The sequence below is a fragment of the Saccostrea echinata genome, unplaced genomic scaffold (assembly GCF_033153115.1).
Source record: "Saccostrea echinata isolate AGI-Se365-2 ecotype Australia unplaced genomic scaffold, CSIRO_AGI_Sech_v1 ptg000027l, whole genome shotgun sequence".
Classification (NCBI taxonomy): Eukaryota; Metazoa; Mollusca; class Bivalvia; order Ostreida; family Ostreidae; genus Saccostrea; species Saccostrea echinata.
In genome coordinates this window covers 8,442,822-8,731,179 of record NW_026889776.1, presented here as the reverse complement: position 1 = coordinate 8,731,179, position 288,358 = coordinate 8,442,822, and the positions used below count along the sequence as shown (strand labels likewise).

The window sequence follows — 288,358 nt, the reverse complement described above, 5'->3', positions numbered from 1 at the left end:
CTCCCGGGGGACATTACTGTATCTTTATTTGTTAGGACCTACCCTCAGTTCCTTTAGTTTGTATAGGTCCTCCCGGGGGATTTTACTGTATCTTTATTTGTTAGAACCTACCCTCAGTTCCTTTAGTTTGTATAGGTCTTCTCGGGGGACGTTACTGTATCTTTATTTGTTAGGACCTACCCTCAGTTCCTTTAGTTTGTTTAGGTCCTCCCGGGGGACATTACTGTATCTTTATTTGTTAGGACCTACCCTCAGTTCCTTTAGTTTGTATAGGTCCTCCCGGGGGACATTACTGTATCTTTATTTGTTAGGACCTACCCTCAGTTCCTTTAGTTTGTATAGGTCCTCCCGGGGGACATAACTGTATCTTTATTTGTTAGGACCTACCCTCAGTTCCTTTAGTTTGTATAGGTCTTCTCGGGGGATTTTACTGTATCTTTATTTGTTAGGACCTACCCTCAGTTCCTTTAGTTTGTATAGGTCTTCTCGGGGGACATTACTGTATCTTTATTTGTTAGGACCTACCCTCAGTTCCTTTAGTTTGTATAGGTCTTCTCGGGGGACATTACTGTATCTTTATTTGTTAGGATCTACCCTCAGTTCCTTTAGTTTGTTTAGGTCCTCCCGGGGGACATTACTGTATCTTTATTTGTTAGGATCTACCCTCAGTTCCTTTAGTTTGTATAGGTCCTCCCGGGGGACATTACTGTATCTTTATTTGTTAGGATCTACCCTCAGTTCCTTTAGTTTGTTTAGGTCCTCCCGGGGGACATTACTGTATCTTTATTTGTTAGGACCTACCCTCAGTTCCTTTAGTTTGTATAGGTCCTCCCGGGGGACATTACTGTATCTTTATTTGTTAGGACCTACCCTCAGTTCCTTTAGTTTGTATAGGTCCTCCCGGGGGACATTACTGTATCTTTATTTGTTAGGACCTACCCTCAGTTCCTTTAGTTTGTATAGGTCCTCCCGGGGGACATTACTGTATCTTTATTTGTTAGGACCTACCCTCAGTTCCTTTAGTTTGTATAGGTCCTCCCGGGGGACATAACTGTATCTTTATTTGTTAGGACCTACCCTCAGTTCCTTTAGTTTGTATAGGTCCTCCCGGGGGACATTACTGTATCTTTATTTGTTAGGACCTACCCTCAGTTCCTTTAGTTTGTATAGGTCTTCTCGGGGGATTTTACTCTCCTTTGTTGCAGGGTTTTTCTTCGTACCAAACACTTGGAACCTCTCGTACACACTGTTTAAAATGTAGTTTTTGTCATATCAATCTTAGCATTTTTAAAAATATTATGTAATTTTTAAATGAAAAAAATATATGCACAAAATTAGTCATTTTTTAAATTGTTTATTAGTATTGTTTCTGTTTAATATAAAAAAAAGTATTTTGCGAAATACTTGTAGTTTATGTTATGTGATCTGAATGATTTAAGTTTAAATTTAGAAATCATGAAAAAGCCTATACCAATAGGTATCAATCCATATGTTAAAAGTTTAAATCTTAATCAAACATATGTGTAGTTAATAGTTACAAACATTTTATATGAATATTCTTTAAATGTAAGACAACGATAATTCTGCTGTAACTGAAATCTTCCACATTATACGACAGAACATTTACATATGCTCTTATATATAGTAATTTACTCTACTCTAGATTTGTAATCAGTGAAACAATTAATTTATTTGTTGACCATGACACACATAATATATTTTATAAGATTTATGCTAGAAAATCTAAATAAAGTAAAGGTAAAAGCAAAGATAAAAATAAAAAGCGCCAAAAAATATTGCTAAATTAAGTACAGTGACAGTTCTTCATTCTGTTTTTGTGAGAGTACATAAGATCTGCATATTCATTACGATTATAATTAATTTTAAACCATCATTATTTTACTTACTGCTGAATTTCGTTTTTGGTAAAAACTGTTAGGTCCTTCAAATGGAAATCGAGATTTCTTTAAAAACACCTTTATATATTATTCTAAATAAATGTAATCATTATCTTGCTGTTTACTTAAAATATTTCAACCATTATTTCCTTCACCATAGGTTGTAAGATAAAGATTAAGAATGAAATTTGAAATACAAAAACAACCATAAAGATTCCAAATAAAATGTTTAGATTTTTGAACTATAGAAAATCAGAAATAAACTTCCCAAGCAAACTTTTTTCTGCTCTGCTCAAAAAAATGTAAGACACATTCTCAATTCTTCTTTTAAAAAATCTAGGAAAACCTCATTAAATTTAATACAATATAAGATTTAATATTTCCTTAAAAATGATCGATATCAGATAAGATATATTTCTCATCAGCCTCGCTCACCCTGTAGTCCTGAAGTTCTTCCTCTGTAAACACACTGACACTCTTTGTGGTCCCCATTATTAAATTTCACCGTAACACAGGGAGGGTTTCAGATCAATAGTTTAGGGATTCTATCGTTCTTTACTTTAACATGTAGGTAGTATAAATTCTGTCGCTAACTACAGAGAGATCGAGACAGGATTCACGCGCTTTGTTTTCATCCTGATTGGAGTACGCTTGTAGAAACTATCCACATGTAAATATTTACATCCTATAACAAAGTTATTATAGTTGTATAGACATACTATAAGCTATGTGATAAACATTTTACTGTACACAACAAATTATTGAGGTTAAATCTACTTGACGTTATTAGCTCATTTTTGCAAGATAATGAAACTATTAGAATTTTCAGTATGTGACTTACTTGGTTCTGATTTATTTTGTATTCACATTCACTCTTACAAATTTGAAAAGTTCATAAGGATATCAATTCAGGCATCTACACAATCGAAATTCCAATCATCTTGTACATTTCAGAGGTGAAAGACACTACTTGTACATATTCATGTATTTATTTGTAAGAATACATGTATCTACATTTTGAAGTAACTCTCAACTCTTTCATCAAGATACAGAGAAATTCAAATTATTTGGAGTGATTTTTTTACCATTCCAATTAACCTGGTATGTTTAAACAATAAAATGCTTTCTTTGGTTGTCAGTTTGGAAATTAATGTTGTAGCTCTTGCAGAAAAAATGCATAACCCGCGTAATGTAATATTTTTCTGCAATAGCTGCAACGTGAATATCCGTACTAACAAAGAAAGAAAGCCATTTTATTGTTTATGTTTATATCTGTGCACATTATTCATTTAATGTAGGATCTAGTAGATGGAATTTTGTATTATTCATTGTACGTCATTGTACGTTCCATTGATGGAACAGCCATTGCTCCAGAAATCTGTAGAGGCGATATGCTTAGCGGTGTTTACAGACTGATAAACGGTAATGGTTTTCTTAAGAAATAAAAGACATGATATTCAGTAGATGTAAATATTTGTACGTAACCAGATCCACTGGGTCTACTGTTCATATGTGACGCTGAAGGAAGGTTGTGTTCCTTCATCCCGGAAGATTATAACGCTCCTCTTTCTTTGTTTTTACCAAAGATTTATATCCAGAACTGTGCTTACATATTTCTAGATTTTACAATGCATTAATTAATCAATCAATCATTTTACATATATTTCAGATAAGTACAATATATAGATTATATCGCAAACTTGTAGTACATAAGGTATGAATGAGACTGGTAATTGATATTGAACCCAGTAAAGTGAGTATTCAAGTCAAGTAACCCAAACTTGATTCTACTTTTAAAATTACTGCTAGGTTATCAAATTGGTAAAATTGTAAATGGTGAATACCCTGCTGGTACGGATCCCCAGTCAACTTCTGTTCTCCCCTTTGTCCTTGAACTTGCAAGAACACTCAAGCAAAATAGTAAATATTAGATATACATGTATTTACGACGTTTTATCAATTAACAATATTTACTTACATTCATATCGACTCGATATATCCCAGAGAATAAGAAAAAAAAATCACTACAGTGCAGGGAACTAATTTTGTTACATTAACCAGCATCAGCATAAGCATTAGTAGCATCAGGATCGAGCTAGCATCAGCATCAGCATTTAAAAAACAGCATTACCAGGATCAGCATCAGCAAGCAAAGGATAAAACTAGCATTGACCTACATAAAATCAGCATTATCCTACTAGCATCAGAAAATCAATGAGTTTTAATTCAGTAAAAAATTAAAAAACAAGGGAAAAAACATTGGTTAAAGTATTCACATTATTGATACATAGTGAGATATTATGATCAAATAATTGTAAAGGAACTTTTATTGCTTTAAACGGCAATGCTGAAATTCATTATCTACTTCCGGTAGCATGATGCTACTTCCGGTAGCATTGACCTAATTATAAAACAGCATCAGGATAAGGATTACTAGCATTAAATCAGCAAGCAAAGGAAGCATTCAAATCAGCAAGCAAAGGAAGCATTCAAATCAGCATAGATGCTGTAACAAAATTAGTTTCCTGCACTGTACACACAAAGTCTGCCAAATTAGTTTCATATTTGGACTTCAGCTTTCCCGACGTCACCTTGCCTTATTTATGTAATAATATTCAACATCACCTGCATATGGTGTTTATGTCTCCCAAAATATTCGATACGCAAGAGAATATTCTGAAAACGATCAATTTTTAAACCCAAGGCAAGCAACTAACAAATAAGTTGATGTTACAAGGTTTTCAACTTTCGTTTTAAAGTCAGTTTCTACGGTCAGTATAATTAACTTGTTTGTAAATACAAACCTATCACTGGGTCGTAGTTTGTCTGACATGTTTTATACCACGTATTAGGTCATTGCTTTTATGCTAAATTTGATAACGGATTACTCCGTATACCTGATCAACACATAGGGCTCACGTCGGGTGTGACCGGTCAACAGGGGGTGCTTTCTCCCCCTAGACACCTGATACAACGTCTGGTGTTTCTGGGAGTCTGTGTTTTGTCCTGTTCACGATTTGTATACTAGATTTATGATATAGATCAGTGTTCGTTATCTTCATCTTTTACATATACATGGAATCTGAGATAATTAGATGCATTCTCATTTGAATATACAGGTCCTTTGACCTGTTTAAGTTCCTGTAATATACAGAGAGAGAGAGAGAAAAAAAAGGTGCATCTTTAAGAATTAGTGGGACAATGAATGAATTTATAATTTATTATTATAATTATTTGCATATCAGTTTACCTTGAAACATATTAAGTAGGTTTCAAAAGCTAATCGGAATTCAGTTACGTAATCAAGATTGAATTTCTCTTCAATAATGTTGATACAATCATTGCTTTGTACACCTGAATTTTGTTTGACTTTAAACCTGTCGCCAACATTTTGAGTTATTGCTTCTGTAAATCAAAACAATGAGTGATCTGTAGAAAGATTTTATCAAATCAGGAAGAGACCGCTTAATAGAAACAGTGGTTTATTACATAATTATAAATAATTAAGTTCCCAATCCATTACATGGCGTCAAGCCTGGCTTTGTCCAGATTCAGGACGGGATCATGTGAGCAGTTATAATTAGCTTCTTATTTATTGCTGATTGATGTGAGACCTTCCTTAATCACTTTGACTTCTGTGCTTAATTTATTACACTTCTTTGCAATGTTTTAATCAGAGGTATTTTACACTTGATAAATTGATAAATAAACCTTATACACACACACACGCATTTATATACATATACATATATACATACACACACATATATATAAATATATATATATATATATATATATATATATATATATATATATATATATATATATATATATATATATATATATATATATATATATATATATATATATATATATATATATATATATTTATCCCATGTTTACCCCTTTATCCCGTGGATATGACTCATTTTTTTCATAACCCACAGTTAAGTGCAGTTGTGACGTCACAATGGTTTTTGCGTTAGAGTGATGAAGTAAAATAAAGTGGAGTCCTATATAAAATAGTGTAAAACATTGGTTGTGAAGTATTAAACATGGGATGAAAAGAATCTCTCATGATTTGTAGTTGGATATGACTTTTATCCAACTTGTTGTGTGTTTTTATCCTCTCGCCAAGGCTCGGGATTAAAAAACACACAACTCGTTGGATAAAAATCATATCCAACTACAAATCATGGGAGATCCTATATTTATCCCATGTTTACCCCTTTATCCCGTGGATATGACTCATTGGATAATTTTTTCATATTCCACAGTTAATTAAGTGCAGTTGTGACGTCACAATGGTTTTTGCGTCTGAGTGATGAAGTAAAATAAAGTGGAGTCCTATATAAAACAGCGTAAAACATTGGTTGTGAAGTATTAAACATTGGATAAAAAGAATCTCCCATGATTTGTAGTTGGATATGACTTTTATCCAACTCGTTGTGTGTTTTTATCCCCTCGCCAAGGCTCGGGGATAAAAAAAACACACAACTCGTTGGATAAAAATCATATCCAACTACAAATCATGGGAGATCCTATATATATATATATGTATATATATATATATATATATATATATGTATATATATATATATATATATATATATATATATATATATATATATATATATATATATATATATATATATATATATATATATATATATATATATATGGGACTTCAATGATGGAAAATCCATATTTAACTGAAGTGGGAATATCATTTTTATAATAAATAATGAAATTTACCATGTCTTCTGTAATCACATTAATCATAATCTACTGTCATAATAAAATACATCTTTATCTAATATTAAATGTCAGTCCAGGTTCAAAGGAAAACAGCACGTCAATTTACCAACTTCAAAGCAGATGGAAAAATACATAAGGATATAAAGAAAAATTGGCTGCCTGGATTAATATATATTTCTGGACTTATTTTGGCTGTAAATGATACGAATAATAAATCTCAAAAATATTAAGAAATTGTAAACCTACTATGATTTTTAAAGATCTGCCTCTCTGTAACCATCCTTATTAATCTATACAAGTTTTTGTCACTTTTAATCGCAGTATTTTAAAACTTTGAATGAAAATTAAATTTAAATCTATGCAGTTAAACTTATTTATGACTTTACATGCTATTTTCAGGATTTTTGATAAAAGATTGTGTAATCTGCCCTAAATAAAAGAAATATATTTATTGTGATTTGGACAGAGAGAGAATTCCCCGATTTATTTTGATTTGAGCAAAGATACCGCTTTCTTGAAATCTTTACTTACTAAATATACAAAATTGTTTTAGTTTTAAATAACAGTAAAACATATTCGTGACACAATAATATTTAAGAATTGAAGAATTATATATATATATATATATATATATATATATATATATATATATATATATATATATATATATATATATCTATATATATATATATATATATATATATATATATATATATATATATATATATATATATATATATATATATATATATATATATATATATATATATATATATATATATATATATATATATCTATATATATATATATCTATATATATATATATATATATATATATATATATATATATATATATATATATATATATATATATATATCTATATATATATATATCTATATATATATATATATATATATATATATATATATATATATATATATATATATATATATATATATATGATAATTCTAATTTTTCTACCATACATGCATATGTGTATTTTGTAAGACAAACTTTTCATACATGTGTGGATGGAAATAATGTCTCTTCCTTGATTTTTTAACAAAGCTATGGAGAAAAACAGAAGAAAACATTCACTTTAGGAAATAAAGATAGTTAGTTAATGAAGTGAATTCTAAAAAATCGCCTATGAATAGGCTATTTGAACCTTTTTGTCAAAGAATTTTACTTCTAAGATGTCGAATTTGTTTTAAATTTTTTTAAAACAAGAGTAAAAATTACTGGTTACTAAGTTCTGGACATTCCTTTTTCAAGTTATTGCAGTTGCAATGTGATGAAATAGAGATCGATTCGGTCGATTCTTGTGAATACGGAGTAGTACATGTATATTCTAAACTGAACAAAAAGTATTTTAGCTTCCAAAAATATGGTATATCAAAAGAAAACAAAAACGAACGAACCAAAACAAAAGAAGAAGAACGAGAAAAAACAATATAAAATTGTACATTTTATTCAACCCATGTAATTCCCAAAATAACTATAAAATCACACCCTTTAGCCAATTGACATGTAGCCTGACTTTAGAGGATCCCCTAAGTAAATTCAAATCACGTATATCCTCCGATAACTCTGAATTACTTGGTGAATCACATCACCTCAGGGGGAATTTTCAGAGTTCAAACAACTACATGCATGTTTCTTATCATTTACATATATAATTAATTGGGGTAATTATTTTCCTTGATATTATTTTAAATTTTCAACAAAATTCAAACAAACTAACAATTATTTTTTTATTACATTTTCAACAGTGAAATACTGTAGTTAATTAATGGAATAAAAATGATAATTTGTCAAAATTGAAAAAAAAAATCTTTGATATTCTTTCACACTGTTAACAAATATCAAAAGTGCGACAAAACTCTCGATTTTTCTTCCCTTCACGAAAGTTTTAATTAAAAAAAAAAAAACACTATGGTTTGTAATAAGATCGCGAGAGTAAATTAACCATTCTGGCAAAGACTTAAACTGTCAAAGATTCTCCAAAATGATGTTAAAATCAATGTTAACTATTTTCAATCTAACTATCGTTTAGTTTTGACGTCTCACACCACTCAAATATGACGTCATATCTTACGACACTGCATTACGAAAAGACAGAGGTGAAGGAAAAAATCAAAGTGTAATAAACAGAAAATTCAATGTTTTGTAGTTCAATATAGTATTTATTTCACTCATGACACAGAATTTTTTGAAAAAAATATTTTCACTCTTAAAGTTTGCTTCACACTAGTGAATATATCATAAACCTGTCCCACTCGTGAAATATATTCTATATCCAACAATAACACATTGAATACATTTTATTTATCATCCTTTAAATGAAACATGCCATAACTTTTACTTACTCTACCAAAATATAGTTCCAAACAATTTTTGAAATCTGCATATCCATTACTATTTCCTTGCCACGATTAGATATTTTCAATTAATCTTTTATTTTTTATTCTTTTTTAATTTTTTTATTAATTTTTTTTAAAAATTGTATTTCTTATTTACTTTTGATTTGATTTGAAGATATTTTATTATGAATCAAACATAAATGGCAGCAGGCATTGCCTGTATAAGCCTCTCTCTATAATTATATTTTGGATCATTGTTTCTTATCGCTTCCATAACAAGAGGAGTTTATTTTTTAAAAAGACGTATAGAGTAAAATATGAAATTATATTATAAAATAATGCAACAATAGTGTCATAAGTGTACAGATCTTTTTACAGTTTTCGTAAACAAAATCTTTAACAATGAATTAGGAAATCTCATTCAAAAAGAAGTTTTGAAATAATAAAATAGATTTCCTATCCCCAACACAGGTTAAGATATTCAAAATAATTTAAAGGCATTAACTAAAGGGGTAAAATGCAATTTTGATATGTAACTCATCGTCATGCAATCATACTCACGAAGTTAAAGGAAATCAACAAATGAAGTCATAGCCAAAAAAAGAGAAAAAAAAGTCCTGTGTATGTCTTTTAATTTTTGACCCAAAATAAATATACAACTAAATATTCATTTAGTCATGGAGTATTTCAGCAATACGAGATTGTTAGTACGTGTATTAGTATACATATATTATTGCCATTATGATGAAGGTAAAGCTGGTCCATTTATTGACAGACAAAGGTTTACAAGATGTGCAAGGCAAACTGGTTGTAAGACAAATAATTATACTTGTTCAAATATGTTGAACTGTGTAGGTCTATCTCAAAACAATATGAAATAACTTTTCAGAAGAATTTTTTCCCTCTTTCTAATCTTAATTAGAACGAGAAAATTCATATATATATATATATATATATATATATATATATATATATATATATATATATATATATATATATATATATATATATATATATATATATATATATATATATATATATATATAATTTTATTTATTTATTTATTTATTATAGGAATTCTAACTTTTATTCATTGAAGCATTTTGATTTTTTTTTTATACGAATCCAACATAAAGACACAAATTTATCCGCATATGCTTTTACTAATTTCCTAAATCGACATACACTGTACATAAAAAGATAAGAAAGGGATGCCTTTTAAAAGTTGTGTAAATTCCATGAAAAAGACGTAACGGTATATATATATATATATATATATATATATATATATATATATATATATATATATATATATATATATATATATATATATATATATATATATATTGCTTTAAAGGAAAAACATTATAAATGATTTACACGATAAGCGCAAAAATATAGTATTGTTAATCATATACGGTACCACTTTTGATGCACCAGATGCGCATTTCGACAAATTGTGTCTCTTCAGTGATGCTCAAGCCAAAACTTTGAAAATCCAAAATAAAAAAGACTTGGAAGAGTTGAAAAAATGTGCCAAAGACTGGAGCCAAATACGTCGAAGGATCAGAGCTATGCATGGGGGAGATAATCCTTAATTTTGAAATAAATTTCTAAATTTTACCACAGCAATTAAATATATATCCGTATTTTCAAGCTAGTACCGAAGATTTTTAATAAACCTGATGAAATGCAAAACAGTCTTCTCATTAAACTTGAAATATCTGTGTGTGAGAAATCTAATTTCATGCTTTCATGAACATTTCAGAAATGAAAACATATCTTAAAATAAATGCAAAACAAAATAAATGTGTGGTATTGATTTGAGAATGGACACACAGCACGTATTGCAAGTACATAAAATTAATTAAATAATAAATTTTCAGATTTTCTTTGTTGAAGGGTTCAGAATATAGCATGTAATGGAATTTTGATAAGTGTCTCAGGACCAAAAATAATTACACTACAAATTAAACACATTTATATTAACTGTGGAATGTCAAGTTAACATTTGTTCAAATATTTGAACCTACATGTATTTTCAAATAGCTGTAAATATTATTTTCAAAAGCAATTAAACACAAGTCCAAAGGTATTGAAGAAAATGTAAATCAATCTCTTAAATTCATTTGGAGATAGGTTCAATTAATTAAAAGAATCCTGTAACAGAATATAAGATAGGTACAAAACCAAGAATTCAAAATAGGTAGCACTGATTTAAAGCTAAGTGGAACTGAATTGACCTAAGGTATTGTCAATTTGTACCTACCTTCAAATCCTTTGCGGAGATGTTTTAAATTGTTCCTATTTTTATTTGAATTGTACCTAACTTTAAATTAATAATACATATCTTCAAATGGTTTTAAGATAGGTTTAATTCAATTAAACCTACATGTTCATTATCTAAAATTGGTGTGATTCAATTTCAGTTAAGTGTAATTCATTTCATGTGGGTTCAATTATTTACAGACAGGCATTATTATCTTAAGGAAAGATAACAAAAACAATTTTTTTTTCTTCCAAAATTTAAATATCTTTGCTTAAATAGGAGCCTCTCTGACTATGAAGTGATATTTGTTTAGTTGAACAAATTTATGTTTGACCAAGCTACAAAATTTGGTGAAAAGTGGGAAAATGTAACTTTACAGCTAAAAATAATTTTTGAAAATTTGAAAAAGTTTTGTTACTGAAAAGTTTCGAGGAACATTTTCTAGAGTCTATGTTTACATTTACATTATTACAATTTTCTAATTAGATTTTGATTGAAAGAAATAATGAACAAATAGCAATGTAACTCTTCTGTATGGGAGATAAGAAAATTTGTTTGTGGAATGTATCTTTAAGCTACCTCTAATTCATGTAGACCTATTTCTACTTCAATTATGCATACCTATCTTCGTTGCATCTAGAGACATGTTAAATTATTGAAGATAGGTGCAAATATTTGAATATATATTTAATTTGGATCCAGAGTTAACACCATAGAAAATCTTAACATATGCAAAAATTATTCACTGTAAAATGAACAAATATGCCAATAGCAAATAAAGTTGACAAAATGTACATAAATCCGAAGAAAAAAATATCTAGAAAAACAAGATGAAATTATACCAGCAGCACAATATAATAATACAATATCGACTACAGTATAGAATTTGAAAAGGATTTTTCATTTTTCAGATTTTCTCATACTGAAAGACATAAATGATTATACAAGATAAAAATTTGAAGCTTACAAGATGGATATTACTTTTCCAAGGTTTCGCCAAATCATGGAAATTGTTTAAACACAACTTCATATTCCTTCAGATTTCATAATTGACCAAAATTATACATCTGTTGTTATTAAGACAACTTCATATACATGTGTGTGTTATAGTAAATTACTTTAGTACCGCGGGACTTTGAAGGAAATTCCGAATGTCGACAGCTTTTAGACAAGAGATCACTGACCTGTCAAACTTAGGAATTTCCATTATGATCAACATTAAATCCCAAAATAACAATTTAACTGGTAAAAAGTTAATCAAAATAATCAAGAAAAGAAAATATTCCACAGAATTTATTTAGGAAGAGCGTCTTTCTTTGAATTTTCATGAAAGGTATCTAATTTTTGGCTTTGTCCGCTAGATATTGCAAATCTCCGTTACAGTAATGGTAAAAGCAATATAAGATATATATATATATATATATATATATATATATATATATATATATATATATATATATATATATATATATATAAATCTTTTTTTGCATTCTGATTGTATGATCAAAAATATTTTAATTCATAATGTATAATCCTATAAACACGATGTACTCTTTTCCAAACAGGTGAACAGATGAATGTCCTCTATCAAAGTTTGACAATCAAAAGAAGGAAGTGCTGTTTGTCAAAATTAGATAAATTAATAGCTTTTTTAAAAATCAAAATAGAAAATCATTCCTAAATATTCTGGTAATGTCGCTCAAATAATTACCAAAATTACAGTAGAAATTTCCAATTGCTTGGATTTCCATTATTTCTTGAAGGATATTCTGAGCACGTTTTCTCCCGGATTTTGATTTCATTGTGCAGTGTAGGGTTTTTTTGTTTACACATGTATATATAAGTGAGTGAGATCTACGATTCCTTACTAGGCGAGCACGATCTAAGATGAAGTCTGTTGTTGCTCTCTTATTTCTCGTCACCCTGTTGGTAAAATGTTCTTATTTAGAATATTGCAACGAAGGGGACGACAAAATATGAAAAATATTAAATGAATTCATTTTGCGAATTCGTATTTCTTTTAATAAGTACTATATTTTCTAAAAAGGGGGAAATGGTGTTGAATATTACTTCCATTTGTGTATTTTTAATTTCCACTTTTACAGAATGAATATTGAATGCCTTTTTTCTATTAAGGGTCTAACATGCAGTGAATATTCTAAACGTAAAGGAGATTACTATCCCAAAAGTGACTACAAGAAAGGGGGTCATCACTATTCAACTGACGATGGATCTTACTATCAAGGAGGCGGATTTAATGGAGGACAACTTGGCGGATATTATGGAGGACAACTAGGAGGACATTATGGAGGACAACTTGGCGGGTATTATGGAGGACAACTTGGCGGGTATCATGGAGGACAACTTGGTGGACATTATGGAGGACAATTAGGAGGATATCATGGTGGACAGACTCTTCCTGGAGGTAAAAGAAACCTACAAATATGTTACACTGTTATCTCTTGTTAATGTATACATCTTTATCTACCTCTTATGTATCTCCTTTTAATCATGACATATATTTCAAATAAATTTACTTATGAATTTCGATTATGTAATGTACATTTTTTTTCAAAAAGCTAATTGAACTCTTTTCCTACAAATCATCTTCATGTAGGAGGTGTATGCCCCGCCATTGCCTGCTATGTTCCGGCATGTCAGGTAGAGAGTTGCCCTAACTTTCCCTACGCTAGATGTGTGTAAGTAAACTACTTACTTTCTTAAACAAGATATACAGAGAATGTTTACTTAGAAACTATTCAGCTACAAAATGAAAAATTAAAATCAGTTTTAAAGCGTTTATGATTTTAAATTGATATGAAGAAACATAAAAAATTATTTTACTTGTAATATGCAGTTCTGTATTTCACTAAGCATATATATTTCAGGGGTTTCTGCAACGGCTGTATTGCTCGGTTTTTCGACCAGTGGGGCAGGGATGTGACCAATTTCTGTGGTAGACATCACAAGAAGCACAAGAGATACTAAATCCTGGAATTAGTCAAATCTATTTACAAATAAAAGATAATTTATCAGCATATATATTCATTTATCATTTGGACAGAAAGTTGAACATTCTGGGACTTTAAATATCATCGAAAAGATTTTTTTTAAATTCCTACTTAACATCTTACGGCGCTACAAGAATCACCATCGAAAGTAAGTTTTTTTTAACTTGCTTCAGAGGTCTTTAGATCGCTTTAATCCGACTTACGTAAATATTTGGGGTGTAAAAAAAAGATAAAGGTATAGAACTCCTTACATAGGGTACCCACTTTCGCCAATGAAATACTTTTAAATCAAATGATCTAAAATTTTACTTTTTATTCATATCTATTATAATGAGAACTTGAGAAGAACCTGGTAAAAAAAAATACATTCAGAAATGAAGAACATTTTAATTGGTCATATACGACACAAAAATTGTGATCACGCAGCAAGTTCACATTATTAAATTACTGAAAATTTCAGTTGATCACATACGACAAAAACATGGTCACTCCGCACGTTTCATCTTATGAAATCACTGAAATTATAGGCCACAAAATATGGTCATTCCGCAAGTTTGACCATGATAAGAAATTACTGAAATTTTCAAGGTAAAGTCATTTCTAACATCCATGGGCATTAGCCATATCTTTAATGCCAATCAAATTGTAAAATAAAATTACAGACAAGATCACTTCAAGACTTACCCTTATGACATTAATTTACAAATAGTTACAAGCAAGAAGACATTTCTGTTGTATATATTATCCATTAGTTGTCCATGACACATGGTTTTGTTGTTTATTACACATGTTACAGACAGAATTTAGTTGTCTGTCCATTACATGTAGGATTTAGTTCTAATGCATGAAATATATGGAGATAACGAACAGTATTCAAGCTCAAAAGTCCATTAAACAATACAAATTATGAAACACAGCATTCATGGACTTCTAAAACATCAGAGGTGGGATCAGGTGCCATGGAGGAGTGAGCATTCCCTTCCGACCGGTCACACCCGCCGTGTGCCCCTTGATAAGTCGGATTAAAGCGATCTAAAGAGTAATAACGGAAAAATCCGTCGACAATTCAGTGTGTAAATAATGGTCTAACAATTAGTATGAAAAACGTCCGTCACTATTTGACTCAATGATAAATTGTATTTGCTGACAAGGTCATTGTATCGACCATAGAACTTACGAAATGACGACTTTAAACGAGACTGCTGATATTCTTGTTTCATCAACTTGTTTATCAATAACTTACCTCGTTTCAGAAATTGTTCATACGTAGAGCATGGTCTTGCGTATCGAATCATCTGAGAAATATAAACCCAGTATGCAAATGATGAAGGTATATTGCTACATAAGTAAGGAAAGTTGACGATTGAAAAGTTAAAGTCATCACGTTTATCATAAAGCTTGGTCGTTAGATTATCATTAACGTCTTTTTCTAGTAAAATATCCAAATATGAAACAGATGTGTCAGACGTTGTGGTATCTTTTATCTCAAGCTCACCGAGATATATCGTATCGACCTAAGAATGGAAATAACCATTGTTAATTGACAATACGTCGTCGATATATCTAAATGTCGAGTTGAAGGTCACAGCAAGATTTTGAACAAATTCTGCTTCATATGAATACAAAAATACTTATAGGTCTGCTAATAACAGGGCGCAATTGGTACCCATCGGAATTCCAATATATTGTTGGAAGACCTGATGGTCTCCAAAATCCACATAGATATTGTCAATCAGAAATTCAAGCATCTTTTTAATATTAACTTCAGAGTATTTGTGTGTACAATCAGAATGTTTTTAACGAAACAATTTTGCAAATGACTAATTTTTACGAGTTCCATTTTTATTGAAAAAGCAGCTGTCAGTGATATCAAAAAGCCTTGGGAATGGTTCTATATAAAGTTGAAAAGTCGCAAGTTTTTATGTTGTTGATTTTGGTAAAATTTTGTGATCTCAAATTTTCCAAAAGTTCCTTGGAATTTTTAAGTATCCACATCTGATTTACATTACTTCTCGATTGCTGCACAGTACTTCTGAAGTTTCTCCTTCACTGTTTTTGATATTTTAGTGAGGGGTAAAGAAAGAGGCTTGGTACAATATAGAGCATTTACTGGAACCCGCTATATATCTTTGTTTGTAATGATTTTTATTAAGATATAGATATGGCAATTTAAATGCATGTTGGTTGTTGGGAATGTTAAAAATACTCAAGACTGACATATGATTTTGAAGAATTTCCTCCTTAGAGAGGGAGCTATGGGTATAAGTGTAAGCATTGTATTTTGCGATAAAGAAAAAAGAACGACTGCGAAATATCAAGTTTCCCCCCTGTTTCACAGTTATTGAGATAACGAACAGTAATCAAGCTCATATATATATATATAGAGAGAGAGAGTAAAAGATCACTGATATTGTATAGAATATTGATTTAATCAGTACTGTACAACAATTGATAGAGGTGATAGATAACAATGACAGACATCATTTGGTACATACAGGTACATACACTGTACAGGTGTGTAAACATTCACAGACTGACACAATAAAATAAGTAGTTAGTGGTAGGTACATTGCACACATTCTAAAATGTATAGTGCATTTTTGCCTTTAAAATTGCATATGCCAGGATTTCAAATTTTATAACTGAACAAAAAAAAATCACAGAAAAGAAACATTTCCTCAGAAAATATGCTATTGTTATAACACAGTGACTGTCTATTGCTTCCGTAAAAATGTTACTAAAGCATTTTTACAGCGTCGGCCACCCGGCTTCCGTGTCTTTTACAAAGATATATCAACATAGTAATATTTACAGGCGTCTTAAAGATATCAAGACGTGTCATGATAGAAATATTTACAGGCGTCACAAGACACCATCAAAGATATGTTTCAGTGTCATGCTGGGTGTCACAGGTATATTTACATGCGAATCCTGAAACTCCTGAAAAAAGAGTTGACATAATTATTCTTAATTCTGGTTGTAACATGCCATTTGACTGGATATAGAAAAATTCTCTAATAATTCCGCTTAGCGGTCTATAATACGTAAACTGTCCCGACCCAGGTTATACACAATAACTCGGTAGCTATTCAATTCATTCCTTAAATAAACCTGCAGTATAATGCAAATTCAGTTAGTCAGATATATGGGTGTATATTCATGTGTAAATTGACAAAAATATACATGTACATGTACGTACGTGACAAACTCCGGGTTTTTAGTCATCACATGTTCGAACTCGGCAAACGACAATGCGTCATCATTATCCAGGTCTGCCTCATCCATTATCTAAATGAATAAATCGTTTTTTTAACATACATAGCCATGCAGAGGAATGCAATAGTATTACTTTTTAGTTTGTTACTGACTGTCCAAAGAAATATTACGGGTTGTTCAAGTCCATGGAAGGCGAGCCAAAGCCGTAATATTTCTGTGGACAGTCAGTAGCAGATCTTATACGTGTTTTGTTTTTTCGAGGACCAATAAACAGTTAGCAAAGCTATCGAGATCAATTACAATTCAACGATTTTTTCGTCTGTGCAAATCACCGTCATCTTGTTGTTTACTCATTACGTCACTGAAAAGGGGCGCTACTCCAAATTTTAATCGCAGTAATGCCAAATCAGTAGGAACATAGAAAATTAAACGTGAAAAAAGATCTCAAATCATTTGTTCTTTTAATTAAGATGACATAACGTCGTTTAAATCGCCATGTTGCCTTCCAACTTTTGCAACTCGACCGCTCAAAGAAATATTAAAGGCAGGCACGTGACCTCTGTTATCCAATGACAGAGCGCCATTCCAGTCCGAAGCAAAACAAAATAATTTCTGAAATGAAATTAAGTTTACAGTTGTTCTCTGGCTTTTCTTGCGATAAAATAATACATTATCCCCGCTTATATGATTTTATTAGCATGAAATCTTCAAAATACTGTTTAGTAAGTAGTATCTACCCTTGCTAGCTAGAGAACAAATGGAAATTTAACTGCTTCGTGGAATTTAACCGTCATTCTATTTCTAGAATAAAGTAAGAAGAATCTTGCAAATAAAACCACGATCTGTTCATATGAACATATTTCATACATACTAAAGAAATTCAAGGTGTTTTATTTATCCTAGCTGTGACAGATACTGTAAGTATTTGAAGCAACAATAAATGTTGAAGGCAGCTAGACAAGTGGTGGCGTACTTACGGAGTTAATAAGTTGGTCCATGTCAGCTTCTCCAAGAGTTTTTTCACCTGTCAATCTGTCAATCACCTGTTTTAAATCACCTCGACCGATTGCTTCATCTTCATCAAAATCTGTAAATAAACAAATATGCTCCTGTTATTTCTCATTTCCCATCCTGCAGTATTTCAAAGACATATCACCTTTCAGTTTTTTGTGGTCTTTTAAAAGCAGCGATTTCAAAAAAATTATTGAAGAAAATTAAGTTTTATGTTTCTAAAAGATGCTACATGTACCATAAATTCTGAAGGCATATTCTACTTTGATTGCCAAGGGGGCGTGGTCACAGAACACGGACATCATATCGAGGAAATCCTCAAACGTCATGCTATCATCGTTGGAGGACGAAAATACCCTCAAGATCCGATCTTTAAACGGGTTCACCTGTCAATCAAATCATACATACAGCTTCAAATCAAACTAGTAGCAAATAGGAGAGAAATTCCGGCTCTTAACTTTAATCTGTGAGTTTTCCCACCACACAAAAATAATCTTTTCCCACTCCGTACAAGTTGAAATTTTACAAAAAAAAAGGTTACGATGGTAACAAGATTACAGATTCTGAACCAGTTTTATCCATTACTTCCAGCTGCCTCACTCCGTCCTTTTATATTTTTACCATTTCTTATCTACTACATTGTACCTTTATACAGAGAAGTTAGGTTCTTTCAATTAATTGACCGATATAATCTTTTAATGGGTGAATAATGGTAAAAAGGTTAGGGACTAGGTCAGGATTGTAGACGTTAGGGCTGACAGAGCAAAAGATCTTCCTATATTCAACAAAATCTAAATATCTTACCATCCTGAGTAATAAAGACTCTACTAAGTCATGATTCAAAAACATAATGAGGAAGAGAGTGTTCAACCCTAAAAAGTATAAACATCCCCAAGAACAAACCTATGGTAAGTCAAATTAATGTGTAGTTGGTATAGATAAGGGCCGCAATTTGGGCTTTACACATTCATTATCAATTCATTTTTCAACCAGAGATGTGTGCGACAAATCTATAGGTCTTCTGTTATAAATAAATGCAATCAATACCTTAATTATTGTAATACAAGAAGGTATTAACCTTGAGTTCTGGAAGATTAAATAGATCGTCACGTGATAGTTTGGTGTGTTTCGTCACTTCCCTATCGCTTTCGTCATCATCGTCCAATACTAAGCTCTGGAATCTTTTAAAAACACTACAAAAAGCAACATGTACGATTAACTAAGATGTTTCAAAGTAAAAATATTATTTGAATGTTCATATCAATTTTTTCCAAGCATATTATCGTATGCTACGTTACAGTATGTATACAGGCATATTTTAAAGACCTTTTTTTAAATTGTCATCATCCTAATTATCAAATTTAAAACAAAGGACACATATCACCTTTGACGTTATGAAGCAAGTATTCAAATAGTTTACTCACTGGTGAATTTCTTTCTTTGTAAAATATGTCAGTTCCTTAAAATGAGAAAAAAGATATGACTTAAATTTCAAATCAAGTCATTTTCTAAACCTTATGTAGAGGATCTCCCATGGTTTGTTTGTTGAATATGAGTTTTATCCAGCGAGTTGTGTTTTCTATACCCATGGCTAGGGGATAGAAAACAAAAACAGTTGGTTAAAATCATATCAACCACAAAGCATGGATATATCAACCTCAAACCATGGGAAATTCTTTTTATGGCATACTAGTATTTTACACTAAGCTATCACATGTTTTACACTGTCCCTAAGTTTGATTTCATCACTTTCATAGTTTGACTTCAACACTTTCATGCTAAAATTATTGCGACGTCGCAACTATGATATGAAACGATATCATATGACCTATATCCACTGTATAAAAGAGGATTGTGACGGTACATATTGTCGTTTTGTACATATTGTCGTCGGCGACAACATGTACATACCCTCACGGCACATATTATCGTCCATCGGTACATATTGTCACCGGCTGAAAAGTAACACTTGTACATATTGTCGCTGGCGACATTATGTGCCTCACCCTCACTGTACATATTGTCGCCCCACAGATACATGTATTGTTGCTTAAAGATTTCTTTTGTTGTTGTTTGGTAGTTTTGTGAATGTAATTGGTGTGTGAATCACACTGACCTGTCGCGTATGTTATTTCATGCAGCGTGATGTGACGGTACATTTTGTCGTCCTGTTCATTTTGTCGTCGGCGACAATGTGTACCGACCCTCACATCGTATATTGTCGTCCATCAGAACATGTCGCATGACAATGCACGGCAATGCTCCATATAAATATGGCCAGAGAAACCAAAAACTTCAGCAATGGTCATATACAGTTAATTTGTTCGTCGAAATATGGCTGAAATATTGCCGACTCGGCGTTAATATTGTTTATTATACCTCTACTGATTTTTTCCTTATATAACATTATGATCTGCCATTGTTCTGCCCATGCGCGAATCACGTGATCCAGGCGGTCACGTGACATGCTTCGTACCTGTCTGTTCACAGAAGCTAAGAGATTTTTCCGAGTCATATTTCTTACCATGCAAGTAATTTTTTATAACAAGAACAGACCATCTGTCAAAAATGGCCAAATCTCGGCAACAGGATGGGTGGATAAGGATATCCCTTCCCAGAATTACCATGGTGACCATCACAATCCGAGTCCTCTGTCTTGAGAGCGTCGTTTATCCAATGTGGAAAAGTATGGGCGCCTTTTCTTTTTTCATATTTCATATGTTTAAAGTCTAAAGTTAACGATATTTTAGGGATTTAATAATTATATTATTGCTCAGATATTCAACTATTTTTCTTACTGTAACTTGGCGATCTTTCAAAACAAATTGCTCAACTAAGGACACATCTTTTTACCAGCTTGCTTTCGCTGGTCAACAGAACAAACATCATTTTTAACCATCTCCCTGCCTTCATTAAAACATTCAATCCAATTAATGATTGAACTTCTGGTAAGTCTTTTGTCTTCATAAGCCTTATACAAATTATCATATTCTACTGCAAAGGAATTTCCGAGATATACGTTAAACTTTACAGCCGTTCGTTGCTCGAGTACGACTGAGTCAACCATGTTTTGTCACAAGTGACCTACATACGGACGTCATTTTCACATTGTGACGTCACAAACACGGAGGAAAACATTATTTAATATCTGCTATTTATAGAACATATGTATGACTATATGTGTGCAAAATATCATTCTGATCTGAATTGTGATTTTTAGCTCACCTGAGCTGAAAGCTCAAGTGAGCTTTTCTGATCACTTTTTGTCCGTCGTCCGTCTGTCCGTCTGTCTGTCTGTCTGTCTGTCCGTCCGTCTGTAAACTTTTCACATTTTTGACTTCTTCTCCAGAACCACTGGGCCAATTTCAACCAAACTTGCCATGAAGCATCCTTGGGTAAAGGGGATTTAAGTTTGTTCAAATGAGGGGCCATGCCCTCTTTCAAGGGGAGATAATTAGGAATTACTGAAAAAATAGTGGCATCATTTAAATATCTTCTTCTCAAGAACCACTAGGCCAGGAAAGATGAAACTTATTTGGAAACATCCTCAGGTAGTGTAGATTCAAGTTTGTTCAAATCATGACCCCCAGGGGTAGGGTGGGGCCACAATGGGGGATCAAAGTTTTACATAGAAATATATAGGAAACGATCTTTAAAAATCTTCTTCTTAAGAACAGCAAAGCCATGATTGGTCATATTTATATGGAAGCATCCTCAGGTAGTGTAGATTCAAGTTTGTTCAAATCATGACCCCCAGGGGTAGGGTGGGGCCACAATGGGGGATCAAAGTTTTACATAGAAATATATAGGAAAAGATCTTAAAAAATCTTCTTCTTAAGAACAGCAAAGCCATGATTGGTCATATTTATATGGAAGCATCCTCAGGTAGTGTAGATTCAAGTTTGTTCAAATCATGACCCCCAGGGGTAGGGTGGGGCCACAATGGGGGATCAAAGTTTTACATAGAAATATATAGGAAAAGATCTTTAAAAATCTTCTTCTTAAGAACAGCAAAGCCATGATTGGTCATATTTATTTGGAAACATCCTCAGGTAGTGTAGATTCAAGTTTGTTCAAATCATGACCCCCGGGGGTAGGGTGGGGCCACAATGGGGGATCAAAGTTTTACATAGAAATATATAGGAAAAGATCTTAAAAAATCTTCTTAAGAACAGCAAAGTCATGATTGGTCATATTTATTTGCAAGCATCCTCAGGTAGTGTAGATTCAAGTTTGTTCAAATCATGACCCCCGGGGGTAGGGTGGGGCCACAATGGGGGATCAAAGTTTTACATAGAAATATATAGGAAAAGATCTTTAAAAATCTTCTTCTTAAGAACAGCAAAGCCATGATTGGTCATATTTATATGGAAGCATCCTCAGGTAGTGTAGATTCAAGTTTGTTCAAATCATGACCCCCAGGGGTAGGGTGGGGCCACAATGGGGGATCAAAGTTTTACATAGAAATATATAGGAAAAGATCTTAAAAAATCTTCTTCTTAAGAACAGCAAAGCCATGATTGGTCATATTTATATGGAAACATCCTCAGGTAGTGTAGATTCAAGTTTGTTCAAATCATGACCCCTGGGGGTAGGGTAGGGCCACAATGGGGGATCAAAGTTTTACAAACGAATATATGGGGAAAAAATCTGCTGCTCAAGAACAGCAAAGCCATTTGTTATATTGATATGAAAGCATCATTAGGTAGTTTAAAATTCAACCTCCACCCCCCACCCCCCATAAACTTTGCAATACTGAACTGATTTTTGCTTTTTTTCCTAGCCAATGTGCTCAGGTGAGCGATGTGGCCCATGGGCCTCTTGTTTAAATATAGAGATAGTTCGCGAACTTTTTGATCACCCCTCGTAGATCGTTAGATGTGACTAATTCCCTAGAAATTGTTAAGAATGGACTAATCCCCGTGCGTTAGTCAAGTGAGCTTATCCCTGATTCGAAAACTAATTCCCGGTTATCCGTAATCCTCTAAATTTTACTTATACATGTACTTTGGTGTGATATGTGAATGGACTAATTCCCGTGTGTTAGTTCAGTTAGCTAATTCCTGCTTTGAAGTCACGCTATCTTGAGTCCTCTAAATTTTAACGTTTGTATCGGTATAATAAAACAGTTAAAAGTATATCATTGCGGGAGTTAGCAAGATTCAAATTCCCCTCGACCAGGACTATTTCCCTCGGCTTCGCCTCAGGATTAGTCCTGACCTTGAGGAACTGGAATCTAGCTAACTCCCTCATTGATATACTTTAACTGTTTAATAATCAATCAATCCATATAAATATGACTAACCATTGCTTTAATATATATTCTTTTGTAAAACTTTGATCGCCCTTTGTTGACACACCCTAGACCCGGTTTGATTTGAAGATACCTGAATCTGCGCTACCTGAGAATGCTGCCATATAAACATCACTAATCACTGGCCTACTGTTGTTCTCATTGGTGGATCCAGAATTTTCAGAACGGAAAAGGAGTAAAAGAAAATTAAAAAGTCATTTGTATGTGCAGTTGTTTTTCCGTATATGATAAGTAAATTATTTAATTATGAAATTTTACGTGTGGACTAGATTGAGAGTATATACAAGTTAAACAAAGAGAATTTACCAAAGCAGAAAAAATTAAACCACCGGGCCGTGGAGGGGGTGCGCCGGTGCTACATCTGTTTGGTTTTGAGAAGATTTTTGAAGATTTTCTGTATATACATGTATATCTATGTAAAACTTTGATCACCCATTATGGCCCCACCTACCCCTGGAGTCATGATTTGAAAAAAAAAAAACTGATTTTGTTTTATTTGTCGTTACAATGTCCATCTCGAGAATTTTTTCTTTCGTATCTAGACGTCACTACTTGCCAGTTGAGGGCTGCAAATTTAGACCTATACTTGGCACTCAGGGTTATTGAGTAGCGAGGGCTCTTTTTTGTACCAGCACCTCAAAATTGAACGTACGCTATGTAACGAAGGTTTCACATAAGTATCACCTCTTCTGACCCGGTACTTGAAAAAAAAATTGAAAGACTTTTTTTACGAATATTCTATGAAAAATTTTGATCACCTATTGTAGCCACATCCTTCCCCCGTGGGAATGAAACTGAATTTTCACTTCATAATGAAGCTTTCACGTAAGTTTAAACTTTTCTGACACAGTGGTTCTTGAAAAGATTTTTAAAAGATGTCAATAAATTTTCACTCATTCTTAGATACTTCCCTTGAAAGAGGGCATGGTCCAAACTTGAATCCCCTTTATCCGAGAATGCTTTGTGGCAAGTTTGCCAGAAATTGACCCAGTAGTTCTTGAGAAGAAGCTGAAATTGTGAAAAGTTTACAGACAGAAGGAAGGTCAGACAAAATGTGATCAGAAAATCTCACTTGAACTTACAGTTAAGGTGATCTAAAAATGTCAACTCCAACACTAATTATATCGGCACTGATTGTTTATAAGAATGACGCAAAAAAAATTTCCAAATAATCATTACTACTGAACAAAAAAATATATATGTATTCAATCTCAAAGTATATATTACAAGAAAAAAAGAATAGGCTGATTTATCAGATATCTCAAAAATTACGGTATCTTGACATTTAAAAGTGATGAACATTAATCCTGAACACAATTTTCTGACCAAAAAACTTTTCTCGCTATAGCATTGCAGGTAATGCTGCTGTCTCCCTCAGTGCGTGTGTGTGTGTTTGTCAATCTCTCTTTCCTTTCTCAATTAAATATTCGTCAAAACAATATATCGACGACAATATATTCCGATCTTGACTGTACATATTGTCGCTGACGACAATATGTGCTGGTGCTTGACTGTACATTTTGTCATCCATTATGCAGGAGGAAAATAAGGCTCGTCTTGATACATATTGTCGCCGGCGACAATATGTACCGATGGACGACGGTATGTGCAGTGAGGGTAGGTACATATTGTCGCCGACGACAATATGTACAAAACAATATGTACCGTCACAAGGATTCGTGTAATAAAATACAATATGCTATGTCTTCGGTAAAAGGCAATATAGTCAATTATTAATGTTTACGGTTTAACACCTATGATGATACTAATGCTCTTTTAAAGATACTCTAAATTCGATATATATGTATTGCATTCCTTTAATATCTGTTTTTCTTCTTTTCTTTTCTTTTTGCAATTTGATCCGTCACGTACAGGATTTAAAGCTATGTGTTTGCAATTTTGCAATTCTTTTTGATATGCAATACTCGAGGTATGGAACTGGAATGTTCTGCGATTCAGTATTTTGCAATATTTATTGAACTGCATAATTCCTCAAAAATTGGACAGTTGTAGAAATTGTGTGTTGTTCGTTGTTGATTTTTTTAAAATCAGTAAAAATTATGTTTATCATATCATTAATATTATTTGTTCGTTTTTTAGAACATAAATAATACAGCTCAATGCTAGTTTAAGCCCTAAAAATGAATTAATCGATTTACTCTTATATTAATGTGAAGATATTCATTATTTTTCATATTCTAAATTTTAAAAAATAGACACTTAGCACCATAATTGCTTGAGACATGAATGTGATAACATGTATATTGATTTTTTTTCCAATTTGCTTTGACCTCTTTGCCGAATATTTTGAAGTAGAATGTGAAAAAAATAGTTTGGTCAGTTGTTGAGGTCGCAATACTTTTACCTGATAATCCTCCAGCTCCTGCTTTGTGAAGATGCTAGATCCGCCACCCATAATAAGTATTACATGTCACATCAGCCCTGCACCAAAAAAAAATCAATAGTCAATGTAAAAATCAAATCTTGCGTTAGTATAATGCTTTCCTTTCCTTTACAATTTACAGCATCATCTGTTGCAGGCACTTTAAGACAATATTAATATATTGTATACTTATCAACGAAATACTCTGACAAATCTACTTTCTTTTTTTATTTGGCGGTTTGGTTGATTAATTTTTTATGTTTATGTCGTTTTCTTGGTCTATCGTTGATTACACTCTTTTTCTACTTAAATCTACAAATTTGATTTCTTTTTTAACACTGAACTTACATGCACCTTCTTGCTTATTATTTCGGGTAGATTTAGAGATTGAACTTTACTTTGTGATGGGAAAAAAATATAATTTATAAAGACTACCTACTCGCACACTATACTTAATGCAGTAAAGGTTTTCTTATCTCACGTGTTTAATATTATTTACATGCATTTAGGTTCATAAATAGCTTATTATCCACATCAGTGAGATACATGTCTATACATGTGTCTATATGTATGTTTCAGAATAAGTAGTCATAATTTCATTCCTTTTATCAAATAGCAGTTTAACAGATAAAAGCAATATATTAAATGTATTGGTTGTATTTAGCATAAGATTTTGAAATATATGATATGCATACAAAAATTCATTTTGAATAAGAAATATGGGAAACTTTCTTGTTTCTAAGGTTGATTATGAAAGTGTTATAAAACACTCCGATATATTGCAGCAGACGATCATCATTAATTCAGAATGGATAACATGAGCAAGCGACTGCAGATATCATAAAATATTGATCATCATCTTAAACATTCTATTGTAAATTCTGAATTCACGAATTAGCTCCAAAATCAATAAATTCTCAATACAAGATGATGAAAATCTCTATCGTATTTTACTACAACTCTCTGTACTTATCACTTATGATACAAATTCCAGCAATGATACGTTATAATGTATCACTAATAGAACAAATCCAATGAAACCAACAAAGTGGATTATTAATAACAAATCAGTGTGTGGATGTTACTTTATATCATTAGTAGATTTCATGTCATTATTGGTTGCCTAATTTTCCTCTTCAACCTAGATTTTCCAGATAAGTGACCAGGTTGAAGTTTTTGAAGCAGGTCCATTCCCAAGAAACTATAAGCCTTACCTGGACCAAATTTGCATGGATGATACATCTAGGGATAGACACTACCATATTTGCTTCAGATGCTGGATCTGACCTAGATTTTTCCAAATGAGTGACCAGGTTAAAGTTTTTTTTGGAGCAGGTCCAAGGAACTGTAAGCCCTACCTGGACCAAACTTGCATGGATGATGCATCTAGGGATGAACACTAATTAACCTGCTTCGGGTGCTGGATCTGACCTTGATTTTCCACATGAGTGAATTTTAGCCATATTTTAACCAAATTAGCATGGATGATGATGTATCTAGAGATGGACACTTCCAGACTTGCTTTGGATTCTGAATCTAATTTTGATGGATATTAATCTTGGGATGTACACTAACTAGGAAAAATATATGATGTGAGATTTGCCTTACTTATAGATGACATTCGTCGAGGTGAGCTTAGTAATCTTTGATTACCTATGTTTTTAATGCTTAGTATTCAATACTTCTGTTCACTCTAATTCCGATGAAAAATATTTAACGATGTGTTGCAAGTAATATAAATCCTTTTTTAAAACAATTATGTATATTACAAAATGTTAATTCTTTTTATCCAGAAAAGAAGAATAATTTATGAATTTTTAGCAAAACTGTGACTTACCTAGTTGTAATTTAATCCCGTAGAATACACAACCCGTCCTTTACACGTTACGATGCATTCATGTCTATACTGCACGACTATTTTATCTACTTGGATTATATTATATCTTTAAAAGGCCATTTGATTTGTGAGATTGATCTCCAAAAGACCAGCTATTGTTAAAAAATCCCCAACTTCAACATGGACATATAATGCCAAAATCGCGGGGTTTAAACCCATAAAAATCTTTTTATTTATTCAAGAATAATGAGATTTAGCAAAGAAATGTTACATCACCGTGTTTAATCGTTCCTGAGGTTTGAAGACAAGTGTAAATCTTTATTGTAGTCTACGGAGTTTTGTAGTCTATAAAATCTCCCTATCAAATCGTATTAACAATTTGTAGTTATTTTTTTTTTATAATCAGGTAAAGACATTTAATCGATAACTCAAATATTAGTATTTCAAAAAATAAATCCTACCATGTTTGAGTAGTAAAATGATACACCAATCTATCATGATGATAGATTTGTTTCAATTAAAGAAAGCCCTGGTCTGTCCCTATTTTTTGTAAAGACACACAAGGTTTTTGTATGTTTGATTTTAATTCTTAGTTTGCTTCACTATCGCTGACAGGGAACACAAAACCTAGGTTCTCCTTCCATCGCTCTTCTAATATGTTAATTCAACAACTCTGAGTAAATTGTACATCTTTATTATTGGGTCATGTACATATTAGCCCTGTTTGATCTTTGTAAGTAGTCCCAATTGAAGGGCAAACAATTTTAATATTCATAATCTATTTAACATTTCAAGTTTATGGAAAGCCGTAGGGTACCCCCACATTATTATTATTTTTTCCTATATAATTATACCAAAAATAATTATCTCTTCCAAAAATAAAAATCTTGCTTTTTTTGACAACATTTATTATTTTTTATTTTTGGATGAGATAATTATTTTTGGTATAATTATATAGGAAAAAATAATAATAATGTGGGGGTACCCTACGGCTTTCCATACAAGTTCTCTTACGTTGTTCAGAAAAACACTGTGCGGTTTTATGATATGGCTAAAATAACTCAAATGTAAAATATTTATTTAAATGTACAGTTAAGTACGCATTGCTTGACGCTTATTACAGAAAACGAAATTGTTTATATACCTTGTCGTCAAAAACCAAAAATACAGATCCAGGACAGATAACTCGAAAACCAAGGCCACCAACGAAGGTTGTCTCTTTGGGACCGAAATCTTACTGTGTTGACATAATAAAACCACCGTAACTGTGATACTGTGATACTGTTTTGTTTTGATTTTCCCCTCTGTTACAACGCAAAATGTTAAAACGACGCAAAATGAAAAAAAGAAGAAGAAGACATCATTACATTTTGCGTCAAGATTAACACAGAATATAATAACGCAAAAGTTTTTTTCTAATCATTAAATTCTGCGTCACCACATTTTTTCGTCCAGATTGACGCAAAATGCCATTACTCAAAATGCTGTAGCACACTTTTGGAATTATTACTTTTTGCATAAGATCATTTTGCGTCGAGATTAACGCAAAATATAATAATGGTCGTTTTAGATTGTAACATTTTGCGTTTTATTATACATTTTCAACAGTGAAATACTGTAATTTATTTACAGAATAAAAGTGATATTCTGACACAGTGTGGAAGGATATCAAAATGGTATTCTCAAAGTGTGAGAATATCAGAAGTGCGGCAAATCTTACGATTTTCCTTCCCTTCAAGAAGGGTGTTTTTTAAAAAAATCCCCGGCCTGTTATAAGATAGAGTTAATGAGCCATCCTGACAGAGACTAATAGTTATACTGCCAAAGTTTTTCCAAATATGTCGCTAAAAATCCATGTTCATGGATGACGTCTCAACCGCTCAACTATGACGTCACAGCCTATGACAAGTCTACGAAAAGACAGAGGCAAAGGGAAATCTAAGAAAATGTAATAAACAGAAAATTCAATGTTTTTGTAGAGCTTCGCACTCGTGAAAATATTAAAAAATCCTGTCCCACTCGTGAAATAAATTCCATATTCATCTACAAAACATTAAATATCCTCTATATAGCATTTTGAGTCGAGATTAAAGCAAAATGTAATTACACTTTTTCATTATGTAGGTTCAGATAAATCATCAACTAAGTATTTCTAAACCTGTCAACGAATCAGTTTTACTAAGTATAAATTAACATAAATTACCATATATAGCTAGTAATATTTTTTGGAGATATTATTTAATTACTTAACTTTGGATTTAAAAAAAATAAAGCCAAATTTAAAAAAATTAAAGCATTCTAAATGTACGAGTACACAATACGCATGAGAAAGCAAGCGTAAATTACTAAAATTACCAGATATATTAAGAATCATTCTAAAATTGTTTTCAAATTTGCTTAATTCATCATCAACTTTAAGTTTTGGATAGATTCTCATAGACATTTGATTCCACTTCTGGAGTTTCCGTGGACCCGTGTTTTATATGCTTTCTTTACAGATGTTTATTGTTTATAGATCTTTTTTTTTTAGATGGATCTCTATTCGATACCTCAACCTTCATTATTACTTTTTGCGTCGTTATTGCATTCCTTGCGTAAATTTATTCATAATAAATGGTTTTAAATTTATTTTTCATTTATCTGAAGCCTATTCTATATCAGTATCTGAAAGCAAGGAGGTGATTTGTTCATACCTTGAGTTATAAAACACTAATATCTGAAAGCACGACAATGGTTAGTTCATACCTTGAGTTATAAAACACTATAATATCTGAAAGCAAGGCAGTGATTGGTTATAACACAAATAACTGAAAGCAAAGATAGGATTCCAATGGTCCTTCAAAAACAGGGGTTTTTTTCATAAGAATGACTTATAAATCCATCGTCTCATAAATTAACAAATGAAGGTCATACGCAACATAGTTTTCAACTTTTTATCTCGTACATGTAATATTTCAACTTTTTTCTCGTAATATTTCTTTTTTTCTCGTAATATTTCAACTTTTTTCTCGTAATATTTCAACTTTTTCCTTGTAATATTGAAGAGTTCCAATAACTGAAGGACCTTTGTGTAACTTTTACTATGCCTAAATGATGCTGTACACCTCTCGTAAAACAAATTTTGAGGAAATACCGGCTAAACCTCTATCTTCAGCATTTTTTCTTTAAAAACCACAAAGATTTTCATCATCTGATATATATTCAAAACCCCTGCTGATTTGATTTGGTTCAATGATTTAAAGTTCATCAGATCTTGAAAATTATCAATAGGTAAGATGTTGTTACATTGTGTGAGGTACCTTAAACTGAGTACAACTTACAGGAAGGTAGTGATCGATAGACACTCCTCTGCACACATATCCCAAATCATCCTATCCACTACAGAGTCTGAATGCAAGGCAGTATTGCTCTACTCTGTCTATATACTACAGTTGTACATACCCCCCCCCCCCCCACAAATAACAAGCCAAGATTCAATAGAGATTAAATTCATTTTATTGTAACAGATTGACAAAACCAGCTGGTTACAACACAGGCGACCAACAATACAAGGAAGCAGCTAATGTGAAGTGTGAGATTTCTTAAATGTGTACACCTGACTTACTACAAAAAGATACCAGCTGACAAAAAAAAATGATAAATATTGGTAGAACTATGAAAATGTATTTATATGGCACTTGATACATATAAATGAAAAACAAAACTTAACAAAATAGCTGCATTTACCCACTATACATGTATATTCAAATATAAATTATAATAATGAGAAAAAATTAATCAAACATTTAATAATGAGCTCAGATTGAAGAAAGATTGAAAATCTACATGTAAAAGCAAACATGATGACTGAATAAAATAGAACATCCACAAAAATAAACAAAGAATGCCAGTAAATTGAATGTTAATCCTGCCCCATATCTGAGATTACAGGACTACACACAAGAACATTATCTTCATTTATATAAAAGCTCTGTAAAATTGTCTTTGGTCACAGTTTCCTGAACATCACATGTCCAGCAAATTTCACAGAGGAACTGAATTACACACTATATAGTTACAGCATCTGATGCCTACGTCAACATACAAATGTATATAGATACATTTATTAATATATATGCTGTGTATTATTTTAAAATCCTTCACATGAAATTCACAACAGAAAATAAAAATCATTGACCACTAAGAACAATATGTGTCCTCCAATCATAATGCTCTGAAAGAGCAGAAATGTTTAGAGGGATCAATAATGCCATCAACTTTACATTATATAAAACTAAATATAAAGCTTAATGACATGAAATAAATCAAATCTACATGTGGATACAGTATCTTACACAATTACACATATTCAAATCTGTTAAAGAAAGTTTTTTGAATGCTGTAGTATTTATTTTTATGTCTAAAACTCTGCAACAAGAAGTTTTTCTGAATGCTGGTGTATCTGTGATGGAAGTTTTCTGAATGCTGTTAACAGAAGTGCATGTTTTTTATGTCTAAATCTCTTTATTTGAGACTTGTATGTGTATTTAATGGTATCAATCAAACATCAAAACCCTGCACAATAAATAAACAACTAAATGGAAGAGCAGCTCACTTCGTTGTACAAAATGAAAAAAAAAAATGCTTAATTGCAAAATCATGGATGCCTGTACCTGGTATTTTATGAATTGTTTTCTGCCTTGAAAATATTAAACATCTCCTGCTAATAAAAAAAATTCTAGGTCTATTTTAATCTTACTTATAATAGCACAACATAAATCATCAATGACATAAAGATTGAGACACAAATTTGATTTTGTTGCATTTTATCTCATAATTCATTTCGATTATCAATTATACATATTGATATTTACCAAATCTGTTTTGTGAGATTTCAATCCTGTTACATACACTATAAGTTGAATAGTATCACAATTTAGTCAGTGCATTCAGCATTTTCTATGATGAATGAGTTAGGTCTACATCATTTAGTTATAGCCCTATCTAAAGCGCCAAACAATGGGTAGAAATGTCCTGAAGTTACACATATTTGGATATAAAAAATGTATGCCTTTTATTGTAACTTTCTTGACATAACTGAATGAATGCTAGAATTTGCAAGAACATTAAATCACCAGTAAAAAAGGAAATTTAATAATAATATTCATTCTTATGGCTAAAATTTCATAAATTTTTTTAAACATGAACTTTTCAATTTCTTTTTTTATTCAGATTGTTTTCAAAAAAAAAACCCTAAGCAAATCCACTCATGTAGCCTGGCAATTGGCACATACATGTAACTTATAAAGTTCCAAAATGTAACTAAGAAATGTTACAAAGGACACAATTAACCTAATTCACAAAACTTTTGTTACTTAATTTAATTTTAAAAAAGGATACATTAACTTACGTAATTTAAAACAAGAGGCCCAAGGGCCTTAACGGTCACCTGAGTACAATACAACAATTTAAAGGATCCATAAACTGATAAATGAAGCTCTGTTGCCCAAAAGCAAGAAAAATAGTATGATTAGCATCAACAAAATACTTGGTCTAGTATCTATCTGTCTCCCATTTATCACTATTACCATCCAGACTAGTTACAAAATGTCTATTCTTTAACCCCATATTATTACTTCTCACATTGGCCTCTCTTGCCCCTTGAAGAACATTTAAAAAGATAAGTTATTTTTGTCTCATTTTAAATTTATTCATCTATTATTTCCAAGTCTACCTGATAATTAAAACTATGAAAGTACTTTTTGTATTATACAATAAATATTCTTGCATAATTTTCTTATTCTATTAACCTTTCAAATACATTTTTTACAGTGATTAATTATCAAAGGTGGATGGTAAAGGGGAATAACCTTGCTCAGCAGAATACAAATTAATAGAGCCCTGGCCAGGACCAGAACACTTGACTAAATGGTCCAGGTGTTCAAAATTCTGGTAAAAATACCCTTGCATATTAAAACTTTTACTCTGTTTGCCTCCAATATGCCCACAAGCATAGAAGATTTTCAAAGAAATGCATTTTCACTATATTATTCTATAATTAAAGCCCCACCCTTACACCAGAGCATCTGATCCAGGGACCATGAACTTATAATTCTGGAAGAAGCACCCTTGCTCATCATAACCATACACATGTTTCTTTGCTTTATAACCAGTAGTAGAAAAAATATTCTAAAAGAAATTATGCATTTTCACTATATAATCAATAGAGCCCCCTCCCCCTTCAGCACAACCCCTGACCCAGTGGCCATGAAATTCAAGATTTTGGATGAGGTACTCTTTCTCATCATAACTTTAAACTTAGTTAGTTTGTTTAATACCCAAGAACAGAGAAGAAGATTTTTAAAGAATTAATGTATTTTCCCTATATAATCAATAGCACCTTAACATCAGAACCCCTGACCCTGGGGCCATGAAATTCATAATTTTGGAAGAGGCACTCTTTCTAATTATAACTATGAACTTTATTTACTACCCAGGAGCAGAGAAGAAGATTTTCAAAGAATTAATGCATTTTCACTATATAATCAATAGAGCCCCGCCCTAACACCAGAACCCCTGACCCAGGGGCCATGAAATTCACAATTTTGGGAGAGACACTCTTCCTCATAATAACTAAGTACTTAGTTAGTTTATTTACTACCCAGGACCAGAGAAAAAGATTTTCGAAGAATTAATGCATTTTCACTTTATAATCAATAGAGCCCCACCCTAACACCAGATCCCCTGACCCAGGGGCCATGAATTTCACAATTTTGGTAGAGGGCTCAATGCTTATTACAATCATGCCAACAATTTGACTGCTTGATGTCCAGGAGTAAAGAAGATTTTTAAAGATTGCATTAATTTTGGTGATTTTAGCCTCAGGTCCCAGGGGGCAGGGACCATGAAATTCACAATTTTTCAATTTTGTTCCCCTTCACTGCTTTATGCCAAATTTGGTTGAAATTGGTTAAGCGGTTTCAGAGAAGAAGCTAAAAATGTTCAAATGTTAACGCACATCGCACAACGACAGACAAAAACGGATAGCAATAGGTCACCTGAGTGACTTAGGTGACCTAAAAAAGGGCAAATAGCTTAAGTTAAAAAATATAATTGAAGAATGACATGTAACTTAAGTTACAGAATATATTAACTAAATTAAGACACCAAATAAAATGCTTAAAGAATTTGAATGAATTTTGAATAAGGCGGAGTTGACAATGGTTTAATCATACCATTTTCTTAACAACAGAGAAAACTAACAGCTAGGATTTGTTTTCTCTGTCTGACAATTACATTGTAACTTCTAAGCATTCCTACAATTAAAGCGTAACTTCCATAATTACAGTTTAAGTTTTACAACTACATTGTAACTTCTACAATAACAGCATAACTTCTGTATACAAAAAAATTTTTTACAAATCCTCTGTATACAAAAAAATTTAAAAAAAAAAAAAAAAACTTGGCTTAAAAAAACAAACAGACAAAGCAAATCATGGCACAGCATACTTATGGCACAACTAGAAACAATGATCTGGCATACACAAAACACATAAAAAGCTTTGATATAAAGTGTTTTTATAGAGAATCCTACACAATACAAACACAGTTTAGAAATTCATTCTAAGATTTATAAGACTGGCAAAATATTTATAACTCTAGTGCATTGAAGCAACATTCTTGTATAACATCTAACTAATGCTGTTATTTGTTAAAAAATTTATCAATTAATGTAATATAGTATTATTATATATGTTTGTTAAAGTTTATGGAGAAGAACTGTATTGATATAAACAATTTTACAGTTGAGATTTACAAGACGTTTAGAAGAAAACAAACCATATTATGTAGGTGAGCTAAAGTTAGGTATGCAGGGCATTTCTTTTTATTATAACATGTCTCCATAAAATAAGATATGCCTTTATGCCAAAACTGTTCTGCTGATGTTATATCTTTGAGCTGTATTTCAAAGTAAAGGGTTTTTATCAATTGTAACAGGCTAGGGGTGAGGTTTATGAAAAAAAAATTAATCTTTGTAGACATTACAACAATTAGTTTTAAAATTTTTGATTTTGTAACAGAGTTAAAAGTGGCTATGCGTTGTATATAGTGAGGCCACGCTCCTACTAGCACTAGCTAGTGGGTTAACCCTTTAGCTCAGTCGGTAGAGCGTTGGATTTTAAATCTGAGGGTTGTAGGTTCAGGCCACAGAGTGGACACCCCTAGTTATTCGGTCATAATTTCTAAGAGACATCTTTATCAATTAAAATGGTCAATTTGGCCAGTGAACAGTTCTTAGGGAAAAGGGAAAACACTGCTTACAATGTGCAGTGGCTATAACATCATCCAGGGTACTAAGAATGTATCGGTACAAAGAGTTTAAAACTCTGTATAATAGGAATCCACCATATGAGATTTAATGAGCTCATTTGCTTAAAAATGCCCATACCTAGCCTTAAACTCACCTGTGTATATATAACTCATGCATAGAATCATTGATGCAGCATATTATTGTTTTAATTAACTATACATATTATTACTTATTTAAGAATAAATGTATTACATACATAATTATATATACTATAATGTGCAAGTTTCACACACATTAATTGTAGTTATGACATATTATATATGCATATTAATTTTGTAGGACAAACAAACCAATTGGAGGAGCATTACAGTATTGAATACAAATGTAATGAGGAGCATTACAATATTGAATACAAATATAATGCAGAGCATTACAGTATTGAATACAAATGTAATGAGGAGCATTACAATATTGAATACAAATATAATGCAGAGCATTACAGTATTGAATACAAATGTAATGCAGAGCATTACATTATTGAATAAACAAATGTAATTATAGAAGCATTACAGTATTGAATACAAATATAATTAGGAGCATTACAGTATTGAATACAAATATGACTGCCGTCATGAGAAAAGGGCCCTTAAGGTGAAAATTTCACAAAATGACTTTTTGGTAAATTTTGACAGCCTGACTCTTTCTGAATGCAAAAATACATTACCTTTAAAAATATCTTATTTTTTCATTATTCTATGATCATTTTAGTAAGGCGCATCAAAACAACGTTGGCGTTATTCCACGAAGACATAATGATGTCGCAAGCGTAAAATTTGGTTTTAAATTATTCAAATAAATTTAATAATACGTATAAACTCTAGTCGATATTTGATTTCTTCTTCCAAGTTACTACCGGTAGTTTGTCAATATAAACCCTGAAGTTGCCTTTGTTCTAACATGGTTACAATTCTAGAGGCAGATCCAGTTACATGGATTTGGGAGAAGGAGGGGGGGGGGGGGGGGGGCTAGACAGGCTCTAGAAACGGATTATGTTCATTCGAAAATAAAATGCATGTACTGTACAATTCCATACTAGGCATTCTATTCTAGCTCAATTAAAGAATATATAAAGCACTTGTACATTAAAATATAAAAAAAAAAAAATCTACACAGTTGTGGAATAAGGGAAGATCCAACCCAAACAAAACCTCGCGTATTCTCTGTATCAGAGATGAATTCTAATGGACAAATATCATGTCATGATATGTAAAATTGTTTCCAAAAAGGTTTATCCGTAGTATGTGAAAATCTTATGTTAAAATATTTGTTTTCTATTTAAAATTCCAAGCGCATTTTCTTTACACGCTGAAAAAAAAATTAAATTTTCATTGTTCATACAATTTTGTTTCTGCGCCTGCCTTACTGATGGAGTAGAAACAGAAAATAGAGGCACAAAATCAGGTCTTAGGATTGTCTCATAAAAGTTTAGCCCGTGTATGAAAAATGATAAGTTTGTCAATTTATTTTTCTTGAAGTAAATCATATGTTATCAAAAGCTGTTATAAATGCCTCTGTCATTTATTTTCTTTCTTTCTTTCTTTCTTTTCTTTTCTTTTTTTTTCTTTTTTTTTTTTTTTACCTATGCTATCTTTAATTATTGTAAAATTTCAAATATTTTCCTCCTCTCGACGTTACTAACATTTGTACACAACAAATCAAACATTTGTAAAAGGGCCGCTACTGTAATCTCAAAATGAAGTTTCTTTAATAAATATTTCTAAATGCGATCATATATTAATTCTTACCTGCCGAACATGGAAAAATAGTCGGCAATCATCATTAATGTTTTAGCTAATAAACGCTGAAAGGTGTGCGAGTGTATTTTTGATCCATTTCTTAAATTTCATTTATTCACAAAAATCAAATTCTTCCTTACATAATTCACAGGCATCAAAGTTTTAAAAGAATAAGCAACAGAATTTATTAAACCTCATTATAATTGTTCTATATAAGCGTTATCTGATTGGTTTCAGACAGCCAAGTGACAAGGCCATAAATTTTTATATATCCCTGTCATCGTCATGCTTTTTGTCAACGAATTCGACTCGGGAAATATGATTTTTCTTGACTGAATAAATCCTCATATTTCTCAGACGATCATGAAATAAAAGTAGAATGCATGCTAGGAATTCATCGTTTGCAATATTTTGAGCTTGCAAATGAAATATAGTACCTGGTCGTACACAGAAAGAAACAAATATAAAGCTATATTTTCAATAGTTCGTCTTGTAACTCTGCGGTTGTCTATTCTACTTTCTTCGTGCAGATCAACGAGCTACAGACCAGCAGCTACAAAGTTGTATGTGAAAACCCGTCTCCTTTTTCGCTCAAATCATTACCGGTTTTCTTATTTTATTTTTTTTTATTTTTCCAATGATGTAGATTTCTTGATCAAAGGCGGATCCAGCGCCGGGCGAGCCCCCCCCCCCCCCCCCCCCCCCCCCCGTTTGATTTTTTTTTTAAATTTGTTTGTATTATCCTAAAATCAAGGGAAAAAACACCCCTTATTTGTTAGAATTCGTCAGTGTCTGGGGGATTTGCCCCCGGACCCCAGCAGGGCTTTGCTCTGCACCTGCTTGAGGCTTCAATGCAGCCCCCAGAGCCCCTGCCTTCTACTGCGCCCCCTGTTATGAAATTTCTGGATCCGCCGCTGTTGATTGTCTGTGTTGAGCTTGCGGTTGATGTTAAAATTTACAATTTGAGAATTTTTATATCATTTGAATGACACCCACGACCACTTAAGCTTGTTACTAGTACTTTTTCTATTTCTACCAAAGGTTGTCGTCATATCGCCATTTATCCGAAGTAAATTTCTTGAAAACCTAATCTATTGTTTCTTCTGTTTCATACATTTTTTCAAGAATAAAACTACTATCGAAGTGACTGTTGTTTACTTACTCGGGGTGGGGGTGGGGATGGGGGGTTCCACCTTAACTGTACTTAATTCCTAAACAAAATGCAAGTTCAATTGATTTCAAGCTGACTTTCATCAGAACAAATTAAACAAAATAGAAAAAGGTAATTGTTATCAAAGAATAATACTTTTTTTTCGATATTTATGTTAACAATGTACTTCAACTTTTGTTAAAGCAAATACTTTGTATTATGAAATTCATCAGCAATTTTGTGCATGCTTTATTGTTTTCCGGGATCGTGTAATTTCACCGTTTATTAATTCTCGATTTGAGCTTTCTTACATGTACAAGTAAACAATGGATACGAAAATACTGTGGAAAAGACACAAAAAAACTTTGAAAACATTCGATAGTGCAAGTTTTTATGCAATGTACACGTGTTTATTATGCCCGATTTCAAAATTTACATATTTACCAGAGACATACGCACATCAATTTTCTTTGAAACTAAACTAAACTATTCAAAGGGGAGAGCCCCCCCCCCCCCCAATTTTTCCCTGAGAATATTTTCATGCTGTTGATTATTTATGAAAAGGCCTTTTGCCACATACACACCCCTTCCATTGTTGTGATAGGAACATCAAATTTCCCACATTACAGGATCTATACCTTTGGAGACTTTTTGGGTTTGTTAATTATACCCCCCCCCCCCCCATCTCCACTTGGAAAACGACGCCACACACTTGAACTGGTCTAACTGCGCTTATTGATATGATGAGCAATGGAATAGAAATAAAATATGTCATAACATTATTACAATATATTTTTCCAAATGAAAGAAGCATTTTAACTTTTAAACAACGCGTACATGTATATGTCATTGAGTGCCCCCTCTCTCTTTCCCTCTGAAAAAATATATATGTATGTACTAACTACCTATCAATACTCAGACTAATTAATACATCAGTGTATAAGTCGAATATAAGCATTTTCATATAGCTCAGTCAAAAAAAAGAAAAAAAAATATATACTAATATATATCTGTAGCCTTGCATCATATACAGACGTCGCTTTTAATCGCTCTAGATATCTGATAATGCGTTCAACATAACGTTTGGATTATGTTATACAGAATATTTACACAGAAACATGAATAAATACATGTAGTAAATGGTAAAAATGTTATTTATTAGAATTTTCCGCTTCGAAATTCGTATGATTTTATTTTTTTTTTTTCGAGCCAGGAAATCCAGTTTTATTTCATTCTATCTACACGTGTATTTCTACATAAACGCAGTCAACAAAATTTACTTCCGTGTTTACAATACCGCGACTTTGACGTCGTTTTCTGAGCATTGTGACGTCAAAAGATAAGGGCCCTTTTCTCATGACGGCAGTCATATAATGCAGAGCATTACAGTATTGAATACAAATGTAATGCAGAGCATTACATTATTGAATAAACAAATGTAATTATAGAAGCATTACAGTATTGAATACAAATGTAATGCTTAGTCTTCAGTTTAGCCTCCATTATAATGCTACATGAAATACCTTAAATCATGCAAAGACTTTCAAATAATAAAAAAAATCAGAAAAGTGATAGAAAATTCATCACCAATTTCCGTATCTTTTCATATACAAGGAGCTCAGTGTAACTGCACACTCTTATCACATAGAACAATAGGATGGGGATTGACTACATTACCTGGATTCTGTACACCTCAGTGTTGTGTGTTTATCTACTGTAAAGAATTCTACTTAAGGTTCATTGTCTCCATGTTCACTCATAAAAGGTTCCCCTTTATGCTACTGTAATTATTTTCCAAAAGAAATCCAATATATCTAATTTTCACACATAAAATGCACACAATTTCAGTAAAACTTGCTGTGCAAAATTTCACAGAAATGGCCTTTTAAACTTGACAATTTTATATAAGAATAATAGTCATTTATCTGAGTGAGAGTTATCTCTCTTAGCAGAGGGTCAACAACCTTAATCTGATACAATAAATTATGTATAATGTCTGTGTCATAATACCAGTAGTAGCACCTTGATCTACAATTTTTTAAAGATATCACTAACATTTGACATATTACATACATGTATATTACATTTCAGTGTTGGCATAAATATGAATTTTAAATATGTGACCCAGTTCATTCAGCATACTGTAGAAAACAAGGCAGTGGGTTTAATATCTACTGTGGCAGATACAATAACAAGAGACCCATGGGCCACATCGCTCACCTGAGCACATTGGCTAGGCAAAAGCACAAATCAGTTCAGTATTGAAAAGATTACCGGGGGTTGAGGGGGGGGGGGGGGGGGTTGAATTTTAAACTACCTGATGATGCTTCCATGTCAATATAACATATGGCTTTGTTGTACTTGAGAAGATTTTAAAAAAAATTTTCCCATATATTCCTTTGTAAAAATTTGATCCCCCATTGTGGCTCTTCCCTATCCCAGGGATCATCATTTGAACAAACTTGAATCTACACTACATGAGGATGCTTCCATATCAAAATGACTAATCATGGCTTTGCAGTTCTTTAGAAGAAGATATTTTCTTATATATTTCTATTTAAGACTTTGATCCTCCATTGTGGCCCCACCCTACCCCTGGGTGTCATGATTTGAACAAAATGGAATCTACACTACCTGAGAATGCTTCCATATAAATATGACTCATAATGGCTTTGCTGTTCCTGATAAGAAGATTTTTAAAGGTTTTTGCTATATATTTCTATGTAAAACTTTGATCCTCCATTGTGGCCCCACCCTACCCCTGGGGGTCATGATTTGAACAAACTTGAATCTACAATACCTGAGAATGCTTCCATATAAATATGACTCATCATGGCTTTGCTGTTCCTGAGAAGAAGATTTTTAAAGATTTTTGCTATATTTTTCTATGTAAAACTTTGATCCTCCATTGTGGCCCTGCCCTTTCCCCGGGGTCATGATTTGAACAAACTTGAATTTACACTATCTGAAGATGCTTCCATATAAATATGACTCATAATGGCTTTGCTGTTCTTGAGAAGAAGATTTCTAAAGATTTTTCCTATATATTTCTATGTAAATCTTTGATCCTCCATTGTGACCCTGCCCTACCCCCGGGGGTCATGATTTGAACAAACTTGAATCTACACTACCTGAGGATGCTTCCACATGAGTTTCATCTTTCCTGGCCCTGTGGTTCTTGAGAAGAAGATTTTTAAAAGATGCTATTAATTTTTCACTAATTCTTTATTATCTCCCCTTGAAAGAGGGTGTGGCCCTTCATTTAAACAAACTTGAATCCCCTTCACCTAAGGATACTTTGTGGCAAGTTTGGTTGAAATTGGCCCAGTAGTTCTGGAGAAGAAGATGAAACTGTGAAAAGTTTACAACAACGACAGACAACAGACAAATTTTGATCAGAAAAGCTCACTTGAGCCTTTCGGCTCAGGTGAGCTAATAATATACAGCTCACATGATAGTTAAAAAAAATGAATGAAAATTAGATTCTCTAAAAATTCTAACATAAAAGAGATTTTATCCAGTATGATCATGAACACAATGTCTTCTCAAGCATAAGTTAGATTTCTATGGAAAAAGAACACACAGAAAAAAAAATTATATATATATATACAGCAAGGAAAATAGACAGACAGATAAACAAAGAGAGGGGAACTAATATATACAAATCTCCTCAACAATTTAAAATTCCCAGAAATGTGTATACTTGTACCAAGTATAAAGTTACTGCAATCAGTACAACTAAGTGTTTCTTTGAAACATGATAACTAATGAAGAATTGATGATTACATATTGTACACACACAAATATGGTATTCTGTGTTAAAGATAACATTGACATTATCTTTTGATTACACAACATGTCCACATAGACTGAATGTCATCTCACCATCACCAGTTTTATGATCAAACAGGGTTTTGATTTGAACCTGGTGACACAAATTTACAATTTGGAAAAGAAATCTTTCATCATTATCATTTTGATCAAAGTTTCCCTACTAGATGCTACATGTAAGGAATCTTTTATAAATTAACATAATGCATATTTGATACAGTTAAATTTTGGTATCTCAAACATGAATTAACTTTAATGTTGAAGTGAGTTGGTAGCTTTTATAATTTTTTCTTAATGTATTTTAACCTTATTATCTCAGATCCTTGGATATTTTGAGGTTTGCCTTGATTCCATCTAGCTTGAGAAAGTGAGGTTTGACTGTATCTGATGCTTGAGATAGTGAGGTTTGACCGTATCTGATCAAGTATAAACTTAAATCTGGGGCTTGAAACCTGGCCACAAAAATTTATAAAGAGTTCATTGTTCAATGTCATCATGCTGACAGTTCGCTTGCTTAGCGTCCAGAGGTGAACAAATTTTCAAGGATATAATGACTTTCAAATATGTGACCTAATTAACCCCACTACAGGCTAATATTGATCATTATTTACATTCAACAATTTTGACCAGAATTGATAAGTATTTTTCAGAGTTAATGAATTCCCAACATATGAATAAAATTGGCCTGAAATCTGAACCCATGAAGCAAAAATTTTACTGTTTCTAATTTTAGTTTCCCATCATTCTTAGATGTTATAAATTGGTCTGGGAATTCCAGAGAAATGGTCAAAAATTTTCAAACAATTCCAAAAAATTACAGAAGGAACATATAGCATAAGGTTATATGAATTCAGGTGACCTCATAAAACTGAACTATTGCTTCTAAAGTTCAGAACAATTCAGTAATATACAAAGAAGCTGGGGTAGGCAGGCAGATTGCCGAGCCAGGTCAATACACAAGGTTACACTGTACACATTACTATATAAGGCTGTACTGTACAATCTATGTAAAGTCAATACACAGTTTAATACACCATATCAATGTACCGTGAGATGCACTGTCTGTCTGTATAAAGTCAATACACAGTAAAACTGTACACCAAGACCAAAGTCTGTTATTAACACCAACATAAGAAATAAGTGTCAGATCCCTGATATGTTTACACTAGACATGGGAGGTATTAACTAGAAATGCGGAGCATTTATCTTCACAAAATTTTGGCTGCTTTTTTATTCTGAATTTTTTTTTCTCTCTCAAAAACTGATTTCAAAGAGGTATTCCTCAAAAAGAAAATGAAATAAATAAATACTGCCCTGATTAGAACTACATGCAAGACGGGGTAGAAATTTTTAACATGAGGTATACAAAACACACCGCAATGATGTTAACGCTTGGTCAGACAGAACCACAAGCCTCAGAGTGTAACAACACAAAAGGATTTAAGCTACTATTGAATGGTGCTGCTTCAGCTAACGAGACTGAAATCTGTGGCTCTGACGTAAGGCCTTAATGATAACAATACAGTATATTGAGGTATAACGTACCTGACAGTTTGAGGTATTTTAGCTTTAGTTAGGTAGACTTGTTGTTTTTTTTTATAATATTTGACATGTTCTTTTTCCCCTTACTAATATAAAATGAAGTCTACTAATACACACTATTTATACTGAAGCCAATTGTATCTTTACCAAATTCAAAGTCCCCAATTTCTAAACATATTATAACTAATACATGTACTGTATGAAATTTATGAAAGTTGAACTGAGAAATAACAAGTCAATGGGGTAAAAATTCCAAGATCAATGCATCACCTTTTTAAGAAATTTCAAAAATTATAAACCAACTTTTATACCTATACGTCAATATTTGGTTAGAATAAATTTTCATTTAAATATAAAAAAATAACTTGCCAAATAATCTCAAGGTTGTTCAACATGTTAAACCTTGCTACTATTTAAGAGAAAAAGAGCATAATGTAGCCACTAAACTAGTTGTGTATATATTTAAAAATCCTGCTTGTATTTGTGGAGGTAGAAAGGCTTAGTACAGCCAGTTTTGATTGGATAAAAAGTATCATTCAATTCTTTCAACCAATACCAGCAACCAACAATTTGGTGACAACATATCTATAACTATCAGCAGTTGCTCCATGCACAGTCAACTGTTACACATGTTCAGTGGACTGTGACATGTGGTCAGTAGACTTTGACCCACATTTGAAGGACTGTGTCAGGTCGTCCTCTTCGACAGTTTCTTGATTTCTAGAGTTTGTGTAATACTCTGTTGATTCAGCTTGGTTTGATGTACACACACTAGCACCTCCTTCTATTGGTGAATGTGGCCTCTCTGGGGTGTCCCGATTTGAAGTAGGATTTACCTTGCAGGATGTGTCTGTGTTGAGTGAGAGCCGGTCGACTGATGTAGCCTGTACCAATCTGTCTGTGTTCAATGATAGTGGGTCTGCTGAAGTAGCTTGCATCATTTTCTTCAGCAATTCATCACTTTGACTGATCATGGTGTCACTGTAAAGGTTATCTCCCCTGTCTGTATCAGGACTGTTCTCATGACCATTTGACCTGTTAGATGCCCCACCCGAGGCCTCCACCAAACAACTGTTTCCCCTTGATGAGCCCCATGTGCTGTCAGCATGTCTTTCACTAGAGGATTCAGGAGACACACCCCTTATGTCACATGACAGGCTAGCTCCACTATCATTGGATAGAGACTGGTTTCCATCACTGTGGACATGATGCAGTCCCTGATGGTGCCATAGAAGACAGGCATGCTCCCCAGGCTACAAACCAACCAATCATATAACTGAAGTGTAGTGATTTTCTTAATTAGCTTTTATACAAAACTATAAATTTTGCTTCTGATGTTATTTTTGGGAGGAAGGGGATGGGACTTTTTTAAAGAATAGAATGTGACCTTAGCAAAAAAAAAAAAAAAAAAAGAGAGAGAGACCCATGGGCCACAATGCCCACCTGAGTTTCCATTCTCTTTCTGACATATGAATTTGTACACATGCATTAAATGAAATAGTAAAAAATGAAGATAATTTTTATTGTTTTTTCCAAATTTTAGAAAGTCAATATATTTCTGTATAAAATTTCTTCTCCAGTTGTTGCTCTTAGTCCCTATGGCCATGCTTAAAACAAATTTCATTGAATTCCCATTACATGGAGATGCTTGCATATGTGAAATGTGTCCTGTGGCCCATTCCTACCCCAAGAGGTCATGATTTTATTCTACACTTCCTGAGAATGTCTATTTTTCATTATAACTGATTATAGTTCTGTGGTTCTTGAAAATAAGATTTTTAAAGATTTATTCCAATGTAGAAAATTGATCCCTTATTGTTGTTCCATCCTTCCTCAAGATACCATGATCTGAACAAACTTGAATCTGCATTACTGAAGAACACTTGCATATCAATATCATAAATCATGGCCATGTTGTTTTTGAGAACAAGAATTTTAAAAGTTTTCCCCCTACATTTTACTATGTAAAACTTTGATCCCCTATTGTGGCCTCACCCTACCCCGAAGGCCATGAAATGTACAGGGAAGAAGCATTCACATCAGTTTTGTCTTTTCTTGTTGAGGTTTCTCTAGATGACAATTTTAAATGATGCCACCATATTTTCACCATTTTTGAATTATCTCCCCTTGGAAGAGAGTGTGGCTTTTCATTCATAAATCTGAATCCCCTTCACCCAAGGATGCTTCTGTGAAATCTTTACAGACTGACAGACAGTCCCAGTAAATTTTTATCAGAAAGCTCACTTGAACCTTAAGGTTTAGGTGAACTAAAATATCATGCCAGTCTTTTTCACTGTGATGGTTTTTCTCTGTGTTTTATGAAATGATGACATACAGTCAATTTTGTATTCATAGTCAACTCTGGAGACCCAGCAGGTAAAGAGATTACAGTACACAATATCAAAGTTTTATTAAAATAATTCTCAATACCTCCTGTTCTGTGTCTGTGTTGAGTTTGTCTGTATGTCTGGTAGTGGAAGTCAAAGCTAGGAGTTTCCCAGTGCTGGACAAAAAAGCTCCTCCACTCCCACCATCCTATAAAACAATCACAATTCATCAAACTGGACATAAATAGGGCTATGGGCCTCAAGGCTCACCTGAGTCACATTTTTTTTCTTTATAGAGAGTAGATGAACTAGAAAACTGTCTTACACACCCCTGTGATCAATGATCACAACCTTTTGTTCATTGTTTAAGCAAGTGACCCTAAAATCATTAGCATCTCTTTTAATTGTGTTGTAATACAAAGTCTGTCTATTGAAAAAACACTCAATTTGTGTACTAGATTAGTGTGTTCACTGGAAAAATAAATAATTTGACCTTTTCCTGTGTTGGTCATTCCAATAATTTTGACTTTTGACCAATTAAGTAACCAAAAAATTTACAATTGTCTCTCTTTAACCATTCTTCAACTATGTAATGATATATTAAGATATAAAGTCTGTATGTTATGCAAGTTACTGCAAAACTTCAATATGTAATATTAACAATATTCTTTACTTTTTATCTTGACCTTTAACCAGATGACCCCAATATTACTGAATGTTTTCTCTGACTATCTAATGTAGTAAATATGAAGTCTGTGGGTTGGGAGGTACATAGAGTCACATAATGTTGAAGGACAAACAGACTGACACAGTGACTACTGCATGGCACCTGTATCTGGATACCTACAGAGCCATGAAACCCCTTATGACATCAAATTAAAGTCCATTATTTCAACAATTTTAATTTTTAGCTCACTGTGGCTTGACATAAAATACAATTAATATCAAACTGCATCAAATTTATATTATTACTTGTGTAACAAAATATTAAATTAAGGATCACTGTATGTTTTTATTCTTTAATTTAGCAACAAAATACATATCACACATGTATGTTTGGGTTTTCAAAACAAGAGGGATTTATCTTTACTTTGTTTTGTCCCTCCATCAGAATAAGTCTGTGGGCCTCGGGGAGCTGGTAACTCTGTTGTTGATAGCGCGACCTGATTTCTGGGTTAGTGACGGTCCTGGTGGAATGTCGGTACAGGTTTGCGTAATGCCTGCAACAGATGGTTAACATTTAAAGGAACAAATGTTGGTCAATTTAAGTAATCCATAACTGCATGTTCATACATCAAAAAGAAATGAGGCTCATAGTTCAATATGCTCACTAGTTACAATAATTATACTGACATTTAAATCGAAAAACCCTTATTGTGGCTTTATTAGCCATAGGTCACAACTGAAACAAATGATTTACAGTAAAAATTTGATGTTCTGCTGTAAATATTAATTAGTACAGTATATATACCTTACTTGTATATACACTTTAATACTTAAACTGATATTTATTTAGCAATAAAGATTTGGTCATGGACTATTGCTAAAATTGCTACTGATGTTTTTATTCATCCTGAGCTTATATTTTTTTCACTGAGAAATTATTTTTTGTTCAATAGATGACTATAAACTGCAAAAAAAATTTTCCATTCTGAAACATTTCCGTCATAGAAACATTTCTGTCATAGATCATGTAGATATATCAAACATTAACATTCACAAACAAAATAATTAATACAGGTTGGTTATATAGATGTGTCAAAAAAGTTTCATTAAGTTGACTGACCTTTGTCTGAGAACAATCACCAGGATACACACAATGATGCTGGTCAGTCCAATAGCACAACCGACCACTATCCCTAGTCTCTGGTCCCTCAGAAAACTGTCAGACATATTGGACCGGGGGGCTACAAGAACAAAATCAGTTACTGACAGAAGTTATCTCTCTTTGTATAGAAAATAAATCATCCTTTCTCAACAAAATTCTGTTACTAAATCAACTGAACCATTTCTGCTAATTTTATTTTTTATACTAGCTTGTATAATTTTTTATAAAATAAGAAATACTTTTCTCATTTGGGTCTTGGTGTAGTGGCATAATTATAATGAATCTGCATCAGGCAATGTGCTTAGCCCAGGGACTTTATACATGTACTTACGTTAGTATATAGGGTCCCTGGCTTAATTATATGTGCTTTCCTTTAAAGCTAGCCTTTATACTCGTATGTGATTTTATATGGCAATTTACCCTGATCAAAAGGTAACTTACAGCCCATGGGTAGCAATGCTCACCCTGAGGTCAATTTTCTCTTTCTGGCGAGTGAATGTGAATGAGATCTTACTTGAGCTTTCATATCAATTTGAATAATCCCATTACATGTTCTGCTGTTTTAAATATATTAAGCTTTTTCTTATTTTTAAATATATCCTCCCATATGTTCCTAATAATTCTAACTCCTATTGTGGCCCACAATAGCTTAATATCTAACTTTAAAATGGATGGATCATTCATTTTTGCTTGCAGCTCTGAAATGCAGGTATTTAAACATTCACTGTTGATTATGATTATGTAAAAATCTACAATTGTAAAACAATAATCTCATTTTACATGTACACAAACTTGAGCCCTCAATATTCAGTCAACTTGGCAGGTTTTCTAAGCATTTGAAAAGGAAACTAAATATTTGGAATCTCTTGTTTTTGTAATACATGTATAACTCAATGGTGACAAATATTTTAGATTAAGATTTTTAGTCACATGATACTTTGTTGTTGTCTGTTGTTTAGCATTATAAATTGTCAGAATTATGAATATTGAAAAATGGGTAGCACTAGTGGACATCAATGTTAAATATTAGTATAATCTGGAAGAGAACCTGTGGCCAGTGATAGCTAGACATTTTTGGAAGGGTGAATATTTCTTCCAAGATGACAATGCCCTTGAGTGTGATCATTTTGCTAGGTCTTCTCCACAATGTTTGCTTGGAAGTGGCATATAAGCTGCTAAACTTAGTCCATCTAGTCACCATATATGAACATGTTAATAGAAAATCTTTGGTAGTTGATAAAAAGAAAGCTTCAGGTACATATTTGCTATTTATCAAATCTAAAGACAATCTAGTGCAGGAAGTTTGGAGCATTGAGGCAAGCAATACATCTACCTATATTCAGGACCTCTACAAGTCCACATCAAACAGCATATGAATGTAATCAGACTCAAGAGACATCTTATTAAGATTAAGAAGTAATCTAATGTATTTTGTTTGGTTTTTTAATTAACTTTATTTCATTTAGAGAACATTTGACATTTTATAGTTTAGTTTTCAAACATAAACAAGCTGCCATTCTGCCCGAATACTTTGGGCACATGTCAGTAGAAACTATAGAAAAACACAATGCTTGACCGAGCTTAACCACAGTGCGGGTAAAGGAAATTTACATGAAGGAAGCCAAACAAGACAAATGTATATCAAAAAAAAATAAAAGGTTTAACAAAACATTTATTGACTGTGTTCTTGGGCAAAACATGTTTTATCGAACCCTCGAACCAAACTGTTTGCCTTCAGCCTAACGGCCTCAGGCAAACAGTTTGGTTCTTGGGTCTGACAAAACGCATGTTGCCCTTGAATCCAGTCAATAAATGTATACTGGCACACCAATGGTCTAGAGAAAAAGTAAAAATTTTAAAGAAGACAGACATGAGACAGACATAAAAATTTTGATCAGAAAAGCTCTTTGAGCCTTTGTAAGTTTGCTTTCAAACATCATCAGTTTTTTTAGAATGATCTACAAATGTTTGATGTCTTACAGACTGGAGGGGAGGAGTTGCGGCCGTCACATGGCATGCTACATGGACTGAGCACCACCTTCACCACACTGGAGGGTGGCCCCTGACCTGCAGTTGTGCACGCCCTCAACTTGAAGAAGTAAACTGTGCTGGTCAGGTCTTTCACTACCGCCTGGGTCATCGTACCTGTATAACAATAAGTTTCAAGTATAAGACAATACTACCTTTTCCTTTATCAATTCAATTCATTACCCCTTATAATGTTAACATGGTGAAATGAGGAACCAAGACCTCAACCATGAGGTGACCTGTGATTTGAACAAACATGAGAATTCAATGGCAGAAATCATTCTGTATCAAAATATGTACTGCCTTCTAACACTCTGTGTTAACTACTGTGAAATCACTAATTTTCATGGGGGGTTTCAGTCATTTTCATGGTATATTGAAAAGTCCCTCAAATTCATGTCCTCCATGAAAAGTTAAAATTCAAATTTACAAGCGTCTGATGATGTTCATGTATTTAACCATGAAATGAAATCCCAACAAACCAAAATTTTTTTCCTCAAATCCCCAAAACCTGACCCCACAGCAATCATTCAAATGCTAATAACAGATCATGGCAACCAATCAAATGTTTGCTTAGCAAGGCCTAGGGGTTCTCTCTCTAATATATTAAAGAAACAAAAATGTACTTGTAGGTGTAATGAAAAATTTAGAAGCAAAGGGAGAAAATTTTATCTTCAATCTCAAGGGGGAAAATAATAATCAGTCATGGTAATTAAAACAATCTTTAACTGTTTTAAATCAGTGCTATATTACTGACCCTAACATTTGAGACTGACCGTTACTGTGTATGGAGCTCCACAGGAAGTCAGGATCGTTCTGGTGTTGATGGTACTGTATGATGTAGAACACAATGACCCCATTTTTCTTAATGGGAGGATTCCACATCAGCTGGACCTCATCCTCACTGAGAGGGTACAGTGTCACATCCTCTGGGGGGCTGGGGACTACAATCAAAACAGGTTAAATGTCAACATATTTGTCACTGAGAGTGTACTGTGAGTGTCACATCTTCTGGGGGGCTGTGGACTAAATCCAAACATTAAGTTATGTCAACATATTTGTCACTGAGAGGGTACAGTGTCACATATCCTCTTGGGGGGGGGGGCTACAATCAAAATAGGTGATGTCAACATATTTGTCACTGAGAGGGTACAGCATCACATCCTCGGGGGGGGGGGGGGGGGGGGGGGGGGGGGCTGGGGACTACAATCAAAACAGGTTAAATGTCAAAATGTTTGTCACTGAGAGGGTACAGTGTCACATCCTCTGGGGGGCTGGGGACTACAATCAAAACAGGTTAAATGTCAAAATGTTTGTCACTGAGAGGGTACAGTGTCACATCCTCTGGGGGGCTGGGGACTACAATCAAAACAGGTTAAATGTCAAAATGTTTGTCACTGAGAGGGTACAGTGTCACATTCTCTGGGGGGGGGGGGGGGGGGGGGGGGCTGGGGACTACAATCAAAATAGAAAACATCAACATATTTGTCACTGAGAGGGTACTGTGTCACATCTTCTGGGGGGCTGGAGACTACAATCAAAATAGGAAACATCAACATATTTGTCACTGAGAGGGTACTGTGTCACATCTTCTCGGTGGACTACAATTATGACAGGTTAAATGTCAACATATCTGTCACTGAGAGGGTACTACGTCACATCTTTGGGGGGGGGGGGGGGGGGGCTACAATTAAAACAGGTATTGTCAACCTGTTTGTCTCTGTTAGAGAATACAGCATCATAATTCCTACTTATGGAATTGAGGAACCGGGGATTACAGGGTCAAGAGCAGTTCTGCTTTAGACTTCAGATTAACATATACATATTCATGTTCCTTTAATTAATAAAGATAAAATTTCACACTGTGTAAGAATGAGATAAATTACTGAATAATACTTCATGGCAAAAAATGGACTCTTTTGGGATTTCCTTTTTTTCTTTAAGAAATGCTTTAATCAATTAAATGGTTCATTTATGGTACTAAAGATCAAAGATTTTAATGAAGAATCCTGACTGATTGAGATTTATGTAATTCATAGTGTATAAAATTCTTCATTTAGATGTAGTTTTATTTCTCATTCAAGTTGGTGCACCTTTGAATGGAATTTGTCAATGAGTAAACAAGCTGAGGGAATTCTTTTTGTGATTGGATAAATTTAACATACTCCTGTATATGTGTGACAAATGATAGCTGATTAAGCACCTGATACATTCTATCCTTGATTCCATTTGTCTGCTGCTATTATCTATGCCAGTGTGAGACAGAGATGCAATAAAGATTCCTAAATAAGAACAAACGTTACCAACCCCAGAGGGGCTGACCTACCATCTTCTAGCGTGGTGATGTCCTGGGGGGTACTGAATGGTCCCGTGGTCTGTGGGGAGTGGGATCTGACTGAGATGGTGTATGTGGTGTACGGGGTAAGGTCCTGGAGTGTGTAGTTCTGGGAATCACTGTCAAACAAAAAAATCTGATTATACATACCCCTTGATATGATTTTGCAGACATTGATACTGATGTGAAAGCTGGTCTATAGATATTGTTCTTTACAGAGTATTACCCACCTCCTCTCATACATGATTTTGCGGTCGTCATTACTGATGTGATAGCGGACAGTGTAATAGCTGATCCCTTGCTCCCAGTGGGGCTGAGTCCAGTTGAGGGACACTGATTGAGGCGACTTGGCGAATACCCTGACGTCCATTGGAGGGGGAGGTTCTGGTGACCTCAGCGGACTGAGGACCTGGAATAAACAGTTGGCCTTACCCAGAGTTTCATTCTCTCCCAGCACCTCCAGCACCGCCTCATAGTAAATCCTGTTTTCTGTTAAGCACACAAAAAGAATCAATAAATTAAGATACCTATTATACGATGTTTTTAATTCAATTTTCCCTTCCCCTGTGATCTGTAGAATGTGTAATCTTTCAGCCATATAGATATGCAAGAGAAGAGACTTACGGAGATGGCTGATGACTGTGAAGTTGGATTCTATGGGGAGCTGTATACTTCTTGTCATTGGAGGGCCTATTTTCCTTTTAATGTAAAGCTGGTACCCACGGGCCTCCATTGAGGAATTACTGACTTCCCAGGAGATCTGAACTGCTGAGTTATTGAGGGGCACCACTTCTAAATCTGGAGCTGGTATTACTGTAAAAATGATTGCATCATGCCTCTAAGATACATTACTTACAATACATTAATTTATTGTATAGTAACTCATCATATCCTTCCACTTATTAATACCATATAATTGGTAATTAGGCACAATTTTAACGATTCCTTCAAAAAATTCAGACAAGAGGCCCATGGGCCACAATGCTCACCTGAGTCACTTTGTCCTTGCTGTTCTGCATCAGATTTTTTCCCAAAACAGTTAAACTTCTTTTATAACGTATCTCAAGGGACTGTGATAAATCCTACGTTATAACCAGTGTACGTTATAAATGGAGACCAGTGTACTCAGTACACCTTTACCGTAAACACCTTCCAAACCGCTATAGTGTGTTATTAATATTTTTAAAAGTATGTATACATGTAGTATGTAAATAAATGATTTACAGGTATATTTGGTTTCATTTCTTATATTTTCAAGAAAGATAAATATTCAGTAACATTTTATTTTCACAAACTACATGTATAAATTATTTAAAAATCGCTTAATTATTGCTGTACAATCTTGATCTCAGGTCACTTAAAAAAGTCCGTAAATTAATGTTTTTCCGTTTGACTTGGCTACATTTATTAACAAAAGTCTCCAGAGTTGCAAGCGCGGAGAAAACACTGTCGTCAACCCCTTCGAACGAGTTTACAAAAGTTTTCTTTTGTAAAAAAATTTCTGACAAATGCGACCTTTGATCGTCTGGGTAGATCGTACACATGTGTCAGGCACTGGCTTGTCGTCCTCGCTGTCGTCGTGGTCTACTGATCTTGAATCACTGTACATGTATTTTTCTTTCACTTGCTCAATTATGTCATTTTCGGTCATATTGCTTGCAACAATTAAATTTTCGTCTGCAGTGATGTAATCATTTAGAGTACATTCAATTTCAGGCTGTGTTTTTCGCACAGTCTCCCATTTTTCTGCCAAAGTTGAAAGTGGGATATCATCATCAGAGTTGTACTCGGACGGGTCAGAATCTAGAACGGTGTCTGAAAATCCAGAATTAGAAAAGCAGTTTTGGATGCATTTACTAGTGACTTCACGCCAAGAAAGGTGAATTGAAGTTAACAGCAGAGAGAACATTGATGTCTATGGTTTTATTGTTTTCTACACCCTCGAGATACTTTGATATCAGTTGCTGTCAGTATTTGGTTTTCAGAATTTTTTTACAATTCCTTGATCGCAGGTTTGTAGTTTTGAAGATGTGTTTGGAGGGAAAAACACTAAACGAATGGAACTCAACTCCTCCACTTTAGGGTGTGCAGGGCAGTTATTGACGAACAACAGAATTTTTTTTTTTGTTTATTTTCATTTTTTTATCAAGCCGTTTCACCCACTCAGTAAATAATTCTCCTGTCATCCAAGCTTTTTTATTGTATCTATAATCAACTGGCAAAGATTTAATATTTTTGAAACAGTGTGGATTTGCAAACTTTCTGATGACTAATATTTTCACTTTATCTGATCCATCCATGTTACAACAAACCATGATCATTAATCTTTCTTTGCCATGTTTTCCTCCATGACAGCTCTCCCCTTTCAGGGCTTGAAATAATTGATGGCCCACTGGTCTGTGGCCAGTGAATTTTTAATCTTGGCTAGTACATTGCAGAGGGCATGTGCCCTTTGGGTCAGTGTTTTTTTTGTGCATAACAAAATTCATTCATGGTCGGGCTAGTTAACTTGACAGGGTTGTGCGTCCAAGTTCTGTCGTTTCTTGTTTTGTTAAGTTGTACTGTTATCACAGTGCCTGTATAAACAATATAGTACTATTATTGCTATGGTTTCGGGCCAGTCTTTTAAATCTACTGGCCCACTGGGACAGTGAGAGTACCGAGTTGACCAGTAAAAATTTAAGGTGATAGTCCGAGTGACCAGTGAAAAAAAACATAGGTAATCAAAGATTACGAAGCTCACCTCGACGAATGTTATCTACATGTAAGGCAAATTTCACATATTTTTTTTCTAGTTAGGGTACATCCCAAGATCAATATCCATGCAAGTTTGATTTAATTATAGACCTGCTCAAAAAACTTTTGACCTGTTTAGTAATCAAGAAAATTTTGGTCAGTTCCAACATCCAAAGCAAGTCTGGAAGTTTTCATCCTTAGATGCACCATCTATGCAAGTTTAATCATAACAGGCCATAATATTATATAGCTACTCCAAAAAAATTACCCTGGTCACTCATCTGGAAAATGTACTTCAGATTCAGAATCCAAGGCAAGTCTGGAAGTGTCCATCCCTAGATACATCATCCATGCTAATTTGGTTAAAATATGGCTAAAATTCACTCATGTGGAAAATCTAGGTCAGATCCAGCATTTGAAGCAGGTTGGTTAGTGTACATCCCTATATGCATCATCCATGAAAGTTTGGTCCGGGTAGGGCTTATAGTTACTTGGGAACGAGACTACTCCTTAATCTAAACCTGGTCTCACATGTGGAAAATCTGGGTCAGATCCAGCATCCGAAGCAAGTGTGGTAGTGTCCATCCCTGGATGCATCATCCATGCAAGTTTGGTCTGGGTAGGGCTTATAGTTACTTGGGAATGGACCTGCTCCTCAAACTTAAACCTGGTCACTCATACGGAAAATCTAGGTCAGATCCAGCATCCGAAGCAAGTGTGGTAGTGTCCATCCTTAGATGCATCATCCATGCAAGTTTGGTCAAGATAGGGCTTATAGTTACTTGGGAATGGACCTGCTCCTAAAACTTTAACCTGGCCACTCATCTGGAAAATCTAGGTCAGATCCAGCATCCGAAGCAAGTGTGGTAGTGTCCATCCCTAGATGCATCATCCATGCAAGTTTGGTCAAGGTAGGGCTTACAGTTACTTGGGAATGGACCTGCTCCTAAAACTTTAACCTGGTCACTCCTCTGGAAAATCTAGGTCAGATCCAGCATCCGAAGCAAGTTTGGTAGTGTCCATCCCTAAATGCATCATCCATGCAAGTTTGATCCAGGTAGGGCTTATAGTTACTTAGGAATGGACCTGCTCCTAAAACTTTAACCTGGTCACTCCTCTGGAAAATCTAGGTCAGATCCAGCATCCGAAGCAAGTTTGGTAGTGTCCATCCCTAGTTGCATCATCCATGCAAGTTTGGTCCAGGTAGGGCTTATAGTTACTTGGGAATGGGACTTGCTCCTAAAACTTTAACCTGGGACGCCGACGCTAACGCCAACACCGACGCCGGGGGTATAGCATAAGCTCATCTCGACTTCGTCGAGGTGAGCTACAAAATTATTTCTAGCCCTGCCCTTTTAACTGTAATGTTCTGTTTGGCAACATTTTATAAAAGAGCCCTGTTTCGTCCACATTATAAATATCTTTTGGGGAGTATTCATTCACAATATTTGGTAATTTTGATTTCCAATCATTCACAATGTCGTCATTAACGACTGCACTTTCACAGCTTACAACCCACGAAATGATAGCATGTCTATGCTTAAAATGTTCCACCCAAGAATTAGTAGCAGAGAAATCTGTCACATTCAATTTTTTTGCAATGTCATTTGCTTTTTGTAAAAGAATTGGACCATTGAGATGAATATTTTGATTTCTTGTTGATTTGAACCAAGAGAACATCGCTTCTTCTACAGCGGGATATGACGAAGATCAGAACTTTTTTCATTTCGGACTAAGCTCACCACAGTCCCTAGCTTCCAGAATTTTTTCTCTCTGAGTCCATATTGTGCTTAATGTTGTAGGAGCAATACCAAAATCCTTTGCAATTTGTTTTTTGGATTTGGATCCCGCATTTATTGCTTCAATTATTTGCAATTTTGTATCAAGAGACACAGCCTTTCTCTTAGCTGGAGACGCCATTTTAAATTAATTTTACTGACTCAAAGATAAATTTTATTCAAACAATTTATGTTATGAATACATCTACTTGATGAACTTTATTCAAACTATTATAAATAAATGTACCTGAAACAACAAAGAGACCTTGTTAGAAAAACACCCATTACGGAGCAGCTATGAACTTAACAAACCGTGACTAATCCGCAGTCAGCAATCTGATAGAAAAGGTGTGAAACTAGGTGTCAATAGGTTTAAGAGGTGTAATTATGTAACGGGACCAAATTTCTAATACTTTATAAGCGATACTACGTTATAAACAAACGCATTGTAAGCGGTGTTTTTTCCAATGAAATATATAGTCACTTTGCTGGGACTACGGAATGGCTACTTTACATCCGGATATACTTTAAAACCGAGTACGTTATAAAAGAAGTTTACTGTATATATTAACATATTCCTACTGTAAAACTTTTATCTCCTTTTGTGGCCCCACCCAATATCTAGAGGACTTGATTTGAATATGACTTTTTCCCAATATATATATACCTATATTCCTATGTAAAACTTTGATTCCCTTTTGTGGCCCAATCCAATATACAGGGGTCTTGATTTGAAAAAAAAAAATGAATCTACACGGTTGAGTTCAAGATAACAAGGTTTGACAGTACAGTATAACAAAAGTGAAAAGCTTACAGATGGATAAATGGACAGACAGACAGGTTATCAGAAAAGCTCACTTGAGCTCTCAGCTGATTCACTGTAACCATGCAGATTTAATGGTATTGTTTATTATTGACAAGGCATTGATTAATATTTAAGTGATTAACTGGTTCAATGTTCATTGTCAATACACTTAACCTTCACCCGTAAACAGATCCTTACATTTTTCTTTTTTCTCTTGCTTGTGTTTGGTTCTGTAATTTAAATGTCACACAAAAGTCTGCTATCATTCACATCCTGGTAATAATGAAGCAATTTACTGGACTATATCCTTGATCATAAAACTATTTCTGGGAGCGTCATCTGTATACTTCAACTCTAATGCCAATTACAAGAAACTGCTGTAAAGAGAGGAAAGTGCACGGCCACTGAGATATGATGGCATGTCTCCTAAAGAAGATTGTTTTTTCCTTGTTGAAGGGTTATAAAAATGCCATCAAAATTTTAGCTCCTCAAAAAAGTCACCATTATCATTATGTAGTATCTAAGAGCTGGCCAGCAATCAAGGTGGGAAGTTCTGAACCTTGCTGTCATTATTTCGATGGGCCACTTTCACACATCACCTTAATGGGAATGAACTTAATGAAGATTGATGATAAAATTAGCTTTTATATTGACACAGATGTACCGATGATAATAAACCAGGGTCACAGAAATCTGTGTAATCATCACTCCAGGTCTAAAATTTTAAACTTAATTATAAATCACCTTATACAGTCAAACCTGTTTTAAAGAAACAACCTATCTGTTAATCTCTATTTTTGGAGTAACACTGACTGAATCCACAAAGCACTTTATTATCATCACTTGACCTCAGTCACATAAACAACCACCTCACCAAAAACAATCTCTACACACAGAAGAGTTCCCCACCAAGAGTTATCTCTCTTAGTGTATTAACACAATCTAAAAATATATATTAACATTAATTACAATTTCCTTTTTTTTTTTTTTTTTTTTTTTTTTTTGAACAAAATTTGATAAAAAGTTAATAAAGAAATTTTACCTATCAATGAATATGTTTTGTTCATATTTACATGTAATTACTTTGACAGTGATGACCTTCATTGGATTAGACTATCCTCGGGACATCAGGGGATTATTCTGCCCCTTTACATATAGAGATGCATTTGAACATACAATGTCTATCACAAAAATTCATACGAATTCTTCTGGTAACTTCCCCGTCTGTAGAATTTTAAGCAGCTCCATTCCATTTGCTCCACGCTTGGTCATACAATTGGCTAGCTGCACTTTTCCTGGACACCATTTCACATGTACATTACTGTTATTCTTTATTTCACTAATTGCTGCTATGTCAATTCGAAGGCGCTTGTCATCCACCATTCTTGTAGACTGTAATGCCTCGAAAACACTTTTGTTGTCAATGAATGCTGTAATTGGTATTTTATCTGCTTCCAATGTACAGATCTCCTCTAGCATTTTCCTGTAATACAATGCAGACTCAAGGCCCTCTTGCAAACTTAAAGCTTCTGCCGCAATTGTTGAACGAACAACTCTCTTTATTTTGTTGGCCTGCCAATGAATAGGACAACAGTTTCCAACGCGGTCTTTGAACCACAAAATTTGACCTCCAGTACTTCCTTTCCCCTCGTTTATATTTGCCAGCGCTGCATCCGAGAAAACAAAAATCTCCCAGTCTTTTTCAGCTGACCCATGTAGAGAAGGGAAAATCTGGATTGGTATTATGTCTTTCAGTTTCCCAATAGCTTTTATAGCTCTTAGTATGTCTGCCACTGTTGCAGTTTTCAATTTTGTACTTAGATCAACTAATTCAAATGCTAAATCTGGTCGTGAACCTTGCACTGCCCAATTGAGTTGTCCGATTAATTTACGATATAAAGTTTGTTCTTCCATAGTAAGTTGTTCATGTTTCTGCATTGCTCTTTTAGGATCAAGGTGGGGGTGATCCAATTTCTCCATAAACTTTGAGTGATCTACAGTAATACCATTTTCATTCTGTTTTATGTGGAATCCAATGTAATGAAAATCTTGTTCCTCAACTTTACCAGCTAGAAATCTCTGTTTTAGTTTACACAACAAATCCTCAAATTCCCTTTCTCCGGCATGTAGAAAATCATCAACATGACAGCATACCATCCCTATCAGAATTTTTCCATTTTCTTTAGTGAACATAGCAGGGTCCATTTTTGATTGACTGCATCCTAGTTTAAGCAGCTCATCTCGCACACTCATGTAAAACTGACGAGCACCATCTTTTAAGCCGTATAGTCCATGCTTTAGCTTCCATATAAAACCAACTGGTGTGTTACTTTCATAGGGAGGTTTAATGAACACTTCCCTTTGTATTGTATTCCCTTGCAGAAATGCAGACTTTATGTCTGTAGTTTTTACTATCCATCTTTTGCTAGCTGCCACAGTGAGAAATGTCCTGATAGCCCCTTTACCTATTGTTGGACTATCTGAAGGAATAAAAGAATGTTCCTCAAACCCTCGTGCAACTAACCTAGCTCTTGTATTACTGTCTTTGCCAGTTATTACCCATCTGGTTGATATTGTATTCTGTCCATGGTTCTCTACTTCATCATATGTGTTGAAATGACGCAGTTTGTCTAGTTCTGTTTGTTTGGCATTTTCAATAAACATATCACTGGTACCATGAGACGCTTCACTGCATGTGTCGAAGTGGGCTAAGTTTGCTTCTTCTGGGTTGACAGTTTTCCACTCCACAATATCTAGATCAAGACTTTTATCTTCATTTTCAACACTGTTTCTAACATTATACCAAGAAGGGTACCTTCCTGTCGCTTTTCCAGCTCTTCCCAGTACTGTTGCCTCAGTCCATTCCTCTGAGTTTGGTAGCTTGTACTTGATCCTGTCATGTTTCTTTGGTCGCTGTCTCTGGTCAGGTCGTGGATCTATAGCTACTTCCTGGTTAAGTTGCTCTGGTGCCTGACTAAGTGTTTCTGAAACAGTACTTGGAAAGTCAGTCTTTGTTCTCATAGCAACATCCTCACTGTTTTTATTTTCACACGGTTTCTCTAAACTGTCTTCACTCAGATTCATTTCTGTCTGATCTTGTGTAATTTTGCACAGTCTGTTAGGGGATACTCTCACAAAGACACCCCCATGCCTCACAAACACAACTTTTCCGTCTTGAAATACCACCTTTCCAGGTCCTAACCAGCGCTCTCGACCCTCTCTTTTGTAAAACACCAAATCACCATTGTCGTATGTTACTTCTGCTGCTCTAACTTTGGAACGCAGTGCTCTTCGTATTCTTTCATCTGCTTCACTTTGAATAAAGGCACGTCTTGCTTCATGCAGGGTGTTCAAATGCCTAGCCAGTGTCTCAGAACTTGTACTTCCTTCCAGGGCAGGCAAATCTGCTTTCATGATGTTTGGCAAATTTGGATTCTGTCCAAATATTAACTGATGGCTGCTAAAACCATTCCACATCTGTAATGAGTTTCTTGCCATATTTGCCCATGCAAGAAGTGTTTCAATATTAACAGCTTTGTTTTCAGCTTCAAGTTTGAGCAGCATCATATCTGTTACAGCATGAACACGTTCACAAAGTCCATTTTGAAAAGGGCTCATTCCTGCTGTTGTGCATAAACGAATGTTGAGAATAGATGCTATTTCTCGCATTTCATCTGAACTAAATTCTCCACCATTGTCAGTCATCAAGGCTCCCATTACTCCAAAAACTCCAACCCAGTTTTTCATCATAGCATCAATGACATCTTTTGGCTTCTTTCGCTGTATGAAGACAGAGACTGTATATCTAGACCACATGTCTATCATGTGTAATATCCAGCGACCCTTATACTGTTTGAGGTCCATCGCAACTTTCTCATTGAATTCCTTTGCCATTGGCATTGCTACTACCGGTCTTGGTGGTGTCTTTGCGTATGCTTTACAAAGGTCACATTTTTGTTCTATTTCCAACAGGTGTTCCTCAAACTCTTCCTTCCATACTCCTGCATCTTGTAACAAAGCCACAAGTCTCTTTTTCGGGGGGTGTGCAAACTGCCGATGAAGTTTCAAAAGAGCAGACTTGAGTTTTTCAGGCTCCAATTCTTCAAGCTGAACTGAGTTCACCTCTTCTATAGGTACAGTCTCTGATTTGTCAATTGGTATACAATAATGGCCAGATGTAGTTAAATTAAGTGCCACATCTTGTCCCATAATGACAGCAGTATCCTTCTCCAAATCCAGTTTTACCCCTGCTTTTTTCATTGCAGTTCTGGAAAGCAGTAAAGGGATGTCAGAATCAACCACATCTGTTTTGACTGTAACAGGTTTACCAACCATACTGACTGGTAATTCATATTCTCCTTCAGATTTCAATCTTGTTCCACCACCAAATTTGAAGACTTTATGCCCCTCGCGTCTCAAGACTTTCCCACGATCACTTTCCTTCAGTGAGCTAAGGTAACTTTGTAGCCATGTTTTTCCACATACGGTGCTGCTGCATGCACTATCAAGTACTGCACAGTTTCGTGCTTCTGTCCCAAGTTGGCTGATTTCATTTTTATGGTATCCCGTAAACAAAACTGCATGCTCTGTTAACGACTCTTCCTCTGTTATGTGTACTTTAGATATGTTTTCCCAACTGTCTGGACATTTTGCCACGAGATGCCTGAATGATCCACAAGATCTGCATGTCATAATTTTTCCATCTGCACCTTGTGGGTTGAGATTTTTAGTCCCACGCTGTGATGAGAAAAATCCTGAACCTCTGCCACCACCCCTACTGTAGTTAAAGCGCCCACCTCGCCGATATCCATAATTGCCACCTCTTCGTACATAGCCCGCAGCCAATAAAACGTCTTCATTTTCTGCTAAAAATGCTGGTTCTAGTTTTATACTCTTGTTGTCACACTGTGTATGTCCTCCTTCACCCATGAACTTTTTTAACGACTTCTTTGCTTCTTCATATAATGTGGCCTTATTTTCATAATTCATTCCAGTCAAAACTAACATTTTTTGCTCTTTTGTGATGTTTGCTTTTCTCAAAAGTTTAAAAGCTAATATTTCTGAAGGAAGTGTCATTTTCTTTTTCTCAATTTTTCTGTACTTACTGTCAAATATTGCTATGAACTCATTCATTGATTGTCCTTCACTTCTATGAAGGTCCTCAAATTCCTCGAACTTTTCCAAACTGTCTGCTAGGTCATCTTTAGCAAGGTGTTTATCAAGAAAGTCAAGAAGGGTTTTAAAACCTGTTTCCTTTTTTAAATCTTCAAGCTTGATTTGGTCAAAAACTTTCTCACGAATCTTACTGTCATCTTCCTCTGGAAGTGTAAGTGCAACAGCAATGCCTTTCTTCTCTTTTGCAAGTTCTGTTATTTCACTCCAAGCCAATAACTCATGTCTGTATAGTTCATAAGGCTTAGATTTGGATTTGAACACTGGTGGATTGATCTTGGTCGCCATATTGGATTCACTGTTTCCCTCCTTTTTTTTTTCCCAGACTCACCCTGTTTATACTTCTTCTGACACAGTTCACTGCCTTTCACTCGACACTGGGGTTGATTTTACGCTCTGCTACCACTTGTTAATCTCTATTTTTGGAGTAACACTGACTGAATCCACAAAGCACTTTATTATCATCACTTGACCTCAGTCACATAAACAACCACCTCACCAAAAACAATCTCTACACACAGAAGAGTTCCCCACCAAGAGTTATCTCTCTTAGTGTATTAACACAATCTAAAAATATATATTAACACTATCAAGGAAAATTTTAAAATGGTCACATATGACAGGTAATCTCTCAAAGCACTGGAATCACATCTCAGTGATTTTTGAAGTAGATGCATAAATACTAACAAAGAAAAACACATGGACTTGTTTCCTATTGCCTGTCCTTCATCACTGAATCAATTTTATTCTTAATCAATAAAATATATCAAAAAATATTTCTTCCTTAACTTGTTTTTATTCCTAATTGCGTTAAGTGTTAATTATATTTTTGAAAGAAAATCCAAAACATTATTATGTAGTGTTTCACAATTTTATGACAGCTAGTGTATGGATTAAAACTAATCATGTTAAGATTATGATCTAAAAGGATATTAAAACAAAACACTACAATTATCACAAAGAAAATTCAAGGAACCTACAGAAATCTTACACACTTCCTGTAGAACCATTTCAAAGTTTAATATGTGGTTACTTTTCATAATTATGTTTCTTATTTAAATAAAAAAAAATTGTTATTTTCTATCTGAGACCAAATCACATACTGCCAAATATTCAATTTATGAGTTTGAGTTTGCAAACATATCTCTGCAAATTGGGAGGAAGGGGGGGGGGGAATGACACATTTTATTACTTTTGCTATCAAAAGCAGGACTGAAAATTGCTGATTTCAGGGACTTACCTAGCTATAGCTGCTTACAGACGAAAATGATGGTCACATGTTGCATAAGACAGGTAGTCGATGAATGCAGGTAAAATATAATGAAAGATTTCTAAGGAGGAAATTAATGGTTGCATATGACAGGAAGTTAATATGATAATATCGATGGTTGCAATGACAGGTTTGACTGTATGTTGTAGAATTCTAATCCCATCAATTTAAATAATCCTATGGTCTCTTCTCAAATCATTTATTTTTCATACTCAAGATTGATTACATTATTTTGTTTTGAGCTTACGCACAGTCATGTTTAATGTTTTTTGCCAAAGTTTTTATATTTAATCATGAATAATTTTAGAGTGTCTAAATTAAGTGAAATCTGGTCTTCTCAGTGGTCCAAATTCAGTTCAAGTTGCATAGACCACTATCATAAGATATTGCAGCCAAAATCTTAATATTAAGGGGATTTGATGGTCTATTTATTTTTTTTTTATTTTTTTTTAATTTTATTTTATTTCTTTTTTTTTTTTTGCAATGCACCAATAGTGCAATTTTTATTTAAAAAAACCCCAACAAAAACCCTAAAAATATTCAGATCTATGGAAATTTAGCAGCAGAAAATTTTGACTTTGACCTTGTGACCAAGAAGTAGTCCCAGCTATATGAGTTCTCTTACAGAACAACCAAAGATACATCCACCAATCCACACCTGAAATTATAGCACAGAAGTAAAAGCCACAGAATCAATAACCTTTGATGTTACCAGAAAGTAATTCTGTCCCACACATAGTGCAAAGATGCTAACCCAATCCCATCTAAAATCTTATCACAATATTTATGCTCCTTGATCACCCCATAAGAGCTAAACTCGATGACCATCTTAACACAATTGAATTCTCAGCTAGGTAACTGCATGGAAACCAAAGTGGGCTAGGGCTGTGTATTGAGCCAAAAAATTCGATACGATACAATATTTTATAATGCGATATCCGATAAATTGGATTCTTTAACAAGTCTATCAAAAAAGTCTTATAATTCATTTAATGCATAATTTTTATAAAAACTAATTGTTTTATAGCGCATTTTGAAGTTCTTGTCTCACTGTCATAACAAATTACACTTCAGAGCTCCAGATAATTTTTTACCTCAAAGTGTATTTACTCCCTGATTTTCAAATCAATGCAGATTTTGCTTTTCAGCAAAATAATCAAAGAGTATTTTGTTAATCTATTTCTCTTTTAACATCTAATCTTGGACAGTGATCAGAAATGGCGGCGAGAATGTTCGAGTAACTGCCGTATTACGTTTTCAACAAGATTTTTAGCTTGTTATCGAAATAAGTGTTTTTGAAAGAGGAATGTAAAAAAAAAAAAAAAAAAAAAAAAAAAGATAGTTTCTGCATTAATCAATTAGGTCAGGGACCTATATACTAAATACCTAGTATATAGGTCCCTGATAAGGTTAATGAAATTTTAAAAATTGTCAGCTTTTTGCTATAACTGAGAAACATTTCGTTTTTTTTTTTTTTTACCAGAAAGACCATACGATAGGCAAAGTTACCAGGGGCACACTGAATTTCATTTAAGATTAGGCCTATATCGATCGTAGCAAAATATCCAGCCCCGTTGTTTTCCATTTTGTTTGTTTGTTTGTTTTTTAAATCAAAAATATATATTTAGGTTTTGCAATATAAATGTTGGCATCGAGGTAAAAGTTTTAGAGTTACTCCCGTTTGCATTAAAAGTTCGCGTGGCGCTATTTAAAGCACAGGAGCATGTGAAAGGCAAAAAAACAATATTATTTTCATACCATTAATAAAAGTTGTCGGCGGACTTTAGATGATATTATTGCTACAGAAAAAGCTAAATAAACAAGAACTGTTTAATAAACAGTGATAAAGAATAAATTATACACCATGCATGTTTTTGCCCAATTTTGACAATATCGACCTGTACGCGTCAAGAACGAAAATTTGGATGTTATATGAACAGTGGAAATCTGTGATATTTTTAGACAAAGTACAAGTATTTAATATTCAAATCTTTCTCTTGAACTCTATTTCGGCTTAGGTTATTCCGAATTTGTGAAAACAATATGTTAAATAATGTTGTCTATGTATTTTGTTATATTTATCTAAGATGATTATATCATTATTGATCAATTTTAATTCAAAACAGGGAAAACTAGAAAACTGACCAGTCAGCAAGGGCCCCGCCGAGGGGTAGAAATATAAGGGTGCAGCTTACAGAATGAGAATTTTAATTGATTACAAAAATTAACAAATATACAAAGAAGAATATGCAATAACAACTGTATTTATAAAATTTCAAGATAATTCCTAAATATCCAACAACCTGTAAAGAGTATCCCTGTATTTACATAAGGCAGTAAAAAACATCAATCTATAATAACTCAATTAAATGTATATTTAAACAAGAATAAAGCATGTGTTTTATAAAATGCCAGCCTTCAGTGAATGCAAATATCACCCAGGCTTGACCTTAACTTCAAAACAAACATCAGTTGCAGACAAAGGTTAATTTACCTTAAAGTGACAAATAAAGATAAGCTTGGAAAATTTTCTGCCCCAGACAAGATAATTAATTGTACTGCTCTCTCATCCTTTTCTTCCAAGTTTACAACAAGAACTTTTTCAGTAATGATAGAATGAGTTTATTATCGGACTACCTGTTAAAATTAATAGTACATGTATTCTTGAATTACATAAGGCAGCAAAAAAAAAAAAAAAAAGAATCAAAAAAATAATTAAAAAACATATCTTGATGTACATCTTGTCTTTAGAATTCAATAAAATCATAACTCATTGTGTATTTTACCAAAATAAAGTATGAACATTTTTTAAATCCACATTTCAGAGAATGTAACCATCATTCAGAATTGACCTTAACTTCAAAACAAACTTCATTTGCAGACAGAGGTGTTAATTAATCTCAGTTTGACAGAAACAGATAATGCTTTGGATTTTCTTCTAGAGGAAAGCTAATTAATCCCATGGGACTAGTTGCAGCTTTCATACTTTACAATAGGAACATTCTCAGCAGTTATCTCTCTTTGCCCTGGCATTCATTCTAATGTAAAGTTAAGGAATCTACCCCATCAACCCAGCTCCAAACTAGATGACATAGAGAACCAAACTTAGCATCAAAATATGTCTTACTGCCCCTTCAACCAACATACCAAATTTGAACTTAATTGGTCAACTACAAAAAAAGTTATTAGAAAAAAACAGAAAATTTGTGGATGGAAGAATGACAGACGGACAGACAGACAGAGTGATTACTATAGGGCACCCGCAAATCCTTGCGGGGCCCTGAATATAACCTTTGGTGATTGAAATTCCCAACTTTTTCACAGAATTATAAGAAAATCTGCCTGTCCGATACATATTGGAAATTATTTTTTCGATACGATATATTCTTAGATATTGATACGTATCGATTAATCAATATATTGATACAGCCCTAGAGTGGGCACGATAATCTTAATTGTATACATCCTGTTTGCCCCTCCATTTTTATTTGTCACAGGGCACAGAATGCTGCAATATTTGCACCTTAAAGTACACCATCACAGCATGCTGCTCAACTGAGCCACTGTATAGTAGAACAGTTTCTGGCATTGTTGCTAACTCTTCCTTACCTGTGCTGGAGCTATCCTTAGAGAGGGTTCTCTGGCATTGTTGCTAACTCCTCCTTACCTGTGCTGGAGCTGTCCTTAGAGAGGGTTTTCTGGCACTGTTGCTAACTCTTCCTTACCTGTGCTGGAGCTGTCCTTAGAGAGGGTTTTCTGGCATTGTTGCTAACTCTTCCTTACCTGTGCTGGAGCTGTCCTTAGAGAGGGTTTTCTGGCATTGTTGCTAACTCTTCCTTACCTGTGCTGGAGCTGTCCTTAGAGAGGGTTTTCTGGCATTGTTGCTAACTCCTCCTTACCTGTGCTGGAGCTGTCCTTAGAGAGGGTTTTCTGGCACTGTTGCTAACTCTTCCTTACCTGTGCTGGAGCTGTCCTTAGAGAGGGTTTTCTGGCACTGTTACTAACTCTTCCTTACCTGTGCTGGAGCTGTCCTTAGAGAGGGTTTTCTGGCATTGTTGCTAACTCTTCCTTACCTGGGCTGGAGCTGTCCTTAGAGAGGGTTTTCTGGCATTGTTGCTAACTCTTCCTTACCTGGGCTGGAGCTGTCCTTAGAGAGGGTTTTCTGGCATTGTTGCTAACTCCTCCTTACCTGGGCTGGAGTTGTCTTTAGATAAGGTTTTCTGTGACACCCAGGGCCATTTGTCCTCCGTCAGTACAGGGTACCCTACTTCTGTCCCCGCTAACACCCGTACACTGTAAACTCTGTCTGGCAGAAGACCTGGTCAAAAACAACAGTCAGTCCAATAAAACAAAACAACAGGTTACAATTAACCAGTAAAATTAACGACAAAGTGCTTAATTTTATAGAACTTGTGTTTCTCATTCATGAATTAAGATTTTTATGCAAAATAAACTGAAAATCATAATGTGTCATTTGGATTGGGAAATATAGGGTTGCCAATAGCATCTACAACATACAATATGAAAATTTTAAATAAGTCTACATTTTTGTAAAGCTATATTTTTAACTACAATTATGACATTGCCTTCTTTCATGATAAAGTAAAAACCTGTCACCCTAGCTGCAGTTTTAACTATAACCCCAGCATTCCCCAGGCTGTGTACAATTACAATGGGTATAAATATTAAGTTTCAGAAAAATTTAAAGCTTTTATAACCTCTGTTGTCAATTTTACCTATAGCGTACTTGATCTGAACTCAGTACGTTTTGCATACATTTGTTGCAATTTCTTTTAATTTCAGATAATCTTTGTCATGATAAAATCAGCCATTTGAATGTAGATATAGAATCAAAAGTTACATCAAAAAGAAAAAAGTGCAGTGGATGGGATTCTCCTTTTAATACTGTGCAGTCGTGTATAAATCATTATGTTTAGTCTTCATGCTTGCCATTGCAGAATAGAGAGTACACCTTCATCTTCAAGATAAATTGAATTGATTTTTTTTTCAAATATAAGTACTTGTATCAGTGAATTTGACAAAAAATATACTTTAAAAGGGAAAGTTTCTCTCTACTTGTTTCATTTTTTCACAACTTTTTAAAAAATTTTATTCTCCCATCCTCATAGACAAAAATGAATCTTAATCTAGCATTTGTTTCTTTCAAATAAAAATTCTTATCCCATGAATTGAATAATATGTATTGTTTATCAAATATACCATAACCTAATGCTCCATAACAGTCAATGTAAATGAGGAAACTTTAGTCTACACTATACTTTCATGTTTTAAGGTTAACTCAGTTTAAATCATCAGACTTCTCCTTTGTGTTTTTTTAAGGTTGACCTATTTATATACAAGTCCTCCGAAAATGAGTGACAGATTCGTACTACATTGTATGGCTCAAATAAAGATTTTTATGGCATCTTTCTTCTTCTAGTATGGCAGCTATTATATTGAATATATCAGTTAAAGGAGGCCTCAATAAACACCTTACAAAGAATAGTGACACCTGTGAAATCGAATGCACAGGGAACAACAATTAGGGGGTACCACAGACACGATCTTTGACCCTCTCTTACAATCACCCATTGTAAGTTTCTCTTGTATACTACAAGTATTTACAGAACCCAGGCTCTATTAGAGCTATTTAAATTTCCATTTATTATGCTGCATCAGTCTGTAATTAAGCAAATGTGAAACTTTAATTAGTAAAACTTACATATTTCATTTCTAGACAGCTAATGATCAAAACTATCATCAACAGGGGTCAAAACAAGATTCACATTCCTAGATAGTAAAAAAGACAGAAAAAGAAAGAGCCATAACTTGTATAACTAGATATCATTGAGATGGTAGCCATCTCAAAGGGCCCCGCTTTCAGCAACGAACATGAAAATGTAAGGTAGCTGAAAAGGGTTTATTTTGAAGAGGAACATTTGTGTACTATTAAGGGATGTGTTGTTTGAGTCTAAAGGGCTTCTATGTCATCCTTGTTATAATAAAAAATGGCATGAAAATCACAAGTGCTCCATACTCTCTCTCAAAAAACGGTCCAAAAATCATGAATGTTGCATATCCTCTATGAGAATTGTTGCATATCCTCTATCAAAATATGGAAGGAAAATCACAAATGTTCCATACCCTAAGTCAATTGGTAAAGTTTGAGGCTGACTGGACTTAAGGGAAAGAAATTATGCACCGAACAAAGATTTTAAACAGAGAGGCTATTTTTGACCCTTGACCTAAAAACTTTGTTCAAGGTCACTGCACATCCATTGACCAGTGGCACTCTGTGAGTGAAGTATGAGCCACATTGGACCAAGGGGAGAGAAGATATGCTCTGGACAAGGATTTTTCATATAATTCTGCTATGACCTTAACTTTAAACCTAGAAACATGGTTCAAGGTCACTGCACACCCTTTACCAAAGGCACTCTGTGGGTGAAGTATGAGCCAGATTGGGCCAAGGAGAGAGAAAATATGCTCCGGACAAGAGATCTCGGATGGACAGATGGATGGAAGGACGGACAGACAGACTGATCACTATAGGGCACCCGCAGAGCGGGGTCCTAACAAAACCTATAAGTAAGTCTGGTGCTGGGTATAATAGACCTTAAATTTGTAAGCAGCCTTAAAATACACACCAAAACTTGTCATTAAGTTTATTATGAGGGTATCAAGTCTCTCAATGTTAGACCAGAGAAATCTCTTGGAAAAACCAGCAGGGTTATAAAGTTAAGATGAGTGTATCAGGTCTTGTTGAGGTTAGACCACATTTAAGAGCTCAGAGAACACAGTAGGATTAAGTCTGACATTAAACTATTTACTCCTGTGTCAAACACATGTCATCCTAACTTCACAAGGATCCTGTATCTCACCATTATAATTACTTCTGTTTGTTTCCCTAAGCCTTTAAACACAGCTAGGTTCTTGTTCTTTAAACCTTTTAAATATCTTTAACACCAGAAATTGTTAGCAACATTCTCTTTAACAGATGTTTATCTGAATCAAGAACAAGGACCTGCAATTTTAAGTTTATGATATTTTAGCATTTAGCATGGGCTCAGAGATCAGTTTTGTAAATCCCAATAACTTGTAGTTCTCTCTTAAAAGACTGGTGCGAGTATGTTGATAAAATCTGCAGTTTTATATATAGGCTTTTTTTCTGGTTCTATATGTTTCCTTTAATTCAAGAGGCTCAGGATATATTATCTCAAGTACACTAAACAATTATAGAAGTTCAAGAGCCCCTGAAATAAACATCCTCTAGCTGTAACACATCTATATACACTGTATATATGACATAATCTCCTATAAATATCAATGTAAGTTACCACTTGGCATTTTTGTACATTTTTTGTACCATTATAACCCTAATGTTAAAAAATCAATACTCTGATGCTTTTTTGATATGAGGTAGGGATCAAATTAAGTCAGTAGGTAAAAATATCTTGACAGCTTGAATAAGGTTATTTATAGTAAAACTCGGTTATTCCAAAGTCCTGGGGGCCTGTTAATTTACTTTGCTATATCCATAATTAATTATATCCATATGATGAATTTGTTAAAGTATATATATCCAAATTCTCAATACACATTTTCATTCCAGGTTGAATTCTGAATATTTTCAGGGAAATATTAAATGCAACACTTATTTTGGAGAACTAAAGTTTACCAATGAACTTTAAATTTCAAAATGAAAACTTTAAGGTTGCAAATGATAAGTTATATCTTAAGGTAGTCCGATCCTCAGGTTCTGAAAATCAGCTTCTAAGTAATTGAAAATTCTCACAAAAATGTCTCTGATTTCACTTAGTAAAGTGAATTTACCCATGGAATTTCTTCAAAGTTCATCATTATAATTAATCATATTACATAGGAAAAATTATCAGATCTCAAATATATTTTCAGGAAATGTGAATAAAAACACCAGCTATGCATTTCCTAATTGAAAATTGATCAACAAATATAATTTAGGATAGAAAAATATAGGTATCCAGGCATTTGGAGAAAATTGCATCTTTTTTATGCTTGTAGTATTTTAGTTCTTCTTTTTTACTTCAATTATCATATAATACACAATGTAAAAAGCTTGTGCTATCATTGCTAGACATCACATATCACATCTAATTTCATATCATGCTAATAAGCAGTGGTATCTAATGCTAGACTAAAGGAAATTCGATTTCTCTAATAATGAATTCATTTTTTTTCTTTTATGGGGTACAAATGTCAACTTTTTACAAGACCGTTTCTAAGACTTCAAAGAACCTTGAATCATATTAAGATGCATAAAATGAAAATTGTTGCACGAAAAGATCTCAATTTCAAGCTTCATTTTGAGACTTTTTAAATAAAATAACAAACTTAAGAGTTATCCTTCCTGGCTGAGGATCGGATATCCTTAAGGACCATGTGGTGTGTGTTAATTGTTATTTTTATCTTCTACAGGGCACAAAATCAATTTGCTACTTCTGAATTCATTATTACTGTGAAGTTTTACAAGGAATTGTCAAGAATTTTGCCTGGAATCTCAAAAAAAAATTATTTTATCTGTGAATTTGCTCTATATGTATCATACTAAACAGATTTATCTAATCAAGATTATTTTCTCAGAAAATTTGGATTACAGATTCTAAGAATCCCCAGAGAAAATCATCTGTACCTACTGAAAGGTACCATCTTAAAATTTTGTTACCATTAATGGTGTGTCATTGTTACCTTTAATGGTGTAAGTGTTTTATTGCTACCTTTAATGGTGTGAGTGAGTGTGTCATTGTTACCTTTAATGGTGTGAGTGAGTGTGTCATTGTTACCTTTAAAGGTGTGAGTAAGTGTGTCATTGCTACCTTTAATGGTGTGAGTGTGTCATTGCTACCTTTAATGGTGTGAGTGAGTGTGTCATTGTTAGCTTTAATGGTGTGAGTGAGTCTGTCATTGTTACCTTTAATGGTGTGAGTGAGTGTGTCATTGTTACCTTTAAAGGTGTGAGTGAGTGTGTCATTGCTACCTTTAATGGTGTGAATGTGTCATTGTTACCTTTAATGGAGTGACGCAGGTAGGTTAAGGCTTCCTGTAGAATATCAGAGTGCACTCTGTGCCTTCACATCTCTGAACTACCAAAATATGACGTCATAATGGAAAATGACGTCAAGTCACTGCAAACTTGAGGTGTTAGGACGGGGAGAGTGTCATAAACTTAAAACTTTATTTCAAACTACATGTAAAATGCTAGATAGCTATTGCAAAATTCACGGGTCGTTAAAGGTTTTTTTAAGTTTTATATATGTCTGAAGATTTTAAAAATACACCGCTTACCTACCCGTGATTGAAATTCAGCATTTTCAAAATGCTTATGAAAAATATACTTTTGAAATGCACTCTGTTTTATACCCATGGTTGGAGGTAGAATTTATTTTGTGTGTATAAAAAGAGTCTGGCGCAGGTGATTAATGAGGATTAATCTGAGAATTTTTGTGGAAATCTGTAAGAAGAGGTTGTTCTCTAACTGAATCTTGCTTGGGAAAAATGTGTGTTGGCTTTGTTGTAATACAGATTACAATATTGTGTAGAAAATATCCTCAAATTTGTAGGTAAGTTGAATTTCTTAGGAAATATTTTATACCTAAGTAATACTATGACTTTTCCCAAGCACATTTCGGATACACAAGGATACGATGAGTTTATTTATATAACAAAATGTTAATAATTATTGTGTTAATCAGCTGCGCCGAAGCGATTTATATGGAACACTTCAAAAAATTATAAATGACCGTCACGTGATCAACAAAGTCATGTGATATCATAACAAATATGTTAATATATAGCTGAGGAAACCCTCTATATAAATTGGGAGTACTCAAGTTCATTACTTATAAATTAAAACTAAAACCGACCTTGCAATGACATATTATGTTTTGAGCCATTTTAAAGCTTCTGGAAGCCTTAACATAGCTGCGGAGTGTGTCATTGCTACCTTTGATGGTGTAAGTGAGTGTTTCATTGCTACCTTTAATGGTGTGAGTGTGTCATTGTTACCTTTAATGGTGTGAGTGTGTCATTGCTACCTTTAATGGTGTGAGAGAGTGTGTCATTGCTACCTTTAATGGTGTAAGTGAGTGTGTCACTGTTACCTTTTATGGTGTAAGTGAGTGTGTCGTTGTGAATCTCTTCCACCTTTTGTAGGTTTTCTCCGTGTAACCGACTATAGATTTTGTATCTTGAGATCACCCCTCTTCTTTCTGACTTTAACAGTGGGGACCAGTCAATTGTGATGGTTCCCACACTAAGACTTGAAGTCTGGATTTTGGGGGCAGCACTAGGAACTGAAAATTAAAAAGACCAAGAATGTTTAGCTGATTTATATATATGTTACAAATTTACTAGAATACTATAAAATTAATGTACATAAATGTCCACTCCAAATTTAGTGTAATCTTTAGTTACTACCTTTTCAACTGCATGATTAGTGCAATCATACATTTTAATACATGAGTCTTAAAAGGATGTGTTAGTTTCATCACTTACTAGTATACACATTAATAAGCGTTCAAGACGCAGCATGAAAGGGGCTAAAAAATGAAAACCACTAAATTAAGGTAACATTTACAGTATGCAGTATTAATTTCTGTCACATGTATATGTTTATATATACAGAAATCCAAACATTTGTCACTATAGTTCCATGTGTGTTGTTGCATAACTTCCAGGCAATCTGGCACTGTGTAGTGGAGGTGTGGTAAAATGCATTAAGCATCTGACACAAGTTGGCATGCAACATGACTTGGGGTATCAAGGTAATTAACTTGGAGAGAGGGGTTAGGAATGAAATAAAATACTACAAGGGACCTCACCTGACTGTAATGTGGTGGCAGACACCACTGCGGAATTCTCGCTGGAGAAGTCGCTGTTGTAGGCCCGTATATAGAAGTGGTATGTGGTGTATGGTAACAGCTGCTGTACGAGATACTGGTTACTCTGTTCTACCATTTGTTCTGATCTCTCCTCTGTGGATAAACAAGGTTACAGGATGTAATACATATTAATAGGACTTTTCTTTACTTGTTCTCACCAAGAGTTGAATTGTAAAGTTATTTGTACAAACCTACATTAAATATCTGGCAATCTATTACTAAGAATATATTCATATTAATAATGAAATAAAACACAGTTAGAGGGCTAAAATGCCCAACCCCTGTCACTTTTGTGAATAAAATATTGTTTAAAAATAAAATAAAACATAAGGATCATCATCTCTCTGTTTGCACATTTAAACTCTGCTTTAATGCTAATGATTTACCAGAAGAAATCAAATTCATAATAAATTGCAAGCATGTGCAGCATAACTAATAGGGCCAAAATTTTATAGAAATGTACTTCTTGACAATTCCAGTATAGTTACAGTACATGGTATAATCAATCAATCAGTATATTCACTCAAACCATACAACATGGTACATGAGGGACATAAAGTATAAATCATATCTATTAAATCGTCAGAGGTACATACAACATATATATACATAAATATTTTATGACTGCATGTGAAAGAATAGACATATAGTATTAACAGTATGTAAGTATTCAATGCAAAGAAAGAAAAACACCAGGAGGACAATTAAGGGGAACAGACAGTCTCAAAGATTTTTGAAATAAAAGTACAAATTTTCTTAAAGATTTAACATTTGAATTTGCCATGAGTTAATAGAACTTTCCAACATTTAGTCTACTGCAGTAACTACTATGTAAAAATTCTTTCCTAGTTTCTGAAAAAGCTGAACATTCTAAAATGTAGTGGTATTCATCACCTATTTTTTTTTTTTATAGAGATATCATAATATAATGATTACATAGAGTGAATACATGGTAAAGTTATTAAATGGTAAAAGTGATTACATGCTAAAGTGATCACATGGTATAGTGATTATATGGTTAATAAGTGACCGTGATAATGATTATATTGTAAAGTGATTTCATGGTAACGTGATTACATGGTCAAGTGATTAAATGGTATAGTGATTACTGTAAACTGATTACATGGTAGAGTTTACATGTAATCATGGTATAGTAATTACATGTTAAGTGACACTAAAAAGTGATTACATGGTAAAGTGACATTGTACAGTGATTACATGGCACTGACCATTTGTGTCTGGGACAATCCATTTATAATGGACTGTGTACACAAACACATCACAGCAGACAGAGGGTTCCCAGGACAGGAGAATCTGGGACTCTGATACTGGCCTCGCCTCTACAAGCCTCGGGGGAGAGGGAGCATTCTCTGTAACATACGAAAAACAGTGGTCAACAGGTTTATAGGAACTAAAAATCAGTACTCAATATGGGGGAAATTCTCAACCGCTTTTAACCTTGCATGATGAATTAAAAACAGACTTTATTATTAATCTTTAAAATGGCAGAATTATATGGGATGAAATTATGCGAAGTATTTCTTATGAGAGAATATAATTTAAATTAAATGGAAGAACCCAAACTGTCAGTCTGTACATGTTGAATACAAGCAAATATACTGTTTAATGTGAATATAATTTATAGGTTCATGTTTTCTTTTTTCGGTATCTAGTTGACTGTTTCATGCATGAAGGAATCCTGAACATGTTTGTAGGATATCCAGTAAATGTCCTGACCAGGAGTTTGAATCTTTGTTACATATAAGAGACAGAACAGCTGTAACTTGACCAACGTTCCATGTGAACTTACTGCCTAGGGTGACCTGGATCCTGGCTGTGGATGTTTCAGATCCATATGGATTTTCAGCAATACACTGGTAAAATCCAGAATCCGACACTCGGCTCTCTATCACTAACTGACCATTGTTGTCTTTAAACTGTAAACACATTGTATTGAAACATTATACCAGTTACCTATGGTCATTTCAAAGATTTACAGAAATATGTCAACATATCACAGGAATGTTAGATATTCAGTATAAAATATAGCACAAAGAATGTAAACATTGTGGGGTTATGTCAATTATTTCTGCTGGTAATAAAATATAAAATATTAATACAGTTGAACTTCAGTATCTCAAACACTAGCTGATATCTCGAAAACCATGGATATGTCAAAGTGATTTGGAAGTCCCAACCTCTTATTTTTTATATTTAAGGCCAACATTTTTTTATTTTTAGGTTTACAAACCCGCCGCTCAAGTTTTTGAATTTTCAGGAAATTAAAAAATAAAATTGAGAAAAATGGGATTTTTTCTTTCCGATCTCCTACAGAACTAATTTTCATTCTGGTGTTCGTAAACCTAAAAATAAAAAAATGCTGGCCTAAGTATTTTATTCTGGATACTTCTTGATCCCAACGAGTTCAAGATATCAAAGTTTGACTGTTAATAAATTTACAGAAAATACATGTGAAGCATTTGTACATGTTTTATTTTGTCTGTGGATCTAGAGAAATGAAATATGCTTGAAGAGATGATCAACAAAAGTTACTAACCACAACGTGTCCAGCATCCTCCTGTAGTCTCTGTCCATTGTGATACCATGTGATGGAGGGGGTGGGTCTGCCCTGGGCACTACAGTATAACCTGATTCTGTTGGCCACTAGAAAGTTGCCACTGCTGGGTGTCTTCAGCAGGGTGGGAGGATCTACAAAATCATAGACAGAAGAATCAACAAAAAGCTAAGTTTGAGCTCAGCTGAAGTCATGCACATGTCATAATTAAAGAAATAGAAATATTAGATGAAAATAAAAAGGCCTGATCCAGAGATTTACTAGCAAAAAAACATATGTCCATTCATTTTATACATTGTTCTATCGATCATCAAGATTTATAAAATATAGAAATTTGATAAAAAAATTTAAAAGATAATAAATCTTCAAAACACATGCAATCTAATAGAAGATAAAAATTACATCTTCTGGTTCAAAAATCTAAATTTTTTACTAAAATTCTTAAACGTTTCATAGTTAAACTAAACCGAAATGATTGCTGAGTGACCACTACTGTGTTAAAAGTAATGAAAGTCTGTTTTATATCAATCTTCATGTAAAACTGTCCTCCTTAATCAATTCATGTTGTAATATAATATCACTAATCGTGACTAAGAAGTTTAGAACCCTTTGTCATAATATGTATGAAAATTTCAATATAGTAACAACCTCACTTCAACACACTCCCACACGGTGCATGGAAATCCATTTCGTTTGGAATATATTTCTTTCTAGAAGACAAAGTGTCCCCATGGGTAAATCTTGCAATCTTTTATTATGTAATACAGATTATGTATGGCAATAACACCTCAGATATTACAAATGAAAAAAAAAGTGACTTAATATTTATCAGAGAAGAAAAAATAGAAAGTGAAAATTGCCACGTACATACATCCTCCACAACCCCCCCCCCCCCTTCCCAACAATGTTACTCCCCTCCCTGATTGATTAGTTTTTTCTACATGGTGATTGGCTGGTTAAACTTAAATGCATGTACACTGTACTTGCCAGGTCTTGGACTGGTGAGGTTATGACAGCATGCACAGGTAAGTTTTACGAAGAATGATTTTTGCAGCATATTGCTCACAGGCAAATACTAGTAGTCACCTCTAATTGTACATGGCTTATTATGACAGAATCATACCACAGGACTAAATATTATCACCACTGCTGTGACTTAATTATTTATCTATTCTCAGAAGAACCCACACCCATGGCAAAGTGGAAGGCAGTTATTTAGCAGTTTCTTAACCTTAACAGTTGAACCATCTTAGCAGTTTATAAGCAGTTTCTAAACCTTCTCTGCACTGCTTATGGCATGTTGGGCCCACAATAAACGTTTGAATAAAATAGGCAGTTTTCTCAGCCTTAACAGTTGTTAGGCAGTTTTGTGCAGTTCGTTAGCTGTTCATAGGCAGTTCATAAGCAGTTATTTTGGTAAGATTTTTCAGGATTGGTTGCTCCCTTAGATATAACTGTTTAGGTACTGCTTATTAAACTGTAAAGCTACTGTTTTTGTACTGCTTAGTTAACTGTTAGACAACTGCTTAATATGTACTGATAATTAACTAGCTGTGAAGCAATCTCATTTTGAGCACATGCATATATTTCCTGAAAACTGTAATTTTTAACAGAAATAAAATCCATTAATTGGGCCAATTTTAAACATACAATTTATATAACTCATAATACTACAAAATTAATGTTAAAACAATCCACATTATGAAAATTAATTAATCCATGTACTTGTAATTTGGGTTAAGCTACATCAACAATTTCAATATCAATATAGATAAAAAAGGTACATATTTTTCTAAAACATTAGTTGTGGTTAAATAAAAAAATTTTCAGCTTATTGTAGTTAAATGGTTCTTAAAAGGTGCACTGGAAATACAGTCCCTGAAACGTTCTACTTTCCCATTTTTCCGTTCGCTCACCGTTCGTTCATCGTTCGTTCAGCGTGCGTTCACCGTTCGTTCACCGTGCGTTCACCGTTCGCTCTCCGTTCACAGTTTTGCGTTCACCGTTCACCGTGCGCTCGCGTTCACCGTTCACAAAGCGTTCAGCGTTCGCTCTTCGTTCCGTTTACTTTGCGTTCACCTTGCGTTCAGCGTTCACCTATCGTTCAGTTTTCATTGTCATTCGGAACTCCGAAGTGAAAGGACTTATCTTTTTGTAGTAAAGGAGTTACAGGTTTTTTTTAATTTATTAACTAACATATCGTGTTTGAAGAATCATTATTTCATGAGGAAAAATATCTACGATATATATTTTTATTATTCTAACTTAGCTGTTAGGTTATTTATTAAATTACTCTGGAAAATAAATGTTGTTACAAGCACATTATGTACCTATGTAGAACAATGCTGAAATATTAAATTTAACTAAGGGCAATGTGCAAATACTTCAAGCACTGCAACATTTTGTTGTTTTGTTAAAGACGACAAATCGTTAATGGAGATATAATAATTACGCAGCAAAATTAGGAAAATATTTATTTCTATTACGTTTTTTTTTCTTCAAATACAACAGAAAATATAATAGAACTAGTTCTGAGAGTTATACATAGTACTGCGGATATCCTGTTAATTTATTATCTTTAGAACGAATTAAAATGATAGTGTGGTTAAAGGAAATATTTATTTAAAATGTAATGCACTACAGAATTTAAATCCTTCTTCACCGTAACTTTATATGTTTGCCATTCGATATGATTAATACCCCCCCCCTTTCCCCCTAAATCGGTGACTTAGTCAGTACCGTATTTCCAGAATATTTTAATTAACATTTTAAAGAAAAAGCTACGGTCTTTTTTAGAACAAAAATTTCAGTCTCAAAACAAACATGCATCTAAAAAAGTCACAAAACAATAGTAGATCAAAAGTACACGTGTCGGCGGTGGTATTTGAAATTGACAGAGAGTATGTTTCACATTCAAGTGTTAATGCCCAATGTATTTTACTAATTTATTATTCAAATGTTGGAATCAAATCTAGAAATGATAAAAATAAATGTTATAACTTGTTGGAAATACTCGCACTTCGTCTTCGATGTGACGAAACTTTCACACCTGCACAGTGTCGAATGATTTTGATTGACAGGACAAGCACGTGGACTTCGTGTGAACTTGAAGCAGGAAAATACTTCAGCGTTCGGCAACAATTGCAATGTTTTAATGCGATAAAAATCGTGTGATTAAAAACTTACCGGTAATGTGCATGCATCGTCTTTCTTAGGACAATTTTGGAGAATTTATTTTATTGACTTATTTATTCATTCATTAATTTGTTTACTTATTTATTATTATTATTATTTTTTTTTTTTTGGCACCTGACATTATAACACAATAAAATAGTTTCAGTGCAAGGAAAAGATCAGAGGCATTCCGAATATATCGTTCATCTTGCGTTCACCGTTCGTTCACCGTTCACTTTGCGTTCGCGTTTGCGCTCCGTTCGCGTTCTGCGTTCGCTCACCGTTCAGCGTTCACACATCGTTCACCAAGTTGCGTTCAGCGTTCACACATCGTTCACTCACCATTCGCTCTGCGTTCGTTCAGCGTTCGTTCACCGTTCGTTCAGCGTTCGCTCACCGTTCAAGTGGGAAAGTAGAACGTTTCAGGGACTGTATAATATGAGACATGCCATATTGAAATTGGGATGATTCAAGCAGTACAATTTATTTAAGAACACTTATAAAATATAGTGTACGTACCAGATATTATATGTCTGCATCATAATTTCAATTAAAATTTTGTTGCCAGCACCAGGCCCCCTCTTCATGACTCTATTTCCTTTTGTCCAACTACACAACATGGCAGCCAAATTTCAATTTTGGCGGTCAGTTGTTTGGTTCCTGTTGTGTATATTTATTGAGCATTGAGCCCAACATTGGAATTTATCTTGATCCCAATCAAATTGAATATTTACTGCTAAGGAAACTGCTTACATACTGCTAGCAAAACTGTTCTTTCCCCCAGTAGGGGTAAAGCTTAAACATACTGCTAAGGAAACTGCTTACTGCTTAGAAAACTGCTTATGAAAACTGTTTACTCCCCAGGCATTAGCAGTTATGAAACAACAGTAAAAATCAAACTGCCCTGCCTGAAACTGCTTGAAATTCATAAAACTGCTGAAGTACTGCTTAATAACTGCCTATATAGGCAGTTCATTTTTTCATGGCCTGGACATTTATGTTACACAATATTCTACTCACAGCTGACACGGAGTGTAACTAGAGCTGAGCTGTTGTTGAATCCTGGAGCTGCTGCCACACACCTGTATAATCCACTGTCTGTCTCAATGACCTTTGTAAACTTGAGATTACCCATCCCTACTTGCCTCACTCTATGCCCATCCTCAACTGATTCCCCTTTTGACTGGTCATCCATATCTAAAATGCAAAGAAAGAACAAGGTTCACTTAGGGCCTTTTTTGGCCCTGTGAATTTCTGAAAAACTGACACTGCTTAGTTTTAGTTGACAATGCATTTAATTTCATTTAGACTTTTGGTGATTGCGAATCTACCAAAAATGACGTAATTTTCTGGCTAGTCAATGCATTATGACGACATGAAATGCGTCATTTTCCTCATATCCTGAACAATTCTACAAAAAACAGCAAATTTTTAAAGCTATTTTTCGATATTTAATATAGAGCGCAGTCTCTGATCTAAAATATGCAATTATTTACTGATACAACCATTTCTAGGGATTACAAAACATGTTTTATTTTTTAGATCAGAGGGTGCACTCATATTATTTTTCTTTTCTGAATGTACTTAAATATACCTGTTTTCCTTAAAATTCAAGAACATGGCAATTCCATAAAGCTTGTTTTCCAAGACCTGGCCTCAAGACCATAAACTGAGAACAGACTTAAGACAAAATTTCAAACCAATATAACTTTTAAAATAATTTTGATAATGAAGCAAAATTTTATCATATATTTAAATTTAAATGTTATATAAAATTGCAAATTTTTAAGCTAATACATTAAATAAAACTCAAGATATCAAAAATCAAAATTTTGACTTAAGTCTATTTTCAGTTTATGGTCTTGGGGCCCGGACTTTAAGGAGAAAAAATTTGATAAGAAATGAAAGTCTCTACTTTATCTTGATGTTTAAAATTGGACATAAGGTGTTAGTCAATAAATTGGTATATCTACAGGGCCATTTTATGCATTAAGTGAACCTAGTTCTTTATTTATGGTAAGATATTAACAATTAACTTATTCTGATTTGTGACCATCAACTGATGCAAAATGTGCATGATTTCCAATTCAACTGAAATAAAATGTACCATACCCCCCCCCCCCCCCCCAAGCACCTGACTGGAGATTCAAGGGGAATGTTCAAATCCTGGTCTGGTCAGTCACATTTTTCTCCTCTCCCATTACATTTAATGCCATGCTATGCCCTGGAAGTGACAGCTGGTGAAAGACTTGCCAGGGAAGACCCTGGATTGGTGTTTTTTTTTTTGGGGGGGGGGGGGGCAAAAACCTTTAAGGAGGGAGACACGTGGCAGTCAGACGGGTTCGATTGGCGGTGGCCAGATAACTCAGTTGGTTGAGCACCAGACTGGAGATTCAGGGAACCTGGTTTGAATCCCGGTTTGGTCCATCACATTTTCCCTTTCCCCCTTTACACACTCAATCACTAGTCAGGTGCTCTATCAATTAACTGAGCTATACCTAGCCACCAAGGCTGACATCTCCAGTCTATAACAACCCAAACCACTACATTTTCAAATCCCAGTCTGGTCTGTTGCATTTTTCCCTTTCGCATTACATATGCAATATGAAGGATGAAAGAATGAGTTGATCAGACAGGGTTCAATTACGGGTGGAAAGATAGCTCAGTTTCTAGAGGACAGGCCGGCTGAGCCTGCATGACTGGAGATTCAGGAGGCCTGGGTTCAAATCTCTACATTTTGGAGTTATTTCCTGTGTCATGCAGTTAGTATAACACACTTATAATTAATATTTTTTTGGCAGTTCAACTGAAGACTTGATGTTAAACGATATATGGCCAGGTTATAAATGTAGCTATAACTTTCTTAGTATTTTTAATTCTTCTGTACACCAGTGTTTATTTTTAGAACACTTAGCACTGCCAGTAGGCAGGGCCGTATTGTTTTTTTTCTATATAGGTCATCATAATTCCTGCATATTTTTCTTATCCAGTTTATAATTTACTCAACTCATATGCCAATCAAATTATACTTCTGCCATAACTTTTCTACTCCTTTTTGCTTAATTTTGAAAGTCTTAACTGAGGCTCTTAAATTTTTGATTATTATCAATTGTTATCATTTTAAAAAGTTAATTCTATCTGTAATAAATTTATAAAACTTGAAATAGCTAGTGTTTTCATTTCACATTGATGATAATAATAGCCGTAGTTCAGAAATCCCCTTACCTGTGTTGAATATATTTTTAATCAGGGGTACCACTATAAACCAAGTTGGCTGGTAATTTTGACATTTGAATTCTAGAAGAGTTCTATTTCCTATTACAATTTTTAACCACCTTAATGGATACTCACTGACTTTCTGCCATGATATAGTAGGCGTCGGATTGCCATCTGCTTGGCACTCCAATATGGCTGAGCTTCCCACTGTTGAATTTACTTTTTCATTTACATACACTATCTTTGGAGCTCTAGATTTTTTTGCTGAAAAAAAAATTGAAGAATGAATTCAAGATTAATGGGAATCAAATTACAGAATGTACTCCTGGGATTTAAAATTTCAAACATTTAAAGAAAAAATCACCCCACTCCCTTTTTACAAATGTTTTACATTAACATTGGTTTAAAATCTTTTTTTCACGGAACCTTTAAATTTCCTGCTCTAAAGTTCATGAAAAAGGAGGTCAGGAGATGATGCAGCCCCTAAGTGTTTATGAATGTGACTCAGGGCATGATTGATTTGTCTTTTATAATCACCTGACAGAGCTAGTCCAAAAAATAAAACCAATGATACCAAACAATTTCAATTTTTCAGTGCCCCAAACAGTGTTTGCATAATTTTTTTTAAAAAATTCTGTTCAAAGAGAAGAAATAATTGAATTTTATGTTCATTAAAAGGATTGCATTGTTTCATACTCAATAAAAATTCAAGTAGTACAGTAAAACTTGTCTAATCTGGACACCACTGGTTCCAAAGGAAATGGCTGGATTAGACAATATTCCAGATTAGACGACATTTTAAAGAATTGAATTTACTGAAAGGGACTTTAATAAGGTTTACATCATATTAGACAAGATTTTGAACTACACAATTCCAGATAAGAAAAGTTTCACAGTAGTTGTCTAGCACTGGTGCAAACAGAAAAAAATAGATTTCAGAAAGCACTATTTATAATAACTTATCTCTCTTTTGTAAAGCCCATGAGATAAAGACTAAATTCATCTATATAATTATTAAACCAGAGAATTAAAAAAAATATATTTCTTTAATTTTACAAAAGTAGGTTATTTATATTGGTTTCTGTGTTTCACTATATATTACATTCAGTTCACTATTTTAAAAAAAAACTTAATCTGTGTTGTATATCATTTTCTTAAATCAAGCCCTATGAAATAATGCCAATAAGTATTTATTGATCGAACACTAGAGATGATGAAATTAAAGTTCTGGATTATTATCTATTTGACACCTTAACATACAAGTGTCAATCAGATTTTACTAGCTAGTATAATTAATGATCATCCTCACTACATAATAGACATTTTTAAATTCCATTCTTAATTTTTAGATTTGCATGATCTTTGATTATCTAATCACACAGTACTGGTATCTGAAATTAGAAATCTGAACTCTACACAAATGAAATTCATGGAAACAATCAAATTAGCAAATGCTGGATTCATCAATTATTGATTTACCGTTGTATTCTAAATGATTTTGTTTTTTCAATAATTGCTTTGTGGTATTATACTTTGAATATGCAAGGGAATATGAATTAAATGCCCCGAAATATTTGTTTAATAATATCTGGGAGGTCTCTGTTCTGAACTTAATTGTTAATTCTATTTGGTCTGTATCAACAACATGTCATCAGTACTTTGTTATGTTGAGTGTTCTGTATAATAGGCATATCATTATTAAACAGTGTCAATAAAGGGGCTCAGCATCCAGCTAATGGCCACTGACCAATCAAAGAACACAAACATTACAGGGTTCGACACTAACGTTAGTCTTAGACTAATACATTTTAATTCGGACTAATAAAATTTGTGGTTAATTAGTCTGAACGGACCAATAAAAATTCCTGGAAAACAATATGAATAATTTACCAATGTCCGATTCTCCACTTTTAGTGGAAAACCCCGCATTTATTTTTAGCTTTCTAGCTTCTTGGTGGGTAGTTAGACGTTTTCGAATAAGTGCTTAATTTTCAGACTGATTGATATGAAGTAAAACATTTTAGTGATCATAATTTATATGACACGCAAAAGAACGAGGTCAGACATTTTGGATGTAATGTAAAGAGAAAAAGAACAAGATCGGGAATACGATCGTACTCGTTAAATGCGAGATTTCAACCAATCTGTGCTGTGGAATAAACCATTTCACATGAATGCTTTGTTTATTTCAAAAAATTGAAATGTTTATTTTTAAATCAATGTTACAAAACATTGATGTTTCTTTTTTTGACGGACTCATAAAATTGCATGCGGACTAGTAAAAGTAAAGAAACACTAGTCCGGCCGGACTAAAGCCTAAAAAAGTTAGTGTCGAACCCTGCATTACAGCAACCAATTCAAAAAACAGTAATATTCAGTACTACCTCCAAATTTTGTCTTTTACAGAACACAGTAGTCAAATTTCATCTATCAATTATTTTGAGAGCAGGGCTTGTGAGGGGAAACAATCCTGACACTTGGAAGGGAAAGGGCCCCAGGTAAGGGGAAACAATCCTGACACTTGGAAGGGAAGGGGCTCCAGGTAAGGGGAAACAATCCTGACACTTGGAAGGGAAGGGGCTCCAGGTAAGGGGAAACAATCCTGACACTTGGAAGGGAGGGGCTGGTAAGGGGAAACAATCCTGACACTTGGAAGGGAAGGAGCCTCAGGTAAGGGGAAACAATCCTGACACTTGGAAGGAAAGGGGCTCCAGGTAAGGGGAAACAATCCTGACACTTGGAAGGGAAGGGGCTCCAGGTAAGGGGAAACAATCCTGACACTTGGAAGGGAGGGGCTGGTAAGGGGAAACAATCCTGACACTTGGAAGGGAGGGGCTGGTAAGGGGAAACAATCCTGACACTTGGAAGGGAGGGGCTGGTAAGGGGAAACAATCCTGACACTTGGAAGGGAAGGAGCCTCAGGTAAGGGGAAACAATCCTGACACTTGGAAGGGAAGGGGCTCCAGGTAAGGGGAAACAATCCTGACACTTGGAAGGGAAGGGGCTCCAGGTAAGGGGAAACAATCCTGACACTTGGAAGGGAGGGGCTGGTAAGGGGAAACAATCCTGACACTTGGAAGGGAGGGGCTGGTAAGGGGAAACAATCCTGACACTTGGAAGGGAAGGGGCTCCAGGTAAGGGGAAACAATCCTGACACTTGGAAGGGAAGGGGCTCCAGGTAAGGGGAAACAATCCTGACACTTGGAAGGGAAGGGGCTCCAGGTAAGGGGAAACAATCCTGACACTTGGAAATCATCATTTGTATGTACCGGTACATGTAAAACACAAATGCAGTGGTTATGAACTTTATTCTTAATAACAATCTCACAGTATTAATTAAATATCTTCTGAATAATATTTTCTCGAACATCCGGTAATAGTTTTTTTTCTGTTTTGTGGGATGTCCTTTATAATATTTGGCTTGTTTCAGAGTTAATTCTCAATCTTAGGTGGTTTAGCATATTCTTTGTCCTACCTGTGTATGTTAATTCCATTTCAACTATTTTACACCTTACGGATTTAAATTCAGTCACTTTTTAAAATTATTTTGATGCATAGCGACATATGGTGGCGTCCTCTTTAATCTTGTACTGCGGACTAACACAGATTTGTGTGAAGTAATTATAATTAACTCCAGATTTCAAAACTTGTATACCCCTTAGCAATGAAAGCCACCAATTACATAAACTGTGAAATACTTATCAAAACAAATTGACCGTATTTGTAAAACGCGAGGTCTAGTCTATCGTTAAATAATGGTAAATAAAATAAGGAAATTTAAACAAAATTACATTTTTCTTGATGATTTAAATATGTTAAAATGTAAAATTTTATACACCTTAAGCTAGGATAACATACATCTCTGCAACCCTCCCCCACCCACCCATCCATTACTAAAATATAAAAAACAACTCTAAATTTTCTCAAAAATACATGTATGTAATTTCCCCATCCATCTTTACGCTGATCTGTGCAATCAGTTTGCGCTGTTTTGAACAATTTAGTCATGTACATCTATGCTATCTTTCTTAAATCTCTGTTTCAGATCCCGGTGGAATGTATCAACATTCCTGTAGTTGTGATAAACATTTTTAAAATTGTTTCCTTAATGCCAGTGATCATTGTATCTACAACACAAATTTATATATACTCCGTCTTTCCGCCTGTTTCAAAACAACATTGCCCCTTTCATAATCAATATGATGATTTTGTCTTTGACGAATAAGCCATTTTTAAAATTCAGATTTGGATGAGTATTAAATGAGACATCCTGGGATGTGAGTCTAAATAAATGTGTGTTTTATTGACCATTGCATGTATATGCCACATGTTTTGTGGGAAAAAATCATGAATAAATCACATTGTTATGATAACTTTAAATTAGATCTGAACTACATGTATTAGATTTATAAAGAATATTGCTTCCTATATCTGATTTATACCTGTGCATAATAAAAAAAAATTGAGATCAAATTTTCCGTTTTCCGTTCCGTTTTCCGTTCCACATTTTAGCAACACCCTTTTAATATGTATTAAAATATTGAAAATATATTTTTCTATCTGAGATGATGCCTACAGTTCTTACCATTCACCCGTCGATCAATTGAGTAGGTGGAAATAACTTAATAAATCTATACAATTACACAATATATCCATTTTCAGAAAAACAGAGGAAATTCGGATTAAAAGTTGGCAATGTTTTTACAGTGAGTGTTTTTAAACATGTGTTATGACTGTAGCTTTGCTAAATGAGTTGAATTGATGAAAATTACAGACAATCTGACAATTTTACTCTGTGTTTTTCAAAGATAATTAAATATAAAAGCATTGTTCACCATTTGGGAAAAATACTGCCAAATTGGGAAAAATTAAACTCATTTTCAATTGGGAATGGGGCTGAATTTCGGCCCCTGAGAAGGTACTGATAAATCCCTGAAAGATTGACTTTTTTAAAGGGGGGGATTATAAATTCTTATGTTCGATAAATATTGATTTTATTTATTTGTCATTTTAATAACACATTCCAGGAGGGAAAAAAATCTCAATTATATACAACTTAAAAACAAATGAAAGAAAAAAGAGAAAAAAAAAAACACCAGCATGATATAAAATGTTTTAATTTGTAGAACCAACAAAAATTCTATTGTTGGAAGCATTCACAGATATAAGTCAAAGTTACTGATAAAATCTTTGATTTTTGGAGACTTTATCATTTGCAGCGATGACTTAGATTTTCCTCCGAAATAATTTGTAATACCCGCATGGCCACATAGTACATCAACCAAACACGGGTAACGTCAATATCTAGGTGGAAAGTGTATAAGATATTTATGATTTGGGAGCATTAAATTTTTGTTTTCAAATTCTTAAATTAAAATCCCAAGCATGTAATTCAGTATATTGACAAGTATAAAATAATAAAATGAAGGTAAATTTGATATGGAAGTGATTTTTGGGAACGTAACTGCCGTGTACACTTTCAATAAAAATTGGACCTAAGGAAAATAAAGATAGTTTAAGGATTTTTATTTTCTTTAATTTTACTACTAGTTAAGTTTAAACTGCATATTCTAAAAAAATAATTGCTAATACATTTGCATCATTGTGTTTACCAGTCATAACAATTAAAAATGACGTCATCGATACATAGTTCTAAACGTGCAGGCTGCGAGAAGTTTGAGGACGATTTTAGGGTATGAACAAATTTAGGGTATACAACGATATAATACATTAAGAAAAAGTTAGGTCAAGGTCAAAAAATTTTGATGCAGTTGAATAGCTCTTATCAATATGTATCAGCATATGAAGTTCGATGAAAATATCTTGGAATATTTTTTTTTTTTTGGAAACTGAGCTAAACATAAAGCATGACAGAAGGACAGATGGCAAGACGGAAGGACAGAAAGACCCAAGGAGGGAAGACAAACTATATGCCCGGCCATTTTATTATGGATAGCTATACAGTAAAACTGGATGTTGTGTAATCCAAAATCTTGCTTGATGCGATGTCAACTTTAAGTCCCTTTCAATAAATTTATTTGTTTAAATTGTTGTCAATCTGTAATGTTGTCTAATCTGGCCAAGCAGCCAATATCTTCACTGAGGATACTGTAGACGTACTTTTTTCCGCGTGGTATTAATTAAAGCTATGTACACAGTCACAAGTTTTCCGTGGAAATTTGTCACAGCATACTTTCTGTTATTACACTGAGGACATTTATATATCAGTTTTATTACACTGGAGATAGATTTACTTGTTTCTATGTTGTTTTCTTAAGATAGTTACCTTCGAGTAATGTTTCATTGCGGACAGTGAGTTCTGCCTCTCTGCTGTGTCTAAACACTGCTAGATGTAGGTCTTCCACTTTTTCACCCAGTGTGATTAACACTGAGCAGGAATAAGGCCCCTCATCAGATACCTGTACACCGTGTATCTGTAGGACTCCAGTAGGCAGCTCTGTGTACCTATCAAAAATTAACAATTAATTAAGTACTGGCTTTGATTAATGTCATCCAACAATACTAAATATCAAATCCAATTCATAGCCAGGTAGTTATATATATTCATTACAATTCACACAAATGGAAAACATTACAAATTTTCTCTAAGATTGATTAAGAAAGTTAATAAATTTGATAGTTGTATACAAAATGATTCTCTAGATGCATTTACAAAATAGATCATTTTGTGGTGAGGCAAATTAAAATTAAACACGGAGATAATAAATCATGAACCAGTTGAAATAAAGAATTTTCCCAAGCTTTTAAGAAGATTTTTAAAGATTTTTTCCAAATGAATGTATTCCTATATGTAAAACTTTAATTGCCCATTGTGGCCCCACGCTACCCCCAGGGGTCATGATTTGAACAAACTTGATTCTACACTACCTGTTCAAGCACAGTGGTTCTTGAGAAGATTTTTAAATGATGCCATTAATTTTTCATAAATTCATAATTATCTCCCTTTGGATGATGATGTGGCCCTTCATTTGAACAAACTTGAATTCTCTTTACCCAAGGATACTTTGTGGCAATTTTGGTTGAAATTGGCCCAGTGGTTCTTGAGAAGAAGATGAAAATGTGAAAGTTTACAACAACGACAACAACAACAACGATGACAGACAAAAGACAAATTTTGATCAGAAAAGCTCACTTGAGTCTTTGGCTCAGGTGAGCTAGATAGGGGTGGGGAGAAAAGTGTAAAATTCTACTTAGTATGTTAATTATATTATACCTGTTATCTGAGGGAAGTTGTTTTCTATTCTTATAATCCCTTCACAACAGAGTTGCGGAGGGGATATAAATTTAGTAACGCACTATGTGTGTGTGAGTTAGTTTTTCCTTGTGACAGTGTGCGAAATGGAAGTGACGTAATTTGCACCAGGATCAAATGTTGTCTTGATTTTCATATATGTATATTTTTAATTTATTCATCTTTTGTGTGATCTCATATTCCCATCACAGAAATAAAATTGAACAAGGGGATAATAAAATATGACATAGGCAAGAGCAAAGCAAGGCAAGAGTTGTAGTTAAACAATAATAGATACAAAGTATGGCACTTGCATTCTGTTATAACTTGGAAAAGATTCATAATAAACACTCAGATCAAATAAATTTACACTGATTAATAAATCAAACTGTAGCAGCAGTCCACATACCTCATGACATGGAACATATTAAACCTCAACATGCTCATTGACAGTATTCAAAACCTATAGTGTCAAACTTTTTATTTACTTCGTTAGTATTATTAAAGTATTCTCCAAGGAAAATACAGAAAGTAAAATTGTGTTTCCTTTTGGAAAAAAAACAATTATCTTCTTGCAATATCGTTAGAGAGGATATAGTAAAGCTCTTTGTGTGTGTGTGTGTGTGTGTGTGTGTGTGTGTATAACGGTATAAGTAAGAAATAATTCATATCTGGATCGATATGCTCTTTTGTGAGGGGATGCTCAGCTTTGCAGTGCCCTTGTTCCATGTGCATGATGTGTATTTAGTATGTTAATTATATAATACCTGTAGCTTGAGGGAAGGTGTCTTCTATTCTTATTCCATATGTTTTCATATATAGTATATCAATTATCTCATACCTGTTGTTTGCAGGAAGTTGTCTTCTATTCTTATTCCATATGTATTAAGTATATTAATTAAATCATACCTGTTGTTTGCGGGAAGTTGTCTTCTATTCTTATTCCATATATATTTCCTGACCTGGATGGGCAGTTTGGCTTTCAGTTGACACTCAAATCTAGCCACACCCCCTGGATCTACCACCTGGTTCTTGGGAACTTTGATAAATGACTTTGAAATTCCTATTAACAAACAAGGAAACAATTGAGCTCTTCAAAAAAAAAAACAAGTCTGCACACAATCAAGTCCTATGAAAAAAAAATCTACTCACAATCAATTCAAGTCCTACCAAAAAAATACCCCAAATCAATTCAAGTCCTATGAAAATCAAGTTTTAAGTCCTACAAATAAACCTGCCAACAATCAATTCAGGTCCTACAAAAATTGCCCACAATCAATTCAAGTCCTAAAAAATAAAAATCTGTTTACAATCAATTTAAGTCTTAAAAAATATCAAAATATGCCCAAAATTGATTCAAGTCCTAAACAAATGATCTGCCCATAATTAATTCAAGTCATATCAAAAATAATCTCTGCCCATAATCAATTCAAGTCATATCAAAACTAATCTCTGTCCATAATCAATTCAAGTCCTACAAAAAAAACCCCAAAATCTGCCCATAATCAATTTAAGTCCTACAAAAAACATGAGGCCCTTGGGCCACAAGGTTCACCTGTATTACTATGGCCCTTAATTCTGTTCTTTATCAGTAGATTTTCCCTATGAAGTCCTATAAAACCCCAAAAATATGCCCAAAATCAATTCTAGTCCTGCAAAAAATATGCCCACAATCAATTTAAGTCATACAAAAAACCCCCAAAATTTGCCCATAATCTTTTCAAGTCCTACAAAAAAAAATCTGTGAGTCAATTCATATCAACAATTCTCAAGCAATTCATTAAATTTATTGCTGGGAGATTACTTTGCTGGGTGTAAAATTTACTGAATATTTTTTGCATCTACAATCTTTAAAGTTAAATTAAAAGTAATATTATATCAAACTATTATTTTTTATAATATTTTGTTGCCAAAATTTATTCACTAAAACAAGCTAAAATTGTCATCCCAGTGGAGTGGGATGTAACTCTTTTGTCTCTATATGCTGTTTTTAAATATACCGTTTTCGACTGATAGGTCCTACATAAAAAGAGAGAAGGCTTGCAACTCTTTTCTCGTCGTCTGCCTCACCTCACTTCAACTTCGCCTGATTATTTAAATCTAAAGCATAAGAACACCAGTGATTTTTCTACATTTTTTAAAAGAGGCCTGGGCCTTTACAATTGGGAAAAATCATTGACATTTGTGTCAAATTGGGAAAAATCAATAAGATTGTAATTTAACCTTACATCCTTTATTCAATTTATTTGCTACAAAATATCAAATTAGACACGGTTCTAAACTTTTAACCTTTTTTTAACCCTTTGTTTTAATCTGTGAAAATTGTCATTAATTGTGACCAACCTATATTTCCTTTTTTTGTTTTAATTGCCATAATGGTAGACATAAGAGAAAATCCTTCTCGTAATAGCCATTGAAGATAGAATAATCTGACATGATTTATGACAAATCATTTATTTTTCAAACTAATTATTAAAGCTTTCTAGTTACCCTAGCTATTCATATTGCTGCAATTTCTCTGTAATACTAGTTTTTTTCTAAAAATCTGCCGGGTGTAGAAACAGTTTGATTTTCGTGAAATCAGGGATGCTTGTTGTAGAACTATTAGTACTTGGATTTACAAGTAAAGCTATGTTTCGCCGGTTCACAAGCATCTTACACTTTCTTATGATGTATTTACACACAAGTTTGACATGACCCATGTGTTTTTCTAGGTCTTGTAAATGCACGAGGTAATCTGCTGTTCCTTACTATTATTTTAAGAGTTTGAATGACTGAGAACAAAAGCGTTCCACTGTACATAAGTCATACATAAAAAATTCAATATAACAAAGACAACAATGGTTTTGTTTTGGGAAAAAAAACAACAGAAATTGGGAAAAAATCGGTAAATTTTGAGAGGGGAAAGGGCCGATATTCGGATCTAAATTGGGTGTAGAAAAATCACTGAACACATGGAATATGCATACGTCAATAAACTTGTTACTCATTCTTCTTTCTTTTCATATTTCCATTTAATTTTTATGTGCCCCCGATTTGTAAATATTTCGATTAAATCAACCGCATCTAGGGTAAGTTTATTTGATGTCCACTAGCTGGGACGGAAGTGCAATAGATCTAACAGTAGATCTAACTCTAACTTTACAAATGTTCTGCATTAAATAAAAATTCCAAGCTATGTGATAAAAATATGGAGAAATTTGGTTGTCTAGGTCGTATGTTTAATGTTAATCTTCATCCATTAGAATCTGCTAGTTAGAGTTATCTTGTTATACACAGAACTTACCGTTACATGTAATATGAAGAGAAAATTCGGGATTTTTCCCCTCTTGCATTTAATGTTCCGAATGACATTACACTTAATGATGACGCCCGAAAATACCAGACACTTCCGTCCCAGCTAGTTCACATCAAGTTGATCAACAAAATTTACTCTAGATGCCGTTGATTTAATCAAAATATTTACAAATCGGGGGCACATAAAAATTAAATGGAAATATGAAAAGGAAGAAGAATGTGTAACAAATTTATTGATGTATGCATATTCCATGTTATTATGCTTTAGATAAATAATCAGGCGAAGTTTAAGCGAGGTGAGGCAGACGACGAGGAAAGAGTTGCAAGCCTTCTGAGGCTTCTCTCTTTTTATGTATCAGTCGAAAACGGTATACATGTATTTAAAAACAGCATATAGAGACAAAAGAGTTACATTATTGATAATATATAGTGCATATTAGAACATAAAAACAGGGAAAAGGTGACTCGACCCCAGATTTAAAAAAAAAAAGGAAAAAGGGGGGGGGGTCCATACCCCAAGTGCCTGTGGAAAATTCATATAAATATCTATATTAATATGAAAAATCATTCAAATATGTTAATTTTTGAAAATTGACTTGGAGGTAGGCGATTAAATTCAATGTACATGTAGGTCAGAGTTTCCTTCATTTCACTCTTCATGGAAAAAAGACTAAATCTTGTTTATGAAAATATTACCCACATCACGCTCATCTGTATGTCTAAAGATATTCGGTATGATATAACTGAGCCCTTTAAATTGTAAGGTTATCTATTAGTTAGATGTTTGTTATTTTAAAAACAAAACAAAACACACAGTTGTATGAATAATCTGAGAGGATTTATTCACACAATTCCATAAAGTCAAAAAATCTTCTGTCAGATCAGACAAGTGTTTGTGGAGACTGACTTGTCAAAATCAAATACTTAGAGTTGTGTATCTTAGTAAAGTCTACTTGTGTAACAGGTCTTATTTATATCAGACCAAATCTGCAGGAGGCATATAGCATTTTGAAAAATTGTTTAGAGACGGACAGATAGACAGAGGATGGTCACCTTACTAATGCGTAAGCTTTTCTGGTCTCTGATGACCAGTAGAGCTTAAAAAACAGATTGTGTCTCCATGATGTGACTGACTTTAAAAAAACCTGAATAATACATTTTTCCTTGGGGGGGGGGGGGGGGGGGGGGCAGAAACATTTCTTTTATTAATTATATTTTTATCAGATTTGATTCCCTCTGTATAATGTCAGTTTCAATTCTTAGATGGGTCAAGTAGCATTTGTTTTTTCAGACCAGAAAACCTGGCATCACCCATGTAAAGAAATAATTATACATAAATGTTTGATAGCATAATTGAGCCCATAAGTAGATATTATAAATTTGATTTACTTAATCTCAATGACAACATAATAAAAGGAGTGGAATAATTGTTTGATATAACCTATACTTTATTACTCTGTTTTCTCTGTGTTGTCATATATTGCAGCCACTCAATTATATGCCTTGATTTTAATGCACTTATTTTTAAATAATGATTCACTCAGGAATAAAATGCAACATGTACCCTTCAACTGCATTGCAAATTTGGAAAATTTACATTCACCTGCCCTTGATTGAAAATTTAAGGTTGATAAATATGCATGAAAAGTGGAGCTTGTAAGAATGGATCTAAAATTAAAGGTATTAGATTTATTTATATAGAAAAAAATATCTCTCTCTCTCAGGCTTGTATGGCACCTGAGAATTTACAAAATATTAAAAAACAAAATTAAAAATCAATCGTTAGCATGAACACGTAGGTACAGATGATCATAAATCAAATCCTGACAGTTTTACGTGTTCAAACACAATTTCCTCCATGTAGATGAAATAAGGCCAGGAATGAGACTCATGATAAATGAGCAGACTGTAACAAAAGTTTTTTTTAGCTACTCAAGATAGTGAATGTAATCACAATTCTTTTTTGCTTCTCTGTGTAATTTTTAGCTCTACTGGTCAGAGACCAGAAGAGTTTATGCGATAGTAAGGTGTCCGTCGTCCGTCCATCTGTCTGTCTGTCTGTAAACAATTTTTTAAAATGCTACTCCTCCTACAGTTTTGGTCTGATTTCAATATTACTTGGCACACAAGTAGACTACACTAAGATACATAATTCTGTGTAACAGTTTTTAATTTCGATGAACGGTGTTGCCATGGTTACTAAAAATAGAAATTTCTGTGAAATACATTCAAAATGCTACTCCTCCTACAGTTTTGGTCTGATTTCAATATAACTTGGCACAAAAGTAGACTACACTAAGATACATAATTCTGTGTATCGGTTTTTGATTTCGGTGAATGGTGTTGTGATGGTTTCTAAAAAAAATTTCTGTGAAATACATTCAAAATGCTACTCCTCCTACAGTTTTGGTCTGATTTCAGTATAACTTGGCACAAAAGTAGACTACACTAAGATACATAATTCTGTGTATCAGTTTTTAATTTCGGTGAATGGTATGTGTTGTGATGGTTTCTAAAAAAAATTTCTGTGAAATACATTCAAAATGCTACTCCTCCTACAGTTTTGGCCTGATTTCAATATAACTTGGCACACAAGTAGACTACACTAAGATACATTACTCTGTTTATCGGTTTTTGATTTCGGTGAATGTTGTTGCCATGGTTACTAAAAATCGAAATTTCTGTGAAATACATTCAAAATGCTACTCCTCCTACAGTTTTGGTCTGATTTCAGTATAACTTGGCACAAAAGTAGACTACACTAAGATACATAATTCTGTGTATCGGTTTTTGATTTCGGTGAATGGTGTTGTGATGGTTTCTAAAAAAAATTTCTGGGAAATTCATTCAAAATGCTACTCCTCCTCAGGGTTCGACACTAACGTTAGTCCGTTAGTCTCAGACTAATGCATTTTCTTTCGGACTAATAAAATATGTGGCAAATTAGTCCGAACGGACCAATAAAAACTGAAAAACAATATGAATAAATTACCGATGTCCGATTCTCGACAACTTTTACTGGAAAACCCCGCGTGTATTTTTTAGATTTCTAGCTTTGGCGGGTAGTTACGCAAAAGCCAGGTCAATTCAGCGCTTAATTTTTCCGACTGATCGATATGAAGTATAAAGTGTTAGCGATCATGATTTAGTATGACACTTTTAAGTAAGATGTTGGACGTTCTGCATGTAATGTAAAGACAAAAAAAAAAAAAAACGAGATCGGGAAAACGATCGTCATTGCTGATTGCGAGATTTCAATGAATCTGTGGTATAATATATTTCACGTAAATACTTTGTTTATTTCAAAAAATAATATATACATTTGTGGTATCTCTCTATTATATAAACATGCAGAGAGCAAATATCTTCATACCTGTATGAAGTTTTTCGAAGGTCATAGGTCATTACGTGACCTAATCACACAGCGCAGTAATATCTACATAAAAAGACTTACTCCACTTAGCAATATAGCATGTTTTTCATGCATAAAAATGTACAAAATACGCAAGTAAAATAATAATCATTTTATTTACAATGTAAACGAGTATTTGTTACAGTTCTTGATCGATTTTACATAGAGAATAGAAAACTACGTGTTATAAGTTTCATGTCTGAGCTGCATAGTCTCAACGTTTACCCTTATTTTTCTCGCAGACCTCTGAATGCTTTAATTTTTTCATTAAACTTTACTCACAATAAATTTGAAAATCTGTTGAAAATATCAATGTAATGCAATCACGCCACAAACAGCTGATAAACACTGCACTTTGGAAGTTCGGTAGGCACACCTCCATCATCGAGATTGTTGTGATGTTGTCTTAACAATGTAAGCTGTCGCCAGTGTCTCCATGTCAACATCATATGCCTTACTGAATTCGTAGATTTTATGTTTTTGATCAAATTTTGTACTTGATTTTAAGCTGTCTGGTCCGGACAAGTGTCTCCATCCATCCCTTTCCGACCGAAATTCCTCCAACTTTTTATTATCAAACATCGGACGTGCTTCTTGTGGTTTTTAACATCGAATATGGGTTCTCATGAATACAAAAATTCCCAGTCACCAATATGCTAACTATAATTGATCACAAGTAGCCTTTCACAGAATATTCTCTTCAAAACAGAATCCTTTGCCAGATGAATTTGAAGCGTAACCGCTTTTCAAGCCGATTTACACCTACCGTAATTTGTCAAAATCTACGATGGACAGTTAGTGCAATATTTATATTCGATTACATTCGATTGTCCGTCTCAAATGTATATATAAGTAATAAATAACAAGTTTAAAAACTTCAATGGGAATTGAAGTGGGTCGGTACGTGATCAAATCTTCTGAGAAGGCCTTCGGCCTTCACAGGATTTGATCACGTGACCGACCCACTTCAATTAAGAAATAAATAACAAGTTTAAAAACTTCAATGGGAATTGAAGTGGGTCGGTCACGTGATCAAATCCTGTGAAGGCCGAAGGCCTTCTCAGAAGATTTGATCACGTACCGACCCACTTCAATTCCCATTGAAGTTTTTAAACTTGTTATTTATTACTTATATATACATTTGAGACGGACAATCGAATGTAATCGAATATAAATATTGCACTAACTGTCCATCGTAGATTTTGACAAATTACGGTAGGTGTAAATCGGCTTGAAAAGCGGTTACGCTTCAAATTCATCTGGCAAAGGATTCTGTTTTGAAGAGAATATTCTGTGAAAGGCTACTTGTGATCAATTATAGTTAGCATATTGGTGACTGGGAATTTTTGTATTCATGAGAACCCATATTCGATGTTAAAAACCACAAGAAACACGTCCGATGTTTGATAATAAAAAGTTGGAGGAATTTCGGTCGGAAAGGGATGGATGGAGACACTTGTCCGGACCAGACAGCTTAAAATCAAGTACAAAATTTGATCAAAAACATAAAATCTACGATTTCAGTAAGGCATATGATGTTGACATGGAGACACTGGCGACAGCTTACATTGTTAAGACAACATCACAACAATCTCGATGATGGAGGTGTGCCTACCGAACTTCCAAAGTGCAGTGTTTATCAGCTGTTTGTGGCGTGATTGCATTACATTGATATTTTCAACAGATTTTCAAATTTATTGTGAGTAAAGTTTAATGAAAAAATTAAAGCATTCAGAGGTCTGCGAGAAAAATAAGGGTAAACGTTGAGACTATGCAGCTCAGACATGAAACTTATAACACGTAGTTTTCTATTCTCTATGTAAAATCGATCAAGAACTGTAACAAATACTCGTTTACATTGTAAATAAAATGATTATTATTTTACTTGCGTATTTTGTACATTTTTATGCATGAAAAACATGCTATATTGCTAAGTGGAGTAAGTCTTTTTATGTAGATATTACTGCGCTGTGTGATTAGGTCACGTAATGACCTATGACCTTCGAAAAACTTCATACAGGTATGAAGATATTTGCTCTCTGCATGTTTATATAATAGAGAGATACCACAAATGTATATATTTCCCATTGAAGTTTTTAAACTTGTTATTTATTTCTTAAATACGTATATTAATTGTCACGTTAAATTATTGTTAAAAACATTGATGTTTCTTTTTTTTTGACGGACTAATAAAATCGCGTGCGGACTACTAAATGTAATGAAGCACTTGTCCGGCTGGACTAAAGCCTGAAAAAGTTAGTGTCGAACCCTGCTCCTCCTACAGTTTTGGCCTGATTTCAATATAACTTGGCACACAAGTAGATTACACTGAGATACATAATTCTGTATATCATTTTTTTTATTTTTGTGAAGTGTTGCCATGGTTACAAAAAATTGAATTTCTTTGATTGACTTTCAAAACATTATTTTGCCTACAGTTTGGTCTGATTTTAATATAACATGGCATGAAAGTAGACTACACTGAGATACATAATCGTCTTAATTGTTTTTTTTTTTTTTAATTTTGATGAATAATGCTGCCATGGTAACTAAAATCGACATTTCTCTAAAATTCTTTTAAATGGCTACTCCTTTTACAGTTTTAGTCTGATTGCAATTCATCTTGCCACAAAAAGAGAGTAAAACAAGGATTACTATTTATTTATTGCTGTTGCAAAGTTTCAAGTCCAAGTGCTACTTTTCTCTTCCTTAATTGTTATAAGTACAAACCAGTAGAGCTACAGTCTCGACAGAGACTTCCGGTTTACTGAGTGTGTTGTTTTAATTTGAGGGAGGCAAAGACAATCAACATCATACAAAACAGGAGTTTAGAAATCATGTGGTGAATTATAATATTCAACAGGTCACAATTTGGTCAAAATCACCGGGCTACTTATACAGAGAACAAATGTTCTAATTTCATAGCTTTTAAACCTGATGTGCACTTGTTTTTTTTTTTTTGTTATTGATCTCAATTTGACACAAATTTACATAAACAAATATACATCTAATACATCCATTATCAATAAATGTGGAAAAACAGACAAACATATAATGACTACATGTATTTATGATTCTACTACGGTTATTGCAAAGATCAAAGAAATGCTGCGGCCATCATCAACAAATTTTCAATAATTTTAAATTGGTTTTGACTGCTCTTACCAGGAAAAGAATCGAGGCCTCTTTTGATTGTGATGCAAATTAGTGGGAAAAAAAGTTTACTTCAAATTTGGATTACTTTGTACTTTTTCCAATGAGTGAAGTGCAAATGAATGAGAAGTAGCATTCAATTGTGACATAATAAGGCATTTATGTTGACATCTACTTCTCTGTTTCTCTATATAAGGAGTTTAAGAATTCACCAGAGCAGAATAGAAAACATTCCCTTATCGCCAAATTTTTTGGAGAATATACCCCTCAGTCTTGAAACATTGTTGGCAAATAAAATCTCTTGACTGTCGGGGTATATTCTCCAACAATTCCTCCTCCACGCGATTTATTTCTCAAATAATCAATAAACCAGAAGTCTCTGACAAAACTGCAGCTCTACTGGTTTGTACTCATAACAAAGGAGGTGAAATTTTAAGTTGCACTTGGACTTGAAACTTTGCAACAGCGATAAATAGAATAATGATCCTAGGTTAAGTCTCTTTTTGAGGCAAGATTTAATGCAAACAGACTAAAACTGTAGGAGGAGTAGCCTTTTGAAAGAGTTTTACAGACATGTCTATCTTTAGTAACCAGGGCAACACATATTTCTATAAATAAATGGTCCAATGATATTCAGATGTGGAGATTAGCCAGCCCTGTCAGTTTGCAATACACACAAACACACATTATACTAACGTATTATCTTTATCTTTACGCTCCTTCCAATCACTGTTCCCATGGGAACGGTCATGTGACACTCATAGAGTCCTTCATCATCCCAGCCCCGTCTTTTCTTCTTTTTAGTACTTGGGATGTATAAAGACCCATTCTGGCTCACTGTCACTCTTTGGTCTGATGTCACAATCTTACCATCCTTGAACCATGAGTACTTAACCCCTGATTCAGTCCACCAAGTCATAGAATCTGTGCAGTTCAGTAACAGAGGAGAATTCTGAAGGACTTCAACAACTTTAGGGGTATTCTTTATCACTTCATAACTTGGTATGCTTGAGGCTGAAAGAGAATTTACAATATATTTGATAATTAAGAGATCAACAAAAGATGAACAAATTGATATAGTTCTGAATTAGAAAAGCTGACATTGGAGTCTTTGGTTCAGATGATCTGAAAACTGCCTATGTCCTTTCTTCACAATTTACAAGATTTTGAAACAAATGTTTTATATGTATGCCCTGCTTTGAAACAAACAATTTTTATGCATAATTTTTTCAAACCATTTGAAGAGAAAAACGTTGATGTTGTTACTCAAGTAATACCAAAGAAACCCTTAACTGTCAAGAAACCCATATATTGAAGCAAATAAGAATATTTATATTGAAGTCAGCCCTAAGAATGACTTGTTAGTCAATAACAGACATATTTAATTGGCAGAAACTGTCATACCCAGTAAATCCAATGATGTTTCAAATGCCTCTGCAAGTCAAAATCGATGTTGCAAATTTGAAGAAGAAAAAAAAAACAGCATATTTTCTTTTTAAGCCACAAATAAAACAAGAGGCCCATGGGCCACATCGCTCACCTGAGCACATTGGCTAGGCAAAAGCACAAAAGCACAAATCAGTTCAGTATTGAAAGGGTTACCGGGGGAGGGGGGGGGGGGGGAGGGGGGATACCTGATGATGCTTCCATGTCAATATAACAAATGGCTTTGTTGTACTTGAGTAAATTTTGAAAAATTTTTCCCATATAATCCTTTGTAAAAATTTGATCCCCCATTGTGGCTCCTCCCTATCCCAGAGGTCAATATTTGAAAATTTGAATCTACACTACCTGAGGATGCTTCCATTTCAATATGACTAAACATAGCTTTTCTGTTCTTGAGAAGAAATATTTTTTCTGCATGTTCTTATGTAAAACTTTCAATCCCCCATTGGGCCCCACCCTACCCCAGGGGTCATCATTTGAACGAATTTGAATTTACACTATCTGAGGATGCTTCCATATCAAAATGACTAAACATGATTTTCAGTTCTTGAGAAGAGGATATTTCCTATATGTTCCTATGTAAAATTTTCGACCCCCCATTGTGGCCCATCCCTATCCCCGGGGGGTCATCATTTTAACAAACTTGAATTTACACTACCTGAGGATGCTTCCATATCAAAATGACTAATCATGGCTTTACAGTTCTTCATCAGAAGATATTTACCTATATATTTCTATTTAAGACTTTGATCCTCCATTGTGGCCCCGCCCTACCCCAGGGGGTCATGATTTGAACAATCTTGAATTTACACAACCTGAGGATACTTCCAAATAAATATGATCAATCAGGGCTTTGCTGTTCCTGAGAAGAAGATTTTTAAAATTTTTCCTATATATTTCTATGTAAAACTTTGATCCTCCATTGTGGCCCCGCCCTACACCAAGGGGTCATGATTTGAACAAATTTGAATTTTTACAACCTGAGGATGCTTCCACATAAATATGACCAATCAAGGCTTTGCTGTTCCTGAGAAGAAGATTTTTTAAAGATTTTTCCTATATATTTCTATGTAAAACTTTGATCCTCCATTGTGGCCCCGCCCTACCCTCGGGGGTCATGATTTGAACAAATTTGAATTTTTACTATCTGAGGATGCTTCCATATAAATATGACTAATCAGGGCTTTGCTGTTCTTGAGAAGAAGATTTTTTAAAGATTTTTCCTATACATTTCTATGTAAAACTTTGATCCTCCATTGTGGCCCTGCCCTACCCTCGGGGGTCATGATTTGAACAAACTTGAATCTTCACTACTTGAGGATGCTTCCATATGAATATGACTCATCATGGCTTTGCTGTTCTTGAGAAGAAGATTTTTAAAGGTTTTTCCTATTTATTTCTATGTAAAACTTTGATCCTCAATTGTGGCCCCGCCCTACCCCCGGGTGTCATGATTTGAACAAACTTGAATCTACACTACCTGAGGATGCTTTCATATAAATATGACCAATTAGGGCTTTGCTGTTCTTGAGAAGAAGATTTTTAAAGATTTTTCCTATATATTTCTATGTAAAACTTTGATCCTCCATTGTGGCCCCGCCCTACCCCCGGGGGTCATGATTTGAACAAATTTGAATTTTTACTACCTGAGCATGCTTCTATATAAATATGACTCATCATGGCTTTGCTGTTCTTGAGAAGAAGATTTTTAAAGGTTTTTCCTATATATTTCTATGTAAAACTTTGATCCTCCATTGTGGCCCCACCCTACCCCCGGGGGTCATGATTTGAACAAACTTGAATCTACACTACCTGAGAATGCTTCCACATGAGTTTCATCTTCCCTGGCTCTGTTGTTCTTGACAAGAAGATTTTTAAAAGATGCTATTAATTTTTCACTAATTCTTTATTATCTCCCCTTGAAAGAGGGCATGGCCCTTCATTTGAAGAAACCTGAATCCCCTTCACCCAAGGATACTTTGTGGCAAGTTTGGTTGAAATCGGCTCAGTGGTTCTTGAGAAGAAGATGAAAATGTGAAAAGTTTACGACAACAACGACGCCGACGACGCCGACAGACAACGGACAAATTTTGATCAGAAAAGCTCACTTGAGCCTTTGGCTCAGGTGAGCTAAAAAGAAATATCTTTGTCAGTCTGCAATAAAGTTATAGTGCTCAGTGATTCTTCAGGTATGGGTCTTAGCAATAATTAGAATGCCAACAGCAAGCTAGAATTACCATCAGTCGGTCCACAGTACTCATTTCTATAGAGCTTTTAGTATTAAATGTTCCTTAATTATTGACACATTTTCTTTTCTTCTTTTTCAGTAACTAGGACAAGGTCACAAGATAGACTTAATGTGTGCATGACCCTGAGTCCCAATGTCTTACTGGGCATAATTCGGCAATGCAAGCTAGCCTAATAATGGGGTAATTCAGCTCAACTTTGGGCTTAGGGAATGTGAGAAAGCACACAAAGTCTAAATTTTTGGGATAACAACGACCATTTATAAAAGTAATAAGTAATTTCCAAAAATATAAAAACACAAAAATGCAAGTCCAGATCCTTAGACTAAAATTTATTTGAAGTTGGCCTAAACAGAGTGGCCAAAAAGAAAAAAACAGACCTCTCTGATATATCATAAGACTGTAGCTCTGCTGGTTTGTTTGCCTTTAAAGTGGCAATTAATTTTTACTGGACTTGAAACACTTTTAAATTTTATACATTTAGATAATTGCATACATATATTTATCCAACTTCTAATGAAATCAAAACCAAAACTGTAGACGGAGGTAGCATTTTGGGAGAATTTTACAATTTTTCTATTTCAAGTTAGAACGTTTGACTGCTTCACCATATGAGAAAAAAAGAACAATTTAAATATACAAAGCATATAAAAATAATTATTGTTACATCTTTAAAATGGTTTCCTCTATGAATCTACACTAAAAAGAAAGTCTAATATTTCCAATGTTTTACTGAGTGGTCCAAAAAATCAATGTTGGACAAGTGAGAGAGATGTTGGTCCTGTTGATGATATATTAGACCAGTATTACGTCACACGATAGGAGGGATCAGCTATTTCGGATTTCCAAGGTTTTGGCATGAGCATCACTGAAGAGACATAATTTGTCGAAATGTGCATCTGGTGCATCAAAATTGGTCATATATAATTTACATTATGACCCCTGGGTCAAGGCCTCTGCTGGTGGACTGTTAGTCCCCGAGGGTCTCTACAGCCCAGCTAGCTAAGTACTAGCTAAGTAGCTTGAAAATATGGATATGTATTTAATTGCTGTGGTAAAATTTAGAAATTTATTTCAAAATTAAGGATTATCTCCCTCTTGCATAGCTCTGATCCTTCGACCTATTCAGCTCCAGTCTTTGGCATTCTTTTTTCAGCTCTTCAAAGTCTTTTTTATTTAAATATTTCAGATTTCCAACGTTTTGGCATGAGCATCATTGAAGAGACATAATTTGTCGAAATGCACACCTGGTGCATCAAATTTGGTACCATATATGATTTACACTATTCTTATTTGCTTTTGTTGGTGCTCAAAAGTTATGGAATTGACCAAGTTAAATCCACAGTGTGGATATAACCAAAATTTTTACATCAACTTGTAACATCAAACAAACATGGAAGGCAGTGCAAAATATGTCAAAATAAGAAGTAAAAGGTATATAGTACAATCTCTGTTATCCTTGGACTTTCAGTAAGGCGTGGCATTCGTGACGCTACATAATTAGTGTCTCTCAAATGGTGACCTAGATTCTCATTGGTTGCTAGCTCATCAATATTCATTACCTAGGACAAACAAGTACATTGTAGAATGATGTCAGTTCGAATTACATGTGTATCTTATATTATTCCATACAAGTTGAGAAAAGAAAACACAAAATTGTGGAGTGTTGATCATTTCTTTCCGCTTGTTGTCTAGTTCGCAAACATAAGCATGAGTTAGAGTTTATATTTCAATGACATAAATAATTACTGTAAATCACATTTTATTCACGAGAACTTTTACTTTCGCGTAATTACGCGAGACTGTCTGCTCCCGAAAATTTCATTCTAGTGTATATTTGTATAAGTAAGGATTATATACAAGAAAAACCATAGCTTGCGAAATATTTATCTCGCCAAAAAATACCAAAAAGCTATCTCGTGAAAATAAGGTGTCGCACAAACATAGTGATTTACAGTATATATATAGGTTAAAATTTTTATTATTTTTTTTGGTCGCAAATGGCAACTAATAGTTCCTCACATGGGAGCACTTGCCCTGGAACATATTAGGATCCTGCATAGCAGGTGTAAACTTGGATGGTGAACAGAATATTTCCAATACGTAGGTTGCAAAGAAGTCAGGCCTGTAGCAACGCTTTTTAAAATAGAGGGGGAGCTTAAAAATGACAAGAGAGGGAGATTTCCTAAACTGCCTCAAGTCCAACTTAAATCGCTTAATTTAGCATCTGTTTAGAGGGGATCTATAGCTACCAACACTATACGAAATACCCTGGAAGTTAAAATTTTAATATCTCTACAGTAAAATTATTACGAAGTTAAAATTCTTTATGACTTTTCAAGAGGAGTTACCGTAGTGTATGTAATGATTTCCAATGACTTTCTGTAAGTCGAGTCATATTAAAAGGTTATAGAAAAGACTAAGTGGCTTTGAATTGAAAATGGTGAATGTTGATAACTTTCATCACACATACAAAAAAAACTGTTTCTAAATTTCAATGTATTTATCTAAAGATCTAGTCACACATATGTGCCCTATGCATACTGCATACACATACATTCCCCCTCCCCCCGGTCCCATCACTATTTTAACAAAATGCTAGAATGTGGTCTGATCGTCATTTTTTTAAATTTGATTTGAAATTCTGTCAAATTACATAGCACGACAAACTGAATTGAAATTTACACAGCTTTTCATTCACATGTGAAATATACATGGGATAGAAATTTGGGCAAATGTCAGCGAGTGTTAAGCAGGGAACCAATGACAGCATTTCATACGGTAAAGAGGTGGGGCTTAATAGTCATCTCATTGTTTGTCAACAACAATCATAAGTTGCTGGTGTTATTAATTACTTTAAACTAGGGATGTCAAAATATTTATTTTTTCTAGTCGAATATTCGATTGCATTATTCGAACGATAGTCGAATATATTCGAAACTTTTTCAGAAACTAAAATTTCATTTCAAACTTCACTGGTACATGACATATTTAACCCCAAATCCCCTTTTTTAAAATTCATTAAAAAGTTACATCAAATGTTATACAGATGTTCACATGGACCTTAAAATGTGGATAGCATGTTTATATTTACTAGATATAGACCGCTAATTTCTCCAAAATGTATGATTTCCCCGTCAATCATGTTCATAAATCGGTCTGTAAAGTTGTTTTTTAGGAAGAGTAAAAAAATGACAGTATGATATATTTTTTAAAGCTTATTGAAATGAGGGGGGGAGGGGCACACATTGTGTCTGTGATAATGTTAAATATTTGAATATACTTTTGTACCAACTTTCAAAATGTCTTTAAAATATGTAAAAGAATATTAATTTGATAATAATTATTGTAGTGTCCTAACATGTAACGGCTATAATGGGTACATGATATGAGATCAAGTCCAATAAGTAATTTTACAAAGAAAGCGCAGTAAAGCGAGATAATTTTATTACAAAAACAACACATTAATTGACAAATAATAAAATAATAAAAATTAGTTACAATTTGAAAAAAAAACATTGAATTTACACTATATTCATAATTCATTATATCCATGTATAATAAATTATATATATCAAATTTGCAATACATGTTTACCTTTAATTATGTTCAGGGGAGTTTTAATTACAAAAATTATCTTGGGGAAATAAAAATATCAGATGAATTTCATTTCAATCGTAAATACTTATAAAAACTAATGACACTACAATTTTGTGATCTTAAAAATTTGTTATAATAGATGTACTTATCATTAATATTTTTAATTTCTATGGTACACAAAGTCAATTTGCTATATCTGTAAACTCGTTATATCCAAGTTCATTATAACCATAAAATTTTACAAGAAATTTATTGTTACAAATTTTCTGGGGATCCTGAAAAACTTTGTTATATCCAGGCTTCGACACTAACTTTTTTAGGCTTTAGTCCAGCCGGACTAGTGCTTCTTTACTTTTACTAGTCCGCATGCAATTTTATGAGTCCGTCAAAAAAAGGAAACATCAATGTTTTGTAACATTAATTTAAAAATAAACATTTCAATATACGTTTTTTTTTTTTTATACTTTTATTAAATAAACAAAGCATTTACTTGAAAGGGTTTATTCCACAGCACGGATTCGTTGAAATCTCGTGATCAACGAGTACGATCGTATTCCCGATCTCGTTCTTTTTCCCTTACATTACATCCAAAATGTCTGACATCTTTCTTTTATGTGTCATATAAATTATGATCGCTAAAACGTTTTACTTAATATCAATCAGTCGAAAAATTAAGCGCTCACTCGAAATTGTCTAACAACCCGCCAAGAAACTAGAAAGCTAAAAATAAATGCGGGGTTTTCCAGTAAAAGTTGTGTAGAATCGGACATTGGTAAAATATTCACATTGTTTTCCAGGAATTTTTATTGGTCCGTTCGGACTAATTAGCCACAGCTTTTATTAGTCCGAATAAAAATGTATTAGTCTGAGACTAACGGACTAACGTTAGTGTCGAACCCTGTATATCCATTAATTCGTTATATCTGTGTTTGTACTAAACAAGTTTGACTGTACTCCCTTGTGTTCCCAGATGGACTTGCTGCTATAATTTATCACTATAGTTGTGTTTACCAACTTGATTGTTGCTTTTACCAACTTCTTAAGAGATTGTGCAATACTGAGACATCATATAATTCACAGTGTAAAAAATGTGCCTTGTTGATTTCATATAAACCTTTATTCTATTATTAGAACATTATTTTTAAAAAACAAAAATATCTAAATTTAAATACTTTTCAAAATTCAGAATCATATATCGAATACATTTATGATGTAGCACATTTTCGGTGAAGATTGTGGTAGATATAGTAAACATTTAAAATGTTCCTATCTCAGTTGTATAAATTTATTTCCTTAATCTTAAAAAAAAAATTCTTCATATTAACCACTCACCCACTGTCATCAACCAATTCATAATTCTTCTATGAGTTTTAATTAAGTTTTTCACACAAATAATTCCCAAACAAGTGTAAAACTTTATTTTCTAAATATGGGTCATAAGAATGTACCATGTTAACTGTATGTGGTGTAACTCCATTTACCAGTATAACCAACAATTCACTTCCCAGTGATCTTTTTTTTTTTTTAAATATCTGTTGAAGAAGGCTTTCCCCTGAGCCAATTTCAAAAGGCTAGAGAGTTTTGATATGTAGAATAAAATTCTTTTTACAAAACCTTCCCAGAAAAGTTTCTATAACAGGTGTAATATGTCTTCCTCTCTGGTTCCAGCCTGACTCCACTCCTATAACGAGTAGGAGTCTTGACTTAAGATGACATGACGTACATGTTCAATTATTATTATGTCCTTTAAATCATGTTATTTCTCTGAAGAACAAAATAATACAAGGTAAAGCAATTGTTCCTTGAGTCCTTGACATGATTTGAAAATAACAAGAATCTTGCATCACTGCTAAGCAGTTTTCTCTAGCTCTCATTGTTAGCCATTAAAGTTCCAACTCCATCCATCATTGCATGGTTAGTCACAGATTTTTTAAAATCTATAAAACACTTTTACAGCAAAAACATCAGATACTGTAGCTTTATTTTCTCCTGAACTTTAAATAATGAATTCATAAATCTCCTATACATTTGTTTTTCTTTCCTGTCATATAAGTAACTTCTATTTAAGACCAGTCGCGGTTAAGCCGAACAGTAGGTGCTCACTTCAGGATCACGGCACTGTTCTACAACATAGGTACAGCTGTAGTAACTGTTCCTTCACCAAGCACCAAGTATCAGAAATGAAAATCACAGCAGGCACAGATCCAGAAATTTTTCTCAGGAGGGGGGGGGGGGGGGGGGGGAGGGGGGGTCTACCCCAGTCAAAAAAAAAATTCAAACCCAAAAACTTCTTGACAAAAAAAACAAAACAAATAAACCCCTAAATTCCTTTCCCTATCCAGAAAATTTCTTCACAAGCAAAAAAAAACGTAAAATCCATTTCTGTAATGTGAAAAACACCTATTTCGTGGTGGTGATGGTGGGGTCCACGTTTTCTAAGGGGGGGGGGGGGGGCAAGGATGTTTATAATTTGCTTCAGTATATACTTTTAGTAACTCTGCAAATTCCAGGGGGGGCCCGGACCCTCCCCAAAAAAAAATCCGCGCATGCACAGGTTTTTTAGATATTAGTCAACTAATGTACACTATAACAGTACACATCAATCTTAGTCTGTTTCTGTTCTTTATAGATAGCATAGATGTTAATTTTAATACAAATTAATTTAATAAATTATTTTTTGTGTCTAGTGTAATTATGTCTCCTATAGGTATCCACCAATGGACCAAGGCTGCAAAGTCAAAAATACTAATACATGTACTTTATCTAATTTCAAATTTTCATATTTTATAATTGTAAAATATAATTGTAAAAATAGAACTTAGAAAGTGCCTATATATTCACCATTATGCTGGCAAGTTGGTAATCTATGAAGTGTTTCATTTATAGTAAACAATTAAAGTAAAGAAGATATTAATAATAAAAACAATGAATTCACCCTGGTGCAAAACTGACAAAGACTTGGGTCATTATCATATATGTCATACTAGTATATCATTCAGTGATATTTGTGGTTCTACTGCAGTGCATTATTCCCATTGAGTTAGCAGGTGAAAGTTAAATTATCATTGCTTTTTTCTGAGCCCTATCTGTAACAAATAGAGTTTGCATAGATTCATCATTTCCATGTCCTGTTCAACTATTCCACAAAAATTAAATCACAGGGGCATCCTATCCACTCTGTTCTCTATTACACATTATATTATAAATACATCATTATGTATTTATTATATGTGTAATAGAGAACAGAGTGGATAGGATGCCTCTGTGATCATAAATATAAAAAGTATTAAAATAAAATGAATTAATCCTAAATTATTTTTATTTTTCGACCACCCAATGCAATTTTTGAGACAGTAAATCGTAAACCAAAAAATAAATAAATAAATAAAAACTGTGGCCTTGGAGCGAACCTGAAAGTGATAGACCATTTATACCTCCAAACTAAATTAATAATTTCAGAGAAAATGGGGAACACTTAAAATTATTCTAATTAAATCCCAATTACATAATAATTGATTTATTTTCCCTATTTTTTCATACATGTATTTGATCACCACATTTCAAATCACATATGATGTTTTCTGTCTCCCAAAGGACAGCGGAAAATTAAATTTAAAAAAAAAATAACAAAATCAATTATTGAAATTTCATCATATTTGTTTTCCAAAGGTTTTAAACAACATGATGATAAGGTGGATTGACAGAGAAAATAACCTTATTTTAAAGCATTTTGATAAATTGTAATTGTAGAGCCCTCTTTACACCGCACACTAAAGAGTTCTGATTTTGTGGTATTTTTATGCAAATAAGAGTATTCTGCCCTTTGATCTACAATTAAATAAATTGAAATATACATTTGATTACTTAATCTGTGATCAAATTAAGCATTCACAACATTTTAGTAGGTCAAGATAAATATACTGTCTGAAAACTTCATTTGCAGGTATTTTGCCCACTTAAGTATACAACAGTGATTTCTGTTCATCGGTACTTTATTGTCTTGAACATTTTTCCTGGGGGTAAATGCAAGGTACATGTATCCTATGTTGAAAATGGAATAGATAAGCTCGATATTTATACCTTTATTCCAAAATATCTTTTCCTTTAGTGTATAGAGGGCGGTTCTTATTTAAATAAAAAAAAATCAACAGCAGACATTTATATATACATGTAGTTGGCTAAACATTATAAAAATGAAAATATTAGGAGCACCCCCCTTTCTTCCCTTCCCCAACCCAATTCAAATGTTCCCATTACAATTTGAACCAGCTTTGACCTATATGTATAACAATTAAGCCATCTCAACATGCTTTTATACATGTAGACTTATCTTGCGGTCATTTTTTTTTTTACCTTGCACCGCACACCCGAAAACCCGGTATCTGACTATTAAATGTACATTTTTTACAATGCATTATACAACAAAATTTGTCCAAACCAACCTTTGTGTAATATATGATAAAGTCTGGCCCCTGAACAGCTAAGCTATATATCAAGCAAAAGCAATTTACATGTATCTTTTTCCATTCAATGAAATATTTACACTACTGATTCTCTCTCTCTTTCTAATATATATAGTTAATTGCTGCAGTGTAATGTTAAATTTTCATCCACTATACATTTCTATGTTTAATGAAACTATTAAACTATTACAATTCCAAGCTTTATAAAAAATGTAATTATTCATGTTATTCATAAGGGATAAAAAAAAGTGATGGAAAAAACAATAAAGCATTCCCCGAATACAGATTTCTTAGAAACAACAAAAATAAACAATTACGAAATTTTTTTAAGGAAAAATTGTTTTTGATAAATATTTAGAAATCCGCTCATGATAGAACGGCGAAAACTTTCGTGTTTGTTGGCGGGTTTTCTGGGTTACCAGGAGTTTTAGAACTTCGCCGTCACCTTATATTTTCCGTTGTTTACTGTAGATAACTTTTTTAGCTGGAGTTTACAACCCCCTGTGAACCCCCGACATGCAAGTCGACCTGTGATTTATAAACAGTACTGGCTTACTGTCAGTCGGCGAGATAACAGCCAAAAACACAGCACCGTAAAAACACACGGCACGTATCATACTGCGCTTATATAAAGTCGGCGTGCCATCGGTAATATCCACTAAATAATATGAAATATTTATTAAACATTATATTTTTTTTATCCTTAAAAAAATCTAACATATCTGATATCAAAAACAAGCAATGTTATTAATCCGATGAGATCAAAAAAATAAAATAATGTGTATTAAGAATTTGCGCAAAGTCAATGGTCAGTGCGCATGACCTTTCGATCAGGTCAGCAGACGGCGAGACAGGTTACAACAGAAATAGGTCACGTAGGGGCGCCCCGTACCAAGAATGCTGCCTTTTCTTTATGCCATCGCCATGTTCGCCTGCAGTTTATTTTTATCAACGAGGTCAAAATAGTTAAAAAGAGATGATAAAGAGTGTGGATAAATGAACCATATTGTTCCGAATTAAACTCTATTGTGACCACAAGAGACAAGGACTTACCCCTACACGAAAGGGTCCCAGACAACAGAATACACACACACATCTGGAGAAGAGAATCCATGTTTAAATATTTCACAGTGTTAGACATGCGGGTTGTATGTGCGGCCTGCATTTGATCGTCTGCACTACGACAAAGCTCGCGCGGGCCGCTAGTCGCAGGGTGGGGGTGCAGATTTCTGTAAAGTGGACCCTGGCATTTCGGATCTAGGTTACGTCGACACAGATGTTTCCTTGTTTCTCGGTTGATGAGCTCGAGACTTTTAACGTGTTGGTGTAAAGAATGTCCTTTTGACTGGCTTGTTGCACGGTCTGCAGTTTTTGCGCATCGATCGCTAGATCTTTGTTCCTATAAACAGCATTATGCTAATACTTAATGGTCCTCTCTCTCTCTCTCTCGCTCGCTCTCTCTCTCTCGTATTATTTATATCAGTTTAATCTCTTGTTACGAGATTATTACATGTATTTGTACTATCAATACAAATACTATCAATACAACTTAAAAGCGCTTCCAGAAGGTAGTCATGGAATTTCAATATTACAGTGCGTGCTTGCAAATTGTACGTTTTGGTCAATCTTTTTTTTCGATAAGTTTTAACATTAAATTAACGAGTTTTAACCCCTTCATTTAAGATAAATAATCACCCCTGAAACTAAATTAGCCTTAATTAATGCGTTTATATATTACGTATATTAAAGATACGTGCATTTCTACAAGCCAAAGCTTTCTCATTGGAGTTACTAGTAATTAATTTTCTTTTTTCAATGGAATTACTAGTATTTTTTTTTTTGTGAGAGAGAGTTAGGGTGTGTGTGGGATCCGCATCTTGGGACATTTGTGTGATAAATGCTTTTAGGTGCACACTATTGGCACAAGGTAGAAGATTTGGTGATTTGTAAATGCCACAAACAATTCTCTCGATTAATTAAGAACATTATGACGGGACTAAAATGACCACAACTCATGAAACCGAATCAAAGCATAACAGTCTCTCGCTTTATCTATTTAGAATGACAATGCTTTTGGTTTACCCGTCTAGCTGTCCATTCGTTATACAATTGATATACAATAGCCACCTGAGGAATTTAATATTCATCGAGTCCGAAGGGCGAGGCGACTGTTGTACTTACAGGGTGGCTGAATCATCGTATTGACCTCAAAATCAGCAATAGTTGTTATGCCCCTGTATCGAAGATTCGGGGATATATAGTTTTTGCCCTGTCCGTCTATCTGTCTGTCCGCAAAAACTTTAAGATTGCCCATAACTTTTGATTGGTTGGAGCTATGGCTTTTAAATTTCATATGTGAATTCCTTGTGACAAGACCTTTCTTTAGGTACCAGCGTATTTGACCTTGAAGTTTAATCCCAGTTTTGCAAAATTTTACCGAACTTTAACATTGGCCATAACATTTGATCAATTGGTGCTAGGGCTTTCTTATTTCACAAGTGTAATCCTTGTGACGAGACTTTCCATTGGATACCAATAACTTTTTTTTCTTTTATTAAAATCATAATAGGTCACAAACATATCATAATATCAATATTAATGTAATATCAGATATTAGTATTAGATAAAAATATACAAATATGCATAGTAGTCAGTATCATTATAACATACACACACACATACATACATACATACATACATACATATATATATATATATATATATATATATATATATATATATATATATATATATATATATATATATATATATATATATATATATATATATATATATATATATATATATATAATATATATATACACATATACATATATATATTTATAAAAAAAATCAGCTAAATCATGGTAAATATCACTTCTAATCTGACCAATCTTCCTAAGAACATCATTTTGAATATAAAGCATATATTTCAACCTGAAGAGACATAATTTGTCGAAATGCGCATCTGGTGCATCAAAATTGGTACCGTATATGATTTACATTATGACCCCTGGGTCGAGGCCTCTGCTGGTGGACTGTTAGTCCCCGAGGGTCTCTACAGCCCAGTAACCTAGTACTTCGGTACTAGCTTAAAAATACGGATATATATTTAAATCCCGTGGTAATATTTAAAAAATTATTTCAAAAATAAGGATTATCTCCCTCATGCATAGCTCTGATCCTTCGAGGTATTTGGCTCCATTTTTTGGCATCTTTTTTTGCTCTTTCAAAGCTTTTTTATTGAAATATTTTGGATTTCCAACGTTTTGGCTTGAGCATCACTGAAGAGACATAATTTGTCGAAATGCGCATCTGGTGCATCAAAATTGGTACCGTATATGATTTACATGTAGGAGATTTTCCTCAGACAAGTGAAGCTAATAAATGCTAACAAATTATTAAAAAGCAAAGTTTTTTCACTACTTTCATTATAAAATCCAAGTACAATTAATTTCCAAGTAATGTCAAATTTTAGAAAAAGGCTCACTTTTTCCCATATGGGTTTAATAATTTTACAATCAAACAGGAGATGTTTTGTATCATCTTCAGTTTCACAATTTTCACACAAAGGAGAAATATCTTTGTTCCACTTGCTTACAGAAACATTGTTATTCAAAATACCATGTAATAATTTATAATTAAATTCTGATATTCTCTTCTCGTACATATTCGAAATCTTGTTTTTATAAATATTTTTCCATATACAACCATCCTGAACATTAAATATTTTTTTCCATCTGTTTTCAAATAAATGTTTTGAAATTTCATACCAATAAATATAGAGCAATAAAAATTGCTTCTTATCTCTCGTATTGATTTTACAACCTGTTTTTTAAATAAAAAAAAATATATGTTTGGTTTTACTTTCACGTATTTAGCATAGGAACAGTCAAAATTTTGTTTATACTCTTTAACAGCTATTTTAAGCATATAATATTCACATAATATATTATTTTTTCGTTTTAATTTGTTTAAAAAATAATTGATATCATACATTTCCCCTGATTCGTCAAATATATCTTTAATATACAAAATGCCACTTTGTAACCAATTTTTAAAACACAAGGGTTTTGAATTAAATTGAAAAAGATTATTATTCCATAAAAATTCACTTAAAAATTCGTCTCTCTTTAAATTATTAATTGGCATTTCTTTGCATTTTATATCTGTTAAATGCTGTAAACACATTACCGTAAAATTTGGGCAGATTCAACATTTTGAAAAACTCGGATTCGATAAAATTACACTCGCTAGTTTTGATAATATCAAATACTGAAATATTGCACCGTTGCAGAATACCAATAACTTTGACCTTTACCTAGGAGTTTGACCTACTTTTGAAAAAAACTTTAACCTTGGCCATAACTTTTGAACGGTTGGTGCTAGAGCTTCCATATTCAAATATGTAATCCTTGTGACAAGACTTTCCTTTGGATACCAAAAGCTTTGACCCTTTGACCTTGACCTAGGAGTTTGACCTACTTTTGAACAACTTTGACCTTGGCCATAACTTTTGAACGGTTGGTGCTAGGGCTTACATATTCAAATATGTAATCTTTGTGACAAGACCTTCCTTTGGATACCAACAACTTTGACCCTTTGACCTTGGCCTTGGAGTTTGACCTACTTTTGGAAAACTTTAACCTTGGCCATAACTTTTGAACAATTAGTGCTAGGGCTTTCATACTTCACATATGCAGTCCTTGTGACAAGACCTTCCTTTGGATACCAACACCTTTGACCTTGGCCTAGGAGTTTGACCTAATTTTTAAAAATTCAACTTCGGCCATAACTTTTGAACGTTTGGTGCTAGGGCTTACATATTCAAATATGTAATCTTTGTGACAAGACCTTCCTTGATACCAACAACTTTGACCCTTTGACCTTGACGTAGGAGTTTGACCTACTTTTGAAAAACTTTGACCTTGATCACCTGGAAGGTCTCGTGTACGTTAACATAATTTAGTATGAATTTTACAATGTTGGATCTCAGCCAATCAGAGAGCTATGAATTAGTCAACAAATAATAAAAACAATTAAAGCTATTTTTTTAAGTCAATACGATGATTTAGCAAAGACCTAAAGCAAAGGGACTGCCTGCTTTAGGTCTATGGATTTAGCAACCCTCGCAGTACAATATTGTACTTTTTGGGTAACTAAATCATCGTATTGACTTCAAAAACAACAAATGATACTCATAATTTATAGTATTTTAAAATTTGTAATTTGTTGATCCAATTTTTGGTCTGTTGAGGAAGACAAATTTTTAAAGATCTATTCTCTGTAACTGCTTAAACGCATGGTCACCAATTTTGATGAAACTTTGCCCATTTTAATAACTTGACACCGGAAACATAAATCAAATAAAATTTGGTTTCTATGTGTCTTGGTTGCCATGGTAACAGCCGGAAAAGTTTGAAAAACTGTGATTTTCAGCTAATTTGAATTTTTATTGAGCCTTAACAAAGACTTAGAAAAACAAACAAACCATTCTTAGAAAAAGATGACACCTTGTTGCCACTTATGCTATAAAGAAACTATTTAGAATATATTTCTAAGTAAATGGTAACCATGGGTACATTTGGAATACATATTAAATGCAGAAAAACGCTGAAAAGCGCTCAATATTTACTATTGATTGGTGATATATGACCAATCTCCATCAACAACTCAAGAAAAGCAATAATAATATTTGACCTTAAGCAATTAGGTTTTGGTAATGTTTTTCTAAAAATAACTTTTATGTTTGCCATGGTAACACAGTGTAACCATACAAAATTTGTTGATAAGTTTTGGTTAATGCTTCCATGCTAAGGAAAAACATGGAAATTCAAGACTGGCAAATGTACATCATTAGGACCTTGTAAAACAGAAAACATAAGAAAAATTGGGATAAATTGCTACTTTGCAGTGTAACCATGGAAACAACGTACCATTTGTTAAAGTGATATTTTTTGTTGCTTTTTGTTGTTAATTTAGTTCCCTTTCAATGAAGAAACATGTTATTTGACTCACATTGAATAGAATATCATATATTTATAGTGGTAACGTTTGATGTAGAAAATAACACTGTTTTCATGGTTACTAAGAAGGGACAAAGTTCGATTTTGCTCACTTTATAGCAATATTAAACCCCATACGGTAGCTTCTTGCATCCAGTTAGAGACTTGTGGTAGCGAAAATTGAAAGTCAGGTCAGTTGTTCATGAATATCAGTCATAAAAGTTTTGGAATCTACATAACAAGAGTAGAGAAACAAAATATTTTTCAGCTTTTCATTCATATTTTTTCTTTGCGGTATTTAAAACTATAGCAACCATTGCCAACAAAAAAAAATATCACATTTCGTCCTTGATATATGTGGTACGATGATCTTTATCTATAAATATGTTGCATTTCAACCTATAATGCTTTTATTTTGAGTGTATTATTTTATAAAAATGAATGAATAAATTTATTACTTTTGAATACTTTGTTTCCATAGTTACATATCTAATTGTTGATTTCCCAAACATGTTTATCATGCAATTAAAACATCAGGCCTTCAACTTGTGGAAACAGTCATTGTCACTTTTTTGCACTGCTGCAAGCGTTAACTATCATGGTTTTCTTAACATGTTGAAAAATGCAATTTTTCAAAGTGTATGGCGTGTTGCCATGGTAACCATAACCCATAGTAACCAATTTTTGCCTGATTTAAGTTTACGGTATCAAAGACTTTTATCATAGAGAGTTTGGAGAAATTCTGAGACTATGTGTGCCACAGCTCCTATATGAAATTTAAAGTCATTACAGAGAATGTTGCATTCCGACATAAAAAAAAAGGTTTATGGCTATAAATATATTAGTTCAGTTGTACATCATATGTTGGAAGTTACATATGGATATTATTCGATATTTTATGAAAATTTTCCTAAATCTCATCTGATTACTTCTCTATTGTAAGTCAACATCTAGTTATGCTGCATGTTGACATAATTATCTTGCATATATAGACAAAATATTTAGATAATTTGCATCAGGGACAGACATATGATACTTAAAATTAACATTGTTTAAGCATGTATTTTGTTGAATTCCGTAAATCCATCATAAATAAATGAAGAAATTTACGACGCCTACATATTAATTGTATATATTAAGGTGCAGAGCAACATAACCAATAAAAAGGGGACAGCACTCGTACACACACAGAGAGAAATAAAAAAAAAATTGGAAAAGATGGGATTTTGATGTTGAGAACGAGGATTCTAGACTGGCAGGAATACACCATTTTAATGTCACCAAATTGTAAAATGGCATAATTGAAATGTGTTTGTAACAGTTGAGTGGCTCAGTACAAATTCTTTCCAACCCCTTAAAGGGGTAGGGAGCCACCTCAACATAAAAACAAGAATGATTACCTGCAAACAAAGAGCAGATTGTATTTACGTTGGTTATTTTCAATGACGCACAAACTTTCGATTTTTATAAGTATTTTATTTTTGTTTGTCTGTTTAATACTTAAAATCCAGGATTTTCTGTGAATTTGAACTCATACCTAGAAAATACTTTTTTTTATTAATAGAAGCAAGAACCAGATTTTGTAAAGGGGTGAGGTTTAAGAAAGCAAGAGTTGTTTTTCCTTCGACAAGAATACATTTTTACTGTATTTTTCTTTTTCTTAGAATTTTCCTCATAGACCCCCACTGGTGGATTGGGGGGTTACAACTCCTTAAAATTTCCAAAAATTAGGTTGCATACATGTGTATTAATATAAAGGTAAAACTGCCATAATATTAAAATGTGTGCTAAGTATTCAAAATAAGTTAGTAAATACGAGATTTGGTACTCTTGCAAAATCAGCGTCATGTGGAAAATATTTAATTTCAATCAATTACAGATGTATAAATATCCTGAGAGATGGAGTCCATAATCATTTCCACAATACAGACTTGCCATTGGCAAATTAATACTGAAAAAAAATCTTCGTAAACATTTTACTACTGAAATTGTCGCTTTACTTTTGTCAGAAAATGTTTTAAACTATATATATATTTTTTTTTCAATCAACCGTGCACATAGGGATGTTCCATAGAGAAAGATGTTGCTGTCTCAGAAAATGATAAACTTGTAAACAGTCAGAATAAAATATGAATTATGAAATTTCTAATATTTTTTTTATATAAAATTGCAAAAATTATTGGTAACCCAGAGGAAAAAGTTGATTTGGACCACCCATGTATCAAAGCAATGAAATATCCCAAGATAAAGCATTGCAGAGTTCATTTTCTTTCTGGGCAACAGAGGAGAACTTTTTAGTCAAAAGCATCAATAAGATTAATGTGGAAAAAAATCACCGGTATAGATGGAATTTTCCCAAAACTCTTGCATATTCATTTGCTATATCAATTATCAGTAAATCTCTTTAATTCGAAAGTAATTAACCTTTCCTTAGCAACATCAACATTCCCTGATAAAATAGCCCATGTGACTCCAATTCATAAGAACAAGAGGTCCATGGGACACATCGCTCACCTGGGCATATTGGCTAAAAAAGCACTAATCAGTTCAGTATTGAAAAGTTTACAGGGGGGACTTGAATTTTAAACTATCTGAGGATGCTTCCACATCAGTATAACAAATGGCTTTGCTGTTCTTGAGCATAAGATTTTTTCCTGTATATTCCTTTGTAAAACTTTGATCCCCCATTGTGAATCCTCCCTATCCCCGTAGGTCATCATTTGAACAAACTTGAATCTACACTACCTGAGTATGCTTCCATACCAATATGACTAACTATGGCTTTTCTGTTGAGAAGAAGATTTTTTCCTATATTTTCCTATGTAAAACTTTGATCCACCATTGTGGCCCCATCCTACTTCCGGGGTCATCATTTGAACAAATTTGAATCTACACCACCTGAGTATAGTTCAATATGACTAAAGATGGCTGTTATGTTCTTGAGAATATTTTTTTATATATATATTCCTATGTAAAACTTTGATTCCCCATTGTGACCCCACCCTACCCTCAGGGGTTATGATTTGAACAAATTTGAATCAACACTACCTGAGGATGCTTCCATATCAAAATGACTAATCATGGCTTTGGTGTTCTTGAGAAGATTTTTAAAGTTTTTTTCCTATATATTCCTATGTAAAACTTTGATCCCCAATTGTGGCCCCACCCTACCCCCAGGGGTCACGATTTTAACAAACTTGAATCTACACTACCTGATGATGCTTCCATATCAATATGGCTTTGGTGTTCTTGAGGAAATTTTTTAAAAATATTCCTGTGTATTCCTATGTAAAATTTTGACCCCCTATTGTGTCCCCACCATACCCCCGGGGGTCTCATGATTTGGACAAACTTGAATCTACACTATGTAATGAAGGTTTCACATAAGTTTCAACTTTTCTGGCCTAATGATTCTTGAGTAGAAGATATTTAAAAGATGACACCAAATTTTCACTAATTCTTACATATCTCCCCTTGGAAGAGGGCATGGCCCTTTATTTGATAACTTGAATCCCCTTTACCCATTGATGCTTTTTAGGCAAGTTTGGTCAAAATTGGCCCATTGGTTCTTGAGAAGAACTCGAAAATGTGAAAAGTTTATAGACGGACAGACAGACGTCAGACAAAATGTGATCAGAAAAGCTCACTTGAGCTTTCAGCTCAGGTGAGCTAAAAACTGTAGTCTAGAGAAGAGGAAGTATAGAAGATCAGTAAGTGTCCTACCAACAATGCCGAAAATTTTCGCAAGAGCAATTCAAACTCGGTTATCAAACTTTTTCAATTATATCTTTGATCCGTTTTATCATCTTTCGTTCAGGTTTCGGATGTCAGTCAACTGTACTAAGAATGATGGAAGACTGAGGGGGGGGGGGGGGGGTCTTGCATAATTAAGCCATTTTAATGGGTCTCTCCAAAGCCTTTGATGCCTTCCCTCGAACTTTTTCTCCTGAAGTTGAAAGTCTGCTCAAAACATGTTAGATACTTGTTACTTCATCTCACAAAGGAAGTAAGGCAGCATATAAGCGACATGCTAAACATCATTAAAGGTGTCTCGCAAGGATCAATTCTAGGTCCTCTGCTATTTAACATATTTATTTAAATGACCTGTTTGTCTTTGTTGATAATATAATCTCTACAATAATGCAGATGATACTGCTTTATCAGACAAATCTCTAGGAAAGGTTAAATGAAAGCTTTGCAAGATAACAGTAAATCTCTGATTAGACAGCTTTCTTTGGACAAAATGCAGGCTAACCTCGAAAAATTCCAGGCTTTCTCTATTGGCAAATGAATAAATAAATAAATATATATAAAATAAAATAGAGTATTTAATTTAGATGAATTAAATTTGCCTGTGGTAGTGAATTAAACTAAAAATGTGTTCATAGGGAACTTTACTAAATAAGTCAAAAATACCATCCTTAATCGAGTACCCGTGGCGCATTAGTTAAAGCGTTTGCCCTACAGTCGCAGAGGAAGGAGTTAATCCTTTTGTAGCGGGTTCGGATCCACTGTGTGACGTGGAGACCGGTCCTTCCGATGAGACCGTATAAACCGAGGTCCCGGGTTGCAGTAGGAGCTAGCACGAAGATCCCTCAATGTAAGTGTAGAGTACAGTTCTATATTTGCAGCCCTCCACCGGCAAGTGGTGGCGTCTCAATATGAGTGAAAAATTCTCGAAGGGACGTTAAACATGCAAACAAACCATTCTAAACACAAGAAACATGCGCGCCATTGCTTAAGAAACTTTTAAAATCCTCCAAGAGTTAAGTTAATCTTTTCTGCAAGATGTGGTTGTTTTAAAAATACAATTTCATACAATTTGAGACTGACTTGAACATAGTTTATTGTAATAAATATATAAATGGGATTGGACACAAGTTTATAACACTTAATTCGTCCTCTCCCTACATGAAATTTCAATAATAATTTAAATTTTAGATATTCAAATACTGCAGTGGTCCCAAGTCTAATAAAAACAAGGTATGTATAAAATCGATCAAGTATGAGAAAGCAAAACTCTGGAACTCTCTGGCAAATAAAGTCAGGAAAATTTCCTGTTGCAATCATTTTCAAATTACATTTCCTCTTGGAGTGGTGAACTAAATTGCAAATGTAGTGCTTGTGGAGTCCAGAAAGAATTAAGTGAGATATGATATTTTGTAGGAGATGGATTTTTACAAGAAAATGATCAAATTTCTACTAAGAAATTATAATATTTCTATTAAGTTTGGCTGTGTACATTTCCATTTATATTTTGTGCGATGAGATTTTTTATATGTTATCTATATATTTTTTTTGAGAAATAAGAAATAGCACTGACAGTGTTTGTTTGATATTACTTATTGTCACTGATATGGTTCCCTTGGTGTAATGACCAAACTACTTTCACATGTAATACATTCAACAATATTTAAAAAGTATGAAATAGATTTATACATGTAAGAATTTTATCATCGCTATTTTTTGCAATTACTTACATGTAACTTAGTAAAAAAAATCACATACTTCAATTGGGTTCACACAATAAGTACAGAGAAAGCAAAATGAAACTTATTAGTAGTTTTTATAATTTTCCTAAAATTCCTAAATGCGCTTTTCTGATGAATTTGCTCGTTCGTCTACTGATCTGTTAATTTTCACATTCCTGTCTTCCTCTCAAGTCCAAATTCAAACCAAACTTGCCACAAAGCACCTTAAGAAATCAGTGTACACGTTATCTTTTTTTCAAATGGAGGTCCCTTTCCAAAGGAGATACTTAAAGCAATAAGAGCTGCAACTTTGATGTCGGAAATTTTTATTGCAAAATTGTTGTTTACTATTGCGATGGCAGAATATATATATATATATATATATATAAATTTCTTTCTTCATATTTGCGATGGAATAACTATTTATAAGTTTGATTGAAGCAAAATTACATTATAGTCGTCCTGAACAATATTGATTTCTTATATAATACTACGCATTCTATTGTACAGAAATCTTTCTTCTGAAACAATTTAATACTTTATTTTCATCGAATTGATCATAAAGGTTTAAGTTACTTACAGATTTATCATAAAAGTTTTAACTGCAAAATAAAATTTCCAAAAATGCAGCTCATATTGTTTTAAGAAATAATGAAAAATGAGCGTCTAATTAAAAAAATTCATAAGAACTAACGACACAGAAATTAACAAAACTTATGTAGAAGCTTTCTTTTATACCAACTTTTTTTTACCAACTTGTAAATTCACGGCCCTAGGTACTATGGTTCAGGCCTTACGGTGGGGCTTTATTGGTCATATAATATATTATTAGAAATATATCTATAGAAATCTTCTGTTCTCGTGGACTTTCCGGAAGCAGATGATTATGAAAAACACATAGTCTTCTTTCAGATTATTGAAATTCGTGGCCTTTTGGTCCATGGTTTAGGTTTCAGGGTGGGACTAAGCTTCTCTTATATTGAAAGTACATGTACATGGCATCTTTGAGAATTTTCTTTCTTATTCCTGAACATCTAGCGGTTAAACTGTAGCATGACTAAAATAAGCCATGAGCTCTTTACTGAAATTGTACTATTCATGGCCCCTGTGTCCATTCTTTCCGCTCCATGATGCGACTATGTCATATTTTGAATATATTAACTGGGGATATCCGCTCCTCAGCCAGAAAGATAATTCTTAAAATAATTTATTTAAAAAGTCTCAAAATGAAGCTTGAAATTGAAATCTTTCAGTGCAGCAGTATCTCAGTATGATTTAGGACTCTTTGTAGTCACAGAAACGGACTTATAAAAAGATGATACCCCCAAAAAAGTTCAGAATAAATACATTTTTAGAGAAATCGCATTTCCTTTAACTAGCCTAAAATACCAAAGATTATTTGCATGATATGGAATTAGAGGTGATCCGGGATGTTTTGAAAAGATAGCACAAACTTTTTACACTACCTTTTATTTAAGAATTAAAGGGACAGACACAAATTTGAAGTTAATATTTTCTCAAATTTCCTGTATAATATCGTGACTTATATGTTGCACACGGAAATATAATAAAAGATTTATTTTATCTGAAAAATTATTGAAAAAACGAATTTCGGGACGCGTTTGATTGACACATCCTTGCACTTTCACATAGTAAACTTTATCCTCAATACTTAGGAAAAGTAGAAATTTTGTTTTGTATTAATGAAAAAAAAAATTAAAGATTTAATCCAGAAAATGTGAGAAAACAAAACCAACTCACCAGTATTGTCAGTCCGTGCTCAGTGATGTGTGCAGAGTTTAACAAATTGAACACACCCGGTGAAACGTAAACATTAACAATTAACAGAGCTCGTGCCATGTTTACAAAACAGTTTACGTTCCACCGGGTATGTTCATTCTGAATGCATGGATACCTATAGTTTGTTTATACTAAAATATATTTGTTGATCAATTTTCAAAATTGAAAATGCAAAGCCGTTTTTTTTATTCATGTTTCCTGAAAATATATTTGAGGTTTAGTAATTTTCCCTACATAATATGATTAATTATAATGATGAACTTTGAAGAAAAACACTGGGTAAATACACATTTCTTTATGAATTCAGAGAATTTTTATCAACAATATCAATTAATAACTGTTGGTTTTCAGAATCTGAGAATTGGACTATATTAATTGTCTTTTTATTTACCTATTGACAATCTAGCAGTCAAACAAGACAAGCTGTATGAATATGATTTGATTATAAAGTTCTCACCAAACTGTAACATTTTTGTCACATGAATTCCCTTCACTCTGATTCTACATACAAGTACCCCGAGGTTGATATTAAAAGGATGCTGGAATTCTTCATTGACAACATTTATGTAGTCTTCGGAGACCAGTGACCCTTTTCACAAAAAATCTTACGACTAAGATAAAAATTTTTCCCTTCTGCAAAAATAATCTAAGCTGTAGTAGGACAGAAAAAAGTCTTATATTTTTATTACACCAGCTTACATTGTAAAAATATTTAAGAAAAAATTCAATATATTTATTAAACAAAAAATTATGGAGTTGTCAAAATTTTATCTTAGTCGTAAGATGTTTTGTGAAAAGGGCCACTGGTCTTCCAACAAATTATTGGAATTCCATAGGCACTTATTGTGCTCCTGTATCAGCCGATTTGTTTTTATATTCCTATGAAGCAGAATTTATTCAAAAAACTTTACATGAGAAGAAGAAACACTTCCTGTGGCCTTCAACTCCACTTCAGATATATTGACAACGTTTTATGAATTAACGTTACTTCCATTCATATGTCGACTCGATATATTCCAGTGAACATGAAATAAAAGACACCACAGAGTCTGCAACATCTGTTTTTTCTTGGATGTTATACTGACTATAGATGATAAGGGTCAACTAACGACTACTAGTAAATTGTACGAAAAACGAGATGACCTCAGCTTTTCCAACATCAACTTTCCTTATTTAATTTATGTAGTAATATTCCGCTATTACCTGTGAATGGTGTTTACGTCTCCAATCTTATTCGATGCTCAAGAGCTTGTTCTGAGTACGTTCAATTTTTAAACCCAGGCAGGCTACTGGCAGATAAGTTGATGTTGCAGGGATTTCAACTACATTGTTTAAAGTCAACATTTCGTAAATTTAATGGTCGTTTTTAGGGCTCACGGCGGGGATGCTTACTACTCCTAGGCGCCCGATACCACCTCTGTAATTTCCAGGGGTTCGTATTTTATGTCCTGTTCACAGATTTGTATTGTTGGTGAGTTCTATTTTAAATATATCACTGTTCGTTATCTTCATCTTTTTCACTAAAAAGTGATTATAGCCTGGGAAACTCTTGATACTCAGGTGACCCTCAAGGCCCTTGAGCCTCCTGTTTAAAATTACGGACTATATCTACTCTTATATCAGAGATTGTCTGATTACAGTAAAGGTTAGCAAGGTTATCACTGCTCTTTGGCCAACACACCAAGAGGAAGATTGCGAATATATATAAGGAAACCTTGTAATGATTAGTAAAAATATATTCCTCGTTATTTTGGCAGTTGTTACCTTGTGTGGATTCACAAATTGTGAAATTACTTTAGAAAATGTATATCAAGAAGTGCTGGAGTTACGTGGTGCCGTACGTACTCTGGAGACGAAATTAAAGATTCAGGACAGCCGGATTAGTGACCTGATTAAAACTGTTAGAAGACAAAGAATTGTTCTTAACCAAGCCATACTAGGAGAAACAGGCAGAGGCAGATCAGAAAAAAACTCTACAAACAACCTTACCTCCCCGGACCAAATCAACAAATCAAATATTTTCCCTTCAAGAAATGTTTCAAACACTGTACCTGCAAAGTCTTTAGCCCGGCTGGAAAGTAAGAATAATTCTATAAATAAAAGGGATAAGAATTATGAAAGACAGGGTATGAACGTGATGATGTTTTATCTGCATACATTTTATTGATTGTTAGAAATCCAGAAATGTTTTTCTTAGTACACTTTTTCAGTCCCCAAAGTTATTTTTACAAATACTGTTATAAGAAAGGCTTTTGAATATAGTCAGAGTTTTGAAATTATTTCCCTTACACGAGATTATAGCGACGTTATATCAAGCCGTTGCTGCAGTAGTAAGTTAAAACGATGGCTTGGACATGGTCTGTATGAAATGTAACCGTTACATTAGATCTATATAAAACACTTTATACATAGAGAGCAACGTAATTCATCAGCTATATGACCATAGAAAACTTTTCGGCATTAATGCTGATATATGTTTTTTTTAAAGTGCTTTGATGGCTTTTTTTTTTTTAAAAAATTGAAAGTGCTTATTGATGCGCCTGTTATTATGCTGATTTAATGCTGCATGCTTCAATCAGGTTCATGATACTTGAAGTAGCTTTGTTGCTAAAATGCTTCAGAAAGTAGATGATTTGAATGTCAGCCTTCCAAATAATTCGGAATGATTTTGTTTGTATATTTAGGTCCTTTTTTTGGTCAAAAACTCTGCTTTGCAAATATTTTTTTTAGTGCTCAGTGTTTGGTGTGGGTGTATACTCCATCATTGTTGATATATGACTTTAGCCAACTTTAGAAAGTATGAGAGGATTTACTTTTAAGTTTACTTAGACAATACTCGTACGATGTAGCCATAATATAAATGTATCTTGTTCTTTCTTTCTCTGGATTCTCTTTTATTATTGTAGAGAGACTGTTGACTGGGATATCTTCAACTGCTCCACTAGATGTTACAGTTAATATCGTTGCCTTTTACGCATATTTATCAACTGTACTGGCTCACACCAACTTAGGACCTGATCATACCATCAAATTTGACGTCGTAAAAACCAATCAAGGACAAGGTTATCACTCTGGCTCTGGTGTTTTCATCGCACCACAGTCTGGCTTTTATGTTTTCACCTGGACAGTTAGGGTTGGCGCATATAATTCATCTCCAGAATATCATTCATCGGAAATTGTCATTAATAATAGTGTTTACGGCAGTGCATATGCACTAGCGATACCAGCCAGCAGTAGAGACGACAGTGGGACCGGAACTGTAGTTGCACATGTCAATCAGGGTGATGACGTATATATCAAAACGCATTCTTCACACAAAGGTAATGGCGGCATCCTAAGTGAGGGATTTGGAAGATCTTCATTTGCTGGATGGAAAATAAATTAAATATAAATAATAAAACCAAGCACCTGTAAATATACATGTACTTTGTTTTCTCTCTAGTCTACATGTGTACTGTCAACCAATTTTTTTTTCGCGATGGAAAAATATCCGCGTTTTTGCCATAATTTTTATCGTGAATATTTCTCGTTGCAAACCATGAATTTTACTGTGTATTAATGTGTAGACTATTTCCTCAGTCGCGAAAATCAATATTTAATAGTCAAGGACAATAACTGGTCTACAGTAATGTTCTGTGGTGTACTATACATTACGCTAATCTCGGTGAAGATTCGGCTGGGCTAGATATTTGGTCTGACGCCCACCGAGTCTCGGGACAGTCCTTCATAATTCATGTCTGGGAATTCAGCCCCAACTTCGACCGGCTATATCAAGAATTATTCACCTAGGCGACACTGTCGTTCGCTTCATTTAAGTCATTTAGTTGTTTATTTAACTCTCTGTCACTATTATTTTCACATTGCTTACCGTCTAGGCATGCAAATCCCACCATAAAAACATTCACTTAAATCTCCGTTCAAAATATGGCTCCCCTGACGTAATTGTTTATCTCCTCGCAATAAAGAGTTCTTCTATGGTCTGTTTTTTATTTCTATGAAAAATACTTAAAGCCACAGTAGAGGTTCAGTATCACATAAAAGAAAACAAACTGTTTAGACACTTTTATGCCAGGTGACCTATGTGACCTATGAGCCTGTTCTGCGTGCCATATTCATATTCTAAAAGAACTTTAGTACTGCAGGTTTGAAAATGATAAAGAACAGTTATACAGTTTTCAGAAATTTAACATGAAAATCACTGCCCTGTAAAACATCAGTAATGAGCCAGAATTTTATCACATAACGTACACACCGAGGTCAGTTTTAGTTAAGACTATTCCAACTTTTCCTCTGTTTTAGATGTAAATTCAAATAATTCAATTCGATCATCAATACTCAACGAATCTCTAAATTAAACACATGTAACATTTTGAAGGACATCTAATTTATTTGTACGTATGATCATTGAAAATGTCTATATTCTTAAGAATCTTTCTGTAATAATTATATGTTGGCACTCTCAATAAAACGCCATCACAGGTCCGGCTATATTGATTCCAGTCTAAGTAATGTATTGTTGGTGTCCAAGTACGGATAATCCTGTTGACCATTTATAAAATTAATCCTTACATATTACATGTATTTGCAATCACTTTCATGATAGTTTTGTTGACATTTTAGCCATACTTCATTAAATATTAAGCGTAAAGAACGCTCATTAATAAGATTGTCCCCTGTTCTCAAGTCTAAGTTATTTTGAGACGAATGCGTACAAATATTTCTGTTTTCATCACACTGAAAAGATCCCGGATTCCTTAATCCGTTTATTGATATATGTATTTGTAAAATCTTTAAAAATCCTGCACAAATTAAGTACACCGCAGATTGTAAACTTCATGGACCGAAATCTCTCGGTAAGTAGACCTTTATGGGTCTGATATTACATTATATATTATAGGGTTGTGAAAAGGATTCCCAAATGAAAAATATGCATAGTTGAGTGGCGTGGAGGAGGGAATGACTTTTTATCTTCGGAAAAAATACTATGAGAAAGATGATTTTCCTCTGCAATTTCCCGTCTCGCTTTAGAATTCCAAGTTTTTTCATCAATAATCCAAAAAAGGAGTCCATTAGTATTATTTTTGGGATGATTGACCAATCTAATGCACAACTTCTTTCAATAAGTATTAAATTCAAGAATATACGTCCTCCTGCTCGGCACATTCTGTGCACTACATGCAGGTCCTAATCATAATTATGCGGTATTATTATACCTCATTTCAAGTTTCGTTTAGTATATCATGGTTATAGAAGATCTAAATGTTTAGTTCTGTAATAGGGACACAAAACACTAAAGGAAACTATTGGGGGGGGGGGGGGGGGGGCTGGCAAGCTGGTTTGATCCGCTCCAGTTAATCGTTAAATTTCCGGAAATAATTTAAACCCTTCGTCTTTTATTTGCTGTTGATAATACTTTACATGATACTTTATTATTTATATGCTAATAATGATACTTTATCATTTATACGCTAATAGTGACTCTAGGCTTTCATTTATATGCTGATTATGATATTCTATCAGTATATATTATTCCATCAGTATATATTATGATATGCTGATTATGATATTCTATCAGTATATACTGATTTATATGATATTTTATCGTTTATATGTGTAACGGTGTCTTATTATAAATCTTGAGCATGGAAATATAAATAAGTCCGTTTCAGGGTTCTACTGACATCTCCATTTATTACATTCACAGATGAACACATAGAATAGTTGGAATAATGGAACAATGAAGGAATTTGGAATAATGCCCAATCTATGGGACTGAGCCTCTCCCATTCATTGTAGTCACAATATGGCTCACTGTACACGTATGTCCAGATCATAAAACTTAAGAGAGAAAAGTATTGTCTCTGTCAATGTCAGAAGGTCATAATTATAAAACTTCGTAAATACAACCCTTTCTGGACAAATACTGGACAAAGAATGACCATAACAAACAACTTTTTGGAGGGAAAAATACTGAACCAATAAAACACAACCTTACAAAGTCCAAACCAATGAAAACAGTGAATACTTCAAACCAAAGACCAAAGACCAGAACCTTCATAACCCAAGGCAATAATAATTAAGTACAGGTACTGCCTGTTCTACTTGGGTGACCTTTAAAGATTTAATAATGCATTTATATTTACAATTTAAAAACATATGAAATACATTATAGATTTATTAAATAAATTAATAAATCTAATACTGTAACATATGATTAAGATATTTTATCATTTATATGATTATGATATTCTATAATTTATATGCTGATAATCTATCAATCAAATGCTACTGATAATACTCAATCATTTATAGGCTGCTGATGATACTCTACCATTTATATGCTGATGATGAAATTTTATCATTTATATGCTGATTATCTATCAATTATATACTGATGATGATACGCTATCATTTAAAGGCCGCTAATGGTACGCTATCATCTATATGCTGATGATGTTACTTTGTAATCCACATGCTGATGATGATACTTTATCATCTATATGCTGATGATGATATTTTAATCATCAATATGCTGATGATGATACTCTATCATCTATTTGCTGATGATGATACTCCAACGTCTGTATGCTGATGATGATACTCTTTCATCTATATGCTGATAATGATACTCTATCATCTATATGCTGATGATGATACTCTATCATCTATATGCTGATGGCACTTTATCATCTGTATGCTGATGATGATACTCTATCATCTATATGCTGATGATGATACTCTATCATCTATATGTTGATGATGATACTTTATCATCTATATGCTGATGATGATACTCTATCATCTATATGCTGATGATGATACTCTATCATCTATATGCTGATGATGATACTCTATCATCAATATGCTTATTATGATACTTTATAACTTATATGTACATGATGATACTTTATCATGTATACGCCAATGACAATGCTTAATCATTTATTTGCTTACATTTTCAATTAGTATATGATATTCTTTTATTTCATTCTTTTTTCTATTATCCTTGGTTATTATAAGATAATTGTTTTTTATTATGAAAAGTCAATAATCATTCAATGACATGGCAAAGTATTATCATACAATGACATGATAAAGTTTAATCATTCATAAAAATATAATCATTTAATGGCATGATAAAGCATAATCATTCAATGACACGATAAATTATAATCATTAAATGACATAATAAAGTATAATCATTTAATGGCATGATAAAGCATAATCATTCAATGACATGATAAATTATAATCATTCAATGACATAATAAAGTATAATCATTCAATGACATAATAAAGCATAATCATTCAATGACATAATAAAGTATACTCATTTAATTACATGATAAAGTATAATCATTCAATGACATAATAATCATTCACTGACATAATAAAGTATAATCATTCAATACATGATAAAGTATAATCATTCAATGGCGTGATAAAGTATAATCATTCAATGCCATGATAAAGTATAATCATTTAATGACATAACAAAGTATAATCGTTCAATGCCATGATAAAGTATAATCATTCAATGACATGATAAAGTATAATCATTTAATTACATGATAAAGTATAATCATTCAATGACATAATAAAGTATAATCATTTAATTACATGATAAAGTACAATCATTAAATGACATAATAAAACATAATCATTTAATGGCATGATAAAGCATAATCATTCACTGACATGATAAATTATAATCATTCACTGACATAATAAAGTATAATCATTCAATGACATAATAATGCATTCAATGACATTATAAAGTATAATCATTCAATGCCATGTAAAAGTATAATCATTCAATGCCATGATAAAGTATAATCATTCAATGACATGATAAAGTATATAGAGGATATTCAATGTTTTGTAGATGAATATGGAATTTATTTCACGAGTGGGACAGGATTTTTTGATATTTTCACGAGTGCGAAGCACGAGTGAAAATATCAAAAAATCCTGCCTCATGAGTGAATTAAATTCCATATTCATCTACAAAACATTGAATTTTCTGTTTATTACATTTTCTTTGATTTTCCCTTTGCCTCTGTCTTTTCTTAACACAGTGTCATAGGCTTGACGTCATAGTTGAGCGGTTGAGACGTCATAGCTTAGAAGTTGTGTGTAAGGCTGAAAACATTACATAGCATGGATTTTAGCAACATATTTAGGAAGAAATTTGCAGTTTTAGCTCTATCAAGATACTTAGTTACTATCTCTATCTTATGACAGGCCAGAAATTATTTTTTACATACTATGATATCCTTTTACACTGTGAGAGAATATCATTTTTGGTATTCTTTCACACTGTGAGAGAATATCACTTTTATTCAATAAATAAATCACAGTATTTTACTGTTGAAAATGTAATAAAATCATTTAATGACATAATAAAGTATAAACGTTCAATGCCATGATAAAGTATAATCATTCAATGACATGATAAAGTATAATCATTTACTGACATGATAAAGTATAATCATTCAATGACATGATAATTAGTATACTCATTCAATGACATGATAAAGTATAATCATTCAATGACATGATAAAGTATACTCATTCAATGACATGATAAAGTATAGTCATTAAATGACATAATGAAGTATTTTCATTCAATGACAAGATAAAGTATAATCATTAAATGACATAATGAAGTATTATCATTCAATGACAAGATAAAGTATACTCATTAAATGACATAATGAAGTATTATCATTCATGACAAGATAAAGTATAATCATTCAATGACATAATAAAGTATAATCATTTAATGGCCAGCATAATAAAGTATAATCATTCAATGACATGATGAAGTATAACCATTTAATGACATAATAAAGTATAATCATTCAATGACATGATAAAGTATAATCATTCAATGACATGATAAAGTATAATCATTCAATGCCATGATAAAGTATAATCATTCAATGGCATGTTAAAGTATAATCATCTAATGACATGATAAAGTATTTATAATCATTTAATAACATGATAAAGCATAATCATTAAATGACATGACAAAGTATCATTTCATAGTGAATTGATAAAGTATCATCATACCATGACATGATAAAATCATAATACAGTAACATAACAAAGATAATTATTCAATGAGATGATAAGTATCACTATATATTTGCACTCCATTGAATACATCAAGAATGTTTGCATTTTATTATTAAAGAGAAAAAGAGATGAATTGCCTGAAGCTGTAATCATTACAAATGAGAGACCCGTTTCTAAAATCATGAAAACAGTGCTCAGGCCCATAAACTGGAAAGAAACTAGTTAAAATTAATACAACTTTTGTAGGAGGGACCGTTTTGTTATTTACTGCAGTTAAGTGATGTCACCTATTTGAATAAGTGATATCAGCTATTCATTTGGTAATATCAACTATTCGAAAAGGATATCACCTTTTCGAATTGGTGATATCACCTATTTAGCTTTTGAATTGGTGATATCACCTATTCAAATATGTGATATCACCTATTTATGTAGCAATATACCATTATCACCTGCATATAGAATTTATGTCTCCCAGTTGATTCGATACGCAAGAGCATGCACTACGCACGAACAATTTATAAAATTAGGCAAATAAGTTGATGATATATCAAAAATATCAACAGTCCCTTTTAAAGTCAACACTTCGCAAATTTTATTGTCGATACAATGACCTTCTGGCTTGTAAGCAATACTATTTAAGTCGAATGCTGACTGATATTTTTCATACAAATTATTAGGCCATTATTTTCACACTAAATTGTCTACAAATTTTTCTTGCTTGATCATGACAAAGAGCACACGGCGGATGTGACCGGTCGACATGGGATGCTTACTCCTTCATGGTACCTTATCCTACCTCTGATGTTTTTAAAAGTCCGTCCATGCTCTACTCCCAATTTGTATTGCTGAGGTTAATTACAGTTTGTCATCTTCATATTTCAATATTCATCTGTTTAAAGTGATGGTGTTAGACTTTTGTTTTTAATCTGTGAAAAATGACTTCAAAGAATACACAACAAAATGGTACCCAGTTTTAAACAATTATGGTACCTCTCCTAAACCCTAGTTCGGCCACCCCCCCCCCCCCCTTTCCAGAATCCTGATTATGTTTTTGCAAAGTCTTGTTTGTAACGTAAGTTTATTCTAATAAAGTGTCCTTTCTTTTTTTGTAGGGAATCATCATACAGTCATGGTGATCACAAGACGATTGTGTTGGTTTCCTTGTCTGTTTGTCATAGTGACGTCATACTCTGTGACTGACCTTACATCCCTTTCATCTACACTGTTACAGAACTATAACAAGGATCTACGCCCAGGTGCGGATCAAAGTCAGGCTACCAACGTAACTCTCACCATCAGTTTCATCAACCTTCACGACTTCTCGGAAACGACGGGCCTGTTTGCCGCAAGATTATCGTTTCTGATCACGTGGATAGACGAACGCCTTTCGTGGAACCCTGGTACAAATAACGGGATCACTGAAACTCACTTTACTCAAAATTCAATTTGGGTTCCACATCTTATTCTTGCAAACGCTTATTCAAATTATCAAGGGTTTGGTTCCGACAAACTGTTAGTGTCTGTATCCCCCTCTGGGCTTGTTAAATGGAATTTCCTAGAGTTGTTAGAGAGTACGTGCAGTGTGGACATAACAAACTTCCCCTATGACAAACAGCGCTGCCAGATGAACTTCCTCTTCTTAGGTTACACTTCAAGTCAAGTCGATTTTACCAGTTGCTCTTTGACAATGGATAAAGCACAAAAAAATTCCCTCTGGGATATTGACGAAAAATCGCGGATAAGTACAACTGATTTAGACATGCGGAGTAGATTGAGCACCGAGTTCACATTCTCTCGGAAATCTGACCCATACATGTACAACATAGTATTTCCAATGATCTGTATCGCCATCTTACATCTCACAGTGTTCATCCTTCCTGCAGAATCGGGAGAGAGGGTCGGTTTCTCGACCACAGTCATTTTAGCCATTGCAGTTTACCTGACCATCATTAATGACCAGTTACCAAACTCCACTCTGCCAAGACTTGCCAACATTGTCTACAAGCTATTTGTGGACTTTTTCATCAGCATCTTTATACACGCCTGTGTAGTGGTCAGTCTCGTGTTTTATCTTAGAGAAGAAGAACATGATATCCCCAAATGTCTGAGTCTTTGTACACGATGCTTAATTTGTAAACGACGAAATTCGAATAAATTACAACCTGTTTCACAAAAAACCGAATCCAGTGGCGACAAAATGGATTTGGCATCCCAGGGTACCTCAGAAGGTGACGACAAATCAATGATCACGTGGAAAGACGTCAGTAAGGCGTGGGACATTGTAGCCGCTACAACTTCATTGTTAGCTATTGTGTTATCAAATGTCACGTTCTTTTCTTTTCTTCAATGACATGTTATTGCTGAGTTGATATACATATTTATAACATATCTAGTAATATTTCCATTTCTATTTGTTTTCTCTGTGATAACTCTTTGAAAGCTAAGAGAGTTGATTTTTTGATCATTCTAACGGAATGCAAATTTTGCCAAGCGAAAGGTCAGTAGCTAAGAAGGCATAATATGCATGTAATTCTCGTGCGGCTGTCTTTGTGTCTGACTCTAAGGAGGCCTAATATGCATGTAATTCTCGTGCGGCTGTCTTTGTGTTTGACGTCAGTGGGCGGGGACTATTGAAATTGACATGTGAGACCTCGTGTAATTTAAATCTATTAGTCTACTTTTTTAAAATCTATATTTACAATTTTATTTCAAAATGCGAAGCCCGTTATGCATAAATTATCCCACGTTTCCAACTATCGTTGATGCCCTGGCATAATCTACTAACTAGACAGTGATTCCTTAAATAAATCCGGTGTTTTTGCAGATGCAATAATCCTTAGTTTACAATAGCTATATCAGCCTCCGGGCTGATACGGATACTGCAGTGCTGATACTGATTAACAAGGGTGTGTATACATGATGTAAATATATAGCAATCCTTGTAAAAAAAAACTTAAAAATCTTTATCCTCCCCTAAATCTTGAAAAAAAGGGGGCATACTGCTTTGAACATGTCGGTCCATGGGTTGGTAACTCGATGGGCTGATTGGTGGGTAGACCACGTGTTGTCTGCTCAATTTCTTGAGAATCCTTTGCTTGGCAAACGTCAAACTTAGTACACTGGTATCCCCTGAAGAGCAGATGATCTCTATTGATTTTAAGGTCACATGGTCAAGGGTCAAACTACTGTAGTCATAGAAAGATATTTCAATTGTTCAATACCTTGAGAATCATTAAGCTTGATATTTTGGTTTCCTTTAAGGTGTAGATGACCCCTATTGATTTTGAGGTTACAATATCAAAAGTCAAAGGTCAAACTAGACAGGGAATATGACCCCACAATATCTTGAAAACCTTTTAATTGCCTAATAGACATCAACGTAATACACAGCTTCCCCTTAAGGAGTAAATGACCCCTACTTATTTCGAGGTCAGGGAACGATAGTCAAACTGGACTTAGGGAGAGATTACACACTTAATATCTTCAGAACCCTTTGATTTACGGAAATCAAACTTGGTACACTGGATTTCCACTGTAGATTTTGATGTCACAAGGTCAAGGGTCAAACTACTTTAGACACAGGAAGATGATGTATGTTCAATATTTTGAGAACACTTTGCTTTGCAGAAATGAAACTTGATACATTGGTTTCCCTTGATGATTAGATTATTCACATTACGACCTTTTCTGATTTTGAGGTCACAAGATCAAAGGTCAAGGGTCAAACTGGACATAGGGGTATTGACCAATCGAGAACCCTTTGCTTCAAACAAACTTTCCACTAAGGAGTAATTGAACACTGATGTCACAATGTTAAAGGTCAGAAGTCAAACTACTTTTAGACATAGGAGGATGTCTGCTCAATTTTCGAGAAGATTTTGCTTGGCATGATTAGATTATTAGAATGATTAGATGACCCTTTTTGATTTTGAGGTCACAAGATCAAAGTCAAACTGGACAATATACAAATATTGACTGGGGTTGAGGGCAACATTGATTATGTTAGCCTCCAAGGGATGAAATATTGCCCGACGCGGAGCGTCATGTTATTCATGAAAATGTGAATTATTTTATGGATGAAGTATCTTAGAAAATGCAAAGTATAGATTAAATGTTTCATTTAAATCTTAAATGTATTAAGTCAGTTTTCTACAGTTTTTTATGCTTTGAGTCTATCGACTTAACTTTTTCATCTGTTTTTCACAAAATCACTCATTTTCACTGTGAGCAAATAATTTGAAATCTCTGAAATCTAAGAAATTTTGCTATGCAATGCAAACAATATTTATACGCATAATTATATGTTTACACAAGTTTCCATTTCGCCTTAATAAACCCCAGAAGGTACTAAGGCGAAATGGGAATGGCAAATTTTACAGTTATGGCGAAATGGGAACAAACCACGACCATATTTTATCCTAAGGAGGCTAACATAATCAATGTTGCCCGAAAACACAGTCAGTAATTGTTCTGTTATACGAAAAACAAATCAGTAAAATAGGATTTTCTTTTAAATAAATTATCTGCATCTTGAGCATAGACCTAGTGTTAGCATATCTTGCCTTGATTGTGTTACTTGGTTTTTCTGTTGGGACATTATGTTTTTTTGGAAGTCGCGACGGTATCATTACGTCACAATAAATCAATCTTCTTATCTTCTTATGATATCAGAATCCAAATCGATAAAAATGTGGGGGAAACTCTCTTTGTCGGTCAATAGTTAAAATTAAATGACCGGTCAATATTTTTCGGAAGAGCTAATATCAATTACGTTGACTGATTCTCTATATAGAGAATATAGGGACTATTCTTTACTGAATATAACAATATTATTTAATTGTATTTATTCAAGTAGCTGTATTCGGTATGTTATTTTTAAGCATGTAATTACTTAGTGTGTAAATTAACAAACCCTTTTCCACTTCACAGCCTCTACCAATATTATACATTTATTGACTGGGTTCGAGGGCAACATGCGTTTTGTCGGACCCAAGAACCAAACTATTTGCCTGAGGCCGTTAGGCCGAAGGCAAACAGTTTGGTTCGAGGGGTCGACAAAACGCATTTTGCCCGAGAACCCAGTCAATAAATGTTTTGTTATACCTTTTATTTATTTATTTTTATATTTTTTTTACATACATCTATGTCGTACACAAACGAATGCAAATGAGATTTAGCTGACCCCGCATATAATGAGACGTAAGCGGTCAAACATCTCATCGACAGGTCCAATATCTCACTCCGCGGTCAAACATCGATTTTTTTAATGCCCGCTCAGTAAAACATTTGAAATGTTAGACTTTTATTAGTATTGATTTATATAGGAACAAATTTTTAAAGGTATAACAAAAGCCAATATCCGGGCTTTTGGTACCTAGGATGAAGCTCTTTTGGCTGATACAGGTATGATATGGAAAAGGTTACGCATTTTAATCACATGTAGATTGTAGAATCCGACTCATTATTTATTTACATGTAAGTACGTCGACATAGGAACTGTAGCTACTTTGGAATTCATCTCATGAAAGATTTTATCCTTATCAGTCATTCTATACGTCAATTGCAGCATCTGAAACCTTGGCATCACTATATATATCATAATACACAGATGAAATTTTTCAAAACGCAAAATATATAGGTTTAGAGTTCGAGTAAGAAACATTCCTAAGGGATCCGCCCCCTTTAAGCCCCTGGGGATCCTTAGGGTGAAGAATAAAATTCCAAAACCGTCTTGAATATCTGTATGCAATTGCCAAAAGATGCATTTTTGTCCTGCCACTTTTAATTTAATGTTGTATCACAGATAAAAATTTCCATTAGACATTTTTATCATTACTTTAAACATTTTCAATTTTTTTTTTAATTTTACGTAATTATCAGTAATTCTTTAATGAGTTGTTACAATCGCTTCAATCTCCAGGCTGAATTATAATTACATACTAGAGTATGTTAATTAGCCATGAGTACTAGTAATGTGACCAAATGGACTTCACTTAAAAACATAACCTTTAGCTCTGCTTGTAAAACAAATAACTTGCGACGTCTGTTGCTCACTTATGCCTTTAGCTCTAATTTTTTGTCAATATTGGTAACCAATTTGAAAATATTCCTAGTAAACTTTGTTTCATATAAACATTGTCTTACACAAAATGAAGTTCATAAAAGAATCCTTTTGTTAGGTTTTTCTCTATCAACTTTACTTCATTTAATCACTGAGGTAAATTATTTCCTAATTTGAGAGAGAAGGGATCTGTATATGTGCACTTCATGCATTGTCTCCACTATGATTTGTAGATTTTCCAATTTACTGATCAGTCTAATTAAGGAACGATATATAATGGAGGAGAAGACATGCAGCAGCACACTCATTACAACGAGACGTTGATTGACTTTATGATTTTTTTCCGGGGGGAGGGGGGTTACCACTTTATAGATGGCAGTCAAATGGGATCAGGAAGATTAAGAGAATTTAATTTTTAAAAAAAACATGCACAATAATGATGAGGCTGGATTCCTTGTAAAGTTGCGATGGGTGAACTTTGGAAAATTTATTTTTCCTGGAGGTGGAGTAATCATTTGCAGTTCACTCGGAGGACTTTGAATTCTGACATCATATTTCTTGACTTTGGTACAATAAAAAAATGTGTGAAATCATATGTATCGTATTTAGGTCAACTTTAAAAATGTATATATTTGAGGGGGTTTTTTTTGGGGGGGGGGGAATTTTGGGAAAAAAATTTATCGAAAAAACAATAAATAATACCCGATAAATATTTCTCTAAAATATGCAATCTTAGTCATAAACAACCATTTTAATATATTTAATTATGAAATATAAATGTAAGAAATATTCATTACTTTTCATAATATTCTGTTAATTTTAAAATTGTTAAACATGCCATTTTCTGCAACGTATCAGGTGCTACTTTAAAGTAACAACTGAATACTAATGCTATTTTTTTTTTCATTTTTATGACATGAAATATACTACGTACTGTTTCCGCAACGAGAAAAAAGGTATGACGGTGAAATATTGAAATGTGTGAGAAAGCAAATGATCATTAGAATTTATGCAAATCAGTAAACCATGTGCAATATCGGGTTCAGAACTTTAATTTTTATATGAAGATTTCTTCAAAGTTTTATACTTCAAAGAGCACTGTCCCAGAGAGGGAATTGATAGCATTCTCGTAAATAAAAAAAACTTAAACAATAAATTTGGATTCTACAATGCTGATTAAACTTTATTCAATTAAAACGTAATTTAACCCCGTGATTAAATCCCATAGAAAAGCATTAAGTGAGGAACTATATTTTGTAGCGGAAGGTTTTTTCATTAGAAGAAAATGATCAATTCAATTTTTCTCCTTTGAAGTATTTACAGTATTGTTAAGTTTGCATTCATGTTTTTTACATGCAGCCTGCACTCAGAGTTATCTTGTGCAGTGAAATGTTTTATGCTGGTCCTAAATTATATAATAAATTAACTGTCATGAATTCTATCATCACGTTTGACAAAGATAATAAATAAATTGTGAAAGTCCGGCTGGAAAAAAAATAGCCCACTTTAAGCTAAAATTAACAATTATATTTTAGTAATATCTAAAAGTAAACATCACAGACCCCACTTTTAATTTTCTTTTCTATAAATATAAGATAATTTTAACCATTCTTCTTTAATTAAGAAAAAATGTCATTACTTTCAAATGATTTTATTGCTTGTTAAATTTTTAACATTGCCAGAAATATGACATTTTTTGAGTGCAGAAAGGTCAAATAATTGACTATGCGAAGTAATTTGAAACTTTTGTGTTGTCACAAATTTCAATGTGTATTTTCCAGATAAAAAAAAGACTGTGTTTGTTCCCATAATTTATTTGGATAAAAAAATATTAGAGGAAAAACTTTGAAAACAAGATGTGTTTGTGAAACACTGATGCCCCCGTATGGCAACTTATAGCAAAGGTTAAACTTTCTCAAATGAAAATCAAATATGTTGGTACCCAAAGTAAGGTGTTGTCTCGAAGAATATACCTGTGCCCTAGCAGAACCATTGAATAGATATGGAATTAAAAGTTTAAAGGAGATGGGCGAACATAGCGTGCAGAAAGCCCATAGCTTCAGATATATAAAATTCGTGTTCAGTTTGTGAATTTAGTATTGAGAGTCAAGTTCTCATCATTGAAATTTATGAAATTTTGATAAACAAAACTTTTCTGAGGAAAACTTTCTCAGCAAAATATATTCTTTTATTAAAAAAAAAGTGGTATCCTGCGTGTCATTTTCTTTCGAGACTAGCACGCTAACCAATACACTACACAAGTCCTGATGAAATAGTGGCATTTAAATCATGTTTGTGATATGACCCTTGACTTAATGGACTTCAAGTATTTCTCAAAAGGATGCGAATGTTATGTCATAAAAGTATATTTTTAAGGTATAGTGGATTTTTGCTCCATATTTTTGTTAACCAAAAAATATATTTTTTGTGCAAACTTTGAGGATTAACTTTCAAAAAAATGGAGCAAAGACCTACTCATATCGAAAAATAGTGACATAGTATGAGAAATGACTCTTTTTGCCTCTTTGGTATGTGTATAACATTTTATAAGCAAATAGTTTCAATATTTGTGAGATTTTTGTAAATTATAGAGATTTTGCATTAAGTATGATTTAATGTTAGATGAAATATCAAGGAAAAATTTGATATACAGTATTTAAGATTTAATTTTTCACCTTCATGTTTGTCACACTATAGGCTTTTCGCTCGTCATGTTCACCCATCTTCATTTTCAAAAGTATGTCAAACATCAAGGTCAAGGTTAAATGGGCAAAATTAATGGTGCCGAAGGAAAGGCCTTCTCCCAACAATACACAGGTGAAATATGAAAGACCAAGCACAAATCGTTCAAAAGTTGTGACCAAGTTTAAAGTTTTTCAAGTAGGTCAAAACTCCAGGGTCAAGGTCAATGGATTGCAATTGTTGGTATCCAAAGAAGGTCTTGTCACAAGAATTAGACATGTAAAATATTGAAGCCCTATCACCAATTGTTCAAAAGTTATGGCCAAGGTTAATGTTTTCCAAAAGTAGGCCAAACTCCAAGGTCAAGGTCAAAATTGTTGGAATCCAGGAGGATATTGTCACAAGGATTACATATGTGAAGTGATGGCCAAGGTTAAAGTTTTTCAAAAGTAGGTTAAACTCCGAGGTCAAGGTAAAGTTATTGATATCCAAAGAAAGGTCTTGTCACAAGGATTACATATTTGAACTATGAAGGCCCTAGCTTCAACTGTTCAAAAGTCAAAGGGTCAAATATGATATGGTACCCAAAGAAGGTCTTGTCACATGGAATACACATGTATGTGAAATATGAAAGCCACAGCTCCAACCAATCAAAAAGTTATGAGCAATGTTAAAGTTTTTGCGGACAAACAGACAGACATACAGACGGAAGGACAGGGCAAAAACTATAAAAACCCCGAATCTTCGTGCATAAAAAAAATTCACACTTCTATGGTGGGCTGTGGTGTGGGTGGTTTGATTGAAAAAAGGCATTGCAAGCCCCCCCCCCCCCAATCTTTTCCCACTGAACAACAATCGGTCCACATATATAAATTATGTGTATATTATATTTTTAATTTTTACAGTTTCTCTGTTTAGATCCGCGCAAGACATATATGGTATGTATGATGAATAAATTTGACCAATCAAAATTTGAGAACGTCTTTACTTCCTATGAATATGCTAATGAGTTAGAGGCAGCGTTTTAGTTTCTATATTGTCAAGGTGTTGTTGTAAGGTCGCAGACATATGCGTTTGAATTAGAAGATTGGTTCCAAACTGAAAGAGGAAGATAGAAGAAGAAACAAACAACCTGACATAATGTAAGTTAAACTTAATCTTCCAGTATTTAATGGAATATCCGACTTTCTAAATCGTGTTTGAAAACGAAACCAAATGCATGTATATATCTCGAAAGTAGAACTAAAGCATTTTAAAAATCTGGTATATTTGAAAATATTTTGCATGTATACTATAATAATTCGATGTGGTAGGTTTGAATTTTCCATGTACGGTCTGAATAACAGAGAAACCACAGTACCAAAGTGTGAATTTACGAAATAGTATATCGAAAGTAAAACACAAGTCCCCTACTTTCTTTTCAAAGATGGCGCCTGCGATTATTAAGTATTTGGTAGTTTTACAATCTGCAAGTGCAGACTGCGTGCAAAGATTTTGGATATTTTCGTGTATATAGTAATTTATAAGGACAAGGGTTGTTGAAGTACAGTTGCGATTAATTTTTCATGTAATATAGTAGGGAAATGGTATTTTTTTTTAGCGCAAAGGCATGCTCATCTTCGTTTAATGTGTTGAAAGTAGGTCAAATCAGAACGAGGCTTTGGGGTTCCAAGGGGGTGTCAAATTAAGCTAAAGCGAATGGTCATGATGGTGTGATAACGATTTATAATTGTTTAAAGATAATACAGTTTAAAGAAACTGAAGTCATTTCATTTTAAGTGAATGCTGAACTTTTCAGATATATACTAAGGATAAATATATGGTTATAAGAATGAAAAGGTATACAAAATCTTTATATATCAAAGCTCCCCTTCTCTTCCATAAGCATTTTCTTTTCCCACAACCAAAATAATTACAGTCATACTCATACATTGATTCACTTGAGATATGGAGTAAGAAATATGTGTAGAAATATCAGAGACATAACACCCAAACTCAATAAATTGGTGCAATTCAAGATATTTTTTCTTCAAAAATCGACTTTTGATTATCCATCTGCTAATAACATTTTCGGATAGATCAACATATCAAGTTTGTATTCTCAAAGATTTTTCAAGTTAAGTTCATTGGTTAAGAAATTACGTCAATTTGAAATAAAGGTGTATCGTGGATCATTATTTGCTGAGAAACAAGCGTTACGTATCATATTATACTTTTCCTTTAAGATTTTAGGATGAAATAATATAGATTGTAATAAATCCTCAATGTCAAAAGCAAATCAGTCTATTTACTTTCGTGATAAGACAAAAAAGGTCAACTGTCATAATGTATTTTATGAATTGATGCAGTCAAATTGTCGTATTATATTTTTTTCTTCAAATGAATTTGACATATCTCTAAAATTTTATATTTCAAATATGCCTCAAGAAAAATCAAAACTGCCCAGCGCAAATGGGGGTTCTAAATGAATAGAGGATCCATTTATAGAAACGTTAAATAAAATGTTGTTCATGAATTGTGATCTTGTTCTTATTTACACTTTCAAATGCAACAACGTTCGTATGTAACGAATGTTTCATGAGAAGTAATATTTACTGTTTTTAAGATTAATTCCAACAAAATGGACCAATTCATGAGATGTTATTTCTGCTCTACTTGTGCCATGGTATTGAAAATGTCAAAAGAAATCATAATTTGAACTGCATCATATATATCATCGTGTCATATTTTCCTTGAACTGTACTATATGTACAAACGGATAGGAGATATATGTAAAATTGTCTGTATAGACGTTTTAACAGAACCTAAAATAATGTAAATAACAATTTTTCTGATGACTTTTAGCTTGAAATCATTTAACCATCATTGGAAACTTCCTTCGTATTTCTGCTTGGGTCAATGCCATAGTTCAACTAAAATAAAATGCTGAAACGTACGTTACTTAACATAAAATGCGAGTTTAACAGTATCAAAATTATAAGAGAGAAACAAAAAACTCTGATGTAGATTCAGAATAGAAACTCAAGCCTTTGTTTAATCAATATCATATGATTCAATCTAAAAATGTCTTTCAAAATAATTTCAATTAATGTTTTTTCTTCAGAATTAATGTGTGTGTTCAATAATGCGTCTCTAGAATCAGTTTATATTAAAATTTATGCAACTTAAGCTTAAAATGATACAAATCAATCAATAAAGTTTACATTCGAACAATTAGTCATGAAAGAAATTCTGTAAATATTGTTGCAATTTTCCTATATGATTTGTTAAAAATTTTGTAACATTCGTTACCTTTGGTAACGAATGTTTCAACACTTTTCAAGACTAATAGAGGGCATTCAGGTGTAGATTGATACTGGTTGCGTAGTTGTTGTCTGTCGTTATATAAATATTAACAGTTACATACTAATTCATTCCATTTGATTCATTGTTATTGCATTCTAGAAAACAAACTCACCAACACTATCCAGACTTTAGAAAAAAAATCATAAAAAGGCAGTACCGTACTCCGGATGTCAAAATTTGAATACTGACGCAAAATATTTGACTACGAATATGTGCAGAAGATGTTTGAACCCATAAATCATTCTTTTTTAAGAGGTTTGGTAACGAATGTTTCGGTAACGGTTGTTTCATTTTATCATTTTCTCTTAAATAGTAAGCTAACAATAAGACATTGTTAAATCTTGGTTGGAGCATGGAATACAGTTGTTGGATAGAAGAAAAAGTATCACATGTTTAACTATGATATCATTCTATTTCATCTATTAAACTAATACAACGAATGTTTCATGCCTATCCATACGCATGTAAAATAGGAAGATAGAATGTAATTTCAAAGTATTGGTAACATATACAAGGCTTTGTACCATTTATTTTTAATTTTCAAGAAGTTTCCTTCAAAATAAAACGTATTCCAATCTTACAGGCATACAATACCAAATACTCATACTATATTCAATGTCACAGTCCGTTTTTATTTTGTTTCTGGCGACATGGGGATATCAAATCAAAGTTTGGTAATATATTTGTGATTATGCTCAATAATTTATTAAAAGCATTTTACAAATAAATGTTTTGAAGACATATGCTATCTAATTTAAGATTCAACTGTTATTTGTACAAAAAATAGCCATTTAAGTGTAATAATTCAATGTTGGCGACAGTAACGTACGTTTCAAAAAATCACTATATGCCAAATAAAATATCTCAATTTGATTTGTTCACTTCATTTTTGTATTTTTTCCTTAAAGGTTACATATTCATGCATTCATTCAAAAAGTATTTTCTTTGACATTTCATTATTTTTTTACGCTTAACCACCAGCGACATCATTTGCACCATTTTATTGAGCTTGAGTGATAAATAACTGTTACATTAAAAATTTCATAATATCTCATATTGTTTACTCTCTCCAAATCCCAATCTTGCACGTTTAAATCACACAAATCCTTAAAATGATAACAAAGATAACTTTTTTATTAATATCAAAAAAATTATTTTGAATTCTTTATTTTGGTAGGTTTCTTTATTTTACATATTATCAATGAGAGGAGGACTCTGATTGACCAACAGATGAACTGTGGTGGGCCATATCTCTGAAATCTCACCACTTTTACTGATGTATTTGCTTTTGTTAATCAATGTATAGTTTTCAAACCTTAAATATATAATAGAATTAATATTGATTTATCTGTAGATCAAAATTATATAAAACCAGTAATAAAGAGTACTTCAAATTAATGATGCTGAATCAGGAACAGGAAAAGATAAACCTGTTAATAACCGAGTTGCAAATCTCTGTTATTTAATTATGCTTCTGAAAATATTAAGGAAATTAAATTGTTTTCAAAGTAGATATACAGCTGCTATAATTTCTCGTATTTTAAATATGCAACATCTCATGCAGAAGGTTTGATATTTCTTTAAATCATGGTCCCATTTGGTTGGAGCGCACATGTTGCCATGTCTTGTTCTCATGTAAATGTTTTTAGTTGATTATATAATGGAGTTAGGAATGAATATCAGGAGAAAGGGTACATTATACATATTCAAATTTATAGCTGTTTTATGTAGAATTGGTCAAAGAGTATTATGTAATGTGATAAAAATTGTAGATGTAACAATATGGAGGAGACAGAAAGGGAAGCAACAGAAGAAACCATCTATGTTTATGAGTACCCAGCCAACAGTCAGTCAGACCCCGGGGAGGAGGGAAAGGTGATCACCATAGAGAGTAAAGAATCCCCGGAGGATGAGGTCACCACGGTAACACAATATGTGGAGGAGGTGGTGGAGATAGACAATGAAAATGTCGTGGTGGCAAACGTAATGGCAGCCAGTGAAAAAGGCTCTATTAAACTGGTTCTGGCTGAGGAGGATGACAATCCAGGAGAACATGGCTACACGATGAATTATCGACCTATCAGACCTGTAGAACGACAGAAGATGAGGCCCTGGCTCCTTGAGCACCTTGATAGTGGTAGTATTCCGGGCCTCTCCTGGCAAAACCGAACACAGCGCATCTTCCGCATTTCATGGAAACATGCAGCACACAACTGTTTTAACAGAACCAGAGACTCTGATCTGTTTGAAAGATGGGCTTATCATACAGGTTAGCAATTCTCTTCTCAAAGACAGGATCGTAAATGAGTGTAGCATTTGTCATACTTAATCTTAAATCAATACATTTCCTTTGAATGTTGATACCATTTAGTTTTATTATTTAAATTTTTTATAATTTTTGATTAAAGGTCGTCACCATGATGGGAATCATAAACGCTGGAAAGCAAATTTTCGCTGTGCTTTGAACAGTTTACCAGATGTTATAGAGCTTAGGGATCTCGGTGTTAGAAAGGGAGATAATGCATTTAAAGTCTATAAATTTATTGACCTCAATGATGAGAAGGAGAGGGAGGAGAAGAAACGTCTACAGATGGTCACTAGGAGTAGCAAGAAAACCGAAAACAAGAAAGGTCAGTAAAGATCACCAGGAGTAGCAAGAAAACCGATAACAAGAAAGATCAGTAAAGGTCACCAGGAGTAGCAAGAAAACCGATAACAAGAAAGGTCAGTAAAGGTCACCAGGAGTAGCAAGAAAACCGATAACAAGAAAGGTCAGTAAAGGTCACCAGGAGTAGCAAGAAAACCGATAACAAGAAAGATCAGTAAAGGTCACCAGGAGTAGCAAGAAAACCGATAACAAGAAAGGTCAGTAAAGGTCACCAGGAGTAGCAAGAAAACAGATAACAAGGAAGGTCAGTAAAGGTTGCCAAGAGTAGCAAGAAAACCGATAACAAGAAAGATCAGTAAAGGTTGCCAAGAGTAGCAAGATAACCAATAACAAGAAAGGTCAGTAAAGGTTGCCAAGAGTAGCAAGACAATGGATAACAAGGAAGGTCAGTAAAGGTCAACAGGTGTAGCAAGAAAACTGATAACAAGAAAGGTCAGTAAAGGTCATCAGAGTAGCAAGACAATGGATAACAAGGAAGGTCAGTAAAGGTCACCAGGAGTAGCAAGAAAACAAATAACAAGAAAGGTCAGTAAAGGTCAACAGGTGTAGCAAGAAAACTGATAACAAGAAAGGTCAGTAAAGGTCATCAGAGTAGCAAGACAATGGATAACAAGGAAGGTCAGTAAAGGTCAACAGGTGTAGCAAGAAAACTGATAACAAGAAAGGTCAGTAAAGGTTGCCAAGAGTAGCAAGATAACCAATAACAAGAAAGGTCAGTAAAGGTTGCCAGGAGTAGCAAGAAAACCGATAACAAGAAAGATCAGTAAAGGTTGCCAGGAGTAGCAAGATAACCAATAACAAGAAAGGTCAGTAAAGGTTGCCAGGAGTAGCAAGATAACCAATAACAAGAAAGATCAGTAAAGGTTGCCAAGAGTAGCAAGAAAACCGATAACAAGAAAGATCAGTAAAGGTTGCCAAGAGTAGCAAGATAACCAATAACAAGAAAGATCAGTAAAGGTTGCCAAGAGTAGCAAGATAACCAATAACAAGAAAGATCAGTAAAGGTTGCCAAGAGTAGCAAGATAACCAATAACAAGAAAGATCAGTAAAGGTTGCCAAGAGTAGCAAGATAACCAATAACAAGAAAGATCAGTAAAGGTTGCCAAGAGTAGCAAGATAACCAATAACAAGAAAGATCAGTAAAGGTTGCCAAGAGTAGCAAGAAAACCGATAACAAGAAAGATCAGTAAAGGTTGCCAAGAGTAGCAAGATAACCAATAACAAGAAAGATCAGTAAAGGTTGCCAAGAGTAGCAAGATAACCAATAACAAGAAAGATCAGTAAAGGTTGCCAAGAGTAGCAAGATAACCAATAACAAGAAAGATCAGTAAAGGTTGCCAAGAGTAGCAAGATAACCAATAACAAGAAAGGTCAGTAAAGGTTGCCAAGAGTAGCAAGATAACCAATAACAAGAAAGATCAGTAAAGGTTGCCAAGAGTAGCAAGATAACCAATAACAAGAAAGGTCAGTAAAGGTCATCAGAGTAGCAAGACAACGGATAACAAGGAAGGTCAGTAAAGATCACCAGGAGTAGCAAGAAAATGGATAAAGGTCGGTAAAGGTCACCAGGAGTAGCAAGAAAATGGATAAAGGTCAGTAAAGGTCACCAGGAGTAGCAAGAAAACCAATAACAGGGAAGGTCAGTAAAGGTTACCTGGAGAAGCAAGAAAAACCGATAAAGGTCAGTAAGGGTCACAAGGAGTAGCAAGAAAACCAATAAGAAAGCTCAGTAAATGTCACCAGGAGCAGCAAGGAAACCGATAACAAGAAAGCTCGGTAAAGGTCACCAGGAGTAGCAAGAAAACGAGTAACAATAAAGGTCAGTAAAGGTCACCAGGAGTAGCAAGAAAACTAATAATAAAGAAGGTCAGTAAAGGTTACCTGGAGTAGCAAGAAAACCAATAACAAGAAAGGTCAGTAAAGATTACCTGGAGTAGCAAGAAAACCGATAAATTTCAGTAAAGTCACCAGGAGTAGCAAGAAACTGATTACAAGAAAAATCAGTAAATGTTGCAAGGATTTATGGTAAGATCTCCAGAAATAACCAAGAGGAAGCACAAGATATAAGGTAGGGGGACAAATGTCCTGTTTATTGTATGATGGCTGATTCTATAAAGTTTTGAGGCTCTTGCTTTAAAACAAATCATACACATATAGCGTTTCTTTTTTTTTTTTTTTTAAATATCTATGTACACAAAATATTGTAGATTAATCAAACTTAGGTGAGTGATTAGAACACATTGTGAATTAAAAAAAAATAGCTTTTTTAACCAGTGCCCTTGGAGAAAGGTTTAAAAATTTTCTGTGTGTCATCTGTATACATATATCCAGAGCTCCAGATAATTTTTTACCTCAAAGTGTATTTACTCCCTGATTTTCAAATCAATGCAGATTTTACTTTTCAGCAAAATAATCAGAGAGTATTTTGTTAATCTATTGCTCTTTTGACATCTAATGTGATATTTGGCTTATTATCGAAATGTGTTTTTGAAAAAGGAATGTAAAAAAAAAAAAAAAAAGACAGTTTTTGCATTTATCAATTAGGTTAATGAAATTTAAAAAAAAAATTGTCAGCTTTTAGCTATAATTGAGAAACATTTCGTTTTTTCACCAGAAAGACCATACGGTAGGCAAAGTTACCACTGGCACACAGAACTCCATTTAAGATTTAGGCCTATATCAACCGTAGCAAGAGTTACTGAGAAAAATATCCTTCCTTTGGCCAGATAAAATTAATCTTTAAATTCTCATCCCCACCTGCCCCTCTCAAAATATCCTGCCCCATTGTTTTCTATTTAGTTTGCTTGTTTGTTTGCTTTCAATGATAAATATATAATTAGGTTTTACTATATAAATTGTTGGCATCGATCGAGATAAAAGTTTTAGAGTTACTCCCCGTTTGCATTAAAAGTCGCGTGGGGCTATTATAGCACAGGAACACATTGAAAGCAAAAAAGCAATAATTTTTATACAATTAATAAAGGTTGTCAGCGCAATTTAGATGATATTATTGCTACAGAAAATGGTAAATATACAAGAACTGTTTAATAAATAGTGATAAAGGATAAATTAGACACCATGCGGGTTTTGTGCAATTTTGACAATATCGATCGACGTGTACGGGTCAAGAACGAAAATTTGGATGTTACATGTATAGGAACAGTGGAAATCTGTGATATTTTCAGACAAAGTACGAGTATTTAATATTTAAATCTTTCTTCCGAACTGGAAATCGACCTAAGTTATTTCGAATACGCTAATAAGTCAAAATTCCTTTTGATGAAAATTCAAACACTGAGCTGACCTCAATTCACATAATTAGTTAAATAATACTTGTATCATTCAATCCGTTGTACGCAGTACTTTCGTAGTGTAATGCTTATTTATGATTGCTAATGCGTAATTGTACGCCCTGTTTTAATTTTTAATGCGTATTTTGAAAAATTCAATGCATATTTCTGCAAATACGCACCTTATCTGGAGCTCTGTGTATACATATATCCTCTTTGCCGAAAAATCACAATAAATAGTATTTTGTATATTGTTTTCGGATTCCTGTTTTAATTTATTTCTGGAGGTTCAGACTATTATTCTAACATACAGGGAGTTCTACACCTAACACACCTGCTGGGAGTAAACAACTGAAAGAGGCCAGTCCTCCTGCTGCCTTCAGTATCACCACCACAGAAGGGGGTATGTTACAGACACTCCTCCATGCCATAGAACTCAAAAACCAAGAAGCAGCAACAGACAAGGATGATGACAAAAAGTCAAAGGTCAGACTGGCCACACAGGCAACTAAACTTACTGTAGATGTACATTTAAACAAAAGTTCCACTAATGATATCAAAATCTTAACAAACGTTTATTAATTAAATATTTTATTGGAGTGATGAGCTGTTGCAGGTTTATTTGAACAGGAAAAGATTCAGCTGACAGTGAAGAGAAGCTTAGACCAAGAAAACCAGCCAAGATCAAAACGAAGCCGCCGTGAAACGGGTAAAAATCAACCGAGTGAAGAGACAGAAAGCAGTGAGGAGGAGGAGGATTACGAGACAGAGTCTCAGGGCAGCAGTACCTCCCACACCCCCGGGGCCACGCTCACTACTCCAACATCTGGTAGTACTGGACAGTTCTGTATAGTCTTACAATTGTCATAGCACATTCTTGCTTTAAAGCTCTGAGTATTGAAATGTTTGTGAATTACATCTCGTGTTAAAATAACATTTCTTTGGGTATTCCTGTTGCACATACTGTTGTTTTATAAAGGAAATGGTGATTTATTCTAACTGGTAAATTCTTTTCTTTTCTTTCAGGACAGAGTGTGATTAACATGTTGAAGCTACCATATATCTTAGGTAAGAACCCTGGAATGCTAGAGGATTAAATTTTGGTGCACAAAAACTTCTTTTCTTTACCTTCTTGATATAAGATAAAACCGATTTAGTAACTATGATCTGTACTTTGTAATTGTCTCATTTTAACAGTGTATATTGATTAAATTTGATTAATTTAGACATGAAGCAGCTTTTAGCATTAGCCGGAAGCAAACAGAAGGATATTGAGGGGAAAGGTCAGAGTCAGGACAAAATGACCATTACCAATGTGACCTTGGACTCTGTCCTACAGGACAGACTGACCCGTAACACAGACAACTCCAATGTCAAGATCACCATTCCATACACTGTGTTTGAAGCTCTCAAAGCCAAAAATATGGCAGCCAACAAAAACCCAGTAACCCTGGAGGGTACCCCTAGTAGTGTGGTTCTTACGCAAGCCCTCGATAACAACAAGGACACTACAGAGACTACAACAAAACCACAGCAGACCGTGGTATCGAGCCTCACCAGCAACAAGGAGGCAGCATACCCCAACATCAGAAGTCGCCTGGTGTCACGTCTAAACATAAGTGGTGCCCAGGTGGTTGGTCAGGGTCAAATACGCCCCACTCTAGTTCCTGAGGGAGGCAAAAAAGCATTTGAGAAAGTAACAGTACAGGCTATCCCACAGCTACAACCAGTGAATGTGGGTAAGTTCACCTGATTAAAGAGGTTAAAGTGAAATAAGTGAGCAAGTTGATATGCTTTATTTGAAATGGAAAAATATGTGGAAAGTAGGGATGTCAATTTTACTCGGACAGCTTAGTCGAATAGTCGGAGGCTTTAGTCGAACAATAGTCAAGTACTCGTTGAAATTTAGATTAATTTTTCATGTCATTTTTATACGCCCGTCTTAAGACGGGATGTATTGTTCCTATTTGTCTTTAACAGACTCCTAGCCTGAACAATATTTAATCTACACTATCACCATTATACAACGAATTATTGAATCGTTAACATTTACGTAGTAATAAATATATATATCCAATGTATTCGATTTCAAATATAATATTTACTGCACATTTTATCAATAAATAGAGTATTAAATGCTTGCATTTATCCTTTCTTTTCATGCTGCTAGTACATGTACCCGTAATTGATTTCTTACATGAAGCCATTTGAATTTGTTTCGTCAATGACCCGTGATTGTTAAACAATTAAAGCGTAACTTTTATAAAAACAAAGAGAGCTTTAATTATGAGATTTTTTGCATACAATTGATACAACTTGAAAATCATCAATATTAATGTAAGAAAGAAACTCCTTTAAATTACGCTTATAACTGTCCCCCAATTTACTTGTATTTACAAATACGTAACAACTGTTAATTATTCTTCATTAATTCATAGTTGCATTATACGAGACCTTACGGAATTGCAGGTTGAAACTTTACAATTTGGATCTGTCTTCTTTTAAGGAGGAGAAGGACACATGGTCACATGACTCTGTTTAACTACGTCATAGTCTCCGTTTATGTAAGAGCAAAGCGTGTAAAGCATCAGTTCTTGTATAATTTTTTGGCATTTTTTTAACTTTAATAACCATCTTATATGAAAAAACAGAAGTTTTAAAATTCTTGTAAACATTAACAAATTATGAAAAAGATTGATCCACTCCTCTGTTTCCCTAAACTGCGCGTCCAGCAAGTCGGTGACGTCATACACGATCTCTTAGTACAGCAAGATCATACTCAGTGAATACAGGAGCGGTGTTACTTTGTGAAAACAGGTCTTAATCAGTATATGATAAAATATTCTGAGACACGGGGAATACAAAAATTATTTTTGCATGGCTGATGACGGAAATCTTATGTAGGTATATCTTCTTTCGCTTATTAAGCTTACATGTGACGTCATAGTTGGTTTTTCCCGTACTCGAGAAATGTAAACATGACATGTTTTTGTCATGCTTATGTCCTTTTTAACGATGTCCTGTGCAATATTGAGGTCAGCTTCACCATTCGAAATTTTTACAGTTAATCAATAATTTGAAGGACTTACATTTCAACGTAAATTTAAAAATATTGAATGATAGAATTTTTGGTAAATTACGTTTTTTGTTGTTAAAGTTGTCTTAAAAAGTACGTAATTTTCGCTATCCAGATGCAGTGTGATAGAAGAAACTTGCTTTTTCGAATTTTAACCCTATTCATACTATGAAATATTTGAAAAGATACATGTCCACTTACATATTTTTTATCTTTGCTTAAAAATCCCATTATGGACAGAGTAATGGGCCCGGAAACATGGAGAACTAAAACTCTACTTAGATACTGTAGGGCATAGTATTTGTCAATCAATATCTCTAAAATAAGGTAAGAAACCTAATGATATAACTGCTTTAAGATATGTGGGACATACTTAATAAGAAATATACAAAATATGAAAAAAATTGAATAACAGGTATTTTTTCAGCTCAAGGTCCTTCTTCCCCTTAATGTATGCCAATGCATGTTTACCGAACAAAAATTTCCTTTGAACAATTAACGTAGACAGGTTAAGCCTTTCCCTGAGTTTTACTCAAGAGAACACTGAACACTGATGTGTTAAAAAATAAAGTGAGTAGATCCATAGATCCATTTTTACCTTGAATTTAAGATTACTATTAAGTAGCAAATTTTTGACGAATAACAGACTAAAAAAAATTAGTCGATAGTCGGTATGATCGAACGAAAGTCGAGTACTCCAATATTCGTTGACATCCCTAGTGGAAAGGTTCTTGAAATCAAAAATATAAGTTCTTTGTTACTGTATCAATGTTATTTAATTAAATAAAAGAAGAACTAAATTTTATATCAGGTGTATTTTAATAGGTTCCTCAGGTGAGGAGTCGGAACAAGACAGCAAGATTAACATCAGCCCTGTCAATATTAATGGTAAGTTACCTAAAAATTTACACCAGCCCTGTCAATATAAATGGTAAGTTACCTAACAATTAACACCAGCCCTGTCAATATAAATGGTAAGTTACCTAACAATTAACACCAGCCCTGTCAATATTAATGGTAAGTTACCTAACAATTTACACCAGCCCTGTCAATATAAATGGTAAGTTACCTAACAATTAACACCAGCCCTGTCAATATTAATGGTAAGTTACCTAACAATTTACACCAGCCCTGTCAATATTAATGGTAATTTACCTAACAATTTACACCAGCCCTGTCAATATTAATGGTAAGTTACCTAACAATTAACACTAGCCCTGTCAATATTAATGGTAAGGTACCTAACAATTAACACCAGCCCTGTCAGTAGTCAAAGATAAGTTACCTAACAATAAACGCCAGCCCTGTCAATATTAATGGTAAGTTACCTAACAATTAACACCAGCCCTGTTAATATTAATGGTAAGTTACCTAACAATTAACACCAGCCCTGTCAATATTAATGGTAAGTTACTTAACAGTTGTTAGGTAACTTACCATTAATATTAACAGGGCTGGTGTTAATAACACCAGCCCTGTTAATATTAATTGTAAGTTACCTAACAATTAATACCAGCCCTGTCAGTAGTCAAAGATAAGTTACCTAAAAATGAAATTTAAAATTTGCTTTGTTAGTATCAATGGTAAGTTACCTGACATTAAAATTAACCTCAGTCCTGTTTATATCAATGATAGGTTACTTGTCTGTAAAATTAACGTTATCCCTGTCCATATCAATGGTAGGTTACTTGTCTGTAAGATTAACATTATCCTGTCCATATCAATGGTAGGGCACCTGACAGTAAAATTAACATTAGTTCTTCCATATTATTGGTAGGTTACTTGACACTAAAATTAATATTAGTCCTTTCCATATCAATAATAGGTTACATTACTCATCTCTGTCAATGTAAGAAAAATTATCATCAGTTTTGTGAACATCAATTTGTGGATTAATGGCCTGTCAATATCAATATTAGACACAGGATTAAATCAGCAATATCAATAAATGCAGGTTATATAGGAGGATAGGTGACTGTAAAGTTAATATTTTGTGCTGTCAATATTTTTATTTGAAATACTTTTTTAAAATGTTGACAGTATATCACTGCTTCATGGAATCAGAAATTTGATTTGATGATAAGAATACATTGTATACAGTATCAGAATGTAGTTAAGTCCAGTGTATAAAATGTTTTCCTCAGTAATTGAGCAGTCATATTTATGGATTGACATTATACATAGATCTGATATACTCTATGTCTGTACATCCTGTTGAAAATAAATGTCATGTCTTGGGGGGAAAAAAGTAGTAGAAGGCTTACAACTACTCCTTTCTTTTAATATTCAGGATTGCATAATCTAAAAAGTAAAACTAAAGGTAAAATTGTGAATTTTTTATGTCTTGTAGCACAAGGTAATTTTTGGAATGTCTTGGTATGTGTAGGGTGTAGATCCATTGTAATGCCATGCATTTATCATCTAAACCTCTGTCATTCTGTTATCACTAGTGCGGTTTTAATCATTCTTTTTTTTTTTTTTTTTTTTTTTTTTTGCTTATTTTTGAGTGGGTTTCCTTTGAACTTCACATTATGGGAATAGTATGTAGCTGATAAATGTTATTTTAGTAATTGTCTCTAATCTCTATAAATAATGTTATTGATGGGGAAGTAGAATTAAAGACTTTTTATGGGGTGTTGCTGATGATCGCCAGACTAACTATTTTGTTGATCCCTGAGCATCCTATTCCTCGTGTTTTTGAGCAACATATTTTCATCTCTGAGTTTGTTTAGTTTCTTTATATACAGCAAAACTCGGTTATAGCAAAGTCCTGGGAACCTGTGAATTTACTTCATTCTATCCATAATTCATTATATCCATAAAACGAATTCGTGTAAGCATTCATAACGAATTCGCAATATGCATCTTTTCCTTCAAGTATAACTACCAAATATGTTCTGGGAGGTATTAAAAACAAAATTTTACTTGGGGAACTAAATATTTCTGAGGAATGGAATTTCAAAACTAAATACTTTTACAAAAATAATATCAGTTTAATATTTTGAAGTTTAAGATATTGAAAATTTGTTATAAAAGATGTAATTTTCGTTATTTTTAACCTCTATGGGACAGAAAATCAGTTCGCTATATCCGTAAATTCGTTATATCAGAGTTTGTTATAACCATAATATTTTCCTAGAATTTGTTAAGAATTTCGCTGGGGATTCCAAAAAAACTACGCTATATCCGTGAATTCACTATATCTGTGTTCGCACTAAACAAGTTTTACTGTAATTTCCATTCTTAGACTATGGATCCTTTACAGGGTTATTTATACTGAGGTCCTTGGGCCTCTTGTTTTTCCATCATTTCTTTCTCTTTTTTATTAGCAGCACCCCTTTTTATGCCCCGCCATGAATATGGCCGAGGCATATAGTGTTTGTCATGTCCGTCTTCCGTCCTTCTGTCCTTCCGTCACACTTTGCGTTTAGCTCTGTTCAAAGCTCAGTTTCAAAGAAACTATCCAAGATATTTTTATCAAACTTCATATGCTGATAGATATTGATGAGAGCTATGCAACTGCATCAACATTTTTTGACCTTGACCTTTCCTTTGACCTTGACCTCACTTTTCTTAAATTATTGATACATACATACCATTCAAGATAGTGTAATCAAACTTCATATGTTGATACATACTGATGTAAACTATTCAACTGTATCAACATTTTTTGTCCTTGACCTTTCTTTTGACCTTGACCTCACTTTTCTTAAATTAGTGTTTAGCTCAGTTTTAAAGATACTACTCAAGATAGTGTAATCAACCTTCATATGTTGATACATACTGATGTAAACTATTCAACTGCATCAACATTTTTTGACCTTGACCTTTCTTTTGACCTTGATCTCTGAATTAGTGTTTAGCTCAGTTTTAATGAAACCATTCAAGATAGTGTTATCAAACTTCATATGCTGATACATACTGATGAGAGCTATTCAACTGCATCAATATTTTTTGACCTTGACCTTTCCTTTGACCTTGACCTCACTTTTCTTAAATTATTGTTTAGCTCAGTTTTAAAGAAACTATTCCTAATATTTTTATCAAACTTCATATGCTAATACATACTGATGTAACATTTTCAACTGCATCAACAATTTTTGACCTTGACCTTTCCTTTGACCTTGACCTCTTTTTTCTTAAATTAATGTCAAACTTCATGTGCTGATACATACTGATGTAAGCTATTCAACTGCATCAATATTTTTTCACCTTGACCTTTCCTTTGACCTTGACCTCACTTTTCTCAATTTGTGTTAAAATGTTGTGTTACTAATATACCCTCGGCGGGGCATTCATGTCCTATGGACATATTTCTAGTTAAATATTACTTTGTATTCTATGCCTTTACTGATGACGTTAAAAGTTTAATTAAATACTCTGATCCCACACTTGTTTCTTATTTAGCTGATGTATCACAGTCTGAAATGCCAACCAGTTCCCAAACCAACAAAGTTTCTGCAGGTATCAACTCATTCACGTATAATACTGATTACTATATTTCTTCTTTGATAATGCTGCCAAAGTATTGAAAAAGTAGTAACACTTTATGTTTGTTTTGGCAAACTAGCAATGTAACTGGCAACCAAAGGTGTCAGTCATTGCATCTGCAAAAGAAAATGGAACGTATCAATTTCTTTTGAAAATGGTCACAATGAAAATGTAACTTGAAAATAAAATTGCATCAAGTATATCTACAATTAAATCACAGAGACTGTATTCTAATGAAAGAAGAAGTGTGGACCTTACTGATAGTTGTTGCAGGTGTATAATTTCTAAATAGCGATTCTTGGAATTATATGTCTAATCATTTTTTTGGGAAGGGAAATCAGGTAAAAAGAAAACAGCAAAGCGGGAAAAAAAATCATGAAGTCACTTTATTACACTAACAAGAGTGTAAGAAAAATTGGCTTTTAAAGTTCAATCTTTACTCTTACAATTTTACACCAATAAATTTTATCCTAAACTGGGTTTTGTAGAATACTGATAACCATGCTCAACTGTAAGCTGAAGTGCAATCACTGAAAATGTTGTTAAGCTAGAAATATTGAAAAAGCAATGCTTAGATATTGACAAGTAAAATAGTAATAAAATAAATCTTTTCTAGGTCTAGGACAGAAAAGAGATGAATTTATTATTTGACAACATGAACAGGCTTCCATGTTTATATACACTTGACAGAGTCAGGTGTATGTGGACCTTGATCAATTCTGTCCATGAAATAAAGTGCCTAACCTATTATAGTGATGCTTTGTGTACAATTTTTATATTGAATTCAAAAGAAATTTTAGAATTGTTCTTTATGTTGGATGCCATTGAAGCCTTTCAGGCTTTTGATTGATTATTTACAGAGCTGGATCGTGTGACAGAACAAGTAACAGTGGAGCTGGGAGAACTCACCGAGGACCAGTTATCTGCTGAGGTGGTGGGCGGGGAACAAGACAACCAGTGTAAGTCAATTTATTGTGGAATTAGAGGTTAAAGGATAGTAAAAAAAAACTGTGCTGTCAGAAGAAATCTTATCTTTGCTTAGTTACCTGTCTATATACTGTACATGTATATATCTGTGTGGACCAAATGATGAGAGATGTTTCTTATATAATGAATACTGAATAAAACTGGCGACACAAGCATCTATCTTTGTCATTCTGTTGACACTATCATGCCCCAGTGAAATCTCTGTGCATGTGTCATGGCTTATTTCGTTAATCTGGGTTAAAACCTCTGGACATTTTTACATCTTGGGCGTGTTTTTCTCTACAAGTCTTACCAATAGCTGTTTTTGCATGTTCTTCATTTATTTCATTTTATTTCTTGAATGAGGCACCTGTTGTTCATTTTTTGATAATACTTTGTTAAAAAAAAATCAGTTTAGACAAATAGCTTAGTATTGCTAATCATCAGTCAACCACATTTTCCTATGAACACAAAAAAAAATGAGAGAAAAAAGATCTTGCATGACATAGAATCATTATTCTAGAAATGAAACTTGAGCATTGGGATTCATTTAGATGGTCTTTTGCTAAATCATTGAAATAAAACCTTTGTGATGTCTGACAATTTAATAACTAATAGCTTGGTTATAATAATTGAGTCCCAAGCCGCGGATTGAGCAATATATTTGACAGCGGTGAAGCTTTAGCAACACTTCTCCTGGATTTATTCCAGTCACAGCGGACAAAAGAGAAAAACGCACCGTCATGACCCACTGCAACTTGTATCTAAACGCGGCGTGCCCAGGATGTGGGCTGGCTAGAGACGGCTTGACGTTTGTCATTCAGTCCGCCCTGGACATCCTGAAGTCTCCACAGTATGACACACTCTCCTACCAGGTAAGCTGTACTCAGACTCGGGAATATTTTCAGTCACATGTTGATAATAAACGGCAGATTTTATATCGTTTGCTATATATATTTAACTTTTCATTTTGTAAATATTACAATCAGGTAAGTTTTGAATTGACTTTGTACCTGAGCCTGATATCATCCAAGTTAAGAGATAAAAGAGATATATTAGAAATTTAAATTTCCAGGGGTTTTGTTTTCCCTGATTATTTACTTTTCTTTAGATCCCGGTAATTCCATCCTCGCCATTGGTCATCACAAATAGACGATATTTTGGTTGCCTTGAAGAAGACCTTGACCCAGTGACTGTGACCCTGACCCCTGAAGGCCAATTAAACATTAATGTTCTGTTCAAATCCTTGGAGAAAATTGTAGTGAAAACAGAGAGGGGTGAATTAGATGTTCAGACATTTCAATGGACTCTGGACAGACTTGTGGGTAATGTTTTCTGCCCGGGGGTGTCGGTCACCCACTACCCTGACCACTGGGATGTCCCTGTCCGTGAGTTTGAGGAGCCTTTTCGACATGTCCAGTCATTGACCTGTCCAGTGTGGTATAGTGCTGAGAGGTGTGATGAGTTCCCAATCAGCATGTGTGGTGGCTGCCAGGATGCCACTGAAAGTCTAGCGGTCAAAGAAGAGGAAACCATAGAAACAGAGATTATCGTCATGGATCCTGAAATTGCTGAACAGGTGTTCGAGGGTTCATGTAACATTTCTCATGTAGAGGTCAGTGAGGAGGTTACAGATGAAATGTAGTCAGGTCAAAGATCATGGATAAAAGACCTCATACCTAATGTTTGACTTGCAATGTATTATGATCCTTGTATTGTCCACTGGATTCAGATAGCATTGTTTTGTTTACTTTGATTACAAATATTTTTTAATGATCATTTCAACACTTTAAGCTTATTTTCATAACCATACTTCAAGTCAAAGCACATAGCTTCATGATTCCAATGTATTCCATATTTCATGTTGTTTGTACTCATTTTATCACCCAGAACTAATATTTCTACAAAAGGAACATTGCTTGAGTTGCTTTAAAAGGCATTCACAGCATGGGCATTGAAGTATTTTTTTTTACATAATACTGTTAAGAATAAGTGATCAGACTGTGTTTGGAGTTTATCACTTTTACGAGTACAATTTCTTCTGTCAGTTATAAACCCTGTTTGATATTTGAATAGCATCTTCTGGAAATAGCATTGTAAGAGTTGCTGAGTTATTTTAAATGATTTGCTTTTTACAAGCTATTTTTTCTTGGGAAATAAGCAAGTACAAAGTTATGTGAAAGAAACTAATACATGTTGTTTACTGACTGGAATGCCTGTTTTGTGGGAGATACTGATTTAAATGCTGAAATGTGTGTTATGATAGAAATTTGAATGTGTGGTTTATGATAAAAATGAGAACATGGTTGGAAAAATGTTGATAGCATTACGTACTGATAAGGATAAATTTACTTGTTCCAATAAAATGTATATATATAATCAATGATGTAATAAATATCTTACAGATTAGTATGTAGCCATTACAGAATAACAGTGTACAAATAGAAGAAACATTCGTAGTTTATGTTGAAATTGTTTTTGTTTCCTTGTCTGTTTAACAATTTTTACCATTTTATATATTTTAAAATGTTGAAATGTCAATGTTAGAATTCCTAATTTCTTTTGCATAAAAGAAAAACATTCATTTCAGAGCTAAGGTAGTGGTAAAATACTGGGTATGTATACAGTATAATAAAGTTACATTGTGTGTACAATTTGGCATGTACATGTAACACAATTCTTTAAAGGTGGGGGTGGGTGGGGGGTGGGGGTATATAAATTGTTGAATTTTGTAAATTATAAGTACCTGTAAATAGTATCCATGTAAGTTGATGATAACATCAGTTAATAGTGTGTACATACTGGTAATATTAGATGGGTTGCCTTTTTTGTGAAGTATTAAAAAATGTTTTCTATTTAACACTTATATTAATTAAAGTTTTAATGGTTGTTTTTATTTGTTTTCGCTTAGCTTAACCACAGGCTTGCTTTTCTGATCAAAAAGTGTTTGGCATATTTGTGTCACTATTAGGGGTGGGTAAAAAGATTTTGTATCGCAATATATCACGATTTCTTCAACAAATATCACAATAATATATGATTCATGATATTTTTACTTGCAATTTTTACATAATTTTCAATGAATTTCCATAATTTTCTAATAAAATGGTGTGAAAACATAATTTTATTTTTTAATCCCCTCATAATAGAAGATTCAGGTGCATATAGTTTTTGCTCTGTCTGTTTGTCTGTAAAAACTTTAACCTTGACTATAACTTTTGATTGGCAAGAGCTAGGGCATTCATATTTCACATGTTTATTCCTTGTAACAACATCTTTCTTTGGGTACAAACAACTTTGACCTGTTGACCTTGACCTTGGAGTCTGACCTACTTTTGAAAAACTCTGACTTTGGTTATAACTTCCAGATGTTTGGTGCTAGAGCTTTCATATATCACGTGTATGCTTTTGACAAGACCTTTCCTTGGGTTGAATATTTTTTACCATAACCTTCGAGTTTGATCTGCTTTCAAGGGGAGATAATAAAGAGTTAGTGAAAAATTAATAGCATCTTTTAAAAATCTTCTTCTCAAGAACCACAGGGCCAGAAAAGGTGAAACTCATGTGGAAGCATCCTCAGGTAGTGTAGATTCAAATTTGTTCAAATCATGACCCCCCGGGGGTAGGGCGGGGCCACAATGGAGGATCAAAGTTTTACATAGGAATATATAGGAAAAAACTTTAAAAATCTTCTCAAGTACACTAAAGCCATGATTAGTCATTTTGATATGGAAGCATCCTCAGGCAGTGTAGATTCAAATTTATTCAAATCATGACCCCAGGGGATAGGGTGGGGTCACAATGGGGAATCAAAGTTTTACATAGGAATATATAAAAAAAATCTTCTCAAGAACAGAAAAGCCATCTTTAGTCATATTGAACTATACTCAGGTAGTGTAGATTCAAATTTGTTCAAATCATGACCCCCCGGGAGTAGGGCCACAATGGAGGATCAAAGTTATACATAGAAATATATTGGAAAAATCTTTTAAAATCTTCTTCTCAAGAACAGCAAAGCCATGATGAGTCATATTTATATGGAAGCATCCTCAGTTTGTGTAGATTTAAGTTTGTTCAAATCATGACCCCCGGCGGTAGGGTGGGGCCACAATGGAGGATCAAAGTTTTACATAGAAATATATAGGAAAAATCTTCTTCTCAAGAACAGCAAAGCCATGATGAGTCATATTTATATGGAAGCATCCTCAGGTAGTGTAGATTCAAGTTTATTCAAATCATGACCCCCGGGGGTAGGGCAAGGCCACAATGGAGGAACAAATTTTTACATAGAAATATATTGGAAAAATCTTTAAAAATCTTCTTTTCAAGAACAGCAAAACCATGATGAGTCATATTTATATGGAAGCATCCTCAGGTAGTGTATATTCAAGTTTGTTCAAATCATGACCCCTGGGGGTAGGGTGGGGCCACAATGGAGGATCAAAGTTTTACTTGGAAATATAAAGGTAAAATCTATAAAAATCTTCTCAGGAACAGTAAAGCCCTGATTGGTCATATTTATATGGAAGCATCCTCAGGTATGTGTAGATTCAAATTTATTCAAATCCTGACCCCCGGGGGTAGGGTGGAGCCACAATGGAGGATCAAAGTTTACATAGAAATATATAGGAAAAATCATAAAAATCTTCTCAGGAACAGCAAAGCCCTGATTGATCATATTTATGTGGAAGCATCCTCAGGTAGTGTAGATTCTATTTTGTTCAAATCATGACCCCCGGGTAGTGTGGGGCCACAATGGAGGATCAAAGTCTTAAATAGAAATATATAGGAAAATTTCTTCTTCAGAAGAACTGCAAAGCCATGATTAGTCATTTTGATATGGAAGCATCCTCAGGTAGTGTAGATTCAAGTTTGTTAAAATGATGACCCTGGGGATAGGGTCAGGCCACAATGGGGGATCGAAAATTTTACAAATTAGGAAAACATACAGAAAAGTATCCTCTTCTCAAGAACTGAAAATCATGTTTAGTCATTTTGATAAGGAAGCATCCTCAGGTAGTGTAAATTCAATTTTGTTCAAATGATGACCCTCGGGGGTAGGGTGGGGCCCAATGGGGTATTGAAAGTTTTACATAAGTATTTCTTGTGGCAAGACCTTTGTTTGGGTAACAACAATTTTTGATCTCTTGACCTTGAAGTTTGACTTGCATTTGAGAACTTTTAACCTTAGCTGCCATACGGGGGCATTAGTGTTTCACAAGCACATCTTGTTCATTTTTATTCATGTATTAATAAAGCATGTTTGGATGCTAGGATGCCATTGTTTAACTGTTTTTTGCAACATTCTTTACACTTTTGTAATTGTTATTCAAAAGTTTGAACAAATAAATGAATTATTTACCTAGGTTATAATTATGTAATAAATATTGGTACAGTAAACATCTTTTATAATGTATCTCAGGGGACTGTGATAAATCCTACGTTATAACCGGTGTACGTTATAAACGGAGACCGGAAGTACTCAGTACACCTTTACCGTAAGCAATTTTCAAACCGCTAGTGTGTTATTAATATTATTTTAAAGTATGTATAGTATGTAAATAAATGATTTACAGGTATATTTGGTTTCATTTCTTATATTAATAAAGACAAATATTCGGTAACATTTTATTTTCACAAAGTGTAAATTATTTCAAAATCACTTAAGTGCTGTACAATCTTGATGATCGTCAGATCATATAAAAAAGTCCGTGATGTTTGTCTGTTTGGCCTGACGACATTTATTTACAAAAGTTTCCAGAGTTGCCAGAGTCATGAAAACTTCGGACTAATGCCCTTTGATCGTCTGGGTAGATGGTATGCATGTGTCAGACATGGCCTCGTCGTCCTCGCTGTCGTCGCAGTCTACTGATATTGAATCAATGTATTTTTCTTTCACTAGTTTAATTATATCATTTTTGGTTACATTGCTATTTACTGACTCAAAGGTGAATTTTTATTCAAACAATTATAAGTACATCTACTCGATGAACTTTATCAAACAATTATTATAAATACATCTACCCGAAACAACAAAGAAACCTCATTAGAAAAACACCCATTACAGAGAAGCTATGAAATCAACAAACCGTGACTAATCTGCAGTCACTGAGCTGATAGAAAACTCTGAAAAGGTGTGAAACTACGTGTCAGAATACGTTATAAGAGGTGTAATTATGTAACGGGACCAAATTTCTAATACTTTATAAGCGATACTACGTTATATACAAATACGTTGTAAGCGGTGTTTTTTCCAATGAAATATATAGACACTTTGCCAGGACTACGGAATGGCTACTTTACATCCGGAGATACTTTATAACCGAGTACGTTTTAAAAGAAGTTTACTGTATTTTAGTCTTTTGTATTTCGTATCATGATACTTATTATGATATATAGATATAAAATTGTTCATAGCTTGTGCATGAAATAGATTCAGTTTTGTTCAAATCATATGACTCCTGGAATATTTAGAAAAAAAATCTTTCAAAACCTTCTTCACAAGAACCAGTGGGCAAGTTGAAACTTAATAGTATGTGAAAGCTCCATTACATAGTGTAGATTCAAGTTTGTTGAAATCATGACCCCCCTTCCCCCCAGAGTAGGGTGGGGTCACAATAGATCAAAGTTTTATACATGTTTTTAAAAATATTTGTGAAAAGTCTTTAAAATTCTTCCCCTATGAATGGCATAGTCATTTTTTGTCATATTGATGTGCAGACATCCATTGATAGTGTAGTTCAAGTTTGTTCAGATCAGGGCCCTCAGGAATAGATTTAGGCTACTATAGGGGATCTGAGTTTTACAAGAGAGTGTGTAGGAAGAAATTTTTTTCAAAATCACACAAAATTATTTTAAAAGGGTGAGGGTCAAAATCGGAGATCTGAATTTTACGTAATGCATGTGAATAGGGGAAAAAACTCTTTTCCAGAACAGCATGGCCATGTTGATTGTATTAATATTGAGGCATTCTAATGTTGTGTGGATTCGAATTTGATTAAACAATAGTTCTCTTAGGGCCCGATTTTGGTCCACAATATGGAGTCAATTTTTTTTTAAAGAAGTCAAAGAGGGCAATAAAAAAATCTGATGAAGAACAGCAAGGCCAAACTGACTCAGGTGAGCATTGTGGCCCATGGGCCTTTTTTTCTATTGAACATTGGACCAGAAATGACATAATTAATTTGGAAGCTTCCTTACATAATGTAAATGAAATAATCTGGACATGGGACTGCTAGGACCAGAATGGGTTGACAAAGAGGGTCATAGTTTCAAAAAATATACAGGGAAATTTTTTTAAATTATCGGTTAGTTTAAAAAAAAAACTGCTTAGTTATTATGCAAACATTCTCACACAGTGTAGATTCTAGCTTATTTAGATCAAAGCTCCTGAACTTTGATGAGGCCTAAGACATGCTAATTATTAAAAATAAGGTCTGTAGGTAGGATTTTGTTTTTATTTTCCTTTTTTTTTTTACATAAACTCATAACTTTGAAATACATGACAGTTCAAAGCTCTCCTCTAGCCATAAAATATTTGATAACAACTTATAACAATCTACTGGAGAGTGCTAAACACGGTTACTTAAAAGTGACCTTATGACTTATTAACTGTTGTGCTAAGAGGAAAATGTACAGACATGCAATTTCTTCGTTTTGTAATGATGAAAGAAATATTTGGGTTGGTGCATAAAATGGTCTGTCTTTCTGTCAGCAAATCCTTCAACCTTGCCAATAACTTTTCATTGGTTGAAGTTTAAGATTTTGTATTTCACATGCAATTGTATTTTTGTTGTAACAAGACCTTTTTGGGGGTACCAACATATTTGACATCCTAACTTAGGCGTTTGATCCACTTTTGCAAAATTTAACCCAACTTGATGTGTATTGCAATTGAACAAGATCTTCTGTTTGGAACAACAATTTTAGCCTTGACCTTTGAGTTTGACTTTCATTTGAAAAACTTTAACCTTGGCCTTAACTTTTGAAAGGTTGGTGCTAGAGCTTTCATATTTCATGTGTATTCCATGTGTGAGGACCCCCCTTAAGACTAGAAATTTTTCCTCATGACCTTGGAGTTTAACTTTCATTTAAGAAACTTTAACCTGGGCAATAACTTTTGAATGGCTTTCATTTCTCACATGTTAAGGCTTTCTCATGGGCACCAACAATTTTGACCTTTTGATGTTGACCTTGGAGTTTGGCATACTTTTGAAAAACTTTAATCTTAACCATAACTTTTGAATGGCTGGTGCTAGGGCTTTCATATTTCACATGTGTATTCCTTATGTCAAGATCCCCCTTAAGTGTCAATTACCTCATGACCTTGACCTTGGATGTCTTTCATTTGAGAAATATTACCTTGGCCATGAGCTGTCATACGGGGCATCAGTGTTTAACAAATTAGGGAAAAATTTGAAAATTGTCAATTTTAAATGCAAGCTTTATTATGTTATTTAAAATCATATTTGTTTGTCATGTTCATTGTTGGTGTGGCCTTCATGCAGCATGAGGCTCAAGCTCTGTGTTCTGTGCAGTTTGGACATTTATTTATATATTGATATGTTTCTAATTATGACCCTCTTTCACTCTTTTGAGTAGATGATTTTTTGATGACACTAATGTTATTACAATCTATGTAAATTTGAGTTTCCCTGTGGAAGTTATTCATGATTTCAGTATGATATGCAGTTGAACTTTTGTGTTAGAATTCCATGTTATATATTATGTAGTCGTAGTTTTTGATAATAAAATTAAAAGAAAACCATTTCCTTTGTATATTTTGAAAATGACATACATGTACATCATATTGCTCAAGACCACATATAGTAGTTCAAGTTCTAAAATTAAAGAGGGATAGATATTACAAGCTCCTATGTTATAAGACTTGACAAAGAAGGAAGGGGCAGTGAAGTTCTTTTAAACCAAACACAATTATTGCTATGGCCATTTGTGCAGTGTATGGTGAGCGTAAATTTTAGAAAACTGGTCATATCTCAAAAACCCCTTAGTCAAATTTTTTCAAATTCTTGGCCCAAGGGCTTTCATTTGTACCAAAACTAGGGATGTGTCCCTTAAAAAAGGGGAGATAATAAGGGAAATAAAAACAAAAGTAGTGGTAGCTAAAAAATCTTCTCAAGAACCACTGGGCAGATTATCACCAAACTTACATACAAGGATGAGGATATGTTGTAGGAGCAAAGGGCATGGTCTCAAAGTCACTTCAAAGTTGACCAAAAATATGTTTTGTTAAAACTTTGATATTTTGCCCACTATAAGCCTAGGATCATCAAATCTTGTCAGTTGATGTATCTTCAGACCTCATATGATGCTGACTCAAAACCAGGTCACGGTGACCTACTTTTTGAATTTTGCATATATTCAGTTTTGTTTAATTTTGATGCATAACTTGGATAATTTGAAGCCTATGGTCATCAAAACTTGTCAGTCATCATGGGACCTTGAAATGTGTCAACCAAAAAGTTGGTCACTGTGACCTACTTTCTGAATTTTATGGCTTATCATTTTCTAAACATTAAAGGTCATTATTTCAGATGCTGAGAGGTTGAGAATCATCAAACCTTGTAAGTTGATGCACCTTGGGATCTTACATCATATTTATCAAAAAGTATGTCACAGTGACCTACTTTTTTAATTTTAGAGTTATTCATTTTCAAATTTTTTTAGAGGCATATTTTGGACACCTTGAAGCATAGAATCATGAAACTTTGTCAGTTGATGCATCTTGAGTCCTCAGAGTGTATCAACCAAAAACTAGGTCACCTTGACCTACTTCTGCAATTTTATAGCTTAATTTAAATATTTCAGATATTAATTGGCTTGGAATTATCAAACTTTGTCAATTGATGCATCTTGGGTCCTCATAGTGTGTCAACTAAGAAGTACATCACCGTGACCTACCTTTGGAATTTGCTAGCTATATTTCAATACTACAGATATTAATTAGTGCATTTTGGGTCCTCAAAGTATGTCAAGCAAAAAGTAGGTCACCATGATTCATGGCTAATTCAGATACTAATTGGTTTAGAATCATCAAACTTTGTCAGTTGATGCATTTTGGGTACTCAGAGTGTGTCAACAAAAAAATAGGTCACCATGACCTACTTTTGGAATTTGATAGCTTTTTCAGTTATTAATTGGCTTAGAGTCATCAAACTTTGTCAGTTTATGCATCTTGAGTGATCGGAGTGTATCAACCAAAATGTAGGTCATGGGGACCTACTTTTGCAATTTCATGGCTAAATTTAAATATTTCAGATAACATTTGCTTGGAATTATCAAATTTTGTCGATTGATGCATCTTGGGTCCCTGGAGTGTGTCAACCAAAAAGTAGGTCACCATGATCTACTTTTGGAATTTGTTAACTATATTTCAATACTACAGATACTAACTGGCTTAGAATCATCAAACTTTGTCAGTTGATGCATCTTGGGTCCTCAAAGTGTGCCAACCAAGAAGAAGGTCATCATGACCTATAATTTCATGGCTATTTCAGATACTAATTGGCTGAGAATCATCAAACTTTGTCAGTTGATGCATTTTGGGTCTTCAGAGTGTGTCAACAAAAAAGTAGGTCACTGTGACCTACTTTTGGAATTTGATAGCTTTTTCAGTTATTAATTGGCTTAGAGTCATCAAACTTTGTCAGTTGAAGTATCTTGAGTCCTTGGAGTGTATCAACCAAAAAGTAGGTCATGGGGACCTACTTTTGCAATTTCATGGTTAAATTTAAATATTTCAGATAACATTTGCTTGGAATTATCAAACTTTGTCAGTTGATGCATCTTGGAGTCCTCGGAGTGTATCAACCAAAAAGTAGGTCACAGTGACCTACTTTTGCAATTTCATGGCTTGTTATAAATATTTCAGATACTAATTATCAGACTTTGTCAGAAAATGAATCTTTGGTACTGGAGTGTGTCAACCAAAAGTAGATCACCATGACCTACTTTTGCAATTTCATGTCTATTTTAGATTGTTATTAACAAAGTATTATCAAACTATGTCAGTTGATGCATCTTGGGTCTTCAAAGTGTGTCAGCCAAAAAGTAGGTCAAGGTGACCTACTTTAGGAATTTTTTTGATTGCTATTTCAAATACAAATTGGCTTAGAATCATCAAACTTTGTCAGTTGATGCATCTTGAGTCCTTGGAGTGTATCAACCAATATGTAGGTCACTGTGACCTATTTTTGCAATTTCTTGGCTAACTTGATATATTTCAGATACTAACTGGCTTGGAATTATCAAACTTTGTCAGTTGTTGCCATGCTGACCCACTTTTGGAATTTCAAGGTTTTATCCTTATACTGTACATTGGCAAATAATCACGCGATTCATCATTTTTCTGCGAAATTAAACCCATAGTGAATGCTATCATTTGTTTTTAAAAATGTTTGAATGCTTATACGAAATTTAAATTAATTTCTTGCATGAAATTAAAACCATCAAGATTGGTACTTTTTGAGAAATTGTGAAATTTTAACACCTTGGAATTAAAACGACTTACAGTATATAGGTTACCAAGAGGCTTAAAACAGAAGAGATAGTTTGTACAATTTCTCAGAAGAGTGATTCTAGGTCCTTGGGCCTCTTGTTTATATCATAAACCTGTATATATACCTTAGCTCACCTGAGCCAAAAGCTCAAGTGAGCTTTTCTGATTGAAATTTGTCTGTTGTCTGTCTTAGTCGTTGTCATCGTAAACTTTTCACATTTTCATCTTCTGCTCAGGGGTCTAATTGGCAACTAATTTAGTCACCATGGCGCGTAAAATTTTTCATAAGTCACCAAATTGGCGACCATTTTAATTTCACTTGGCAATCATCGAATTCTGGAAATTTTAACATTTTTATCAATTTTTATGAAAAAGCGAAAAGAAATTTAAAAGAAGAGGGAATTATTTTTAGCAATGGACATGTCATGTTTTCTTAATCACACCATGGGTCCCTATACTGATTACTAATAATTTTTAAAAGTTGGGCACCTTAAAGAAAAAATTGCCTGGCGACTACAAATTTGCATTGGCGACTAAATTTTTCTGATACCTAAATTTTAGAGATCCCTTAGAGGCCTGCTTCTTAAGAACTGCATGGTCAATTTCAACCAAACTTGCCACAAAGTATCCTTGGGTAAAGGGGATTCAAGTTTGTTCAGATGAAGGGTCATGTCTTCTTGCCAGGGAAGATAATTATGATTTTGTGGAAAATTAATACATTGTAGCATCATTTAAAAATCTTCTCAAGAACCACTGTGCTTGAAAGTATGAAACTTATGTGGAATCATCGTGAGGTAGTGTAGATTCAAATTTGTTCAAATCATGACCCCCAGGACTAGGGTGGGGCCACAGTGGGGGATCAGAGTTTTACATAGGAATACATAGAAATATCTTTAAAAGTCCTCTTCTCAAGAATATAAAACCCATGATTGGTCATATTTATATGGAAGCATCCTCAGGTAGTGTAGATTCATATTTGTTCAAATCATGACCCCTGGGGGTAGGGTGTAACCACAATGGGTGATCAAATTTTAACACAGGAATACATAGGAAAAATCTTTAAAAATCTTCTTCTCAAGAATATAAAAGCCATGGTCATTCAAATCTATATGGAAGCATCCTCAGGTAGTGTAGATTCACTTTTGTTAAAATCATGGCCCCGGTTGTAGGATGGGGCCACAATGGGTGATCAAAGTTTTACAAAGTCCATAACTCAGTTTCATAGTTATACAAGGGAATAAAGGATATATTAATAAAAATTTTCACCTTAAGAACAGCAAAGCGATTAAGTGTCATATGAATTCAAAAGCATCCCTAGGAAGTTTATGCCCTGATCACATTGAGAGTTTAATTTGCAGTAAATTAATGCAAAGTAAAATGATGGGAATTAAACTAATTTGAATTAAATTGCATTCACATGACAGCTAGTGCAAAGAAAACTAATGCAAATTATAATTTTATTTCTACAAGGCTATTCAGTGAAGGTATTATGATGTCATTTACAAATCATGTCATATTGTGCAGAGAAGATATACATTTGACATAATGTCATAGTGTCTGTACACATTTTAGTGATTAACATAATTTTCCTTTGTTTTCCACTCAAAAATAGCACAAGTACCTATATTTGACCATCGACATGTGGCCAATTACTTAATTCTGCCCTTACGCATGCATCAAATTTTAATTCGAAATAGCTTCGCTTAGCGTTTACATGGAGCTAATGCGAAGTAAATTAATACGCAGTTAACTAATTCGAATTAAACTAATTTGCATTAAATTATCCGTGTGAATGCAGATTAAATTTATTTCACAGTAACTTACGTTTAATTAGAATTAAATTTTCCGTGTGAACAGGACATTAGATTCAACTTTGTTCAAATCATACCCCTGTCTTGTTAAGTTCTGTTTTTAAAACTAACGAAAATCTTTGCTGTAAGCATTAATTTAATTCATTACAGTAAAACTTGATTATAGTGAAGTCTTTGGGACCTGAGGATTACTTTTCTATAACCATAATTTGTTATATCCATATGACATATTTGTAAAACTACATGATTGAATTCAAAACATAGACGTTTTCCTTCTCATAACTACATGTATTGTTTATGCTCATTAAAGTATTAAATGCAAAACAAACTGCGGAGAACTAAAGTGTCTGTATTGTAATGTAGAAGTGTACAGATGGATTTTTATGAAAATAAATGTAAATGTTATACATGTATTTTCATTATTCTTAACCACTACAGGGCACAAAATCAATTCTTCTGCATGATAGAATATGTACATGTAAAAAGCAAAATTATTCTATAAATAATCAATAATCAGACCTCTCTGTTTTTTTCAGACTGCTGTCTGTGGTGTAATGTGAATTTCAAAACCAAGATTGAGCTTTTAGGCCATTTCATTTCTCTCCACGAGGACATGTTGATTCCAGAGTCTGATCAATCAGTTAACTGCCAGGCCATGCCTACTGATACAGATGGAGCTCTGGACTTGTCCAAGAAACCCAAGGAGACATATGGTAACAGTGCAGAGACATCTTATACAAATGTGGTGGACCTTTCCTTCACTACACTGGAGGAAGGAGAGAGCGCATTGGATTTATCCAACTCCAAGAAAAACCTGGTGGTAAATGAGATTAATGTTCCTCCGTCTGAGAACAGGCCCCAGTACAGTCTGAATAGTCTGATTGATGCTCTCCGGAATACCATAGAGCAAGACAGGAAGGACAAGAGGGGACCTGTGGGAAGCTATGTGATGGAGGTCGATCAGGAGATGGATCAGGGGGAGCCAGTGATGAAGTTTGTAGACCTGAGTTCAGACTCAGAAAGCGAGTCAGATCTTCCCAAACAGGAATTTACCTCAGATGTGAAAATTTCCGTAAAGACTTTCCAGGTGAACGGAAAAACCATGTATAGGTGTACCAAATGTAACAGAGTGTTTAGCAAATCCTGCACTCTGTCAAGACATGCTTTGGTACACACACAGCTTTTTCCATATCTTTGCGGAATCTGTGATTCAGAATTTAGAGACATGAGAGTACTTCTTAAACATCTGGATCTTCATGGAGAAGATGTGGATTGCCCATGTCAGAAATGTGAGAAAATCAACCAAGAAAAAACTGTTTCCAATAAGGAGAAAGAGGGATCTGGGAAATTTAAGTTCAAGTGTGATATTTGTAGTAAACAGTTTAGAAGTGCGGAGAGCTGTAAAGCCCATGTGGACTCGCATACCTCAGGAAGTGTGTCTGTCTGCTGTAGCATTTGTAAGATGAAGTTCTCATGTCACCGTGCTTTGAACAGACACAGGATGTCATCTCACTCCCTACAGAACTGCCCCGTGTGTCTGGAGTCCTCATCAGACCTCGCAGCTCACATGGTCAATCACCCAGGAGTGTTTATATACAAGTGTGGACTGTGTTCTGATGGATTCAATCGACGTCCAGACCTCCATGATCACCTCAAAGTGCACACCTCATTAGGAAACACAGGACCTCAGAACCAAATGAGGCGACGTGTTAAACCTTTGTCAAAAAAGACATTGGATGCAAGACTGCTGAAGAAAACTAAATCAGCTGAGAAAAAAGCAGCTAAAAAGAAAAGTGTTGCCAAGTCTAACAGTAAAGAAAAAACTGAAAATATTAAAGTGGAGACATTTGATGATACAGGCATTGTGACTAAAGCAGTAATTTATCAGAAGGAAGAGAGTATGGAGACCGAGACACCTGGGAGTACGCCAAAACCTAAAACTGACAAAGAAGGAACTATAGGGAATATCCCTCACTTCATGATGATTGACTCTTCTGTTGACTTTGACAATTATCAGAAACAAATCAAAGAGAAGCAGAAAAGTAAAAAACCTGACAGTCAAAAGAATTCAGCTGCCAAGGAAGAAAGTTTACCAGAGGAGGACACTCCATCACAAGAGTATATATCAGATAAAAGTGAGGGAAACCATGTAGAATCCCCAGTCAAGAGTGAACCTTCTTCACCCAAGACCTCAAGCTCAATGAGCCTGCGCAGACGATCTTCACGAAGATGTCGCTGGCATGACAACGATTCTGTGTGTGAACGCTGTGACGGAACCTTTATTAAAACCATTGCCTTTGAGAGGAAGCAGAAGAAGACCTCTCCAACATCCTCTGGTGACCTAAGCCAGCTGATCCCCCCGGGGGGGACATGACCCCTGTGACCAGCAGTACTGATGTCACACCCGCAGCTGTCAGGGTAGCCAGGACAACCAACTAACCATTAACCAGTCTCTTTATGTAAAAGTCTCTTTCTCTGGCAGCCATGTCACCACAGATATTTGTTAATTGTTTAATATTGACACATAAGACTCCCTTTTAACCATGCTAGGGCATGTCTCACAGTTATATTTTTTTTTACATTATTACACACGTGTATGTACGTGACTACGTGTATTAGCCTAAGAGTCAATTTTTATTACACTCAACGTTTCAGAGAGTATGGACTGCATATATTACAATTAAATCTATAACTTGTGCTTTGTTTATTTTTAAGTAATTTTTTTTTTTTTGGATATAGAGAAATTAACATTTTTTTCCGGTTTTCATTTCTGGTGTATTATAGTAGAAAAAAGTTGGTAAAAGTTTAAATGTTGACTATAATTTCTTTGAATTTTCACTTAAGCATTCAATAAGCACAGAGAAAAATATTGGTTAGAATTTAGTAATGCATGTGTTTAATGCTTTTAATCTGTTTTGGATAGATTTAATGTTACTTAATTATTTATCTAGTAGATACTTGACTGCTGGTTTACATACACCAATAAATTCAATATATATCCCCCACTACCCAAACTCCGTCACCATAAGCGGGAAACTCGTTAGGTTACACTCTGAATTATTTTTTGATTTGTTTCTTGTTTGCTACACTAAGTAATGAATTTCAACATTGTTTTCAGAACAATTTTAAATAATTCAGTGATTGAGCTTATACAAAACTACCATAAACAGCTGATAAATAGAACGCGTATCACATCCGTGTACATTACGTCCCATGAACCTTAACTCCGTCACCAGGGCCCTCTACAATATGTAAACGTATTAGTTAAAAAAAATTCCCAGTTTAGTTTTTTTCTCCGTTCATCTTAAACTTGTAAACATAAAAAATCAGTTTTGACGATTTAAAATTGTATTTGGAAAAGTATCAACAACAGAAAAAATAACATTAATGTAACGTATTTTATATGTAATAACGTCATATGTTATCTTCAATGTGTAGCATATTAGGGTAAATTGAGATAAAAAATAAAATATTTTTCGCCGTATTCAATATGGTATGTCATATTAATCCTTTGGCAAAGACCTTCATAAATATGACTGACATTTAAAAAGGAGCATATTGACGCACATGTCGGAGGTATCGATGGAATAGCGCATAAAGGAAAAATTGCTTACTGATTTCACATAAAATATGATAGATACAATAGATAACGTGTAATTGTTATTTATTTTTGATGCATTCTTGAACTTGACTGTTATAGTATCTCGGCATTTGATTGTAGATTTTCAGCATGTAAAAAATGATGTCACAATCGCATTCGTTTACAAACAGCGCAGAGTTTCCCGAAAGTGACGGAGTTAGGGTAGTGACGGAGTTGAGGGGTTTGGCGATACTTTAATTTATGTATTACAGTGAATGTTTAATTAAAAATTAAATTTTAAACTTCTGGTATTTAAACTGTTGATTTTTGAAACTAATATTTTCATTATGATAAATCTTAAGTCTTCTTCATAGTTTAAATGAAAACGGAGACTTGAGGGTTTTTTTTTTTGTTTTTTTGTTTTCCTGGTCTTATTAAAAGGAAAGTGTATAATGTATTAAATGTACATAACAATATAATATATTTACATAGTGACATGTAATGTTCATTTCTCCACATTGGCATGATGTTGATTAATTCTTTTATCATTTTAAAAGTAACTAGTTATTTATGGAATCAAATCATTTCTTCTTGTAAATCTTTTCCATGCAAAGATAATATATTGAAGTTATTTATATGGGTTTTTTTTCTTGATTTTATGAACGTTTTCAAACACTTGAGAGAACTACATAAGAAGTTTAGATATATGTACTGCACACAAGAGTTTTTATTTTTTTTTCATGTAAAAAAACAAACTAAATTTTCTCCTTGCTTCCACCGATTCATAATTATGCTGCCAATTTAAGAAAACGGATCTTCCAACAGTGTATTATATTTTCTGGTGTGTAATACATCCATTTAATCCCTGTATATATACATTGTGTACACTATTTAGAAGCTAAATCAAGAAAAACATTCCTTACGTACAGTACTGTCCAAAAATACAGGAAGTTACAGATGATATCTCTCCCACAAAGTGTTCGTGATTATAGATATTGAGAACAGGCGCAGTGCAGACTTTTACAGTAAGAGAGACACTATTATCATTACTATTTGGGATTTCTGAGACAGTTATTGAGAACACTCCTTCCATACAATAGTGTCTATAATTGTATACAGTTGTTGAGGACACTCCATACCATAGTGTCTGTAATTTTAGATTTTTGAGGACACTTACTTCATACAGTAGTGTCTGTAAAAATAGCAGTGATTGAGGACAATCCATACAGTAGTGTCTGTATTTATAGACAGTTATGAAAGACACTTACTCCATACAATAGTGTCTGTAATTATAGACAGTTATTAAGGACACTTACTCCATACAATAGTGTCTGTAATTATAGACAGTTATTGAGGACACTCCATACAATATATTGTGTCTGTAATTATAGACAGTTATTGAGGACATCTGTCTCCCACAAACAGTCTATAGCTGCATACAACTGAGGCAGTTATTGAGGACACCACCTTCTCCTCCCCAAAGTGTAGATTGTCCATAATTACAAGCAGTTATTGAGGACACCCACAACCTGATACACACTGCCTTTCATTCCAGACATTTATTGCTGTTAACTGTGTAAATATCTGTACAAAAGTGTAATAAAAATTATACACTAGTTCAATTGTACCTAATTGAATCTAATGAAATGTTTAGTTGTACCTTGTTATTTGTTGTTTTGATTGTGTGATTATAGTTTGGTTGTTAGTATTTGGCTTTGCAGACTTTGCAGGCTTTGGCTTTGGATTTGAGAGGCATTAAGTATTAAGGTATGAATTATGTTGATGTATTTTTACTCTATTTAAATTGTATACATGTATATCAAATGTTATCCACAGTTTTGTCAATTGTAAGGCTTTTAGATTTACAACAGAAGAAATGATAAAAATGTATACATGTATATTGTTATGACCTTAAATGAATGTGTTTGATTACATTAATTACCAAGGGAATGTTATACATATATCAGTAGTACCTACCCATCTTTTCTCTGTGTGATTTTTAACATTTAATGATATTTACCAGGCCAGACTTTGTTGTAAGATGTACGGGTAACACGTCTTAAAACACTCACAATTAAAATCACTGTCAGATATTGCCATGTCTCTCCAATGTGATTTTGATATAAGTATGTGTCAACTGTTTTACTTTTAATTCAATGTGTGGGTAGTTGTAACAGAGCATTTTAGTCTGTTCAGGGGCATTATTACTATATATATCTGTAGATTAAAGCATTAGACTTGAAGGACTTGTCTTGTTTCTGGGTATTCTGTACTGAAGATCAGAATCTCACTACTTTTTATCCCCCCCCCCCCCCCCCTTGCACCTGTCAGTATGTGGGTTGGTAGACCAAGTGTTGTCATTAAACTTGAGAACCCTTTTTAAAAAGTTTACGTGACACATATTAAATTTGGTACACTGGTATCCCCTGAAGAGTACATGACCCCTATTGATTATGAGGTCAAAAGGTCAAGGGGTCAAACTACTCTAAACATAGGAAGATTTTATCTATAATTCTGTATCTTGGGAATCATTTGCTTGACAGACATTAAACTTGGTACACTGGTACCCTTTGAAGAGCAGATGATCCCTATTGATATTGATGTTAAAGGTAGAACTGTAAATGTTTATATTGGAAGATATTGACTGCTCAGTACATGTATCTTGAGAACACTTTGCTAGACAGACATTAAACTTGGTTTACTGGTTCTCAAACTGGACAAAGGAATATATTGACTACATTGATGTCTTGAGAGCCCTTTGCTTGGTAGATTTTAAACTTGGTACATGTACACTGGTTTCTCCTAAGGAGTAGTTGACCCCTGTGGATTTTCAGGTTACAAGGTCAAGGGTCAAACTACTCAAGACATGGGAAGATATTGTCTGCTAATATTTTTAGAACATTTCCCCTTAAGATTTAGATGATCCCTGTGAATTTTGGGGTCACAAGATCAAAGGTCAAACTGGACATACATGTAGGAATATAATAACCACTAAAAATCTTGAGAACCCTTTGCTGACAAACATCAAACTTGGTATACTGTTTCCTTATTAGAGAGATGACCAATGTGGATTTTGAAATCAGGTCAAAAGTCAAAGGGGGTCTGATGACCTTTTTTTTCCTTGTCAAGGAATTATTGTTTTGCCCTCCCACTCACCCCCTCTCCCCCTTCAAACTGAAATTGCTTCCTACAGGCCTGGTAAGCACTACATTTGCTCATAAATATAATAGCTACAACTTTTTTTATGTTTATCTAAATTGGATAAACAACGTATATAAGCCTCAGATTAGAAATCCTACAATCTTGGCTAAAGTGCTGTAAATTTATCCTTTTTATTCTAAATTTTCATGGAGGGCTTCAAAAGAAGATGTCAAGATAGCAGACTAATTAACACCATTCACAAGTTTCTACATGTACTATGAAACAAAACACAAAAATTCATTTTTTTTTTTTTTTTTTTTTTTTTTTTTTACAGAAAACAAACTCTCAGATCTGATCTGTTTATTAATATAAGCCAGAGAAAAAAATATAACCACCGGGTTTGACACTGACACATATAGAAAGTTTTGTAAGTCTTAGACTTTCAGAGTAAGCTCAAGTAAAAATAAATTAAAATTGGTTTTTATAAAACCTTCATAAGGCAATGACCTAGCTAGGCTATAGAAAATAAATTTAGTTCAACAACAAATATAAATGTCAACAGAAAATATTGTAAAATCTACAATAAAAATGGCAATAAGCTGCTCCTTGTCTTTTACCAGTAACAGTGTAAATAAAGATTCAAAGGGAGATATTCCATTTTCATCTAATTTTTTTTCTGTTTCTTTGTATGGCTTAAAAAACTTATACACATAAAGTCATTCTTCTCTATATTAATTACTGTAAATCACTGCTTATTTGTAAGAACTTTATTTTCACTTAATTACGCAAGACCTAGTACTTACAAAAATTTCATTCTCGCGTATATTTTTATTATTAAAGAATACTTACAACAATATCAAACATTCATGAAAATTTCGTCTTGCTTAAAAATCATATATATCTTTTTCGCAAAAATAAAATGTCGCAAAAATTTGGTGTCTGCATCATCTACAGTATATCATTTATAACTTTATGGAGTAATAATCTCATTATGGTTATGCATTCATTACTAAATATGGCTTCACTGAGAAATAAACAAAAAATGTACAGTAGTACCCAAAAACAAACAATATACATGTACAATAATGAACATTCATGTACAAAGCAAGGGAAACCCAGTTCATTTATGTAAATACGCTAAGTAAACTATGTTTACCCATGTAGTATGTAAACACAAGGAATATCAATGGTAATATGGCACAGCAATGAGAATTATAGAAGCACTTCTGTAACTACATGTATAAATACCCACATTCCAAAAGCAGAGTGAATGTAAAACATCTAGATAACAACAGAAGAAAAAACAGTCTGAAAATGTTACCTCTATCAGTCATAAAGACATGTCCCGGCTACAATTTTTAAACCCTTAATTAGATCGAATTTAAACTTAAGTATGTTGCTGTTCAGGACCTGATGTCGATTCAAGATCAATCTCAAAGGTCAAGGTGTTGCTGTTCAGGATCTAAAGAGTCATGATGTCGATTCAAAATCAATCTCAAAGGTCAAGGTCACTAGACAATGAGATAGCACAATCATGTCAAAACTACAAATCTGGAACCCTTGTCTGGAATGTACTCATACTAAATATAGTTACTGCTGCTGATCCATAAATATGTCAGGATTGTCACTCAAGGTCATTTACTCAAGGCTATTGGACAATGAGATATTGAAATCAATTCTGGGCCATGTTTGAAATGTTTAGGAACAGCTAACTCATAAAAAAACATTAAGTAGGTTGTGTTGATGAATTAAAAGTACTGTAAATCACTCTTTATTTTCGCATATAACAACTTTATTTTCGCGTATTTATGCGAAAATTTCATTCTCGTGTATATAAGTATTCCTAAAGATTATATAGAGCAATAACCACAATTTGTGAATATTCTGTCTCGCTAATAAAGAGTCAATGACTATCTCGCAAAAATAAGGCGTCGCGAAAATTTAGTGATCTACAGTATGTCAAGACTTTAACTTAAGGACATATTTGATAGGGCAAGAGCAAGTTGTCAAGGTCGTATAGTAGTAATGGCCAAAAGTATGATTATCATATTCATAATAATTATCATTTTACTTTACACATGTATTTAAGAGGAACAAGTTCATTTTATCACGGCATGTGAGCATGATTGGACTTTATCCAGTATCACATTAAAATATTTACAAATATACTCTGTACTCATCACAGAATCAAAGACAACATGACACTTGCTTACATATAGCTGAGAGAGAAAACTTGTATTGTGTAATCTTTTGTGAACAAATCCTGTACAAAGTCTTTTACACATTTATGATAATTATTCACAAAAAAGCAACTTTATAAGGGGCACCATTTATATAAGCTAGAAGCTTTCACTGTACAAAATGAATAAAAACAAATGATCTTAATGTAAACGTAAATAAGATTAAGTGTACACAACAAGCAATCATAGTCTTACTGCTACAATACACAACATTAAGATCTCTTACTGATCCATCATCTTAAGACAAATTATCCTTGGGTATTCAAAATAACAGGAGTGTTAAAAAAATTACCAACACATTTTGCTAGCATTTTGTGGCACGTACTTCAACAAGCAGCACCAGAATTAAAGAAAATTAATTCACCGGAAAAACCGTAGAATTTTGTTTGTTTCTTTTTTTTTTTTTTTACGAAGATGTTTTCTTTAAATCTGGTCCCTTAAGTTTCAATGTATGCAACTCTCTTATCATCATTACAGCACAGAAAAATCTACACATTTCCTACTTACATTAATCAAAGCATATTAATTAAGTACTTCTTTTAATATTTCAATTTAAACAAAAATTAAAAAGAAATGATGTTTAATACGAGACTGACTGGCTGAAGTTCAACAATCTAGAAATCACCTGTAACCTATCTTCTAAGTAACCACCACATTGAATTTTTTTCTACACTGGTCTAAACTAGATGGAAATTCCAAATTGACATGATTTATTTCATTTTATATATGGTTTCAAATGGAATTCTGAGTTGAGCTAGGTCTTCAACAGAAGTAAACAAGTAAGAAATATGGCAACTTTTCCTTAATCATTGATCATATGATAAAACAATTATTGCAGGATTTTTAGGCTGCGCATTTCATTTCCAGAATTTTTTTAAATTTTCAACTTTTCATTTCCGACATTTTATAGTTTTCATTTCCGACATTTTCAGGTAGTACTTTTCGGTAAAGAAAGCAGGATTGAAGACTTCACTTATGAAATTAAAAAATGAAAGAATAAATCATTGAAATCCAAATAATGAGTTTTGCTTAGATATCAATGAAGTGAAAATAAAAAGATTTTTTTTCCCCTGAGGCACAAGTACACACATATAAGTGTTGTGAACTTTCACTCATCTCCTTGAAATGTAAATTATATATGTGACATTATATATATGGTCTACTACTATATGTTTTTATTGTGAAAATGTGGTTTGAAATAAATTCTTTTAAAAATCCATTTCCACCTACTTCGTTAACATTAAATTGCTGAAGAGTGACCCTGCAAAAACTCTGGAAATGAAAAAAAGAAATGTTGGGAATGAAAAAAAAAAATTGTCGGAAATGCTATGCAAAATTCCCTAAATGAAATGCAGAGGATTTTTAGGGGTTAATATGATGATCTCACAACCCTCCAAGAACAATTTTCCCTGAGCCCAAAATATTATATTCCCCAGGTAGCTAAATCATTGTAGTGACCCCCCAAATCACATAATCATTGTTTGATATTTCTAACATGCCTATAGTTCACTAAGAAGAGTACCTGTCCAATAGTTATGTTCTGTATACTCTGTGATGAACACTGATGAACTGACTACACATGGGACACCATCTCTGAACAGCTGAGCAGTCGAGACAGGCACACATGTGTCCGCAGGGGTCAAAAAGAACAGCCACTTCATTGTCCTTACAAACCCTACACACTCTCTCCTCCCACAGTCGCTGGTTCTCCAGAGTCAGCCAGTCTGAAAGGGATGGAAACCAATTTACACATCCTTTGGAATTCAGCATGTAACACATTCATAAATATATCTATTATACTCTAATTTTGCACTGGTATCTAGCTATAAAATAAGCAGAAATGTATGGATGATGTTATCTGCCATTTCTTATTTCAATTTGTCTTTTTTTAAGTGGAGAAAAATAAACAAGACATCCAAGACCACAATGCTTGCCTTATTCAAACTCATTTCTCGATTTGACAAAGGGACATGTGAATAAAGCCCATAATTTGATACACATTTCTTTCCCACAATGTAGAAGACACGAGTACAAGCATTGCTCTCCATTTTGGTTGCAAAGAGCTAGGTTCACTTTATGCATAAAATGGCCCTGTGGAGATACCAATTTATTGACTAACACTTTATGTTCCATTTTAAACATCAAGTTAAAGTAGAGACTTAGTGCTTTCATTTCCTATTAAAAAAATTTTCTTCTTAAAGCCACGATCTTGGAAAACAGGCTTCATGGAATTGTAATGTTCTTGAATTTTAAGGAAAACAAGTATATTTGAGTACTTTCACAGAAGAGAAATAATATGAGCGCACCCTCTGATCTGAAAAATGAAACATGTTTTGTAATCCTCAGAAATAGTTCTATCATTTAATAGTTGCATATTTTAGATCAGAGGTTGCGCTCTATATTAAATATCGAAAAATAGCTTTAACTAGAAATATGTCCATAGGACATGAATGCCCCGCCAAGGGTATATTAGTAATGCAACATTTTAACACAAATTGAGAAAAGTGAGGTCAAAGTCAAAGGAAAGGTCAAGGTGAAAAAATATTAATGCAGTTGAATAGCTTACATTAGTATGTATCAGCATATGAAGTTTGACACAAATTTAAAAAAAAGTGAGGTCAAGGTCAAATGAAAGGTCAAGGTCAAAAATTGTTTATGCAGTTGAAAAGGTTACATCAGTAAGTATTAGCATATGAAATTTGATAAAAATATTATGAATGGTTTTAAAACTGAGTTAAACACTAATTTAAGAAAGTGAGGTCAAGGTCAAAGGAAAGGTCAAAGTCAAAAAATATTGATGCAGTTGAATAGCTCTCATCAGTATGTATCAGCATACAAAGTTTGACACTAATTTAAGAAAAGTGAGGTCAAGGTCAAAGGAAAGGTCAAGGTCAAAAAATGTTGATGCAGTTGAATAACTCTCATCAGTATGTATCAGCATATGAAGTTTGATAACATTATCTTGAATGGTTTCTTTAAAAACTGAGCTAAAAACTTATTTAAGAAAAGTGTGGTCAAGGTCAAAGGAAAGGTCAAGGTAAAAAATATTGATGCAGTTGAATAGCTCTCATCAGTATGTATCAGCATATGAAGTTTGTTAAAAATATCTTGAATGGTTTCATTAAAACTGAGCTAAACACTAATTTAAGAAAAGTGAGGTCAAGGTCAAAAGAAAGGTCAAGGTCAAAAAATGTTGATGCAGTTGCATAGCTCTCATCAATATCTATCAGCACATGAAGTTTGATAAAAATATCTTGGATAGTTTCTTTGAAACTGAGCTTTGAACAGAGCTAAACGCAAAGTGTGACGGAAGGACAGACGGAAGACGGACATGACAAACACTATATGCCCCGGCCATATTCATGGTGGGGCATAAAAATTGGCTGTTTTTGTAGAATTTTTCAGGATATGAAGAAAATGACGCATTTCATGACGTCATAATGCATTGACTAGCCAGAAAATTACGTAATTTTTGATAGATACTCAGTCACCAAAGGTCTTAATGATATTTAATGCATTGTCAACTAAAACCAAGCAGTTTCAGTTTTTCTGAAATTCACAGGGCCAAAAAAGGTCCTAAGTGAACCTTGTTCTTTGTAAATTTGGTTCCTCTTGGAGAGAAAATATATGGCATTGCTATACAATCCTCATTTAATGTTAGTAGTTTGACTGTGACATGTCATATCTCTGTGTTGTCTTAATCACTTACCTCGACCATTGTCCTCCATGTCATGTGTCAGGCCTAGCGTGCAGCTGCTTACAGGAGTGCACCTTCCTGCTGTTGAGTCCTTGGTATCATCATCACTAAAATCTATTACTATAAAACACAATTATACCAACATAAATATGATCTTAATAAAGTATACATGATCAACAGAAAACAGGTAGTCTATAGGATTATAGTAAAATCGATGAAGGTTCAGTTAATGTATCATTGGGTCTCTTACTTGGTTACTAGCATTATTGTTAATTTTTCCCTGGCAAGTCTCCCATATTGATATTTTCAACAGATTTAAACTAGTCACTTGTCTTATTGTATAGATATGGTGATTTATGGTGGTCTATGTCTGTGATATGCTCATATGACATAATTAATTAAGATAAAATAATTTGTGAAGGTCTATTTCTGTGAAATGATCATATGTCATATGATACAATGATTTCTGATGGTCTATTTCTGTGATATAATCAGTATTTGATAAGATATAATTTCTGATGATCTTTTTCTGTGATATACTGTAGATTCCTAAATATACGAGTGGAATTAATTATCGTGTAATTTCGTGAGAAATACCACTTGCGAAATAAAATTACTCGCTTTTATTTATATGGTGCTAAAATCCATATGAAATCTCTTAATCAACCATGCACTCGCAAATTACTGTTTTTGCAATTTGACGTCAAAGAGCTATTCTACAATTAAAAGTACTTGTGAAAAATAAGGAATCTCTACAGCAATCAGTACCTGACATGATACAAGGATTTCTGATGGTTTATTTGTTATATAATTAGTATTTGATATATGAGACAATGACTTTTGATTGTCTATTGATGTGGCATATTCAGTATCTGACATAAAGTTCTTACATATAGAATTGTCTTCTGTTTTGTCCTTGGCAGTGTTAACAGGGTTGGAATCTTTATCATCTGTCAACAATTTAGGATTTACAAGTCAATAATTCCTTCAATTACATAGTAGTATAAAAAGTTATGGTTGAGCAATCATGTTTATAGTGATAAAGTTATACTACATTGATTTTTTTTTTAAAAAATAATAATCTAAGTAAGCTTTGACCTCTTAAAGAGCATAAGTGTAGTGAGAATTGTTACCATCTTCCTCCGATGTCCCTGAGAACCAGCTAAACACCCCCCGCACAGCTGACCGGAGCCCAGCCCCAGACAACATGCTTGCTGAGTGGTTCTTTACTTTGACTTCTGAGCTCTGTGAAGACTGTGTTTTCTTGGTCGTCTTTGTAGAAGTAGATATGTGCTTCTCATCAGACTTGGTACATTCTTGTTGATCTTCTGTGACCATTTCCCTGACAGCCACACCTCCTGCTGCAGTCAAGGCTAGGACAGGCACCGCTTTAGTCATGACAGTGGCTGCTACCACAGCACTTACACCACCTGCTGATAGAACAAGTGGTGCTGCCACAACTGTCAATCCACCTACAGCAATGCCACCTCCAACAGCTTTAGCATATTTCCAAATGGAGCCTCAAATAGATTGTAGCAAAATACAATTATACTTATTGATACCTAGTATTGTACTATTACATGTAAGTAGGGAAATTATGAAAAGCATATACATGTACTTTGATATACAGTCAAACCTCGTTATCTCGAACTTCACAGGACCAGGAAAATACTTCGAGATATCCAAGGATTCGAGATAAGGTAAAATACTTAAGAAATAAGAGTTTGGGACTTCAAAATCATTTCGACATATCCATGGTATTCGAGATATCCGTGTTCAAGATACCGAAGTACCGAAGTTCAACTGTAGCTTATAAGAACTCTTGCCATCCAGTCAAAATAATAATTTCATATCTGTACCCGTAATCTTAATGTGTTGACCATAGAATTTGCAAAAATGTTGACTTCAAACAAGAGTGCTGATATCCTTAATCATCAACTTATTTGTCAGTAGCTTGCTTCATTTTAGAAATTGTTCATAGGTAGAACATGCTCTTGTGTATCAACTGGGAGACATAATTTCCATATGCAGGTGATAATGGTATATTGCTACATAAATAAGAATGATAGAAAAGTTGAAGTCATCACGTTTATAGTAGAGTTTAGCTGTTAGATTACCATTAATGTCTTTCTCATGTGAAATATCCAAATATGAAATAGATGTGTAAGACTCTGTGGTGTCTTTTAGTTTGAGTTCAAAGGGATATATCAAATCAATGTAGACCTTGTCGATAGATAAAATGTCATTGATAGATGTATATCTAAATGTTGAATTGAAGGCCAGAGCAGTATACTTTTTCATGTAGAAGTTTTTTAATTAATTCTGCTTTATATAAATACAAAAACAGGTCTGCTAATAACGGGTCACAATTAGTACCCATGGGAATTCCTACACATTGTTAGAAGACCTAGTCTCCAAAAACTACATACATATTGTCAATCAGAAACTTGTGCATCTTTTTAAAACATATGTACATGTGTCAACTTCAGAGTATGTGTGTGTGTAGAATCAGAATGTTTTTATTAAAATAATTTTGCAGATGACTTATGACAAGGTAATGTAAATTTACAAGTTCCATTTTTTATTGAAAAAGCAAATTCTAAGATTTCAAAAAAAAAAAAATGCCTGGTCTTTCATTCATTGTGGGGAGTGGTTGTATAAAGTGTTGAAAAGTCATACAATTTGATGCTATTGATTTTAGTAAAATTTTGTTATGTCATTTCAAGTTTTCGAAAAGTTCCTTGGAATTTTTAAGTACCCACATCTGACTAACACTTCTTCTTGAATATGTTGTTGTACAGTACTCCTGAAGTTTCTCCTTCACTACTATTAATATTTTAGTGAGGAGTAAATATTGATCGATTGATTGTATGTTGTTTTACATCCTGTTAGAGAATTTTTCACTCATATAGAGACATCACCATTTACCGGTGAAGGGCTTCAAATTTCAACCTTTACTCGGTACTCAGGGCCATTAAGCAGTGAGGGTTCTTTATCATGGCAATGCCTACTGTGACACTGGGCCTTGGTTTTTAAGGTCTCATCCGTAGGACCCGCAATTTTCACTTCAAAGTGCCAAGCACTTGGCGAAGAAACAGTTGCTACCTATTTTTTTTATCGACTCAGGTCAGTCGCGGCTGTGATTCAAACACACGACCTTCCGATCATGGACCGAGCACTCTACCGACTGAGAAGAGTAAAGAAAGAGGCTTGGTAGAATATTTACAAGAGCCTGCTACGTATCTTTGTTTGTAAGGATTTTATTTAGTTTAGAAATCCAGTATAGGTATGTGTAATAGTGTTGGATTTGTACAAAAATAAAGTAACAGAACTTGCCAGAAGAGATGTTTTAACTTTTATTTAAATTTGTTATTCAAAACCTAGATCCACCCCTTAGTTCTCCCTTACCTGTACATACATATATATACCTAAGGGCATTGGTCAGGTGTTTTGGAAGTGGTTATTGTTATTTTGGTTTTTATTGGTCATTGATTTGAAAGGTCTGATTCTATTGGTTTTATTGACTGGGTTGGAGTTTTCCCGCTTTATTAAGACCATTCTTTGTTCAATGGTTGATCTGACCAGACTATATATATATTAAAAAAAAAGACATTCTTGACTTTGGACAGATTTCCATTTCTGGTAAGTTACTAATATTATTTCATATTTTAAATGTTCATCCTATAGTATGCAAAAGCCATTTCCATTTGCACTTACTAAAGTGAATGAATGAATTTGAAAGAAAGTTATTTTATGATGTATATTTATTATTGATTACAAGATCAATATTAAGTATTTAACAGAAGTAATTTGATGTTAATCAGATTATATGTTTTTATGATGATCAAAGATATATTTGATGATATTGTTCAAAGTGAGCAATTGATATATATTTTTAAAGGGATAATATTTTTAAATAAATTGTATTAAATTACAGATCACCATTCATGTAGATACTTCTATATTAACAATTTGTGGGAAAGCCTATTCCCATAGAATGGTGAGATTTAGATTTATATGTTTTTAATCTGGAATATATTTTTTATGAATATTATGGGAGTAATTAATATGTAAAGATTTATATATTCAAGAGTTATCTCCCTTTGATGACAGTGTAAATATTATAAATGATGATAATCTAATTATTATCTTCATGTAAAATAATGAACATTGTGTGTGATAATTATTTACATTATATTTATTGTTGTTTTATGATATTTACAGGGCTTACACAATACAACACAATATATATAATCACTCCACTGTGCAATAAATCTGATGAACCCTGACAGGAGTGTTGTTTTATATACTTCCATAGTGATACCCCTGTTACATATGGTAATTCAAATTCAGTTTGGTTGTTGGGAATATTAAAAATATTTAAAACTGACATATGGTTGTGAAGAATTTCCTCCTTAGAAAGAGAAGTATGTGTATAGGTTGGATTACTACTTGTAGAATTAACTGGTTGAAAGTTATAACACCACTAGTCATGAGCATTTATGGGCTTTTTTCTAACATATTAACTCAAAATCAACATGCATCATTTGATATTAGACCTGCCTTCATTTTCTACTGTTTCCATCATATCCTCCTCTTTCTCTGCGAGGAAGTCTCCATCAGTTTTCTTCCTTAAGTTCAGAAACTTTGCATATTCATGAAGCAACTGTATTCTGTTCCCTGTCAATGGATAAAATGAATAAATGTACTGAAATCTTATGTCACCTTTAATACAAAAGAATAACATATTTTGCTCTTATTGAAAAAAAACAAGGAAATAAAACATGTCTACATTTAATTTTCATATGGATTATTTATTGACATGACTGTAAAATATGACAGTGATCTGTCTTTTAGGTAGAAAAGAGTGCATGTTCTGTAAGATGAAGACACAATGTAAACAGATGGACAAAGCCATGTTATTATTGTAATTAAAGTCTGCACCTCTCACATATATCACAAAATTCTATCATAAAATTGTAGCCAGCTGTTGGATCTTGGATCCACCTATTTTTGTGGTTAAGATAGTGTAGTGTCTTCATTGTTTGTCTGTTGTTCATTTTGTTTGTCTGTCATGTGATTCAGTATAATAGAGAGAAAGGAATGTATGAGATTGTGAGTGAGTTGTATTCACTACTAACAAAACCCATTTTTAAACTACCTCCCCGCCTATACCCATGCACATCGTCAAGTTAGAAGCATTTATCTAATTTATGAAGAAGATACTAGTACAGGGTGATGTAGGCTGGTAAGGTTTTATCTTTTTCTTACTACATGTATATTAATAATTCATGATTTCAAGTTATATATATATATATATATATATATATATATATATATATATATATATATATATATATATATATATATATATATAAGTCATTTAAATGTAAAGTTGATGTTGTAAGATTTGTAATATGGATATTTAAAGTTAGTGAACTGCGTGTCAAGTATGAAATCAATGTTTAGTATGTTATATGAATGTTGTAGGTTTTTCTCCATATATAAATTATAAAAACCCAAGAATTAAGTGTTCTTCTGGTCTCTACCGACGGGTTACAAAATGATTGGTAAAATGGCAGTATATTGTTTTGTAAAGACTGAAAGATGTCCATTATAAACATGCAGTGAATACTGTGGTTTCATCAATATTCGTTGAGCACCAATTTTCGAGGATTTCGTTGTTGGGCAGATCCACGAACTTAAATGTTCATTGATTTACGAAATATATTATTCATTTATATAGGCAATGCTTTTGTCCACGAAATTACGTATCCTCGAAAACATCTGTTTTACAAAATACACGAAAATTGATGCCAACGAAAATTGATGAAACCACAGTAACATATAGTTCTGTACCAGTGCATCTTATTATCTTTGCTGTGTGGAGTCTATCCCCGACAAAGTACGGGGCCAGGCATGTGTCTCCCTCTCCAAGTCCAGCTTGTTCCCCTGTGTCCCCCATCAAGGTTTCCACCTCCTGTAGGCTGATTGGGTGGCTGACGGCATCTTCACTAGGGAAGTACACTATAATCCACACTGAAAAACATAATGTTTATACAATGCTTGAACATAATTACTTGCATATATATAAACAAGATAAATACTATATAAACATGATGCCTAATTGTAACCCGAGCATCTATTCTTAAGAAGATTTCTAACATGCTTTCCTTTATATTTAATTTATATTCCTAAGTTAAAACTATATATGACCCCTTATTGTAGCCCCACAAAGCTCCCGTTGACAAACGGACTCTCAGAACTGATAAGTTCACTAATTAATTGATCTTTAGGCTCAAGTGAGCGGAAAAAATAAAGTAGTTGGTCACTAAAAATTGTATAATGTGTAATATCATGTCTCTAATGATGATCAACTGGCGATAATCCCTTAGAAGTATATCTCACATTTCTTCTGCCTGGAGGAAGATTCTGGGTTTGAGGTCCCTCTTTGATTGACACGTGTGTCCATCATAAACTTCAACTGGTCTGCAGTTTGCATTGATAAAATGACAACAAAATCTGCCAGCAAAAAAATCTGTCCACATCCAAAAGTAATAGCTCTATATGGCTGTCATAGCTAGGAAATCGTGCGATCGACAAGAAATTGCACTCCAACTGCAATGTATTAGTAAACAAATGTCAGCTGGTACTCTTTGCCTATTTAAACGAGAACCAGTAAAGAACGTGATGCATATAGACACCTGAGGCTATTCATTATGCAAGTTTTTTTTTCTTTCAAACTTCCTTTTCCAAAAATGAAACATTAAAGTAAACATCACCTCACATTTGCACTTTCGCTGCAGTGCCCACAATTTTTCCCCCCGCTCTCGTGAAAGCGAGGGGATATTAAATCAATCTGTCAGTCTGTGACAAAAACTTTAATCTTGATCATAACTTTTGAATGAGAATAGCTAGGGCTTTCATACTTCACATGTACATTACCTGTGACATGACCTTTCAAATATACTATGACTTTTGACCTCGTGATCTTGACCTTGAAGTTTGGCCTACTTTTCAAAAAATTTAACATGACTTTAAATTTAGTCATAACTTTTGAATGAGAAGAGAAAGGGTTTTCATATTTCACAAATACACTACCTTTGACAAAATCTTTCCAAATATACTCTTATTTTTTGACCCTGTGACCTTGACATTGAAAGTTAAACGCCATTTTCAAAAAAATTAACATTGATTATAACTTTTGAATAAGAGAAGAGAGGACATTCATATTTGACGTGTGCATAACCTGTACATGCACGGATCTAGAGGCCCCCCCCCCCGGAATTTGCAGAGTTATTAAAAGTATATACTGAAGCAAATAAAAAGGCCTTTGGAACCACCCCCACTCACCCATCCCCCCTCACCTCACAAAGAAAACGTGGATACGCACACCACCACTAAGAAATAGGTGTTTTTCAACGTTAGGGATTTTTTTTTTTTTTTTTTTTTTTTGGCTTGTCAAGAAATTTTCTGGGTTTAATAGGTTTGGTTAAGGAATTTAGGTTTTTCCCTTTTTTTTTTTTTTTTTTTTTTTTTTTTGCTTGTCAAGAAATTTTTGGGTTTGAAATCTTTTTTGGACTGGGGTGGACCCCCCCCCCCCCCCTGGAAAAAATTCCTGGATCCGCGCCTGCCGTGACAAGACATTTCCAAACATGCTATGATTTTTTACCCTGTGACCTTGACCCTGAAGTTTGACTTAATTTTCAAAAAATTTAACATAACTGCTAAATTAGAAGAGAGAGGGCTTTCATAGTTCACATGTACATGGACTTTTCCAAATATACTATGACCCCGTAACCTTGAAGTTTGACCTAATTTTCAAAAAAAAAAAATATATTGATTATAACTTTCGAAAAAGGAAAGATAGGGCATTCATATTCGACATGTGCACTATCTGTGACAAGACTTTTCTGAACATGCTATGATGTTTGACCCCTTGATCTGGACCTAATTTTCAAAATAATTTTGCATCGGTGATAATTTTTGAATGAGAGAAGATAGGACGTATCAGTGGCGGATCCAGATGGGGGTACGGGGGTTGCAACCCCCCCCCCCTTTGGATTAGCTAAGAGAGAGAGAGAGAGGGGGGGATAGAGAGAGGAGAGATTTATTTTTCCAGCAACGGTTTTGCTTTCGTCTAGTTTTACGGTACCACATACTTTTTCGTGAAGTGATGCTTTAATTACCGGTTTTAAGTCAACATCATAAACGTGATATTTTGAATGATCAATTCATGGATTATCTACATGAAACGAGATGGAGATTGACATCTGATTATAATTATAATACATGTATTAATATGTATTATATCCAAGTTTATCGAGTTTGAATATCCAAAATATCTGCAGTTGCTGTGGAACTAAAAATGGCTCATTTATTTAAAACCAGAAGTATCTGACGAGACTGTAGCTCTACTGGTTTGTACTTATAACGAAGGAAGATGAAAGTAGCACCTGGACTTGAAACTTTGCAACAGCAATAAATAGAATAATGATCCCTGGTTTAGTCTTTTTTGTGGCAAGATTTATTATAGTCAGAATAAAACTGTAGGAGTAGTAGCCTTTTGAAAGTATTTTACAGAAATTTCGATTTTAGTAATCATGGCATCATTCAACAAAATAAAAAAAACAATAAATACAATTATGTATCTTAGTGTAGTCTACTTGTGTGCCAAGTTATATATACTGAAATTAGACCAAAACTGTAGGAAGAGTAGCATTTTGAAAGTATTTCAAAGAAATTTCTATTTTTAGTAACCATGGCAACACCGTTCATCGAAATCAAAAACCAATAAATAGAATTACATGTATGTATCTTAGTGTAGTCTACTTGTGTGCCAAGTTATACTGAAATCAGATCAAATCTGTAGGAGGAGTAGCATTTCGAAAGTATCTCAAGGAAATTTCTATTTTTAGTAACCATGGCAACATCGTTCATCGAAATCGGAAAAAAATGATGTACAGAATTATGTATCTTAGTTAAGTCTATTTGTGTGCTAAGTTATACTGAAATCAGACCAAAACTGTAGGAAGAGTAGCATTTTGAAAGTATTACAGAGAAATTTCTATTTTTAGTAACCATGTCAACACCGTTCATCGAAATCAAAAACCGATACACAGAATTATGTATCTTTATGTAGTCTACTTGTGTGCCAAGTTATACTGAAATCAGAACAAAACTGTAGGAGGAGTAGTGTTTTGAAAGTATTTCCCAGAAATCTCTATTTTTAGTAACCATGGCAACACCGTTCATCGAAATTAAAAACCAATAAACAGAATTACGTATCTTAGTGTAGTCTACTTATGTCCCAAGTTATATTGAAATCAGACCAAAACTGTAGGAGGAGTAGCGTTTTGAAAAATTGTTTACAGACAGATAGACAGCTAGAGAGACAGGCAGACAGACGGACGGACGACGGACACCTTACTATCGCATAAGCTCTTCTGACCAGTAGAGCTAAAAATTGAAATTTTACATAACTTTAAAGAGAGTATTTACTGTTTTCAAATCCAATATAACACCGCTGTGGTCGAGGGGATATACTTATGTTTCTGCTTGCAAAAGCAGTGTTTCTTGTATTGTTTGTTTTTATTTTTGGCTTTTTTCCCTTTGAAAAACTACTCGATTCAAATAATCACAAAACAGGATGTGGTAGCACGGTAGATATTTACTTACAATAACACAAATTTTAGAATTTTCTCACGCACTCTAAAACGGATCTATCTACTAGATAAAATACTGGGCTTTTAAAGGGCAAATTTTCAAAATTTTCAAATCACTAAAGGTGGCCTGATTCACATTTAAATTTGAAATTTAATATTTTATATAATTTTTTTATATATAAAATTTTAATTTTACACGTATCTAATCACTTTCTTTTTTATAACAGGTGTTGCATCAGACCCGTAGAACGCGGGGATGGGGCATTTTTTTTTTTACTGAGTATAGTTAGCATATTCTAGGATTTGGACAATTAATTATAATTTTTTTCTTTTTGGCAGCCCCCCCCCCCTTCAAAGGTTGAAACCGTTGCTACGGGCCTGAGTATTCTCCTATTAAGTTGTCGTTTAATTATGTGAACGACCGGTATAACAACTTATCTCCTCTTCAACCCCCTTTAGAAAAATTTCTAGATTCGCGCCTGGGTAGCGATGGTATAAAAGGTTGCCTTTATAAACAGTATCATACAAGTTTATCACAGAATCAGTTAAAATTCGGTGATCGGAATAGTTAAAGAAAGAAACACGGACGTTCAAAGAAAAAAAGCCCCAGCATATGTGTAAGGAAACACTTGGGCCACCTTTAAAATAATGTTTGTTTGCCCTCTCCCGACTCAGGATGAAAAAAAATGGGTCGGTAGGTAGGTATGACCTTGACCTCACTTTTCTTAAATAAGTGTTTAGCTCAGTTTTAAAGATACCATTCAAGTAACGAACGGTGAAATAATGGAATTAAAGATCAGTGCCAGGGATTCCTCTAAATTTCCCGTGAGACATTCAGTTCACGGTAAATTATTCATGCAAATTTCAATAAGATTATCTTGTGAGATATTGATAATTAACGCTGTTAATTTTCTACATTGCTCATATTAAAAGCTTTTTCAGTTCTGTTTATTTATCTGCGTCGCCTTTTGTTTTCGTTTCAATATTACCTGTAGCTGTCCAATAAGTTGAATCTTATTGGACACCTACAGGTAACTTATTGGACAGAGTGCAGGACAATAAGAAACTTACTGAACCAGTTTAAAGAAAAGGCGATGTCACCCCCAAAAAATTTATTCCCTTCATTAAAGGAAGGTTTGTGGCAAGTTTGGTTAAAATTGGTCAAATACTGATTCTGAAAGAGCACTTAAGAACCCTCTCTACACTGCACAATAAAGAGTTCTGATTCTATGGTATTTTTCTGCAGTTAGAGTGATCTGCCCTTAGATCTAAATTCTAAAAAAAAAAAAAAAACAAAAGAAATGTACAGTATAGTACTCAATTTGTAATTAATTCAAGTATTCTTAACATTTTAAAATGCCAAGATAAATAAATTGACCATGTTATTTACATGTATTGTCTCTATGGAAGTAAACAGCACTGATTTCTATTCACTGATACTGTTTGAACATTTTTCCTGGGGGTAAATACCACATACCATAGAGTGAAAATTAAATAGATAAGCTCAATATTAACACCTTTATACAATATATTTTTCTCAATATCCAAAACACTTTGTACTGGTGTAGAGAGGGTCCTTAAAATATGAAAAGTTTATAGATAACACACAGACAGATGCTGTACACCCTTTCATTAGAAAGCTCATTTGAGATTTTAGCTCAGGTCGAGTTAAAAAGCTCTGAATAACACGGAAGTAGTGATTTTTAAACGTCTGTGTATGTAACTATTTTATAAGCCACATTGCCATACTGATCCCTGGCATCATAGTATGCAGATGTGGCTCAAGAAAATCACCACAAAGAAAAGCTTTATATTGATAAAATGGTTTTATTTCAATAACAAACACAGCTTTATAATCTTAGAATCAAATTTAATGAAATGATAGACCATGAAGTGATGCTCTGCATCGAAATTTGACCACAAACATTCCAGAAAGTCATCGTAATTATTTCTACTGTAAGTTGTCTTATTGACTAAACTGGAAATTCTGTTAACAGCATTAATGTTTTTAAGAGAGTTATCCTGGTGGCCACCCCATTTGTCGTCCACTCAGCACATGTATATGTAAGTGATACACCGACTGACCACCTATTGGACCATCATTGATTACCAGGCGATAGCCCTCATTCAAACCACGCTGCTTAGCAACCTTCTTAGCTACCAGAACTAGGTGTCCGAGGAGCTGCAATTCAGAATAAGAGAATTTCATTACTGAGGTGTTTAACCCTTTCTGCAGCTTTCAGTAATGTAATCTGAGCTTTTTGTCAGTAATCTCATGTTGGCAATACACTGGCATATTAAATTTTCTATATGCATTTGATAATACATGTATTTAATTATAAGGGATTTTTTTTTTGATTGATAAATTATCTTCTGTTTTATAAACATTACATAAAACAAGAGGCCCAAGGGACTTAACGGTCACCTGAGTATAACACAACAATTTACAAGATCCATAGACTCTGAGAATAAAATAAACTGATAGATGAAGCTTTGTTGCCCAAAAGCAAGAGAAATAGAATGATCAGGATCAATGAAATAATTAGTCTAGTATTTAGTAACAACTCATACATTACATTCTAATCTATTCCCCATTTAGCACTATCACCATGCAGACTATTAACAAACTATTAATTCTTCCGTACTACTTTTAACCCCATATTGTGACCTCTCATATTGATTAATTATCAAAAGTGAATGGCAAAGGGGAATAACTTCTCTCAGTTGAATACACATTAATGGAGCCCTGGCCAGGACCAGAACACTTGACCAAATGGTCCTGATGTTCAAAAATCTGGTAAAAATATCCTTGCTTATTAAAACTTTTTATTAAATTTGCCTTCAATATGCCAACGGGCAGAGAAGATTTTCAAAGAAATAATGCATTTTCACTACAGATTCAACACAGCCCTACCCTAACACTAAAACCCATGACCAAGGCTCATGAAATTCTCGAATTTGGTAGAGGTACCCTCTTCATCATAAGTATGCACTTAGTTGAAGATTTTCAAAGAATTTACACATTATCAATATAGCCCCCCCCCCCCCTCCAAGCCCGAGAAACACCAAAACCTGGGGACCACAAGTTTTAAAAATTTTGTAAGAAGCAAAATTGTTCATCATAACTATGCACTTTGTTTATCTGCTCAACACTAAAGAGCAGACACAATTATTTAACAGAATTAATGCATTTTCACTATATTATCAATAGAGCCCCACCTTCACACCAGAACATCTGACTTAGGGGCCATGAAACTCACAATTCTGGAAGAAGCACTCTTGTTCATCATAACTATGTACTTAGTTTCTTTGCTTCATATCCAGGAGCAGAAAAGAATATTTTCAAAGAAATTATGCTTTTTCACTATATAATCAATAGAGCCCCCCCCCCCCCCCCCCACCCTGGGGCCATGAATTTCACAATTTAGGAAAAAGCATCTGTGTGCATCATAACCCTGCACTTAGTTTGTTTAAATAATACCCAGGAGCAGATTTTCAAAGAATTAATTTATTTTCACTACATAATCACTAGAGCCCCACCCTTACACCAGAGCCCCTGACCCTTGGGCCATGAAATTAACAATTTTGGAAAAAGCATCCTTGTGCATTTTAACCATGCACTTAGTTTGTTTATTAATAAATAATACCCAGGAGCAGAGAAGAAGATTTTCGAGAATTAATGCATTTTCACTATATAATCAATAGAGCCCCGTCCTAACACCAGAACCCCTGACCCGTGGGCCATGAAATTCACAATTTTAGAAAAGGCATCAATGCTTATTATAACCATGCACTTAGTTTGTTTAAATAATACCCAGGAGCAGAGAAGAAGATTTTCAAGAATTAATGAATTTCCACTATATAATCAATAGAGCCCCGTCCTAACACCAGAACCCCTGACCCAGGGGCCCTGAAATTCACAATTTTGGAAGAGGCTGTCTTGCGCATCATAACTATGTACTTAGTTACTTTATTTAATACCCAGGAGCAGAGAAGAAGATTTTCAAAGAATTAATGCATTTTCATTACATCAATAGAGCCCCTCCCTAACACCAGAACCCCTGACCCATGGGGCATGAAATTCACAATTTTGAAAAAAGCATCATTGCTTATCATAACCATGCACTTAGTTTGTTTAAATAATACCCAGGAGAAGAGAAGAAGATTTTCAAAGAAATAATGCTTTCACTATATGATCTATATAGCCCCACCCTAGCACCAGAACCCCTGACCCTGGGACCATGAATTTAACAATTTTGGTAGAGGGCCCAATGCTTATTACCATCAAGCCAAAAGTTTGACTACTTGATGCCCAGGAGTAAAGAAGAAGATTTTTAAAGATTGCATCAATTTTAGTGGTTTTAGCCTCACCCCTGGGGCCCCAGGGGGGCAGGGACCATGAAATTCACATTTTTGTTTCCCTTCACCCAAAGATGCTATATGCCAAAATTGGTTGAAATTGGTTGAGCGGTTCTAGAGAAGAAGTTGAAAATGTTCAAAAGTTAACGCACAATGGATGATGCACGTCACACGACAAGACAAAAATGGATAGCAATAGGTCACCTGAATGAAGGAGTACCATTCTGGAAATATGACGTCATTAATATGATGCATTTCTCTATTTTCAACAGAAAAAGCCTTAAAATGACCAATTTCAAGAGTTATTTTCCTCAAGAAAATAGTGTCCACAGCCTTCGCCCACTTTAATTTTTCAATATGTTGTGTAAATTTCTTTGAAAAATCACATATCTCAAAATCTTTGTGGGCGATGCCTGTGGACAATATTATCTGAAAGAAAATTCCATTGAAAATTAGTGTCTTCTGCAACTTTTTGAGAAAATACGGGAAAATGCACAAGTTTATGACGTCACAACTAGCATTTAAAAGGTCATGTGAGAAAAATTATTTGTATGGTCTTTCTGCATGGAATTTCAATGATTCAGAAAGCATGAGTTCTGATTTTTTTACATCACTTTCATTTTTAAGAAAAACAAGATTTTTATTGAAATCGTACCTTCTTCTTTAAATCTACACTTTGTCAGGAATCTTTCTCAAAAGTTTCATCCTTTCTGGCCCCGTGGTTCTTAAGAAGAAGATTTTTAATTGACGCCATCGAAGTTTTACTTTTTCTTAATTATCTCCCCTTGGAAAAGGGTGTGGTCCTTCATCTGAAGAAACTTGAATCCCCTTCACCCAAGGATACTCTGTGCCAAGTTTGGTTGAAATTGGCCCAGAAACTCTGGAGAAGAGGATAAAATTGAACAAGAGGCCCATGGGCCATATCGCTCACCTGAGCACATTGGCTAGACAAAAGCACAAATCAGTTCAGTATTGAAAAGATTATGGGGGGGGGCTTGAATTTTAAACTACCTGATGATGCTTCCATGTCAATATAACAAATGGCTTTGTTGTACTTGAGAAGATATTAAAAAAAAATTCCCATATATTCCTTTGTAAAAATTTTATCCCCCATTGTGGCTCCTCCCTATCCAAGGAGTCATCATTTGAACAAACTTGAATCTACACTCCTGAGGATGCTTCCATATCAATATGACTAAACATAGCTTTTCTGTTCTTGAGAAGAAATATTTTTTCTATATGTTCTTATGTAAAACTTTCCATCCCCCATTGGGCCCCATCCTACCCCCGGGGGTCATCATTTGAACAAAATTGAATCTACACTACCTGAGGATGCTTCCATATCAAAATGACTAATCATGGCTTCCTGTTCTTCAGAAGAAGATATTTTCCTTTATATTTCTATGTCAAACTTTGATCCTCCATTGTGGCCCCACCCAACCCCCAGGGGTCATGGTTTGAACAAACTTGAATCTACACTACCTGAGGATGCTTCCATAAAAATATAACTCATCATGGCTTTGCTGTTCTGGAGAAGAAGATTTTTAAAGATTTTTCCTATATATTTCTATGTAAAACTTTGATCCTCCATTGCAGCCCCGCCCTACCCCCGGGGGTCATGATTTGAACAAATTTGAATCTACACTACCTCTAGCTGCAGAACTGTAGCTCTATGCTTGAGAAAATTCGGACAGACAAAGCAGAGAGCTACAGATCCACGCGTTGTAAAAACCTTCGATTTATGCCGCCGCTTTTTTGTCGCTCACATCGGGTATTATTTCTTGTATTTTATGCTTCCCCTCACTTTAAAAATAGTATCCGATAATTAAGCATATATTTTACTCATATTCTTGATACCTTATTTACCTTTCAACGGTCTCAAACAGCCCTGGTATGGTTTTGGAATGTCGGTTTTAAAAAATCCCATTCCGACGTCCATATTAGGGGTCGTGAGAAAAATTAGTCTTTCAAAAAACATATACTTGCCGAGAAAATGTAAATAAAATATTCAGGAGGTTCAAATATCATGTATTTTGTCTACAAAGAATATAATATGTATGTAAAAAAGAAATGAGATAAATAAAACCAAAAATTGAAAACTCGGGCGTGTTATTTCAGGATGACACCAACGTCGACGTCAGAATGCATTTATTCTAAAGTCTGGAACCATTGAAAGGTAAATAAAGTTTCAGGAAAGGAGTAAAATATATGATTAATTATTGGATACTATTTTTAAAGTGGGGGAAAGCAATAAATACAAGAAATAATACCCGAAGCGAGCGACAAAAAAGCGGCGGCGTAAATCGAAGGTTTTTACAACGCTTGGATCTGTAGCTCTCTGCTTTGTCTGTCCGAATTTTCTCAAGCAGAGAGCTACAGTTCTGCAGCTACACTACCTGAGGATGCTTCCAAATAAATATGACTCATCATGGCTTTGCTGTTCTTGAGAAGAAGACTTTAAAAGATTTTTCATATGTAATACTATGTTAAGCTTTGATTGCCTATTGTGGCCCCACCCTAACCCTGGGGGTCATGATTTGAACAAACTTGAATCTACACTACCTGAGGATGTTTCCATATAAATATGACTCATCATGGCTTTGCTGTTCTTGAGAAGAAGATTTTTAAAGATTTTTCCTATATATTTCTATGTAAAACTTTGATCCTCCATTGTGGCCCGCCCTACCCCTGGGGGTCATGATTTGAACAAACTTGAATCTACACTACCTGAGGATGCTTCCATATAAATATGACTCATCATGGCTTTGCTGTTCTTGAGAAAAAGATTTTTTCTATATATTTCTATGTAAAACTTTGATCCTCCATTGTGGCCCCGCCCTACTACCGGGGGTCATGATTTGAACAAACTTGAATCTACACTACCTGAGGATGCTTCCACATGAGTTTCATCTTTCCTGGCCCTATGGTTCTTGAGAAGAAGATTTTTAAATGATGCCATTATTTTTTCACTAATTCCTTATTATCTCCCCTTGAGAGAGGGCGTGGCCCTTCATTTGAACAAACTTGAATCCCCTTTACCCAAGGATACTTTGTGGCAAGTTTGGTTGAAATTGACCCAGTGGTTCTTGAGAAAAGTCAAAAATGTGAAAAGTTTACAGACAGACAGACGGACAGACAGACAGCTAGACAGACGGACAGACAGACGGACACCGGACAAAATGTGATCAGAAAAGCTCACTTGAGCTTTCAGCTCAGGTGAGCTAAAAAGTTTATGATGACGATAACAACAAGGATGACAGACAATGAACAAATTTTGATCAGAAAAGCTCACTTGAGCCTTCTGCTCAGGTGAGCTAAAAATGGGTCACTCAATAAATACCAAACTCATATTTGATCTGTAAGTCATCAATACAAAGAGACAAACCAAAGGGCAATATCTAAATGCTCAGCGAAAAGAAGGTCTGGAAAAAGTTTATTAGAAATTTTCAAAGTCTGAGGGCCAAAACAAACTTATAAGAATGGGTCAATCAACATGAAACTTAAAGTTGATCCGTAAGTCATCAATATCAAGAGACATACCAAAAACAAGATGTGTTTGTGAAACACTATGCCCCCGTATGGCAGCTTATGTCGAAGGTTAAAGTTTCTCAAATGCAAGTCAAAATCCAGGCCAAAAGATAAAAAATGTTGATACCCAAAGAAAGATCTTGTCTCGAGGAAAACACCTGTGAAATTTGAAAGACCTAGATACAACTGTTCAAAAGTTATGGTGAAGGTTAAAGTTTTTTAAATAAAAGTCAAGGTCAAGGTCAAAGTGGTTGGTATCCAAAGGAAGATCTCGTCATAAGGATTACATATGTGAAGTATGAAAGCCCTAGCACCAACCATTCAAAAGTTATGGCCAAGGTTAAAGTTTTTCAAAAGTAGGTCAAACTCCTAGGTCAAGGTCAAAGGGTCAAAGTGGTTGGTATCCAAAGGAAGGTCTTGTCACATGGATTACATATGTGAAGTATGAAAGCCCTAGCATCAACCATTCAAAAGTTATGGCCAAGGTTAAAGTTTTTCAAAAGTAAGTCAAACTCCTAGGTCAAGGTCAAAAGGTCAAAGTCATTGGTATTCAAAGGAAAGTCTTGTCACAAGGATTATATATGTGAAGTATGAAAGCCCTAGCACCAACCATTCAAAAGTTATGGCCAAGGTTAAAGTTTTTCAAAAGTAGGTCAAACTCCTAGGTCAAGGTCAAAGGGTCAAAGTGGTTGATATCCAGAGGAAGGTCTTGTCACAAGGAATACACATGTGAAGTTTGAAACCCTAAGCACCAACTGTTCAAAAGTTAAGGCCAAGGTTAAAGTTTTTCAAAAGTAGGTCAAAGTCCAAGGTCAAGGTCAAAAGGTCAAAGTAGTTGGTATCCAAAAGAAGGCCTTGTCACAAAGAATACACATGTGAAGTTTGAAACCCCAAGCTCCAACTGTTCAGAAGTTATGGCCAAGGTTAAAGTCTCATAAAATTTTGCAAAAGTGGGTCAAACTCCAAGGTCAAGGTCAAAAGGTCATATATGATGGTACCCAAAGAAAGGTCTTGTCACAAGGAATACACATGTGAAATATGAAAGTCATAGCTCCAACCAATCAAAAGTTATGGGCAAGGTTAAAGTTGACAACAGACAGACAGACAAACAGACAAACAGACAAACGGACAAACAGACAAACAAACAGACAAACAGACAGACAGGACAAAAACAATATACCCCCGGGATCTTTCGATCTGGGGGCATAATTAGGTATTATCTCCAGGTACAGCAAAATAAAATCTTGAAAAGTGAATTATTAGTTTACTACAAATTTTCAAATCCTAAGGGAAATAACTTTTGTAAAAATGGGTCAATCAACATGAAACTCAAACTTGATCTGTAAGTCATCAATTATATCAAGAAACATACCAAAATCCAGCTCAATATCCACAAACAAAGCAAAAAAAAGTTTGGAAAACAGTGGATGATTAAAAGTTTTCAGAATCTAAGGGCCATAACTTTGGTAAAAGTAAATCGTCAATCAACACAAAACTCAAAACTAGGTCTGTAATATCAAAAGACATACCAAAAATCAATTCATTACTTTCAAGCATAGCAAAAAAAGTTCCAAAAACTATGATGGTATGAGTGAATGATGGATGGAAAGGGGCAACACTTTATACCCCGGCCATTTCATGACGGGGGGATAAAAATAAGATTCATTATAATATGAATGAGTATGTATAAAGTACAGCTAGTTGTTATACTGACCTGCTCCTCACTGTCCTCCGCCTCTGACAGTCGAGACAGAGGCTTCTTAGGAATCACCAGGAAGTGGACAGGAGCTTGTGGAGAAAGGTCATTGAAAGCCACACACTACAATAAAACAAAAAAAAAACCCAACTAATTCAATCAATAAGTCAGCTTTCTCACATTGCTAGCATACAATATTAAAGATCAGTTTATAATACATACATTATTTGGGTTTCTTTTTTATTAATTTATCTTTTTTTTGGACCTTCAAAAAAACAAATTAAGAAAATTATCATGAAATTTGCATGAAATTATTGCTATTTTCACTGTTTGAACTCTAGATGGCTAACACTTTATTGCACATCATAAAACTCTATTTTTTAGCAACAAACTGGAAGCTACTGTTAAGAATGACTGTTACATGTATAATACCAGAGACATAACAAAGTAAATGCAATAATGTAGCCCTCTCAAATTTTTTTTGGCCTCTCCTGAAATATCACATAAAAAATATCAGAAAGGGCTACATTATTGCAGCTAATAACAAAGATCCTCAAGCATTCAAAATCTTGCTGTGCTTAGCATGTTTAGTATATTTTGTTTACTTTTTTCCAAAACTTTCTCCCTTTTAATCACATAAATCTTTAAAATTATCAAGAATAACAAAGTAGGACCTTTTTATTAATTCATATCAACAAGCTACTAAGAATGTTATTTTTTGTAAGTTTCTTTATATTATGTAAATATTGCATGTAGTAGTAGAGTGTAACATTGAAATTTTTCACCCCAAGAAAACCATTGTGAACCAAGTTGCAGCCAAGGTTGAAAATGGAGGGGGGGGGGGGGGGGATTTTCAGTGTTACACTCAATTTGATGCAATATCTAATATATACATTTGTGGTATCTCTCTATTATATAAACATACAGAGAGCAAATATCTTCATACCTGTATGAAGTTTTTCGAAGGTCATAGGTCATTACGTGACCTAATCACACAGCGCAGTAATATCTACATAAAAAGACTTACTCTACTTAGCACTATAGCATGTTTTTCATGCATAAAAATGAACAAAATACCCAAGTAAAATAATAATCATTTTATTTACAATGTAAACGAGTAATTAATACAGTTCTTGATCGATTTTACATAGAGAATAGAAAACTACATATTATAAATTTCATGTCTGAGCTGCATAGTCTCAACGTTTACCCTTATTTTTCTTGTAGACCTCTGAATGCTATTTTTTTTTCATTAAACTTTACTCACAATAAATTTGAAAATCTGTTGGAAAGTATCAATGTAATGCAATCACGCCACAAACAGCTGACAAACACTGCACTTCGGAAGTTCGGTAGGCACACCTCCATCATCGAGATTGTTGTCTTAACAATGTAAGCTGTCACCTGTGTCTCCGTGTTAACCACTGTTAATATCATAATAAATATGCTGTATTGAAATCGTAGATTTTATGTTTCTGATCAAATTTTAAATTTGATTCCAAGTTAACTGGTCTGGACAAGTGTCTCCATCCATCCCTTTCCGACCGAAATTCCTCCAACTTTTTATTATCAAACATCGGACGTGTTTCTTGTGTTTTTTTTACATCGAATATGGGTTCTCACAAATACAAAAATTCCCAGACACCAATATGCTCACTCTAATTGATCACAAGTAGCCTTTCACAGAATATTCCCTTCAAAACAGAATCCTTTGCTAGAGGAATTTGAAGCGTAACCGCTTTTCAAGCCGATTTACACCTTGCGTAATTTGTCAAAGTCTACGACGAACAGTTAGTGCAATATTTATATTCGATTATATTCAATTGTCCGTCTCAGATGTATATATAAGTAATAAATAACAAGTTTAAAAACTTCAATGGGAATTGAAGTGGGTCGGTATGTGATCAAATCTTCTGAGAAGGCCTTCGACCTTCACAGGATTGGGAAGGTATAATGTCCTGATAATATAATGGCACCGTGTAATTCATGGACTGGAGGCATGGAATGGAGTTATGGAGTGGACTTTGGAGTGGAGTTTGGAGTCAAATTTTGGAGTCTAAGATTTTTTTAAATTTGATTTTTGCTATTTAGAACAAAATTCTTCAGGTGACAACTCTGTAGTTTATTATATTCCCATGTTGCTATAAAGCACCAGCTATTGCAACAATTAACATAACCTCCTGTTACTAAAATTAGGTTATCTTGTTGAATCACCTTAAAATCTGCTTAAAAACAGACAAATAATGTTTCTTTCTACTTGTTTAAGTGGTGTCATTCATGCCCATTTGATATTACGTAATTCATTTCAAAGTATTTTTCTGCTCCTTTGGCCTGAGATTTTCCGATTGTTTAAGCAAATTTATTCTTTATTGCAATACCCCCAAAATAAGAGTTTCTGAATGTGAGCTTAACATTGATCAATCTTGGTATAAATATCAGATTTAATTTGTCGTATTGACGTATAGAATAAAGATACAAAATTCTTCAGGTGACAACTCTGCAGTTTAATTATATTCCCGTGTTGCTATTGGAAGTGATGCGTGTGTTCCTTGGAAAAGTGTAGATGAACATTTTAGTTTATATTTCTGTAACTTAAAACTAGAAATATGTCCATAGGACATGAATACCCCATCCAGTGTATATTAGTAATGCAACATGAAAATTTATATTAGTGTATGAAGTTTGAAGAGAGTATCTTGAAAAGTTTCTTTAAAATTGAAATTGAAATTTTTTATTGGATAAAAATGATAAATTCTCACCAGATTATGTATAAATGTATTAAGTGCATAAGCTTACATAAAGATATCTTAAACGGTTTCTTTAAAACTAAGTAAAATGCAAATTAAAGAAAAGTGAGGTCAAGGTCACAGGAAAGTGCAAGGTTAAAAGATCTGATGCAGTTGAATAGCTCTCACTAATAAGTATCAGCATATTAAGTTTGATAAACATATCTTGAATGGTTTATTTAAAACTGAGCTAAACACTGATTTCAGAAAAGTGAGGTCAAGGTCAAAGAAAAGGTCAAGGTCAAAAAATGTTGATGCAGTTGAAAAGGTAACATCAGTATGTATCAGCATATGAAGTTTGATTACACTATCTTGAATGGTTTCTTTAAAACTGAGCTGAACACTAATTTAAGAAAAGTAAGGTAAAGGTCAAAGGAAAGGTCAAGGTCAAAAAATGTTTACACAATTGAAAAGCTCTCATCAATACCTATCAACATATGAAGTTTTACAAAAAAAAATATCTTGAATAGTTTCTTTGAAACTGAGATTTGAACTGAGCCTAAACGCAAAGCTCGATAGAAGGACAGAAGGACGGATTAGACAGACATGACAAACATTATATGGCCCGGCCATATTCATGGCGGGGTATAAAAATATTATGAAGTAAACTAGTGGTATGCATTTTTAATGTTTATTTGAATTATTAATAAATATCAATTTTAACCACTTTTCATAATAATTATTAATTAAATTTCTTTGTAACATCAATTAGAGCTTTTTTCACAATCAAATCTATACTTAAGAAAGACATTGTATCAGTCATATTTAAAAGCTTTTATTCTAGGAGTTGATATATTAACAAATATTTATTTAAGATATTGATTGTTAGAACAACTCAGTTGAAGATCACATTATCTATCACCTAAATCTCAGGATTGATATTATATTAATGTTAATTTTCATTTAGACAGATTAATCTTCTGGTCCAACTCTTGAAGTTAATTTTTTCCTCAAAAATGAATTACCCATAATTATTGTACTTTAATGAATAGCATACTGATGTGAATAAATGGGTCTGTTACAATCGCCTAACACTGTCTGCATCCTCTTGTCTAAATACCTCTTGACAGATTATGTGGGACATACAGTGGCTGCACCAAATTCCCGCATATTCTTTCAGATAAGGTCATGGGTATCAATTTCACTCTCATTGTCAAAAAGTGTGTTATATAAAACAGTGACAGTTTATTCTATGTTTTAATCAAATTTAACTGTTACATAAATAATGATCACCATAGCCTTCAACACATAATTGGAAGGTGATAAAACCCTTTGAACTAAATTTTAGCTTTCTGTCACATCTTTGTTATGTCTGCTAACACTTTTATATGTTTTTGACCACACAGCTGAACAATGTAGGTTAATATATTGTTACAAGGTTGTTTGTAGAATAAGATTGATGATTTTTCTCTCTATATAATTTACTTTAGATTTGCAACCATCAATTTTGTATCTTAAAATGTGACTTTAAAAGAAGATTATCAATAATTCACATACATTTACTTAAAGAATTAAATAATATTATGATACTGTAATATGAATAAAATACATTGGTGACTCACAATTTTATCAGTTTAAAAGTTAATGGGAAGGAATGCACTGTGATGCTAGTTAAGGGATGATAATATTTATATAAACTCCTAAAGAATGCAATAATTTTAATGTATGCATGCTGTTAAGTTAATTCAACACTAGATCACATACTCCAAAATTAAATGGTCATCGTTCACTGTGAGTTTAATCAGTGAAACTGGGTGTGAGGATTCTGGTTTTTCTGTATGAGCCAGTGTAATCTTAAAGAGCTTTCACTATCAATTAGAAAACTAAAAATTTATTCAATGTTTAATAAAGATAAACTGGAGTAAAAACAATTAACACAATGCATTCACTTGAAGTGTGATATGACCCATAGTTGATTTGTTGTTTCTGAGGGCGAGGTAGCAACAACCCAAGAAAATGGGAGAGAGATTAGTATGGTAATTGCTATGTCATTTTTAATGCAAGGAAGTAAGGGAGTGAGTGAACCTTATAGTACACCATATACATGTAATAGTGGTATTAAGTGTGAAACTTATTTTAAAACTAATTATTTTTTTTTAATTTAACATGGAAGGTAATGAAAAGGTGAGTGTATATATTGAAAAAAAAAGCGTTCATATAAATTGCTGTAAACACTGAACCTAATAGCTCTGTTGCAACCAAGCTCTTGACAGGTTTGTTAACACATCAAATTAAACTGTATTAAAACAATCAGTAAGACCGACTATATCTGTTGATTAATTATGTTCAACAGTTTCCAAACGTTTTTAAAAAACAGGGATTATCTTGTCAGTATCATGTCTGTCTAGTATTCAATACTGATGTAATTTTCTCAAGTTACAAATACTTACTTAAGTTTCAGAAACTTACAAATTTTAATAAAGTTATAGTACCTATGAATTGTCAATCTGTTTAGTTACAAGATATGAAACAGCCAACAAATGTACAAAAAAGAATTAAAGACTTTCATACTAATGCAATTTCTTGAAAATCTTTTTCCATTCATGTTTTTAAAAAAAATCTTAGACTCCAAAATTTGACTCCAAACTCCACTCCAAACTCCACTCCATAACTCCATTCCATGCCTCCAGTCCATGAATTACACGGTGCCTAATATAATGCCCTGATTGACCTGATCACATTTAATTCTAATTTATGAAGTAGTAAAGTGCCAAAACAAGTTTCTTTTAACTGATTATAATTAGGATACTAATTGTCTATAAGATTCATGAAAGAAAAAATTAAAAAATATATTCTTTATTTTGTTTATTTGACAGATAAAATTGACAGGGGTATAATGCCCTGATTTGGGGTATAATGACCTGATGACATGATAATATGAACAGCTGTGATAAAAGCAAGTTTTCATTATATTTGTTTCACTTCTCAATCTGATTTATTTTCAGTAGGATAAATAAAAGTTTTAGAAAAAAGATTTTGGGAAAACATCTATTTTCTATTGCTCAAAAGCCACTCTGGAAGTCAGCTGGGGTATAATGTCCTGATTTTTGAATGCCCTGATTTTCAATAATGACCTGATTTAAATACTTACGTCTATACTCATTCATTGAAACTAATGAAAACTAGTGAATAATTCCTTTATAATTTGATTTTCATTTTAATTTATTTCTTTTATTTTTAAAAATTTTCTATCAATTTTTTTCAAGTTGATACAATATGCGTATTATACATGCATTTTATTGTAGAACTCTTAACCATTCATTTTATAATATTGTGCTATGATTCATCAAAACAATCCAAAATCTTAGTAGTAAACTTTGATGGTTTTAGAGAAATTGATTAGAAATGTTTTTAAATGAACACAATTTTGATATACAGGCTGTGGTAGCTAACCAAAACAGTATAAAATCAAAGTACTCAGGAGTACAGAGAGCCGGGCTTATTTACAAAGCTGATTTTTTTTTTACATGAGCCATACCTATACATTGTATTAACAGCTAAATAATGAGCTCTGCAGTCATTGGAAGAATATGTACAAACAATTATAAAAATAATAATAATAATAATAATAAGGGTTCAATGACATCTTATTTGAAAATAATTGTTAAAAATCTTATGAAAAATTTATTTTAAAATATCAAAATAAATGATAAACCAATTAGTTTTGGGGACCTAAAACCACAGTCCGAATTTATCGGGGTCAGAGTTAACATGACACCGCCGAATGTATCTGGTTCCCTCTCCTGCTTTTCTCCGTCTTTGTAGAGAACTAGGCTACGACAACATTGACTATAAAAAAACATTACGCAGATGAACTATTGTGTTTGACTTTGGACTGAAGTTTTCAAAGTCATTACTACTGATGTTTATTTGTATAGATAAAACTTCGTTTCATTTTTGTTGCTTTATTTAGCATTTGTATTATCTCAAAAGTGGTTGAGAGTAAGTACTATATTTTTACACGTAACTTTAATTTGGCGACTATGGGGGCAACACTTCCTGCATTGAACAGGCTGACAATAGCCGGCAATTGCTCTTTGAGCAATAAGCCCGGCTAAAAATAAATAAGAATAAAAATAATGCAGAGAATTTAAATATGACCTGAGGTTACTTAATATTTTAAAACTGTGGAAAAAGATATAATTTAATAATTTTTTTGTTCATTTGTTTATTCTTTTAAAAGTTACGAGCACTTATGTGCTGATGGAAATTTTACTAAGTAAAAAAATATATCTTGAATAACAAATTCAGCTTTGTTGGTCAGATGTGTTTCTTTTAAAATGTAAAATGAATGAAGTCTCTCGTGGACATAATTTTAAATAAGGATATTTATCTTTAATTCTTACTGCAAGGTACAGACAGTACAACAAAATAAATGGATCAATTGAAAAACAACAACAACAAGCAATGCACTGTTTGGATAATCATACACTGCTTGTTTATTACGTCTGATAGTGTCAAAGGGACATAGACCATACATATCCTGTGTACTACATCCCGTATATGGCTTCTGTAATTATCACCTGTGTAATTCCAGTCAACCATGCTCTGCTGACCGCATATTTCATAAACAAACCTAATAGAATCTAATTTTTCTGATTTAATTATTACACATTATATAAAAGACAAAATTATTTATCAATTAATTATATACATTTGAATTTATATACTTTATATAATGAAGTTTGAATCTGTCTTAATGCTAAACAACCTAATACACTTTTTTTTAAAAAAAAAAATGTTTCTCTAATTTAAGGCATATTTAAATATTGTTTTAACTTGTTTGTGAGAAAAAATGGAAAATATCTGAGGTAAATCTGTAAGTCAGCAGGTGTAATCATGCATTTTCAAATATCAGTTCTTCTTATTTAAACATGACGTTTCCTATGTTGAATGCTATATATATCAAATAAAAATTTATTTCTGTAAAATATGTTGTTAAGCTATAATCTTATTATTTTTGAGAAAATATCTCAGACACATTAACTTTCATTTAATTCATGTAAAACAAAGTATAAAAATATATACCGGTTCATTTGAAAGACCCGTTAAAAAAGTCAAATTCTTTTACAATATCAGATCCTCAATTATAAACAAGCTAACAGGCCAATTCTATTTTGCTGCATGTCATATATCATTGAAATTTGTTTTATATCAGTAAAAATTTTTTTAAATATCTCAGGTCACATAAAATCATCAGATTGACCGAAACATAAAGTATGGTAAAACTTTAATTAGTGAAATACATGTATCAGGATCACGTGACCAACCCACTTCATTTCCCAGAGAAGTTTTTAAACCTGTTATTTATTTCTTAAATTTGTAGACTGCTAAATATATATGCGAGGAATAAATCATTGCATAATTTCACGAGAAACACCACTCGTGAAATAAAATTACTCACTTTTATTTTTATGGTGCTAAAATTCATGTAAATTCATTTCTCTTAACATATTTCCTACTGCAGCCAATTCAGCTGGGCTTATGAGTAATACAGAAGGATAACAGAGCTGCTGCTGAGAATGCTCGGTCAATTAGCACCATGTTTACATTCTGCCTGATAATTAGATTATTACTATCTAGAGACATATAAAAGTATATATTTTCTAAAAGCTCTTAAAATTCTGCTTCTCATGGTATAATTTTCAGAATGCAGTAGCAATATTATCCTCAATATTACTTGAGTAAATAAAAGAAAATTTGTAAACACTATTTTTTTTCAATTCTTTTTATTCACATGCATTTTACTCAAATAAAGTGAATGTGAACAGCATCATTTTTTTGCATAAATTCATAAAACAACCATTTCTGCTTCAAATACATTTCACAGTAATTGCACTTCTTGTACATGGAGTATTTCTTGAAATGAATATCATCTTCACTTTGCTTCAAAGTGCAAGTGCACTTAAGCAATGCTTAACAGGCCCTTTTCAGTGCCTTATTACTTTAGAATATATTACCAAATTGTTCTCTTCTGGTAACAGTTAAACACAAGTGGATATTTCTAATTAAAATCACGTTAAAACATCGCCTAAATCAGCATGGATTTGATACAAATGAAGATTTTTAAATGCCTATACACACCCAAAATCCGGAAAAGTCGTACCAAACCTATTTTGAGTTTTGTTTATTTAAATCAAGGGGAGGAGAGGTCCGAGACATTTAAATCGGACACTTGAACAATCTGATGATGGATCATTGACAGGCGCGTTTGCCGAATGGTACTTCTTGCACTATTTTACCTGAGAAAAAAATCGAATGAAGTTGTATAGATGCCTGTAGCCATAGTGATCAAACTAAGAAATTTGCATGCCTGCATTTGAAATAATATAATAAGTATTAACATTAGTTCCTTTAAATTTTAAAATGAAAAGTGTATTTAGGTGGCTTTCAATACCGGTACCATTATCTTGCATGAATGTTGAAAATGTTTGACGCTTTTATGTATGATGACATTTTAATGACACTAAACTCTCCTAACCCTCCCGTGTTCCTACAACCAAATACATACAAACTTCTCTATGCGGCACGACTTTGATATACAGTAAGCACCTATGAGGAATGTTTATCTGGGTAGAACTCACATGGCTACCGGTATTTTGAATTATTTATTCCACGGGTGGGTTCAACATAGGTCATACAGGTAAATAGCTCTCGCTTGCTATAGGAAAAACACTGAACTTTTCATACATTTTTAATATTTTAAGTACAAGCCTAATCTTGTACAAATTTCATACTTTAACACAAGTTTTATAAATGCATAATGCAATTTTTGTCATTCGCACAAGTTTGTACAACGTTAGGCTGACAGTAAATGACGGTCGTCGATTTACTATAGAAAATCACGGATGTTGGCTGACCCCTACCACATTGTATGGCTTTGCTCTTTGTATGTTCATGAATTTCAGCAATAAAATTTGTTGAGTCTTATGGTTTAGATATCAATAAATGATCTGAGATGAAAAATTATGCTCAATTTGATTCTTCATTTTTTCACATTTTACTGGGGCCCAGAAGTGCACTCGTTCTTTACAACCACCATCCAAAAATGACTTTAACAACAAATCTTAGCTATATATATATATATATATATATTAGGGATGTCAACGAATAATCGACTATTCGACTATCAGTCGAATGGACCGACGATCGAATAACGAAACGACATTCGAATAAATAAATTCAATAAAAGAGTGTGTAACGTTTATCCGACACGGTCTAAGGGGAATAACTCTCAGTTTTTCCATTTCTCTCAATGAATATTCTTGAAATGATACGCAAGTAATCAAGTTTACAGTTTATTTACATTTTAAAATCCACAATAGCATAAACCCAGTAAGTATAAAAATCCAAATAAAAATTGTCCGAAGTGATCGTAATGAATATCAAAAACTGACTGACTGACTAAAATCGCTCCTATATTTATACATAAAACCCATTGCTCACAAGGAGCAATGCAACGTAAACAAAAACCCATTGCTCGCGAGGAGCAATGTCATATAAACAAATCATCGTTGCGTAATAATTCAATACAAGTGATAAAGAGATGGAATTCTGATCTTAAAATTGAGAAACTGTCTTTCCTTAGAACGCAGTCGATAAAATAATTTTCCTCATTAAAAACTGCTGACTTTACATGTAGATAGTACAGTAATTAGAAATGCTTCACTTCCGCGAGAATTATTTGTCAATTAATGTGTTGTTTTTTTGTAATAAAATAATCTCACTATCCTGGGCTTTGTTTGTAAAATGATTAATTGGATTTGATCTCATACCATGTACCCATTATAGCCATAACATGTTTGAACACTACGATAATTATTATAAAATTAATATTCTTTTACAAATTTTAAAGACATTTTGATAGCCGGGACAAAAAGTATGTTCAACTGTTTAACATTATCAAAGACATCTGTGTGTTTTAACCCCCCCCCCCCCCCTCCAATTATTTTAATAAGCTTTAAAAATATATAGTACTGTCATTTTTTATGCTTACTAAAAAACATCTTTACAGACCGATTTATGGACAAGATTTAGTTAATATAAACACGCTATCCACAATTTAGGTGCATGTGAACATCTCTGTGTAACATTAATTTTGTTGTTACTTTTTAATAAATTTGAATAAAAAAGGTTTTGGGGTTGAATACGTCATGTACCAATGAGGTTTGAAATAAAATTTTATTTTCCGAAAAAGATTCGAATATATTCGACTATCGTTCGAATAATGCAATCGAATATTCGACTAAAGAAAATAAATATTTTGACATCCCTAATATATATATCTGTTATTTAAAGTGTTATATGTTGTCAGATAATGAAAGAATAACATCTTTTGAAAAAATTCCCAACTTAAATGTACTTACATAAAATTTATGGGAAAAAAACAAGTCCTTGGAAAATATCCAAATGAACACACAATCAGATTTCTAAGCATTTGATTTACTTTTTCAACATTCTCATAATGTGCTTAGAACTGCACTCTAAGTGCACAGCAATGTAACATTGTTGACATCCAATTTTGTCACACCTTTCCTCTGTCCCTTTGGTCGAGAAAGCGAACACTCACGGCACACTTTGTTCTTTGGAAACAGTTTCACGATGTCATGAGCCCACAGTCAACCTTTGGTGGTTCCCTTCTGGCCCTGGTGTCACCAATAAGATCCTCTACCAGTTCCTCTATAAAATACTGAAAACCAGGCCATCTTTCCCTTGCTGCATGAGTGTGTATGTCCTTGGCGACAATGTACGCATTGTGGGCCGATGCCATCATCAAATAAAAAAAATGCGGCACCACCATTTCTTTGATCTGTGGTTTAGCCGGTAATACCCCACCATTTGATCACAGAGATCCACTCCTTTCATATTTTTTTGATAATTGGCCAGCATGAGTGTCACCTGCACCAAGCGATTCTCGGCAGCTCTTCTGGAAACTTGACCACGGTGGGCTGGATCGTGGAAGTTTAAAAGCACGGTTACTGGTTTTGTGTCTTGCCATACACAGTTAGTCAGGGTGTCTTTCTGAGCAACTCGGAACTCATGTTTTTGAAGGCTTACTTTGCTTAGCAGAAGGTGTTTCGGAAGTCCTTTTCTATTCACATGCACTGTTCCACAAGCCATGATTCCTCTGATGTGAAGATCGTTTAGAAGTTCTGGACTTGTGTAAAAATTATCCATGTACACACACAGGTTGGATCCAAAATCATGATGGCACAGGTCCATTACAACTCTGTGCATAAGTCCTTTCTCTTGATTGTTTTCTTTTCCTGTATATACTTGGAACTTGCTCAAGTATCCAGTATCACTTTCAGCCAGAGCCCAGACTTTCACACCCCATTTTACTTGATTTGCAGGTAAGTACTGCCAAAACGATAATCTTCCCTTAAATTTGATCAAGCTTTCACCTACAGTTGTGTTCCCATAAGGCACATACAGTTCTGTAAACTTGTTGGTGAGATATTCCAAAAGATAGCGTATCTTCCAAAGTTTGTCAGGTGTTTCTGGCTGAATCTCGGCTTTCTGGGTGTGTAAATACCTCCAAATTAGGAAAAATCTGTCCCTGGACATTACTCGGGTGAAATTTGTATTGAACATCCACTTACTCTGTCTCCAGTAATCAGCTTTGTCTGGAAGTCTTAGGATCCCCATGGCAAAACAAAGGGCTAAAAACGCCTTGATATCAGACATTTCAACAGGCGTCCATTTTGGAGCAAACGGAGGGGGTGGGTTTTTTCTCTTTCCTGGCGTGCATAATTGTTAGTTAATTGAACTAACCTGTCAAGGAGTTCGTTGGTCCAAAACAGTTCCATATACTGCCCAGCTGATGCCTCTTCCGGGTGCTCAACTGTTGCGCCACCAACTTTTCTGATTGGATTTCCAAGACGTGGTCGAAAATTTTCAGACACCCATTCGTTCTGAAACCCAAGGAAATCAGTGTCGTCTTCATCATCTTCGTAAAAAATGTTGTAAATCCAATCATCAACATCCCCACGATTTATTTCTCGATCAATATCACCCACACTTTCTTCTTGTTCGTCATATTCTGCTTCTATATTGCTACCATCGCTCAGTCCTTCATCTCTCTCCACCATTTTGAAATTATCGTGTCAGTGCCTCAGATTTCTTTGTTTTAAACCAAAATTTCCCTCATGAATAGGGTATCAAGTTTCATTTTTAATGCGCATGACCAAGGGAAATTTCCACTTTGTCTAAATCTTGTAAACATTTTATTCATCTGGGTTTTTATAAGAGTAATTCTAAGCCCTCTATGACGCTTGTATGAAAACAACGACTGGAGTGGTATTACAAAGGTAGGGCAAACTACGACTGCAGTCATGTCGAGTAGGAAATGGGTTAACCGCCATGTAAATTCTCTTAATTAACCACCCACTTGCGAATTATTGTTTCTGCGATTAGACGTTAAAGAGGCATTTCGCGATAATAAGTACCCGCAAAAGATAAGGAAGCTACAGTTTATTATACTGAATGTTTTATACAAATACATATAACAGTGAACCATGCATGCATAAATTCTACACAGTCACTATTTTTTGGAACATCACCTGTCATCAAGCAATGTTGATTGTTGCTAACTTTTGTCACGATGTGACATATTGTGAAATTTTAAATGTTTAACAATGTTGCACTTCTTTGACAAGAAAACCAAATCCCCTTGGACCAATATTTTTCCCTCAATCCTCGAAAATCTGATCCCTCGAAAAAATGTGACTTTTCAGTATACGAGGGGTGATCAAAAAGTATGGAACTAATTGAATTACTTCCTTAAAAGAAATGAAATGACGTTTCAGTGTTCATTATTTTTTCAAGTAGTCCTCTTCAATTTTAATGCACATCTGCCATTGTTCTGCCCATTTGCGAAGCACGTGATCCAGGTGGTCACGTGACATTCTTCGTAGCGGTCTGTTCACAGAAGCTAAGAGATTTTTCCGAGTCTTATATTTCTTATCATGCAAGTAATTTTTTATAACAAGAACAGACCATCTGTCAGAAATGGTCAAATCTCGGCTATAGGATGGGTGGATAAGGATATCCCTTCCCAGACGTTTTTTGTCACAGATAACCTACATACTGACGTCATTTTCACATTGTGACATCACAAACACGGAGCAAAACATTACTTAACATCTGCTTTTTATAGTACATGTGTTTGACTATATGTGTGCCAAATTTCATTCTGATCTAAATTGTTGTTTTTCAAATATAAGATATACGTTAAACTTTACAGCTGTTCATTGCTCGAGTACAACTGAGTCAAACATTTTTTGTCACAGATGACCTACATACTGACGTCATTTTCACATTGTGACATCACAAACACGGAGCAAAACATTATTTAACATCTGCTATTTATAGTACATGTGTATGAGTATATGTGTGCCAAATTTCATTCTGATCTAAATTGTGGTTTTTCAAATATAGAGATAGTTCGCGAACTTTTTGATCACCCCTCGTAGTTATTATACTAAAACTTTAAAAATCAATACATGCACAAAATATATAATATATTTCAACTGATTTAACTTTAGATAAAAAATACACAGCCTTTTTGGCTAAATCCCATTACAATCATGTGTTAATGTAATACATGGTAATAGCAGAGCTATGAATATCTGTTACTTATGTCTCTGATAATACTGTGCATGTTTGACTAGTGTTTGACCCAGGTGAGCTCAAATTAAAAAGGTCTTTTTTTTAGACCAACTTATCTATGAATGAGAGATTCCATGTATCCGCGTTTTTTTTCCTTATATAACTGGTACCGATAAACGGTACCGTTCCCAATGCCAAAAAACGTTAATTTTTCCCAATTTTGAGACTAAAAATTCCCAATTCAACTGCCAAGCAACAGACTATGATGACATTGTATTTCTTTTTAAATGAAACATTGCACATGTTGTACAAGTTGACTAATTGTTTCACTTCCGCTTGAATCGAAAGTAGAAGTTAGTCTTAATATGGGGGGACCTGTGGTGTAGACAGCGTAATGTCATACATTTTGACAAATTGAAAGCATGAAAATGCGAAAACAAGGGACAGTGATATGAAAAACAATAAATACTTGTTGTTTATTCTTTAAAACACTGGGTAATATGTAATGAAGTTGGAATAAACTGAAAATACGTTTCATTTGTTTAAATGCCAGAAAATTCTCCTTTGATCTACTTCGATGCAATTTTTCCCAACTGAACCGGTACCGAACCCTTTCCCAATGGGTAGAAAAAAATCGCTGTGTATAATATATGTATGTAGTGTTAAGACTTGCAAAATAAGTTCTCAAGAACAAAGTCAGGTTCAAAATTAAGTGAAAATACTTCCAAATGCAACCATAAAATACATTTTATCAAGTACGTCATACTACATACCAGCAAAATTTATCGTTTATATACTTAATGTAGAATTTTCCCAAAATTTTTTTTGTAAGTTTTCACAAAGAAAATCTTATGAAATTTGTGATCAAAATTGGTGTATCCAAATTATTGTTGAAATACGCCTTGAAGAAAATCCTACATAAAGTATATAAACATTACTTGTTGATTTAAATGAATTTTTTTTCTAAAACTAAACTGTGTTTTTGTTGTTTTTTTTTGGGGGGGGGGGGGGGGGGATAAACTTTAGCCCTAGATGCATTGATGTTTTTACAATGGATAATAATTCAGTATCCTGTATATATCTGTTTTACTTGTGGCTTTTCTGATTTATCAGTGTTACATTTTGGAAGAGACACTCTTGTTCATCATAACCATGCAATTCAGAGACTTCTGATTTTGTTCTCACTGGAACTTTTTGTATCCCGTCTATAATATGTCTTGAGGTAATTTTTGAGAAATAAATGAGTGGTTTACATTAAAGATCGAGGCTTGATCAGGGACGTCTGGAACAATATATTTGAGAAGGAAAATGTCTCTAGAGGCAAACTTAATCTCGGTGGAGATTCGGCTGGGCTAGATATTTGGTCTGACGCCCACCGAATCTCGGGACAGTCCTTCATAATTCATGTCTGGGAATTCAGCCCCAACTTCAGCCGGCTATAGCAAGAATTATTCACCTAGGCGACACTGCCGTTCGCCTCAATTAAGTCATTTAGTAGTTTAATTAACTCTCTGTCACTATTATTTCTACCTTGCTTACCGTCTAGGCATGTAAATCCCAACATAAAAACATTCACTGAAATATCCGTTCAAAATATGGCTCTCCTGACGTAATTGTTTATCTCCTCGCACTAAAGAGTTCCTACAGTCTGTTTTCTTTTATGTGATACTGAACCTTTACTGTGGCTTTTAAGTATTTTTGATAGAAATGAAAATAGACCATAGACAAAGATCAAAAGAATTTGAACGAAAATTGAGGAAATACTGTCTCGTTAGTTTAAACAGAGTAGACGATTTCTCTCGTTTCATTATTATTTTGTAAAAATAGTTTCCATTTTTATCCGAATTAGAGATTTTTGAATACTTCAAGAGTTACTTGCAGATAATTTAAATCCGGGATGGAGAACTTGTGAAAATGGATTAACAATACTTTAAGGTCAGTTTTCCTGTGACAATTGTGTGTATTTATGTTAAAATTGTTAATATAACACGTCTGTTATGTACATTCAGACGTATTTTAGACGAAATGTCAGTTGAAGTGTAGGCCGTCACCGGTTCGAGATTTACACCTTTTCCAGAATCAAAACATGCGGCCTGCCTAATTGAAGACCTACAGGTAATTGAAGACCTACGGAAGACCTAGGGAAGACGTACAAAAATATGGGCTATATTCAGCAAAACTGATGTGATATTCTGATTAATCATGTCTTAAATATATAAAATACACAAAAAAATTTTATAAAAAGAAGTTTTAAAGTGTATTTTTAAAGCTCAATATGGGGAAGAACTTCTTCTCTCAGACGACCTACACAAGAACGGTAACTCTGGTTGACTTGTAAACAACAACACATGTTTATATTATCCGTAAAGGGGAATACACAAATAAAAAAAAATCCAAATGATATTTGTTGAGTTTTTCAATCATGTTTATAATAAAGATATAAGCTGGAATATGAATTTTGATGAGATTTATATATAAAAATAATTATTTCACATCAGATGTATAGTCATATTATCTATTATAGTCAATATTTAATTAATATTGCAATTCTTCAAACATGTAATATGTTTTATGGGATAAATATTATATATTCTAATCTGAAATATTGATATGTATACTGTGGATTTGTCATAAATCATGTAAAGTAAGATATCACTCTGAACTAAAGGCTTCAACACTAATGTGTTATATACACACCCTGAGGATATATATATCCGTGTTTTGATTGCAATTATCAACATACCCCACTTGCTCTGATGAAGTTAATTTACAGTCAACATAGCAAAGATATATCTTAAAAAATCTTTGAATGATATCATCTTCTTCCAGAGACACTCATTGTCTCTGCTACATGAAAGAATTAGATTTCTTAATATAAAATAACTTTTTAAAGCTATTAAGTGAAGAAATAAAAAAATCAATGAGTTTTTCATGTGGCTTGACCACATTTAAAAAAAAAAAATTGCCAAAATGGTCACTTTTTCCCCTTAATCAAAAGCATATTTATCTTACAGTGGCAAGAACAATTAAAAAAAATTAAATGACACAATGTATTTTAAAATAACCTGTCATGTACGCCAAAAAATACTAATTAAAACATTAATAATTTTTTTTAACATGTATAGCCAAAATCGATCTTGAACATATTATTATTAATGAAATTGAAAGGAAATGGAAACAGAAGTTCTGAAACTTGCACTGGTTGACAATCTTTAAAATAAGAACAATATATGTCATGAAAAATAAATATTAGCTGAAATATGAATATAATATTAAGACTTTCAAGTGGAATTCTTTGAAATATAAATTAACACGACAGTTTAAAATATACAGAATTAATCAATGAATTTATGGATAGCAGCAAGAAATTATTCTGTTTGTTAATTACATACAAAGTATACAAATTCTTTTTACAATTAAACAAGTAACATGCATGTAATCACATGAATGAAATGCATATTTTGAATAAATTATTATTTTTTGCTGTTCAGGCTCAGTGAAATACAAGAAGATTTTGTAAGTGATCATGGCTCTGATCTTTAAGAAAAATATTACTTAAGATTTTTTTAGTTAACTTATATCTAATAAGTTTTAACACTCTGTCAAAAGCATAAACATATTTATTTTAATTATAATATTTAATTTGTACATTGATATACCAAAATAATTTTGAAAATAAATTTTAAAAAAGAAATAAAGGAATTCATTAAAAAAAAAAAAGGTCCACTCATAGGATCTGGAAACGTGTTATAACAATTTAATAATTCATTTAAAAATATACATATATTTTATGATTGATCAAATTATGGTATTATATAATATGTATATGTCTCTGCTTTGGTTAAGTTTTTTGGGTTTTTTTATTTTATTTTATTTATTTATATTTTTTACAAAAAAAATAATAATATCTAATTGAATATTCCCTTTTATTATTTCATCTTTGATGTATTTATTTTTAAATATCTTCAATAATTCTATTTTTCTTCATTTAACTGTTTACATTTTTCTGATATGTTTTGGTGAACAGCTGATTTGTTATTTACGCGAGTTATCGTTCTTGTGTAGGTCGTCTGAGAGAAGAAATAGTTCCCCATATCGAGTTTTAAAAATACACTTTAAAACTTCTTTTTATAAATTTTTTTTGTGTATTTTATATATTTAAAACATGATTAATCAGAATATCACATCAGTTTTGCTGTATATAGCCCATATTTTTGTACGTCTTCCCTAGGTCTTCCGTAGGTCTTCAATTACCTGTAGGTCTTCAATTAGGTATTCCCCAAAACATGAAGACTTGCGAAGAGAAGTGGATGTAGGCGAAAGCCTGCCCACTTCTCTATAGAGAATAAAGACTTCCATGCATGATACAGTTGTACATCTTCGCTAGCCAAGGGTTTCTGATACGCTACTCTCCTCATAAGCCCTTGGCATACGGTGTTAAAAAAAGTTGGGATTTTTTTCTCAAGTTGTGATTGGAGTTGATCAACATCGTTCGACCAATCAGCATGTTTTTTGTAAATGACGATATTTGCGTTCGGGATATATCTTGACTCTTTAATATCGGTAATGTAAAACGCAAGTAAACAATGATCCGTAGGATAACATGCCATTCTATGAATAGCAATGTGGTGTCATCCTATTTCTAAAGCAACGTGCAAAATATGTGATTAAGAATCTATACTGAAGATGTAGATTTGCATTTTTACATGTTTAAATAACAAATTAACATAACTCAATTATTCTTTAAAAACAAAATTTTTTAAAATACGCTTTTTATTTCTGTCGATGACGCAATATGTGCGTACCTGGTAAGAATCATGATCACGTGACAAAAACAATCCCGTCTTTTGTCAGCACCGTATGCCAAGGGTTTATGAGTAGAGTAGCGTATCAGAAACCCTTGGCTAGCGAAGATGACAGTTGTAGCACACATGTGAAACTGGAGTTTTGGCATTGGTAATTAAAAATACCTGGTCGTCTTCATAAATAAATTCACATGGTACTTCTTTCCGCGCAATCTTTCCAAATATTGTATCGCCTCCAGGTTTTGCAAGTTGTGCTTTTTCTATCTCCTCCGACATGCTTGCAACAAAGTACGAAAATTATGCCGACAATTTTTCATGAATATGGTTTTATATATTTCAATAATAATTGTTTATCTTTTCTTTAATAATTTAACAAAATGAACAGTCTAAGATAATGCATTTGCAATGGTTTATACAAACAGGATTTGTTTTATTTTCGCAATTCTAATCACGTGATCACAAAATGGTGGTTGAACTTTCAGTTCCGTTTCGATGACGGTTTAAACACTGCGACTTTTTCTCTTTTTAGCCAGTTAATTACCTTGAATATTGCTTTATGATAATTGAACTTGTATGATGAAGTGAACAGATAAAAAATGAAATCTATTGAAGCGAAAGTTGTAGTTCTAGGTTCTCAAGGTAATTACGTTTATTTTGTTCACATTTATCTGGTAGATTTTGATGACTATATATTTTTTAAACAGTATCTTAACCTTATTAAAATCTCCATAAATTAGGTCTTTAGAGTATTCTGTATCATTTCATGTATCTGTCACTTCTGGAGTGCCCCAGGGAACAGTCCTTGGACCTATCCTTTTTCTTATTTATATAAATGACTTCCCTGAATATCTCCATCATAGTAAACTAAGGCTCTTTGCTGACGATAGTATCATCTACAAAGAAATAAAAACACCAGAAGACTGTCACAAACTACAATTAGATCTAGATGCAGCTGCACGGTGGGAGTCTGATTGGCTTATGGCTTTCCACCCAGACAAGTGTACTAAACTTACCATCTCTCATAAGAAACGGACATATTCTCAAAATTACATTCTACATGATCATGTACTTGAGTCAGTAAGTTCAGCCAAGTATTTAGGTGTAACATTACAGTCAAATCTAAAGTGGAACACACATTATGACAATATTATTGCAAATGCAAATAAATCATTAGGATTCCTTAAACGAAATCTGAAAATTTCAAACACAGAAGTAAAATCCAGAGCCTATCAAGCAATAGTGCGCCCTAAACTCGAGTATTGTTGTAGTGTTTGGGATCCACATACGACACTGTATAGACAAAAACTTGAAATGGTTCAGAGAAGGGCGGCTCGCTATGTACATAACAATTACCACAATACCAGTAGCGTTACAGACATGATTAGTACACTACAGTGGCCAACACTAGCTGAGCGACGCCTCAAAACCAGATTAATAATGTTTTACAAGGTAGTTCATCAACTTGTTGCTATACCCACAGACATACTCATACCTACAGATGCAAGAACCAGACAAAATCACACACAAACATACAGACACTTACAAGCATCAAAAGAAACATACAAATGGTCCTTTTTTCCACAAACTATAATACAATGGAATTTGCTTCCCCAGTCTGTTGTCCAAGCCACTAAAGTAGAAATTTTTAGAGAACAGCTAACCCCAGCTGTCCTCAACAGTATCATGTAAAAAGTAACATATTTCTTTTAATCACAAATGTAAATAAAAGCACAGTTTTTTCTTTATATTAGTTTGCTTAGGTCACGCATGCGCACCAGCAAGTAATCTTCAGCGCTCTGAAGTTTTGTTGTAAATAGAAGAAGAAGTCAATTTTTTTTCATTAGTGTCTTTAATTCAAAGAATACATGTAACAAAAAAAGGAATTTCAAAAGGCAACAGATGATCTATGGTCAGCCATAATAGTACCAGTGATTCGTCAACTTTTGATTGATTTTGATCTACCTCAGTCTTGAATTCATTTGCCTATTATGTATTTGCTTTTCTTTGTTGATGTTAAGTTTTAAGAGTAAGTTAGGCCCTGCAGTTTTTTTTTCATAAGATTTTTTAAGAAATTTCTCTGATACCTATATGCATTTGTATGTCAAGCTTTGGGCCCTTTTGTGACCCTACTAAATTTTTGCGATTTCTAAATTATCTTCCCTTGAAAATAGCGTGGCCCCACATTAGAATGAATTTGAATCCCATTCACCCATTGAGGATGCTTTACGCCAAGATTGGTTGGAATTGGCCCAGTAGTTCTGGAGAAGAAATCAAGCATTAGTAAAATTAACACTGACAGATCGACAGTGTAAAATTGTTTTTATGCCAAGTGGCCATAATTGAAGATTCTGGGGCACATAGTTTTTTATCTGTCCCTCTATCTGTCATCTTCAGATACCCATGGGTGATCTCGTCTTTTGCTAACTACCTGTTGGCAAACTCGCTGAAAAATCATCGTATGTAATTAATATGCATGGGTCATTTGATTGGATGCTGCACAGAGTCGCGATGGCAAATCAATGAATCGAAGTTTATGTTACATATGTATGTACGACAATGACGAAAACTTTTCCGTATAGTTAACAAACTAATTGCAAATAAATCCACTCACCAGTGCATTTCACAGTTTGAGAAAGGTACTCCCATATAATTTTTGACTGGTATTTGATGTCAGTGACCTGTACAACTTTTCTTTAATCGTTTTAAGACAATATTCGCACATTTTAATGGGCATCAAGATACATGTATTTAGCATAAATAGCAAACTAATAAACTTATTTTCAAAACTGAAGAGTTCCAACATTCTGATTGGTTGTTTATAATTGATAAAATAAAATTAGCATAATTTACAATGATATTTCAGCAAGTTTGCCCACAGGTAATAAGTAAAAGATGAGATCACCTGTGTCTGTCTGTTTGCCTGCAAAAAGTTTAACCTTGCCTATAACTTTTGATTGGTTGGAGATGAGATATAGTGCTTTCATATTTCACTTATTTATTTCTTGTGACAAGACCTTTCTTTGTGTACCAACATATTTGACCTTTTGACATTGGAGTTTGACCCACTTTTGTAGAATTTTACCAAACTTTAACATTGGTTATAAGTTTTGAATGGTTAAGGCTCGGGCTTTCATTTTCACATGATTATTCCTTGTGACAAGACCTTCCTTAGGGTACCAAAATTTTTTACCTTTTAATCCAGACCTTGCAGTTTGATCAACTATTGGAAAACTTTAACCTTGGCCATATCTTTAGAACAGTTGGTGCTAGGGCTTTCATATTTCATATGTATATTTCTTGTGACAAGACCTTTCTTTGGGTGCCAATATTTTTGACATCATGACATTGACTTTTGAGTTTGACCTACTTTTGAAAAACCTTAACCTTCATCATAATTTCTCAATGGTTGGTGCAAGGTCTTTCATATTTCATATGCATATTCCTTGTGACAAGACCTTTGTTTGGGTACTTACATTTTTGAACTTTTAACCAAAATTTGAGTTTGATTTGCATTTGAGAAATCTTGGTTTTGAGCTGCCATAGGAGGATCAGTGTTTCACAAACACATTTTGTTATTTTATATTACAGCGGTAGGTAAGACAAGTACTGTAATTCGATATGTTGGGGGAATGTTCAGCAAAGCTGTCAGCCCAACTATTGGAGCTTCATTTTTCACATACAAACTGTAAGTAATATACTTAATATGTATAATAGGAATTCAAATTTACTGTCAATATTGGCCATGGATAATTTGATGCAATCATTAATCAGTAATTCTAAGAATTACATGTATATTTTAAAAATAATATTTTGACAGTTAATTTAAATTTAACCAAAGGGTGTGCCAAAGGCATCAAAATATGAATTGGCTGAAATAAGCTCACTTTCAAAATACAAGTCTACATTTACCAAGATTATCATCATGATTATGAACTGTGTAATTTTTTTTTAAAAAAGGAAGAGCAGTAAAAAGATCTAAATAATCTAAATAACTTACCATTGCTGAACTAATATTTTTAATTAAACTCATTTTTTCTGCATATATTTTCAGAACTTTGAACAACTACAGGATGAAACTACAAGTGTGGGATACAGCAGGCCAGGAGAGGTTTAGATCAATGGTATGTAGTATACTGACAAGTAATTGTGTTACAACTCTGATGTAAGAATCAGTCAAGATAACTACTGGGTGTGGAAGGTTGATGACACTTTTTCAGAGAAATTTATCATTTTTAGTGACTTAAGGTGACAAAATAATGTAATAAAAGGGTGACGACACAACATACAATCAAAATTTACAGAAGGATATAAAGGGTAAATCTGCAGAAATACTCTTTATCAGGAATGAAAAACTTCAGTTTCTCATTTTAATTGAAGTCTCCTCAAGTAAGCTGGACAATTCATATATAGCCTCAGCTGCCTGTATGAGTTTATATTGAACACAGCAGGAGTTGCATATGAATGTAGACTTGTTCAAAGAACAAAAATACTATGATTTGGAATATGATTGATTGATTGTATGTTGTTTAACATCCCATTCAAGAATTTTTCACTCATAGAGAAACGTCAACATATGCCAGTGAAGGGCTTCAAATATAGACCTGTACTCGGCACTCAGGGCCATTGAGCAATGAGGGTTCTTTATTAACGCCTACAGTGACACGGGACCTCAGTTTTTAAGGTCTCATCCAAAAGACCTGTGACTTTCACTTCTAATGCCAGGTGCTTAGCAAAGGAACAGTCACTACCTATGTTTACGTCTTAGGTTTGATGGGCACGACGAACAAGAATCAAACCCGGGCCTCACGATCAAAAAGTGAACACCCTACTGCTAGGCTACCGTGGCCGGTCATTTGTAAAATAATATCAAGCATAAACATAATCAATACACTGAAGATTTGATCCATCTTTGTGTATTATAGGCTCCCATGTACTACAGGAAGGCCAATGCAGCCATGTTGATTTATGACATCACATCAGAAGACAGTTTCTATGACATCAAAGACTGGGTCAGTGGTAAGTCATTACATTGCCAAACTCCTGATTGCCAAACTCAAAGACTGGGTCAGTGCTAAGTCATTACATTGCCAAACTCAAATGACTGTGTCAGTGCTAAGTCATTACATTGCCAAACTCAAAGACTGGGTCAGTGCTAAGTCATTACATTGCCAAACTCAAAGACTGGGTCAGTTCTAAGTCATTACATTGCCAAACTCAAAAGACTGGATCAGTGCTAAGTTATTACATTGCCAAACTCAAAAGACTGGGTCAGTGCTAAGTCATTACATTGCCAAACTCAAAGACTGGGTCAGTGCTAAGTCATTACATTGCCAAACTCAAAGACTGGGTCAGTGCTAAGTCATTACATTGCCAAACTCAGCAGTAATTGTCAAACTGGAATCTCAGATTTATACCAGTAATTAACAGCCTGACTGGTCTAAGACCAGAGGTACTGAGTTTGCTCCTCTGTCTACCTGCAAACAAATTTTTAAAGTTTCTCCTCTAATAATTTTCAGTAAAGATCTTGTCAGAGACTACACATTTCACATTTTATTTTCATGCAATAATATTATGCTACATGAACATGTAGGTGCCTTTGTTTACTTAATCATTACACAAGCACATGTATTTTCAGAGCTGAAAAAGAATGTTGACACACCAATTGGTAAGTGAATTAGTTTTTGTCAAAGTGTTACAGAAAAACAATTAAGATTGTATTGGTGACTAGTATGGAAAAATAATAAATATGTGATCACATTCTTTGAATTCAAACTACATTTGAAATAATTTTGCTTAGTTCACACAATTTACTTGACATACAGTATTAAATTGATGCAAAATTCATTGAAATGATTCCTATCAGTACAAAAATATGGTGTATTTAATGCTGTACATAAGCACTCATGAAAATATAAAAAAAAAACTAGTGAGTATTGTTTTTTTTTACAAAAAAACACGTCTCTCCTTCTTTACCAACATTAACGAGTGCAAATATATGATCAGGGTCAAAAATAATAATGCAGTGCATCTCAACTCAAATTCTGTGTACAAAATTTCAAGTCTTCATGTCAAACGCATCTCAAGTAATGGTCTGGTTGTGTTTTTCTTAATTTGACCTTGAAGAAAGTGGTCAAGGTCAAATATTTTGATGCAGTACATTTAGTCTCAATGTTGTCTTTCCTTGTTCCAAGTTTGAAATCCTAATGTCAAAAAGTTCTCAAGTTATGACCTATACTATATTTTCATGTAAACGATTGACCTTGACTTTATTAATAGGTCAAGGTGAAAAAATGTTGCCATTCACCCTTCCTCTATACCACCTCTCCATGTTCCAAGTTTGAAGTCTTAATGTCAGGGTTCTCAAGTTATGGTCTAGTCATGTTTTCTCTATTTGACCTTGAAGAAAGGGGTCAAGGTCAAAATTTTGAAGCGTTGCATCTTGTATTAATGACTTCTTTCTATGTTACAAGTTTGAAGTCCTAATATCAAAGGGTACTCAAGCTAAGGCCTGGACTCTATTTTGATGTAAAAGATTGACCTTGACATTATAATAATTGGATCAAGGTCAAAAATTTTGGTGGCATGCATCCTTCCTTCATACCACTTCTGCATGTTCCATGTCTGAAGTCTTTATAACAAAGGATTCTTAAGTAATGGTCTATCAAGTTTTTTCCCTATTTGACCTTGAGGAAGAAAAGAGGTCAAGGTCAAAAATTTTGGTGTGTTGCATCTTGTATCAATGTCTTCTTTCTATGTTACAAGTTTGAAGTCCTAATATCAAAGGGTACTCAAGCTATGGCTTGGACTCTATTTTGATGTAAAAGATTGACCTTGACCTAATATAATTGAATCAAGGTCAAAAATTTTGGTGGCATGCATCCCTCCTTTATACCACATCTGCATGTTCCAAGTTTGAAGTCTTAATGTCAAAAGGTTCTCAAGTTATGGTCAGATCGTGTTTTTTCCCTATTTGACCTTGAAGGCAGAAAGGGGTCAAGGTCAAAATTCTAATGCAGTGCATTTTGTCTCAAGGTCTTCTTCCTATGTTACAAGTTTGAAGTCCTAATATCAAAGGGATCTCAAGTTATGGGCTAAACTCTATTTTGATATAAAAGATTGACCTTGACCTTATAAATACGTCAAGGTCAAAAATGTTGGTGGCGTGCACTCCTTCTCAATGTCATCTATCTATGTTCCAAGTTTGAAGTCTTAATGTCAAAGGGTATTAAAGTTACGGCCTGGACAAAATTTGGATGAAGAAGAAGAAGAAAAACTAGAAGCATTTCTTGTTGCTAGGGCAACAAGTGGTCTTCCGACTGAACTTTTCTCCAGAACGCTATGTTATCTCACTTCATTTAATACTTTATTGAAGGTATTTTTCGTTTGCGTTTATGTAACACAGTCTTTCAACATAGATCATAATTATTAAAGGATTTCTGTAGAATCTCTGTAAACAAAGCTTTAAAAAATAAGCAAAAACTATCATACATGTCTTCACAGAGAAAAATATTATTTTCAACTGAAAAAAGAGAGAAACAATCTCCTGCCCCAGCAGGATTCAAACGCGCAACATACAAGAAAATTTGGATCGGTCATATCTTTGCAATAAATGCATCAATCAAAATGATGAAAACATACATAGAACTCTTAAAAGACTCTCTATTAACCCTGTAAATTTCAAAGAAAAATATTGAAAAACACAAAAGTTGCAAATTTAACATTTTGAATTCACTTCCGTTCGCGACCGGAAGTATAAACGACGAAAAATAAAGGTCGATCACCATATCTCCATTTAATGTTCTATCACGTCCGTGAGTTTCAATTTCATATCTTTAGCCGTTCTCGAGAAAATTAACGGACAAAATTCCATTTAAAAAATACAATTTTCCCTAAAAATCGCGAACGGAAGTGAATTTCAAAAAAGTGAGGGACACCCCTGGAGATATATTCATGATGCATCTTCCCTGAAAAAATCTTTCAAATTGATCCACGCATAGCTGAGATATGGGCTGTACTATGAAAAAAAGAATAATAATAATAATAGAAAACAGACAGAAAACAATAAGGTCTTCCGAAGGAAGTCGGAAGACCTTAATAAGAAAATCGACAAAAACAATATGTCTCCCCTGGAAGGGGAGACATAAATCCTATCCCACTCGTGAAATAAATTCCATAATCAGGCCATGTTTAAAAAATTGTTTGGTTGCCCTCTCCTGACCGACTGGCTAAAAATGGCTTGACTCAAAACTTTTTTTTTACCTCCAGGAAGCAATTTTTTTTTTATGCATTCAGGAAAATATATTTTAAAAATTCAGGATTGATGGTGAAATTTTCTAGAAATTTTTTTTTTCCACCCACCTACCGACCCAATTTTTTCATCCTGGGTTGGGAGAGGGCAAGCAAACATTATTTTAAAGTTGGCCTGAACTACAAAACATTGAATATCCTCTATTTATACCAGTATTGAATTATTTATATGTGACTTGGATACTGCTACTGGTGCTTATACTAAACAGAGACAACTATTGCAATTTAAAGCAAAGAAAACTATTTCTAGTTTATATTGTTGTGTTTTGCAGTGATGTGTCTTGTGGGAAATAAGAATGACCTTGAAGAAAGTCGACAGGTCAATACCAAAGAAGCTCAAGAATATGCAGAATCTATTGGAGCCCTGTTCCATGAGACTTCAGCTCTCAAGAACATAGGTACACAGATATTCTACACATCATGTAATACCAGTCCTATAATACAAGCACATTTATGGTACATTGTAGATCATTATAAGGAAAAGCCTTCCTCACCCATTTACTAAAATATAAACATAATTTTAGCTCATAAGAATGGTATATTTAAGGTCATAAAATACAAAACTTTGGAAAGTTTGTATGCTCTGTTCTCCTGTCAAGAACAGCTTGTAAATTATTGAAGTACAATGTATCTTTTTCATTACACCCTCCATCCAAAAAAAAAAAAAAAGATTGGGATGGTTTAAATAGGAATCTGTCTCTCCAACCCTCTTCTTGTCCAAAGACATTACTTTGTAATGAAGAAACATTAGATGTTCATACTAGGTACAAAGATAGCATTTGATCAAAGGGTATGTCTTCACCTGAAACAAGGTCAAGTTCAAGTGTAAATATCTGTATTGGAGAAACTTAAGTTCTTATCTGGCACAACTTCTCAAGATGATAATAAGAACCTTTAAAGATTTTTGTGTATAAATGTATATAATGAGATTGCTGGTTTGGGAGAATAGTAGATGTAAGATGACTGAGGTTGTAATTGGCATTACCACAACTATGTATACTGATTCTCCTCTTGTTTTTATCTCATTTAGGTATTGAGGAGGCATTCCTACAAGTGGCCCAGCAACTGGTGAAGTTATACGAGACCTCTCCTAATAGTGGACTATATTCTATAGACCTGGATCAGTCCTCACAAGTACAAAATCCAAATGAATCCGCGGACAGCTTCCATCTGCCTCCAAATCAAAACTCCACACCAAACACAGCCAATTCTAAGTGTGCCTGCTAGCTTGTCTCCAGAATGGAGGCTTTGACTCAACTTTTAATAAAGGATCAGCATATCATTTTGAATAAAGTATTAAAATGTACAAACTGTCTTTATGTGAAAAATACCAGTACATTTATAATTCATGTACATAGACTGTGATATGTACAAAAATTGTACATTCCATTTTTTTTAATTACATAGCTCTTAAGATGTTTTCAAGGGCAATATTCATTTGTTATTTACATGCAAACTATATTTGAATTTATATGTTTATAACACTTCATGCTCAAAAACTAATGAAATGAGGCAGTTTAATGGGGAAAAAAGCACTTGACATTATTTACCTAAATTGACAAGAATTTTAACGTATTTTTCAGTGTACTTTGTAAATGAATATGATGAATTCTTGAGTATCCTTGATGAGCAGAAAAGTCAGTTATGTTAGAAATCATTTTTTATACATTATTTTTTTTTATTTTCCTTTAAAAAAAAATGCCTTTTTTCCTCCCAAGAAATAGACCTTTCCTATTTCAAGGTTATCTAAGTTGTTTGTATTTTGCAGTGATTGGAATCTAATGATTATAATTGTTTAAGGTTGTGTAATCTTTTCTTTTTCTGTAAAGGTTTTAATTGATTTTCATATAAATAATTCCTTGTGTAGGTGATCTACATATATGTGTATTTGTATGTGGACAGTGTATTTGCTTGATAAACATTATAATGCTTGTATAATACAATGTTGCTAAATACTTATTATTTATTAAAGATACATGTAACATGAACAGTATCTAGTGTGATTTATTTGTGTTAATTGTATTCCTGGTATATTTCAGATTCCTAAATATACATTGAATTGTTATTATTGCTTGAAGCTCCACTTGAGAAATAGAACTGCACACTTTTTAGGTCACCTGAGTCACTCAGGTGACCTATTCCTATCCGTTTTCGTCCGTCGTCATGCGTCGTCCATTAACTTTTGAACATTTTCAACCTTTTCTCTAGAACCGCTCAACCAATTTCAACCAATTTTGGCATATAGCATTTTTGGGTGAAGTGGAACAAAGATTGTGAATTTCATGGTCCCTGCCCCCCTAGGGCCCCAGGGGTGGGGCTAAAACCACCAAAATTGATGCAATCATTAAAAATCTTCTTCTTTACTCCTGGACACCAAGCAATCAAACTGTTGGCATGATTGTAATAAGCATTGGGCCCTCTATCAAAATTGTGAATTTCATGGCCCCAGGGTCAGGGGTTCTGGTGCTAGGGTGGGGCTATATAGATCATATAGTGAAAGTGCATTATTTCTTTGAAAATCTTCTTCTCTTCTCCTGGGTATTATTTAAACAAATTAAGGGTATGGTTATGACAAGCAAAGAAGCCTTTTCCAAAATTGTGAAATTCATGGCCCCTGGGTCAGGGGTTCTGGTGTTAGGGCGGGGCTCTATTGATTATATAGTGAAAATGCATTAATTCTTTGAAAATCTTCTTCTCTGCTCTGGGTATTATTTAAACAAACTAAGTGCATGGTTATGATGCACAAAGATGCCTTTTCCAAAATTGTTAAATGCATGGCCCCTGGGTCAGGGGTTCTGGTGCTAGGTGGGGGGTATATAGACCATATATAGTGAAAGTGCATAATTTCTTTGAAAATCTTCTCTTCTCCAGGGTACTTTTTAAACAAACGAAGTGCATGATTATGATGCACAAGGATGCATTTTCCAAAATTGCGAATTTCATGGCCCCAGGATCAGGGGGTTCTGGTGTTAGGGTGGGGCTCTATTGATTATATAGTGAAAATGCATTAATTCTTTGAAAATCTTCTTCTCTGCTCCTGGGCATTATTTAAACAAATTATATGCATGGTTATGATGCACAAGGATGCCCTTTACAGAATTGTAAATTTCATGGCCCCTGGTCAGGGGTTCTGGTGTTAGGGTGGAGCTCTATTGATTATATAGTGAAAATGCATTAATTCTTTGAATATCTTCTTCTCTGCTCCTGGGTATTATTTAAACAAACTAAGTGCATGAATATGATAAGCAATGATGCTTTTTCCAAAATTGTGAATTTCATGGCCCCTGGGTCAGGGGGTTCTGATGTTAGGGTGGGGCTCTATGGATTCTTTAGTTCAAAAATTGTGAAATTCATGGTCCCAGGTTGGGGGGGGGGGGGGGGGGGCTCTATTGATAATATAGTGAAAAAGCATAATTTCTTTGATGATATAGTGAAAATGCATTATTTCTGTTAAATAATCCTGTTTGCCACTTAGTGTTTAGCAGATAAACAAAGTGCATAGTAATGATGAACAATTGTGCTTCTTACAAATTTTTTCTAAAACTTGTCCCAGGTTTTGGTGGGTTTTTTTTTTTTGGGGGGGGGGGTTATATTGATAATATAGTGAAAATGTGTTAATTCTTTGAAAATCTTCAACTAAGTGCATAGCTATGATGATGAGGGTACCTCTACCAATTTTGTGAATTTCATGACCCAGGGACAAGAGTTTTAGTGTTAGGATAGGGCTATGTTGAATCTGTAGTGAAAATGCATTATTTCTTTGAAAATCTTCTCTGCTCCTTGGCAGATCGGAGGCAAACAGAATAAAAGTTTTAATAAGCAAGGATATTTTTACCAGATTTTTGAACATCAGGACCATTTGGTTATTGGCCAGCGCTCTATTAATTTGTATTCTACTGAGAGAAGTTATTCCCCTTTGCCATTCACTTTAGATAATTATGTATTTGAAAGTCAATAAACTAAGAAAATCATGCAAAAAATGATATTGTATAATACAAAAAGTACTTTCATAGTTTTAATGATCAGGTAGACTTGTAAATAATAAATAAATCAAAATGAGACAAAAATAACTTATCTCATTAAATGTTCTTCAAAGACCAAGAGAGGCCAATGTGAGAGGTCACAATATGGGATTAAAAGTGGTACAGAAGAACTAATAGTTTGTTAATTTTCTGTATTGTGATAGTGATAAATGGGGGATAGATTAGAATTTAAAGCTTCATCTTTCAGTTTATTTTATACTATATGGATCCTCTAAATTGTTGTATTATACTCAGGTGACTGTTAAGGCCCTTGGGCCTCATGACTTTTTTTATTGCTGATTCAGAAATACATATTAAACCTCTTCATAAACAGTACAATCATGAATTAATTTAAGAAATTAGTTTAATTTTTCAGAATTCATGAGGACATGAACTACGACTCTTTACGCCGGCATATTTCATGAAGCGCGTTAAATTCATTCCTTATATTTACATTGTTTTTATGATGATTTTCCAAATATTTTTGTCATTCAACGATCATCTTTGAAAAAAAGAAGTTTGCACTATTTTTTTACTTTACATCTTGCTCATCCCATGGTAGTTCATTAGAACATGAACTTTTTCTAATTTGCAAAGAATTTTATGGAAAAATATTTGGAAATGTAAATGTATTCTTATGATTTGACATCATTTCATGATATTTAGTACTCGTGTAAAATAAGAAATCTACAGTATTGAGATTTAAGTTTCTTTGCATTTTCTTGTTTTGTTACAAATACACTTGTATATTACAAGTTTATCTTGCAAGATTATTCAAGCTCAATATAAATCACCAAGTAATAAAGTGCACCATAATGAAAATTGGTACATGTACAGGCCATTCAAAATGTGCCAGTACCCAGTACTTTTAACCTGCTGAAATCATAAATGTACCGGCCAAAATATTAGTTGGAGAAAAATTTGATAACATATTTACATGTAATTAAAATCTCTTCCACAAGGTACCTCCTATTTTTTAAAAAGTACCTGCCTGTTTCTAATCTTTTTGAAAGCCCTGATCAAGTATATAGAATTATAGATATGGCTTCGCACAGGGTTTGCTATATCTACATGCTTCACTCTAACAGAGTACATGTAATCAACAAGTCTTAGACTAATACTCAGCAACAACTCGTATAAATGTAGATCAGGGACCCGTTTTACAAAAGAACTTATGACTAAGACTGAAAACTTAAATTGACTGTAAAATTTTGTAAAATAAATGATTTGGTTTAAAATCTCTAGCATAAAAATATCTCACTACATTCCTTTTAAAAAGATTAAAACCATTTTCAATATAATGTAAATTAAAAAGTTACAAGCAGAATTAAATTTTGGTCTTAGTCATAAATTCTTTTGTAAAACGGGACCCAGTACTTTTACTTGCTTATACTTGCCAGTGCTAATACATACCCATTATTCACTAACACCATGCAAACTAACCTACACGATAATGCTTTAGCACATAAAACAATAACAATTCCTCGCACACTGGGCTCTTTTGGTCTTTGAATAACTTTTAATTTACAATAGTTTTGCAATCAAACCAAAGTTACTTTCAATTTCAAAATTGAATTGGTAACATACAATCAAGTTTGAATTTCATTAATGGTAATGTTTGATGAAGTAAACCTATGTAAATAACTGAACTCTAAAATTTCCCTACATAATCATTAGAGCCCTGCCCAGCACCAAAACCCTTGACCTAGTCAAGAATTTCACAAATCTGGTATAAAACTGACCCTCATTCATTATAACCATGTTATAAGTTTGCCCTGCTACATGTAATTATCCAGGAGACTCACTCACTCAGAGAACTTTCAATGAATTAATGCATTTTCACTATACAGTCAATAGAGCCCTGTTCTAATACTAGAACCCCTGACCAAACGGTAATGAATTTCATGATTTTGGAAGGAACATTGCTAATCATAACATGCACTTAGTTTATCTGCTTAATACCCAGAAGCAGAGGAGAGATGTTCAAAGAATTTATGCATTCTCACTATATAATCAACAGAGCCCAACCCTAACACCAGAAACCCTGACCAACGTCAGGGCCATAAATTTCATTATCCTGGAAGAGGCACCCTTGCTAATCATAACCATGCACTTAGTTTTTCTGCCAAATAAAGAGCAGATTTTCTAAGAATTAATGTATTTTCACTATATACATATAATAGAGCCCCACCCTAACACCAGAACCTCTGACCAAGGCTGGGGCCAAGAATATCACACACCCTTGGTAAGGCCAAAGTAAAAAATACCTTTGTTTCCCCTAACACGACCGACCCAATTAAAACGCGCCGACTGAAAAGTTTATTTTTATAAAATTATTCCAATATTTTTTTTTTAAGTTTATCAACTTTTATAAAATAGAATTTCATAAAAATCTGTTTTTATCAAAACGACCAATTTTGTTCTATGATTTTCAAGTGTTTGTTGGAAACAAAATGGCGCCCACAACATGTAGTTACAGAGGGTTAGTTTGGTCACTTCGTGTTTAAAAAGAGGCGACGTATCAACCTTATGCCTTAACATATAAGAATCCTACACTCTTGAAACACTGTTAATAAAATATACAATGACATTCAGAGTGTTTCGGTTGTATTTACTTACCTGTCTTAAAATTAAGGTACCTAGAGAGCATGCTTATGCCCGTAGACCATCCTTATGATACCCCTCAGGAGCAGACAAGGGGTCCACCTTCTGAAACACCAATCAATTTCACTGCTTTTTATTAAATTTCAGTTTTATCTTATGAACAGTTTATCAATATTCCTATGTTTACTATATCGGGCCATACGAATTGTAAATAATTCTGCATATTTCATCCTAACGAGTAGAATTCAAACGTCCTTTTTAGAGGCGTAGCGAACCATGGGGGGGGGTTATGGGGGCTTAGCCCCCCCCCCCACTTTTCTTGCAAAGATAGACATAATAAAGGCATTGAACATTGGGGCGTAGGTTTAGCACACACCCCACCCCCACCCCCCACTTTCAACAGGCACATTGGAGTGTAATCAAAGAAGGGTAAGTGGTAGCGTTTGGAAAAAAAAATGGTACTGACAGAAGTTCAATCCTAATCCCCCCCTCCCCCCCCCCCCCCCCCCCCCCCCCCCCCCCCCCCCCCGGATTTTTGGGTTTGGACAATTTTTAATTTTCCCCTTTTTTTTTTTGCTTGTCAAGTTATTTTTCCGGTTTGAAATGTTTTTCTTTTTCAATTAGCCCCCCACTTTCAATTTGTTTCCGACGCCTATGGTTTCTTCATGCCTTTTATTCATGGGTTAAACTTCGTGACTTTGACATTTTGTATGACACTCCTTCATTTTTAGATACGGTTTGTCTCAATTCAATATTGTTAACATACTTTTTCCAAATAGATTTGAGATTATGATACAAGCTTCCTGAGACGTCTGTGTATTTCTCTTTAATAAGGTCCTTGAAGATTGGTTGTTTCTTTGGTTTGAATTCCTTTGATAATTGTTGGGACAAAAACATTTACTTAAACATTTGTCTGGTGAAGGGCTCCAAATTTAGACTTGTACGCAGCACTTTAGGCCATTGAGCAGTGAGGGATCTTTTTCGTGCCAGTATATATATCTACTGCGACACTGGACCTAATTAAGATTTTACGGTCTCATTCGGAGAACCGGTCTCAACGTCCCGCATTTGGATATGAACCTGCAACTTAAAAATAGCTCATTACTTCGAGACTCCCAAACGAAATGCTCTAGACCCACTGCACAATTTGAAGCCCCTGAAAATGTACGTTGCATGTGTAAGCACTGGAAGCTGATAGTAGGTATGAAAAATATACTCTGATGACTATAGTCTTTGCGTTCTCAAGTATCTTTTAAACAGATGTATTCGATTTCAATAAATTTACTCTGATATGAGACACATCACAAGTTCGACTGAATAATAGTTGTGAATTAATTAACATCAAATGTTGAGTTTAAACGGCATAAATTTGTATGGTATTCTAGCTGTTTACAAATCGCTTTCTTTTGTACTTAACTTATTTATAAAAGTATCATTCCATTAAATTTTAAAATGTATTTTCAAAAGCTGGTGTCCAAAAAAAAATTATTTGCCTACCTACCTACCCATCTTGAGATTTTAGGGTCGGGTTAGGGGAAACAAAGATATTTTTAATGATGGCCTAATCATAACTTTGCACTAAGTTTTTCTGTTAAATATACATAGGGAAAGCTTTTTAATGAATGTATGCTTTTTCACTATATTATCAATAGAGCCCCCATCCCTCAGGCTCCAGGGACCATGAAATTCACAATTTTCCCCCTTTACCCATAGAAATCGATTTAAATTGGTTCAGCCATTCCAGAGAAGAAACTGAAAATGTTAGACAGTTTTACAACTGACACAAAAGGACAAGCAAAACCAGATAGCATAGGTCACCTGATTGACTCAAGTGACCTTATTTTCTGCCTATGAGGAGGGGATACCCTTCCTACACCCTCCCCTGCACCCTACTTTTCAGGAACCTGGCTATGGTCATGATGGTCCTCATCTTATTTTTCCTCATTTCTAAATTGATTATAATGAGTACTCAATAATTTATCAAAATACTGACCAATTCTTAAACTTTTAAGTTTTATAGCAACCTTTCTGAGAGGTCAAACATTTTTTAACATAAACCAGACAATGACATATACAGAAATGGATAGCAATGCTGGGCTTTGTACATGCCTATTATACCCCATCATAAAGCAAGAAATCAAGTTATCAATAAGCTTTTATTATTTCTATTGACAAGAGACCACCAAAGCAGTCATATCTTAACAGGCTTTACAGATCCCAAGCAATTATTAACATGTTGTACAGTTAATCAGACTTTTAACAAAAAATGCACATAAATGGTTCAGGCTTGTGGATAAATAAACATTTTGAAGGCCACAGGTTGTACATCATTAATGTTTCTGGTAGTGGCTAAATAATTCAGATCAGAAATTATTAACATACAATTCATAATTATCACTCACGCCAGCTCTGCAGACTTCTTACTCAGATACAAGTCTCTATAAATTCCATAAAGTGTAATTTGTCATTTCAAATTCCAAAATTAAATTTTAGTACTACATGTAGTTAAAAGCAGTAAATTGTGATATTAAACAGGAGAGGTGACCTACAAAACATTAGGATCAAGTACAGTTGCTGATAAACCTAGGATTATTATATGTTGGTCAAGGAAAAAACTCCAACAGACATTCACCTCCTTAAAGATTACATATAAACAATCAACAACACTCTACCAACAAACAAAGCAGGATTCATTAAAAAAATTACTGGTAAGTATTTCTCCTTACGTTTTAAACAACAAGAGAATTGTGACACCATTTTTAAATTCATCTGTTTTACAGTTAAACATACATTGTTTCACTTACGTCTATTACAGAGTCGTTAGGGTTATTAGCAATATGGTAAGTACATCATGCATGGAATATGTCAATATGATGTACACTTAACAGTATTATTAAAAAATATAAATATGAAAGTGTTGGCCAATATTTCTTTTTCCTGACAAACAAGCAGAAATATACAGCAATGTGGTTAATGATGTATAATCACAAAGTCACACAGAGTCCTCTCTCTCTCTCTCTGATGAATACTGTACCCTTTGATTGGTTGCAGGGTTCAATATCACATGTTCAAAATTGACCAACAGCTTCTTCTGTCTCACCAACAGCCAATAAAATATCAGTTTACAGTTTTAAAAAACCTATCACAATGCCAGCTGACATCACAATATGGTGCACCTCCAGCCAGACTTCTTGGCCTGTGTCTTACCAGGTGTTATTGCACCTGCATTTTTTGCCTGAGCATTTGAGGATTCCTGTAGTAAAAAAAAACAACACTATAACACAAATAAAATAAAAACATACGAGGGCTGTTATTGAGACATTTTGTTTATTTTCCCTTCTAATCAACGTTTTCTGGTGAAAATTGGTATAAACATTTAACATACACCAACAATATATAAGAGCAAAATATATTTCTGAAATTTCAATTTTTCTCATAAATAACCTACTATTTAAGTGTCGATGGTAGGATTACCTGGTGCAGTCTTGAAATCAGGGGATGGAATTCTGTAACAACTACATACTAAACCGTGGTTGATCCAGAGAACACAGGAAAATTCACGAAATCATACACATTATATTTTGATCTATATCTTGACTTTATTTTATGCAAGTTTGATAGATTTTTGATCAGAAATACGGATATCACAAAGACTCTTCATCAAGATGTAGAAATCTGAATATGACAGCAAAATGAATTATGATGTCAAGTCAAAGCAGCCAGCATACATTCATTTTTTTGCAGAGCTGAAAAGAATTCAGACAAGGGACCTTCTAGCACAAAGCAGAGGGGAATGTCTAGGGCTTTAGTTTATCGTTGATTTTTACTTTTTCTGACAGTATTTATAACCATAGTGAAAGCAAAGGAGCTGGACATCCATCAGTTAATACAGATGAATTAACATCACCAGTCCTAAATTTGTTACCGAGTGAGGCACATCTAACTGTACTTGAGATTTTTCAGAAATATTTCACATTGGGATAGTAACAGCATCCAAGTTTATAATTGGGAGTTTTAAAGAATGAAGAGAATTTGTGCCTATTCAATACATAGAATGTTATCAAGTGAGGACAGGTAAAGAACATTTGAAGTTTTTCAATCATTTCAATATGAGAAAAAAAATAACACTAAAGTAATGTTAAAATGATTTGATACTCTCTGTGGTGTGCTCCGGGTCAATGGACATATCCAAGTTTAGAATTTCACTGGGACTTATCTAATGATCGGTGTATTTATATCATTTGTTCTTGATAAAATTCTCGTGAACTGTCATCAATTGATCTCTGTGTTCTCTGGAGTTAAGTAAAAGCCTCAATAATTTCTGAACAGCCCTCATATAAAGACATTTATTCACATGAAAGATTAGATATTCTTTATATTTCTGTAAAAATCAAAACTTGTGCCAGAGATAATTTCTAGGACTTCTATTTTACATATATCTATCTTATATATATCTTACATATATCTATTTTATAAACATGTTTCTGAATCAGTATATTTGAAAATTATCTCTGTGAGTGAATTGCAAACCTAGAATATCTATGTGATATGATACAAATGACTCACCAACTTCCTGTCCATTTTAGCCTTGATGTCCCTGGCTAATGTAAAGAAGGCCTCCTCCACATTAATGCTAGCTTTGGCACTAGTCTCCATAAACTTGATGCCATGTTCTATTGCCAGCTATCAAATACACAAAAACACAATGATAAAGAACAAGAGGCCCATGGGCCACATCGCTCACCTGAGTAACTTTGGCCATGCTGTTCTTTACCAGATTTCCCCCTTTTAATATACCTATTGTGGCCCCGCCCTACCACTGGGGGTCAAAATTTGAACAATTTAGAATCTACACTACCTCAGGATGCTTCCAAATATGTCTCAGCTTTATTGGTCCAGTGGTTCTTGAAAAGAAGATTTTTAAAGATTTTTCTTTAAGTTATATATTTCAATGTAAAACTTGGATTCCCTATTGTGTCCTGCCCTACCTTCGGGGGTCAAGATTTGAACAATTTATAATCTACACTACCCCAGGATGCTTCCATATAAGTTTCAGCTTTTCTGGCCCAGTGGTTCTTGAGAAGAAGATTCTTAAAGATTTTTCCTATATATTTCAATGTAAAACTTGGATTCCCTATTATGGCCCCGCCCTACCCCCGGGGGTCATGATTTGAACAATTTAGAATCTACACTACCCCAGGATGCTTCCATATAAGTTTCAGCTTTTCTGGCTCAGAGGTTCTTCAGAAGAAGATTTGTAAAGATTTTTCCTATATATTTCAATGTAAAACTTGGATTCCCTACTGTGGCCCTGCCCTACCCCCGGGGGTCATGATTTGAACAGTTTAGATTCTACACTACCCCAGGATGCTTCCACATAAGTTTCAGCTTTTCTGGCCCAGTGGTTCTTGAGAAGAAGTGTCACATTAAAATCATCCTATCATACTTTTGGTAATGTATTTTAAATTTCATGTAAATATCCCGTGGGGAACCCCTTCGTTTTAAATGTGTTATTACTGTACATATCCTTCACTGAACCTCAGTTCACTGGACCTTAAAACCCGCCAGTCCGTGCAAGTTAGTTTGGACACGGCAGTCCAGAGAGGAGGACGCTTTTACCCCTCTCAGATATGTTTTGTAACTTTTGTAACCAGCATTGATAGTTACACCGAGTACCAGTTGTTTTGCAGGGCTTACTTTGTATTTTCTTGTGTGCAATGGTCCAGCTTTTCTGAGGTAAGGTTTATGTTTATCATTTTATCTTAGTTATTTTCTTGTATCATTAATTTGTCCTAAAACACCCAGTCACCGCATTTCTCATCAGTTTTAGCATGTATATTTTGTTTAATGTGATTACTATATATAGCAACACGTATTTGAATATTTATAAGTATGGTGTAAAATTTCCGTCATAATTATTTGTCCTTAAAGTAGCAATTCGTAATATTGCATTTGTGTATGGGTTGTATGTATAGTTTAAACATATCATGTGTGTTTAATTAAGTCTTATCTAAGACGTGTACATTATCTGTAAATCTGATAATGAGTAAAGTATGTATTTGTGTTAAGCCACAAGAGCTTATTAGTAAAACTTGTATGTGTATGTTGGTGCAGGTTCCATCCATCCATAGTAAATGTAGGGACTGTATGGAGAGGCCACCAGGTGCCTTCAGTGTGTCCGCCCTCCCATAATGATGTGTAATAGAGAGGCCCTAGAGATCTTCCTCTAGCCGGTGGAGTGGAAGGCGCGGAACGACAAAAACCCATTATAGGACAAACAACGGATATTGTATATTTGTACATTTATTGTAATTAAATATGTAAATTATCTGGACAAAAGTATTTGAGTTATATTTAAATTTAGTAAAGAAGTAAATCCGCTCGACTATCTGTGACAAATTGGTGTCAGAAGTGGGATAAGATTCCCTAAGAATATGATTTTTCTGTTCTATTGTTTTTGAAACCATCTTAAGTTTTCAAGTATACTTTGTAAAATTTTGTAAAATATATATATAAAAAAAAAAGAAACATTTTTCTCTTCCTGTTGAATTTTTTTTTTATTTGCTTTTTGTTTTCTACATGCTGTTTCATTTTGTATTTTCCAATTTGCTGTTGTGTTTGTTCTATGTTGTAGAGAATCAGCCGGATTCTGGTTGTTTGGGACCTCAGAAAAGTGCTAACAGGAGTTGGGCCTGTCTCAGTGAGTTGGACCATTCTGGTAAAGACAGAGTAAGCAATGGTACATGTTGCGTAGCTGGATGTAAAGATTATCGCGATGCGGTTAGTAAATGCATATTTTTTGCTGGTTTTACGGTAGTCACGGGTGAAGTGAGGTTCGAATCAAAATTTGTTTCGTCACATGTGTTAGTTATCTCAAAAATGGATGATTTAAATGAGTTGAAATTATTTGGGGAGAGCTTAGGTCTTCAAGCGTCAGACCTGACAAATTTTATTAAAGAGCAGCAAGCTATACAGAGAGATGAAAGACAAGCTCAGAGAGAGTTAGATAAGATCAAAATAAATTCTCAAGCTGAGGTTGAAAGAGAGAGACTAAGTTTTGAGTTAGAGAGAGAGAAAATGAGAAATGATATTGAGAGAATGAAACTAGAACAAAAGCCTATTTTGTCAGAAGAGGCAAAGGTTACCGTCGGTCATGTTTTTCCCAAAATACCCAAACTCCCTTTCTTTGATGATTCTCATGATGAGATGGATAGCTTTCTCCTTAGATTTGAAAGATATGCTGAAGCTCAGCACTGGGATAAATCAAACTGGGCTATAAATCTTAGTGCATTGTTAAAGGGAAAGGCTTTAGATGTGTATGCGTTGATGCCCAAAACTGATGCCCTTGATTACAATACTCTTAAGACCGCTTTATTGAAACGGTTTGAATTGACCGATGATGGTTTTAAAAAGAAGTTTAGATCATGTAGGCCAGATCAATGTGAAACCTTTTCTCAATTTGCTGTTCGACTGAGTAGTTACTTTGATAGGTGGGTTGAAATGGCAAAGGCAACCAAAACATATGAAGGTTTGTATGATCTTATGTTGCGAGATCAATTTCTGCATGTATGTAGTCAAGATTTGAAATTATTTTTGAAGGAGAGAATACCTGAGAGTTTAACGAGAATGGCAAACTTAGCTGACCAGTACAAAGATGCCCGCGACTTAAGTGCGCTTCAAGCTGCAGGTAAGGGTAAGATTTCTTTGTCAAAAAAGGTTGATCAGGTAAAGAAAGTGGATGTTGGTGAGAACAAGAGTTCATCTTTTGATAAGAAAAGATTCATACCCAAGTCAGAGCGTAAGTGCTTTAAATGTCACAAAGTTGGACATATTGCATCAGAGTGTAGGTCCAAAACAACTTTTAATAATGTGTCGCATGCTGTACAGGACGTTGGATCTTCTGAGCAAAAGGTATGTTTTGTTAGCACAATGCCCTCAGACTCTGTTATAGATTCCACTGCATCATCTTTTCCAACAACTACGTCATTTTCATCTTGCCAAAGGAGCTTAGCTTCTAGTATGCCGATATCTGCAGGATATGTTAACAATGTACCAGTGACCGTCTTGAGAGATACTGGCTGCAGTGGAATTGTCATAAGGAGGAGCAAAATACAAGAGGAAGACCTAGTACAAGGTAGGAAACAGACTTGTGTTCTAGCAGATGGTTCCAAAATAATTGTTCCGATTGCAGAGGTTTCCATTAACACTCCCTTCCTGAAAGGACAGTATGAGGTATGGTGCATGGAGAATCCTGTGTACGACTTGATAGTTGGTAATGTCCCAGAGGCCAAGCCAGCGACTCAACCAGACCCAGATTGGCAGATAAATGCTGTTGAGACCCGGCAACAGAAACGTAACAAGAGCAAACCGTACGCTCAGCTTAAAGTGCCAGCCATCATATCTGAGGATCTTGATCCATTGAAAATTAGAAATGCACAAGAGCAGGATGTTTCTCTGAAAAAGGTACGTGAATATGTTGAGAGCCACGTGACTCAGATGAAGAAGAATGGTAAGGTGAGTTGGTTTACGAAAAATGGACTTTTCTTTAGACAATATACCACTCATACTGGAGGACAAGAAAAGGTGTATACCCAGTTGGTTGTTCCTGCAAAGTTTCGGGACCAGGTAATGAAACTAGCGCATGACTCTTTGTTAGCAGGTCATTTGGGGACGCAGCGAACCTTAGCAAAAGTTACATCTGAATTCTTCTGGCCAGGGATGCAGAGTGAAGTGCGACGTTACTGTCAGTCGTGTGACATATGTCAACGCACAGTTCACAAAGGTAAGGTACAGAAAGTGCCACTGGAGCGAATGCCACTCATAGATGAACCCTTCCAGAGAGTTGCCGTCGATCTTGTTGGACCACTTTACCCAACCACAGACAAAGGTAACCGTTATATTTTGACTTTGGTAGATTATGCCACTCGCTATCCCGAAGCTATAGCTTTACCCAACATCGAGACAGAGAGAGTTGCAGAGGCACTTATGGACATGTTCTCGAGGATTGGTGTGCCCCGTGAGATGTTGACAGACATGGGAACACAATTTACTTCTTCCCTTATGTCAGAGGTGAGTCGACTTATTTCTCTTCGTCAATGGACAACAACACCATATCATCCGAGTTGCAATGGGTTGGTAGAACGATTCAACGGAACTCTGAAACAAATGTTGAAGCGACTTTGTTCTGAAAAACCTAAAGATTGGGATAAGTACCTGAGTGCAGTTTTGTTCGCCTATAGAGAAGTTCCACAGGAGAGTCTTGGATTTTCTCCGTTCGAGCTTGTATATGGCAGATCAGTTCGTGGACCAATTTCAATCTTGAAAGAGTTATGGACCAAGGATATTCCAGATCCCAACGTAAAGACTACATATCAATACGTCCTGGATCTAAAAGACAGACTTCAATCTATGGCAGACTTAGCAAAGGAGAGTTTAGAAAAGTCGTCTACCAGGTATAAGAAAAACTATGACAGGAAAACAAGGCATAGAAGTCTAAAGGTAGGAGAGAAAGCATTAGTTCTATTGCCAACTGACAACAATAAGTTATTGCTTCAGTGGAAAGGACCTTTTGTGGTGACTAACAAGGTAAACAGAGTAGATTACCAATTGGATGTTCAAGGTAAGAAGAAAACGTTCCACATAAATCTATTAAAGAGGTATGTTGAGAGAACTTCTGATATTGTTTCGATGACGTGTGATGCAGGTGTACTTGGTTTGGTTAACGCATCAGTGGTTGATTGTGTAGATGACGAAAACCAAGAAGGCCAGTTAGACGAGTATCCTCAATCAAAGGTTAGTGGAAGTAATGTTAATATAAACCCTTCATTATCAACAGAGAACAGGGACAAGTTGTTGAAATTGTTGGGTCAGTACAGTGATGTTTTCCAAGACAAGCCAGGTCTCACAAATGTCCTTGAACACGACATAAGAATGGCAAGTACAAAACCCATTCATGTAAAAAGTCGTCAAATACCGTATTCTATGGAGGAGACAGTCAACAGAGAGGTAAGTGACATGTTGAGTATGAACATTATTGAACCCTCCGACTCTCCGTATTGTTCACCCATCGTTATAGTGCCAAAGAAAGATGGAACAAATAGGTTTTGTATAGATTTTCGTCTGTTGAACAATCAGACTACATTTGATTCTGAACCAATGCCTGACACTGACGAAATGTTTTCCAAACTTGCAGGTCACAAATTCTTTTCAAAAATCGATCTTTCAAAAGGTTATTGGCAGGTAAAATTAACAGATGAAGCAAAACCAAAAACAGCTTTCAAAACGGGGAAAGGATTGTTCCAGTTTAGGGTGATGCCCTTCGGGTTGGTAACGGCTCCCGCTACTTTCTCAAGGTTGATGCGCAAGGTCTTGCATGGTATGGAGAATGTAGACAATTTTATAGACGATATTTTGGTCTACACAAGGTCATTAGAACATCATTTTATTGTTTTGAATGAGCTTTTTCAGCGATTACGCCAAGCAGGTTTGACAGCCAAGCCTAGTAAATGTTCATTGGCTTATTCAAACATAGACTGCCTTGGACACATTGTGGGTAATGAGCAGTTGAAACCAGACTTAGACAAGGTTGATGCAATACGTAATGCACCTGTCCCGCTTACCAAAAAGCAATTAAGGTCATTCCTTGGTTTAATCGGGTTTTACCGTAAATTTGTGCCAAACTTTGCCCAGATTGCTTCACCTCTTACTGATTTGACTAGAAAAGGTTCTCCTAATAAGCTTCTTTGGGAAGAATCTCATAATTTAGCATTTCAGACGTTGAAGAGTTCACTTACAAAGTGCCCCATTCTGAAACTCCCCAACATCAATGATACATTCATTCTACAGACAGACGCTTCAGACAGAGGTCTGGGAGCAGTCCTCTTACAATGGGAACAAGGTCAAAAACTACCAATTGCATATGCTAGTAGGAAGCTTAAAGAGAGTGAGTGCAAGTATGCAACAGTTGAGAAAGAGTGCCTAGCAATAGTGTGGGCTATTCAAAAATTCCAAAACTACCTGTATGGGCAAGAGTTTGTGTTAGAAACGGACCATAGTCCCCTTGTATATCTGAACAAGTCTAAGGTAACAAACCCAAGACTTATGCGTTGGGCACTTAGCCTTCAACCTTACAGGTTCAGAATTCAGGCCATTAAGGGCCAAGACAATGTTGGTGCTGACTACTTAAGTCGTTTGTAAATAAGTTATCTTCCGAGTATTCAGTGTTTTATCAATCAGATGTTCTTTTCGTGTATTTTAATGTGTAAATAAAGTACTGCGTACTTCTTTAAAAAAGGGAGGCAATTGTCACATTAAAATCATCCTATCATACTTTTGGTAATGTATTTTAAATTTCATGTAAATATCCCGTGGGGAACCCCTTTGTTTTAAATGTGTTATTACTGTACATATCCTTCACTGAACCTCAGTTCACTGGACCTTAAAACCCGCCAGTCCGTGCAAGTTAGTTTGGACACGGCAGTCCAGAGAGGAGGACGCTTTTACCCCTCTCAGATATGTTTTGTAACTTTTGTAACCAGCATTGATAGTTACACCGAGTACCAGTTGTTTTGCAGGGCTTACTTTGTATTTTCTTGTGTGCAATGGTCCAGCTTTTCTGAGGTAAGGTTTATGTTTATCATTTTATCTTAGTTATTTTCTTGTATCATTAATTTGTCCTAAAACACCCAGTCACCGCATTTCTCATCAGTTTTAGCATGTATATTTTGTTTAATGTGATTACTATATATAGCAACACGTATTTGAATATTTATAAGTATGGTGTAAAATTTCCGTCATAATTATTTGTCCTTAAAGTAGCAATTCGTAATATTGCATTTGTGTATGGGTTGTATGTATAGTTTAAACATATCATGTGTGTTTAATTAAGTCTTATCTAAGACGTGTACATTATCTGTAAATCTGATAATGAGTAAAGTATGTATTTGTGTTAAGCCACAAGAGCTTATTAGTAAAACTTGTATGTGTATGTTGGTGCAGGTTCCATCCATCCATAGTAAATGTAGGGACTGTATGGAGAGGCCACCAGGTGCCTTCAGTGTGTCCGCCCTCCCATAATGATGTGTAATAGAGAGGCCCTAGAGATCTTCCTCTAGCCGGTGGAGTGGAAGGCGCGGAACGACAAAAACCCATTATAGGACAAACAACGGATATTGTATATTTGTACATTTATTGTAATTAAATATGTAAATTATCTGGACAAAAGTATTTGAGTTATATTTAAATTTAGTAAAGAAGTAAATCCGCTCGACTATCTGTGACAAGAAGATTTTTTAAGATTTTTCCTATATATTTCAATGTAAAACTTGGATTCCCTATTGTGGCCCCGCCCTACCCCCGGGGATCATGATTTGAACAATTTAGATTCTACACTACCCTAGGATGCTTTCATATAAGTTTCAGTATTTCTGGCCCAGTGGTTCTTGAGAAGAAGATTTTTAAAGATTTTTCCTATATATTTCAATGTAAAACTTGGATTCCCTATTGAGGCCCCGCCCTACCCCCGGGGATCATGATTTGAACAATTTAGATTCTACACTACCCCAGGATGCTTCCATATAAGTTTCAGCTTTTCTGGCCCAGTGGTTCTTGAGAAGAAGATTTTTAAAGATTTTTCTTATGTATTTCAATGTAAAACTTGGATTCCCTATTGTGGCCCCGCCCTACCCCCGGGGGTCATGATTTGAACAATTTAGATTCTACACTACCCCAGGATGCTTCCATATAAATTTCAGCTTTTCTGGCCCAGTGGTTCTTGAGAAGAAGATTTTTAAAGATTTTTCTTATGTATTTCAATGTAAAACTTGGATTCCCTATTGTGGCCCCGCCCTACCCCCGGGGGTCATGATTTTAACAATTTAGAATCTACACTATCCCAGGATGCTTCCACATAAGTTTCAGCCTTTCTGGCCCAGTGGTTCTTGAGAAGAAGATTTTTTAATGACCCCACCCTATTTTTGTCTTTTCTTGATTATCTCCCCTTGTAAGGGGACTTGACCCTTTATTTTAACAATTTACACTCCCCTTCACCCAAGGATGCTTTGTACCAAGTTTGGTTAAAATTGGCCCAGTGGTTCTTGAGAAGAAGATGAAAATGTGAAAAGTTTACAGACGGACGGACAGACGGACAGACGGACGGACGACGGACAACGGGTGATCAGAAAAGCTCACTTGAGCTTTCAGCTCAGGTGAGCTAAAAATCTTTGTTTGATAAAATATGGCTACAGCAAAACACCATGGACAAAACTGAATATTGCTCATTCCATTAATTTTTTTTTTCCTTTCTGTAATAATGTCATTAGTTTATACTATTCATGAATTCATTTCAAGGTCTTGATGAAGTTTTCATGCTTGAAAGGAGATTTTATTTGAACATGGTGACAATTACATTTAAGTTTGATCCAAATTATGCAACAAGGTGGCACTGTACAAATGATAAGGCATAAATCGAAAATGACCATGACTTTGAAAGTTTGCAATTGATAAGTACATGTTAGAATCATACCATAGATTACAAAACAATGTAGTAATCATACTGTAGATTATAAAACAATGTAGTAATCATACCGTAGATTATAAAACAATGTAGTAATCATACCGTAGATTATAAAACAATGTAGTAATCATACTGTAGATTATAAAACAATGTAGTAATCATACCGTAGATTATAAAACAATGTAGTAATCATACCGTAGATTATAAAACAATGTAGTAATCATACCGTAGATTACAAAACAATGTAGTAATCATACCGTAGATTATAAGACAATGTAGTAATCATACCGTAGATTACAAAACAATGTAGTAATCATACCGTAGATTATAAAACAATTCAATGTAGTAATCATACCGTAGATTATAAAACAATTCAATGTAGTAATCATACCGTAGATTATAAAACAATTCAATGTAGTAATCATACCATAAATTACAAAACAATGAAATAGAACCTGAATTAATAGAAAGTCTAACAACGGAACATACTAAATGCCATTCATTGACAATCCTAAAACCAAGAAACTAAAAAGTCTTTATCACAATCATTTTACTTTTTGATAGACTAAGATCAAGAAATTCTGATAAAATCAAGGTCATCTGTGAGTCCAATTTTGAATGACATCAGTTAATATTTGATGATTTTACCTCTGCTTGGGATAGAACAGAGAACAAAAATATGCTTATTTTTTTAAGTGGAGCACAAAAAAACTGGTGGAGCACAAAAAAACTGATGGAAGTTTATATGACAGACATGAGCTGATTTTGTGAGTTGTCTACTTACAGCTTCACCCTTCTCCTTAGAGACCACTCTCTTGTCGTTCATGTCACATTTGTTACCCAGAATCATCTTGTCCACATCCTGAGAGGCGTGCTGTAATACAAAACACCTAGTCATACATCAGACTTCACCAGTCCTGACATTTAAGGCATGCCATTGAGCAGGAAACATTGAAACAACACATTATCAACAGTAATTCTGAACCCACCTCCTCAATATTGCGAATCCAGTTTCGGATATTTTCAAAAGACTTCTCATTTGTGATGTCATACACAAGCATTATTCCCTGGAAAATTGACATTTGAACATTAATTGAACATTAAATTGCATGAACACTTTTTCTGAAGTTTAGTTAGTTTTATCATATCAATGTTAAATGTTATTCTCAAGTACCTTTTGATGACAAAGTGCAATTAAATTCAATTAGCTTTAACAATTGAGAAAAACATTTCTAGCTTTTTCTTCAAATCATCAACCTAAATGTGTTAAACACTAACAATGAAATTTCACTGATCTTTTTTAAAGATGAAATCTGCTCAATAGTCAATATTCTATTATAACAATCTGACTGGCTAAATCATCTTCAAGCATTTACTTAAAGGTGACTTCAGGTAACTAAGAGAAGTTAATTTCTATTACCTTCCAATAAGCCACTCTTATGCATGCAATGACTTCAAGGTTTTCAAATCCTTGAAGCCATCTAAATGTATATGTAACCAGAATTTAAGTTACCTTAAAGTTATTTATAAGAAATCTTCACACAATAACATTTCTATATACAATGGTGTTCTAAATCTCAACCTAATAACTTATCACATGATGCATGTTGAATTTTGTTTTCCATATCTCATGGATCCAGTCCTGATTTAAATTGTACCTATGCATATCTAAATTTAATTCAGTACAACTGTTTGTTGTTCACTCAATTAACAAACATCTTTCTTCATTTTAATATTAATTATAGTTGAGCCTTGATAATATGGATAATTCACCTTCCGGTCAACATTTGTTGGGAACGGAATTTACATTTATACATGTATCTACCTAATATAAAAGATCTAATTCAGTAATCCGAATGCTTCATTAATCCGGATGATTTGCTTGGGAACACAAACAAAGCTTGACTGTATTACTAATTATTTTCTGCAAAAGTTAGGAAAAAACTGGTTATAACTTAAAACTTTCCTGTCAGTGAGTGGCATAATCAGCAGCCCTGCAGGTAAGGTTGAGAGTTTGATTCCTAGCTAGTGTCAGCAGTTTTTTTTTTTTACTATGTTCTTTTCAGCTTTAAGGTGGTTTAAAGAAGTTTAGACATTACAGACCTAAGGGTCCCTAGAAATAATGACTTCTGCAAGGCTAATCTTTAAGCCAGAAAAACCCTAAATCCACCCTTAAGCTACCTTTACTTAAGGTATAGTGAAGTTAACTTACACTTGTATTTTCCTAAGGCCAAATAAAAAAATATGTATGGTTCCGGTTACCCGTCCTTCCCTATTTTATACCCCCGACCCTAAACTTTTTTTTGGGCAATTTTCATATTTTTTCCAGAATTTCCCCCGATTTCCATCAATGGCTCCAGTTTAAGTTTTAGTTTCAGCAATGACGGCCTCCTTGCAAAACATAGTGCAAGTGTTTAATAGTGTTAAATCCAAAGAAATTAAGCTAGCATGTAGGTGTCCCCTACCAATATTGACTAGTATATTATCACACCACATCTAAATGCCATTTGCAAAGCAGTGATAGGTATTATTTAGAAAAAATTAAGAAAATCATTTTGTAAAAAAAAAAAAAAAAAAAAAATCCCTACCTACCTACCCTAATCTTTTTGGAAGTGTAACCGGAACCACACATATTTTTTTGTTTGGCCTAATAGATTGTGTCATGATGCTTAAAAATGAAATGAAGAATGTCCTTAACCTTCCTTTTATTACCAGTTAGTCGTCATAAAGCCAAGGGTAAAGGAAGTTTTTCATCTTTTGATGGTACTTAATTAACATAATTGAGCAGTTATGTATACCAGATGAGTATGAATATGAAAATAAGTGTCCACGCATCACAGTTAACTTGTTTCAAAAACTCAGCTGTTTGGATTAGTATAAAAGTGTTTTTCACCCATTTGTTAAAACAGGTTTTCCTCATCATTATTGGGAAGAATTTTAATTTGAAAACTTTAAAAAAAATTCAGAAAAAATAGTTCATTTTGGAAAAAAGTGACCAAATTTCCTAGTAGAAACTGTCTCTAACCAGCTGTGATTTGGGGTCATGAAATACACTGTATAAATATCAGACTGAAATTAAGTTCAAAGTTGATTTTATCTATAATAACCATGGATAATAAAAGTCTGAAAACAAGTTCAAACTCTGGCCAGGTGACAACACAGCAGTAAAGCTTACCATGGCACCCCTGTAGTAAGCTGTAGTGATGGTACGAAACCTCTCTTGTCCCGCAGTGTCCCTAAAGAAAATGAGGACTCATTACACAATCATTCCAGGTTAGATTTATAAAAAATTATATGTGATTTGAAATTTCTTCAGAATGAGAAAAGTGAAAGTACAATATTTAATATAATACTCACCATATTTGTAACTTAATTTTTTTACCATCTAATTCTATTGTCCTTATTTTAAAATCAATACCTGTAAAAATGAAGAAAATAAATGAATAATTTTTCAATACTGAGCATATTTTTCAAAGTTGTATCTTATTATTTCTACTGATGTTGTAGTTTATCCTGGTAAATATAACTCCTTCTGCACAATTAAATAAGCATCCAATATATATGTACGCTGGTATCTTTTTAGCCTCACTCCATATTGCCACAGTTGAGGTGCTTTCTGTTCAGGGGTCAATTCTTTATAAAGTTTTAGTTAACAAGTATTGACTTTGGACAACCTAGTGGTCAATTCTTTGGGAAGTCTTAGTTAACATACATTGACTATGGACAACCTAGTGATCAAGTCTTTGGGAAGTCTTAGTTAACATACATTGACTATGGACAACCTAGTGATCAAGTCTTTGAAAAGTCTTAGTTAACATACATTGTCTATGGACAACCTTGTGATCAAGTCTTTGGGAAGTCATAGTTAACATACATTGACTATGGACAACCTAGTGATCAAGTCTTTGGGAAGTCTTAGTTAACATGTATTGACTATGGACAACCTAGTGCTCAAGTCTTAATTTGGGAAGTCTTAGTTACCATACATTGACTCTTTTGTAAACTGGACAACCTAACTGTCAAGTCTTGAAAAGTCTTAGTTTACTTGTCTATCTTTAAAATAAATTGAATCTGTGTTACTTGAACAATTGGTAACTGCTCTAGTAATGGACCAATGCAGGTACTCCAAATTTTGACATACACGTACAAGACATTATATTAATATGGAGAACATTAAGATTTCAGCTCATGTTTCTAATGACAGTGATTGTGTAAGAAGTATGTGGGAAATAATGCAGTATAGGTAAGTTGTATATGGGCTACAAGCTTGGACTATGATGTTTCTTTAAAAATCAGTACATGTATCACACTGATGTTTCAAGAGTCACAGTTCCAAACTATCCGTCACTATACTGCTGGTCCAAGATACAGGTTATAAAGAAGAGCCAGGACTAATTCTGGATGTTCTCTTCAAAGAACAGATGGCAGATACAGTGTACATGCAGTAGGGATATAGCATTTGTACTATAGAACGGGTTATAGTCAGGATAACTGTTTCATGATAAGATTGTTGACCAGATATACAAATATGATTGATTTGAGCTTTCGAATACATACTGACAACATTCATCAACACTTGATGTGTTGCTGAATTCACATAAAAGGACAATGCTATGATAAAGTTGAAATAATACTTAGAAAACATCGTTAAGTTTCCCAAACTGTACAAAATTACAAACGAAATATAACAGATCATGTGATGTCCACAATACACACGGAAGATTGAATTAGCTACTGAACGGTTTGCAAGAAAATCAAACTGGTGGTATGAACGTAAATATTTGTAAATTTTAAACTGAGACGTGAATAAAATATAGTGAAACTACAAAAAGTTTCGCAAACCATCCCCCCTCCTTCACACTTGATGGAATTGATTACATGTTACCTATTGTTGAAATAAACGTTGAATTAAAAGCATCCTCAGAAAACCTAAAAAGCACACATGTTTTCCCAACACCACTGTCCCCTATTAATAAGAGTTTAAACAGGTAATCATATGTTTTTGCCATCTTCTCTAAAATTCACAACGGAACCACCCTCGAAAACATTATTTCTGTTGACGTCACTAAAAGGTACTTCCGTATTTTTTGGTTATCCTTTTGGGTTATTACGGGATTGCATGGGTAAACACAAAGGAGTTCCGTGTTTAAATTTATCTAGGTCACGCGCACCTGAGTCACTGACAATCGTGAAACTGAAAGTAGCAGTCGAAGTTGAAAGTGGTAAAAACCAATATATTGAATATAGTAAAGTGTATTTAAGTAGTGTTCACAACATGAAATATAAAGTTAATTGTTTAAAATAAATTTAGTACTAAATAGTGTGAAATTTCAAGGCATTCTTTATTGTAAAGTAAGAGAGTATCCACAATACAATAAGAATGAACATGTTGTTTTCAGAGTTGTTATACAGTCTGCACTCGTTATCCAAAGAGGCTCGTCACGATTAACTTCTCTTCTTTCTATTTGACCACCCCAATAGCAGTATAGGAGGGGTGGTTAGTAGAAAGAAGAGAAATTAATCGTTACGAGCCCCTGTGCATTATCTACTGTACAGATTCCAATGATTTACTGAAATCTTGCATCTCAGCAAGATACCCACTATACCTACATCATATATTTTTATGATTTTTTGTGTTGCTTATGTATTTAATAAGTTCTTATGCTGAACAGAAACAAACTCTTGTAAACCCAAAATTGTAACCATTTTATTGTTACACATGCAATAAGATCGGGGCTCAGACTTTGATGTGGTAAAGGTATGAAAATTAATCGTTAATTAAATTACCTACTACGCAAAGTTGATGATTTCCTGACTTTAAGCACTGGCAAATTGCAGGATAGCTTTTTTTGTTTTTGTTTGTTTTGTTTTGTTTTGTTTTTGTTTTGTTTTGTTTTGTTTTTTTGCTTGTCAGATTATTTTGGAAGTTGCCCCCCCCCTTTTTGGTCAGTTAGTCAGGTTTTTTTTTCATTTTGTTTGTCAGAATTGGGGGGGGGGGCTTAAACCGTTGCTTCGGGCCTGGGAGTGGGGGTGATCGCCAACAATTTTTTTAAGTTACATGTATGCCTCAATGTTAAACTACCCCCACCCAGCCCCATTAGACACCATTTTCTGCTGTCAAGAGGGAATCACCCTTTATCTTTCATCTTTTTTTTTTTTTTTTTTTTTTTTTTGCTGTTATAAAAATCGAGTGTACATGTATTTGTGCATATAACAGCTATGTGCATATAACAGCATATAACTGCGATGTTTATGATATGAAAGATAATGCAGGAGCAATTAATATATCTGTACCGAGTTGGCATGAAGTTGCAGTAGGTTGTATATAAAATTCCATGTGTATAGTAGTTTTTACTTTAAAAATGTGTGTGTGTGTGGGGGGGGGGGGGGGTATATATTAGATGTAGACAAAAGTTGGTTCAATTAAATCTTATTCTCTCTTCACTGGAACATCATAGTGGAATTTTAAAAAAAAAAAACCCTGTCCAAAATATTGATCTGTGTGATACTAACTTAAATTCGGTCTTCTTACGTTAATTATATGTACCTTGTATACAACATGTGTATCATAACGCATTATTTCTACTGATAATGAATGAAGCATGTAGTGTCATTATATATTTACCTATGGTGGCGATAAAGATTGGATCGAAGACTTCCTTTGTGAACCTGACGAGGATTGAGGTTTTTCCGACAGCTGTGTCCCCAATCAGTAACACCTTAGCTCGAGCTACGTGGGCCATCCCTCGGGACACACTCAGGGGTCAGGAAACGATGTTAAATGTTGTTTATGTCATATTTGTCAAACTCAGACAACAGCTTAGCTTACTGTTTATAAGAATTATATAAATAGAACTTAAGTGAATGAATAGTTATCACCTGACCTTTTAATGCAGTGAGCATGCACTTTGCTATGAGATATGAATTAATGATATTGACTGACTTTAAAAGGAAAAAAAAACTGGAAACATTGAATATACATAAGTTCTTAGTAAGCGAGGTACTGCTTATAATAAACTACCGGTATAGAAAGAAAAAAAAACAATCAATCAATAAAGAAACTAAATAGATATAGATAATAAATAAATAACAAAATAAAGACTTCCAAATAAATAAACAAATACAAATTGTATTGTTGAATTGATAGGAAAGAAATAATGAATACATTTTTTTTTTGTTTCAATACCGTGCTTATTTTTTTTTTTTTTTTTTTTTTTAAGAATTAAAGAAATTATTAAGTTAAAATTTATTAAAAGTTATTAGATTAAAGAAAAATAAAGGAGAATTTAAGAAATTATTGAAAAAGTTATGACATATTTAATGATAATTCAAATTCATTTGATTAATCATTTGCAAGACTGAAAAATATCTACTAATGCAAGTAGACTTGGTACAGGCCCATAGACCCCCCTGCCCCCTCCCCCCGGGGGCGCCCCTTTTTTTCTGAGTATAGTATTTTGCTATAGTAGATTTTCATTTAGATGCTGGTTGCCACCCAACCCTACCCCGCACTTTTTGTTGCTGTAAGGTCGAGCACTGGCACATTCCAGGATTTGGACATGATTTTTTTTCTGCTTGTCAGATTATTTTGGAAAATTGGCCTCTTCATATTTTGGACAATTTTTTTTAATAAGAATTTTTGGGAGTCCCCCCTTTTGAAACCTTTACTACGGACCTGTTTCGACTCAATATTTTCTTCAATATTGGAGGTTAAAAAAAATATAATTATAAGCATGTACTTCGCTATTGTTTTACACTAAGTTTGTTTTACCTACAGGCTTGGGGCAATCAATGAATGAAGCCAAAGATGCAGACGAACCCTCCCCCCCCCCCCCCCAGAAAATCAGGTTATATATGAATAGGCTCCACATCCAATGTTGTGAATATTTGATATTTTCTTGTAAGGTAATCAAGGATTTGTTTGAAAATAGCTTATAATATATTATAGATTAGCCAAGGTAGTGCTCAAACATGACGTCATAATAAACGCATGCGTCAACGCACATGATATGACGTATTCATCTTGCAAGATCAATTTTTTTATTTTGTTGTGTTTTCTTATAAAAGGTAAGTTTGAATCATTCTTTGAAACAAATGCAAAATCCGGGTCAGTGAATGATCGGAGATTGACTGACGTACACATGAGGGATTTCAATGCATGTATTATATAAGTCCAAAATCATATATATGATTGTGATAGGCCAATATCTTAGCATATTGTTCAACTTGGTGATTTTTTTTAAGTAAATAAATTGATCTAGTTGCAAGCTAAAATTATTTTGATTATCTTGCATGTTAATATAACCTGTAGGAACCTGGTGACGGTGCACCATGCACCAATAACCTCGTAACGGAAGAAGAGAAAAATGCGAGGGACCAGACCGGGATTTGAACTCGCCCCCCCCCCTTGAATCTCCAGTCAGGTGCTCCTACCAACTGAGCTATCTGGCCACCGCCAATCGATCCCGTCTGACCGCCACATTCCTCCCTTCTTAAATGTCTTCTGCCATCCGAAGACACCAACTCAGGCTCTTCCCTGGCAGGTCTTTCACCTGTCACTTCCTGTCCCAGGGCATGGTACGGCACCAAATGTAACGGGAAAATACGACGGACTAGAACAGGATTCGACCCCCCCCCCCCCCCCGAATCTCCGGTCAGGTGCTCCTACCAACTGAGCTATCTGGTCACCGGTGATCGAACCTGTCTGACCGCCAGCATATATAGGGAAAGAAATAAGGGCCATCGAACAGATACTGATAATTGGGTTGGTAAACTTATGTACTCGCAAAAGCTCTCTTTAATATTTAGGAAAGTGTATTATTTGTTATGAAAAAAAGTGTTGACATATATATCTGTAATAATACATTTTTGGAAATAGAGGGATGTGTGGCGGCGCCCATATTGAACTCTACCGTAAGCCGAGCGGGTCGTCACAAACGCTGGGAAGATGAAGCATACGACGACTACAGCGGAGGGGAAATTGATTATACCGAGGAGGTACTTCAAAATGCTGCCTTAATATTGATTATAGCTATATACTGCACTTCACTAAGTAAAGGATACTGTAAAATGTGGGTTAAAAAATACAATCTATTTGAAGAAACAAAGGGACCTCCAGAAATGGCTAAATCTCGCTACAATGTACGTACACATGAAATTCGTAATACTGAGAGGACAATTAAGTTGGTTCGTGTGGATTTGATTTTGTCATGTTTGAAGACGAAGTGTACTGCACTTGTAGGATTTCTTGGAAGACATGAATTCATGGGTCTTTTCATTCCACGAAAAGAACGAAATTATATAGACCTGCAAAAATAAAACGCCATTTTCCACACAGTTTTAGTCCGATTTCCGTGTATTATATATATATCTTGGTTCACAAGTTGACTACAACTAAGTCAAGATGCATAATTCTGTTAACTTTGACGAACGGTTTTGCCATGGTTACTAAAAATAAGAATTTCTGTGAAATTCTTCTGTTGTGGCCTTCAATTCCACATTTAGATATATCGACGACGTTTTATCAGTTAATAACATTCATTCTAATTCCTACTTTGTCTGGAAATGAATCACATTTATTTTAGACAACACAGAGTCTGACACATATGCTTCATATTTCAATGGATATTTTACTTGAGAAAAACATTGATGGGGACCTAACAACTTAACTTTATGAAAAACATGATGACTTCAACTTTTCAATCGTCAACTTCCCTTATTTATGAAACAATAATATACCATTATCACCTCTATATGGTGTTTATGTCTCACTCTTGATTGGATGCGCAAGAGCATACTAGTATTCTACGTACAAGCAATCTAAATCGAGACAGGCTATTGGCAAATAAGTTGATGATACAAGGATATCAACAATCTCGTTTAAAGTCAATTTTTTGCAAATTATATTGTAAATACAACGACCCTGTTGCAGATACAATCTGTCGATACATTTTAGGCAGCATCTTTCATACAAATTAATAGGTCATTATATTCACACTGAATTGTTTACGGATTTTTTCCGTTTACCCAATCATGACGAGTCAAACGGCGAGTATTATCGGTCGACAGGGGATGCTTATTTTCCATGACACCTGATCTCATCCTTTTTCTTAAAGATCCGTGTTGGTTCTGCTCACAATTTGTACTGTTGAAATGGACTTTTGAGCTTGATTGATCACTGTTCATTTTCACTTTTCGTATCACTATGTAATCTATTATTACAGATATATATGGCTAAGTTTTCAGTCAGACATTTTCAGAAGAAGTTCAAACAAGTAGAGTTACAATAATAATCAGACACTTCTGGTTATAATTATGCAGACACCACGCACACTGTGTAATATAATTTCGAATTTCTTCAGCTGCTTAGCATCATTAGCTCTACTGGTGAAAGACCAGAAGAGCTTATGCGATAGTAAGTTGTCCGTCGTCCATCCGTCTGTCTGTCTGTCTGTAAACAATTTTTCAAAATGCTACTTCTCCTACAGTTTTGGTCTGATTTCAGTATAACTTGTCACACATGTACACTAAACTAAGACACATAATTCTGTTTATTGGTTTTTGATTTCGGTGAACGGTGTTGCCATGGTTACTAAAAATAGAAATTTCTATGAAATACTTTCAAAACGCTACTCTTCCTATAGTTTTGATCTGATTTCAATATTTTTTGGCACACAAGTAGACAGCACTAAGATACATATTTCTGTTTATCGGTTTTTGATTTTATTAAACAGTGTTGCCATGGTTACTAAAAATAGAAATTTCTGTGAAAAACTTTCAAAACGCTACTCCTCCTACAGTTTTGATCTCATTTGAATACAACTTAGCACACAAGTAGACTATACTACGATACATAATTCTGTTTATCGGTTTTTGATTTATGTGAACGGTGTTGCCATGGTTACTTAAAATCGAAATTTCTGTGAAATACTTTCAAAAGCTACTCCTCCTACAGATTTGGTCTGATTTCAGTATAACTTGGCAAACAAGTAGACTACACTAAGATACATAATTCTATAAACCGATTTTTGATTTCGATGATCAGTGTTGCCATGGTACTAAAAATAGTAATAGTCATAGTAATAGAAAATTCCTTGAAATACCTTCAAAATGCTATTCCTCCTACAGTTTTGGTCTAATTTTAGTATAACTTAGCACACAAGTAGACTACACTAAGATACATAATTCTCTGTACCAGTATTGGATTTCGATGAACAGTGTTGCCATGGTTACAAAAAATAGAAATTTTCTTGAAATACTTTAAAAACTCTACTCCTCCTACACTTTTTGTCTGATTTCAGTATAACTTGGCATAAAGTAGACTAGACTGTGATAGGCTACATAGTTGACGTTATTGTTTTTTTTATTTTGTTGAATGATGTTGCCATGGTTACTTAAATCAAAATTTCTTTAAAATTGTTTTAAAAGGCTTCTCCTCCTACAGTTTTAGTCTGATTGCAATAAATTTTGTCACAAAAAGAGACTAAACCAAGAACCATTATTCTATTTATTGCTGTTGCAAAGTTTCAAGTCCAAGTGCTACTTTTATCCTCCTTTTATAAGAACAACCAGTAGAGCTACAGTCTCGTCAGAGACTTCTGGTTTTATATTTCATTTTATGTGACAGACTGAGGAGGAGGCAAGAATTAAGAAATTATTATTAAACTGGGAAAAACTCGCACTCAAAGGCATCTTTGGTTTGTCCTTCATCTCTTTGATCTTCATGGTGTGGTTCATCTGTTGTAAGAACTGCTGTAAATATCTCATCTGGGGCCCTTTGAAGGAGGCCTTTATCGACTATTGGACAAGATTTTGTCCTTGCTGCGTGAAGGACAAACGTAAGATATTCTTATATCTGTACCAGAGAACAATTAAAGGAATAATGTATATACCACAAACCCTCAATCAAGCGTTGTGCTGTTTCCTTTCCATTTTTATACTGTATGAGATATTCTGATGGTTGTTTTATGTATATCTTTTATACAGAGTTCCATAGAATGAAAGTGCAAGCCGAAAAGTTTGGACTGAAGCTAACACCCTCAACATTCGCTCAGCTGAGGCGAGTGGCAGAACAGGCAGCGGAGACGATGGGGTACGATACCTCAAATCAACCTGCTTACATGTGAGTTTCCACAAACACTCTACACGGACAGATGCTTGTAATCTTGGTAGGATCTTATCTTGTTTTGACAAGCATTTTTCATTTTTATTTTATTTGGTTATAAGAAACTTGAGTGTGCTGTTCGGCTGTACAAATGGAAATAAACTTTTTGTCTTCGTTAATTTTTAGCATATAGTATAATTTATGGTAAAACACAAAGCACTGTGTATTGACAACTCTTGTGTTTCGTTGGAAGGAATGCAAACATTATAAAATTTTAGTGTGCGAAAATAATTTTTATCGTGTAAATTATTATTCCTCTAATAAAGCTTAAATTGTATTTATAAATTGTGTTTTGTCGTTTATTCTGTACTAATGCTACTGTCGTTTACTAATTATTGAATTTTTAGGAATTCATATAATGAGTTTGCGAAAATATACTTATAAATTAATAAATTTTGCAAATAAACTCCGAAACGGGTGCACCAGAGTTCTTACTTACTCCTCTAACAATACACTATATACAAGATGATGTCCGTAAACTATATTTAGATTTCACTCGCATAGTATGTATCGGACATTAAATTAAAAGTCTACTTTTATTTTCTATAACCAGCCATGAAATAGCAAAAACGTGAGTACGGTAGCGTTTCCGGTTGGCGGATCTAGGTTACTGGAAATTTTTTATGAAACTGACAACAAGCAATTGTTTATTTATTTCATAAAACGTCAACACTGAATTATTCAATCAGAGCTTGATTTAAATGATATAAAAGAAAAAGATTGTGATAACCAACTAAAAAGGGAAATGTCCAAATTATTTTTGTCATTCACCGATCTTAATATTGAAGGAAGCTTCTAGAACATCATATAGCATCGAGCCCGATGTTAAAAAGAAAAAAAAAACCCAGGCCATTATAGCTGCAAGAACATAAAAAAAAAACCTTTTGTGTGAATGGTCATTGAAAAAATGGCAAATCATTGATAACACTAAAAGTTGTGAATATATTTATATATCGAAAGACTATTACATATATGTAGTAGGTTTTCTAATAAATTTATCGGTAAAATTTGTATAAATAATTTACGAGGGTTGTTCGGAAAGTTCGTAGACTAACGCCATAAAATTAAAACCGCTTAAGATACATGAATGAATTTTTTATCGTTTAAGTAGCATCATCTTTTTTATTTATATAATAAACTATACATCGTTACTTATATTTCTAAATAAATTGTTGATATTTTTGAAAGCAATGGTATGTCCAGGCGGCGCAACCTCGAAGATCACGTTAATTTCTACCTAAGTGTAACTTAGAAAAACTCTTTTTTTTTGATACGAGAATTTGTCATACAAAAATGCTGTTAATTCACACCTGTTGTATGACATAATTGTACCGTAAAATTTGCAATTTTTACCCCATTCTGTAAGTTCTATGAAAATTTATCGTAAATTTTAAATGAAATGTCCAAAGAACTAAGGGGATGTAATGACGTCAGAACGGGGGTGGGATCTTTTTCCAACATTCTAATATAGTTTCACCCCCGGAGAAACTGGCATAGACCTAGGCACTATTTAAATGTTATACTGAAAAATAAAATACATTCAGAATACTTGTTTTTAAATGCCAAAAAAAGATTAGAGAGACGAGAGATGTAAAAGTTAATGTCGATTTGTAGTAAGGGTGTTCAAAGTTTGTCACGTCGAAAAGTGACGTTGATCATGTGTGATAGATGTTGAACTCCGACAAGCAAATATGCTGTTATAATCTTGTTAGGATCTTTCACTATGTATAGATCTATTTACAATATTATATGCATTGAAATCAACTGTTCATGACATTGTAAAATCACATGAACAAGACGGGTTTAAATCCAAGGAATCTTATCAAGATAAGTGTTTGAGGTAGAGAATGCTGACATTGAGAAACAATGACGTCATGAACTAAATGGCGACAGCGCCGGTTGATCATATCATTTTATTTTATGATAATTTGGTAAATATTCAAGGTATCAAGCTAAAATTTTCAACCTTTCTTTATCTTTTGTTGTTTTATGTTCCTTAAAAAAGTTTTAAGCATAAACTACATAGTATTAATTTTATTGCATCAGTCCACGAACTTTCCGAACAACCCTCGTATATTCCTATATTCCTTACTAAAAGCATCGTGGCAACGAACTCGAAGTACAATTTTTACTTCGTAATAAACTTGCTTACATGAAAAGAGAAAATTAATGAATAAGGTATTGTTCAAATACAATTAAAACTGTAAAATTTTGTTTTAATCAATACATTTCAGTTATTTTTTTTTCTGAATACAGTCTTTGTATCAAATACTCGGCCTATTCATAGGGCGTTATAAGCTAATTTTTACACAGACTGTACTTGGGTCTTGGTTTATAAATATGTATGTACTTTATTGATATGTAAAAAAAAAAGTAAATAAAAGTATATCTTTTACATATCAATAATTACGAACATATTTATGAACCAAGACTCAAGTACCTGTGAATTTTTAACCCCCCCCCCAAAAAAAAAAATTAATTAATTAATTTATCAGTAAAATGTGTATATTCGCTGATTTTATCCTTGGCGGAAATGAAATAAGAGCATCTGAAGTACAATATCCATAACATAGTACAGCAGGTTTCATAATAAACCTCAATTAATAAAATTGTTATTTTTCAATTTTTTACAAAAAAGGGGGGGGGTGGAGACGTAAATGTACATCTACTTCATGCGGGATTTTGAACAAAGTATTTCTTCCTGCTATAAGCCTATAGGCTGTCAGTAGAAACTACAATATATTTTCTGTCGGTAATGGTATAAATTCAATTCTCAGCGCTTGCTCGGGATTTCATCTAGTAATTAGAATATTAAACGACACAACTGTAACTGGACTGTCGAAATACATTTGTAGTATTTTTAAAGGCTATGACACTCAGTTTGTTCCGAGGGAAGATTTTCTTATTTTTTATTCTTCATCATGGGGAAAAAATCTGTATTTTTTCTTTCATAGGTAAATACAAAGGTTGTCCAGTAAATCGTTGACAAATTAACTACAGTGAAAAATCATTAAAAAAAAAGTGTTCTAAAATTTTCACTACTCTTTAGTACATTTTTCATCAATATACGTTGGAAATTTCAGATAGATAATTATATGCTCGAATAAACAAAATATGGGATTTTATGTTCTGTGTGGTATCGCCTTACGGCGCATGAATGATAAGGTGAAAGTGTCTTAACCAACGTCATGTTTCATCTTTTCTAAAAAGAAGATGGATAAACCCAACTTCACACACACTCGAACTACATAAACAGGCGAGGGGCCAATGTCGCGCACACATCATGGGACCTTCTGATGATTTGTATGAGTTTATGGACAGTACTCTCACTACATTCAACTAAATAAGACAATCTTTTTGGACGGTCAGCAGTGAAAGCGTCTTTCGCTATTGCCAGTAGCTGTTCGTCCGAAATGTTTTGTTTTTTTTTCCCTCAAAATGACAGAATAGACATTGACTTAAAAATATGATAAAATTTACCCGAACTTTTTCTATTTAATACTTTCATAAAGAAATAACACTCGCTTTTCTCTTTTTTGGTCGTGCCCTGTGCACATTCAAATATAATAAATTCCTTATTGTTGTTTATATTTTATAAAAAGAATTAAGATGTACATGTACTCAAATATTACAGATAAACGTGCTGAAATTTTCAGCTTAGTGCGCGCATTATTTATTTTTTTCAATAAAAACGTCTTGTTCACGATATTACCGGACTATCTCTCCACCCTAGCCCTCAATAATTGTAAATGAGATGAATTTATGAACATTTGCTATATGTTTGTTTATAAATTCCTACATGTGTCCTTTGTCGTTATACATGTATTACACTATTACACGAACTTGTAAGTTAACAAAGATTTTCTTATCCACATTGGACAACACTTAACACCGTTTTGAGTTTATGTCACATGATTTAATCCTATTCATACCTGAATGTATTTCTGAACAAGACCTGATGTTGTCCTCATGCCCACACAACAGCACAAGAGGCCCAAGGGCTTTAATGATCACCTGAGTACATTACAACACTGTAAAGGATCCATAGAAGTATAAAGCAAAATTAGATGAAGCTATCTTGCCCAAGAATTTCAAAATTCTGATAAAAATACCCTTGCTTATTGTAACATGCGAGACCCAAGCGATCTCCTTGGGATCTTACTTGGTTTGCCTAAGTCTTACAGGGATGATAATGAATGCAAAATATACAAATACAATGGACACTTGCCTAGTGTGTAAGGTATTTGATATATACAGATATGTTTTTGTCACTTGCCTAGTGCTACAATTAAGTATCTAATGCCTGTATATTTATTCGAAGTGATGCCTCTTGGCTACACAAACAACTTAGCTGCTTGCCACTTGGTACCAACACTTGCCTCTTGGGTATACAAACAAATTGGTAATATTTGGTACCAGCAATCACCACTTGGCTATACAACATGGCTGTTTGCCACTTGTCACAAACTACAACACATCCCCTATTCACCTGGCTCTCTGTGATCACTTGGTCACTTTGATAAAGTATAAAAGAACTTTATACAGGCTTTTACCAACTAATCTATTGTCTCCATGACTTTACCTGACATTAAGTTGTCTACTGACAAATAAGGACACCACGGTATACACACACTATGTACTATTGGCTATTTTGCTACATAAATATTCTTGATGTCAATCTTTTTTTTATTATACTTCTGATTTTTTCCCTATATAACACAAGATCGTTAGATGTGACTAATTCTCTAGAAATTGTCATGAATGGACTGATTCCCGTGCGTTAGTCAAGTGAGCTAATCCCTGCTTCGAAAGCTAATTCCCGCTTATCCGTACTCCTCTATATTTTACTTTTACATTGGTATGATATGTGAATGGACCAATCCCCGTGTGTTAGTTCATTGAGCTAATCCCTGCTTTGAAATTCCACTTCCCCTCGATCAGGACTGTTTCTCTCGGCTTCGCCTCGGGAAATAGTCCTGGCCTTGGGGAACTGGAATCTTGCTAACTCCCTCAATGATATACTTTAACTGTATAATAATGCTTTACAGACAAGAATCTGACTTTGAGCATACTTTGCTCAATTAAACCATTCATTTTTATTTTGTTTAAATATATATATATATATATATATATATATATATATATATATATTAGCTGCAATAATGTAGCCCTCTCCGATTTTTTTAATCTGATATTTTCAGGAGAGGGCTACAATTCCACTGCATCTCCGTAATGGTGCAAATATATTTTTTTAGATACTGGCGACTGCAGGCAAAATAAATTGTTTTTGCATTCAACTTACTTCCAAAAAGACGGAATTTTTTATTTACTATCAACATCATAGCCCTTTATAAGCGAAAACAAAGTAAAATAAATCTGCGTGTTTACCAGTCGTTCTCTTCAGCAGCCACGACAGTTCTCGCGTGATGTACAGAGACTTGCGCTTGAATTTTAGAAGCACTTGATAGAGTAAATGTCGGCGTTGATAAATGTTTGTGTTGTATCATATCACTAAACATCGATAAATAAAAGCATCCCATGTGATAATTTTTTCATAAACAGTGATATTTATGCTTAAAATAAGGGAAATCCTAAACGATCCGCTCCCCTAGACCCCAATTTCTCATTGGTTGTCCAAAATAAAAGGTCAGTAAACATGGCGGATAAATTCAAGTTGTGATGTTGACATACACGAAAAATAACCGATATACGGATTGTTCTGTATATTTTTGGATCAATTCATGTCTTGCATAACTACATTTTATGAGTTCAGGTAAGATATGTTAATAAAATACACACTTACTGATAATTTGAGCCGAAATCTGTGCGGTAGTGAATCACTCCCGCACTTGCACCATTACGGAGATCCTAAGGAGTTGTAGCCCTCTCCTCCCCCCCCCCCCCCAAAAAAAAAAAATCGGAGAGGGCTACATTATTGCAGTTAATATATATATATATATATATATATATATATATATATATATATATATATATATATATATATATATATATATATATATATATATATATATATATATATATAACATTCTTTCTTGTATTCTCATTCAATTAAGTAACCTGTTAATTAAATTATACACAAGGATTTCTTGATTAATACAATTTAGCATAGGGTAATAACTCTCATTTGCTTCACTTATTACAATTTTGAATTCTGTTTGACTCCTAGCAGAGAAGAGGCACATTTATTTATAAATTTACATTTATATTATTGCATTTAGTTTGTTTGCTTAATACTCAGGGACAGAGGAGAAGATTTTCAAAGCATTAATGCATTTTCTTTATATAATCAACAGAACCCCACCCAAACACCAGAACCCCTGACCCAGGGGTCATGAAATTCAAAATTTTGGAAGAGGCACCCTTGCTCATCATAATTATGCATTTAATTTATTTGTTTGATTAATACCCATGAGTAGAGGAGAAGATGTTTAAAGAATTAATGCAACATCAATGTTTAATCAACAGAGCCCCGCCCTGACACCAGAACCCCTGACCCAGGGGCGATGAAATTAACAATTTCGGAAGAGGCACTCTTGCTCATCATAACTACGCATTTAGTTTGTTTGCCTAATACCAAGAAGCAGAGGAAAAGATTTTCAAACAATTAATGCATTTTCACTATATAATCAATAGAGCCTCACCCTAACACCATTATCCCTTACCCAGGGGTCATGAATTTCAGAATTTTGGTAGAGGACTCAATGCTTATTACAATCATGACAACAGTCTGAATGTGTGATGTTTAGAATATAATCAATAGAGCCCAACCTAACACCAGAACCCCTTACCCAGGAGTCAAGAAATTCATAATTTTGAAAGAGGCACCCTTGTTCATCATAACTATGTATCTAGTTAGTTTGTTTAATACCCAGGAGAAGATTTTCAAAGAATTAATGCATTTTCACTACATAATCAATAGAGCCCTACCCCCTTTCACCTGAACCTCCCAACCTTGGGGCCATGAATTTCAAACTTTTGGAAGAAGCATCCTTGCTTATCATAACCGTGCACTTGGTTTGTTTAAATAATACCCAGAGACAGAGAAGAAGATTTTCAAATTAATGCATTTTCACTATATAATCAATAGAGCCCCGCTCTAACAGCAGAACCCCTAACACAGGGGTCAAGAAATTCACAATTTTGAAAGAGGCACCTTTGTTCATCATAACTATGTACCAAGTAAAATGTTTAATATCCAGGAGTAGAAAGAAGATTTTCAAAGAATTAATGCATTTCACTATATAATCAATAGAGCCCCGCTCTAACAGCAGAGCCCCTGACCCAGGGGTCATGAATTTCACAATTTTGGAAGAGGCACCCTTGCTCATCATAACTATGAACTTTGTTTGTTTCATACCCAGGAGCAGAGAAGATTTTCAAAGAAATGATGCACTTTCACTATATAATCTATAAAGCCCCGTCCTAGCACCAGAACCCCTGACCCTGAGGCTATGAATTGAATTCTCAATTATGGTAGAGGACTCAATGCTTATTACAATCATGACAACAGTTTGACTGCTTGATGTCCAGGAGTAAAGATTAAGATTTTTGTAGATTGCAATTATTTTGGTAATTTTAGCCCCATTCCTCAGACCCCAGGAAGACAGGGACCATGAAATTCACAATTTTTCGTTTTCTTTCACCCATAGGTGCTATATTCCAAAATTGGTTGAAATTACTAGTAGTTCAGCGGTTTCAGAGAAGAAGCTGAAAATGTTCAAATGTTTACATTGCACGGTGCACGACGACGGACGAAAACAGAAAGCAATAGGTCACCTGAGAGACTTAGGTGATCTAAAAATCAAGTTAACCCGTTCTTATTCTTATCATTCGTTGTATGATTAGGTTGAATTTAAATTCTAGTAATTTAACTTAATTTTGTAGCATATTTCTTAGCAAAAATACTTTCATTAATTTTTAATAAACAGTAGAAAATATCAAATGTCAAATTTACGAAGATAAAGAAAAATAATTTTAGAAATGGATATAATCAGAGTCCCTTGGACGTTCCAATAGCAATGTACCGTGGTAATAAAAGGAAAGACGAGAAACTCTGCTTTAATTTGCTATTGGTACGTGTAGTGTGTGTGTGGGTGGGTGGGGGGTGGGGGTTATGGTAAAGTTCATATGTTCTGTTTACAGTTAAATTATACGTGATTATTTCGGACTGTGTTTTTATTTCGAGAAAATTAAAAGAAAAGAAAGTAAGTCTTCAATGTAGTCTAAATAAGAATACAACAATAAAATGTACAGGTAGTAACATTTTCTTGAAAATACAATTTATAGAATTATTGAATTTATTGAATATACGTAACCCTTTATCAGATCCTTTTAGTATAACACTGGAAAATTTATCATACGCCGACATCACTATTGGTGTTATCAGGAACGTCCTGTGCATACCGAGGTCCGCGTGATTAATACTGCGTTATTATGTGGACAGTCAATAAGAGCTTCCGTGTTACTAAAACAGAAAATGATTCAAATGGATTTAAAAACCATTGAAAACAGATGATTTAGTTATCGGTAACGATAATCAAAGTTACTTATAATGTAATTGATGGACACGTAATCTGATTATTTAAATGTTGGAAACGGCGGCTGGTTGTGTGTATATGGGTGCCTCGGTGTCAAACTCTGGAGATCGCGATAAACAATTGATACGAAAAGTCAGAATTGCTCTAGTAGGTACTTATGCTGTTGGAAAAACATCCATAATAACGAGATACATCCGGGAAACGTTCTCTTCTGAGTACATATATACGAGAGGTAAGATAACGCAGATGATAAAAGGAAAAGTGGTAAACCTTGCTGCAGTCCTTCACTTACATTTCTGAAATTGATTATAAAAATAAATTCTACTTTCTGCATTTCAGGGGGAAATATAAACAAGAAATTCATAACAGTTTATGGACAGAAGCTCCAGATAGAGCTTATGTAAGATCTTTGTAATTCATCATCAACATTTTTATAGCCTAAGCAGTAAACCATATCGCAACTTCTTCCTGTTTCTTTTTTTATTTATATAGAGATACTGGTGGACAGGATTATCAAAAAGAAATAGCCCCTACTTTGTATAAAGTAGCACAGGTATGTCTATTATTAAATGATATCTGAGCCATTTTATTTACATTTTCCCACTTTTGCCATCTGCATCTAATATCCAACAAAAGGCTACATTGTTAACTTGTGTATTGAACATGTATTTTATATATAAATTCAACAGGGAATCTTAATTGTACATGACATATCGAAGCCTAGCAGTTTTGAAGATGTTGAGGAATGGTTAACAGGTATCCGTCAGGTAAAAATTATCAGTAATCATTAAAAAATAAAATCCATTGTCTCAATCTATAGATTATATATATCATCATTTTGCACTTTGGGTATTATAAGCAAGGGGAACATGGGCCCTGATAATCACCCGAGTGTCGTGACCAAATCAGTCCGACCTGTTACTGGTATTCTGGATTTACGTGATATATTCTACTTTAATGAAAACTGAGAGTTCATGTTTATCTGCTTATTGTAAGTTGACAATGTAACCTATCTGACATCATGCGTACAATTTGCTTGCTAAACATCCCAGAATAAATAAGATTTTCAAACTTATCCCCACTCTCTGCTCTGAATCATAGAATCAGGAAACACATTGATTAGTGATTATAATTATGCAAACAATTTGACTGTTCAATGTCCATGGATAAAGAAGAAACATTAAAAACATTTATTGCTTTTCAATACCTGACCAACTTAGCCCCCTATGAGTCTAGAACACTGAACATACAGGACATGAATATTAAGATATAGTAGATGGCTATAGCTGTTGACTACAAGTTTGCCTCTAGGTGTCTATGACTAAAGAAGATATTATCAAAATTATTCTGTATTTTCAATATATGACCATCATAGTCACAACCTAGGGTTTCAACCAATGAATCATGAATTTTGAAAGATTGGTAAAAATTAACTGCTTGCTTTAGTCAAGCTCGCCTGCTAAATGTCTAGGATATACAAACACATTTAAGGATTGCACAATTTTTTGAAGTTTTAGGTCTATCCTTCAGGCGCTGGGGACTGAGACATGAAATTCATTATTCTGTCTCTCTTCGTTCATGATTGTTACATAACAAATTGGTTAAAATTTGCTCAGAAGAATACTAAATAGATTGTGTATGTACAATGTACTGCGTATTACACACGACGGAGTAGATCTGGGTGATTCAAGATGACCTAAAAATAACATGATGTTGTTTATGTAATGTCTGCAGACCTTAAAATATTAGAATATCTACAATATTACTACTGTTGGGATAGCTTTGTTCATCTGGAGACAGAAGTCAAGTTAAATCCATGACAGAACTGACAACTGTCAATGAATATATTAGTTACTGTAAGGAAATTACAAAAATTGAGAATTTTATCTATATGACTTAAACATTTTGCAAAGTTTAGAAACTTAATCTTTGATTTACTATGGCAAACTTATGGGTCATTTTTATTAGTAAGCTATACTTAGCATATTTAATTAAATATAGTATTATTTTCTTAAAGTTGTTTTGAATATTCTGAGCTTTCATGTGGTTGGAAACTTATGTTTCAATATTATACTTTCATGTAAATTAGTTGAATCTGATTCGTCGAGAAACATTTGTTAAACAAGAGGCCCAGGGGCCACATCGCTCACCTGAGCACTCTGGCTAGGAAAAAGCAGAAATCAGTTGAGTCTTGAAAAGTTTTGATATAAAAGTGGTTCGAAGGGGGGAGGGTTTAATTTGAACTTGAATCTATACTTCAAAGGGATGCTTTTGAATTAATATGACAAATCATGGCTATGCTGTTCTTAGGAAGACAATTTTTATTGATATATCATTTGTATTCCTTTGTATAACTATGATCCCCTGTTATGGCCCCTCTATTCTCCTGGGGGGGGGGGGGTCATGATTTGAACAAAATTTGAATCTACATTACCTGAGGATGCTTGCATTTAAATATGACTAATTATTGCTTTGCTGTTCTTCAGAGGAAGATTTTAAAAGGCTTGCTTTTTCCTATGTATTCCTATGTAAAACTTTGATCGCCCATTGTGGCCCCACCCTACCCCTGGGGGGTCATGATTTAAACAAACTTGAATCTACACTTCCTGAGGATGCACCCATTAAAAAAAAAACAATCATGGCTTTGCTGTTCTTGAGAAAAGATATTTACAAATTTTTCCTATATATTCCTATGTAAAACTTTGATCGCCCATTGTGGCCCCACCCTTCCCCCCGGGGGTCATGATTTGAACAAACTTGAACCTGCACTACTTGAGGATGCTTCCATGTAAATATGACCAATCATGGCTTTGCTGTTCTTGTGAAAAAGATTTTTACAGATTTTTCCTATGTATTCTTATCTAAAATTTGGATCGCCCATTGTGGCTCCACCCTACCCCCGGGGGTCATGATTGGAACAAACTTGAATCTACACTACCTGAGGATGCTTCCATATAAATATGACCATTCATGGCTTTGCTGTTCTTGAGAAGAAGATTTTTAAACAATTTTCCTATATATTCCTATGTAAAACTTTGATCGCCCATTGTGGCCCCACCCTACCCCCGGGGGTCATGATTTGAACAAACTTGAATCTACACTACCTGAGGATGCTTCCACATAAATATGACCAATCATGGCTTTGCTGTTCTTGAGAAGAAGACTTTAAAAGATTTTTCATATGTAATACTATGTTAAGCTTTGATCGCCTATTTTGGCCCCACCCTAACCCCGGGAGTCATGATTTGAACAAACTTGAATTTACACTACCTGAGGATGTTTCCATATAAATATGACTCATCATGGCTTTGCTGTTCCTGAGAAGAAGATTTTTAAAGAGTTTTCCTATATATTCATATGTAAAACTTTGATCGCCCATTGTGGCCCCACCCTACCCCCGGGGGTCATGATTTGAACAAACTTGAATCTACACTACTTGAGGATGCTTCCATATAAATATGACCATTCATGGCTTTGCTGTTCTTGAGAAGAAGATTTTTAAAGAGTTTTCCTATATATTTCTATGTAAAACTTTGATCGCCCATTGTGGCCCCACCCTACCCCCGGGGGTCATGACTTGAACAAATTTGAATCTACACTATCTGAGGATGCTTCCATATAAATATGACTAATCATGGCTTTGCTGTTCTTGAGAAGAAGATTTTTAAAGAGTTTTCCTACATGTATATATTCCTATGTAAAGCTTTGATGCCCATTGTGGCCCCACCCTACCCCCGGGGGTCATGATTTGAACAAACTTGAATATACACTACCTGAGGATGCTTCCATATAAATATGACCATTCATGGCTTTGCTGTTCTTGAGAAGAAGATTTTTAAACAATTTTCCTATATATTCCTATGTAAAACTTTGATCGCCCATTGTGGCCCCACCCTACCCCCGGGGGTCATGATTTGAACAAACTTGAATCTACACTACCTGAGGATGCTTCCATATAAGTTTCATATTTTCAAGCACAGTGGTTCTTGAGAAGAAGATTTTTAAATGATGCCATTAATTTTTCATGAATTCATGATTATCTCCCCTTGAAAGAAGGCGTGGCCCTTCATTTGAACAAACTTGAACCCCCTTCACCCAAGGATACTCTGTGCCAAGTTTGGTTGAAATTGGCCCAGTAGTTCTGGAGAAGAAGATGAAATTGTGAAAAATTTACAACGACAACGACTACAACGCCGCCGACGACGACAGACAACGGACAAAATTTGATCAGAAAAGCTCACTTGAGCCTTCGGCTCAGGTGAGCTAAAAACACTATTACCCGCTGAATGATGAAGCCACGCCCTCCAGCGTAGCAACAGTCAACATTGCTTGACGACGGGTAATATTCCAAAAAATAGTGACTGTATTCATGTTTTGCATGTTCTGTCATTCAACACATTATAAATATCATTCCTAGTCGAAAACTTATGAATTCTTCCACAGAAAACTCTTGGAGACCCCGTGATAATGCTAATTGGCAATAAAAACGACTTAGACCCACAGGGAAAAACTGATGATCCACCCACAAAAAACACGAATCTCACAACAGGACTAACTCGTGTTTCCTATGAACAATGTGAAAAGGTAAATTTGTACATTTTTATTACATACTGTTTTCAATACTCCAATTTACGAAGGTTAACACAATTTAAAATTCAAGGGAAACTTTTATCTCTGCCTGTTCTTAATATAACTTACAGCCTGCAACTGCATTCCTCTTAAATTCTGTCATTGCACACTCTGGACAGTCTATTATTGCATTTTTGGGACAGTTTGTTATTACATTCTTCAGACAGTTTGTTATTGCACACGTCTGACAGTTTGTCATCGAATTCCATTGACAGATTGGCATTGCATTTCTCTGATATTTTGTCATCATATTTGGTTGATAGTTGTCATTGCACACCTCTAACAGTTTGGTTTGTCAATTCACGCCATTGAATTCCGTTGACATTCTTTAAAACATTCCTCTGACAGTCATTATTTTCCTCTGACACTTTATCATTGCCAACCTCTGACAGTTTGTCACTACACTCCTCTGGTGGTTTGTCATCAAATTCCTCTTACAGTATGTTAAAGCATTCCTCCGACAGTTTGTCATTGCATTACTCTAATTGTTTGTCATTGCAATTCTTGGACATTGCGTAGATCTGAATGACTGCCATGGCATGTCTCTGACAGTTTGCCATCACACACCTCTGACGGTTTGTCATCGCACATCGCTGACAGTTTTCATTGTATTCCTTTGATAATTTGTCATTGCATTCCTCAGACCGGTCAGGCATTGTATTCCTTCGACAGTTTATCATTGTTCATCTCTGCAGTGTCATTATACATCTCTGATGGTTTCTCATTAAATTCCTCAAATAGTCTGTTAAAGCAATCGTCTGGCAGTTTATCAATTCAAGGGCGTAGCTAGGCGTACGAAAGTGCTTCCACATCATTCAAAAATATATACCCCTATTTCAATATTATGAAACTGAAATTATGTCACAAATTTGGCCTAGCTTTAACACTGTAACCTGATTAGTTTAGCCAGTTTGACTGGATTTAATATCTTTTAGGTGAAGGTCATGATGCAGTGATTGAGATGATGAAATGGAGAGACCATTTTTTTCCCAATATATAAATCAAAATTTTTGAACAAGATAATCGGAATTTTCTATATATTTTTGTCTGTAGTACATACTGTTTTCTCTGTCAGAAGGTACATCAGGAGGGCCTGCTTCCGTTTTACAGCGAGGTCAGTGCCAAGACTGGCATGAACATAGACCCCGTGTTTGAGCTACTGGTTAAAGAAATTCTCCATAAACAACACCGTCTTCTGGGTAGCATCTGGGAGCCTGATCTCGGGAAGGTACAATACCTATTCAGTTTAAAATTGTATACGTTAATATTTGTAGTCGGTTGACTTTTCAATTCTATATATTTGTGCTGAATTAGTGTAAATCATAATCTGACAACATAATTTAGAAAAGTACCAAGAACTTTACAACTTATCGCAAAAATTGAATCTAGAGTTTCTTTAGAAAGCAAAATATACTATAATTTACATCGGATTTATACGTGGGTTAATATTTGAAAACAAATGAAAAAGACCATCCCTTATCATTTTAGGATGTCGTTGGAAGATCTGCTGAAGACAAAACGAGCTCTAAATCTTTCACCTGTACGATCTTATAGCAGTGATCCACAATTACAAAATTGTATAAAGCAGTGAAACGTACAGAAACAATTTTGAAAATATCTATGTGTGCCGAAGACAACACAATTCATCCACTTGGAATCGCTGAAATGACTTTCACTTTAATAAAAAAGAAATAAGGTGTTGAAAAAAATACTAGTATCTTTTTTTATACACCCCAATTTTTTAAAGTGGGATTTAAGCGATCCAAAGGCCTGTGGTTAATTAGGTAACGGTTAACGGCTGGGTAATCGACTAATCGGTCAGAAATACAATTTTTATAACCGGTTAGTCGTTATTTTTTGCATTTTATGTACTTTTTAAATAATATTTTTCTTTTATAATTAAACTCTTACACGTTAAAAACAAATTATAAATCACTATACGAAACTTTTCAATTCATTCAGCGAAATGCCAGCACAGCCATGGACAGCTTGGCGATGGTTTAAGAGAGAGATGCACGACAACATTTTACAACCAAGACTACAAATTCCTAACACCTAACCAGCTTTACGCTTCCTCACCTTTTTTTAAATAAATAATTCATCGAGTTGGAATTGCTGAATTAACATTACTTTAATAAATTATTGGATGCTCAAGTATGGTAACAATGCGTAAATAAACAATATCAACTAAATAGTAACTAGGTACGATACAATGCAACGATGAATTTAGTATAATAGTACACAAATACATTTAAGGAATGTTTTTTTAAGTTTTGTGTGAGTTATTGGCGTGTAAATCACACAGACTTGTCGCGTAGGCATAGTCTCAGAATTTCTCCAAACTCTCTATGATGAAAGTCTTTGGTACCGTTAACTCAAATCAGGCAAAAATTCGTTGTGTGTGTCATAGTAACCATGACAACATGTCGTAAAGTTTGAAAAATGGCATTTTAAACATGTTCAGAGTCCTATAGTCAACCTTTTTAGCAATGCAATGTTTCCAAAAGTTTAAGCACCGTTTCTTAAAGGCATGATAAATACGAGTATATTTGGGAAATCAACTGTTTTATACGTTACAATGGCAACAAAGTATTGAAAAGTAGTAATTTTATTCATTCATTATTATAAAGTCTTACACTAAAAAAGCAATTTTTAGGTTGAAATGCAACCAAAAAAATAAATAAATAAATAAAATAAATAAATTTAAAAAAAAATTGAAAAAGATCCTTAAAATATATACTGTAAATCTCTAAATTTTAACACCTTATTTTCACGAGAAAGATATTTACTCTTTATTAGCGAGACAGAATATTCACGAAGAATGAAATTTTCGCAAGCACACTGTCTCGCGTAATTACGCAAAAATAAAGTTCTTGCGAATAAAAAGTTATTTACAGTATACCAAGGGCGAAATGTGATATTTCATATTGGTTGAAAATAGTTGCCATAGTTTTAATACCGCAGAGGGATTTTAAATTTACTCTCTGTACGTTTTAATTTGATCCTATCTTTTTAAAAAGCACATATCTATATAACTGGTGATCAATTTTTAAAGGCATTAATGTGGTCTTAATTATCACATATTTCAATAAATTCAAATTAAATTCTTTAAATAGAGCGTTGCTATGGAAATTATAGGGAAAAGTAATTTTTAACGCTGAAAAATATTCTGCTTCCTGGATACGTACCCTTACGGAAGCCGGTAGGTGCCAGGTAGAAAAATATTTTATCTGGCGGCCGCCACATAAATAACTGGCGGCCGCCAGATCTATTTATCTGGCGGCCGCCAGATAACTTTCTAGTGGTCGCAAGATCTTTTTATCTGGCGGCCGCCAGATAAAATATTTTTTCTACCTGGCACCAACCGGCTTCCGTATACCCTTGTATGTAGATTCCCAAAACTTTTGATTGATGTTTATGAACAACTAACCTGACTTTCAGTTTTGACTATTACATAACCTCTAAGGGGATGAATAAACTTACGACATAGGTTTTAATATTGCTATAAAGTTTACAAAATCGAACATTTTCCCTTGTTGATAACTGCAGAACTGCAGCTATCTAGTTGAGACTGAGAGAGCTTCATATCCAAACGTTGTAAAAACCTTCGATTTTCCCGTTTACGGCGACGATTTTGGGTTGGTCGCTTCGGGCATTATATTTTACTTTACATGCATTCCCCCGCCTAAGGCATGGGACTTCTTAATTGAGCATACACTAGTATTTTACTATTATTCCTGATACTTTATGGACGCTATAGATGATATCAGTAACCATGGCAACATCGTTCATTGAAATCAAAAACCAATATACAGAATTATGTATCTTTGAGTGTAGTCTACTTGTGTGCCAAGTTATATTGAAATCAGACTAAAACTGTAGGAGGAGTAGCATCACAGAAATTGTTATTTTTAGTAACAATAACAACACCGTTATTGATACAAGGAATTATGTATCTCAGTGTAGTCTACTTGTTTGCAAAGTTATAATGAAATCAGACCGAAAATGTAGGAGGAGTAGCGTTTTGAAAAATTATTTACAGACAGACGGACAGACAGAAGGAGGATGATTCTTGATAAGATTTTTAAAGATTATATATTCCTAGATAAAACTTCCATTCCCGATTGTGACCTTTTAATTTCAACTCCATTCTGTGACCTATTAACTTCCATTCCCTATCGTGACCTATTTCAGGGGGGGGGGGGGCGGGGGCACGATTTGAACAGTTTAGAGCATAATCTATATCAAAAAGTTTACACATTAGCATATTTTCTGGCCCAGTGGTTCTTAAGATTTTTATAGATTTATTCTTGAGATTTTCAATGACCAAAGTGATGCCCAGCACTGACAGAGAATGGGCTACAGAGAGGTCACAAAAATGACTCGAGTTCAATTCAGTACTGTAATTGCATTACATTTAGAATGTACAACATTTGGCAGAAATTGATTTATCAACATTAAACTTTCTGAACTGGCACTTAAAGACATTTAGCTATTTACTTGATTAAGAAGATGCTGCTTTCTGCCAAAAGTGCAACAAGAGGCCCATGGGCCACATCGCTCACCTGAGCACATTGGCTAGGCCAAAGCACAAATCAGTTCAGTATAGAAAAGATTACCGGGGGTTTTAAAAAAAATTTCCCATATATTCCTTTGTAAAAATTTGATCCCCATTGTGGCTCCTCCCTATCCCAGGGGTCATCATTTGAACAAACTTGAATCTACGCTACCTGAGGATGCTTCCATATCAATATGACTAAACATAGCTTTTCTGTTCTTGAGAAGAAATACTTTTTCTATATGTTCTTATGTAAAACTTTCTACCCCCATTGGGCCCAACCCTACCCCCGGGGGTCATCATTTGAACAAAATTGAATTTACACTACCGTAGGATGCTATCATATCAAAATGACTAAACACGATTTTCAGTTTTTGTGAGAAGATATTTTCCTATATGTTCCTATGTAAAATTTTTGATCCCCCATTGTGGCCCGACCCTATCCCCGTGGGTCATCATTTTAACAAACTTGAATCTACACTACCTGAGGATGCTTCCATATAAATATGCCTCATCATGGCTTTGCTGTTCTTGAGAAGAAGATTTATAAAGATTTTTTCTTTATATATCTATGTAAAACTTTGATCCTCCAATCCGGCCCCACCCTACCCATGGGGACCATGATTTGAACAGACTTGAATCTACACTACCTGAGGATGTTTCCATATAAATATGATTCATCTTGGCTTTGCTTTTCTTGAGCAGATTTTTGAAGGGTTTTCCTATATATTTCTATGTAAAACTTTGATCCTTCATTGTGGCCCCGCCCTAACCCCGGGGGTCATGATTTGAACAAGCTTGAATCTAAACTACCTGAGGATGCTTCCACATGAGTTTCATCTTTCCTGACCCTGTGGTTCTTGAGAAGATTTTTAAAAGATGCTATTAATTTTTTCACTAATTCTTTATTATCTCCCCTTGAAATAGGGCGTGGCCCTTCATTTGAACAAACTTGAATCCCCTTCCCCCAAGAATACTCTGTGCCAAGTTTGGTTGAAATTGGCCCAGTAGTTCTAGAGAAGAAGATGAAAATGTGAAAAGTTTACGACACCGACGACAGACAACGGACAAATTTTGATCAGAAAAGCTCACTTGAGCCTTCGGCTCAGGTGAGTGAAAAAGAATACATCAATAAGAGGCCCAAGGGCCTTAATGGTCACCTGAGTATAAAACAACAATCCATAGAGGATCCAGAGTATAAAATAAACTGATAGAAGCAGCTTTGTTGCCCAAAAGCAAGAGAAATAGAATGATCAGGATCATTGAAATAATTAGTCTAGTATTAATAAAAACTCATAAATTAAGAGCCATTCTCTGTAATGACTTGAACTTTTATATAGGAGTTGTGGCACGCATAGTCTCAGAATTTCTCCAAACTCTCTATGATAAAAGTCTTTGATACCGTATACTCAAATCAAGCAAAAATTGGTTGCTACGTGTCATGGTTACCATAGCAACATGTCCTAAAGTTTGAAAAATGGCATTTTTCAAAATGTTCAGAGTCCCACAGTTAACGTTTGCAGCAAAGCGAACAAGTGGCAGTGACTGTTTCTGAAAGTTGAAGCCGTAATGTCTTAAAAGGATGATAAACATGTTTGGTAAATCAACGATTACATACGTTACAAAGGAAACAAAGTATTCAAAAGTAATAATTTTGTTCATTTAATTTTATAAAGGCATACACTTAAGAATAAAAACAATTATAGGTTGAAATGCAAGCAAATAATAGACAAGAGATCCCTGTAATATATACCAAGGACGAAATATGATATTTCATATAGGTTGGCAATGGTTGCCATGGTTTTAATACCACAAAGGGATTTTAAATGAACTATCTTAGTGTTTTAATCTTATCCTATCTTTTTAAAAAGCATATTTCTATATAAATGATGATCAATTTTTAAAGGCGTTGATGTGAACTTAATTTTCACGTTTCAAAAAATTCAAATCCATTTCTTTAAATAGAGCGTTGCTATGGAAAATAGCCGAAAAAATATGCATAAAAATCTGAAAAATATTCTGTTTCCTTGGATACGTACCCTTGTATGTAGATTCCCAAAACTTTTGTGATTGATATACAATGTATATGAACAACTAACCTGACTTTCAGTTTTGACTACCACCAAATCTCTAACTGGACGCAAAAAGCTGACACATAGGATTTAATATTGATATAAAATTAACAAATTCGAACATTTTTCCTTCTTGGTAACCATAGCAACAGTGTTGTACTTTCAATAAACATTATCAATATATGATATTCAACTTTAGTTCTACCAGATAAGTACTATTCAAGATGAGTCTAATAATAATTATGTTTCTTGATTAAAATGTAAAAATAAATTCCTAAATCAGGAAAAAAATATCACTTTAAACAACTGGTACCTTGTTTCCATGGTTACACTGCAAAGTAACAATAAATCCCAATTTTTCTTATGCTGTCGGTGTTGCAAGGTCCTAAGGATATGTGCCGGTCATGAATTTTATTGTTTTTCCTCAAGATAGTAGCATTAATCCATTCTTAGCAACAGATTTTGCATGGTTACACTGTGTTACCATGGCAACCATGAAAGTTATTTTTAGAATAATATTGCCAATACCTAATTACTTAAGGTAAAATATTTTTATTGTTTTTCTTTGGTTGTTGATTGAGTTTGATCATGTAACTTCTATCATTAGTGAATACTGAGCATTTTTCAGCATCCAAAATGTATTCCAAATGTACCCATGGTAACCACTTACTTAAGAGATAAATTCTAAATAGTTTCTTTATAGCATAAGCGGCAACAAGGTGTCATGTTTTTGTGAGAATGGTTTGTTTAATTTTCCTTGTCTTTATTAAGGCTTAATAAAGATTCAAAGTAGCTGAAAATCTCAATATTTTCAACTTTTCTGGCCGTTACCATGGCAACCACGACACATAGCAAC

General features: G+C 33.9%; 13 protein-coding genes across 16 annotated transcripts in view; 7 read left to right on the top strand and 6 right to left on the bottom strand.

Moving 5' to 3' along the window:
- Positions 1–2,390, bottom strand: part of LOC133193163 (calcium and integrin-binding protein 1-like) — a 9,606-nt gene extending 7,216 nt beyond the window's left edge. Inside the window, exons 1-3 of the mRNA XM_061329133.1 lie at positions 2,334–2,390; positions 1,908–1,942; positions 1,147–1,246 (exon numbers count right to left, since the gene is read on the bottom strand). Of these exons, the coding sequence (XP_061185117.1) occupies positions 1,147–1,246; positions 1,908–1,942; positions 2,334–2,390 (192 nt within the window). The remainder of the gene's footprint in view (positions 1–1,146; positions 1,247–1,907; positions 1,943–2,333) is intronic.
- A 10,745-nt stretch (positions 2,391–13,135) lies between these two features.
- On the top strand, positions 13,136–14,329 carry LOC133193351 (uncharacterized). Its single transcript, XM_061329293.1, has 4 exons — positions 13,136–13,218; positions 13,426–13,714; positions 13,907–13,988; positions 14,178–14,329. Exons 1-4 carry the CDS (start codon positions 13,177–13,179, stop codon positions 14,275–14,277), a joined length of 513 nt encoding a protein of 170 aa, XP_061185277.1. The 5' UTR covers positions 13,136–13,176; the 3' UTR covers positions 14,278–14,329.
- Positions 14,330–16,710: 2,381 nt separating this feature from the next.
- Positions 16,711–28,130, bottom strand: LOC133193350 (calcium and integrin-binding protein 1-like). Its single transcript, XM_061329292.1, has 8 exons — positions 28,062–28,130; positions 26,207–26,283; positions 19,952–19,986; positions 19,606–19,720; positions 18,766–18,913; positions 18,494–18,603; positions 17,500–17,588; positions 16,711–17,240 (listed from the first exon to the last, which is right to left on the bottom strand). The coding sequence occupies exons 2-8, from the start codon at positions 26,255–26,257 to the stop codon at positions 17,219–17,221; spliced, it is 570 nt and encodes a 189-aa protein (XP_061185276.1). The 5' UTR covers positions 26,258–26,283; positions 28,062–28,130; the 3' UTR covers positions 16,711–17,218.
- A 17,163-nt stretch (positions 28,131–45,293) lies between these two features.
- On the bottom strand, positions 45,294–115,080 carry LOC133193162 (protogenin-like). Its single transcript, XM_061329132.1, has 21 exons — positions 114,753–115,080; positions 102,641–102,958; positions 92,992–93,145; positions 91,117–91,295; positions 84,966–85,094; positions 82,635–82,811; positions 78,423–78,574; positions 77,676–77,802; positions 77,095–77,235; positions 75,806–75,958; positions 75,086–75,277; positions 69,139–69,267; positions 53,813–54,001; positions 53,419–53,677; positions 53,180–53,307; positions 51,630–51,797; positions 50,806–50,970; positions 48,784–48,904; positions 48,088–48,217; positions 47,101–47,205; positions 45,294–45,923 (listed from the first exon to the last, which is right to left on the bottom strand). Exons 1-21 carry the CDS (start codon positions 114,862–114,864, stop codon positions 45,294–45,296), a joined length of 3,858 nt encoding a protein of 1,285 aa, XP_061185116.1. The 5' UTR covers positions 114,865–115,080.
- A 13,615-nt stretch (positions 115,081–128,695) lies between these two features.
- LOC133193161 (uncharacterized) lies at positions 128,696–130,364 on the top strand. The gene is made up of 2 exons (XM_061329131.1): positions 128,696–129,053; positions 129,882–130,364. Exons 1-2 carry the CDS (start codon positions 128,696–128,698, stop codon positions 130,358–130,360), a joined length of 837 nt encoding a protein of 278 aa, XP_061185115.1. The 3' UTR covers positions 130,361–130,364.
- Positions 130,365–137,190: 6,826 nt separating this feature from the next.
- Positions 137,191–138,411, top strand: LOC133193159 (neuronal acetylcholine receptor subunit alpha-6-like). The gene has a single exon (XM_061329130.1). The coding sequence runs from the start codon at positions 137,191–137,193 to the stop codon at positions 138,409–138,411; it is 1,221 nt and encodes a 406-aa protein (XP_061185114.1).
- A 7,393-nt stretch (positions 138,412–145,804) lies between these two features.
- Positions 145,805–180,126, top strand: LOC133193476 (uncharacterized). 3 transcript variants are annotated; one of them, XM_061329442.1, is made up of 12 exons: positions 145,805–145,946; positions 149,922–150,418; positions 150,558–150,742; positions 150,978–151,014; positions 154,421–154,593; positions 154,738–154,936; positions 155,134–155,175; positions 155,334–155,846; positions 158,009–158,071; positions 161,591–161,647; positions 162,535–162,633; positions 176,506–180,126. In XM_061329442.1, the coding sequence occupies exons 2-12, from the start codon at positions 149,932–149,934 to the stop codon at positions 178,341–178,343; spliced, it is 3,693 nt and encodes a 1,230-aa protein (XP_061185426.1). In that variant the 5' UTR covers positions 145,805–145,946; positions 149,922–149,931; the 3' UTR covers positions 178,344–180,126. The 3 variants fall into 3 exon arrangements, with proteins under 3 accessions (XP_061185426.1, XP_061185424.1, XP_061185425.1); XM_061329440.1 differs by lacking the exon at positions 150,978–151,014 and adding an exon at positions 150,884–150,920; XM_061329441.1 differs by lacking the exon at positions 150,978–151,014 and having other exon boundaries at positions 150,558–150,779.
- Positions 180,127–183,035: 2,909 nt separating this feature from the next.
- LOC133193486 (uncharacterized) lies at positions 183,036–195,246 on the bottom strand. The gene is made up of 7 exons (XM_061329454.1): positions 195,036–195,246; positions 194,487–194,666; positions 193,191–193,307; positions 189,761–190,147; positions 189,518–189,577; positions 188,640–188,747; positions 183,036–186,654 (listed from the first exon to the last, which is right to left on the bottom strand). Exons 1-7 carry the CDS (start codon positions 195,127–195,129, stop codon positions 186,464–186,466), a joined length of 1,137 nt encoding a protein of 378 aa, XP_061185438.1. The 5' UTR covers positions 195,130–195,246; the 3' UTR covers positions 183,036–186,463.
- A 4,853-nt stretch (positions 195,247–200,099) lies between these two features.
- On the bottom strand, positions 200,100–227,389 carry LOC133193492 (adenosine 5'-monophosphoramidase HINT1-like). Its single transcript, XM_061329464.1, has 3 exons — positions 227,242–227,389; positions 207,894–207,998; positions 200,100–200,474 (listed from the first exon to the last, which is right to left on the bottom strand). Exons 1-3 carry the CDS (start codon positions 227,350–227,352, stop codon positions 200,310–200,312), a joined length of 381 nt encoding a protein of 126 aa, XP_061185448.1. The 5' UTR covers positions 227,353–227,389; the 3' UTR covers positions 200,100–200,309.
- A 168-nt stretch (positions 227,390–227,557) lies between these two features.
- Positions 227,558–237,371, top strand: LOC133193490 (ras-related protein Rab-31-like). The gene is made up of 7 exons (XM_061329461.1): positions 227,558–227,715; positions 230,665–230,761; positions 231,128–231,197; positions 231,999–232,092; positions 232,712–232,741; positions 235,656–235,781; positions 236,414–237,371. Exons 1-7 carry the CDS (start codon positions 227,673–227,675, stop codon positions 236,608–236,610), a joined length of 657 nt encoding a protein of 218 aa, XP_061185445.1. The 5' UTR covers positions 227,558–227,672; the 3' UTR covers positions 236,611–237,371.
- A 7,658-nt stretch (positions 237,372–245,029) lies between these two features.
- On the bottom strand, positions 245,030–262,280 carry LOC133193491 (ras-related protein Rab-8A-like). 2 transcript variants are annotated; one of them, XM_061329463.1, is made up of 7 exons: positions 262,148–262,280; positions 258,880–258,940; positions 258,698–258,758; positions 256,512–256,589; positions 256,307–256,396; positions 246,576–246,692; positions 245,030–245,262 (listed from the first exon to the last, which is right to left on the bottom strand). In XM_061329463.1, exons 1-7 carry the CDS (start codon positions 262,263–262,265, stop codon positions 245,170–245,172), a joined length of 618 nt encoding a protein of 205 aa, XP_061185447.1. In that variant the 5' UTR covers positions 262,266–262,280; the 3' UTR covers positions 245,030–245,169. The 2 variants fall into 2 exon arrangements, with proteins under 2 accessions (XP_061185447.1, XP_061185446.1); XM_061329462.1 differs by lacking the exon at positions 262,148–262,280 and adding an exon at positions 260,408–260,598.
- A 1,251-nt stretch (positions 262,281–263,531) lies between these two features.
- Positions 263,532–267,970, top strand: LOC133193158 (uncharacterized). Its single transcript, XM_061329128.1, has 4 exons — positions 263,532–263,589; positions 264,401–264,519; positions 267,149–267,359; positions 267,508–267,970. Exons 1-4 carry the CDS (start codon positions 263,532–263,534, stop codon positions 267,645–267,647), a joined length of 528 nt encoding a protein of 175 aa, XP_061185112.1. The 3' UTR covers positions 267,648–267,970.
- An 8,329-nt stretch (positions 267,971–276,299) lies between these two features.
- Positions 276,300–282,433, top strand: LOC133193489 (ras-related protein Rab-13-like). The gene is made up of 7 exons (XM_061329460.1): positions 276,300–276,475; positions 276,583–276,643; positions 276,736–276,796; positions 276,933–277,010; positions 280,687–280,827; positions 281,948–282,100; positions 282,361–282,433. Exons 1-7 carry the CDS (start codon positions 276,322–276,324, stop codon positions 282,424–282,426), a joined length of 714 nt encoding a protein of 237 aa, XP_061185444.1. The 5' UTR covers positions 276,300–276,321; the 3' UTR covers positions 282,427–282,433.
- The last annotated feature ends 5,925 nt before the right edge of the window (positions 282,434–288,358 follow it).

Coding starts and splice junctions, on each gene's coding strand:
- LOC133193491 (XM_061329462.1), bottom strand. CDS start 260,531: ATGGCAAAAACATATGATTACCTGTTTAAACTCTTATTAATAGGGGAC. Junction 256,397..256,511: donor GGATTCGCAATATTGAGGAG/GTGGGTTCAGAA, acceptor TTTGTATTACAG/CACGCCTCTCAGGATGTGGA. Junction 246,693..256,306: donor CTAAGGAGAAGGGTGAAGCT/GTAAGTAGACAA, acceptor TGTATTTGATAG/CTGGCAATAGAACATGGCAT.
- LOC133193489 (XM_061329460.1), top strand. CDS start 276,322: ATGGGTGCCTCGGTGTCAAACTCTGGAGATCGCGATAAACAATTGATA. Junction 276,644..276,735: donor AAGCTCCAGATAGAGCTTAT/GTAAGATCTTTG, acceptor TTATTTATATAG/AGATACTGGTGGACAGGATT. Junction 282,101..282,360: donor GGGAGCCTGATCTCGGGAAG/GTACAATACCTA, acceptor TTATCATTTTAG/GATGTCGTTGGAAGATCTGC.
- LOC133193158 (XM_061329128.1), top strand. CDS start 263,532: ATGACGTATTCATCTTGCAAGATCAATTTTTTTATTTTGTTGTGTTTT. Junction 263,590..264,400: donor GTTGTGTTTTCTTATAAAAG/GTAAGTTTGAAT, acceptor TTTTGGAAATAG/AGGGATGTGTGGCGGCGCCC. Junction 267,360..267,507: donor TTGCTGCGTGAAGGACAAAC/GTAAGATATTCT, acceptor TCTTTTATACAG/AGTTCCATAGAATGAAAGTG.
- LOC133193490 (XM_061329461.1), top strand. CDS start 227,673: ATGAAATCTATTGAAGCGAAAGTTGTAGTTCTAGGTTCTCAAG. Junction 230,762..231,127: donor TCATTTTTCACATACAAACT/GTAAGTAATATA, acceptor ATATATTTTCAG/AACTTTGAACAACTACAGGA. Junction 232,093..232,711: donor CATCAAAGACTGGGTCAGTG/GTAAGTCATTAC, acceptor ATGTATTTTCAG/AGCTGAAAAAGAATGTTGAC.
- LOC133193161 (XM_061329131.1), top strand. CDS start 128,696: ATGATTAGTAAAAATATATTCCTCGTTATTTTGGCAGTTGTTACCTTG. Junction 129,054..129,881: donor GTCTTTAGCCCGGCTGGAAA/GTAAGAATAATT, acceptor TTATTATTGTAG/AGAGACTGTTGACTGGGATA.
- LOC133193486 (XM_061329454.1), bottom strand. CDS start 195,129: ATGCAAACTGCAGACCAGTTGAAGTTTATGATGGACACACGTGTCAAT. Junction 190,148..193,190: donor GGAAACAGTAGAAAATGAAG/GCAGGTCTAATA, acceptor AATCTATTTGAG/GCTCCATTTGGAAATATGCT. Junction 189,578..189,760: donor AGGGACATCGGAGGAAGATG/GTAACAATTCTC, acceptor AATTGTTGACAG/ATGATAAAGATTCCAACCCT.
- LOC133193159 (XM_061329130.1), top strand. CDS start 137,191: ATGGTGATCACAAGACGATTGTGTTGGTTTCCTTGTCTGTTTGTCATA.
- LOC133193350 (XM_061329292.1), bottom strand. CDS start 26,257: ATGGGTGGCGGATCTAGCATCTTCACAAAGCAGGAGCTGGAGGATTAT. Junction 19,721..19,951: donor ACAAAGAAAGAAATTCACCA/GTGAGTAAACTA, acceptor TGCTTTTTGTAG/TGTTTTTAAAAGATTCCAGA. Junction 18,604..18,765: donor ATATGCCTTCAGAATTTATG/GTACATGTAGCA, acceptor GTTTATTTACAG/ATTTTGATGAAGATGAAGCA.
- LOC133193492 (XM_061329464.1), bottom strand. CDS start 227,352: ATGTCGGAGGAGATAGAAAAAGCACAACTTGCAAAACCTGGAGGCGAT. Junction 207,999..227,241: donor TTATTTATGAAGACGACCAG/GTATTTTTAATT, acceptor GTTTTATTGTAG/TGTGTGGCTTTCAATGACCT. Junction 200,475..207,893: donor CGGAGGACAGTGAGGAGCAG/GTCAGTATAACA, acceptor TCTGAATTGCAG/CTCCTCGGACACCTAGTTCT.
- LOC133193476 (XM_061329442.1), top strand. CDS start 149,932: ATGGAGGAGACAGAAAGGGAAGCAACAGAAGAAACCATCTATGTTTAT. Junction 150,743..150,977: donor AGAAGAAACGTCTACAGATG/GTCACTAGGAGT, acceptor AGATCAGTAAAG/GTCACCAGGAGTAGCAAGAA. Junction 155,176..155,333: donor GAAGCTACCATATATCTTAG/GTAAGAACCCTG, acceptor TGATTAATTTAG/ACATGAAGCAGCTTTTAGCA.
- LOC133193162 (XM_061329132.1), bottom strand. CDS start 114,864: ATGCAGGCCGCACATACAACCCGCATGTCTAACACTGTGAAATATTTA. Junction 82,812..84,965: donor TATATCATGGCAGAAAGTCA/GTGAGTATCCAT, acceptor TTTGCATTTTAG/ATATGGATGACCAGTCAAAA. Junction 69,268..75,085: donor ACTCACTTACACCATAAAAG/GTAACAGTGACA, acceptor GTTTTTGACCAG/GTCTTCTGCCAGACAGAGTT.
- LOC133193351 (XM_061329293.1), top strand. CDS start 13,177: ATGAAGTCTGTTGTTGCTCTCTTATTTCTCGTCACCCTGTTG. Junction 13,219..13,425: donor TATTTCTCGTCACCCTGTTG/GTAAAATGTTCT, acceptor TTTTCTATTAAG/GGTCTAACATGCAGTGAATA. Junction 13,989..14,177: donor TTTCCCTACGCTAGATGTGT/GTAAGTAAACTA, acceptor TATATATTTCAG/GGGTTTCTGCAACGGCTGTA.